Genomic DNA, 288,358 nt, shown 5'->3' with positions numbered 1-288,358 from the left:
TCTGGTGGTCAGGGGGGACATCTAGCCCGAAGGCCTTCTCTAGACCCTATCCCCTGGAGACCCTGAAGAGACCTGTCCCACCTTCCTGGTTAAACAGGCCAGGAGACTGCCTGGGTTTGAAAGGGACATTGAGGCAGCTGGGGATTTCTGGGCTTGCCTCAGGGGTTCTAAGTACTTTAGTGTGCTTGACAAAAATTCCTATACTTTAGGAATACGAATCCTTTCGACAGGATATCTGTTTAGATAAATATAAATCTTCTTTCTTTTTTCATAATCTTTTCTGTAAAACAGAATTAGTGGGTAACATCCACCTTACAGTAATAAAACAGGCTGGTGGACAGTGTTTCAGAGAAAGAACTATATAGTCTTTGAAAAGGAAGAGAAACATAGAACCTTGCAGTTTCCAAAGATATCAACTCACAGAACTCTAGTTCTCACAGAACTGGATATACAAATTTATCCCCCTTTTACAGAAGCTGAAGAGGTTCAGTGAATTGCTATAGATAAAATGGTTAATAGGAATCATGCTCTGACTAGTTTTCTGACCTCAAGAGGCATGTCTTTCTCATTAGAATACCACTCTCTAATTATGTTAAATAAAAAAACTCCTACCACCTATACAAGAAGGGGGCTGGTGATATAAAATCGTATCCTAAGATTTGGTCATCTAAGGTAAAATGGAGGAAAAAGAAATCATTTTACCCCAATGGAAGGAGAGGCAGGAAGGGAAGTGGTAATACACAGGAAAGGCTTTCTGTGACCTAAGTAGCAACTGAAATGAGTTTTGTGTGAAAGACATCAAGAGTTCAAATCAGAAATCAGGCAGAGGAACAAAAAAGGCAGGTTAGGGGAAATCAGATACCTGCCCAACTACAAAAGTTGTAATGGGAGCAAATAGTGGAAGATAGTGCTGGAAAGGTTGATTGGATGGCTAAGCCAGGTAAAAGCATTAGGCCTTTATTCTGCCAATGACGATTCTGAGCAAGGGATAAAATGATCTGACCTGTCCAAGTCTGGGATTATTATGAAGGGCTGGCTGAAACGAGGAGACATTAGTAAATATTTAGGAAAGCATCTGCCTCAATACAGGTTAAGACAAAAGGGAGCCATGGCAGAAGTGCACACTAGGAACGTCAGAGACAGGACATATGTAGAAAATCCGTAGAACCCTGTGACTGAGCCTGAGGGCTAGGTGGGGGGTTGAAATCAAAGCTATCAGGAGGGGTTGAAGGCCGCTGATGTAAAGGATAATGGTAAAACTAAGGAAGACAAAGAAAACAGGAAGAGAAACTAGCGTGGAAGGGAATATGGTAAGTGTTGCACGTGCTGAGTGTTGCGAGTTGGATGGATTATTCAGACAGATGTGAGGTAGATCTGGAACAGCGGAAGAAAGTCAAAGCCGGAGACACAGGACTCAAAGCATAGGGTAGAGAGAAGTGGATAGAACAGCCAATGGAGAGAGACAGACAAGAGTCAAATGCAGAAACCCAACAGACCCCTGAAGAAAACATGTTGAAAGAGATAATGGAATAATTCTAAGAGGAACAGGAGAAGAGTATGAAGAATTCAATGCCACAGGATAAAGGGAATGGGAAGTAATCAAGAGGCAGCTCATGGTGAATTGTATCAGTTCCCACAGACATAAAGGAGGCTGCGGGTTAGGACTGAACTTACTAGCTAAGTTTCTGGTAGTCCTGGAGAGCAATTTTCATAGAGCTGTGTGGGCTTACACCAGACTGAAAGAGGTTGCAGAGAGAGAGCAAGCAGACAGTGGAGGCAGGGAACGTGTAGGCTACAATTTTTGGGAAGCAGACAGCCTGAGGCTCATTGCCAACCATCTGGTTCGAAACTACCTTTCCAACTTTATCTACCATTTTGCTCCAAGAAATAATTTTCTCCATATAGCCTTGTCAGTTGTCCATCGCCTGACCACCCCGGATTCATGTTACACATCCTGCTTTCTCGTCCCCTTCACATCTCTGACCTGCCTGCCCATGTGAGTCTTCTGCACTTTTTAAGACTCATGCCTAATGCCTCCACGGATTGTCCTCCATCTATTTTACCTTTACTGATTTCTCAGGTCTCTAAAGGAACTAGAATAACCTGGAATATGAATATTGCATTTCATGGAAAAGAAGTTTATATTGCTATTTAAATAATTTGCATCCGAAGCAAGGGAAACTTACATGTCCTTACAGAACAGAAATTAAAATTGTCAACCTTTACAGTATAAAATTCAGGCTCTGACAATGGAGCTGAGCAAGGGATGAAGGAGGCTTGAAGGAGAGATAATGAAAGAAAGGGGATTCCATCAAAAGTTGACAGAACAGGGAAAAAAAGTCGACGGAACAGAAAAATACAGATTTGATTAATTATAAAAGTAATCAGTAGAAAAAATAAAAACAGTACAATTATAAATTTAGATAGGAGAAAGTAGGGAGGTGAGCTAAATCTTACTGCCAAAAGGAGCAATAAATAATATATAATGTTTATTAATAAAGATAAGTAGTGAACACATATTTTTTAGTGCTGAGATCATAACTACCAGAAGAGCTAAAAATAAAAGCAATTAAAAGAAGTTGACTCTGGGTAGTAAGACTGTAGAAGAAGGGCCCGGCAGGTCAGGGGACTACACTTTAAATTATAGTCTATTCTGTTATCATGTTTGTCTTGCTTTATACCATGCACATGTAATACTTTGATAATAAAACATAAAATAATTTTGTATATTTGTTATATTCTAATGTGTCCTGCATTTCCCCTAGATTATAAATTCTGCCAAAGAAGAGATTCATATTCTTTACAATGCTACTGTGACACCTGGTATAGAAAACGGAAGTCCACTCTGATGAGCCCCACGCCACAGGTATTTCCAGGTATCTGGTACTGCCTTCTGTGAGCCCGCCTGCCATGGTCAGGCAGAACCGCCTGGTCCAAATGGCCATCTAGCCCCAAAGTCAGAAGAGTATTTCCACTTGGGGATTTTTATTTGCCATTCATGGTAGTTAGCTTATACACAGCTAATATACAGCAAAATTCAATTTCCGTACAGTAAGATTCTGGTACCGCCTTCCAACTCCTTAGTAAGAAGAGGTTGAACCCTTAGGCTAATGTATCTAAAAATAGCATCTGCCTGGTCCAGTTCAGATGGCTGTTGGTTTTTTGCACTTCCGATCTGTTCTCACCCCACCACAGAGCCCACTAGGATGTTGTTTCATTGTATCAGAGCTCAGATTTCTAATTGCAAAACTATTTCTCTGTCTCCGTTTGTAAGGAACTAAAGTTCCCATTTTAAATCAACAACACAAGTCATTTATACCACTAAGGAGACTTTGCTTTCCATCAAACCCATTTGGAAAGTGCCATTCTGTCTCATCCACCTGTCTAGGCATTCTCTACTCAGCTACCCTGTGTTGTTTGTGCCACAGAGGTTGCTAGCAGGGAGATCTTCACTTGCTAGGTCGTTGGTAGGAACTAAAGCTTCCTGGATGTATCAGAACTTGAAGCTGGCCTCCCACTGGGCTAAAGTGTAGCATACTTGTTTCCTTTTTCATGCTCTAAACTCCGCACCCACCTGCACTCCTGGACCTTTCCTGTTTGGCTAATTTGTGCCTGGTGCCATGCAAGTTTCATGCATAGCAGACATTCAGATATGGGTTCCATGTATATTGACAGCAACAAAGTACCAAGATATAGGAAACTATCAGCCCACTCCCCCTACCCGTATTAGTAAATTGTTCTAGACCAACTTGGATTCTGTTTCCTGGAAACAAGACAGAATTTCCAAGGTTGAAATGGATGTTTTAAAGAAAACAGAAAGAAAAGCAACCCTACACTCGAGCAACAAAAAGGAATTTTAAGATACATTTAATCTAAAGTAACATATACACCATTTGTTATACAGTGCAAGGTCAATGGTTGCTTGTCTTGTGCATTATTATTTTTCTTTGTTCCATTTTGATAATCTGGGGTCTGCATGTCAAGTCCTAAAACCTGTGGCAAAGACAAGTAAGCTCCCAGCCAAGGTAAGGCTTTAAGATGTGAGTGGCAGCCAGCGAGGCAGGAGGAAGATGGCAAAACAAGGCAATGGAGTGCTGCTATTTGCACAGGCAGCCGCGGAAGGAGAACAGGAGCTACGGATGTGGACGTCTGGCCTTTCATCCAGAAAGAGTCTCACTAAGGATGGAAAATAGATCACCGCAGTCTAGCAGGAAGGTTTCCGACAGGTGTGCTGACGGAAGGAGGAGGTCTGGCATTCAATTGCATAGGTAGCTGCACACCAGAAAAACACAGCCTCTAAGAAAGGGGAGCCAAACAGTCGGGTCTACAAATAACTTTCTGGCCACAGAGCTGGGGAATGGGATTGCAGATGTCAGCAGAGGACTACACATTAAGAGCTGGCTTCAGTCACTGAGCTCCTACAGTGTGGTCAAGGGCACAGATCTAACACACATAGTTTATATGTCTCAATTTAGCACAGTTTACTTTTCTGTCCCCAGGTGAATGATATCATCGATAAAAACAATAGCTTTAATATTAAAAAAACTGACACTGCAAATTACTGCACACCAGGCTCGGTGCTAGAAACTTGCTTTCACTATCTCTGAATTCTCAGAGCAATACTGAAAGTTAAGTTCATCCCATTCCCATTTTACAGACAAAGAAACTAAGCTTTAAGTAAACTATGGAACTGTCCTGCACGTTCCCCACTCCCCAAAAGGAAAAACTCAAACCTTAATCCTTCAGATTGCAAAGCCAATGCTCTTTTAATCAAAAGAAAGCTAGACGATAGAGTAAAATAAATTTCAATCTGCCTCCTGACTCTACTGCTTACCAGCCATCTGATCTTGGGCTAATCCATTTCTGTAGTCACACTACCCTATTGTGCAAAATGGGACTATGAGCCCACTTCTTGAGAAAGGGGTGGGTGGGGGGCACTCACTGAGATTAAACGAAGATCATTTATCTTTTTTTTTTAATAAATATATTTTTAAAAGATTTTATTTATTTATTTGACAGAGAGAGAGAGAACACACAAGCAGGGTGAGGGGCAGGCAGAGGAAGAGGAAGAAGCAGGCTCCCCACTGAGCGGGGAGCCTGATGCAGGCTTCAATCCCAGGACCTTGAGCCAAAGGCAGACGATTAACTGACTGAGCCATCCAGGTGTCCTCTTTTTTTTTTTTTTTTTTTTAAGATTTTTTTTTTTTTTGTGAGGGGCAGAGGGGGCCAACAGACGGGAGGGGGGGGGGGGGGGGCAGAGTGAGAAGCAGGCTGCCGGCTGAGCAAGGAGCCTGATGTGGGACTTGATCCTAGGACCCTGGGATCATGACCCAGGCCAAAGGCAGACGCTTAACCGACTTAGCTACTCAGGTGTCCCTGAAGATCATTTATCTTAAACAATTCGCAAATTAACTGGTTCACAGTACTCAATGAAACACTAGATGAATGTTTTTTTCTTTCCTTTTCTTAAGCAATCACAAGAAGCATGAATTATGTTTTAGCATTTTAGTATGATTTTCAATGGTTTCAGTGGTAATATTTCAGTGGAAATAGACACTAGGTATATGAAACTAGGTGGTTAACGTATCAAAACAGAAGGGGAGTAGATTCTAGAGAACTTAGCTACCAATGAGATGCCTCAAACACAGAGAGCCAAGACTAATCAGTGGGATGTCTTGAAAGAGGAAAAATGCAAAGCCACAAGGAATCGGTCAAGGGGAAAATAAGGAACAAAGGAACAAGTGCTTGGCACATTTTTGAAGAAAATTAGGAATTCAAATCCATCTGCTCAATTTCTGACAAAGTTAAAAAAATTCAGCAGAAGGCTAGGTCCGCTTTAATAGCTGGATAAGAATTAAATACAAACTGGAAATACCATTTGGCATCCTAATGCAGGCTAGGGTGACACCAAGAGAGCCAACGTGTGCCCAGAAATGAGGGTAACCTGAGACAAACCCCAGGGAAATGCTGGAGTAGGAGGCACAAAGTTACACGGATGGGATCTGCCATTGCCTTTTGAATACTGGACCCTGCTTTTCTAACATGTTGAATGAGGACTGGACTCAACCACATTCTGCCCTTTGATTTCCATATGCCTGCTCACATGTCTGCTTCTTTTAACTGCCAAGAACATAAGCCATCAATTGCCAGGGAGAAAAGTCAAAAGAAGGATCTTTTTTCTTCTGCATCTTCCAGCTTGGAGTATGCAGAAAGGAACTGATTGCTACAATTCACTTTTATTTTTGTCTGATAGAGGAGAATAATGGTTCTTTGCCCAATTCCTCCCAATCCTTTCCAACTAGGAAAGAAAGAGAGGTATACCAGTTCTGACATCTTAGTAAAGTAAAAAATGCTCCCCCACTCATTTCTCTAGGTCTTGATGATTTACAGAGTTTTAAAAAACTACTAACCAACCATTTTTTAGAGCAGTGTTAGGTTTATGGAAAAATTGAGCAGAAAGTACAGAAAATTCTCCTATACCTCCTCTGCCCCTCCCAGCTTTCCCTATTATTAATATCTTGCATTAGTGCAATACATTGGTTACAACTGATGAGCCAAGAGACATATTAAATCAAGTCCACAGTGTACATCAGAGTTCACTCTGTGCTCTACAGTTCTATGGGTTTTGACAAATATGGATCATCACACAGCACCACTGCAGTGTTAATACAGATAATTTAACTGCCCTCAAAATCCTGTGCCCCAAATAGTCAGCCCTTCTTCCTTCCCCCCTACTAAACCCTGATTTTTTTTTTTTTTTTTACAGTCTTTATAGATGTGCCTTATCCATGGCATCATATAGTTGGAATTCCACAGCCGAAGTAGACTGGCGCTTTTCACTTAGCAACATGCATTCAGTTTCCTCCTTCCTGGCTAGTGGTGGGTTTTTAGCACTCTTCACATGCACGGTAGAGCGAAGTCAAATACACGTAAGTGTTGAAAGGTAGGCAAAGTTAGCTCTGACAATGAGGCTAGAAGAAGTCTAAGCCACAGAGACCTCTCAAGATGCTGCACATGATCCCGCAGTTTCTATTTCAAAGGGTAATGATATCCCACCAAAAAACAAAAACAAAACCCAAACACTTTCCTCATATCTACCCTAAATTGACAGAATCCACTTGGATTTCCACGAGAAAACAAAAGAGAACTGTTCTCTTTTTCTCATCCAACAAACATTTACTGAGCACTAACTGTGTTCCAGACTTTGTACCCAGAGGCACTAGGGGTTTAAAAATGAGTAAGACTCTTTGGCTCAGGTCATAATCCCAGGGTCCTGGGATCGAAACCCCGTGTCAGGTTCCCTGCTCAGCGGGGAGCCTGCTTCTCCCTCTCCCCTTGCCTGTGTTCTGTCAAATAAATAAATAAAATCTTAAAAAAAAAAAAAAAATGAGTAAGACCCAGACCTTACCCTCAAATATCTAAATATCTTTGTTCCACCCAATATGTTTTTGCATTCTTCCAACATAATAAGCGTTTTTGCTTGCCCATCCCCTTCCAGAAAAGCTACAATCATTCCTATTTGCCCCATGTATCATCAAAATCACATGCCAAGCATTCAAGGTTCTACCGTATTAGCTTACCTAATCATCTTCCATTATTTCCCAAATAATGCTACACACTCATGTGATGAAGACCTTTTTTTATTTTGATTCTTTTTAATTATTTTTTTAAGTAGGCTCCACACCCAGCATGGAGCCCAATGCAGGGCTTGAACTCATGACACTGAGATCAAGACCTGAGTTGAAATCAAGGGTCGGATACTTCACCGAGTGAGCCAGCCAGGTGCCCCAAGGACTTTTTTTTTTTAAAGGAGGTCTAATTACCCAAGATGACGCTACAGCCATCCATCTGCTAAGACATGCATGTTCCTACGTGGTGTCTCCCATCATCTTTCTTGTTCCAGCTGTGCAGCTTGTCCAGCTCCAAGCTCTTGGGTCACATGGGCACCGCTGCAGGCTACTCAGGCAACCGTTCTGCTGCTCTGCATTCCAGACCGTGAAGGGGTGGGACACTCCGAGGCCGCCTGTATCTGCCGAGTACCTCCTGCAGCTATTCTAACCTACTACCCCAAACCACGCTGGCCGTAGCTTCACTCTAAGATCTCCTACCTCCTGGCCTTGATTTCCTGGAAAGCAGGATACCCACAAAGCAAAATCTCCGAGACTGTTTGGTGGTCTATCTGTGTCTCAAGATTGAAAATTCAATTATGAAACCCTAAATTGGAACACTGCCTATTCTATCGTTCTGCATATAGGCTGTGGCAAACCTACCCTTAGGAGAGGGAACATGAAAACTTCACTACTACCTGAAAGGGAACAAGGTAAATTCAGCAGAAAGTATGAAGCACAGTTATAATATTTCAAAATATAATTGCACTAAACGAATAGAAAATTGTTTGTTTCTGCTTTGGTAAATGAAGGAGAAGCTATGCCACATCATGGTCAGTTTGGGTATCTCCAGTCACCCTTCAGTGATACTATTTAGTTTCTTCTGGAGCTACACATGTGCATTACTTGGTTGGGGAGGAGTGGGTGGATATATTTAGAAACATTCAAAATTAAAATCACTTTCTACTTACCTTCTGCAAACACATCTTAATGATAGAGTTCCCTTCAATTCCATTAAAGCACAGTTTTAATGAAATCTGTTATCTCAGCTTCTTTTAAGGAGATATGTTCCCAGTAATTCTATTTTAAGGAGGGCTATCTTTTCTTTCTCGTGCTACTGAGAACACACACACACACACACACACACACACACACAATTTGCCATGATCTCTCCAAAAAGAAATGAAGGAATAGTAAAAGAAAGGAAGTTGGATGGATAAGGAAGGCCACCCAAGGGAAGCTACTAGCTCTTTTCAAGTCCTCAGGAAAACAGCATAAACAAACACACCTTTCTTGTGGTATAATCTTTAAATAACTTTAAACATTCCCAAATCACTTCTAGGAACAACTCCTTGGACTTGCGGCCAGGGTCCCATCGTCTTATGGACTCCCCTACCCAAGGAGCACTGAGGTCACACCTCTAGACTCTTTCTTGCCATAGTCTCAGCTCAAGAGACTGACTGATACAAAGTGCTGCTTACCTTCTGAAAAACACATTGATAGGAAACCGCAATGGCCTATTAACAGACCAACAATGTGCATCATCTCCATTTCTTCATGTGCAAGTCCATGACCTTCTTGCTCACTAAGGGACACTGTCCTAAAGATCTGTCAGCCTGTGGTGGGACCTCCCTGAGGTGGCAAGAGAAGCCTAAAGGGACGTGGAGATCAGAGCTGCAGGACCCAACACACAGCTTACTGATGGCGATAGAAGCTTCTGGGTTCTATCACTGCATATAATCAGTTCATGCAATTTGTCCAGGCCCCAGCTTCCCTTTGGACTTTGAGATCTGCTAAAAGTTTGTGAGAAATAGATAGTGGTAGCACATTTTTCCTTACAGCTTGGCTTAGAAATTCCCAGGAGATGTTACTTGGTATTAGTGGTGGTATTGGCAGCAACAATGGTGGTAGTAACAGCAGGAAAAAGAACACCTTTTACTGTTTTATAAAATGAGCCCACGAGATTCTTATCAGATCTGAGATATATCTATTTACAATAATCTTCTACGAAGAAGCAAAAGCTCAAAAAGAGGGTAAGTGACTTGTCTGAAATCACTCACCATCAGTAAAGGGCAGAGTCAGAATTCAAGCCCAGACACTGGGACTCTAATACCCCAGGGGTTCCCTTGATTCTCCTACAATATGGAGAACCGGAAGATAAAAAAACCATTACCTCACAGTCTCTGATTGAATATACACTCTGTTAAAAAAAAAAAAAAAAAAAAAAAAAGAGTATGGCTGTTGCTTCATTAATATTCTGCTTGTAAAAATGCCACTCAGTAAATGACACGACACCATCTAGCATTCGCTTCTCGGTATCAGAAAACTCGGGCACAGAAGTTATCATTAGACCCAGAAAACCCTCACACGCATTATCATTTTTTCCATTCATACTCAGCTAGATTCAGATTTATTTAACAAACATCTATCCAGCACCACCAATGGGCAAAGCATAGTATTAAGTGCCAGCACATATACATTCTTCCTTAATCATACTGGCTGATAAGGTAGGCTGCATTATTGCCATCCGCCCAAAGAGGCAACAGAGGAAAAATAACACATTTATTCAGCCAATATTTACTATCTAGTCTGTACCTGGAACCACGCGAGGTACTGGAGATGCAGCAATGAAACAAGGGATCACGACTCTTCTCAACCGGGGTGCAAGTCAAGAGAGAGGCAAAATAAGGATGTCAGATCATGCTAAGTGCCCACCCAACATAGGGATAAACACTGAGGTGGTGGTGAGGATGACGCCATTTTATAGGAAAGGGCTCCCTCGTTATGATACCTAAGCAGAAACATGAAGGGAGTGAAGAAGTGGATCTCTAGAGGAAGCGCATTCCAGTCTGAGATGCATTTACTGGAAACCTCTAACTTTGTGCCAGTAGTGAACTGAGTACTGCAGAGGTAAGGATTACTATGGAAGGACTCGCCAGGAGCTTTCAGTCTATTTGTATTTGTATATAACTTGTATATAATAAGTTATTATAGTACAGTATATACATTACTATTATATATAGTAGGAGAGACACATGGTCAGGGCATTATGAGCAGGGTCAGAAATAGGGTGAGGCAAGTGAAGAACTTCATTTTAAATGAAGACAGTTTCAGTATAACTGACTTTTCCTTTTGCCTGGTTCCACTACTGCTCTGCATGGCACCGATTATGAGCATTTGTTTCTTACTCAGTTATTTGATGGTCCTGGAATTGATAATATCTGAGTCTTTTTTTTTTTTTAATTTAAAAAAAAAAGATTTTATTTATTTATTTGAGAGAGAGAGAGAAACAGCATGAGAGGGGACAGGGTCAGAGGGAGAAGTAGGCTCCCCGCTGAGCCGGAGCCCGATGTGGGGCTCGATCCCAGGACTCCGGGATCATGACCGGAGCCGAAGGCAGTCGTTTAACCAATTGAGCCACCCAGGTGCCCCGTTTATCTGAGTTGAGTCTTAAAGAATAGTTGGAGATAGCCAAGTTCAGTGCTTTGCCAGAGGCATAGAGCCAGGAAGTGCAGAACAAGGATTTAAATACACATTTCTACATTCAAGACTGTGGTTACCTACCTGATCAGAATTTCCTAAAGTGTGTTTGCAGAGTAGTAAATCCACAGGATATTAATAGGTTTAACTTGGAAAAAAAGGCTTTAGGAATCAGATAAGTTTTGTGAACGTTCAGCATATAAAAATTTTAATAGGTTTCTTTATTGCAGGACTTGTCAGAGCCTTCGTGACTCTCTAAAATAGAAATACGGTATTCAGAATTTCCAAAAAAGTTTTTTTTTTTTTTTTAAACCAGAAATTTAGCCTTCTCCCTTAAGCCAATATAATTAAAGCAAACAATAAGTAACACCGAGACTAGTATTTCTTCCTTCCCGAAGGCAACAGAGGGGCAAAATCTGCAACTGAAGACCAATACAGATGTCACTTACTGTACATGTCTTATACGCCAGCACTTTACACATACATATATATAGTATAAACTATGCAATATACATGCATATGGGTGGGCATATATATATATATATATATATGTGTGTGTGTGTGTGTGTGTATGTATGGGATTTCATCTTCATAACCACCCTGGAAAATAGTTGTTATTTTTATTTTGCAGTAGAGGGAAACTGAAGGGCTTAAAGAATCTTAATAATAAGCCCAAAGTCATGCAGCTTGTGAGTGGCAGACTCCAGACTTACACTCAGACTTTGACTCCAGAGCCTGTGCTCTTGGCCCCTAAACCACAGTGGCGTGCTGAAGTCTAGGCAGTGTGCAGAGGCCGCACCAAAGCTGACTGAGAGTGTCTCTGGTGGACTTGGGGATTTGAATAATAAATCAGAACAGTATTAATTCCAAGTGATTTGGGAAATAAGCCTGTAGAACAAAATGAACTATGAATATGCTTAACTCTGGGTTTGGTTTGGTTGTTTGTTTTCTGAGCCTAGTGTGTATCCAACTATCTTACAGATTTTAAGTAATTATGAAAAAATCTATCATTTCCTCGGGTTTATTTTCATAGGCCATACTATCTTAGTTTTTTTTTTTTCCTTCACTCAGTAGAGACTGAGTGTAAGAATCCTCTGTACATTGAGTCCAAGAGGATCAGGATTCAGGGCTAGACCAGCCTCACCAAACAAACATGCAGCCAGGTCACAGTCAGCCTCTCTCCAGCATGGCAGCAGGGCTGGTACCCAGCCTCAAACACTTGACCCAGTCAAATTTCTTCCATGCTCACAGGGGCTGACCTATTCGCTTGAACTCCATGAGCAACACGCATAAAAATACAAGATGAATATGGAAGGGAGACCCAGGTGGCAGATTCCGTGTGTTATTTTTAGTAGACCGCCAAAATCTCTTCACCCTCATAAATAGAACGTATCTGGACTCAGCCTTATTCCTTTGGAGAAGCTGATTAAATAAGAAAGGAGTTTTGCCACTAATAGGCAATGCCCAGCGAAAATGAGGCTCTTGTGGCTCATCTCAAAAGGAAAAGCTACAAGAAAGCACTGAATTTGCAAAGAACTGAACCTCATAAATTGTGCACAAAAAGGTTTTGAAGATTCAGATAAAAAGCTCAGTTGCAGCATGACCATCTGTTATTTCCCCCTAAAAGAAGATAGCTAGTAGTTTATAAAAGCAATAAACCAGTTCCAGAGCTCAAAGGCAATAGCAAGGACTTCCAGTTACAAACCAGGGAATGCGCAGACTGATGTCCAGCTGAGTATGCTTCCCTTACCCCTCACCTCCTCTCCAGACAGAAATATTCTTCTAGTAACTGGTATCTGATCCACTCTTTTTTTCCTCCCTCAAAAAGATGATGATTGGACATCAAACCTGCCTTCCCTCTTTTCTTCTGTCAATGTTCACAGCTTAATTCTTTTTATCTGACAATCTTTTCCATACACATTTATCATCTTTGACCCCTTCCTCATCACTGTGACCCAGCCCCTTCCAATGCGTATCTAGTTTTCTTAGAAGATTCTCTCCTCTTCTGTTTCAGTGGTGAGCCAAGAGTGGAGCCGAACCCTGACTGGTCAGTATGAAAAGGTAACGATATGCTTGGATCAAAAAGCAGCAAGTGTAACCGTGAACCAGAGGCGTCCCAACTCCCAAAGATGAAATGCAAGTCCTCCTTAGCGTCTCCCCCGAGCCTCCACTCAGCTCCTTCACGTAGCATTATGGTTAAGAATTTGGCCAAAGACTTGTGCTGCTTGGACCATCATCTTGGCTCTAAGCTTACCGGATGGCTGGGTGAGGCCTCTGACCTCCAGAGCCCTCAATTTCCTCAGTGGTAAATTGTACATAATAATGGGCCTTCCTCGCCCGGTTGCTGGGATTAAATGAAAGGATTCATTTAAAGTGCATAATGCAATGCTTGACATATTTTTGAGTCCCAATTAATGTTATTTGTCATTATTAGCAGAAGCAGCACCTACATTTTTCTCTAATTAAACTGTTCTTATTTGACCTTACCATCCTGTGGTAGTAATTACTGAGATCACAACTGTATTTTTCCTTTTGTATTATTACAAATATACACTGGGATTGCTTAAATAATGATAGGGGCCTACGCTTGGCCAATGATCACATGAAAGGAGGTGAAGCAAGTAGGAGAGCCACGCTCCCTGGTGAGTCCCTGGTTCAGGGACTGACCATTAGCTTCACGGGCTCTTTCAAAGATCTCATTTTTATCAGCTTGCCCAGAATGGATCCATAGCTAAGCGGTGTAACTGAATTAATCAAACAAACTCAGGAAACATTTCTAGAACTGCAACACCTACGTTTTAATTGACAAATATAAGTGGCTAGAACACTTATGCAGCACCACAGAGCCTCTCCCTACAGGCAGATCTATGTGAGAAGCCAAATTTTAAACAAAATTTTGAATATGCAAAAAGATCTTTAAACCCCCTCCCCACCCTGCCCCCCCAAAACCCCCAAGAGAATTAGCTGATGTTAACTGGATCACCTAAACTAACCTCATGCATCTCTCTTCCAAAGGGGCCGGCCTCTTCGGTGGCCATTAGCTAAGCTCCTCCACCAGGCACAGAGCCACCTTGGACTCCGCCCAATGGCTGTTGGAGGTGCTCCTTTCTTAGTTCTTCCAGGACTAAGATCCTTCAATCTAATGTCTTTCTTTTTGGTTAACATCTTATAGGCCTGGGCTCTCTATGGCTTTTTAAAGATAACTTTGTGTATCTCTGCTCTGATCAGTTTTATACTAACCTTGCAGTTGTACTCACTGAGGGACATTTTCTTTCTCTCATATATAAGCTTTTAGGATAAGCCTCAATGTACTGACAACATTCAGTAATTCCATTATATTAATATGAAAAATAGGCATGTGGGAAGAGGGGTGCTGTTGAAGATCCAATAATGTATTACATTATTTTAAAGGAAAATGAATTCCCAAGTTCCAAGTAAGTGACTTGACAAATTTATTTAGCACTTGCCCTCACCTCTTGCCTCCATTCATAATATAGCATCATGCTAATTTCACCTTTAAGGAAAAGGACTTCTATTCCAACATGCTTCTTTTTAATGATAAAATAGCTTGTTGCAACTGTTTTGGCATCAATGTGGCTCCAAAAGGGATACTTGTGCTCCCCATATTTGCACTGAGGAGTCATTAATAACAGGAGAAAATCTTTATCTTAAAGGGGCAAGTGGAAAAAATTAAGCTTAAAAATAGTAAATCCAGAATGTAGTCAGTATAGCACAGGACTGAGCCGTGCTGAGAAACTTCGTGACCGAGACAGACTCCTCGGCCATGGCCTGTAACAGATACACAAGCAATGTATCTTCTTGCCTCAGTTGCTTTATCTGTGCAATGGGAAGACTGCCTATCTTAATAGATTATAATGAGGATTAAATGAGTTCGTATTAATAAAGCGTACAGAACAGGGCCTGGCACATACTAATCATTCAATAACTCTAAGCTCATTATTATCTCCACCATTAAAATATGCCTGAAAAACCAGGAGGGAATATATCCAAATTGTATTAGTATCTGCTGCTGGAAAGCGAGACAAGGATACCTGCTTTCTTCCTTTTTATAATGTCCTGTGTTTTCTCCAGATTTTGTGTAATGACCATAGACTAGATGATCAGAACAAGAATAAGCTTTCAAAATGAAAAAAAACAAAAAAAAAACAAAAAAAACAAACAAGAAACATGATTGTCTTAGTTGGTGACTCAGCCTGAAATAATGTTTGTTCAAAAGTCCCTTTAATAATACCATTTGAACTTTATAACTATTACGCTTCCAGTGCTGCCATGACAAATTGCCAAATACTTAGTGGCTTAAAACGCTATAAATTTGTTATCTTCTGGCTCCACAGGGCTGAAGTCTGACAGACTTCACTGTGCTAAATTCAAGGTGTGGACAGGGCCGCATTCCTTTCAGGAGACTGGACACCACTGACCGAGACTTTCACTGTCCGATGTGGTAGCCATTAGCCATGTGCGGCTCTCTAAATTTAAACTAATCAAAATGGAGTAAGATGACAAATCCAATTCCTCCACCGCCCTAGCCACATTTCAAGTGTTCCACAGGCGCGTGTGGCTAGTGGCTTCTTTATCAGAAGGCAACGGCAGAAAACACTCCCATTGCCGCACAAAGCTCTATTGGACAGAACAGACCCGGAGGCGAGACTTGCCCTGGCCTCCTGCCTGGTATCCTCCTTGAGACCTGGTGGCCAGCATTGTCTTTCCAAACACAGACTGGCTCACATCCATTCCCTGCTTTACCTGCTTTAAAATTTTCTTTGGTCTCTATCGCCTGTAACAGATTTTTTTTCAACATTTGAAAGCTGTAAAACATTAATTCAAACTAAATCTTACCTATAAATCAGAAAATGTAGCTGTCCCAGTTGAGCATGGAGACCTCCACCCCCCACGTGCCCCATCCCAGGCCTGTGATACTCTGAGGATGCCAGACTACAAAGATAAAACACCTCAGCATGGTGTCAAAAAACCCTTCATCTAGTCCCAGCCTGATGGCTCCTCCCCAGAGGGCCTCCTGCAAGCCGCTCACTTTTACTCCTTTTTAAGTGCCTCCACGAATTCCCCTTTACTGCAGTGTCCTTCCCTCTGTTCTATCAACAAGACTCCTCTTCAACCTTCAACCTCCAATTCTGTCATCATCACTGAAGAAAGCTCCTGATGGAAAGGCATCCTCAGTGTCCCCTAGGCCTTTATAAAAGGACAGGTGCTCTTCACCCGAGACCAAACTCCCGGCTTTAGAGGATGTTTCTGTGAACCCCAAAACTGTATGCGTAATTTTGTGTGTATGAGCATTTGGAGGGCAGATGCTCCCTGGGTTTCCTACAATTATCAATTGGTCCATGACCCTAAAAGTTTAAGAACATTGCCAGAGAATATCAGGATTCAAACAGGACTCCTTTCAGCACTGTATGATCCCTCTTCTAATCTTGGTTTCCAAATACACTGTATTTTTAATTTCCTTGCACAGATATATGATATTTATTTTGTCAGTTCTACCGTCTTCTCTACAGGTTAGAAGTCCCTGTCCACTCTGTTTCACTCCTTCATCACCTAGAACGCCAGGCCCTCCTACACACACTCTCTGAAAGAAAAGAAGGTGAGGCAGGGCACATCCCGGAGCTCGGAAAATGGCTCTACCATTATCAGTTCACACTGGGCACATTCTGGAAGGAATTCTTACTAGCATCCACAGAGCTCCTACATGGGCCAGGCGCAGTACTAAGTAGTTTACATATAGTACCCTAATGGAGTCTCATACCCTTTGAGAAGCAAGTATTACCCCAATTTTTACAGATGAGAAAACAGGTTTCCGACACACAGCTAGGAAATGGTACACTGGGATCGAAGCCCAGGCCCATGGGTAAATGGGTATTGAGATCACTGCATTCTCAAGTGTTCCTAGTTCTACCTGAATGATTCCTGCAAAGGATCTCACCTAAAGTTAGGTTTGTGATTATCTAATCTGGAGGTCTGACAGAAAGCTATGAAGATTTCAGCAGTTATGAGAAGCATTCCCTTTAAAAATGGGAGGCCAAAGCCAGCATTAGCTAATGATTATATTTTTGATCAAAATACATCATGATTCCACAGATAACCGTGTCACTCACTGGCTGTATAATGTTGGGGATGTTCCTTAAATTCTCTGGCCAGTTTCCTGATCTGTAAAACGGGGATCGGAGAAATACTTGGGTTCTTGGAGAAAAAGTTAAATAACAGAGGCAACATATTTAGTGTGGTTCTAAGCATTTAGTAAGGACTAAATAAGTATTAGTAATTACGGTTATTACTGCTGCTGGAAAACAGGTGGGATTCAGTGTTCCGACTGATTAGTCTCCCTAAATGAGCCAGGAGAGCTGAGCTGAAGGTAGTGAGACCACCTAACTCCTGTGCTTCTATACAAGAAGGAGATGAGTCAGAAGAGAAAGACCCTTGCTTTATATGTACGAGTTTTGTGGAAGAGTGACCAATGACAAGCTTGTTTTTCCCTGACAACCAGGAGTGTGTGGGCAGGAGGCAGATGGGATCATAAAGCATGTGCGTCCCCAAACAGACCAGAGCTGCCACAGCTGGCTTTACACCCACTGGAATGGATCCCAGATCCCGCTCCGTTCGTCCAGCTCTCCGCAGCACTGGACACACAGGAACCCAAGCAACTGAACTCTGGTCCATGGGGAGACACCAACACTGTGTCTCATGTCACCACATCCACCCCAGGAAATCTTCCATCCTGGGGCTGGGGCTGGGACAGGACAACGGCTGAGTGACAAATGAAATCTCCACCCTTTCTCTTGGGAACATGAAACCAACAAACGGTCTCACATTCCAGTTTTAGGTGTGTGGCATTAAAGAAAGTTTAATGCAGAAGCGCCACACAGGCTAATAGGAACCAAAGCGTGTGGCTTTAACTTGTAAAACCAGGCCATAAAAGACATTTTACAACAACCCGAGTTAAAACGAGGCTGTCCTGAAACTTCCAGTGAAGAATTTTCCATACTTACATTCATGCTTGGCATCCGAAAACAGTACTCAGCCATGAAACACGTCTTCCATTTCACCACACTGCCTCCCCCAACTGTCTACTTACTGTTCTAAAAACATATTGAACTCCTTCCTGACTCCTAGATTTAGCCCACGGTTGCTCCCTTCCCCACCTGGAATACTCTTCCTCCTCTTCACATACTTACAACTTCCCCAACCTTCACATTTTATCCCAATTCCCATCTTATGTTTAAATGTTAAGACTTCCCCAATTCCTGTCATCTTCAGTCACCTTGCTCATACTTGTATATATTCCACAAATACTGAGCATACTCCGTCTGCCAGGCAGGGTGCTACGTACCGGAGGTACAACAGTGAACAAAACAGACAAGTGGTAAAAGAAGACAGCAAAAAAGCCTCGAAAACTAAAAAGGAGATTTCCATAGCCAAAGGTACTATTGCAAGATTTCTGTCTAGGAAGGACTATCAGAATGAAAAATGATCTCACCAGGTTCCCCGGGAGCTGGGGTGACGCAGGACTGGGTCAGACTTCACTGTAAAATGTCCCTGAAAAGAACCAAATTTTGAGACTGTAGTTACCAATGTCCAGTGAAGGAACGGTAGAAATAAACCAGGAGTTTTCATGAACACACACACTTTGTGTGGGTAAGTCTGGAGCTCACGCAAAGCCTATCTTGTCCTCTGAAGATTTAGCCTGTTACACCGTTAAAGATATACATGTCTTGCCTCGCCTTCTTTATAAACTGGACAGGTCCTTTAGAGTCCCTGTAGCTATGGTTCTCTCACTATGCCCTATCAATACTATCTTTCTGCAAGCAGCATGGAGTGAATTTTGAAGTGTTTTATTCTGATGATGTCCCTTCAAAGATATCCAGTTATTAAGTTTCTCTCAGGTCATTTTCAGACTCAAGTCCATCATCTGTAGACGGATGTGAGGACAGCACAGTCGGAAAGAGGTCTAAAGCTGTTATTTTAAACAAACGGCTAGTTACAAGTGCCAGTAAGGGAGAGCTTTTCCATTTGTCTTTTCCTGCATACACTGGTTTGTCACCACGGCACTCATGTCCCTAATCTGATTAGCTAGAGGGGTGTCCAGAAATCCCTGAGCTACAATAGCCACTTGCAAAATCCAAATACATCAAAACAATGATTAATAAAATATATCTATAAGCGTGTTTATAGTCACAGGGGGTTAAGAGGGAAATGAAACAGCAGCGATTGCAAGCTCCTTTCCCCCGGAATTCATAATTTATTTACCTTGTCTGTCCTGCTCCCGGTGTGGCTGCAATCAATTGCATTCGGTGTCAGCTCCTCGTACAACAGTCTACTGTGCCCGCCTTTCTAGCTCTACAAGCTAAAAGGTCTACAAACACTTTTCAAAAACGTCAGCATGTACATTTTAGTTATCCAGGTGAAATCTAATTGTTAGTAGAAAATGATCTGGGGGGCCTAACCCTACCCCCCGCCGAGAAAGTATTTTTAAATAGAAGTATATTTGTCCGTGTAGGCTAACTGGTGAAAGAACACCAAAACCTCAATGACTTAACATAATGAACATTTATTTCTCATTTATGCCAAGTCCAGGGGGGATATTCACGACCTGGCAGCCCTCCTGGGTGGCGCTCCTGTAAGTTACAAACTCAGGGATTCGGTTTCCTTCCATCTTTTGTTGCCTGCGTCCGCAACATGCAACATGACCCTCCATAATTTCCATGGACGAATAGTAAGAACGTACCGGGCATGACCTACCAGAAACTTATGAACTTCTTCCAAAATCACACACATGATTTAGGCTCACATTCCATTAACCGGTAGTAGCCACGTGGCCTCAAGCTAGACACAAAAGCCTTGGGAAATAAATACAGACCCAGCCAAATGGCACTTTCTAAGTCTGCATCATGGAAGGGGAGCACCAGCCCAGGCTAGCTATCTCTGGCCTGTGGACCAAAGCAGACACATATACAAAGTCCACATGATCTCCTACCAAATCTCAACTCCTACGGATACTAGAGCAGATACCGATGCACAGCTCCTAAGGGAGGGACCCAGTGAGACAGCGGGAGGTACCAGCTTAAACACAGGAGCTTAGGAAGCAGACAGACCTAGATTCAAATCCTGGCCCATCACTGGGCAGCGGTGTGACCTTGAGCAGGTAACTTTCTCTGTCTCTGCCTCATCAGGACAACAGAGACAACAGTAATAGTTTATTCAGAGGGTTGTTGTGAGGACAATGTACATAAAGACCATCTGAATAGGCACAATGAGAGATTTGCTAGAGCAAGGAGTTAGACATCATCACTTACATTTAGCAGAGATTCAAAGACAGGCAGAGAGTGAGAGAGGTTTAGAAGGAGAAAAAGTCAAGGCTTCAGGTAGATTTGATTGGAGGTTGTTGGCATGGGGAGGCTGGAGGTGAACTAACCAGAAGCAGCTCTTTACTGATTCGTTTGAGAAGCCCATTTGTCTTTCTCTGGGTGATCTTGAATTGAAAGTGGGGGTAAAAACAGGGGATCTGGCAGTCATGGACCAAGCCCTGACTTGAGAGAGCCAACTGCTGGGGAGGCTGTGGGTCACGATTCCATCGTCATATATGGTCTGGCCACCGTCCCTTTGCATGTTCAATCTCTTGTCAGCTATTATTGTTCCAAAGCAGGTGGTAGGCCTACTCTTCTTTCACACTAACAGAGATAATCTGCTTAGGTCTATACTCCTCCAGAAAATCAGAATTTTTATGTAAGAACCCTGGGCCCTAAGGGATAAAGGGTGGGGAAAATATGGGAAAACAGCTCTACTTTCCACACTCTCTGGCAAAGCCAGGTCTACGGCTCCGCTGTCTGCACAGAGCAAACCTCTCTGCAGCCTGGTGAAGCGACTATTACAGTGCAATCATTCTCTACCGTGCAGTGAATGGGTGGGCTTTCCGGGAGGCTGGAGAGCTGAGGGCAAGGGGACACAGCTCAGAAAGGCCGGCACAGTGACCGCCTTTCTCCCCCCACGAGGATGACAGGAGCTTACAACAACCAGCAGAGCCTAGAGTTTGCAGGTATCCCCTTAAAATAGAAGAAGCAAGCAGGAAGATTTTGTGGATGGTGTAAATTCTTTTGTGAGTGGAGAGGAAAGACGTGATCGGAAGTTAACTCTGACCCAGCACAAAATTAAGCTTCCTGGCTCCTGCAAGACCTTACTTGAAGTGGACAGTGTTACTGGGTGCGGCATACCCCTTCCTGGCCCATGGGAGACCCTGGGGAGGCAGTGGGGCTGCTGGAAGACAGCCTGCAGCCACGCTGACTCTAGGGGCTGGGTGATTTTTCTCATTAATCCAGGGACCTGCAACTCTGCAAGGGCTCTGGTCCCACCACAGGTGGTGCCCAGGCTCAGTCACAAACCTTAAAAAAAGGCATGAAGTACACTTAAAGAAAGCCAGCAGGACATGAGGCAGACTCAGATGGATGTCTCAGTGGTGTAAAGAGTTGAAGAATGAGTGAAGACAGGAGATGGAGAAGCCTACTTCAAGCTGACACCACAGTCCAAAAATTGAACGGGTCTTCCCTGGGTTGGGAGGAGGGAAAGGAGTTAGTTACTTCTCAGTCCCTGGAAACTTTAAAGCAAATGTAACAGATACTATTTTTGAAATGTTAATTGACTCCCTCCCCCATCCCCAAGAGTTTCCTTCTCCCTCTTAACCCCTCCTTTTATGTTTCCTTCTTAGTCAGGAGGCCTGTGCTCACTGCCTCAGGTCAGGGAAGGGAGGAACAGAGAGAGAAATGGAGCCCCTTCTTACATTTGAATTCCAAAAGCCCAGAATCTTCAGGGAATGAGAGGGGGTAGAAACAAACAAAAATCACCCACCACACTAGACAACAAAGCCCTCTTCTGAGGCAAAAGTTCGAGATAGACACAGACATCTGTGGACAGTTCGGGGATCCCTTACCTGCAGGCAAGAACCGAGTCCACCTTTGCAGATGGTCCAAGTGGCCCTGGAACAAAGTGCACGCGCTGCCTGGGCCTCAGGGTGCTGCGTGCTGCCCAATTCAGTGAGGCCGACAGCACCAGAGCCTCGGGCACAGTGCTGCCCGGAGAGGAGCTCGCTCACGCCCGACTTCGCTCAGCCCAGCCCGTGAAAACTCTCCCCCAGTACAAACCTATGAGTCCTAGATGTTGTAAGCTCCAGAGATTATAGGGTGGAGGATGGAACCCTAAACACCCGGCAAGACTGTTGATGCTGAAAGGAAAGGTTATACTTTGGTAGAGCTGAGCAGGCTCAGCCCCACCTCCCTCTGACCCAGGAGAATGGAAAACACTTTGTGATTACACACAGACTTGAACAATCACTTGGCACAGAGGTATGCAGAGGGCATCTCATTAGGGTCTATATTAGGGTTCTCTAGAGAAACACAATCAGTAGAGCATGAGAAAGAGAGCACGTATGTGTATGTGCGTGTGTCTGTAATATAAAGACTTATTACAAAAGAATTGGTTCACACTATTATGGAGACTGACACGTCCCCACATTTGCAGGGTGAGTATATAGTTCCAGTCCAAAGGCTGGCAGTCTACCTATTGAAACATTAATATCATTCAGGAATACCCTCCTAGACACACCCCGAGTAAGTAACGTCTGACAATTATCTTGGCATCCCCAGTCACCAAGTCAAGTTGACACGTAAAACTCACCAACACAAGATCTCCATGACGTGACAGGTAAGGCCATTTCTAAAACTTAAGATCCTAGAAGCGTTTCATCAGGGAGGGCAAACAGGTCATCAGGAGCTTGAAGAAGAAGAAAAGGCAGGGGTTGGATCTGTTAAGGCTTATGCCCAGTCTTGCTAGGGTTTGAGGTTTCTTGCAAGGAATATTTCAGTGTAGCCAGTCTGTGTCTGGGCCCAGTGAAGCATCCAGGCCTGGCACAGTTTTATAGTGAAATTCTTATCAACCGTCCAGCATAAAACAAGCTTTTTAGAGACATGAATGGCAAACTTTTCCAAGGCTATACAAATTGTGCTTCTTCCATATTTTCTGCTAAACCAATAAGGGTTTGGTCCTCATTAAGCCAGTACAATGTAGTGATTAAAATGTGTTCTAGACACAAAGGCCCAGATTCAAACCCAGGCTCTGCCGACACCTACGAAAATTATTTAATTCTTTGAACCTCCGTTCCCACATCTGTAAATGTGCGGATGACACGGCTTATCTTCATTAAATCAGAGGATGCCAGGAAGTAACTTAGCTCAAACACTTAATCTACGTAGTGATTCTTATAACTTAGAGTTCTTTAAAATGTGCTGCTAGCATCACCCTGAAGTCTTTTGAAAAAATCCTTACTTCACTCATCCTTTCTCTTTCTCTTCCATTCCACACCTTAGTCACAACAAAACTACCACTGATTTCTGAGGTTAAGGGAGATGGTGCTGGTAGAATACTGAGTGATAATTTCCTCAGAAACCCAGACTCCATTCAAGGGCAGGCCTTTGACTTGAGGCCAGAAAGCTGGAAACCAGAAAACAAAGATAAATAATCCGATTTCCTCCTTCAAATTAAAGCTTTGTGTGTGTGCATGTACACCAGAAAATACTGACTTAATCAGAAGCATTCAATTAAGATTAGAAGAAGTAAAATACAGCATCAGAACTAGAGGACACACAGTAATCAAGTAGTTATTTCCAAAAAACCCAACCTCATGACAATGCTCAATATTGCTGATGTGTGGATATAAGCAATTCCAGAAGGAAAGATAATTACACCATTTGACAGTAATGCAAATTTTCTCTCCCTATGTCACTTTATCTCCAGCTGTGAGGCCAGAATTTTCCAGAGAAAAGACACTCAGGAAGATTCTGCCTTGCCTACTTCCACGCTTGATCTTAGCCAAAAGGCCAGGAAGGGAAAACTATTTCTAAAGATATACTTCCTAATAAATTTTTATATGCAAATTTTGAGTTACATAAAAAAAGTAGGGCTAGCTACAGTTTGCTAAAATCACATTGTCCTAAACCTACACTGGTTTCTAGCAATGGTTTCAAGAGTCAAATTATTTTGAGAGGGTAAAACAGCAACTAGTTTCTTTAGAAAGAGTTTCATGGATGTAATAAATCGAGGAAGATTCTATATGACTAAATATAATGACAGATTCCACACGCCATGTCTATGTGGAATATGTCGTTATTCCACAGAGAAATAACACCTTTTGTGCACAAGGAGTTCAAAACCCTGTTTGAGAAGTTACACAAAAATGAGCATATACTATATGCTCCTATTTACATAAAATTCTAGAAAATGCAAATCAGTAATCTCTAATGACAAAAAGCAGATCAGAGAGGTCACCTGGCAAGGGAATAAAAGGAGGGCACTGGGCACATGACCAATGGGCACTAGGAACTTCTGAAGGTGATAGAAATGTTTTGTTTTCTAGATGTGGTGATGGTTTCACAGGCGTATACGAGTGTCCAATCTAAATCCTACACTTTAAACATATGCAACTTACTGTTCTCCAATTAAGTATAAAGACCAAAAAAAAAAAAATTATGATATGAACAGTCATAGTAGCAAGTAGATGCTCCAAAAATGTTGAATAAATGGACTCTCCTGGGAAGAGTGTGCCTACTTCTATTGGAGCTGTTGTTCTGTGAGTATTGTATGTGTCCCGTATACTCGTATATATAGCTGCATTCTTTATGTTGTAATTAAAGGATGTGGATGACCCATGTTCTTCATTAGTCTTTACCATTAAGTTTCTGATTTCTATGTTCACTGTGTCATCTTTTCCTCTATGACTGTTTCTTCCTCTGTCCCGTATTTCTCTTCTTTACATAACGTACTAGGAAGGTTGCTAACAGCATCTTCGTTTCCCTCTGAGGAATGGCTAAAACTTTTCTTCAAACTACGAAGAAAGAGTTGCCCTCGCTTTTCTACCTGAGTGGTGAGAACGTAAACACAAACCGTGGACAGACATCTGGCCCCACTGGGGGGTAACCTACCTAAAATGGAGCCAACAAAGAGGAGAAATGGAGCAGCAAGGATCGTGTGAATCCCCGAGTCCAGATGGGCCTGGGGTTAGGCCTGTCTCTGCACTTACAGTTTTGTGACCAGTCAATTTCACGTTTCAGGAAGCCAATGTCATCTGGGTGTTCTGTCTTCTGCCATGTATCCCGTGTCCCCCCAGATGACCAGTGACATCTAATGTGAAAGCATTATTTGGTGGTCTGTCCATCACGGAAAGATGCATGGGGAAGTTTATGTGTGAAGATTTGAAACCACTAAGTGGGCTTCCATAACTATGAACACTGGTGTCTCCAGGCAACTTGACAAGCCAGAGGAACCTCAAAAGCATGGTCCCCTCTACTAAACACGTCTGAAATCAATCTCAGGCAAGATGAACACAAGAAGCAAAATTAAGTCCTACCAGCTGTGTGACTTTAGCCATATTTCTTGAGCTAAGTCTCAATTCCCTCATTTTAAAAGGGGGCTAACATACACTCTACTTCTTAGTTTTTTTAAGACAGTTACATTAAGCTATACACTTGAGTCTTTAGTACAAGGTCTGGCACAGAGTAGGCCTCAAGAACTATTAATTGTTGTATTACTGTCACTAAGAGGTCATTAATCTTCATCTATGAGACTGGGTGGTTTGGGAAACGTCCCTGTGCATTCTTCAAGCCCTACTACCTCCTCCAGGAAAATCTTCCTGGATTACTTCAATATATAAGGCAGTGATTATTTTCTTATCTGAATTTCCAAACCATTTAGTTTTGCACATGTGTCTGGTGCCCCATCATACTGTCATAAACTGAATTTCCAGTAGTGGGCTGAAGCCAGCTCATATCAGCTTGAGAGAGCCAAGTGTTAAATTTTCAGGGATTTTTAGAGGGGGTTGTTAAACACAGCCATTAAAATTAAATTTCATAAAGTTATAATAAATTGCATTAAAAACGAAGGTATTGGGGCACCTGGGTGGCTCAGTCATTAAGCGTCTGCCTTCAGCTCAGGTCATGATCCCAGGGTCCTGGGATCGAGCCCCACATTGAGCCCCACATCGAGCTCCCTGCTCGCGGGAAGCCTGCTTCTCCCTCTCCCACTCCCCTGGCTTGTGTTCCCTCTCTCGTTGTGTCTCTCTCTGTCAAATAAATAAATAAAAAATATTTTTAAAAAAACAACAAAGGTATTAAACTCAAAACATAATGCTTCCCAGCTGTTTATATTACATTTTACCGTCGACTGTGCTCCTGAGGTTATTTATGTTTGTGATGTATGTGTGGAGGAAATACTATAAAATGGAGGCTTACTGCACATCTCCTTCCAACTCCACGTGCAGTGACATCGTGCTGGTAGCGTGCAAGCAGTCACGGTGGGAGAATTTACACCATAGGAATCAGCAAACGCCAATCAGGGCGCTCCCTCCACTCCCAGCCCACTGACACAGCTGTTCAACATTTACTGGCATACCACTGGTTTCAACTTTTTCACATTTGTCAAGTGCTCTGAGTTCATTAGCTCTTTGACAACAGGAATGTTTCACATTTCTCTTTGTTCTCTGTGTTGCTCAACATAGCATTTCATACACAGTAGGTGCTAAACATTTTGCCACTTATTAGGAGCCTAGAAAGAGGCAATCATTGCACAAAAGACTTTGCTATGGCTACATCTATGTGACCTAACGCATTTAAAAATATACACTACACAAAAACCTTGCAGTTCTACCACCGCTTGAGTTCACTTGAGTTGTAAACAATGGGGAAAATGCCAAACATGAAAGTAAAAGAATTATATTGTGACAGTCAATGTAACTGTCAGTCAATTTCCTGATGTAAGAGAGGAGAGCTATTACCAGGATACCCTCTGATGAGCAGTGCCCTAGACCCTCATGCATACTGACACATCCCTACCCCGTAACAAAAAGCTGAGATCACTCAAACTCATGTCATAGGGAATGGTCCAAAAAATCAGTAATGTTTCACTTAGAGAATGGAGAAATTGTAGGTGCACAGAGGGTAATAAAAATGTCTTCAAATAGCTGAAAGGCTATCACAAAAGATAAAGATTGGGTATTTTCTGTATTGCACTAGACAATAATACCAGAATCAATGTTTAGATGTTACAGAGACACATTTTGATACGATGAGGAAGAACTGTCCTACAGAGACAACTCAAGATGGATGCAATGAGAAGTGGTGAATTCCTGCTCTAGCATTACTTGAACATGTGGACCGATCACAGGACTTGGCACATAGTATTAACTCATTAATAAATACGTTAATGAGCCAGCGATGGTTCTCAACTGGAGGCCACTACTGTTCCCTAGGGGGTGTTTGGAAATTCACTGAGGCACTTAGTGAAGGGGCAGGGGGTGCAAGGCAAAAGATGTCTCCACACAACAAAGAATTCTATTGCCCAAAATGCAAACTGTGCTCCCATTGAGACATAGTGGGTTAGACAAATCCTGGAAGGAATGTTTTAAATAATCAATCACACAGCAAGTGTCTGTTGGGCAACTAAGTTTCAAGCACCTTGCTAATCTCTAGGCCTAGCTGCACAAGATGAAGTTTCTTCTTGCAAGAGGCTCAAGACTAATGGAGGGAGATAAGGAAGTAAATAAACAGTTGCAAGAGTGATACATGGCTAATCTAGAAATGTGACTGGGTGCTGAAGGAGCAGAGGGTTCTTCTCACTCTTGTGGGACAGGGTCCTTCAAAGGGTGGGGAAGGCCTCTCAGAAGTGCTGGTGTCTTCAAGTTGGGTTTTCTAGAATATGCACAGGAGTCCACAAGTTGGAAGAAGGAATTCCACGTGGAGAAAATAGTATGTATAAAGGAACAGCAATGTGAGACAACAAGGCACTAGAAGTCTGGTGCCATTAAAAAGACTGTTTTTTGCAACAGTTCCATTTGGGCACCTGCTATATTTTTTAAACATTTCCCTCAGATGGCACTGCCAAGAACCTAAGCATGGCTTGCATGAAAGTTGAGTACCAGAACTGCTGAGAAAAAAGACTGGGTGGTTTGGGAAATGTCCCTTCCAACCCTGAGGGTCTTTGAAACTTTCCTGATATAAGAGAGAAGAGCTATTACCAGGATACCCTCTGATGAGCAGAGCCCTAGACCCTCATCGTACTGTACTCTCTTCCTTCCCCCCATTCCCGCCGATCCAGCAACATGGGCTTTCTGTATGTTGCTTTATCACATGGCTAAGCTGCTCCCCACCTCAGGGTATTTCCACGGGCTCTTCCCTCTACCTGGCACACTCCCTTCCCAGATACTCACACTGTTGGTTCATTCTCATCCTTGAGATCTCAACTCAGCATCACCTCCTCCAAGAGGCTTTCCCTGTCCATCTCATCTAAAAGAGTGTTATCTGGAAAGATCTTATTCCTTTATTTGATTATAGTCTGTCTTCACCACCAGAATTTCAGTTCCATGAATGCAGTATCTCCTCTATCTTGCTACCCGTGTACTGTACTGCTCGTATCCAGCAGGCTATTTATGCCCACCTGGCCATCCCATCCTGTAAAAGGTAATATAACAGACAAGAGAAAATAGAGGAGAGCACCTGGGATGGCTGCGCGACATGAAGGAGGGCTGGCGTGTCTCCTTCCAGTAATCCGGGGATGGGACTAGAACTAGGAAACCGTGTCTCTTGAGAGAAAATTGTAGGACCTGGGATATTCAGCTTGGTGAAAAATCCTCTCAAAAGGTGCATACTCTTTTCAAATATCAGGAGAGCCTCATGCAGGAGGAGGACTGGAATAAATGAATCAATCCCCACAGGGGAAGACTACGGGGCAGAAACCACATAAGAGAGACACTCTGGCTTCATACGAAGGAGGGCAGTTCACAGGCAAAACAAAAGTCAAGGTTCAAAAGGGCCCTCCTGGAAGGTTCAGGGTTTCATCAGTGGAGTTTAAGCAGAAGCTGGTCAACCAACCCAACAGAGACGAAAAGTGCAAGCCTCAGGCAGGACAGCAAACCAAGCAACTAACATCTGCATGTCACCTACCGCCGGCCGGGTGCATTATTCCAGGTACACAACAAATATTACCTCATTTAATCCTTACGACAACCTCAGGAGGCAGGTGCTATTATCACCATTTTATAGGACTGAGCTGCAGAAGTCAGCTCACTTGACCATGGTCACCCTGCCAATAATTTGGCAGAGCCAGCTTTTTTTTTTTTTTAGATGACTTTAATGCCTCTTCTAAATTTCACAGTAATTCCTTTTATGCCTCAACTAGAAACGAGCTGACATCCTATTTTTATCGTCTCTAGGGAAAACCATTACAGAATGTCCAAGTGTGACTGCCTGACACCACAAAGGTTAAGACGGCAGCTGAACATAACACAGCCCGTGCTCAGAACGGACCTCCAGAAAGCCTTGTGCGCAGTGAGGGAGGAGCTCGGCCCCTGTCATAACCCCCACCTCCTCTTACTGTCTATCTCCCCCTACACTCCAGACCCACATGGGAAGGGATTTTGTTTTGCTGAGTGCTGTATCCTCAGGTGTTAAATAAATATTTGTTGAAAACAGAAAGTAAAGCTTAAAGCAGGGAAGCAGGAACAAAGTCCGCATCCTCATGGGTCCTCCACTCTGGGCTCTGTACATTTGGCTCTTTGTGGTCCTGTGCATTTGAACCTACCAAGAGAAAGGAACCACTAGGAGCCCAGATCTCAGACAAACTAAACATGTAGCGCTTGTGGTTTTCAAAAGAATCCCTCACAGTTTGGGTTCCATGGTTAAAAGAAAAACAAAACCAACCATCTTTCAAGCAAGGTAGCTGAAGCATGGATAAAAGTTTAGAGTACATCTCTGGGTCGCTTTCAAAATCCCATTCTGATTAAATGTAATAAAACAGTCAATACTAAAATGTTAATAAAATGCTGTTTTTTCCCTAGTTACTACCATCTAATAAAGGTGTTTTGATCCTATTTATGAAATAAATTATATTACTTAGTACCCACGGGAGCTATTTTGGCTGTGGGAGGTAATCATATTCTAATTTAATGACAGAGGGGAAAAAAATATGCACGACTGAAATAGCTGTAACACAGGCTATCCAGCTTTAAGACGACTACATCTTGTAAGGGGCTACAGACATGCCAGTGCTTGTGGAAGTATTAAAATTAACATGTTTCAATTTTTTCATTTACTATATATTCGGTTTTGCCTTCTTCCAGATCCCTTAAGCCCACACTATCTTTCTCATGAATATTTAATTTTTTTCCCTGGGAAGTCAACTCCGCAACCACCCCTCCAGAAAAAGAACTGTAAACAAGGCTGGAGGGAAAAGTGAGACAAGGGAGATGAGGCGAGAGCAAATGCAAAAGGACAGATGGCTAAGAAAAGCAGAGCGTCCCAGAGTCACCCTCCAAGGAAGAGAGAGACAATTAGAACCCAGAAGTGAGCAGATTCATTGTGGAGGCATTTAGTGCTCTAATACCTTATCCAAATGGAGAAATGGGTTCTATTTTGAGGCAAAGGGGAGGCTTATGAATACTTTATAGTGTTTGCATTAGACAGCCTATGTCAGCACGAATAGATTGCATCCTTTGGGTGAGTAAGCCACTCCCTGGTGAGTGGTTAGAAATTTTTAAATGTCGTTCCTGAAGCAAACTTCCTGGGGGTAGTTGAGTCACCAATAAGGTGATTTCAAGGCAGACAGAAAACCTTCAGCGGAGTAATAATGAACCACTTCGTAAACACCCATTAGGCCCCAGAGTCTACTCGGCCTCCAAACAGAAGTGAGCGGAAAACCATTAGTGTAGCCACATTTTGAAGCTGCATGAAGACATCTGTGGAGGGGCCTACAGAGCGAACCTTCTCTTCACCCACGCCATCCTATCTTCTACCTTAAGCTGGGATGGGCTCCTAGGAATTGATTTAAGTCAGAAGAAAAGAGGGGTCAGCCTGATTTATTAAAATTCCAACTGCTGGATCGAAATTTCCAGAGAGGAACATCCATTTCTAATACGCAGGCACCCTTAGTGAGGCCAGGCCAGTGCTCCCCAAATCCTGGATTCAGTAGCTGTGCGGGAAATGCGTGCTTTCCCTACAGGTGCTAAGGGCTAACTAAGTTCCATGGTTTTGAGGGAGACAAACCATAAGAGACTCTTAACCTCAGGAAACAAACTGAGGGTTGCTGGAGGGGAGGGGGGTGGGAGGGATGGGGTGGCTGGGTGATGGACACTGGGGAGGGTATGTGCTATGGTGAGCGCTGTGAAGTGTGTAAGGCTGATGAATCACAGGCCTGTACCCCTGAAACAAATAGTACATTATATGTTAATTAAAAAATTAAAATAAAATAAAAATGAAAATAAAAAAATAAATTCCATGGTTTTACTGGGTTTATTAGCATGGCATTTGGTTTGGGGATATTTTATAGTTTAAGGTTCCCCCAGAAGTAGATAGAGAGGTGGCCATTAGCACATAAGTGGGGATGATCCAGGGACATACCAGTAAAAACGCTGAGAGGAGGAAGGGCAGGCTGCAGGAGAGGGGTCATTATCAGGAGGTCACCAGGATGGGCAAGGGAGTGCAACCCCATGGAGGAATTCTGGGAAGCAGCACACGTATACCCCACCTGAGGAAGGAGGTGCCCATGTTTCCACACATCAGCTCCCATCGTGGACTGCCGTGGGGTGGCGGGGAGGAAAGAAGGCCTCAGCTGCCCGACCTCCAGGCCCGCGGCGTGCCCGCAGCGGGGCTGAGGAGCGGGCTCCAGCAGCCAGAGGGAGGCAGAGGGGACGAGCAGCAGGTGCTGACCCTGGAAGTCAGGCCGGGGTGCGCACTGAAATGGCAAAGGCCTAGCGAACATGGGAAGGGCATCAGCTGCCACTGCAGGAATAAAACGGCAAAAAGGAGGTGAGTGCCAGCACCTTGAGGCGGACGACAGGGAACCAGAAAACATGGGCTGTGAGTGTCCAACACTGAGATACTGGCATGCGTTGCTGGTTTCAGGCACAACAGGAGAAAAGTGACTTCTATCCATCCCAGCAGCGGCAGTACCACCACTGCTGAGGGCCCAGCATGCTTAAGAGCAAGACAAAACTGGATTGCTCTCCTTAATATGAGGGAGTGGAATTTGAAGAACCCTATGAGAATCAAGGATGGGAATAGAGGCCCAGGATCCTGGGTGGTGTGCGCAGGTTGAGGAGGAGAAAAAAATCACTATCGCTCCATTCTGCTCCCCACCCCAAGCAGAGTAGCTGCGTAGAAGACCGGAGAAACGGGGGGTTTTCAATATTGCTTTCCTTGTTTTTTTAATGAGGGGGGAGTATGTGTATAAACAATAAACTTCTCTCTCTGTTCTTCAAAATCTTCAGTAAAAACATTATTTACCAATGCTTTGGTAGGAGTTGACGCTAGAGATGTTAGAATGCCACTGGTCTACATCTTTCCGGGGTAGAGACTGACAAGGGGACAACTGCATCCAGATCACATCACTGTTCACTGCACGTTTTTATAGATCAAAGTTCTAAAACAAGTGACCTGCAGGCTAATTCAGTCTCAGATATAGATGTTGCCCCCACTACCCAAATTTAAAAAAAAAAAATTGGTACCAATATTTTTCATGTGAGATTTCACATTAAATTTCTGATTTCCTGGAAAAATAAATCAGAAGTTATTATTCATGGGAATAGTCACCTAGCAACGATTAGCCAAATAGTATGCATTAGATTGCCACAATCCCCACCGTTCTTTATTGTTCCCCATATACCACATTTGCACTGATTTCTCCAAGCAAAAATGTATCAATCATAAATGGGAAAAAGTCGAAAGGTAAAAAGAAAACATAACAGGGCACCTGGGTGGCTCAGTCAGTTAAGCGTCTGCCTTCAGCTCAGGTCATGATCCTGGAGTCCTGGGATCGAGCCCCGCATCGGGCTCCCTGCTCCGTGGGGGACCTGCTTCTCCCTCTGTTTCTGCCTCTGCCTCCCTCCTTCCCTCTCACGAATAAATAAATAAAATCTTTTTTAAAAAAATACAAATATGATGCATGATTTAGCAATACCAGAAAACAGATTATTGTCTGGTAATTTGTGACCATCTCCTGTATTATTAGGGAATTAAGGTGACTTTCATAAATTTGCATGTAACTTCCTTAATGGGGAGTAGAACTTCTAGAAAAAACCTGGAAGATAAAATTGCACTGGGAGGATCTGTTTCATAGCTGATTAAAATAGAGAATTATTTCTAAAAAAGAAAAAAGAGAAAGGAAATCTATCTAGAGTGCTGCATGATTCTAGGAAAAAAAAGGAATGTATACTTCTTTGTGGAAGTGAGGAACAATCCTATGTTTAAAACAAAAAGTGTGCATTAAACATGAGGTTTCTAGAGTCCTTGAGGGTGACCTTTGTGCTCAGAAAAGATTAGTCTGATGGTACTTTGGTTTTAAACATTAATATTTGATTTATTCAAGTTACAAATTTAAAAGCCTAGTTTTTCCTTAAGCTTCTCATTTCAGCTTACAAATTTAATTCTATTTATAATCTAGTAAATTTTAGCAATTGCTTTTAAAGGGACTTAGAGGAATATTTAGCTCCATTTATAAACAGTTATTTGAAGCTCTTCAAACATTTTAAAATCATTTATAAATTTAATATATTTGATTTCCTTTAAGTACTTCAATTGTCTGACTTAAAACCTTCCTGAGTAATTAAATAAATCTCTTAAATCAAATAAATTAAATTTATAAATACAGTGAATCAAGTTCTTTTAAATATTCCAACACTGTAGATCAATTTAGTAATATTTCAACCTAAAACCACAAGTCTAAATCAATTACTCAATTATGCATTTTAAATTAGAATTATAAGACTGATCTGTTATTCCACCACATGAAATTTTCTTAACACACTACAAAAACTTTAAATACCAAATAAACACAGGTTCCTTTTTAACAAGAAAACATTTTATGTTATGATTCTTTTAAATATTTTCTTAAAAAAGATTTATTTATTTATTTTAATTTTATTTATTTGACAGAGAGAGACACAGCGAGAGAGGAAACACAAGCAGGGGGAGTGGAGGAGGGAGAAGCAGGCTTCCCGGGGAGCAGGGAGCCCGATGCGGGGCTCGATCCCAGGACCCCAGGACATGACCCGGGAGAGAGAGAGAGAGAGAGAGAGAGAGCGAGAGAGCGAGTGAGCGAGGGGTGGGCCAGAGAGAGGGAGACAGACTCCCCACTGAGCAGGGAGCCAGACGTAGGGCTGAATCCCAGGACCCCGAGATCATGACCTGAGACAAAAGCAAGTGTCAGATGCTCAACTGACTGAGCCACCCAGGGGCCCCTTTTTAAACTATTTCTATATTTAAATTAAAACTGTGTCTGGTTAGAAGAGGTCATGACCGCTACTTTTCTAGTTCATAAACACTGTTGTTGATCTTGACCAGTACACTCCACTAGACTCTGGTTGTCAAAAGTGATGGGACATCCCAAGCCCTATTTACGAGGGACTTCAAACCAAAGTAGGTGGTCACATAACCAGGTTTCTAAGGATTTTAGTCACATCATTATTAAATTTCAAATCAGATTAGAGTCTTTAACTGTCACTCAGGTGGCTATACACTTTGATTGGATTACGTGTTTCTTTGGCACTTAAGATAAACCTCTCCCCCTTTTCAATCTAAAGACCTGTGACCCCATGGCAGAATACTCATCCTTTTCCTATACTTCCTATCTCTGTCCTGCCACTCTTATGGACATTAAAATTTATTAAAATGATACCCAAATGTATTCTGGACATTTCAACTTTTGTGGATTTGCTCAAGATGTCCAAGACAGTTCTACTGCAAGCACTATGTGGAAAGACTATACCACGCTCCCCTGCTCATCTGTCACAGGTAGGAATTTGCTTTGGCCACCCACACCACACTGTGAGATTAAAAACCCAAAAGCTGTTAACAGGGATCTCAGGCAAGCTGTAAAAGCCCTCAAGTTAAAATGGAGGTGGAAGGGATGTACTCTTTATTCTTAAATTCTCAGGAGTCACCAACCATTCATTCATTCATTCATTTATTTATTTTTAAAGATTTTATTTATTTGACGGAGAGAGACACAGCGAGAGAGGGAACACAAGCAGGGGGAGTGGGAGAGGGAGAAGCAGGCTTCCCGCGGAGTAGGGAGCCCGATGCGGGGCTCGATCCCAGGACCTTGGGGTCATGACCTGAGCTGAAGGCAGACACTTAACAACTGAGCCACCCAGGTGCCCCAGGAGTCACCAACCTTTTAGAGAATCTGATAAAAGTTACAGACCCTCTGCCTAGACAAACACACAAACCCTTTAGTTTGTGATTTCCAAGATTTCGTGTTTCCTCTGATAGTCACCAATAGATACCAGGTTAAAAAACAAACAACCCTTAGACTAGATGGATCTTTAAAGTCATTTCCCAACACGGTCTTGATAACGCATCTATCAAAGTGACATATTACAGAGGTGATATCAGAAATTTGGTTCAGAGGACTGGTTTTCGAAACAAGTAGTAATCTAGACAGCTTGTCAGAGTCAAGGTAGAATAGAGTTCAGTAGAGACTGGCTAGGGTAATTTTCTTTCTTACAAAAGAAAATTTTATAGTCTGTGAGAATTTTCATTAAACATGTATGTCTGAGGTAAAACGTAGTGAAAAAAATGAACCTGTAAAGCTAAAAAATTTTTTTTTACTCTGCCTTCAGAAGCAACAGTGAGGAAGATTTCTATGATGGGTTTTCCAAATAAATGAAGAAGGGCTTTTACACAATAGAAGGTAATAAGCGTGTGTCTCATCTTTCTATAGTGTCAGGACATAGGAAGCTTGTGTTCTGTATTTTTTTTTTTTTGGATGAGTTACTAAAAACAAAACAGAAACAACTTCTCTGGAAGTCATAACCTTCAGCATTCCTCATCTGGCTGGGATAATTAAGGATTACTGAGTAGTAAGAGGAAGAACCACATGTTTTATGAATGACAGATGAATGAATGAATGAAGTCTTACTATTCCTTCCAAACCCATAATCTGACGTATGTCATGGCAAATCATGTAGTTTTCCATGAGCTTTAGCAGCTGTTTCCTCTATACACCCTACACCATATTGTTTACTAAATAATTCTACCTCCTATTATTGTATTTTTAGAGTCTATATTTTTTCTAGTAACGTCAATCTGATTGAGTTGAAACTCCACATTGATAGCACAAGCTTAAAGGAAGATTTACAGCTACCGTAGACTCTCTTTGTGTCCTCTATGTGCTAGAAGCCAAAGGCAAACATCTAACATGGTTTTTTACCTTCTGGAGTATTTTTAGAGGTATGGTGGGTTTTTGAAACTATTTTGTCTGTACAGCCCCCAGAGCCAGGGCTCCTGCATTGAGCACATTCAAGGCTTACATTTAAGCTGCCTGGCTTTTAGAGTAACACAGAAAACAAAGCTCTGATGCATGAGGCCGTCAACTAAAGCAGCATGCTTTCTTTAAAGTTTCAGTTCAAGAAATGTTTGCCTTACAGAAAAGGTCTTTGCTTTCGGAGACCTTTTTCACTCAAAAGCTCTCATTTTAAATTATGTTTTATAAAGAATATATTTATTGTTGTTTGGTAGAGATGGGAATCACCAAAGTTCCTATAAAATGATGGGGTTATAGCGAAGGGAAAGGCAAGAGGCTTGAACTCTGCAACCATGGGCAATCCTTAAACGTCCAAGGCAGAGGTAGTGAGAATAAACCTAATATAGACAGTGAGTGGAAGGAGCAAGCGTCTTCAGGATTTGGACAGCTACCACAAATGTCTGGCTCCCGAGGATTCGGGCCTCCTCTAAAGGTATTCAAATTTGAATTTTTAAAAACGCAGTAGAAAAGATGTCCATGAAGTGAATGAGACCCAGGGATTCAAAGACTGAGTGAGGTGCCTTTGTTACCTCCTACACAAACACTGCTGATCAGTGAAGAAGCTGGCAAATCTCTATGCATCTTTCTCCTTGCAGGAGAAGTGGCCTAGAGGTAAAAATTTCTACCACGATTCCTCAGTACTGTTGTAGCCAAATCTGTCAATATTTTAGTAAACGTTTCCATTTTACACTCACTTCCTTTAGGGCAAAGTCCCTTCTTTCCACATTGCATATTTTTTCTGTTTTTTTCTTTCTCTTTTTTAGATTTTATTTATTTGAGAGAGAGAGAAAGAGAAAGAGAGTGTACAGCAGGGAGAACAGCAGAGGAAGAGGGAGAAGCAGACTCCCCGCTGAGCAGGGAGTCCGATACTTGATCCCAGGACCCGGGGATCATGACCTGAGCTGAAGACAGACATTGAACCGACTGAGCCACCCAGGCACCCCTCACACTGCATATTTTTCAAAGACCCCTCCAGTTAGCAATTTGAAACAAAATGTTTCATGTTTATGTTGACATAAAACACACCATATATTAGAACCTAAAATCAGGATATGCAAACCCCTAAAATGACAGCAAAATGGCAAGCGAAGATATATTTTAGTCCAATCATATATAAAATACAGAAATGATACTAACTCAGCAATCACTAAAAAATGCATTTATTCATCTATCTGTTCATCCAATTATCCATTCACTCATTTATTGGGTCTTCATATACTGAGCTCCTGTTATGTGCTAAGCACTGAGGGCAAACAAAACAGACACTCCTTCAAGGAGACGCTGCCTGGAATGTGGTAGAGACAAGACACTGATCACAAGATAGCGCATTAGAGGATTACAGATGATGTTCTGGGAGCAAAGAGAAGGCAACCCGGTTCAGATGAGGGAGGGGGTGGGAGCTCTAAAGCCTTCTTGAATAAAGTCTTAAAGAATAAGCAGGAGTTAGTTGGGTAAAATGGAGAATAGCATTTTAAAGTTAATGGTTTTTTCACACATAACAACAAAACACATTTCCAGTACGTGAAAGTTTTCCAAGTCTATTATATCCACATAAGGCTCAGATGTGATCTGAACATAACCCATCAAATGATATCTCCCTGAAGCTCATGGGAAGTTGATGTGAGTTTTTTTTAACACAGGCCCACGATTCCTCTGACAGTACAGTGGACATAAATGCAAACTCGATGGCATCTCAAAGAAATGCAGCTAGAAGACAGCAATTACAATCCAATCCCTCTCTCATGCACAGTGTGTGCACACAAAGCCACACAAAATCCTAAGAATCCTAAAGCCTCATCCTTCCAAAGGAACGTTCACGTCCCTTTCAGCCAGTGCACTACATTAAAAAACAAGGGAAAGTATCTTATAGATATAGTTGCAAATTAACAAAGGAGATGAATTCTTGGGATGCCTTGCATTTTCCACGTGAGCCAGAAGAGCTGCACTTCCTCTCTCCTACTTTCCTGAAGTCACTGTTGTTTTCAGCTCACTGAACTTTTATCAGTACTAATTGGAACATACTTCCTGCCAGGGTTTAGCATTTCCAGATTTTTTTTGTAGGCACTGATTTAATGGCACTGACATTAAGGTTTCTATCCATGGGGTCACATAAAAGCCAACTAAAATGGGCTGCAAAAGGAGAAGAGTGTTGAAAATCAAAAGGAGTGGGAGGGCAGAAAGAGGACTGTCAATGTGCTTAGGCCGCCGCAGAGACATGATGGCCGCGGCTGGCTCTAGTTATTAGCACAGCATGATGAAGCTCTACTGAGAGTTTCCACTGAGCCTCCTCCTGATGGGAAAAAGCTTAGAAAGGAGGAGAAGGCTACAGTCTATCTTCTTTGATCTCACAGACAGTGAACCAAATATTCCCATCTTAGTAGAAACAGACAAACAAGCCAGTACCTGAATCAGCTCTTTGAGCCTTTCCCAAGGGCTGTGGCCAGTTCGGTCACCCTAGTGAAACTCGGGCATTTGTACAGAAAGCACAGATCCATAGAGCTTTCCGGAAGGAGCAAAGGCATGAGGGAACCACCAAGACTTTAGTTTTTCTAAGCCCATCTTGAATCGCTGCCTAAACTCTGTAGGAACCAGAGGAGTAACTGAGGGGAGGAAGCAAGTGTGGGCATACCTAGAGAGTGGGGAGGACTGTGACAAACTGGGGAGTCCAGGCCCTATCTAAGGGGCACCCACTGTTCAACTTTAGCCCAATGTTCTGTCATAACAGCATGGAGGTCCAGTGGCCAAATCGTCTGATACATTAAGAGAAGTGGAAATAGAAGTTTAATGTGAAATTCCCCATTTTGAAATGTTAGCAACAAATGTAAAACACATCCAGGTCAAACAAAATACGCCTGGTGCCACATACAGCTGAGAGATCAATGGTTTGTATCATCTGCTCGAAGTTTTAAGGCAAGAGTTTGGAGATCATCTCAGCAGCAGAAAATAAGACAAAGTAGACCTCGCTCAAGCTTAGGTCCCTAAACTACACTACTCTAACCCAGAATGGCCCCAAGAAGCATACCAGCTAGCCTTGGATACGAATGCCTTTTATGTTTTCTCTTCTTCTCTCAAAGCAAACTTACTATTAGGTTCAAAATTTCCTAGGAAAAGAAATAAAAAGAGACCTGGTTTTCACGTTGTGGTTTTCTTTTAAAGGTTTTATGTGGAACGTGGCACTACCAGATAGTTCGCATTGGATCTCTATATTCATTCTTCTTAATTGAAAAAATTTGCCAGTTTGGTTTTCTCTGATTATCAAGATGACTTATTTTCACAGATATGAGAACTGAATGGAGTCTTCTGATGAGTTTTATAGACAAAATGTGGACTTTTTAACCTGGGTTTCCTCAGCATTTCAAGGACTGTAAGAACAATTTTCAATACACAAGGACATCCTAGCTGAATTTCATGGTGGTCAAAAGGGGTTCAGAGTTAAAAAATCTTCACAGCCACGGGTGTATTTCTGTGAAGTGGGTGGTCAATGGGCAAGAATTCAAGTGCTCTGCCCTGGGCAGGCAGGGGTGGCAGCCTTTCACTCTTAAAATCTCCAGGAACACAGAGCACAGGCTTAAGCAGTTTGAAGTAGAAAGAGTCAAGTGGATTCATATGTCCATTAAATAAATATTTAATGCCTCCTATAGGCCAGGTAGTGTTCTAGGGGCTGATGACCTGCAGCAAATTAAAACATATGTGCTGCCACCATTAAAAAAATTTCTTAACAAATAAATGTATATTGTACTATCAGACAATGCCAAGTGCCACATGAGAGAAAGGAGAGGAATAAATGAGTCATGACAGGGTAATAAGGCTACTTCACAAAGTTTTCTCTAAGGTCACAAAGTGCATTTCCTGGACATGGGAAGGATCATTTCCACACCTGCATTCACATCTCCCTTCACCCTGCCTATCTTTGGGCCGACTTAAGACTCATCCAATTATCCATTCACTCATTTATTGGGTCTTCATATACTGAGCTCCTGTTATGTGCTAAGCACTGAGGGCAACAAGGTAAACAAAACAGACACTCCTTCAAGGAGGGGCTGCCTGGAATGTGGTAGAGACAAGACACTGATCACAAGACAGCGCATTAGAGGATTACAGATGATGTTCTGGGAGCACATGAACGCGGATATGTCTGTTCCGAAGAGGAGTTCTTTTGTAGGAGTGTGGTAGATTGGACATGCTGGGGCTAGGGCAGCTTCAGTCCTTTCAGGACCAAAGTAAGGAGCAGAGTCCCGATTTCACTGCTCTTTTCTCTTCTTTCTTTCCACACAAATATTCAAAATTTACACACTAATGAAGAACTAGAAAGCAATTTTCAAAGGCATTTTTGGACTGTGTTACAGAGAGTTTTTTTGTGGTCAACACAAAAACTTCCTACTTCCATTAAAAAAAAAAAAACTTAAAAAATTAACAGCTGTGTGAAGCCAAATCCTTTAAAATGATAGTGCTAGAATGGAACTTTAATTTGATTTGTATGGGTTGATGACTGCCCAAAAGTTGCAAAAAATTTTCCAATGCAAAAATAAGAACTTTTGTGAAATGGATGAAATGCTCCAAACATATATTTGATGAATCAATTCTAACACTAGTTGAATGCTGACGGAGATTTTTTTCAAAGGTTGTTGAAAATGGGTCCCTTTAGCAATGCAGGTGAGGGAAAAGTAGAGAAATTGCTTTCAAATTAAATTTGCAAACTTAATCCCACAGCTGCTTACCTACATTTGCCCAGATATGAATTTAATAGATTTTTCCCACTCACCATTAAAAAGAAAGTACGTGTTAGTCTCTTGAAAAACTGCCCCTAGGAGATCTACTTGAGAAATAATAAAAATAAAGAAACAACCATTAATTTATGAAGAACAATTAATTTCTAGATGTGCTATATGCAGCATTACAGCCAGCATATTAGTAATTTTATTCCAAGTCTTTCAAATTAATTAAATGTATTAAATCAGAAGCTGCATAAATCACAATATATTATAAAAACTAATGTTTATTTCTAGAGCTAATATGTCTGTGGAGAAACCATGCCAGTTAATTTCCACAGATTGTCACAGACAGAAGAAAAACAAGACTGGCATAGCTTTGACTTGAAACAATGAATCTCCTTTGCTATCACCAGTTTTCACTATACAGAAATTATAGGTCAAATAAATGGGCCTAGCATTAAACCTAGCATGCAAACCTTTTGTTGAGTTGTATTCAAACTTTTAGCAATATCCATTATCATAAGTTCAAGTAAATCTGATCCTTTTGACCACTATATTTAATAACTCAACACCCCTCACCCTGATTCCCACTGTCCCTCATTGAATTCTCCTTTTTTATCCACAACACTTAATTCTTCTATATGTGTGTGTGTATATGTGCACAGATTTTACATAATATCTATGGCCTAATTTCCCTCAGAATGCTGTAAGATCCACAAGCGTAGGAATCTTTCATTTGTCCAGTGATAGGACCCAAGCACTTAGAACAGTGCCTGGCACATAGTAAGCTTTCAATTAATATGTGTTGTGTGGATAAATCTAAATGCTTTTATAGCAGCTTGTTATTTAAAGCACACAATGGTGGAATTTTTTTTTTTTTGGTAAGATGAATTCTTCTCCCATTTAAAAATGTACATTCATTTCCTAATTATGAGCCCATGTTTCTCTTTGCCAGGTGCTCTAAAAGAATTAACTGCAGTTTGTGTATCAAGAGGAAAGACAGAAAAGATCACTAAACCACAATGTGGGTATTCACATCCTCATAGCCAGTCATTCTCATATTTAACAGCTCCAGGCCAACAACGTACAAATGCCAACATACCAAAATGTTTGTAGCCATACAAACATGGTCTGGCCCAGAAATCAAAAGCATGCCATTGAGACATGAATGTAACAAAAGCAGGCTTCCTGCAGGAAACCACCCTTCATGTCAGAGGAGTCATTCAGCTACAGTCACAAGCTCATCTATATTTACGTGCACCTTATTTTACTCCTTAAAGGCAAAATGCAGAAACACTTACGCTGCGTACTCCAAAGTATCAATACAATTCCAGTGTATAAAGTTCTCCTTCAAATGGCTAGCCAAACACCTTTTCTCTCTCATTCTCAGTCAATCATCAAATCACCTATTTCTTTTTCAGTTTTTCCATAAAGAAAGATGTACTGAAGTCTCAGATATTAAAAACAACCCTTTATTGTGATCTCTACATTTACCAGTGGGACGTCCTTGGGTATAACACTTATATTCTTGGAACCTCAGTTTCATCATTTATTGAACAAGGTCAATGCCATGCAGAATTGTCAAGGTTTAAAGGTAGTGAATGCAAAAGTCTTTTGAGCATGGTTTCTGGCATGTAGTACTGTGGCATAATTTCTATTGAGGTAATAATTTGAATTCTACTCATAGCTGTAATAAGCAAAATCACGAGCAGTTATTTTCTCCCATTATAAGAATATAGCTATATCTCTGTGATCTGACTTCTGGGTTCTTACTTAGGGGTTGAAAGGGGCAGCAGGTGTCAAGGGAAGAGAGGAAGGTTAGTCTTCCGTAGAATGAGAAGGCGAACAGTACGCCCAAGGGCATCTTCCAAATGAGACTATGTGGAACCCAGAAAGAGTGAACCAAATCCTATAGCTCAGCACCTTGATGAATGATGGCTATGCCTAATTTGCCTTTAAAATGGATCACGTTGGGGCACCTGAATGGTACAGTCGGTTAAGGGTCCAACTCTTGGTTTTGGCTCAGGTCAAGATCTCAGGGTCGTGGGATCAAGCCCCAAGTTGGGCTCCACGCTCAGTGCAGAGTCCGCTTGAGTTTCTAGCTCCCTCTGCCCCTCCCCCCACACTCTCTCTCTAAAATAAATAAGTAAATCTTTTTAAAAAAATAAAATAGATCATGCTCTTGAGTCAGTGACCACGAACATAGGTAAGAACAAGGACATTTTCACAGAATGTCAGACTGTGTGTAAGGCATCCAGAACTTACATAACACCTTAGGAAGATCCCCACCCCAATAATAATTGGTGTTGGACATCTATCCACTTTGGCAAGTAGAAGTTTAGAACCAATTTGAGCTTTGAACAATGAGGAAACGTAACATTTATGCATCCAAATGTTATAGAACAAATTCATATCCATCATTCAAATGGGAGGCCCACATTAACTCCATGGAGGGATTTTCTCTTTGAGTGGGAGGTCGTGGGAGCATCCCCCCCCCCTTTTTTTTTTTAAGATTTTATTTTATTTTAGAGAGAGAGGGGGCACGAGCAGGGGGAGAGGCAGAGGGACAGACTTCCTGCTCAGCAGGGAGCCCAACCCCAGGCTTGATCCCAGGACACTGAGATCATGACCTGAGCTGAAGGCAGACGCTTAACTGACAACCACCCAGGCACCTTGGAAGGACCCTCTTTTTATGAGAATATCAGGACATCTTCAGCATTGCTGCCCTCATGTCTTCAAGGCCATAGTACATTCCAACATCCAATCTGTGGGACACAGCCCTGGGACACAGTCACCAGTTTCTTTACTACCCTGCAAAGCAACTACCCATTCTAAATTCAAGTCATCAAAGGAAGCTTTCTCCTTAAAATGAACTTCAAAAAGGTGAGTCATTCCTTTTCATAGTCAGTAAGTTACCTGCAGGTAGAAAGAGAAGGGATGGTCACTTATGCTTCAACGCTGAAAATATGGGTTATGAAATGCTTCTCTGGATGCCTTTCAAAACAAAAGAACTTGAGTAACTGCAGCCACAGACGTCAAAAGGCACTCCCCAGGGGGAGCACACAAGCAGCGGCAGCATCGAAATGGAAAACCCTTAATTGAGAGCTTATTCATGTGCCAGCCACGGCCCTAAGCACTTCCTAAGCATTGTCTCGTTTAGTCCTGACCACAGCCCACTGATACTATTATCTCATTTTTTTCAGACGAAGAAACTCAGATTTAAAGGGATTAAATCAGCTGTTGAAGAAACAACGAGTAAATAGCGGGACAGACGTTCCTGAGTCCGAGTTCTGCACCTCAGTGGCACTAGTCGGGCAACTGAGTCACAGGAGCACTGGGCTACGGCTTCTCGGTCAGGCCAGTCAAACCCCAGCTGTCAGCCAGCCGTCCTATCTCTTATTCTTATATGCCTTCTCTTCCTGACATTGCAATTAGCAAATCTTCATCCTGGATCAGTCAGGATCCTGGGAGGAAAGCAAAAACCACACCAAATATCTTACCAGAGAGAATCTGACATAAGGAATTAGTTAAACAGGTGCAGTGGAACTGAAAAGGTGAACAGGGAAGGCCGCGGTAATGCAGAAATGAAAGCCAAACGGAATCAACACCACCAGTTAGAGTCTAACTGGGAGCCAGCCTCAAGGACTCCCAACATAAACACTGTGAGTCCTGTAGAGAAGGGTGGGTTTGGGGTTTGGGAAAAAAAGCTCAAGGACTAACTAGCACACACCCTATCACGGTGCACATCTCATCACTGACAATCCTGTCCCTTGGCCGATGATGAAGTGTGACCCATAAGAATGCCAAGTGAAACACTCTTCCCACCTGATCTGGCCTCCAGTGAACGGCTTCATGAATGGGAGAAAAATCAGTCTGTGTTCATGCCCAGTGTAACTACTGTACCGAGAATTTGATCACGTGCATCTTTACATTCAGTGTTTACACAACAGTCAGTTCTGCTATAACTCAACATAGGCATTCCCCAAAATCAGCCTGCTATTCAAAGTCACACAATAAAAACCACATGACTTGTGGGGAACGTCAAGGTGAGGGGTGAAAAACTCACAAACTTTTATCAGTGACACAGAGGAACCTAATAAAAAGAGTACACAGTTTTATACATCTTAAATGATTAAGAAATATGTTAGTACTACAATAAATATGCATGGAATTTTATGGAACTTGACCTTGAAAACTCCTCAAGTTTGCTTGTGGAGATGAGCATCAGATGGGCTTCAGCTAATGAGTTATTGTGACATAGTAGGAGAAAGGTCACCTGAAATCAGAGGGACAGTTCTAACACCAGCTGTGGGGATGTGGATGGGTGTAGTTCATGGCCCAGAGAACTGAAGTAGGTGGTAGATTTCTGAGCCGTGAATGTGTGACCTGTGTCTTCCTAATGCAGCCCAGTTCAGCTGGGTATAATTTTCTGTGTTTACCTAATGTTTCTTGCAGACAAAAGCCCACATAACTCACTACAAAATCCATTTTGTAATCAAATTGTTCCCTAATATACCAATATTAGAACAAACTAATGGTTTCAAAATAAATATAGCAGAACTGATTATATTCTGTAGACCAGGGAGTATTAACTCCAAGTTTACAGATCAGAAAACTGACTCAGAAAGATCAAACTTCTCAAACAATAAAAATAATAAAGCATGCTATCTTTCTTGGGACAGCACTATATTTTCTCATCTAAGGTACAGCACTTGACAGTATGAGGCCAAAGCACTAGAACCTAAGGGCAGCTTTCAGCGCAGTTTTGCTGGTGACCTTCTCCAGGTGGGTCTAAGTGCCCTGGGATGCAATGGCCGGTGATCTCAATCTTCTTTAGGTCAAAGTGTAAAGCAGAACTGCTGAGCAAAGGAATTCATGTCTCTCCTTCACTTTCTCATCAATGAACTTCTAGACCTCTGTCACGTGCTACTCAAAAGATGTCTGATAATAGTTGAAACCCACAGAAATACATATCCCAACTTCCAAGGTCCAGAAATAAAACATAACATGAATTTCTAAGTTTATTGTTCATACTCTGCCAAGGTGATCTTTCTAAAATGCAGAAGTCAATGTCATCCCCAAGTTGAAAATTCTCTGATGGTTCCCTAATGCCTAAAGATAAGGCCCCAAGCTCCTCAGCATGGAGGACAGGGTACTTATAGATATGGCACCTGCTTACATATCCAGCTTCATCTCCACGTAAGCACTCACCTAAAACCTGGGCTCCAATCAGCTGAAAGGTTTGCTTTTCCACACACCCAGGTTCATTTCAGGGCTACATAAATCTGCCCACAGTAATCCCTCAGCTGAATGCCTGCATGCTCTATGCCCAACTTCTGAACACCAACCCAGTGCTCCTTACAGCTCTTTGGATAGGATCCCCTCCCCATATCACCAGGCAGAATGAACAACTTCTTTTGCTGGGCTCCTACTGTGTCCTACACTAACTCCTATCAGAGCACTCTGCCAGGCATATTTGTATGAAATTTGACTCTTTTCTTTTTTTAAAATTACAGCTATCTATAGGTATTGGCCATGTCTGAAAAATCTCCACATCCCTAGAACCTAGCTCAATGCCTGATAACTAAATGTGTCATAATTGTTTAAGGACTGAATGACAAAAGGCTATGTTATCGTAACAGAAAAGAGATAAATCAATACCTTTTTCTTTCCTCCATCTGAAATCTGGAAAGGACCCTCAGCTCCACTAAGTTTCTGTGTAGGGTAAAACCTACCGAGTTTTTTTTGGGGGGTGGGGAGGGGCAGAGGGGGAGAATCTTAAGCAGGCTCCACGCCCAGTGCAGAGCTGACGTGGGGCTCAATCTCACAACCCTGAGATGACCTGAGCTGAAAACAAGAGTCAGACACTTAACCGACTGAGCCACCCACATGCCCCTAAAACCTACTAAGCTGATAAAGGCAGATGTCATGGGCTGAATGTATGCATGCCCTTAAAAATCATATATTGAAGCCCCCAATGCCCAGTGTGATATTTGGAGATGGGGCTCTCTGGGGGAGGGCAGCCTGTCACATTTTGTTATAGCAATCCAACCAAAGTAAGATGGCCTATGATCAATAGATGTAGCAAATGATTTTGCCAAGATGAAGATGGCCTGCATCCACCCTCTTATATCAAAGTGTAAGATTCTTGAGGACACAAAATGCACAGATGCTTCACACAAAAGGCCTACTGAAAATATAGATAGTTCCAAGAAAGTGAAAATTAAGACAGCAGGAAATGCTCACCTGGGTTGAGTTATTAAGTGAGGTACCTACCCAAGAAGCTATGGAGGGAAAACATAATTTTGACTGCTGTGGATAATAAACACTTCTTGCTGACAAACTCTCTGTTTAAGTACCAGAGGCCAGTCACCTGGTTCCACATTGAGGCCAATTTAAATCAAATACCACAACAAGGTTGCAGACACCAGATCTAGGACGTTGTAACAAACACAGGTTGCTCAGTGGCTTGCCTTGAGTTTTTCTGGATCTGCGTTCTTCAAGAAATCTCCTGTACTGATGGGTGGATTGCTGTCCCCGGGCAGCAGTGGAAAAAATAATAAATCATGTGATGGTATATCCAGTCCCAAGGAATACTAGGCATGATATTCTTGAAAATGCATATTAAAAAAAAAAAGTATCCACAAAAAATCTAGTTTTTTCCCCTCCATTTGGGTCGTTTTTTTTTTTTTTTTTAAAGAATATTTTTATTTATTTATTGACAGAGAGAGACACAGTGAGAGAGGGAACACAAGCAGGGGGAATGGGAGAGGGAGAAGCAGGCTTCTTGCCGAGCAGAGAGCCCGATGCGGGGCTCGATCCCAGGACCCTGGGATCATGACCTGAGCCAAAGGCAGATGCTTAACAACTGAGCCACCCAGGCACCCCTGGGTCGTGCATTTTTTGTCATGAAGAAATGGTAAACCCTGAAAATCATATTCCTACACAGTTATCAGAAGGTAAATACAGGCATATTTAAAGGCAGATAACATGGGTCCTCACTTAGGAAAGTTGGCCACACCGAGGTTCTAGGTCTGTTTTTCCAAGCACCCAAGAAGATTTCCATGGTATATCTCACAGTTGCCTCAAATAATTCCTAAATCACCCTCCTTTGGTCCCTTTCCCACAAACATGCTGACTTGCCCCAAAGCCCTATTCCTACATGTTTGATCATCAGCCCAGTTGCATTCTCTAGTTCAAATCTTCAAATTGTCCTTCACTTCTCCTACTTGTCTCCTCTGTCAACAAAATCTCATCACTTTTTCTTGGAAATATTAGGGATAGGCAAAACATCTAAACCTTTTCCATGGGACCATGCTTTGGAACCAGAGCATACATTCTGGGATTGGCTACAGTGCTGTTGGGAGGTGGCTGCCCAACCAGTGGGTCCACTGCTTAGCCCTACCACTTGGCAGTAAGATGTGACCATGTGAGTTAGTTCCAGACCATGGAGTGTGAGCAATGACAGGTGCCACCTCCAGGCCAGGCTCATGGAAAACCCCCTCATGGTGCTCCTTTATGCCTCTCCCTTCTCTTCTGGCAGCAGTGAAATCTGAGGTCTTGAGAGATGGGGAAGCCACCGAATGGAAGAAGCCTGGATTCTCTGTCACCGTGTGAAGGAGAGCTGCCCTCTGTCCAACAACATCCCACTTAACAGATACATCAAGAAATACGTTTTACTATAATAAGCCACTGAAATACTGCAGTTTGCTATTTACAGCACAAAGAATAAGAATTCTAGAATCATATAAGGTTAAAGCCATCTCCATATATGTGATAATAAGGGTTATGGAACTGCCCTTGATTATACGATTCAAACCTTTTTTTTTTTCCCAGGTGTACAACAAACATACTCATTCAACAATTCTATACATTACTCAATGCTCACCACGATAAGTGTAGGCAAACACTTGATTCAAACCTCTTGGAGTGATTCAAACCTCTTAAAGTTTACTACTGCTTTGCGAAAATAATTGTAATTGTACTATGTATCACATTAAAAGAAAAGTCACCATTTATTGACCTCTTCCTGCGTGCAAGGCAGGGATCATACTATGTGTTTTATGTATTTTGATCTTATAAACAGCCTACAAAGTAGATATTGCTAACTCTGTCGCATTTCATAAATGAGAACACTTAGGCCCAGGGAAAGTAGCAAGGACAAGCCTGGGTCACACAGCTAGAGAGCTGCACAGCCAGAACTCAAGCCCTACACTGTCCTTCTCCAAAGCTCCTCCACTGCTTGCTATCCAGCCTTCTTCTTCTTTTTTTTTTTTTTTAAAGATTTTATTTATTTATCTGACAGAGAGAGACACAGCGAGAGAGAGAACACAAGCAGGGGGAGTGGGAGAGGGAGAAGCAGGCTTTCCACTGAGCAGGGAGCCCGATGTGGGGCTCGATCCCAGGATCCTGGGACCATGACCTGAGCCAAAGGCAGATGCTTAACGACTGAGCCACCCAAGCGCCCCGCTATCCAGCCTTCTTTAAGACAAAACCAAAACAAAACACAGTAAGAATGCTAATGGCTTTCACTCCAGTTACCACATGAGACTCTACATTTCACAATGTGCATGTGAATTTATTTTCTGCCATACAGAATAAACAATCTCGTATTTTAGTTAACACTACTGCAGAGTCCCTCAAGTCTCACTCAGGGGACCCCTAGCCTGATCTCGGCAGCCATATAATGAAAGGATGGTTTTCTGCTGCTCATCTCCACTTGCCTTGTACTCTGCCAACAGCATTGCACCCTTCACCCCATGAGCACCTCACACACCTCACATAGGGGCCTCTGAAGTTACGCCTGTACCATCTCTGACCATCTTTAAATTCAATCACCAGTCTGAGAATACAGATTTCAGGCTTGGTTTGCAAAATAGTAGACCCTCCCTAGCAAGTGGGCTAACGCGCTAAGTCAGCTCATCAGACTTTAACTTTCTTCCTTGCTCTCTAAGAAAATCCAGATGACAGGTAGCTTGCATCGTGCCTTTGAACAGTCTTGAGAACTGAATCAGATCCCTAAATGATCCACTCTGAGTTGGGTTTTTTAATTAATTAATGACCTTTCCATAAACTGTCTTGTTTATGACCGACTGCTTTCCAAATTACAGGCTGACGGGAGGGACAGTTATCAGTCATGGAGTCTCCCTACACAGAGCAACTTACGTGACCAACTGTGACTGACAAAACCTCTCCCAGCAGAAAACAGGGGAGCTAATTTGTGAAACAGGATAAGCAGGCATGGCTGAGGTCATCTCTCCAAGGGCACTGACCTCCTAACCCACGAAAGATTCCAGACAGGTATTTTATGTGCCAACCTTGGCACAAAATGTAACTTTCTGAGTTAAAATGAAGACAAAGACAAATTAGGCACTTCCATGAGAGTACTGATTTTTTTTTTTTTCTATTGCTATGGTAACACTACTCCATTTTAGGAGAGGGAAAAAGAAGAGTGGGCCTTAAAAACTAAGCTATACAATTTGTCAATGATGTATCAAAAAGGACTAAAAAGATACTCCTTTTAATTATTTCACTGCTAGGAATTTATCCAAGAGAAATCATCTGATAAATGTGTACATATGAGAGAATTAATGACAGCACTTCATTAAACAGTGAAATTGGAAAAATAAAAAATGTCCAACAATTAAATTATGGTATATTCGTACAGAGAAATACCAGAGAGCCATTACGAGTTAAGATGCAGATATGTATTTACTGACACGGTGCATGTTCATTGTGTACCTTTAAATGTGCATGTTAAGTGACAGAACAGCATATAGTATTTGACTCCATTATAAAAATTTCCCAGGGAAAAATATCTGAAGATATTTATATCAATATACTAACAGGAGCAGTTATGTCTAGTGAGAGAAATTTGGGATGATTAGAAAGGTCTGCTGTGTGCTTTTCAGCATTTTCTAGGATAACTTTTCATTATTTGTGTCATTAAAAATAGGGAAACATGTAACCATGGCTACATGTTATATTGTAATTATTTGTAATTGTACTATTTATTCCCAAAATATTTGCTGCTCCTTCCTAGGGGTCCTTGTCTGGTATCTTTCTTTGTGAGAAGAACAGAATTCTTGTACCCAAAGACATCAGGCTCAACTATGTGTTTTGCTTAGACTAATAAAAGATAAAATAAAACACAGAAGGGCATGTGAGACTCAAAGCAAAAACTTTAATAGCTATTATGTGTTTCCACCAATTTTTATTTTCCTTCTACCCTGACAAAAGAATGTTCCAGATAGGCTGCTTCCTCTGCCTGTACCAAAAAAAGGGAAAGAAGATGTAAAACAGATTTGACCAGACTTGCAACAGTCCTATTATGAGTGAGAACTAAATCTTGGGTTGTCCTAAGCCCGAGACTTTGGAGTTGTTACCTCAGCACCACAGCATAATAAATTCTAAGCTGACTGATACATGAGCTTTTACTACCACCTTCCCAACAAGACCAAACTAAAATTTAAGTATAACAGCCTCTTTACTACCTATCTCTGATTAGTTCCGGAGTTTCACGTTTAACGCAAACCTCCCTGTTAACAGTATTTTTAAACTGTGATCTGTGGCAGAGTTTACTACACCCAGCCTTCCCTTTATCCTGTCTGCCTCTCCACAGCCTCTCCAAGTCAAACTGATTACTCCTCTGCCTTTCATGACCACTTCTTTTAGGCCCCACTATTCTGCCTATAGAGTCCAGGCCTTGCTCATTTCATATCCACATATGGTGGCCACGGACACTGACACTATCCTTCAATGTTCTTTATACAGTGTGTGAGATTCACCTTCCTTCAACAGTGCTTTGCAATTTACCATCACCAGCAGCCTGAACCTTTAGATTGAATTCAGGCCACTGCATAATTCCTCAAACTCACTACCCTCCTAACACAAACCCTCAGCACTGGCCAAATAGCAGTTTTATTATTTTTTTAATTTTTATTTGTTTTAGCAAGAGAGTGTGCAAGTAGGGGGTGGGGCAGAGGGAGAAAGAGAATCTCAAGCCCAGCACAGAGCCCGACACGGGGCTCAATCGCACAACCCTGAGATCATGACCTGAGCCGAAATCCAGAGTTGGGACACTTAACTAACTGAGCCACCCAGGCACCCCATCAGTTTTATTTCCTGTGCACACCTCACATATTCCCAGAATCAGGGCCTACCTGCCCAAAGTTACAGTAACGATGTCAGTAACCTAAGCCCTATGGACAAAGGGTATACTGATGGTGGAATGAAGGAATCATTTCATGGGTGACTCTGATACATGAAGTACAGGTAGCGTGCCCTTAAGGTACAGCTGACAGAGTGGGCAGAGTGAAAGGCATGGTGATAGTCTCCCAATGTGGCCACCAATAACTCCTCATATCCTGAACACACATGACCTATTTCCTTTCTCTTAGAACTGGGCTGGCTTTGTGACTTTTCCACCAATAAAATGCAGTGGACATGATGTTCTGAGAACTGCAAGACCATAAGAGATCTGAAGCTTCTCCCACCTCAGAGGCCAGCCACTAAATTATATGGAAGTACAACATAGACTACAGAAGGATACGAGTCACGTGGCCAGGGACTTGGGGGACTGGTGGCCACCTTGGTCTTTCCAGCCCCAGCCAAGGTCCTGGTCATATGCAGCCACCTGAGTAACCCCAGGCAACAGAATGGAGCACAGTAACCACCCAGTTGAGCCCAATCAACCCAAACACTCATGGGGGGGGGGGGGGGAAAGGATAGTTTTATGAAACAGTTTGTTTCACAGCAATACATAACTAAGACAACAGGCATTCTCCTTACTTCTGCCCTGAATAGAACACCATCCCAGCCTCATGGTGGAGAGTGGTTTATGAAAGCTGTTTATGGACATTCCTGGCACAGCAACAAGAGGATACCCTCAGCTGGCTAACAGGAAGTGAATTTAAACAGTGGAATGAGGGCTGGGGGTGCACATGAAATGGGAGAGGAAGAGACGGCAGATAGCACAGAAGTCTTGCTAACAGACTGACCTCTAAGATACAGCTAGATAAAAACCCAGAGGTGGTGGAAGATCCCCACTGAAGCTCTGGGCAGGAGCCAGTCCAGTGTGAGTTATTCTTTCTGTGACTCTGTTTCCTCAGGCTAGTAAGGACTTGTAAAGAGTCAGGGGCATTAATAACAACTAAATCTATATACATCCCTAACACCCACCATACTCTGGTTATCAAAGTCCATCATGGGCAGAAGCACAAACCAGCCAACATTGGAGCATTTAAGTCTCAGGGGGCAGAGACTGGCAGCTGATCACTGAACTCATTTCCTCTGGTTCTGGGTACAGGGACCACATTCTCCAGCCTCCCTTGCCGCTAAGAGTGGCCGTGTGACTGAGTTCCAGCCAAGACAATGGAGATGGAAATGATGAACACCACTTCCCCGCCTGCCTATCAGAAACTTCCATGTCTCCCCCTTACACTGCCACCTTGGAAGGCACACATCAACAAGGGTAGAGCCTCAAGAGGCCAGACTCTGGGTCTCTGATCTATTGCTTGGAGGACAGTCGTCCCCCAAACCAGCACATCGATTCCGTGACTGAAAAGGTGATCCACTACTAAGATTTGGGTATTTATGTTTTACAGTAGTTTATCTTTTATACCCTGCTAATACATCCTAGTTGCTGCATGGCAAATACTGCAGCTGAAAGTGTCCCTCAGTGCAAAGATATACAAAACAAGAGGTCTCCAGACACCCTGGAAAACGGTCATTTAGCAATGAAAATCTCAAGTCTAAAATCTAATCAGCATGGCAGGACAGCAGGAGTCAATGTGAAATCTTGATCCTAAAGGCGGTCTGGAACAGAATCCCTTTCTCTTTTGGTGACCTTGATCTTTCTGCCTTAAGGCCTTCAACTGATTGGATGAGGCCCAGCCAGATTATAGAGGGTAATCTGTGTTACTCAAAGTTTACCATTTAAATGTTAATCACATTTTAAAAATACCTCAAGGGGCACCTGGGTGGCTCAGTCGTTAAGCATCTGCCTTCGGCTCAGGTCATGATCCCAGAGTCCTGGGATAGAGTCCCGCATCGGGCTCCTGCTCTGCAGGAAGCCTGCTTCTCCCTCTTCCACTCCCTCTGCTATGTTCCTTCTCTCGCTGTGTCTCTGTCAAATAAATAAATAAAATCTTAAAAAAAAAATGTTTAAAAATACCTCCAAGCAACATCTAGATGGTGTTTGGCCACATAACTGGCATTTGACTAACCCTAGCCAAGGCGACAGCTAAAATTAACCATCACACCAGGAGAAGCTAAAGTCCTGGTGAGGCTCTAAGGGCCACGGCCCTATGGGACTGTGAAGGTATGTCAGCTAAAAGAAGTAATGTCATCTGACTGCCAAGAGCTTTCAATTACAATGACCTCTCCTTTTTCTTATAAACCTTTTTATTTTTAATCAACTAGGGAAATTAGGTTTTCACTCCCCAAATATTTGAAAGTTCTGTGGTTGCTTCCTAAATTTAAATAAGCAATATCTGGATTACCTACTTTATGTTACCTGAGCCTCTTCTTGATCCTATAGGTATAAAAGACAAAAGTTTAGTTATGATGCTGAGATGACCATTCTCATTAGATAGACATGGGCACTAAAAGTTAGTGTGGTCTTCCATCCACCCCTGAGATTCCTCAAATCTCCATGGATCTCAGTTTAGAAACCTGGATTTTAAGATTAATGCTGGTATTCTGACCAAGCACTTAATAATTAGATGTTACATAAACATGATGAATAATTTTGTGTTGAAAAGTTGTAAAATGATGATATAAATGAAATGCTAATTATTCTCTTTTAAGAGAGTTGTTTCCTACTAGGATTAAATTCTTGCTTTTTTGACACATTTTTAAAATCTGCACTTCACAGCAGTTAGGAAATAGCAGAATTTGGTTCTGATTTAATCAGATGAGAACTAATTCAGCTTCAGGCCAAAATGACACTTGGTGGGAGAGGTTGGGAAGCTTTCACACTACATTTTTTTAAAACACAGATTTCTTTCACTCTTCCCTTGAACTTTCACTCTACTTGATAGTATTCCTAGATTTTAATTCCTAATTCCCTGAAGGGTAGAGAAAAGCCATCTAATACATTATAATCTAAGACATCTTTAGTTAAAAAAGAAAGGTTTTATAATACTAGAATCAAATAAGCCACTTCTTAAAAAATCGGATTTTGGCAAAGAGGACAATAATATTTATATACAGAAACACACATCGTTTTGACCAAAGTCCTTTAACACCAAAAACCTACATTCGTTATTTCTGTGTTTCACAAATTATGCTCCACACAGTTCTTTGTAATAGGCATTAGGAAAAAAGAATAAATCAGTCATCTGGAGGGAAACTCTTAAGTTAAAGAGGCTCCTTTATTCTAGAAAGTCTGTTTTTTTAAGATGTTAATATACGTGGTGACTTAAAACGCACACGTGTGCATGCAGGTGCACAAAGTATGCGTGGTTTCCCAAACTTACTTGTTCATGAACAACTTTTGTTCCCCACTCAGAGCATCTCTCGGGATTTAGGATCTACTAAAACATGCTAGAAAATGGCCTAAAGATGCATCCAGGAAGAACGGACACTAACAACTATAGCCTTTCATTTAAGGAAATGTTTATAAATTTCAGGCTCTCTGTACCTGACTCAAACCCAATGTCAATAAGGCCCACTCTTCAGCTGAAGGAAAAAAGTGGAGTCTAACCTGAACAACAGCAATGCTTCCATTCTACAGCATCCCAGAAGACTGACTGCCCTACAAAATAATGACAGTCTTTCACACCAGGGTGGATGAATGGTAGAACAACTGCCAGCCCCCTCCACCCCCCGTGGGGAGGGGGGGGCACTAATGCAATATGATAAAAGAAGTCAAAATTATCAATATTGCTCATTTCTAGGTTGTTAAAGTTATGGGAGGCTTTTTTCTCTTTGTGCTGTTCTAAGTTTTCTAAATTTCCTAAAAGGAGCTGTAACTTTTCTAATTAGAAAATAAATTTAGGGGCACCTGGGTGGCTCAGTTGGTTAGGCATCCAACTCTTGATTTCAGCTCAGGTCATCATCGCAGAGTCCTGAGACTGAGCCCCACATCAGGCTCTGTGCTGGGTGTGGAGCCTGCTTGGTATGCATTCATTCTCTCTCTCTCTCTCTCTCTCTCTCTCTCTCTCGTCTCCTCTGCCCCTCTCCCCTCTAAAAACAAAAACAAAACAAAACAAAACAAAAAAACAAAGAAAATAAATTTAAATATGATTTTAAAAATAAAGTTTAAGAGGTAGTCTAACATATTGCTTCTCAGGGGAGCTTTTATAATGTAAATATTTACAATGACAACATTTTCATCTTCATAACCATTAGGAAAATACAGAAAACCTAGACCAAAAATTAAAACTAAAACATGAAAGATGACCAAAAAGTGCTAAACCTGCCTTTGTTTTTTCTGTCAAGGTACATGAGCTGCCCTTCAGCAAGAAAGAAGTACCTTCACTTTCTTTAAGAGATGCAGAGCAGGGGCACCTGGGTGGCTAAGATGGTTAAGCACCTGCCTTTGGCTCAGGTCATGATCTCCAGGTCCTGGGATTGAGCCCCATGTTGGGTCCCAGCTCAGTGGGGAGTCTGCTTCTCCCTCTCCCTCTGCTTCTGCTCTCTCTCTCAAATAAATCTTAAAAAAAAAAAAAAAAAGAGAGAGAGAGAGAGAGAGATGCAGAGCAAACCACCGGAAAGATAGATTTCGCCTAACTAGAACTCAGATTTACAAAGAAAAATTCAGCACTATAGTCAGTCAATCACTTCCAGAAAAATCACTTTCAAAATAGTTCACATGCCTGTGGTAGGCTGAATAATGCACTCCCACCCCCAGAAGGTATCCATATCCTAATCTCTGAAGCCTGATCAGGTTTCAGACTTCCGGTCTCCAGAGCTGTGAGAGAATCAAGTTTAGTTGTTCTAAGCCACCAAATGGGTGGTAACTTGTTAACAGCACGCATAGGAATGAACGCACTGCCCTGAAGTAGGCAAGCAGTCTTGATTTATACCAGGCTGCAGGAGACTCATCCTCTGGCTGACCAGTTCCTGAAGGCAAGCCCCACCCTGGGTGGCTGTCCCTTGGTCCTGATCCAGGGATGATCAGGACAGTGGTCTGCAAGCTCTGGAAGCAGCCCCTTTGAGTCACACGCTATTAAAGTGAGTTAACGCTAGGACACAGAGCCCAGGCATGTGAATACTATCTGGGGTAATGTGGATTTATTATTAAATACATCATTTCCTGAAATCTTTAGTGTGTGTTTAAAATCATCTCTCTGGCTAGTATATTATTAAAACATGCACCTGACACAATTATATACACACCTATAATCCTGATGTCCAACAAAAAGCCCCACAAATCTAGAAACCAGCAAATGTTTTAAATAGGAAACAGGTGAGAAAGAGACATTTCACTTACCTTAGTTATTGATTAAACTTGGAAAGAATAAAACATATACTGAAGAAAGAATTGCTGTACTTGTAAATCAAATTCATTCCACTTAAGAGCTCCATTATCTCCTAGTAGTACCAAAATTGAAAAGACGTTATTGCTTTTAAAGGTTTAATTTAAATTTAGGCCCTTCAACAGCAAGTTCAATGATTTATCACACTGATTGAATTCTAATTCTCTTACTATGTTGAATTCCAGAAAGCCATTTCCTTCAAACCTTAGGACCACTGAGATACAAGTTCACTTACAGGAACTCCTTAACCCTTCAAAAAATAATGTAATTCACACATTTAATTGAACAAGAGAGTGTTACTGTAACACGGTGATTAAAGTAGTGGTACAAGGAATATGATGAGGCATGGTACTTTTTTTTATGTGGTCTTCTAGAAAATCTGGTTTTGCAAAATGATAAAATATTGATAACTTAGTGTGTCCTGAATATGAAACAAATGATATACAACTAGTAGGACACAGAGATCACTTCTCTTTAGGAGGAAATTCATCTCCCTCCCCTCTACTCACTCCATACCATACTCTACATAAAAGTGGCCACCTCAATGGAAAGCCATGGGAATTCATATCTGAATGTGACTCAACCCAGAAAACTCCCCAATCAAGGAAATAACACAAGTAGACAAAATTCCAATGGTGCATGGCCCTAAGTCCTATGAATCAAATACCCATAGAGTTCTGCTGGAGTTTTTGTGGAAATTGGAGAGCGGTGCTGGAGAATATGGGTCATGATTCCCAAGTTGATTCTTGAAACACAGACATGGCAGGAGCTTCTCCAATCATAGGAAAAAACATGTGCAGAAACTATATGGGGACAGAGATTGCAGCGCCTGTGGAGACTGGAATGGGGAAAGATGAGGCAGGGGAGTGATAACCATAGGCTTGGTACTCTCTGCAACACCCTCCAACGTTAGTACCACTGACTGAATAATGCTGGTAGCTTTGCTAAGGAGAGTGTACTTTATCCTTAGGCAATGGAAAGTCACTGGTGGTGTTTATGGTAGGCAGAGGCCGACTTAAAACTGTTATTGGGGGGGAAACACCCACATATGAAGTAGAGGAGAGATTTTTTTTTTTTCTTTCCTTTAGGAGATGGTGTGGTTAGGAAGTAAAGGAATCAGAAATAAAGGGATCAAGTTTACAAACTACTGGAATTCTTATATCGAAAATCAAAGGTTCTGCATGTGCAGAGAGTTCCCATATATCCCTTCTCCTGTGTCCCCCATACAGCTTCCCCTATGATTAACATCTTGCATTAATGTGTTAATGTTAAAACTGATAAACCACTGTTAAACTGTTAAGCCACTGTTAAACTGATAAACTGTTAAAACTGATAAACCACTATGGATACATGAACTAAGGTCCATAGGTTACATTAGGGTTTGCTCATTGTATTGTGCAGTTCTATGGGATTTGACAAATGCATAATACGAATCCCATCATTACAGTATCATAAAGTTCAAGGCCTTAAAAAGCCCCTGTGCTCGGACAATTCATCCACCCTTTCTTCTCTCCCCCTGAACCTCTGGCAACTACTCTTCCTTTTACTATCTCCACAGTTTTGCCTTTTCCAGAATGTCATATATAAAATCATAAAGTTTAGCTTTTTCAGGCTTCTTCTTCCAATTACTAATATGCAAGGTTCTTTCATGTCTTTTTATGGCTTGATAACTCATTTATTCTTACTACTCGATAAAAAATTGCTATTGTATGAACAGAGGAGAGTTTGTTTATCCATTCACCTGTTAAAGGGCATTTGGTGGCTTCCAAGTTTTGGCAATTATGAGTAAAGTGACTACAAACATTCCCATGCGGGTTTTTTTTCGTGTTTTTAACTCATTTGGGTAAATAACTAGAAGTGTGACTGTTGAATTGTATAGTATGACTACATTTAGCTTTATAAAAAAAGTGCCAAATTGTATTCCAAAGTGGCTGTACAATTTTGCATTCCCAACAGCAGTAAATGACAGTTTCTGTTGTTCCACATTCTTGCCAGCATGTATTATCAATGTTTGGAATTTCTGCCGTCCTAATAAGTGTGTGGTGGTATATCTTGTTGTTGTTTTAATTTGTAATTCACTAATGACATATGATGCGGAACATCCTTTCATATGCTTATTTTCCATCTGTAGATCTTCTTTGGTGTCTGTTCAGATCTCTTACCCATTTTTGAATTGGATTGTTTCCTTTTGTTGAGTTTTAAGATTTTTTTTTTTTTTTTGGTATATTTTGGATACAAGTATTTTATCAGATGCGTGGTTTTTCCAAAGATTTTCTCCTAGTCTGTGGCTTGTCTTTTCATTCTCTCACAGTGTCTTTTGCAGAGCAAAAGGTTTTAAATTTAATGGAGTCCAGTGTACCAAATTTTTCTTTCATGATTCATGCTTTTGGTGCTGTATCCAAAAAGTCATCACCAAACCCAAGGTCACTTAGATTTTTCTTCTAGGTTATCTGAGGATTTTTACATTTTACATTTAGGTCTATGATCCACTTTGAGTTAATTTTTGTGAAGGGGGCAAGGTCTGTGTCTAGATTCATTTTTTTTTTGCATATGAATGACCAGCTGTTTCCAGCACCATTAGTTGAAAAAACTATTCTTTCTCCACTGCACTGCCTTTGCTCCAATAGTCAAAAGATCACTTGACCATAGCTGTTGATCTACTTCTAAGCTTACTATTCTGATCCACTGATTTATGTGTCTATTCTTTCACCAATACCACCCTGTCTCAATTATTGTAGCTTCACAGTAAATCTTGAAGTCAGGTAGTGATTTTTTCACTAGCAAAGAGAAAACAAGACCTGCCATCGCAAAGTTCACAGGCGACTCGCTGCATATGTCTAACTGGGAGAGAACAGAGCACCTGGAAGAAGCCCAGGCTGCTCAGCCAGCCTGGACCCCAGAGTGAGGACCACGTGGGGCAGCTAACCCATCATGAATCTTAGGCATAAGTGTAAAGAAGTTTTTGCCATTTTCAAGCCAATGAACATTCTGGCTATTTTTTTTTTTTAAGATTTTATTCATTTATTTATTAGAGAGAGAGAGCACATGCGCATGAGAGGGGGGAGGGGGAGAGGGAGAAGCAGACTCCCCACAGAGCAGGAAGCCCCACATGGGACTGGATCCCAGGACCCTGGGATCATGACCTGAGCCGAAGGCAGATGCTCAACCAACTGAGCCACCAAGGAGCCCCAGTTCTGGTTATTCTTTTAATGCCACATATGCTAGCCTAATCTCAGGCACAGAAATTTGGACTGGGAAGACTTTTCACAACTTTAATGAAGAAAACCACTTTGATCTCTGAATCCTTCATCACGAACAGAACAAATGAGCACCAAAAATGCTCCTATAAGTGTAGTCACATAACATTAGTCATGGCCCTCTTAAGAAGAAAGAAAGAAAACCCTCAGCTTCGGAAGATAAAGATAAGGCTTTTAAGAGTAATGATTCAGATGTGTCTGCGCATCTGTCCCCAGTGTGAGCCTCAACCAAGCATGGAATCTTACCACCTAACAGAGTGGAATATGACTCCGCCCACTAGGGCAGGGAGGCCGAAAGCATGGGCAGGAAATCAGAGCAGAAAACAGGGAGAGCCACCACACTACCGAACACAGACAGCGCTTCCTTGACAATCAGGGACTCACTGCATGTATTATGTAGAAGAAATTAGACTCAGACCAACTGAAAAGATACTGTACCTGAAGGAAGTTGTGATCAATTTCATTAGCAGAAACTGAGAAACCCATGCAATGAAGAGCAAATGATTCCAGAACAGACTTGCGGGGAAGAACAAGGACAGGGCAGCAAAATGAGCAAGACACAAAACGGGAACCCAGAATGCGCCATCAAAGGAGACTATTTTAAGCCACGGGATATATGTCCCCACCAGAACCTTTGTGAGGAAGAGCCCTAAGTTCGTATTACGACCTCTGAACTGCCTAATGACTGGAAATATTCACATTTTAATATATATGACACATTTTAATTAGTAAGAAAGCAGATGATGGCAAACTATGGTATGCAGTCCACATCCAGCTATTATGGTAAATCGACTTGTACTGGAACCCAGCCATACCCCTTTGTTTCCGTCGTGCCTTTGGCTGTTTGAGAGCGACCAGAACAAAGCTGAGTAGCTGTAACAGAGACCATACGGCTTGTAAAGTCTGGAGTATTTACTACCTGGCCCTTTACAAAGAAAAAGTTTGTTGACCCCTGATCTAGAGTATAGATTTAGTCATCCAATAACTCTTTTTGCTGTCTTTGGGGAAATTTCAAGTATTAAAGAAAGGTTCTACTATCTTTACTTTAAAAGGTCCTACAGAACCACAAATGTTAGTATTTTCTTACCCCCAAGAAAATGATAATGGCACTTGCTTTAAGGAGATGACTGGAAGGGTATGGAATAGAAACAGCTACTCTTCACTGTGTTCTTTCTGTTCATTTTGACCATTTTAGCAAAAGCACATGTTAAATTCAATTTCTATGTATATCCATGCACACATTATTTTTACTTAATTAAAAAATGGCTCCAACAACCAAAGTTATATGGATTAAAGGTTTTATCAGGGTTCATTTTATTTACCTCTGCAATTGTAAACGGGAAGAAATAACTTTAAGAAAATAATTGAGTGTTGAAAGACTGTTTATAAAAGTAGAAAGTGGAAACCACTTAAATGTCCAATTTTCCAAAAAATGGCCTCAAGGAAAGAGGATGTTATGTAAACTGCGGTATATCCATTCAATGGAACTCCACACTGCCATTACAATAGTGAATTACATATGCATTTACTGATGTGGAAATATGTTCACAATGTGGTACTGAGGAAAGCTACACACAGTACAATATAAATCTCAAAATACACTTAAGTGTATATATAGGCATTGAAAAGACTGCAGGGACATATATCAAAAAGTTAAAATTTATGTATTTAAAGAGTATGTTTTTCTTCTTTTGCTTTTCTGTACTTTTAAAATTTTAAAAGTTAACACGGATTCCTTTTCATTGTTGAAAAGGAAGAAAGTTCTAAAATATTACTGAGTAGGAGGGAGTATAAGGGGATGCTGGTCATGTTTGGCTCCTGATCTGGAGGCCTGTAACACATGAATGTTCAGTATGTGAAAATTCATCACACTTAACATGCACTTTTTGGGTCGATGCATATAGATGTACACACATGTAACATTACAGAGCTCAAAAGGGAGGGGAAAAAGCATTAATACACCATCCCTTATAGAATTTCATTCACTCATTTGGCACCTATCAACTACCTCCCACAGATCGGACTCCGTGCTATGTATTAAAATAAAGACACACAGAATATACGTTTTCAGAGCTGGGTGGAGTACACAGGCACACAAAAAATTACACACTTACAAATATGTAAGTTGTAGGATTCAATTACAGGTTCATAAATATTTAAATAAACTAGCTTAAGCAAAAGGGAAATTCATTGGCTCAAAGAATCTGAAGAAGCACTGAAAAGCAAACTAAAGACAGAGAAGCATCTAGGCCAGTGGTTTGCAGAGCTGATTTTGCCCCACCCCCCACCCCCAGAACATTCAGCAATGTCTGAAGATATTTCTGGTTGTCACAATTGGAGAACACTAGTGGCGTCTAGTGGGTAGAAGCCAGGGATGGTGCTAAACATACTACAATGCACATGACAGTCCCTTGCAACACAGAATAATTTGGTCCCAAATGTCCAAGAGTGCCCAGGTTCTCTGAGAAACCCTGAGGCCTTCTTACTACACACATGGGTCTACTGAGCAGCAGTTCTAACCAGCACCTATAAAAGCAGGTCAGAAATTCAGAACTGTGGTCCCAGCCCAGATTATTTAAATCAGAACCTGCACACGATCCCAGGTGTCTCTTAAGCACCTCAGGATTTGAGAAATACTACCCTCAACTCCTGCAAAAAGAGTCAGGTACTGAGTTTGCCAGGCAAGTGGCTCCCTATGTGACTTCCCTTCTCTTGCTGCAAATGATATTCTACCTCAAACAGGAATCCTGGTTGCTGTGGATTCCCAAGGCTCATACCTCATAGTTCCTTCCACGCGAGAGGCACTGACCCTCTTCCTCAGGTGCTGGGCTTACCAAATCATAGGTGGCTCTCCTAGTCACAAAGGAAAATATAGAGTACCATAAGAGAACTACCTGAACTTAAGATCAAGAAAGCCCACACTGAAAATTTAAACTAATTTCTGAAAAACAAGGACAGTTAGCAAGACAAGACATTTGTTAAAGATTTATTAAGCACCTATGTTTCAGACACTGTTCTGACTCTGGGAATGTAACAGTCAAGATGACAAAGTCCTGAGCCTGCTTTTGAGTTAGAGCTTACATTCTACTGCACAGAAATGGACAAATATGGGAACAGAGTCAACTCAATTACAGAATGCGATGCATCCTGGGAAGCGGAAGGAGGCAAAGCATCTAAAAAGTAAGGGATGATGTGACAGAATGCCTAGGGTACAAGGACAAGCATTTTAAGGATTCTCCAAATGAGGTAACACTTGAACTGATCTGAAGGATAATTAGCCAGAAGCACCCAGGGGCAGGGCATTCCATAAGGAGAGCTCAGGGACAAAAAAGGCCCTGAGGAGGAGAGAACCTGGTGGGCTCAGAGATGAGGGCAGGGTTGATGGGGAGGAAAGCGGGCAGAGAAAGGACAGGGATAGATAGGGTAGCAAAGAAAGGGACAAAGCTGAGGGTGCAGAATGAGAGAAATATGGTACTGCTCTGTACATTACATTAAAATGACCCACCTTCAGAGACAGGAGAGGAGGTAGCACAGACTGCCGAGGGTTCCGGGCTCTGGCTGCCTTGGTGTGAATCTGGGCTCAACCATTTATTAGAAGTGTGACTACCTCACACACTTACATACTGGATCACATATTACAAATAATATGTGAAGATGATTCGGAACAAGCCCACTGCCTGTTTTCATATGGCCTATGACCTAAGAAAGTTTTCTTTTTACATCTTTAGATCTTTACATTAGAAATGGTTACATAAGTACTTGCATTATATCCTGGATTTTGCCCTTGGTCCACAAAGCCTAAAATATTTAGCATGTGGCCCTTCACAATAAAAGTCTGCCCCAGAACCAGGTGTGCAGGCAGCAGCTGCTCGGGGTGGGGGGGGGGGGGGGGATGAGAGTGATTACGGCCCTCTGTCATGTCACCGGACTAGGTGGATCCCCGGCCAGCACTAGCTGAGGCTTTTTCATGTAACACCTCTTAAAATAGCCATTTGCTTGATTTACAGTTAAAATACAGGCAAGTAACATTCCAAGAACACACAACTTAACTCTAATTCTTGAATTAAAATCCAGTTCTTCAAATTCTCAAAACCCATGGTGTTTCAGTTTACTGTGGAACTCCATCACAATTAAAGCCTTTATTTTTTTTTTAAAGATTTTATTTATTTATTTGAGAGAATGAGAGAGAGCACAAGCAGGGGGAGTGGCAGAGAGAGAGATAGAGGGAGGGAGAAGCAGGCTCCCCGCTGAGCAGGGAGCCTGACATGGGGCTCGATCCCAGGACCCTGGGATCATGACCTGAGCCACCCAAGTGCCCCCAATTAAGCCTTTATTAATCTGTTTTCCAAGCCAGATATTTTGTTCCCTGTGTGTCTGACACACAGACAGTTAAGATGGAACAATGAATTTATATCATGTTGCTCACTGTATGACCAAAAAGGGGGGCAGGGAGGGGAGGGAATCATTGTTTTTGAGGGTAAGACTTAAATCAATTTAATATCCCTCTTTTTACTTTTCTCCTTTTCCAATTTTCTGTGTGTTACTTTTGTAACAGGTAAATACACTTACATTTTTATAAAGAAAGAAAGAAAGCAGAAATAATCAGTCTTATGGGAAGTATCTACATTGTACTTTTTAAAGATAGCACTAATTTGACAGCCAAAAAAATACATTTAGGAATGCAGCATTACAAATTCAAGATCATGTCTTATGAACTTGGCTTGAAGAAAAGCCCTCTAAAAAAAATACAACCTACCATCTGTACAATGTATTAAAAAATGATTAGCATAGTATGAAAAAAATAATGCTGGAATAGCAGAAAATTTGTTGTTATTTTAAGAATGCCCCTGGTTCAGTGTTCTTTTCAGATTTCTCCATGAGGTATAAGCAAAGGCAAAATGGAACTTCAAGTCCAGAAGAGAGACACAGGAAGTAAACAGAGATGGGCAAGGAGCAGTAAATGCTCTTTACTGAAGATGTGGCCCTGCTCTAGAAATTTCACAGAGCCCAAGAGAGAGAATCTTTGTCTGCACGTACCCATGTGGAGAGCTGTACGGGGAAGCCTCCCATTTCTGGCTTCAAATGTGAAGCCTGAGCCCTCTTTACACTATGTCAGCCATCAAAAGCGACGCAGCCCTTTCTGTGACAGCAGGGCTCTCACTCTCTTGTCGGCAAAGTGAATCAGCAGAGCTTGCAGACACGGAGCTGGGAAAAGTCCCTCATAGCTGACCGTGCAGAGAGAGCAAAGGGAAGCTGTGGAGCAGGCTGTCAGGCTGGGAGAGTGGCCTTGCAGCCCCGTGCTCGGCTTCCTTGCTAATCAAGGCATGACCTTACCCAAGTCCCTCAACCTCCTTGGGCCTTAGCAGAAAAGAAAAAAAAAAGTAGTTAGGCCAAGACCCTACAGCCAAAAAGCCATTCTATGCTTTCATGATGTTAAAAAATGAGATCCTGTTCACATTTATAGAAACACATTTTAATACAGTGACTTTCAAACATTGTCAGTTTTAGGAAATTGTGTTCCATAGACGTTTAGATACTTTTCCCAAAATGAAAAAATTTTTAATATTTCAATTTCATACCTATTAGGGGATATTTAACATTCAGCTGTAGTGCCCCAAAGGTGTCAGAAACACCAACGTCTGCATCTGAAAAAGCAGGCTGGGGTGGGTTTTTCCCCTATCTTGTCAGTGGGCCCTGGAGAACCCCGACAGATGAGCTTGTTTGTAGGAAAACTCTCGACCACACCAAGAGATGATTAAGAGAACGACCTCTAGCCCTTTATGCGAGCAGCTGGGAAGTCGGTGCCTAATAGAACTTCACCTCTCAGGGGCCAGAACAGCTCATTCAAGCCAGGAGGCAAACTCTGGAGAATTCCAAATTTAAAAAAAGAAACAGGTTAGGTATGAGCTACTGTCTTTTCCTCCTTTACCTGATGGTTTGCCCCTCTACCTTTGGGGCAGCCAAAGCCCTCGAGTATATTTCGCCTGTGACACTGCCCGTCTGGTCCCTTCCAGGACAGAGGAGATGTGTTAAGGCCCAGCCCAGGAGGAGGCTGTGTTCATGCTCCTTGCTCATGATCTCTCCAGTCTCTTCAGTTTCAGAAGCTACTTTACTGGGTGGTTGGAATAGGTCAAGTCCCTAATGCTGGCAAACAAAAATGCCCCTTTAATGCGGACTTTGTTCAGTCTACAGACAGAAAAGACAGGGAAAAAAAACCAAAATCATACTTCTGACAATGCCCCTGCCAAGAAGCATCTAAGATTTGGATAAGAAGGATGTAGGAACACCAACATGTTTTTCCAGAGACTGCCAAATAAACCAGCACAGGGGTCAGCAAACTTGCTGTAAAAGCCCAGATAAGAAATAGTTTAGGTTCTGCAGGCCACAGTTTCTGTTGCAACTACTCAACTCTGCTGTTTCTGTGCAAAATCAGCAACAGAGACTATGTAAACTCTTTATGAGCACTGAAATTTGAATTTCTTATAATTTTATTTTATTTTATTTTTTTTTAAAGATTTTATTTATTTATTTGAGAGAGAGAGAATGAGAGAGAGCACATGAGAGGGGGGGAGGGTCAGAGGGAGAAGCAGACTCCCTGCCGAGCAGGGAGCCCGATGCGGGACTCGATCCAGGGACTCCAGGATCATGACCTGAGCCGAAGGCAGTCGCTTAACCAACTGAGCCACCCAGGCGCCCAATTTCTTATAATTTTAAAGGTCACAAAATCTTCGAGTTTTTTCAACCATATAAAAACGTAAAGACCATTCTTAACTTGCAGGCCGTACGAAAAACGGGTGGGCTGTAGTTTGCTGATACCTGGCCAAGAGAATGAGACAACTGTCCTATTCAGCATCCCACCACAGAGGATGCTTCATAGGCTTGGTGACACCTGATTTATCCGTTTCCTTCCCCACACACAATCCTTCAAAACATTCCTCCCGTGGATCCACTTGTCTCTCCCTTCTTGGTCTGCTCCCACCATCCTGGGAGGTTGGTGGGCTCGTCCTCATTCTTCTCAAATCTCTCACACCACCAAAGTAGCCTCCAGCAGCATGGAAGTGAGAATGGGCTTTGAAAGGAGGTGGGGTCAGGTCATTCCTTGTAAAGCACCCTCAGTAGCTCCCCAGTCCTTTCAAAATTAACTCCAAACTCCTCACCAGGACCTGCAAGGCCCTGCCTCTCTCTCCAACCTCATTTGTACCCCTCTCCATGACTTGGACCCCTGTGTGATGTGTCAACCTAACTGGGCCACACAGTGCCCAGACACTTGGCCAAACATTATTCTGCATACGTCTTGGATGCGATTAACATTGGAATCAGTAGGGACGCCTGGGTGGCTCAGTTGGTTAAGCATCTGCCTTCAGCTCAGGTCATGATCCCGGGGTTCTGGGATCGAGACGCACATCAGGCTCTGCTCAGCAGGGAGCCTGCTTCTCCCTCTGCTTGTGCCCCCCACCATGACAAATAAAATCTTTAAATAAATAAATAAATAAATAAATAAATAAATAAATAAATAAAAACACCGGAATCAGTAGACTGAGTAAAGCAGGCTGCCCTCTGTGTTAGTCAAAGTTCTCCAGTGAAGGGGTACCTAGGTGGCTCAGTCAGTTAAATGTCTGCCTTTGGCTCAGATCATGATCTCTGGGTCCTGGGATCGAGCCCTACATCGAGCTCCCTGCTCAGTAGGGAGTCTACTTCTGCCTCTCTCTCTCAAATAAATAAAATCTTAAAAAAAAAAAAAAAAAGACTCTCCAGGGAAAAAAAACCAACAGGAGATTGGCTAGTAAGATTATGAAGGCTGGGAAGCCCCAGGATCTAAGTCCCAGTTTAAAGACAGGGGAAGGGCGCCTGGGTGGCTCAGTTGGTTAAGCAACTGCCTTCGGCTCAGGTCATGATCCTAGAGTCCCAGGATCAAGTCCCGCATTGGGCTCCCTGCATCGGGCTCCCCTCCCTGCATCAGGCTCCCTGCTTGGCAGGGAGTCTGCTTCTCCCTCTGACCCTTCCCCCTCTCATGCTCTCTCTCTCTCAAATAAATAAATAAAATCTTTAAAAATAAAATAAAATAAAATAAAGACAGGGGAAGACTGATGTTCCAGTTCAGCAGTTAGGCCGGGGGGGGGGCGGGGCAGAGAGAGAGAACTTAACCTTCACCCAGCTTTTTGTTCTATTTGGGCCCTCAGAAGGTTGAATGATTCCCACCCACATTGTGGGGGCAATCCACTTTACTCAGTGCACCAATTCAAATCTATTTTGGAAACACCCTCACAGACACACCCAGAAATAATGTTTAACCAGATATCTGGACATCCCATGGCTAAACAAGTTGACAGACCAAATTAACCATCACTCTCTCCCTAATGTGGGTGGGCTCATCCAATCAGTTGAAGGCCTAAATAGAACAAAAATATTAACCTTCAGGTAAGGAGGAAGAAACTCCTCCTGCCTGACAGCCTTTGAACTGCGACATCAGTTTTCTACTGCCTTTGGACCTGAACTGAAACATCAGCTCTTCCTGGCTCTCAAGTCCGCCAGCCTTCAGACTGGAACTATACCACCAGCTCTCCAGCTTGCCAACCTATCCTGCGGATCTTCCATAATTGCTTGAGTCAATTCCTTATAACAACAGATACACACACACAAAACCACTGGTTCTGTTTCTCTGGAGAAACCTAATACAACCACGAACTGTTGTACTTTTTCTCTCACTTCCTCAAAGGATGTTCTTTTTGCATTTGGACCTTTTATATTTCCTTTTTCCTGGAATGTCTTCACATTTTTTTAGAACTATCTTCTCATTCAAGTCTCAAGCTTAAATATCTCCTACTCCCCCAATATTCATTAGAAAATAGCTTCCTCTCACCCTCTGCCAATGCTTTTCTATTTCAGTCTCTGTTTTTATTTCTCTCAAGACATTTACCACAATCAATACATCAATTATTATTTTGATTATTTGCATACATACCCTATTCGTTAGGGTAGGCATCATGTGTGTGCTCTTCACTGTATCCTTGGGCCCGAGGGCACAGCCTGACATAGCATATACTTTTAATAAATATTGTAGAATGAACAGCCCAGAGTTTACAAACTCCTTCCCTCTCGCTTGGGTCTTCTATCTTCTTTATTAGAAAATGATCCTTGTCTGAGCAAGGATCACCATAAGGGGATATGTATTCGCCTGTACCACTGTGAAGTCCTTTGCCACCTTAATGCTGTTCTTGCTCTGGGAACCCATCATTGAAATGCAGACTTGCTCTCACAAGGAAGGGGCTATGTCTTACTAGTTAATTGTGTATTCACATCGGTGATTCAGGTTAACAATTAAGTCACCAATACACATAATCTACAGTAGGGCCTGTCTCTCCCACTATCAAACTGTATACACAACCTGAGGTTCTGGGTATCTCCAGTTCCCAGCAAATGGTAGGTATTTAAAGGCCTGCTGAGTCAATCAACTTATCTAGGAGATTTCCTCATTCACTGGATGACTTCTCCTGAATCAGCAAGACCTACAGTAATAGCGGTGGATCAGTGGCGGGGAGGAAAATAATGGGTACAAGCTTTAATGAGAGTGCTCAGAAAAGTAGGATTTGAGAGCCCATTGGCTTAATGTCATCCTATACTAGTAAAAAGTGTTTTCCTCCTATTACTTATCGCCACCTTCGGCAGGTTCCACCCAGTGAGTGCTTGCTTTCTATTCCTCACACTCGTCCGTGAGGAGAGCTTATCCTTCCACACAGTGCAGAAAGCAAAGTGAAAGTAAGGCGATTATTCACAGATTTGTTTGTGGTTGGTTAGCAGTGAAGCTGATGAGCTTCTGGGGTGTCCTGCCTCATACCTCTGAGGTTCTCTCCTGCTTCCCAAACTGTAACAGAAAGAACATCTTTAATTTAGGTAGAACAATCTGATCTCAGGGCATGCTACAACTTAATTGAAGATAAAATAACCTGTCAGCCCTAGTTATTTGAGTCTCCCTATACCTGAGAGCTCCCCAAAGAGGCCAGCCACGGTTATCTGAAACCCGCCAGCAAGTCTGGGAACCTGGCCCTGGGAAATCTTCCTTTGCTAGAACTGCTCTATCACAGGGAACATCAGACCCTCAACGATCTTCAGGCCCGTGTGTGCCTGGGAACATGTGATTGGAGTGTGAAATGTGTTCATTTCCCGTACGGCAATTTTATTTCCAAGTAAGAAGACCCCTTGTACCTGCTCTACCGAGAGGGGCTTAATCCTGTCACTTTTCCAGTGTGGATTTCATGCTGCAAGGGGCTCAGTTTGGGAAAAACAAGGCAGCTATGTTTACAGCTGTCCGACTTCCTGTGCATACAAACGTGATTTATCAGTGGCAATGCCTCCCCAAGCTCCTGAAAAAGATCCTTGACTTAACAGTGACTTACATCTGAGCACTTCCCCCTTTGAATTTAATTCTCTTCACAAGGCAGCACCTTGAGGTGCGAACTTCAAAACAGCAACCAGAGCACAACTGCAGGTTACTGTTTCCTAGCTCCAGACCTCACTCTGCGGGCTGTTTACTCTTCAGCTCGGATACAATGTGGGGGTGATAGGTCTGTCATAGGACAGTAAAAGAAAAAAAAAAAAAAAAAAAAGATTATGTGGGTCACACTCTAAAGTGATTAAGGGCTAGCTGGCAAAGCCAGAGCTGCTTTTGATTCACTAGAAACACATTTCCCAGCCCTGCATTCTTATAAGGCAATGCAGCTCAGTTTGTAGTGCAGTTCTTGTTATACAATACTTCTTTATTTGATTCCAAGTACGTATTCGTGAGATATTGCTAAAAGTCACAAAGGGAAGGAGGGCATTAATCGATCGTGCTTCTTCTAAGCTTTACCTCCACAATATATGGACGGGTAAGTGCTAGAAATGAAGAAATGTCTCAATTTGCCTGAAAACCTCCAACATGGCTTTCTAATAATAGGTACAACTACTGGGTAAAAGCATTTCTCAGTATTTGACTAGTGAAGCCTCCCACGGCTGGTAAGATTAGGTTTCCAGCAAGACTTGCCCCCTGCCCCTCCCTAGCTGCATGAGTGAGAAATACAATGGTCTCTGCTTGATCCCAACTATACTTTATTCCGGAACACACTTTGGTTTTCTTTAGGAGAGCTGTTTAAAGTCAACTGCAACAGTAAAAGAAAAAAAAAAAAAATGATGATGATGATGATGTCATGACGTTCTTACTGAAGAACTTCTGCACCTTGTTTAGGCGCCTGAACATACTACTGGTCTGTCCAAGGATGCAGGGCCACAAAAGCCAACTAACAAGAAAGGTTTATCCTAACAATCAGAACAAGCCGGCATTTCCAAAAGTGTAAGTCATTAAGTAGGGGAACAAGAAGTTTTCTGAGAAAATGCATATAGGAAGTAGGGTTAAATAAAAGTTAAATGGAATGCTTTTCTACAGAATTTCTCTGAGCCTTTAATATCCCGACACATATTCTGAATCTTAAACTTTTTACCACTGACTTCTTTTTCATAAAGTGCAACATTTTGTAGGGCTAGCATTCCATGGAATAAACTTTTGGGATCTTGGAATAGGCCCATTAAAAAAGCTGGGGAAGTATTTTACTACCTTTTCCGTCACACACATCCTCTTCACTATTTCCTATCTTTCCATCACAAGGATATTTTGCATAGGGCAGTGTAAAATACAGGATTACACTACTAGGATATAGGGCAATGAAGATGTTTCCAAATGCTCCCTGGCATTATTACTCCTATTTCCTACTTGGCTGGTATTTTGGGCAATTCTGGGATGGGTCTTTCCTCCAAAGCACATGGCGATCTGAAGAAAGCATGAATGAACAAAATGAGGGGCTGCACACAAGTGTGACTGCCACATCTGTTAGCAGTGCATTTGGTAAGCCTTCCCCTGTCACTATATATATTCAGAAATAATGACAAAGAAATGTAGTTCCTCCGGGCAAATGAAATGGGAGGTGCAAATTAGAATCACACCTCCAGTCTCATTTTGGTATCACTTCTTGTCTGAATAAACAACACTTACTCTCACTTTCCTACTCATGGCAGGTAGCCACTGTTAACACTTGCATTAGGGATCAGTCACAACAAATTACAGTTAAGTTTCACACTGCACTGCAGGAGGGCAGCGTGGGCCCCAGGGGAGCACCGAGTTAAGCTAGGCCCGTTACCAATTTTGAGATAACTATCATTGGGGCTGAAAAGGCCCCTGTGCCTCAGCCGCATGAACTGGTTAAAATTCTAATAGTCTAAGTGGTATCTTGATATTTCTGTGTATGGTCGTTTTATTATTCTCCGTGGAGAGCACCAGTGGGCAGCTGCTTGCAAAAAGGGTGATTTTAATCACCAATCATTTTCAAGAACACAAGAGATCAGTAGTACTCAACTGTGAAAGCCTTATTATAATGGGAAACTGCCTGTGTGGATTAAACACACAAACAGATTTCACTTCAACATAATTGTGCTAGATGCTAAACTTGTGGCATGTGGAGAACAGCTACAGACCTTACGTCACACAAAAACATCCATGGGGAAGAAGAGGAAAATACAGACTGTAGACTCACTGCTTCCATGAATTTGCCCTACCTAACAGGTGGACAGAAGAAAAGGGGATTTTGTAACCCTGATTCTACAATGGCTAGTTTATTAGATAACTCAAATAGAGCAAAGTCCGCCTTTTTTTAGTGAAGCACATAGGTGAAACCTGACAAAAAGATACCTATAGAATCCACACAACCAACCTCTTTTAAAGAAGCAAAAATAAGTAAAATCTTAGGAAACCTTAAGAATCAGCATAGCTATGAATAAACAGGAGAAATAAAGCACTGTTAAACATTCTTCAAACGAAACAAAAGATGAACTCATTCTTTACCAGATTTGCTAAGCTTTTTGGCAGATTACTTATCCAGGGCACCTCTATGAAGTTCCTGAGTGGTCCTGATATTCCAAGATGGGAGGGAGGAATGGAGGCCCTCTGTGATATGGGACCACATGATTTTCCCAGATCTCAGAACAGGATTCATTTTATAATTTAGTATATTAAAAAGGTAGGGAAGATTTTTGACATGCTTTAAGCCCAAGTGAAACATGGATGGGTTTAAGATGCCTGTAGATCTCTTCTCCACAAGGCTCCTTCCTGTTGGTAAGTTTCAGGTATCTACCAGCTCTTCTAGAAGTACAGGAAAATTATTCGACTCCATCATATGCATGTCCCCTCATTCACACACCTTAGGACATCTGTTAAGTATCCTCTCTTATTTAGAAGAAATCATTACGTGGAGCGCCCCCTTATAGTGCGATACTCACATCGCTATCCGCAGTAGTGCTCCTTAATGGTGGAGGTCATGCCCCAAACACCACACTAAGTACCTGCATGCATGATATACCTTATCCCTCACAATAGATCTGTAAGCAGGTTTTATTATGCTTATTTTACAAGTGAGGAAGTTGAAGCTCAAAGAGATTTTGAAATAGATTGTTTCCGGTAACAGAGCCAGTAAGGGATATAGTCCAGGTTCAATCCCAGCCTGTTTGACTCCAATAAGCATGTGCAGATCTTTCCTGAGAAACTACAAGTACAGTGAAAGGAAAACAGACATGTGCAAATCAAGATATGTTGTCAATGAGCTTAAAGCTTAGTGGAAACCAGTGTGAAAACCAGTAACCAGGATAGCGTGCAACAGATTTCAGGCCAAGAGGGGAGGATGCAAAAAGTGGCTTTAGAAGTAAAGCTTGGGAAGAGGGAAATGTTCCCTTTTCCTATTGAAATCCTGTTTTTCCTTCCAGGCTCAACAGGATTTGATAAGTGGGACAAGGGCATTTCACATGAAGAGCTAATAATATAAGGGTAAAACATAAAAAACGAAGCTCACATGTTCATGAAATTGCAAACTCTGCAGGTTAGCTGAGACGTAAGTACAAGGAAGAAGTATAAGGTAAGACCGGAAAGACAGGATTGGGCCAGTAATGCCAACAAGATAGGCTTTGGAATTGTACTGAACTCTCCAGATCACTGCCAAACTCCATCAACATCTACCCTTGCATTTTCTCCCAAGCCTCTTCCTTCCATTTCAAGCATTTTCCCTTTCCTTTTGGTTGGCCACTTAGCCTCCTACTCATTTTCCATCTTTCTTGAGCTCTGCTTCAAGTACAGCTCATGTTCTGTCACCATTGCTCATCTGCAAATCTGGCCTCCTGTACAGCATTCGTGGTCCTCCCTGACTTGGTCCCACGCCTTGTCTCCTGCTCCATCTCTCAACGTACTTAACACTTACTCTGTTCAATTTAGGGCTCTTCCCAAAATAGCTCTAATGGCTTTGATAATACACCATTAACTCATCTCCTCCCCCAACCCTGTTTCGCCCTCACTGTTCCCCATCTCAACAAATGAACAGTGAAATTAGAAAGCACAACTAAGTTAGAAATCTCATCATCAACCAAAACTCCCACCTTTCCTTTGCTCTGATTATGAATGTAATTTTTAGAAGATTCTATGGCCACTAATTCCTAACTGGACAAGTTTGAGAATTAGATAACATCATCTCTCATTAGCATTACAGCAAAGGTGTAACCGATCTCCTTACTTCTAGTCTTATCCTCCTCCCAACTCCTCATCTAGATTTTTCATAATAATCAAATTTAATCGAATCACTTCCCTGCTTAAATTTTTTTTTTTTAAGGTATCCCACTGGTCCTAGGGAAAAAAACTAATCTTTTAAGCATGGTATAGAAAACCTACAAGAGCTGGCCCCTGTTTGTATCTGTAAGCCTTGCCTCTCACTGTTCTCTCCCTTGGACCTATTCTCTTGTTCACAGGAACTACTGGAAAGTTCTTAAACTCGCATGCATTTTTTTCTCATCTCTGGACAGGCCAGGCTGTGCACAGGACCCGTCTCTCACTGCTTTCCACATGAGCCCAGCTAACTAATTCCCCATCTTTCAGAGTCTCAGCTCATACATTCCTTCTGCCAGGAAGATAGATGTGTCTCTTCAAGTCTAAGTTAGGAGCTCCTCCAGAGCACCCTAATACACTTACCCCCTCCATTCTGTATTGTAATTGCCATTTTGTCTTTCTCACCCGTTATCTTAAGAACCTGTGGATGATCTCCTAATTCCTGCAGTCTCATGCATGAAAAAGTGAACGTTTCCGTAATAAGCCAATACTACTGAATTTCCTCATATTTATATATTATTTACTCACTTTTCACATCTCTTCCTCCGAATCTGAAGAAAACACTAAGGAAAAGAACTATATTCACATAATTTTCTCCACTCTCTTCCTCTTACTTCCTCTGCTTTTACACAGCAATCTTAGCTGGTAACTTAAATGGTCCCTTTGAGAACATCACAAACATCTGTCAGTAGGAGAATACAGTAAGTAAGTTAACAGAATACACAAATGAGAATCTTAACAAGTGATAACTCCATGTACTAGTTTTCATAATACTATATAAACTCCATTCACATCAATTAATTGTACCTGGATGCTTAGACCAGGAATAAAAAAGATGGGAAAAAATAGGCCAGTTTTCCCCTCTATCTTACTATAGTTCCTTACTTTCTTCATTCCTCATTAATTCTGTTAACAGTGAATTCGCCTAGTAAAAATGAGCTCTTGGGCGGGGGGGCCACACCAGGGTGGCTCAGTCAGTTAAGTGTCTGACTCGATCTCAGCTCAGGTCTCAATCTCACAGTCATGAGTCTGAGCCCTGCATTGGGCTCCACCCTGGGTGTGGAGCCTACTTTAAAAAAAAAAAAAAAGAAAGAAAGAGCTCTTGGGCACAAAATGCACTATGGGCACCTGAGGCTTCCATTTATCTCCAACAAGAAGACATTTAAGTGGGACACAAGTAGTTGCCCAACTGTTTGACTCATCCAGAGAAAATGAAGTCTTAAAATCAATACACAAATATGAATATTGCCTTTCAATAGCAAAGAGGTTAGTACCTGTCCCTTACTACACATTCCTGATGAAAAATAAAAAGGCAAATGTTGCACATGTCTAACAAGGCAGTGTCTCTTTAACCTGGTCAGTAAAAGCAGAACTTTCAGATGGGCACAATTACAACCCTTCCCCATGGAAAATGGAGAGAGGAAATGATGCAAAAACAGTGCAAAGATATTTGACTGGTATTCACATTCTAGCTTGTAAACAATTTCTAACTCACTTGCCTAGACAGTTAGCCATCAGTCTGGATGTAAAGAATTTGAGCCCAACCAAGAAACAGGAAGCATCAGTTCTGACACATGTGTTTATTTCGGTGGCTCACATCTGCAGTTTTCCCCCTCGATGTATCCTTTCAGAGCCAAAATGGGGGAGGGAACAAAGTTACTGGGCCTATATCCATCACTGCGATTGTGATAAACTGAACCACCCACAGCATCTTTAGAAGGAAGTTATTAGTTTTACGATGAAGAACTCCAACCCATATAGAGGCAAAGCCCAGGAGTAAAGGAAGTCTGTTCAATATGACTGACTTTATTCAGGATGCCAATGGCATCCCAGGACTGAACTAGTCACATTCAGTTTAGAAATGGATGTGTTCAGAAGGATGTTCAAAGGCATTTGGTGCTCTTTTGGTAGTCCAACATCAGCAAAGGATCTTCTTGACATCATCTTGTGCTGATGATGAAATTACTTCCAACTAATCAGAACCTTTGATAAATAGTGAATAACATAGCAGTGGAGGTCAAAACTGCCATTACCAAATCTACAAATCTAAGGATATAAACTTCACACCATTAGCCTTGACAACTATACTGCATGAACCCAAATCCTTTGACTGAAAAATCTTGCACATATATTGAATTCTTGTGGTCTTGAACAGGGGTTGATACAAACCCTGGCCCACTGGCTAAATCTTACTGACCACCTCTTACTGTAAATACAGTTTTATTGGGACACAGCCATGACCACTCATTAACGTACTGTTTTGTGTTAAGTAGTTAAGTAGTTGTGACAGAGATCACATGGCCTACAAAGCCTAAAATATTATCTTGCTCTTTACATAAAAAGTTTGCAGATCCTTGGTCTAGAATGGTGGATTATTTGCCGATCCTTGCTGTACAAAACCAAGTTCTGGATCAAAATTATTTTGTCTTGATTCTATACTTCTTTACTTAAAAGACCCTAGCACTTAAGGCTTTGGGTTGGCCCAAAGACAACCCAACCCTCCATTTGGAAACACTATAGGAAAGGGTCCAAATGGCAACCCTACAGATCTGAACAGATGCCTATTTTTCTTCTGCCCATGAGACAGATGGTCCTCAGAGAGGGGAGAATAATTCGTCCATGAGAGAGAATTCTCTGTGCAGCACTAATTTTGGAAATTTATCCCTGATCCATCTGGCCAAAAAGGATTCCTTAGGAGTACCTTTGCTATTTGAATTTGCTTAACATTCAGGAGGGGAATCCTAAGTACCAAGGCTAGAATATCAGGTATTTTCTCTCTAAATGTCAGTAAAGCTTTCCAAGTCTGCCCTTGAGATAAGAAAACTCAAATACTTATAAGAACAGAAGATGATTATAAGGGTGAAGAACAGCTAACCATTCATTTAGGGGCCCCATTTCAAAGAATTTGTTCACTCCTCTGACAGTAAGTAACCCTTCTGGGTAAGGAAGATAACACCCAGATATTTTTGCCATGTGCAGAAAGTAGGAGGAGCAATATTTGCCTTCTGACCCTAGATACAACAGTGCTTCCCTTCTCATTAACCACTCTAACTTGTCTTTGATATTCTGACTTGGTTGTCCTAAAGAGCTTTTCTCCCTGGGTAAAACCCATACATTTTCAACATCAGTTAATTCAGATACAATGTTTTCCCCCATTTCATTCCTAATTCTGCTCCACAGCATAGAGTGTTTATTGGGTCTTTTTCATCCATAAATAAGGAAGAAACAAAATTAAGAACTGACAAAGAAAAGTTAGGCAACTGCAAACAAGGGCCCTACAGAAAGTAACTGTGTAGGGCTTCTTTCCATTCAGTTTCATTTGACAGGCTTTTGAAGTCTCATGGTCTTGGGTTCGAGTCCCACTTCTACCACTTACTACCTAGGTAATCTTAAGGTCCTTACCTACGAAACAAAAAAATAACCTACTTACCTGTGGAGTTATCATAACAACTGAATAAAAATGCATATAAATCATTTAACAGTGCCTGGTTAGCAGTAAGTCCTTCCTATTTACTAAAGTCCTTAATATTACTTAACAATCTTTACTGAGCAAAGTTCCTGCTAAGAGCATAGTTGCTGTCAGAAACCGAAACAAAGGCAGACTACAGAAAAGAATCACAAGGGAAAGGTATCTTTCTTGGCTTTCTTCTAAGTCATATATCCTTGGAGACAAAGGAAAATTCTTAGTAGAAAACAGGTCATTAAATTCGATATCCGCTATTCCTATCATTAGGAACACAATAACAACAACTCTTTAGAGTGCTTTCGCCCCAAAACTATCTGTGGAGTTGCTGGTGAGCATGCTGTACCATCCAACACTGCCTCACCCAGTCACAACATCAAGGGGAGAGAAGATGCTGCCTCAAATAACTGGAGGGCTCTGTAGATGATGCTATGCCCACATCAACTAATCAAGAAACAGTTACGTGCCCAGCATTATTTAGGCAGAGTGGGTTGTAGAAGAAAAGAGTTCCTTCTACAAACACAGTAGTTATAACATTAGGAAAATAATATCACTGATTCTAATGTGGTAAAAGCACTTAGCTTAAATTTAGTCTTACAAGATTTTCTTAAGAACCTACTATTTGTTTGTTTACAAAATAATGTGAGATCCCCAGACACGTGTACAAAATGTAGGAACAGAGACAATGAACTAATAATACACCAAGGAGCAAGAGTAGATTTTCAAGAAAACCAGGCTGGGGACAAAAATTACAAAGGACTTTATAAATGAAAATCAATACCTGAATTGTATCTGGAAGCAAATGGGCAGCCAGAACAGACTACAGAACACAGCTGCAGTGACTTCTAACTGCTGTTAATCTTATAGAGCTCACCTCTGGGGCAACTCCCTGAAAGCAAAGCCAACATTATTCAGCTCCTCTCACCAGATGCTTCTCTTTCTCCAAGCTCCATGGGTTTAGGTTACATCTGAGCTCGCTTTCACCCATGTTGCGAGCTAATTACAAAGAATCCAGAAATGTGGGAATGAACTGGGAATACCGTAGGCTGCTGTAACAAACCTTAGCACCATCTGCTGAAATATTAAGATGCTTGTTTAAAAAGTTGGCTGCCAGAGAAGGAGGTCACAGCTACTGACAGTGGGGAAGGTCTCTTTAGTAATTACTTTTTACTTCTCTTTTCGGCACATAAGCAATGGGGCACTGAGCCCAAGGTGAACAGTCCAGAGATAAAAGACCATCTTTGCTTACCTTCTTCTCCTGGTCCAGGTGCCAGCAGGAGAGAACCTAGAGAGCCTTGGTCATCAAAGGACAAGAGATATGGTCAAAAGATTGTGGCACGTTTGTGTGTTTCAGTGAACAACGGTTATTTGGGAAAATACACAGGGATGTCATTAAAATTCCTGTCTTTTTTATAATGATTTGGCAGAGAGACAATCAAAGTGTACGTGTATTTATGGAAGACATCATGTAAATATGGTTTTATCCAGGTATGATCATCCCTTGGACACTCATGGGATTTAGGGTTCCCTTTGCATGCTAGATGTTTCTCTCTCACAGAACAGTCAAAAACAGCCTTAGGTTTATGGACAAAGATGAGGTCAAGAGAGTTCCAAAGGGCTTGGGGAAGGGAAGGGAAGGGAAAGTAAAGTCTTATATGCTTTAATGTCACTGTTAACACAATCATACACAATCATACCAGTGGACACGAAGTGGACAACAACAGCTCTGGTCCTTCATACTCTTTTAGCAAAGGGAAGAATATTCACCAGTCTCCAGGTGATGAGGACAGCAACAACAGTAAGTAACAACAGCGGCCAACATCTGTTGAGCACACACCACGTACTAGGCACGAATGCTACGGGCTCCATTTGTTAGGTATTAATTCTTCCAACGCTCTGAGGCAGGTACTGTTTTCTCATTTTAAAGGGGAGGAAACTGATGCTTACAGAGGCTAACCACCTTACCCAAGAGTTCATCAGCCTGGAATGGGTAGAACGGGCACAGAAGCCAAGCCGTCTGACTGCACGCACAACCACTGTGCTCTAGTGTGCGCAGACAAGGTGTCACGTAGGCCAGCTTACACGAGGGAGTGTCATCATAATGTATGAGCAGCAGTGAGGAAGACAGACTCTACAAGAGTTCAACCACATGCTTCACAGAGACAGCAAGTGGAGCCAAAGTGACCAGAGGGGCACCAGGCCACCCATGTTCGAGAATCTTCATTCTTGTGACCACCATTACCGGGACTCAGCTGCTCTGCCTACCTGCTTCCCAGCCTCTACCAACTGGCTTCCACTCTGTAACTGGCCCAAGTCACTCACTGACCAGACGACACATAGGCCGTTCTTGAGACAGGTACCAATGGTCTAATTAGCAGAGGCCAGGTACAAAAGCCTGGGCCACGAGGACCGCAGAGGGCCAGGACTTCACACGAGCTACTGGAAAGGCAGACAAGCGTGAAAGGAGCTAGGAGCACAGCAGGCCCCAGGCTGCTCACACAGCACGGAAAGCAACTCCCCAACCCTACCCGGAGCCTGACTCAACATTTTTGGCATTTACAGAGATTATTTATACCCAAAATGGCACAAAGGATTATTTCTCAGTCTCAGAGGTTTCCGTGTCATAAATACCTAGATGAAAAAGTAGGTAGGTGAAGTTCTCCTACTAGTAAGTGCGAAGAGTACCAACAACAGAGTGGTAACCTGTGAGAGGTTTTCCTCTCCCGTCTTCACTCTGTGTTTGTTTCAATGTCCTGTTTATCAGAATTAAAGGTGCACGGGTTCTGATTTCCACTTACCAGGACGCTGGTCATTTTTCTTCATTATGTAGAGGGGTGGCTCCGAGTTTAGCTCCACCATCTGTCGTCCCTCACAAGCCTGAGGGATTCCCAGCAGGACCAGGAGAGGCTGCCAACCCTCTTGAGCAGGCTCTCAGGGCAGGGTCGACAAGTCACTTCCCAAGCCTGTGTTGACCAGACAAGAAGAACACATGACTAGATAAAGCCAGACATGTGAGCCTGATAGGTCCTAACAAAAGTGAAGTAACCCTGCAGGAGGAAAAAACCCATCCTCCCAATATTCACTATCAAAGCCACAAAGTGCTCACACTGGACACTACCTTCCAACTCCAAATGTCTCTCAAGCAAAGAGGCTAAACATGGTCTCAAGGTTAAGTAAGACTTTTATGCAGACAAAAATTAATGAGGTAAACATTCAGCTGCAACATAAGCCAAAAGATGAACAAATCTCTACAATAAGTGTAATCAATCTCACTGGAAAGAATACTTCACTTTTAAAGAAGCAGGGCATTTAAAAACTTTTTCCTAAGAAAACCAAGCTCTGAAGAGATGAGTATTAAATATTATTAGATTAGATCCCCAACTATTAACGCATTTCAATTTTACAAGCCTTTTTATGAGATGTTTACAATTCTAAACTATTCCGCTAACAGCTCTTCCAGCCTCTTTTAAATACACTTGCCACAAACTGTTAGGATAAGCATGAGAAAGCTTATCAAGGTTTGGAGTCAACATGAGTGTTTGATCAGAGGCTCTGCCATTTACCAACCTTGTTCAATTCAGCCAATCCTTCCACCTGGCTGAGTTTTAGATTGGTTTTGTTGTTTTTTGTTTTTTAAGATTTTATTTATTCATTCTGAGAGAGAGAGCACGCGCATGCACAGGAGGAGGAACGGGGGGAGAGGGAGAGGGAGAATCCCAAGCAGACTCCGCACTGAGTGTGGAGCCTGACGTGGGGCTCAATCTCATGACCTCGAGATCTCCACCCGAGCGGAAATCAAGAGTTGGACACTTAACCGACTGAGCCACCCAGGCGCCCCCTGGCTGAGTTTTAGATTCTTACCTATCCAGCCCAATCCCACCTGTAAATGAGCACATTAGCACCTGCCCTATCTATTTCACAAGATTATGAATACTTTTAAAACTTTAAAACCTTGAAGTAGGCATGAGGCATTTTCATTCTTAATGGCCGCATGGACTCAAATCTATTTTACCTAGCTTTCAACAATATAAGGCACATGTTGAGAGTAGGTTCCAGACTTCATGTTCAAATCCAAATTTAAATCTCAGCTCTGCAAATAAATCTTAGGGATTTATTTAAGGCCATGTTTCCTCAGCTGTAAGAGTGGAACACACAAAAGTCAGTTTATGGAATTGTGAGGTGCCTCACACAGCGCTCAGCTAACAGTAGATACTCGATGAAGCACTGGTTTTCTTCTTCTAATCCCATGGTCCCTTCCAACTAAAACTTCTCGAATTACCTGATGGCTCTGTGAAACACAATTTCTTGCAATAGAGTAAGTGCATAGACACGCCATGCCCAAAATGAACACTAAATCCCACTATTTCCTAGGGCACATTTTCCAGAAAATAACCTTCCAACTTTCAACTCTTTGTTCTAAAAGCACAAAAAGTCAAACCAAAAGAAACTGACAGGGAGCACGAATATTAAAATCCTGGTAACTGTCATATAAGAAACTTCCGCTCTTAGCAGTCACTTTATTGATCTATGAGTTGAGTTGCCTTTTATTATTATAGGAGGACGTTGAAAACGAAGGGCAAATGAACAAGACCTCATATACCCAAGCTTCACCTCCAAATTTAAAAAAGCAAAGTTTGCTGAGTATCACACCCATATGTAGTGAAGCAACTTTTTTCTTTCATTAGGACATATCGAATACTTAATGCCAACCAAAGAAGATAATCAATGGCTTAAATGTTGCAGGAAAAAAATCCTGTAGAAAAATTTACTTTGGGGGCGTGTGTGAATTTGCCGGTGCCAATGCTTTTTTAAAAATTTCATGATACAAACAAGAATACATTTAAACTCCAAGAGCTTTCATTTTGAGGTGAACACAAACATACCTTTGAAAAACCATCCAACATCTACCTCCCTGCAAATTTAGCAGTTGTCCAAGGGTGGGGCTCACTACTTCCTGACCACACTGATCAACAGAATCATTTTTAAGCCTTAAAGGTACCTATGCTCTCAATGGATAAACTCAGAAAAACACCTTGAGGCAAAGTGGTAAGCAGCCAACCCTCCAGACACAAGAACTGCCTTAAATCGATTTAAAAAGGAAAGACTGGCTGGCCAAGTAGGCTGCTGAGTTCTGATCAGTGTTTGTGGTAGTTGGCAAGGGTAGTGATGAGAAATTATGAAGAGTTCTTAGAAGGAAGTGGAATCTTAGAAAAGCTGAGATATACAATTTTTCCTTTTTGATGAGTAAAGAGGACAGTACTTCTGGCCAACCCATTCCACGGCTTCCTGGAAACAGTTCAACTATTATTTCCCTGTTCTATTTATCCTTATATATGTATTTATCTATCTAAATGTATCTTCCCTTCTCATAGTGACCACAGAACACTTTCCCATCAACCTTAGTCCTTCACAGGGTAACTTTTCAATAAGTAAGTGTAAAACTGTTGTGGACTCCACCTTCAGCCCTTGGTAAAAAGTACCCAGAGAACTGGCTGCACAGGTTCTTGACTTCACTGAGTTCAGCCATCCAAATGATAGTGGGTATAACCTAGCACCAGAGGCCATCCACCCACTCTGCAAGGTATGCAGAGACAGGACAACTCCCAACGCATGCATCCCAGACCTACTGAATCAATCTCTGAGCCCAGGAGTCTGTTTTAACAAGCTCTCCAGGTCCATCTTAAGCATGTTCAAATTTGAGAAACACTGCCTGAGAGCACTTCTTCTCAAATTTTAATGTGCATATGCATCAACCTGGTAATTCCACAAAAATGCAGATTGTGGTTCAGTAGGTTGGAGGGCAGAGACGCAGTGCGTCTGCATTTCTAATAAGTTCCCAGGTGATATCAGTGCTGCTGATCCATGGACCATACTTAGAATAGCAAGACCTTAGAGAACAGAGTCCAACACTCTTATTCTGTGTACTGTAATAATTTATTAGCAATCTAATCTGGGAACCAAAATTACATGATGTTGAAGGTTGGAAGGGTGGTAATGGTAAGTAATCAGACCCAGCCTGAGATACTGCGCATTTTAGAAAAACCCATGCCTTCCATTTTTATGCACTTCAATTTAGAGAGTGAGTGCTACTGCAAAATGTATTTCCAAGTATCGTTTCACCTGATCCTGCTCAGTTTGCAAATTACAGCCTGGTACCTGGAGGTCTGCAATTCTAATCACACCGCAAGTGCTCAACATTCGTCAAACCAATCGCTTCTCTTCTACACAAATTCCTCACCTGCCAAATGAAGGCATTTATTCCAACTAACCCACAGGCTTATGTACTCCTTACAGGTACAATAGCAGGCATGACCATTAGGAAACATTAAAAACAGAAAGAGCCACAACTGCTACTCACATAATTTTCTACACACAGAAAGCAGTAGGATAACTGTGTATGTTACCACCAAAAGGAAAAATGTTCTCTTGTCTCTGAAGGCAGAAAACTAAAGACTTCAATCTGAACTAGGTTCCATTAAAGCTTGCGAGCTTTCGGATTTCTTGGAGGTACAGGCACCACAAGACACAAAGGGAATAATATGAGTTCCCGTACCAAAATGTATTCCCCTGAGCATACTTTAGTTACCAAATACATAATTTACCATTTACCTACCTGGATATGGAGAGCTCTCCTTTCCATGTTATTTTGCAATGATAAAAGAAGCTAAAACATTTTTTTTCCCCCCATCAGGGGTTCCTTTGTCTCCTCAAGCCTTGGGTTTTCCTATCTGTAAAAGGAGGATAACATTATGCACCTTTCAGAATTATCATGAAAATTAGCCAACAACTCATATGAAATGCCCAGATTCCTGACAGGGTCATGGTTGACATTCAACAGAAGAAAACCACTATGACAACACAGTCTTATTTAATTTTTTTGAAGATTTTTATTAATTTATTTATTTGAGAGAGAGAGAGAGAAGCACAAGCAGGGGGAGCAGGAGAGGGAGAAGCAGGCTCCGTGCTGAGCAGGGAGCCCAGTGCATGACTCGATCCCAGGACCCTGGGATCATGACCTGAGCCAAAGGCAGACGCTTAACCAACTGAGCCACCTAGGTGCCCCGACAACACAGTTTTAGATGACGAGAGTCTGATATGAGAGAGATATCTGTTCAAATATACCCCAGAACTCCACATGGAGTGTTATGGATGGGGTGTTTGTACCCCGCCATGCACATGTAGAAATCAAATCCCCAGCTTGATGGAATTTGGAGGTGGAACCTTCGGGAGGTAACGAGGTCATGAGAGTAGACTCTCATGAATGGGATTAGTGTCCTCCTACAAAGAAGCCAGAGAACCGGCTTGCTCTCTTTTCACTACGTGAGATCACAACAAAAAGATGGCAATCTGTAACCTGAAGGAAGACCCTCACCAGAACCTGAACATGCAGGAACCCTGATCTCATATGTCCAGCCTCCACAACTATGAGAAATATCGTTCTGTTGTTTATAAGCCTACCAGTCTCTGGTATTGTGTTATAGCAGCCTGAACTAGACACTATACTTAACATCCTGACACTCTGGCATGACTCTCTTAGGACATGGATTTAGTCAAGAAATGACATTAAGTCAAGCTATGAACTCTAAGCATTAAGTCAAGCTATGAACTCTAAGCAGGGAATATTCTATTACTTAGAGTAAATTCAAAGAGGGCAGGTTACTCTTCTGGCTATTAACACCATAATATTTCCATAAAAAAGGGAAGAGCTGTGAAATCTTGTGTTTATAAATGTATATCAATACCAGGTCACCTGGGACCCCTGACTGTTTCGAAACAGGGCCAAAGACATTTCAACTTCTCTTTACATTTCTGTCTCACTCTTACTGATACACACACTATACAGACATAGGACCAGCTTATACGTTGTCCAAGAAAAAAGACATTAACTGTTCATATCCCTAACATTCACATGTAGAAGACCTTTCTACCCAAGGAGAACAGAAACGGAATGTGTAGCAGAAGTCCCTGGGAGGGCAGACTTGCACGTCCTCCTGCGGCACCGTAATCCCTTTCCCATACTTTCTCTGGGGTCATCATTTTACAATTTAGGTATTATTTCCAACCCTGACTCACCCTCAAAATAAGCAAGCAAACCTGAAATGTTTAAGAAACACAGAAATTATAAGCATTAATTTCCTGATAGAGAAAATGCATTTAAGAATATACTAGGTCTAGGGATGCCTGGGTGGCTCAGTCGGTTAAGCGCTGTCTGTTTTCGGCTCAGGTCATGATCTCCAGGTCCTGGGATCAAGCCCCGCGTCAGGCTCTCCACTCAGCAAGGAGTCTGCTTCTCCCTCACTCTCCTTCTGTGCATGTGTGTGCTCTCTCTCTCTCAAATAAATAAATTTTTTAAAAATCTTAAACAAAAAAAAAGAATAAACTACGTCTCATACCAACTCAAATTCTGGATAGGCAGCAATTCTTCAAACTTCATTCTTCCCTTTTATGTATTCTACAAGTATGCTCAATGCTCACAATGTACAAGGTACTATGGTGGACACAGAGGAAAAGAAACACCAAGCTGAATCACAGAAACATCCTACTCCAGGGAATTCCCCAGTCTAGAAAGTGAGCTAAAACATGAACAAAGAGTATCTCTCTCGTGACTTTAAGATTGATATATATACTGTATATGAAGTGTTTAACATGGTGCTTGACCCAAATACACAGTCAAATGTAAATTTTCTAGGTGAAGAATGCAGTAGGAGCAGACAACCACAGGCTTCCTGGAACCTGAAAAGACTAAAACAGAAAAGGAAGGGGAAATAGAGTAGGAACACCTTGTATTCCTATATCCTCTACAGCCCATTAACCATGACACCAAGATGTCTCTACCTTAGCTGAAAAACCTCCCTGCACTATGAAGCCCATCTGGGATTTACCCTAGGGCCAGAGAAGCAGAATCTAGGAGTGAGCCTCAATATTAATGCTCCTAAATTAACAAGCTTCAAAAATGAGTGTCAAGCTCAAAAGTGATCGTGAGAACCGCTGCAGAAGATAAAACATTTGATAAGTGCTGCAATATTTGAGACAGGTTTCAGCTAAGACCTGGTGCTTTACTTTGAGGCTAACATAGCTAGTTGCCTATTCTTCAAAATCTCAGGATCCCTGTACTAAATTCCATTAAGAGATCTTCCTAATGAGGTTTTCACTGATTCTCATCAGTACAACTCACCTCCCTGGGGCATTCACTGCAACAAAAAGGAGAGCATCACACTGAGGTACCCTCATTCCTCCGTTCAGATATTCTGGCCAACCCATCTATCCACGTTTCCACATGCTTCTTATCTCACTTATCGGCATCTCTATTGAGTCTTTAATTTATCCAAGATAATGGTGCTACACTGCCTTCAAATAAATTCATAATCAAATCTGAGTATAAAAAAAACTTTGTCCAATAAACATACTTCAATCTTTTTTTTTTTTTTAAGGTTTTTTTTTTTTTTTTTTTAAGATTTTATTTATTTATTTGACAGAGACAGACACAGCAAGATCAGGAACACAAGCAGGGGGAGTGGGAGAGGGAGAAGCAGGCTTCCCGCAGAGCAGGGAGCCCGATGCGGGGCTCGATCCCAGGACCCTGGGATCATGACCTGAGCCGAAGGCAGACGCTTAACGACTGAGCCACCCAGGCGCCCCAAACATACTTCAATCTTAATGGTTATAGTGCCCTCTTATATACCAGTTAGGTTTCCAAAAGGTTTAACAACATAAGAAATGGTCTCAAGAAGTTTGTAGAAACAAGAAAGCCATCAAATAATTCATAATACAATTATTTAATCTTATTCAGAAAGGAAAAAGGGATAATGTCTTGCATTTTGCTGGAATTTTTGTGCATTCATTTCAAATCATGATACTTTGGGACTATAGTATCATTGAAAAATAAAGTCACCCAAAGAGAGAAAATTTTTACAGGAAAATTTATTAAAGTTACTAGGTTAGGGGCACCTGGCTGGCCTTGGTGGAGCATGCGACTTGATCTCACGATCAGGAGTTCATGCCCCACAGTGGGAGTAGAGCTTACTTTAAAAAACAAAACAAAACAAAAAAAAAACACTAGATTTTTGGTTTACAAGTGTTTGTACCTCCCCAACTATATGAAAAAATTTATTGGAGGGAGGGTGTGATTAAAGAAGAAATACTGCACTTGACTTAGTAATAATAGATCGAAGCCGGCGGATCAAACAGATTGCCATCTGGTCAATCAATTGCCATTTGAAAGGCTGCTCTAAAAATTTCATCATATAAGTGTCTAAATCTCAACAAAATGTATTGAGTCCTAATTAATTTAGGCTAGCTAGCAGGAAACAAACTTTCACTGTACATTTTAGATTCCCACTTACAATACAATTACCAAAACCCTCCAATATTCCCAAATTATTTCCCCAAATAAAGATGAAAAAAACATATTCTAATTCTACTCTAACTTTCTGGGAAGCCACTATATACTAATCTTGGGCATTAAAGCAATCTCTAGCAGCCTTTAAAATAAAGCAGAGTTCATCAACCTGCTTCAGCTTAGTACTCTGGCAGTAAAATACAAGAAATACGTATTTTCTTTTTTGTACAAAAGTAAATGGCTACAGTAAAGAAAGTAAGCAGGTGGCTGGCTACCCACTAACTCTGAGACTATCTACTCTTCTGTAAAATGGAGACAATACAGAATTCCCTGCCTCACAAATTACTGTGACATTCAAATGTCAAAATGTATATAAAGTATATTGCGAATCCTAAAGCAACAGGACTATTAAATATGTACACACATATACCTTCTATCAAAACTATATTCAAAGGCAAAAGACATGATAAAAACCGTGAAACCCACAATCCCTTCATTTGAGCTGCTGTTTCTGGAAGTGTCAGGCATTAAATTAGAGCCAAAATTATCTAAGAAGTCATTCTTCGCTAAAGATATAAATCTGAGGCACCAGACTGTTCTGTGAATCTCTTTCTCACACTTGCACATGTAGATTATCCCACAAAAGCCCCAACAAATCAAGAGCAACAAACAAGGAGTAAAAGCAAAGGACAAATTACTGAGAAAACAGCATGACGCTTTCGGATGGACTGTATTTGGGTTTTACAGGGAGGACTCAGAGAGGAAAGAATGGGGCAGGTTCTTTCTGCAGCAGCAGACACAGCCATCCCAGCTTCCCCAGAGCAAGGTGTTTAAGAGACTCTGATCAGCACGGCATGCTGACGATCCCACCGTACATCTGATTTGGCTCAGGATCACCCAATCGAATTTGCTAACACAGTAGCCTCCAGAAGAATCACCCATTAAAAACAATCCAAATACAGACTCTAAATGGGCATAAGGCCTTTTGTGATCTCCGCTGGAGCTTACAGTATCTAACAGCTGCAACTGTGACTGTTCTAGCTAATTGCTCTCAGCAACAAAAATAAACAATCGCTCCAGGAAGAAGACTGTACCCGCCAAATATTAATGAATTTTTTAACAGAAATCTCAAATCTTGGTTTAAAAGCCCTGCCACTGGTTAAGAAAAAAAAAAAGTCTCCAAGAACAAACAGGGTTGAGGCGGGCCAGACAGAAAGTCCTTGTTTTGTATTTAATCCTCCCCCGCACTTCTGCGCCCCCCCCCCCAAAAAAAAAGGAAAAAGGAAAAGTGCCTTGTGTCTGGAAGAATTTAAGCAATCTGAGATATTTTAACTCATGTATAACTTTTTAACATATGGGGGAAAAGAGTCGTACTGATTGGAGCTATTTTTAAAGTGCAGCTCTACCGTAAAAATAGACATTTACTCATAAGGATGCTTGAATAGAGAACAAGCCCAATCTACGTCTCATTGTTAAGAAAGGGGTGAAAAAAAGCTGCTGTGCTTTCTGGAGAGCCGTTTATGGTCCGCTCGTGATGTCATGGCAGGATCCAGGTGCACTCTAACAAGCGTCTTTCAGCCTCCTCAATCCTTTTAAAAGTGCTCTTCTACCATCAGCTACTTCTCTGAGCACAAGCAATAAGGAGCTAGTATTTACTCAGACCGTTGCAAGAGGGAAGATCACTGCAATCAGAGACACATGGAGGGAGAAAGAAAAATTACTCACCCACAATTAGGTGCCTCATCATCCACTCCTCGCCCAGCATTTCTTTTTGCTAAGGAAAGAAAGGATAGAAGCAGTTGACTTATCAGTACTCTGGGACATCTACATGTCTTCTGTCCAGAAGGAGAAGAAGGCACTTCATAGTTCTCTCCCCATGCAGGACCCAGCAGCTTAGGTGAAGCTCACAACCACATACCTGCCGTAGACAATGGCAAGCAGGCATTTTAGGCATCTCCACAACTTAACGCTTGGAAACATCACCCCAGTTTCTGGACCTCAATAGGTCTTTAGCCTGGAGCCATGGAGTTGTAATGGGAAACCATGTAGAAACCCTGGATTTTAGCCCTCCCTGAGAAAATGTCAGCGGCAATCTGATACAATAAAAACCAGGCAACAGCTTTCACGTGCCAGGTCTCAAAACCAAAATCAGAATGCACTAGTTTATGTCTGAAAAAAACCAAACCAAAACAAAACTTTCTCCATACAAACCTGGAAAAAAAACAAAAAAAGGGTAAAGAATCCTTTTCAAAAGAAAACCAAAACCAAATTGGAATGTTTAAAATTTCTTAAAAGATTAGATATATAATCATGACTTTAAAAGTGTCAGAGGAAAAAAAAGTGCTCAAATATCTTTTTCAGAAGACTGAGTTAATTCTAATTTGTGCTTTCTGTACTTTATAAATTTTCCACAGGGACTGGATTATTATTGATTGAAATTATCCACAGGGATTAAAATAATATCGAGTGCCTCATAATAAAATACATGTATTTGCCTATGTTCAACTTCTGGATGCCATATATATATATCCTGCAGGATTTAAGAAATCTGATCCTACAAAAGGACACAGTTTATACAAGTTAATTCAGCGTGTGTTTTAGTAACTCAGTGATTGTGAAGGGCAAAGATCCAGGAGTTAGGAGGGCTGGGTTCAAGGGCCGGGTCTCATATTAGCAAAAGAACCTTTGAGAACCTTAACGTCTTTGGGACGGACTCACACATCTGCTGAACAAGACCCCTGAAGTGTCTTCCGGCTCAAAACCGGAGAAAAACTAGACATAAATTAAATGTTAAGCCCAGAAGCATAGCATAGCTACTGGTACAGAACAGGTGCTCAATGTATATTTAATGAAAGAATTACCAGAAGAGAAGTTTTTAAAAAAAATATTTAAAACAGAGCATCCCAACCATGTCACAAAGGGCTAACAGGGGTGTCAAGCTACTGATCTCCTCAGGACTATAGCCCATCATACAAAACCGTTTGTGAAGTACAACTTTTTAAGTATACTACCATTACACACACAAAAACATCTTTATTTGAAGAAGTTCATGATCAGCTTATTAAAGTTCTCACTGCCCTTCATTAAGAAAGACAGCATGTGGGTCTTTATCATCTGATACTCAATCCATTGAATCTGAAAACAGAGAGCATGAGGAGCCATTTACTTAAGAAGCTTTGAAAGGGACTTTCCTCACACAATTATGGGTGTAAAACAGGCACTTCTCTAAGAGTAACTTCTGAAAACCAGAATCCTCTCAACATATACTTGGGTACATATGGAGAACACGCAACAGCAACCATTCTCAAAAGATGAAATTCTGCTAAGGAATATTTAAGTAATACAGTAGCAACTGCAATGTGTGGCTTGAACATTTATAGCAACAGCTACTTATCCTTTTTGATAGTAACTAGGGAATATTTTGGTGTGAAAACCTGCATTATTTCTTGCGATTATTAAAACTGGCAACTTCACAAAACCTTTTTTTTTTTTTTTGAGAAAGGAAAAGATTGGGAACATATGGGGGGTTTACTTTCAACGAGGTGCTTAAGGGTACTTCCCAACTAGCTGCTTTTCCTTCCACATCCAACAAATAAAAGCTCTGCATCTTTTGGAAGCCCGATCGCCTGTATTATGGGTCACCACCTTCCCTTCCCCGGTCTCACCACAGTCACTTCACCTTTGTCGCATCTGCAGTGCAATCCACAGAATAAAGCTACCTTGCCAACTGCACTTCATTCCAAAGGGTGGGTCCCTCAGAAGGGGGTTGCCAGTTTCTTCAAATCTGCAAGGAAGTCCACGGTGGGGCTGGTGGCTTCTGAAACTGTCCAGGGAAGATTCTCGGAAGGAGTGCACAGTGAAAATCAGAGTTAGAGACGCCACGTGGCTGGCCACGATCTGTAGGTCCGAGGGGCCTGCAGAATGAGCAAACAAGCCCTTCCCCCCTTGAAGGGCCACTTCAATGGTCTGCCTTTCTTTCCTGTGGTTCTTCATGGAAAGGGAAGGTGTGGCTATTAACTGAGCTTCCAAAAAACCCCAGAAAGGTAAAAAGCTGTCAAACTAAAACCTCATCTTGGAAATACCTGAGGAACATCTGGGTTTTACAATGTTCCCCTCGTCTTCTAGGAATGTAATCCTTGAGCAATGTGGGTTAAGAAAAATATAAACTGCAGTCCAACGTTAAGGGTCAAATGGGTACTATGGCCCTAGAAATAGTATAAACACTATAGAAGGATCACTTTACCAACTAAAATCATGGAGTCTGAAAAGGTATACACACTGAGAAATAGATTGGTCCAGGGTTCTGGGGTGATTACTGGGAGATTTTGTGGGGGTTTTTGCTTTTGTTTTGCGTACACTGAACAAATGCTCCAAATAAACATCTCCCTTAAAAGAAGGCACTGTCCTGCCTAGCAACTCCAAAAATCACATATTACCTATCATAGCAGGTATTTTTCGTGTTACAGTAGAAATATGGGCAAAGGAGCAAGAACAAAGTTTTGATGTTTAGATACTTTGTATTTCATTATGGACTCAGATTTCTGACTCATCTAAGATTTAACTAGTCACAAACATAAAAATGTTTAACGAACTCAAAGATCTATACCGAATGACTTAATTGCCCAGAAAATACTACCAGTAGACAGAAGCTTACCCACATGCCTTTGATCATTGTTCTCTCATTGACTTCCCTCCCCCAATCTCTTTCAAATCCCACTTAATGCCCCGGCTCAATTGCTACCACCGTGTGGCTTCCCATTCCCACCCAAATTACCCTTCCAACACACACACACACATCCACACACCACTCCCTTCCTCCTTTTCTTTTTAATGTACTTTGTGCACAGCACTCCACTCTTGATCTTCTTTCTACTGTATAGTTACTTGTAGATGTGGACAAATCTTCTTGAGCACAAGACAGACTGTGTGAGAACAGAGTAGCTTATTTCATCCAAACCCTACTGTCTGCCCTTCGAGACACGCTGTGGGGGGTTCATGCTTGGTTGCTATAAGGTATTTGAAAACATAACATCCGTTAAGTATTTCTGGGGGTTAGTATTAACTACTACATCTTAACCTGCATCTTTAGTTACTTAAACTAAAAGTAATGTTAATATTGAATTTGAGACCCTAAGATTGTGGCATGTCTTAATTCAAAGTAGAATAATGCCAGTCGGCATACTTTTGATATTCAGGGTACTTTACCATATTAGTGTTTTGTAAATTGTCACCCCTTTATTATATGTTTACAGAAGGCAAGAACATCTGGCCAAATTCTTCCATCAACCCAACTATTGTATTATTATTGTATATAATAATTTATTTTGCTTCGGAAAGGATATGGGCAACTTAATGCATATGACAGCACTTCAAGATTCACTAAATGACACTAATGTCAGATTAAAAACTACACAAATGAGTTAATAATCAAATCCAAGAAAGGAAAAGCCAGATCCACAAGAAGGGGAAAGCAGGTTCACTTCTGCAAGTTGTAACTGGGCTTGTAAAAACTACACCAAGTTAGCTTGAAACTGCTCTGGGCTCTCACAGCACTTAACGACACTGTGGTCCTGGCCTCATGGCTTATCTGCCCTCCCTTCTGGGTGACAGTTTCCAAGAAGGTAAGAGCCGCATTGTGCTCATTTTTATAGGCTTGGGGCACAATGCACAATACGCAGATCACCAATAAACCTGTGTTGAACAGCCCGAATAGCTTCTGTTTATTTCTATAAACCAGAATTCTGGAGAGGTTAATTTCAGTGACCCTATATTCAACAAACTGCCTGAATTAATGGTATAGATGTTTTAATCCTTCCAACTTAAAGGGAATTGAGCCCACTTCTGGGAATTTTCAGAGAAAGACTACAAAGAATAGTAGAGAAAAATGAACCATTCACTGCAATGACTGAAGCTATAAATGCTCTTCCAACAATAATCGTTACAATTTTAGCAATACTTCTGTTTTCTTCTGTTTGAGGTTCCGATATGGTAACAGATACAAAGGATCAAAACCAATGCCTCTTAAATGTATCTTCTCCTCACAAAAAGTATATGCATACTGTTTTGGAAGTATATTAAAATTTCAACATACTTACTGTTAAAATATATGCATTTTCTTATTTCTAGGTAACCCTCTGAGTAGAATGTTAAAAGCTTCCACTACATTTTTGAACCTCTTATAAAGTAAGGGTAGGACGCTTAGTCTTTTTTTTTTTTTTTTTAAACAGAAAGGATAAATTGCTAACACTTCTACTCAAATCAGATTAAAATAACATAAAATGATGTTAAGATTAAAAAATTTACGTTGGCAACCCTAACACAGAATTGCAATACTCTAGGATGATTTGCAAGTGTGAGGGGAGAAAGAATTCTAAGGAAAAAAAAAAAAACTCTCAAGTATACCAGTAGTCTCACCAACCTCCTTTCCTGAGAATTTTTCCACTATCTGCTCAAATATAAAAGAACTGCTGACATGCAAACCAGTCAAAATACGGGTAAGTGTGCAAGAGGAGAGAGGTGAGGGGAGGATGTTCTGATAACACAAAATTAGAGTATTAAATTCATATAATAAAGAAGGGGGTATGGAGATTTGAGATTAATTGCATGTTAGAAGAAAAAGAATTGTCTTGTCACTCAGCTACTCTCTTGACTACTAAGTTGTGAATTCAGGACAATTACTTTTAGAATGGCTTTTTACAAAAAAAAAAAACTGACAGATACAAATTTAAAAAAAACATTTAGTATACCCTGAAAAAAAAAAAAAAAAGAAAAAAAGTACTTCACTATATCAAATTTTCTTAAGTTCTATAGAAGTAGAATCTTTGCATAAAGGATCAGCAAGAAGTATTTTCCTTCCTCCACAGATCTGGTAAGGATGTGTAATGAGAACTGAACATGTATATGCAACACAGGATTGGCACAGTTCCTGACATGGACACGTGCTACCCACATCAGCCTTAACCGAATGAAAACGGAGTTCCTGATTTCAGAGAAGAGTCTCTTGACAATCTGGCACTTGGGCAACAAAAATAAATCTCACACACCAGCAGTTAATCCCACGAGTGAATTAAACCTTGCTGGCAGAAGCAGAATAAGTTATCTTCCTTCTCTTTGGTTTTTCTTTCGCTCAAGTAAATGTGTGAAGACAATTCCCGTTTAAATAAAAAAAAAAGGTTGATTATTAAATCAGAGCAATAGAATGATGTCAGCATCCAATTACCCAAACTTTACAACTAGCAGATGAAAGCACGTATTCCTATAAAAATTACTCATTAAGTAATATTTGAAAGCTAACTATCAGAAATGTCATTCAAAAAAATTTTTTTGCACATTCTACTTCAAATTAACATGCTTCTGGAATTCTTACTTTAGATAACACAGCTTTCAACTAAAGCTCTGAGAGAACCTCTTAACTCAAGAGGGTAAGTTTATTAGCCTGAGCACAGGAGCCCCCAAAATGTGTATAAAGACCTACTCACCACACTGTTCTTTCCCTTCAACTTTGTTTATTGATGTACTGAACATGAAAAAGTACAAAGAATCCAAACACAAAAGAAAACATGTACAGCCTCTTAAATACTCAACAGAATATATTTTCTATTCCAACAGATGTGAATTAAGTCATACTGTACAACTTCAAATAAATACCAGCCTTACATTTTATTAAGTGCTCTGATAAACACTGTAAAGTGAAGCACAATTTGCATGCCCTCTCATCAATGCCTTGGTTTGCTACAGTAGTATAGGAAAGAAGCATGTAGCTGCTGTTTTCCCATGAGGGAAACCTTATTTTTTTTAAGTATATACATGTATTTTGTTTTTTTAGTTTTTTTTTTTAAACGCAGAAGGTTAACTCTGACAATCTAAATGCACCTAAGGATATGAGAAAGTGCTAAGCCAATTGATTTCTGAATAGCATTGAGTGGGTCAGCATGAAAACTCGCTTATTCACTTTAGCACGCGCCTCACAGTATATGTACTGTACTATACTGAAAAATTTTATAACTACAATTTTAAATAATAAAAAAAACTCAACGCAACCGCAAAGATAATGTACAACTATGTTATGCATAGCACACTGCCTGTTCTAAGGGGAAGCATGTGAGCATCTCAGTTTATACAAAAAGCAGGACGTAACTATATAGTTCTCAGTGCATCCTGATGAAGGCATTTTTGCCTTCAGCTTTTTTGAAAATTTATTATAAGCTAGATGCTAATCAGAAAATATTTTGTATTTTTTAAAATTTCTTTCATACATGGTAAAGACTTATTTTATTATTTCCCCAAATAGTGGTTTAAGCATCATACAAAGTTAAATTTCAGTAGCATACAGATATTTATGATTTTTGTATGAAAAATGTAAGGAAATTTGTTCAAAACCTATGGTTATACTCATTTTTTTTACCACAAACATATTTATAAACGAAAATGTAGCATCACCATAAACAGCTGAAGCTAGACTATCTACAGACAAAATTAGCAACAAATCTGATGCACTGTAAATTCAAGTCCTCAGGACAACAAAAGTGATTAAGCAAGACCTCAAGTAACAATGTTAATGCCATTTACAAAGGAAAAAACTGATACAAAAACATTCAAAACCTGAACATCACTTGGCATGTAAGGGAAAAAAAAAAATCAAATTAGCTGAAAGGTTCATAAACACAAGGTCTTATTTACATTACACAAAGCTCAGGTGTTAGCCTTGAACGTAACTTTCAAAATACCTTCAAATATATCCAACTCAGATCACTTTTGCCGATTTGCTGCAGTACAAATCATGTGCAACATCTTTTTTTCCTTAAGACAAAACAATTCTTCAAACAATACTGCAAGTACATCACTAAACACCATGAGCTCTATCTGAAGGGATTTCTTTAGGAAGAACAGATTTTTTTTCCCCCATCTCTTGGTAATTTAAATTTCTTGCCTGCTCTTATATATTCTTTTGTAAATTTTTTTTATTTGTTTCAAAATCACAAATCAATGTGAGCCACCTATCACATAATAACCAGGATGATCAGACACTCCACTGGTGATTACAAAAACGAAACCAGCAGTGTTTCCCCCATTGATTCTACTCCTTTCATACAAAGATCTCAAAAGTAGTATTTTCTACATCATAAATCTTTCTAAATTTTCCAACCGCTGCAAATTTCCTGGTAAATTTTAAAAGCTCACTAGGTGTCATATGAAGAGATTTCTCAAAGTATTCAAGTCAAAATATTTGTTCCAGGACCAGTAAAAAGTTTCTCCAAATTTTCTTTTTTATAAAAATAGATGCTTTTTTTAAACCCACATCAAAGAGGCTCTTATCTCTTTGGCAAGGTACTGCTTTACGAAAAGTTCTCCAGTATTCTTACAATAAGCGTTTATAATGTAGCCCCCCCCTTCCCCAACCCAAATCATAATTACAAAATAAATACTGTTTTTAACTTCATAAATAAAAATGTAAACTTCAAAATACTTTTCTTAGACATAACAGCAATGCTTTAAATGTAAACCAAACACAAAGCTAATCAGAAAAAGAAATAAAAGGGGGAAAAAAAGACACAACCAACTGAAGAATTACAACACAAAGCCTCAATATTTACTCACAGGTTCAAGGCAGTTATGTAAAAAGAAAAGAAATGTCTTCCCTTAGCTGAAACACTTTAAAAGGTCCACCTTCTTCAAAGAAGGCAATAGAATGCAATGTGACAGGTAAAAACCCTGTACCTCTTGTCCATATTCAAACATAAAAGATATTTAAGAAGTTTTAATTCAAATACTAGCAATAAAAAATCTCACATATTTCTTAGGATGCTAAGTAGTCGTTTTATCCCCATCTCAACACTGACTTACAAAGACATTTACTAATGTATAAAGTTTCTCTTAACTTGCCTTTGTTGTATAGTTTTCATATATAAATGGACTGAGGACAAGAGCTCATTAGGCTTTGTGCGTTTTGTTTGTCTTAAAGGAGACCTGCAGTACTCTGTCTCCCAGACGGTATCCATTGAGGCTAGCTATCGCCATGGCAGCCTCATCATAGTTTGTCATAGTCACAAATCCAAAACCTTTGCATTTATTGGTGTTAAAGTCACGGATGACCTTCACGTTGGTGACAGCTCCAAAAGGCCCAAACATTTGCCACAGGATACTCTCATCTGCGTCAGGAGCCAGGTTGTACACAAAAATACACCACCCTGTTCCTGGGTGCCCAGGGATATTAATTCCAGCCAAACTGGTCATTCCATCAATGGTCATTGGAGAAAACCTACTAAACAAAATAGGAAACACACATACACACACACACACACACACACAAACACAACACACACACACACAAATAGAAACAGAGGTTGGTTACAGCAATGGACGTATTTCTTTTCCCCTCCCATCCCAAGAGTTTCAGTAACCCCCTCCCCTCCAACAGATACATACAACTATCTGATGTTTCAACCAAGGTCTGCATGTGGCTTGCAGTGACATGCTATACTGACAAGGTATTAATAAATTATGAAATGGTCATTATATGCTGTATTGAATAATATGATCCACAATAGCAAAGAAATATATTTAGAATATATTTAGAAGTGGTTTCATGAATTAAGCAGGACTGGGGGGAAGGGGTACCAACACATACGTACACATGCTATAGCGTCGCAATGCAATATAAAACAAATAATGGGGTTTTTAAAGACCAGGTGGCATCCAGTGGTATAAAAATACTCGAATCAACCGTGCTTCAAAAAAACAACTTTTCATTAGGTTGTACATGCAAAAGAAAACAACACAAACTCATGAAGGGTGTCACTCCCAAAATCAAAGAAACTAATCAATTATGGGAAGGGATTATGAGTATCATGAACCTCTATCATTACCTCTTTACTCCATAAGCCATATTGAGCAGATTGTCCAACCTGCAAAACATATATTTAGCAAACTTCAGTTTTTAATTTTCCCCTTGATGTTCAAGAAAGCTGGGTTTGTTACTGCCATCTTCCAAGGGGAGTATTTGTATGTTAATTCTATGTGAACTCTCAAAACTTTGGGTCTTTTCACATTCCTGAAAGAATGGGTACCCACTTCCCTAAGACACTAGTTCTTCCAATGGATACAGTTTATCCCTACAGTGATCAGAACCATACAGGCAAAATGTAAGTGGTCATTTGAGGACACCTTTCAGAGAGGAAATGTGGAGGCTCTGCAACAGTTCACCTTTGGATTCTCATCTATTACCAGGTAAATTCTAAGTGCTCCACATGCACCTACATGTACTTTATACTACTGTTACAAAAAAGAAGAAAGAAAGAAAGAAAACAGGCCTCAAATGGAGTCACCTGTGCTGAGCCCCATGTCAGCAAACCAAGACTTCATATCTAAGCTAAAAGTAAGTTCAAGAATACAAACTTTAACAATTAAGCTGGAATTACCTGGTCAGCTCTAGTGACCCCCACACCTTTCCCCCAAAGGAAGGTGACCCTCGTGACCTTGCCTGAAACAATCCACTCTTTGTTAGAAATGTCCCTTTTCCTGCTCCCTTCTGCCTGTAAAAGCCTTCCATTTTGTACAGCTCCTTGGAGCTCCTTTCTATTTGCTAGGTGAAATGCTGCCTGATTCATGAATTGTAGAATAAAGCCAATCTGATGCTCAATTTACTCAGCTGAATTTTGTTTTTTAACATTAAATTTTATAACTCCATTGACTCCTGTGTATACCAAGGCACACCGATTGACTTGCCAAAGACCATAGGGCTAGTAAACAGTGACACCAATATTCCATAAATTTCCCTTCAACCTCTCAACTCTGAAAGTCTTTCTTTTCTTACAAAATGGTGTATTACAGGTAGAAAGAACCTTACAGACCGTATTAGCTCAATCTGCCATTTCTCCGTGTGCTCAATTAAGGTGCAGAGAAAGACAACAGACTCACTGCTTCAGTGAGCAACAGGGCAAAAAGGTCAGACCCAGCGACTGATGCTTATTTTGACTACGCTACAGGAAGTGTAGCTCTACTCAAGGTCTAAGAAGCCAGGTAGAAACAAACCAACTTGAGCTTCTCTTAAAATTTTTAAAACAAAGTAGTTGCGGGTGCGTAGGTACTCTTTAAAACTCTCCATCCTTTTCCTATTTCAAAAATTAAGTTGATTTTATAATACTCGATTCTTCTTGCTTGGTCAGTTTCAAAGAGACCATTCTGATGTTCCAAATTTCCATAATGTGTACCAATTAATTACACGTGTTTAGAGGAGGTGGGCATAGCTTATGGTAGACGGAACCAACCTCAACTGCCACAATGTTCAGCACTCTCCAAGTGAGACCCTAAGGCAGGGGGAACAATTTTTTTCTTTAACACCTATGAAAGGTACGTCTGAAAAACACCTCAATGTTACTGTCTAACCTATGGCCTCAAATGAGGTTAGGGCACACATGAGAGAACAATTGCTTCAATCGCTTCTAGTTTTATAAAAGCCAAAAAACATCTCTTTCTGGTCTTTTAGAATTGGAAAAAGAATCTTCACACATTCCTATCCACAATAATCACCTCTGGGCATTTTGTGTGTTTTGCAAAAATGGAAAGAAATAACTGAGCTGATAAAATGCAAAGTGCAAGGAAACAGAACAAATCACAGTGACAAAGGATCCTCATCTGTGTGTGTCTGTCCTGTCCCAACACCCTCTCAGAAGCAGGGACATGTTCATTCCCCATTGTGCCACTAAGCATAAAGCACAGGCCTGGATCACTGCAAGTTTATAATAACTATCTGTTGACAAATAAAGCAATATGGTTACAAATACTATCCTTAACTACTTAATCCAGAATGAAAACTATCAGGAGGGCTGGTTGGGGAGCCTGTTTGTACATGCAAGGAGAAAGCATGTATGTGGAAAAAGTACACAGGTGGGAGGGCTTGGTTTTCTGCAGAGGCATTAAGTCAAAGATGTCATGCTTCTATATGCCAAAAGAAAGGCCACAAACACCAGAAATAAAGATGCATACAACTTAGTATATCACCAACCATAACATAATCTGATACAGATAATTTTATACAATGACTGGAATGATCAATAAAGAATGCATTTGGCATATGATACCTGTAGAAAAGAATGGGAACTGAAGTCTCCTTCCTAAGTGCTGAAGGGCCCAGACACAGAGACACGTTATTGATTCACTCAAAATAGAATTACACCATCTCTGCCCAGGTAGGGGGTGTCCCACTTTGCCACCATCATCTTACTCTACCCACCGAAAGTCCAGAGATTGGATCTCCTAATCAAGTTTTCAGTATTTTCAAGACAGGAAACTAAAACTGCCCCAGAAGTGAATTACGTGTGTTAGGGGGAGAGACATCTCATTCACCATTCTTCATCCAAGGACCCTCTAGGCAGGAGGTCTAGGACATTTATACTAGGATCTCTGAGGACTCTCTCAGTGGGCCTCCTATGTGCCCCACCTATGAAATCCTATGATACACTGTGATCCTGCCCATGGATTTCTTTCCTCAGTACCCATTTTCAGAAAAAATTCAGTCTTCTGGAACTTAAGCCAAGTTATCTGTCTAAACACCATCCCCCACACACACACCAGCATCTCCTTCCACCCTCCTTCCTCTCTCCCACATCCCCCATTAACAAGGAGAGCCAGGAGGAGCATGGGACCTAAGAAACAGGACGTAGGCAAGGCCGAAAACTCCAGCCTGCATGCAGGTGGACCTGGCAGTTTTCCTGCTCTCTTGGCGCCACACACTCATGCTTCTCATGGGAGCTGTAAGAGAGCAGTTGGTGCTCCACATGGACACTATGCACCCCCAATCTTGTAGCAGCTGGAAAACTGTAAACTAAGCATCTTCTCTTGTAACTGCTTAGTTTACAGTTCGCTCAGACATAGGACCACTATTATTCTCCAGAATTATACATCTTTGCTGGGTGTGTCCAGAGCTCTAGGACAGTCATCTTTTATATGTGGTCATTTAAAAATAGAAGCCAATATTTAATGGAGATCAAGTTAGTAGTGTCCAAAATGATCCAGGGGGGTGTGAATGATGACGTACTACAGTGTGGCAAGAAAAGAGCCCATTAAAAAGATACTTTTAACTTTAAAAATATTCTTTACTCAAATTTAATGGATGCACTGCACCCAGTACCCTCACTCAGTCCCCATGCATTGCCTACTTTCTGAGGTAAGACTGAGCAGTCCATCAAGGGACAGTGACACTCTTCCCCTATTCTGTAGCTTGGATATAATCCACTTTACAAATAACACATGAAGTGGATATGGAGGATTAGATAGGGAAACCTAGCTTTAATTAAAATAATCCTCCAGGAAGAGGTAGCTTCACAAAGATTTCTATAAAAATCATCATCATCAGAGTCAGGACGACACGAGTAAAAGCAGCCCAAGTAAACAAAAACAGGGAGAGAGCTGACTATTTCTGATTATTTCTCCTCTTCCTAGTACAAAGTCCGTTAGACACAAGATAATCCAACATGAAGTTCAAAATTACCAAAGATAATTTTATGAATCTCGCTTTAAAGATAAAGGATTTATTAAGATACTGGATAAATGAAGAGTCAGTCAGCATGATAGTAAGACATTAAAATATTGTTTCTTTCATCTTTATATGTATTTTCTATGTTTGATTAGGGTTTATGAGTTCACAAATGTACTAGTACAAGCCCATGTTCATATAATTTATGAAAAAATATATACTGGGGATACTGTGTATAAACATTTTCTTCTCAACAGGAATACAACTCAGACTAGGCAATATTTTGAATAGAACCATATATTAGGTAGAGTATTCCCATTTCAAAGTTAGAGGTCTACAAAAAGAAAACACCAAGTAGTTTCCAAGAAATTTAGCTGACAGGTTATGGGGAGGCCCACACACAAGTAGAAGGGGAAATGTGAAGTCAATTCAAGTCAAAAATAAAAATATAAAGAGAGATTTACTAATGGGTAACAAGGTGCAACTCGAACTCTACAAATAATGGTTCTCAAAACCTCTCCAAAGCACTGGCCAAAATGTGCTTTGAAGTTAAACCACAAGATCATCAACTTACCCCTTTTCCCATTAGATGGTGTCATCTAACCTCTAAGAGAAAAAAATTATTCAGGAAGACTGATACCAGTTTCTTCCAAAAGGAAATTATGATACTAGCAACCAGCACATGCCTTCAACGCAACATAAGCACGGATTTAAAAGGCTCCTTTAAAAATGCATAAAGGCTTACAGAAGTAGGCACACAGGCCATCAGACTAGATCACAATCAATAAAATTAAAGCTGCTCCACAAGAAGAGACATGAAAAATTTGGCTGAAAGCTTAATTCTGACACCGTGTCCCAGAAATATACTTAAGGCTTGAATTATACTATCCATCCAAATAAATAAGATTGGTTTTATTTTGAAAACTGTAGTCAATTAAGTAAGCATATAAGATCAGCTGTGCTCATGTTAAAATAATTCTCTATTCATATGGGTTGACTGAATCATAAACTTCACAAGCCCACTTTTGAACTTAAACGTTACTGCATGGGTTTTACATTTTTTTTGACCTTAAAAGATATGGTGCATTTCATGAATATTAAAAATATCCTTTACTATTATTATAATACCTATAACTTGTATTCTCCAATCTCTTTCAACTCCCAAGGTACTATGACAACATAAAAAACACAATGAGAAATGTTCTAAGTGTCTGCTGGAAGGTGACAAACTGAAGGCTAGAGCATTAGGACACAGATGTTAGGGACAAAATATTTCTGTAATATTTCTGTAATGATCTAGACTTGAATGAGAGAAGAGCAATATACCAAAAAAAACAAGCAAGTCCTTAATTCAACGGTCTTTATGAAGAGAAAGAAGATTCAACCTTAACTCAACAGAAGAGGAGGGAAGAAGGTAATGACACCAAGTTTTTAAAGTATTAAAAGCAACCAAACATTTACCAGGTTAAACCTGAACTCTAGGAATAAAGGCTCCCAATTTCTTCTAAAACTGAGTCTAGACCAAGCACTTTCACTGAGCTCAAAGACTAGTTCATTACTTATTATCTATACAGAGAGTATGGAAGGAAGGAACAGAGGGCGGCAGAGATGAGAGTCAGGAATTTGAAAGGACAATAAAAATCTTCTCCGTTTTCTGAAACCGAGTCTCCCTTACAACAGACAATTCTTATTCCCTTGTTTTCAGAATTTCTTTTTCTAGGAGTCAAGGAAAGGAAGAATTTCAAGTTAATAACATATGGGACAGAAAGATAAAAGCAAAGGATGGGCAGAAAGATACTTAGAAAGATATTAAATTTGACCATCAGAACATCCTGGAAAGCTTTCCCAGCCCACAAGTAAGCAGCACGGAGCATGCAGGGAGTGGGCTGGGTGGGGCTGTGTGCAGACACCGCGGTTACCAGCCTGTCTGGGAGTCCCCTGCGTGCCTCACCATTTCAATGATCAGGCATTCTCCTGCAGATCCTGCCACCTCAGACCTTTGGTCTGATCCTCCTCATCATTCAGTCTTGACTCTCAGAACACAGTTTTACTTAATAACCACCATAAAATGAAACCAGAGCTTACAATGGAAAACACCAGAAATAACCAATAATTCAAAACGAACATAGCTCTCTATTAACATCAAACATTTTATATTTTCACGGGGTTGAAATCAGCCAGTAAGTCTCAAAGAACCTCCATGTAAGCTCAAAACTCTTTTCTAGACCCCAAGGAGTTCTGAAGTTAACTGAAGAGGCTGTCCAGGAAACACCTCTAAAATTCGTTCAAGTCTGCAAAATTTGCAGAAAATATTATTCACTTTAAGATGCCACGCAGGAAACCTATAGGCAGAGCTAAAAAACCAAACAAAAACAAACGGTTTTTTTTAAGATTTTTCTCCACAAGGGCAAGTATCAAGTTGTTCCAATGCATCTCTCCCCCTACAGCCATGGCCTCGACCACCCACCATAGTCAAAGGGAGCAGTGTTTCCTGACAATGTGTTGTTTTTGTTTTGTTTTTTTTCAACATCGCAAAGTTTAAAGCAGAGAGTGAACACAGGCTCAACCAACTGGGTAACCCAGTCATCCAGTTTCAAATGGATCCTTCTGACAGTACCACCTTTTCTGCCAGGGCAAAAGCTAGCCTAAGTAGGAACTGAACACAGTGTTTATGGCGAATTTCTTTCTCACACCTCAGGTGACACAGTTGAGTATATTTTTAAAAGCAGGTATCTGACCGATTTTATCTCCACTCTTTAACACTCTATTAATACCCCCATGAAAAAATGCATGTGATTTAAGCTCAAAAACATAACTCCTCATTAAGTTACATTTGTGATCCTATTTTTGGTTATTAACTATTCTGCCCCTGCAAGGAATGAAAGAAAACTGATAATGCACTTGGGATTTAAACAAACAAACAAAAAAATATTAGTATGGGGTTAGATGGAATTATGGCTGCAGTATATCATATGGCCAAAAAGGATATTAAAAAATGTTCTTGAAAAAAAACTGGGTGGCTTTGCTTATGAAACCAGAAGTTCTTTGTGCTGTGTTTAATGTTTTAAAGTCACTGTTCTCACATGCAGATTAAAATGACTCTTGATTTGATTGTTACCCCAGGTTTAAATTAAAACTTGAAAAACTGAAATATTTATGCTTGTCTACAAGACAGAATGTCTTCTTTGGGCTGAAGATGCATAGTCATTCTACGGACTACACAGGGGTCTGAAAACTACCACCCACAGGCCAAATCCACACTGCCATCTGTTTCTGTATAGCCCAGGAGTGAAGATTGGCTTTTATATTTTTAAAGAGCTGTTTAAAAAAAGGATCTATATGCTACAGAGACCATGACCCCCAAAGCCTAAAATATTTACTATCCAGCCCTTTATAGAGGAGGTTTGCCAACCCCTAAAATACAAGAAATAAAAATTTTAAAAGGGGAGAGGGATCCATTTGTAGAAACTTAATGTTTTCACATAGGTTGTATCTCCTTAGTGATGTACATATTATAAAACAAAGTAACTGAAAGAGCTTGACCTAAAAGCTAAAATACGAGAATAAAATCTTACCAAGAAAAAAAACTAGAAAGGGGAAATCAGAAGCACTGGAAACAGAACCCAGCATTCCATAGGTCAGGGTTTCTCAGCCTCGCACTATTGATGTTTGGGGTTAGATGATTTGCTGCTGTTGGGGGTTATACTACACTGTAGGATGTTCAGCAGCATCCCTGACCTCTACCCAGTAGATTCCAGGAGCACCCGCACCCAAGTTGTGCCCACATAAATGTCTCCAGATGCTGCCAAATGTCCTGAGGGGCAAAATTACTCCCCATTTGAGAACGACCGCTATAGCTTATTGTCCTTTTTCGTTACCACCTTCAACATTAGCAAAAGACACTACACCCCAAAGAGGTTTCCTCTGTGCCCGTAAGAAAAAGAAAGAGACCACCACCAACAGTAAGAGCAAACCAGAATCCTGTCAACAAAAGTATTGCGCAGTGAACCTGAGAGTTCTGAGTGTAGTAGCTGGGCATAAGAACCAGACCATACTTACCTAAAACGCTGTGCCTGCTGAGCTAGTGGTCCTGGATACCTTCTGTTTGGAGACTGGTACAGCTGGGAAAGGATGGCCTGATTGGTTTTTTGGCTTGGATTATTAGCAAACTTTACAGTGATTGGCTCTGTGGCACCAGGAGGTTTCTGGCCATTTAGGCCTTTGATAGCTTCTTCTGCTTCAATACGCTTGTCAAATCGAATAAACCCTACACCCCTTGATATGCCTATTGGTAGATTTGGGTAAGGATTTGGGAAAGAGGAAGCGGAAGGAGAAGGGAGGGAGAGAAGAAAGAATAAATTAATTTTTCCTTCTCAAAACATGTTTTCACCCACATGTAACATCTGCCACAAAATCACAGGAGGAGGAAAGTTTTACCTTACCTTAGTAGCAAGTCAGTCTAGAATCACAATTTTGTATTTTTTTTAATGCATGAAGTCATCTATACAATCTGAATACCCATTATTACATACCTACCAATAAGCCCAGACAAACAGAAAGCAGGCAAATATGTCCATGTTCTCCCTACCTGCCGCCTTCTCTCTCCGCATATACTCTCTTGTCTTTAATAATGTCAACAACAGCATGCTTGATTTCTATTTCTCAAATTACAGTATTGGATAAGTAGCTCAGAAATGAAGGGCACAGGAGCTTCCTCTCTTGTAACGAGGAGAACAGAACCAGGCACTTGCTAAAAATGCTAAAAAGCTATGCTAAAAACACATCACAGTGGTTGAAAGATATTTCAGCTAAATTTTTGAATAAAGTTCTACTTAGTAATATTACATAGGATACTGGCCCGCTAAGAAAAATGTCTGAAGAGGCTTTTCCAGTTCCCTGAAACTCCCCCCACTGATTTTAACTAGCTATACTTTATGAGAGAAACAATATTATATGGAGAAAAAGGGATAAAAGAGGACCTACATTTTTAAAATAAAGAAAATAGAAATAAAGCCTCAAAGCTTTCTGGCTTTAGCAGTATTGGTCCTATGGAAATGCCATTCTCTGTCTCATGCTCTCCCCACTCTGAGAGACAAGAATAGGAAAGCAGAGGGATGGCCAAATACTGGTCCAGCTTTTGAAAAATGGCAGAGAAAAACCCAACCCATTCCATTTAATTAGCTCTACTGGGCCAGTTGAGGTGGCCACAGCTGGCCATCCAGAGATAAACAGGTGTAGGGAAATGCTTTCTTGGCAAGCAAATTGGTACTAGCTGTACTAGCTTGGGACTAGTAGCTAGAAAAGTCTAGATGATTCAGAGTATGTCAATTAAGAATAGAACGAAAGGTTATTGAGAAAGACAGGCTGAGAAAATGTACTAGACCATCATGATTTATAGGAACTTTAAAAAGGAATGAAATTCTACTTGCTTTATAATTAACACTGTGTAAGTTCAATGGCTTAGAATTTTATTCTAAGGTGGAGGCATTTCTTCCATATACACTCATCTCAGCCCATACCACTTTTCCTTTCCTATTTAAGTTTTATCAGCTGTACACTATCACCACCTGATGGCTGAATAACAAAATTGCAGGGTTTTCTTTTCCATTTCAGGTAAAGTGAATAATTTCACCTTGAAAGTCATTAAGTATAAAGAGTAAAGATAAAATGGTGAAATGACAGTAAATGTATTCTTTTAGCTATCCACTAACATGAAGAATTAATAACCCCTAGAGCTTAACTATTCCATGAGGAAAGCATTAGATTAGCAATGCAATAGCCTCCACACAGACTGAGTCACCTAAACCTGAGGTCCTCTAACTTGAGCATGCATCAGAATAACCCAAAATGGGGGGCACCTGGCTGGCTCAGTCGGTTAAGCATCTGACTCTAAGTTTCGGCTCAGGTCATGATCTCATGGGTTGTGAGATGGAGCCCAAAGTCTGGCTTGGTGCTCCGTGGGGAGTCTGCTTGAGATTCTCTCCCTCTGCCCCTCCACCCACTTGTGAGTGCACACTCTCACTCTCTCTCTCTCTCTGAAATAAATCTTAAAAAAAAAAAAAAAAAAAAAAGAATAACCCAAAGGCTTGGTACAATGCCCACCTTCAGAGTTAAAGAGATGGGACTTCGGTAACAGAAGTGAAATCTACTCTCCACTCACCAGGTTTTCATTAAGAATTATGAATTAAAAAGCATGAATGATATGAACCAAAAAAAAGGGCATTTCTGTTGCTTAAAGCAAATTTACCTGGATTGCTAGATCTGGATTTCTTCTATTTAACCAACTAGCAGTCTGTGTGATACAGAATGTACAAGGAAGATTATAAAATGCAGCTATGATGAAAAGACCATATTTTTTATATTCCTTCCCTAGACAAAATTTTCTTCATACAGCAAAACCTATAGGCCATTCTCCCAAGCATGTATATAATATCTCTCTACCCAGAACTCTAAGGAGGATGCTTCTTATGTATGAAGCCAATTAACAGCACAGGGGAGCAGAACACGGGCTGCTTCTGTTCAAACTCAGATCTTCACTTGAATTAAAAACTTGGCCTGATTTTATTCTGTAGTTAATCTACTGCATCTTTTTTTTTTTTTTTTTTTAAGATTAGAGCAGAAAAAATGATGTAGAATCTAAAAAGACAACAGATCAGTGAGACCAGGAGCTGCTTCTTTGAAAAGATCAACAAAACTGATAAACCTCTAGCCAGATACATCAACACAAAAAAGAGAGAGGACTCAAAATCAGAAATGAAAGAAGAGAAATAACAGGCCCACAGAAATACAAAGGATTGTAAGAGATTATCCACTGCTTCCCTTAGAAAGAAAACAGACATTGTAATACACGATGATGCAATCTCCTCGGGTGGTATTAGAAGAGACAGAGAAAAAGGAGAAAGAAAACAGGGAAAGTGAGAGGAAAGAAAAGGAAGAAACACAAAGAAAATTAAAGAGGAAACTCTATCATAATGTTTTCCCCAAAACTCACAAAATCTTAATGTGACTGCTTGAGTATATGGCACTACTTAATTTTCCCCTCCTTACCATGTTTCTCTGTTTTCAATATGTTTTTAAAAAGAATACACATTGTTTTTATAGTAGAAAATTATAATTTATTCTTTAAAATCCATAATCAAATCTTTACTGCTAGCTTTTCTTTAAAAGCTCTGGCAGAAGAGCTCCCTTACAAAAGTTTTAATAAAAACCTATCAGTCTCCTCATTTCGGTTTGGTCAAAAGTTATACCAGGCATAAAATACATTTTTAACATTCAAAATGTCAAACTCTTACACATGCCCATCTGATACAGCATGGACCTGGAAACCAGCCTGAACGCTAGTGTGGACACAGTGTCATCCTCCCTTAGAGAACAAGGTACATACTGCTGCATTAAACTATGCTTTTTACAAAAAAACAAGACTGTTTTTAGGAGGAGTACTTTATGAGGAGGATAGGGGCTTTCTTCACGCAGCAGCTTGTAAATGAGGATTATATCACCTACAAATTTATTACATGCCATAAAACAGACTTCGAACCTGCCTCTTCGGGGTGGAAATGACTCAAGCTCACTCACTCCACTCCACAATCTATTTTTATCCATGCATATTTATGAACAATTCCAGCAGAAAATTGCATTTTCTGGTCCACATATACCTTTGATGTGTACCAGAGGCAAGACTGCTGTATGGAAAGGCAGACTATTCCACAATGTGCCACTCAGAAGGTGTAAAAGATTGTGTAGGGCAGCTGCCTACTTACCAGTGACCTGGTCAACAAGAATACGAGAAGTAATGATGCGGCCATACTGTGAAAAGAGCTGCTCCAACTCCTTCTGGGTCATTGTTTTCGGAAGTCCGCTGACGTACAAATTCGCATCTCTGATAGAAGCTGAACTTGGGCGAGCATAGGAAACCTAGGAAAGGAAAATGAAGTTAAGCATTCACGCACACTCAGTTCCCTCCCTTCAGAAACTCAAGGACTGTCTAAAGTTAGTCAGCAGCTTTTCCATACAGAGAACGTAACAGTGAAGTTAAAGCAGGTCCGGTGTTAACAGTTTTACTCATTTCTGGAGAAAATGCTCAACAAATGGGAAATGCCACTCCCTCCAGGGGCGGGGGGGGGGGGGGGGGAAGAAAAGATAGAGTATTTATCCCTAGGTTTGCAGGTTTTCAAAACAAATCACAGAGCACAGTACTACTCATGGTAATAGGCTGTCCTCAGTGGGGCCAACCCCCTAAACCAGGAATGTAGGCTCAATCGAATAATTACGCTTAAGGACTCTCAATTCATCCAACACATTCTTGTGACCTGTTTTTGAGCCTCTCCCATCTCTGCAGGTGGTGGTACAAAGTTTCTAAAAAGTCACCCTATTATCCATAAGTATGCCTTTTAGATTCATTGCCAAAATAACTTTCTATCATCCCTAAACTCCCAGAAATTTAAGTATGTGAAAGAGCTAGATCCCTTGTTATTCTTTGCTTTTTGTCTTCTTGTCTACAAGTCTCTGTAACATTGATTTTTCCAAAAGGTCTTGAGTCCCTTTATTGGCTCTACCTACCATTTTATGTATCCTTTCAAAATGCTTCCTCTCTTTAAGAAATAGTGTCCAAAATTCTAGAAGGATGGAAGACAAAATAAGTCTGCCTGTATTTATTTGTAATCAACATTCTTCACGTAAGCTCTAAGGAACTACATCTCTCTTTCCTATCATGGTTATCCTCAATATCTTGGCATGTGATAGATCCTTGAATATTTGCTGAGTAAAACCCATCTAATACCCCACTGATCCTGTGGGTCCATACCAGCTTGCTAGACCAGAGGATTTAAGGGACAGTTCATGCAGTCATCAAGAGCTTGCCCAAATTATAATCAACGGCTCTTTGCTTATATCTATCTCTGCCAATTTTCAGATAGTTCTAAGTCTCACGTGCTATTCCTGACCACATTCTCTCTGGTTTTTCCTGGACTATCTAACTGCAAGAACTGCACAATACAGCCCCCATCTTTCAGATCATTCATAAAAATGGCCAGTGGGTCTAACTCAGATTGATTTTTCAGGTACCATAACATGATAACTTCTGCTTGCTACTTTTATCTATTAGTATCCACCTTTAATCTAGTCCATTGTTCATTACAAAAACAACAACAACAAAAAAACACCATCTTTTCAATTTAAACAAGCTTTTGGTATTTTCAAATATTTTCCTCATGGTTTAAATTATGTCCACAGTGTTATCACCTTTTTATTTTTGGCTTTTCAGGGGGAAAGAAAAAAAGCCAGGTTTTATACTCCTTTATAAAAGTCTTGCTATCTTTCATCCCTGCCCCGCTAGTGTTAATATTTAATATTCTTATCTTTTATTCAACAAATTTGCTCATTAACTAGTGAAAATACACCTATTGGTCCAAAGACTGTATCTGAAGTCAAGTGAGCACTGTCTTATCCTACAAACACAAGGAATTTAGAATAGTGGTAGAGAGCATAGATAACTATTCACATGTGCTTTTTCTCTACACCTAAACACTTAAGAAGAATGAAGACTGGGGAACTTAAATGTTAAAAATAAGAAATGAAGGAAAATTCCAAGTGATCACCAAAATAATTCAAGTGGAATCTAGTCTTGGGACTGCTATTAACTGAAAAAACAAAGCAAATGAATTACACATGCACTCAGCGGTATGAAAAAATGAATACCCAGTTTCTTTTCTAAAGCACAATTCTCAATTATCAGGGTAAGCTAAAAATCCCACCACTTAAACTCTTGCTGTCAGTGCAGGGAGCTCTCAGCAAGTCAGCTGTTGGTCTGCTCCGGATCAGTGACTGAAGAGTTCCCTTTAGCAAGAGCCACTTCCCACAGGCAACAGAGTCAGCATCTGCATATTCTCAAAGTTAAGCTGGGAGGCTCCCTTCCAAGGGCTGATGAAGCATGGGCTCAAGCAAGGCATGAAGTAGTATAATGTAGTTATAGGGCACAGCTCTCTAACCAGTATGCCTGGGCCCAAAACTATGTGCAAGTCATTAAAGGCTCGGTGAACTTGCATAAATTATGTAAGTCTATTATCACATAACTGGACCTTCTTTGTATAGTTATTAGGATTAATAAAATAATTTTTTTTAATAAAATAATTTCTAATCTACATAAAATTCTTAGCACAGAACCTAAAAACCTAGGTGACTATAAATATTATTTACTTCTCCATGCATCTGAGAATATAGGTAAAGACACAGACCATTAAAGTTGAGAGTAACCTGAGTCCATTACTGTGTTCCAGAATAATTTACTCATGCAGTGACATTTACTGCTCTGTGCATTTCAGAAGAGTGTGGGTGGAGTGTTTTAAAAGTTATCCTAAAATATATTTAGGAAAACGGGTTTATATTTAGTGCTTATATAAAAGCTTTGAAAACATACTTGGGTCAGTTATGTTATCTGCTTTTTTTTTTCTTCAACATCTGGTCTTGAGTTCACATTGCTTCTTTAATTCTCAGCCTGTACTGACAATATTTTATTTTCTGTATTCTTGATGCTCTAGCATCTGGGGCCTTGATCCTGGAGAGACTGCCCCTCCCAGGGATAGCTACTTCCTGGGAGATAGTAAATGACTCCCCTGTGAGCATGCCTTTGATTTATAAACAACCAATCCAGAGCCCACAGCCATAACTCCTTTATCAAATTCTCACACACCAAGCCTATCCCCCCTGCCCTAACCCCAGAGCCAGATGCCTGACAACTAGGAACCCCTACCCCCCACCAGGCTAGAGTCCTCCAAAATTACTCAAACTACCCAATGCTAAACTCACTCAGCACACCTACTCTGCCTCGCCCTTTACTTCCCACTAGGAACTCCAATAAAAGCTCTGGCCATGCTCTGCCCTCCTCTCTGCCTCTTGACCATCCCTGATGCTTCCCCATGTGGCCCTACATGTCATGTTGCACCCCCTGTTTCTAAAGATCTGTAACTATAAACTTCTTTCTTCATAACAATCATTTCCATGTCTGCACGTCCTACCATACCTGATTAAAACAAATCCTGGGTACGTTTTTAGAATGCAACCACGTTAAAAGGGCTCCAAGAACCAATAATAAGCCTCCTCAAGAGTATTTTTCAGTAACTTCGTCAGGAACTGGTTCCCATCACCACAGGCAGGACAGAGGTGACCACATTGCATATAAACTCACGGTAGTAACAAATAATATTTCCATTTAATTTACACTTAGGGACTTACGAGACTTCATCATGTGCAAAAGCATTTTCAAATAGGGTGTTTTGTTTGTGAGAGGTAAGGCGCACATTAGTATTTTATAGCTGAGCAAATAGGTATAGACAAGGTAAATAACATGCCTAATGTTACATACCACTGGATTCAAACTGATCTTCTGACCCCATGTCCTTGTATCCTTGTCCAGTTTTCTTTCTACAATTTACCACACTATAGTAACTTTTGTTTTGAAAGTTTGGAAAAATTAAATGAATCTTGGTTGTTTCTTATAAACATACAGACACACACACACACACAGTGAAATTGAGCTAAGACAGAAGAGGATGACACTAGAAATTATAGTTAGGTCAAAGTTATTTTATTTCATTTTCCATTAATATTTCTAAAAAGTAACTTCTCCCAAGAATGAGTGGTCACTAATTGAGATTTACTGCAGAAACTGCATGGTAATTAGAATTTTTAAATTAGTTTTTATTACTTTCTAATTCTTAGAATGAATTAAATGAGCAATGTATCTCCCCTCTATCCCTCATCCATTTCCAAGAAATAAAAATGTAAGGAAGGGCAACCATCCCTCTCCCAGACCAAGGGGTTATGTCTGGCCCCTACACCTTTGTTTCTCAGGATTAACAGGCCCCTCCCCTGCTCTATCAAAGACATCACTGTCAATAACATCATCCCTTCCAAGACAAGTATTTCTTTTTCTTCCATTTCAAAGGATTATCAATGGAATGTACTTAGATCAAAGTAGGAAGACGACTCCCCCAGTGGGATAAGGACTTGTACTTGGAGATTCAAATCAGTTTCCAGACAGAATTTTATATCTAGAAATTATCAGCAACCTTCTCCATTCTGATTTTTCTGTGGATGTGAAGCTTGTACTGGTGCCTTGAATCACTAGGAGAACCACTCTTGAGCTATCTTAAACCTCAGAGTGTTAAGTCTATTTTTATCGTTCTTCAAGGTTAAAACCTCTTGGAGAAGACCCAAGAGATGGTTTTGTTTTATGGCAAATTATGTATTAGAAATACTTCAATACAATGAACCTCCAGCATACGTCCCAGTGGGGTCAAAATAGCTTCTTCCTTCACCAACTGCAAGCTGTTCTCCAATCTACATTCACTGGATTAACAGAATGGGTTTGGATTTTAAATTTTCACTGCCATTTAAACAGGTGAGTATTTAATGCCTGAGGAGCAAGGTTATGAAATGTCAAAACTACTAAGTGAAGGATCTAATTTAAGAGGCAGCCAGAGAGCCTGCAATTTAAATATTTAAAGATGGTACAGGGAGTACAACACTGAACACCAATCTACTCCAAAGACAGCAATTTAAAACTCAGGTTTATTCTGGAATTTCTCACAACCCTACAAGTGATATAATAAACAAAGACAAGCAATACTGAGATTACTTGAGGGGCAGGAAAGGAAGCAGTCAGAAGTACCAAGCAAATAAACGCTCTAGCCAATGGCTTCTCAAATTGTTCTTCACAAATGAGATCACACTGGACAAAATAGAGATAAAAATAGATTTATCAAAGTAATTAGGTCTTGAAAATGGAATAGTTTGAAACAATATATTCCTTGTAATTAAAAACTCATTCCTTCATCAGCAACTAAAACTAATTATACATTAAACATTCAAGGACAAGTAACACATATACTAAGAATGGGCTATCAAAACACAAGTTAATCAAAATACACAGAATTAAAAGGAAGGAAAATATCTTTTGGATAAGAATTAGTTCTTTATTACACATACATAGTAAAGTTTAAAATCCCAGTACATTACTTTCATTAGAAGTCCATCGAAATGCCTCTGTCCAAAAACACAACTGCTCTCATTTCTCTCTGATTCATCAAGGAAAGATCAGTGATAGTGGACATTAATACCAACAGATTAAAGAGATAAGGTCTATAAATGAACAAAGCAATTCCTTCTTTATTAAACTAAGGACATTTGAAAAATCTCCCACTGGCAAGATCACCACCGAACAACTTTTCTATCACTTGTCAATTACTGACCCAGGACTATAAACATTAAACCTAAAAATTAGATCCTTGCCACTTCCCACTTTTTTTGAAAAGCTCCATTCAATCTCATCAGCTGAAAGGAGTGGACAAGGTCACGCTTGTGCCTATTTAAACTGAGAATTAATTGCTGTTCATATCAAAAAATGGAGTCTTGATGGGGCTGTCTGAAAAAATGACAATCTCACTAAGTAAAAGTTAGCTCTGGTAGAGTGTAGCAAAGGTCTTGTGGCAGCATTAAGCCTCTACAGACAGGTGGCTACACCGGACCCTCCAAAAGAGCTCAGAAGTAAAGTACATAGAAGGATGTGATCTCCAACCACAATTCAGGCCACAGACCAAAATTCACCCAAAAGGAAGATTGTACTTTTATCTGCTTCTAAATGCAAAACCCTGCCAGGAACAAGTCTCAAACACACATCAAGGCATATACATATCACAGCCTAAGATTAAGTTTTTTAAGGGCATGCATGTTTCACAAAGGGTTGCAAATGAGTAACCCTGAGAGAACAAAGCATACGGAAATAAGTCCATAAGAAATTAAAGATTAGCTCTAGCAAAGGTGTTAGAGCTAAAAGCAATAATCACCCCTAGCAGGAAGGCTTAAAAAGGGTATTATAGATTAGGGGAGTTACCTTTAATAGGTATTCCAAGATGCAGAATTCAGAAAACTACATCAGTGGAAAATACATGTGAGACCTCAAATTTTACTGAGACTTGATCTGTTAAATGCTTTAAGTCTCATAAAGATTGTTTTAATTCAAGCAACACCATGGACCACATTTGATTGTGTTCTTCTCTGCTTCGAATCCCTCCGGGGCTCCCTAATGCTTTAAGATTAATTTCAAATTTCTTAGTTCTTTATGCTCGGGGCACTGACTCCCTTTTCTATATAAACACACACAACCTTCAGTAGTTTTCCAAACCTTCCTCTCTTACTTCCCTGTTCTAGTACAACCTGCTCCTCCCACTCAACAAAATGTGAGTCACTTTGGACTCAACAAGGGCATCACCAAGTGCCTCACGTCCACTCTCATCCAGTCCAAGTTAGTACCCTTGCCGTACGGTACCCAACCTGCATCACACACATCTTGTTCTTGTCCACACGGAGCAAGCCAAGACAAACTTGTCTTTTATCCTGTCTTGCGTCCTTAAAGTAAGAAACCTTGTCTTTACCCTACTTTGCACACCCTGGTACCTGCCACACATTTACTGTAATGAAGAGGATTTATAATCACACACTAAGTGGGGAAACTTCATGTTTGAAATCTTGTCTAAAAAGTTAGGAGGGGCCATAATCTGCTTTGTGATATAGCAAACGTCGTATGTGATGGTACTCTGTGCATAGACTCTGTGCAGATGCCATTAAACATGTCAAGAATGAAGTTTCATTTCACAAATTGGGGACTCAAATCCCCAGAGGCAATAAAATCTTTGACAGAATAATGTTGCTAGGGGGAGAGGGGGTCTTAATTTTGGAGCAAAAAGAAAAGAGATCATTTAGCCCAATTTCTTGATATTTAGGAAAGAGGGAGGCTGAGGCACACAAAGGTGATATGACTTGTCCAAAGACACAGAGCAAGGGATTTTCCACTACACCACTGGCTGCAACAGTCTGAAATCATACAAGTTTCTAGCAAAATGACAATTACTGGGAGGATGATCAGACATTTACAAGGAGATACCAGAAGAGATATGCAAGAAGGTAAGAACTTTAGCTCTGCTAAATTTTTTCTTCTATTCACGTAAGAAAATCTGAAATACATCAAAATGGGTCCTTTCCTTAGGACAGATCCTGTATTTCTTCTACTAGTATTGCCTGAGAACCATTTACGAAATGTCTGAAAAAGAACTAAGAGAGACAGGGGGAAGGGAGGGCAGCTGAAGAGAGAAAAATCAAACCAAGAATTTGGGGACTATTGCTTTACACCAAGTAAATTAAAATGTACCCCGAATAGTCAGAGTATTTTAGGTATTAAACATGCTTTAAAAAAAAAAAATCTCATATCATTTAACAGAAAGGGAAAACAGCAACTGGGTATATTACACTAGAGAGACTACCTAGCTTCACATCATTTCCAAGTTTCAGTGCAACAACATTAAATAAAATTCAAAGCAGTTGATTCTTATATCCAACTTAAAAATAAACCAAAGAATAAGTAATGTTGTAGGAATAAAGTGATCATATATGGCATTATTAAAAACAACACTAAAACTACAGAACAGCAACAGAAAAACAAAAAAGTGTGCTGGTTATAAGATTTGTATTAAGCAACTCATCATAAACTGGATACTTGACAAATTAGATTTCCTTTTTCACACATCTTAAACTCAGACTCTGAAAAACTACACTGAGCAGAGTCTATTAAATGCTACCCAAATCAGGGACACCTGGGTGGCTCAGTAGGTTAAGCGTCTGCCTTTCTCTCTGTCATGATCCCAGGGGCCTGGGATTGAGTCTGTCATGATCCCAGGGGCCTGGGATTGAGTCTGTCATGATCCCAGGGACCTGGGATCGAGTCCCGCTCAGTGGGAAGCCTACTGCTCCCCCTGCTCGTGCTCGCTCTCTCCTGCTCTCTAATAAATACAATCTTAAAAAAAAAAGTTACCCAAAATCCATTTCATGCACGTGTATCAATTAAATTAGGGTCCAAATACACTGTCCTGACAGACATCTTTGTATCTTATTAAGTATAGCTTTTTTTAAATTTTATTAAAGTATCAAAGTATTTCGTAAAGTATCAAAGTTAGTAGATCACATCTGCCCTTTCATTGTCGCTTCTGCCTAGCTATAGTATACAGTTGGTTCAGCAAGGACTCTCGTGTTGGTAAAGGCAGACAGGGAGCCCGCGGTAAAGCATTCTTGAAATGCAATTTAGGCCAAAAATGTCTTCCAAATTTCTAAAGATCTCTGCATGTAAAGAATTTAACAAAAAATAAAAAACAAGCAGATCAAGTAGTGATGCGGCATCTGAAGGGGGGGTGGATTAAATCAGATCGACAACTGCAGCAGCGGAGGATTAGTCATCCTAAGGTCTAAGCAGGTATCTATCAAATGGCATTGATATTCCATATTGAATTTCCAATCCCATACCTTCACTTCACTTAGCCCATTAAAATTTTAGAAAGTGATTAAAGTGGCTTGGAGGAAAAAAAAAACTGGGAGTTTCAGCTGTAACTACTAGAGTTCATTCCTACTAGAGTTCATTCCTTCCTAGAGTTCATTAACTGCATTAAGCAGTTTTCTGTACTGGTCAGGAAAAGCAAACTCCCTCACTTTTAACATTAAAAATGAGAAATGAGACTATTTGGCCACATATCTTTAGAAGTATTAAGTAAGGGACGCCTGGCTGGCTCAGTTGGTAGAGCATGGAACCCTTGATCTCATCAGGGTCATGAGTTCAGGCCCCACCTTGGGTGTGGAGCCTACTTAAAAAAAAAAAAAAAAAGGTAATATAAATAGGCTAGAATTGAGGCAAACATGAATTAGTTTAATACTAAGTCAAAAAACTTACAGAGGCAAAAGAAAATGCATTATTACTGGTGAAGTTCTGGCTGCAACAGAGCATACTCTGAACTAGTGGCCAGAAACTGATGCTTGCACCAGAGCCCTCTAGAGATGCAGCAGTTCGAACACAGGGCATGGAGTCCCACAGAGCTAAGTTCAGGTCCTGGCTCTGCTACCTTACCAGGTATATAACTACCGTATATAATTTCCGTACATTCTCTGAAGCCTCTATTGCTTCATTTGCAATCTGATGTTAATGACAGTCCTTACCTCACAAGGATTAAAAAGAAAAATAAAACCATTAACAAAGAGCTGGAGAACCATAATAATGTTTCATCATACCATAAGAATTTCATGTATATAGGGCGCCTGGGTGGCTCAGTTGGTTAAGCGACTGCCTTCGGCTCAGGTCATGATCCTGCCTGGAGTCCCGGGATCGAGTCCCGCATCGGGCTACCTGCTCAGCAGGGAGTCTGCTTCTCCCTCTCCCCCCTCTTGTGCTCACTCTCTCTCACTCTCTCTCTCAAATAAATAAATAAAATTTAAAAAAAAAAAAAAAAAAGAATTTCATGTATATATAAAATCGTAACAACATAATGATAGCCCCAAACATTTATTAAATGCTTACTATGTGCCAGGCACTGTTCTTGTTATGTTTTATATAATATATATATATGTATATTTTAAAGATTTATTTATTTGAGAGAGAGAGAAAGCACGTGCGCGCACGCACACGGTATGGGGCGGTGGGGAGGTGTGGCAGAAGGAGAGAGGGATCCTAAGCAGACTCCCCACTGAGTGTGGAGTCCTGACGCAGGGCTCGATCTCAGGACCCCAAAATCATGACCTGAGACGAAATAAAGATAAGACACTTAACCAACTGAGCCACTCAGGCGCCCCTTGGTATGTTACATATATTAGGTGAATTGATCCTAGTAGCAGGGTATGAAGGGGTATTATCATTAGCATTCGTAATTTATGTAAGAAGAAACTCAAATGTAACTATTATCTCTGAGAGGACACAGATAGGACACATGGGGGGCCATTTGGCACAAGAAAGATGTATGCACTTTAACAGGAAAAAAAAAAGCTCAAAGAGTAAATAAATAAGACTTCTCCCAAATCCATGGCAGTTATTATCAAAATTAACCCTTACTAATTATTACAATAGTACAATACAATATTCCAAGTATTTTTTAAGACAATGGCAGGGGAGTGTGTTGGAAAGCCCAAAGCCTGGCTGAACCATGAAGAAAAGGGTGTCTTACTGTCATATATAGGGCGAACATCCCGCATCTTTAAATGGGCTGATAGAAAAGACCGATTTAATTTTATTTCTCTAATCAAACTACTGCATATTAAATAATCCTCCCACCTCCTTATTCTCTCTCATAAAGATCTGTTAGAGCCTAAAGTTGGATGCAAAATGAGAAACAGAGGGGAAACAGAGAATCCTCTCCGTTTCGGAGAGACAGTGGCAGAAATAATTAAGTGGACTTCGGGGAACAGTGCCTAATTTCAGATTAGGGTTGCAGGTATGCTTCTGAATATGGGATTCCAGTGCCTAATGACTCAACGTGATTTCACAGTAGAAAAAAATAGTACGGTGGCTACGCTAGCAGGGTGTACTGTGAATTTTTCATTTTGGACACTATCACTAAATATACTAGGAGGACGTTAGAGAAACTTAAAGAAAAAGGGAAATCTCAGTACTTAGTCCTCAATACTCAGATGTGTCTGGGGCTTCCTCCACACTGCCAGAGCAGCAGACTGCCTCAGCGCCACCTCCCAGGTAAGAGTACTGCAATTCACTTACAAAGCTTTTATAGTACTAGGCTGTAAATTCCTAGAGCGTTGAAACTAATTCTTATCCATGTGCCTATCCTACAGCCCCACCCACCAAGGAGGCCGTCCGATTCCTGCTGACTGAATATTCCATGGACTCCTGCAGGGGCTCTTTCTGAAGTACCTCTCCGGCAAGATGATTAGAAGGTGTGATGCTTGTCCAAACAATCTGGCTTTCTGTGCTTCACTGGAAACAACACAAGTTAAACTGGCTTGCAGAAAAATGGATGTACTCATTCAATTCTTAGAAAACCATTCTCCAGTAGTAGCTTAAGGGTTCTTTCAAGATTCTGAAGTTTCATCAGATGCAATCTCTAACAAAAGCCAGACTACCAAAGGTATAGATTACAATTTTACCTCCAAAAATAAACTTAAAATATAATTTATGTAGCTCTGGACTATCTAGTAGATCTAAAGCACCGCCAACAGATTAAAATGCTGAGTTAGAAAGTGAAACCGAAAGAAGGTCTCCACGGTACTTGGTAGAAGTAAACTGGAGAGGTTTAACGATAGAAGTAAACAAGCACTGGTTGGTAATGTGTGGAAAAAGAAGAAGGTTCTCAACAAGCCAATTTTGGTGGGTTACATATCCTAGGGCTTGAACATAACCTATCGAAGGTTTGAGAGAGGAAAAAAACACATGAAAGTGACAAAGGACAAAAAGACACAGGCTGATAGACACTATGTAGAAAATCACACATAAAAGGAAAACAACAGTTCAATCTTCATTAACTGTACAAAAGAAAAAGCAGGTAAGTCCTTTATATATCCTTCATTCGACTGTGTCTTCAATAAATAGTAACACCTATCAGGAAGTGTCAGTTTCACTTTTGGTTTCGCTTCAATTGTGAATTTCCCTATCTTTGAGCATACAGAGCACATCTCCACCATTCCTTGTAAGCAATATACAGAAATTCCCTCCTTCAGAAATTTTAAATAAAAGCTTAAGTATTTTGTGAATTGCTCTGAAGACAAAGATTCCTGCCCTCTGAGAGCAGACCACCAAAGGGAAAAAAAAAGGTAACATACAGTTAAAAAAAAAAAAAAAAAAAAAAAAAAAGAATGCTTTTACAGCCAAATAAAGTCAGTAAGTAATGACTGGTACAGGGCAGTATAGGCAGAGAATGACCCAAGGCAGCAGATAAGACTTTGACTTGCATCCTCAAGGATGAGGAGCCCAAGTGAGCAGGGTAAGAATCTCTGCAGAACAAAGACAACACTGTAATCACAAGTTGGGGCAGATTCTGGAGCCCTTAAATGTCACAGTGAAGCTTCTATGAGCAGGGGAGTGACAATGTACAGAAATGTATACACATATACAATATGTGGGTCAGATACATATACAATATGGTGGTAATTTTCCCATCATAAGCTAGGTGAGCAGAATAGCGAAAATCAGTGTGGCCATTTAAAAAGCTAATTTAAATACCATCTACAATAAGTTCTCTTTTGTTCTATAACTAGAAGAAAAACTGCTTCACCGCAATGTTGGTTCAGATATCTAAGTCTTCTTTGACCTACTTATACATACAGTAATGAAAATATAATGATCCTATTTCTGTGTGTACACTAAATACTCCACAGAGAAATTTCATCTTGGTACCATTTTTAAATATCTTAAATGAGTCTCACAGGTTACCATGGATCTTTGCAGAACAAGGCAGAGAGGTATCTATGAACAAATGAATTAATCTGCCCAAAATTCATCTCTATAGTTCCTTCTATGAATTAGGTCTTCACTTAAAAAAAGGATAAATGTAAAACTATGGGGCTAGGTATAATCAAATTTTCCTCCCAATGGTTAATACTCGACAGAATCAGCACACTTTATAGTTTCCAGATGTAAGTTTCTTCCAAAAAGTACATGTCACATAAAGGCCTCTGTGCCTTTGGATGTGACATTCCTTTATGTATAATACCTGTCTTCTCGCTCTGCGTGATAAAACCTATTTTGTAAAACCCTATCACCTCTGAAACCACTGCAGAGGCCTCTCTTGACAGCCAGTGACATATCCATTCCCATTGTGCTCTGCATTCCCTTATCATACATCAGAAAAAAAAAAACAGTCATATAAACTAAGTGCTGTCTCTCCCTACTACACAATGACATCAAGGACAAGACGATATCTTGTCATATTTTAGCACGGCTCCAACATTTAGCAAAGCTGACTGGTACATACTAGACACTCAAAACGCTTGCAGAATTAAGTACTTCATTACCCACAGATGTTCCCTATCTAAGATTTCCTATCCAAGATTGTATAGTCTTTAAAAAACAATTTGCAATTATTTTTTTAGTATTGTATTTGATATCTTTGCCCTTGGTGGGGGGAGAAGAAAAAAAAGCACATGTACGATGGCCATTAATAACTTTTAAGGCATATGCCCTTCCATACAAACTTGGAAACAAACCACTGACCTTGCAATGATTCCATATAATGTAAAAGCCCCTAAAGGGATGAAACTCTTGAAGATGAAGTACTCATTTTTACTAAACCTTTAATGTTCTTAAAAAATTATTCCTCAAACATCTAAAGGAAAATTTCTAACAGTATTCCTTCAAACACCTGTTGTAAACGTAAAAACAGTTTGCAACCCATACCTATATTACAACTAAACCACAACAGCCAAGAAGTGTTTTCGAGCCTGTTTTAACCCAACTGTCAGGAATCTAGTGTGTATATGCATGTATGTACACACGCATATGCACAAAACGTTAGGACACCACCTCACTTTCTTTCAAGGAGAGCCTGTCTTTGGTAAACCTTAATGAGTATAAACTATACACCATTAAAAAAAAAAAAAAAAGAGTAACAAACATTTTGGATTGCTTATGGCATTTATCTCTCACATAGACCTAGATGAAAATTTGTGTGTGAAACACATACATATGAGAAAAGGAAAAAAAGGATAATAAGAATGTTATTATAAATCCTCCCCTGAGCCAAAATAAGTTTTACCAAATATATTTTATGGACCTGATGTAAGTTATTCAATAATTTAAAAGGAATAACCCCTGAAATATTACTGAATGTTTTATAACTTCAACCTACCAAGGTATTTTTCTCTCAACATGATTAGACATTAGAGAATAATCACAGGGAAAGCTTTTTTAAATGAACTGATCTGCAGGACTAATAGTCTTGTTCAAAGACAATCCCTCATTCTCCAAACATCTATTAGACACCTGAGCTGTAGATCCCCCCAAACAGCTTTAACAAAAGTAATTACTGTATTCCTAAAGCCTTTTGTATGACAGTGTGAAGATCTTACAAAAGAGGGTTTTTAAGGAAAACACCGATAACCTTAAATGTACACAAGGAACAGACCATATCACTGCCGTTCATAGACTCCTCCGAAAATTTAAAGAGAAGCAATAGGAGAGGAAAACCACCTTCACCTGGGTTGCAAGATAAAATGCTCTCCTGCTTCAGATGTGTGGAAGCCCCTCACTTTACCTTGAGAATCCAGTCCTTCGGTATTTAATTACACTGTCGGGAGCACTGAATGGTCTGGCACTGTGCCCTTTCCCTGGGTCTCGCTGATTGATAGCATCAATAACATTCACTGGCTGTAATTAAACCGCCAAATTGTACCCCCTTTGCCACTTGGTAGATCAATGTTCTTTAATACTCAAAGGACAAAGTACAAAGGTGAGAGGGGTGTTTTTAGCCCTCACCTTCACAGTTCATTTGACTTTGTACACCAGAGCAGTATGCAGACAATGAATATTTCACAATTCCCCCAAGACACTGGTTAATGAAGAACACTATGGAAAATCCTGTAAGTTGGTGACAATTACTTATTAACCCATTTTTGCAAATCTGAGAACAGAGACATTCTAAGCCTTCTGGTGACAGTATGCACTGCTTTCACATAGCTTTGGGAAAAAATTCAATTTATAGGTCAAAAGGTTTCTACATGAAGGTGACAGAGTAAATAGTTTTTTTTTCTTTAAATATTTATAACATGCTATGTGGGGGAGTTTTTATGATAATAGAGCAAATTCCCATTTATTCAAACCATGACTAGAAAAGTTCAAACATCCAGATACTGGGGAGGGGGAGAAGAGGGGTGTGGTTGGGAGCCTATAAATAGGAAATAAATTTTTATTGCATTTTAAAAGCAACTTCCATATTCTAAGGATTCACAACCATCTTGAATCATATAATTCAACTCCCAATCTCTATACTAATATGAAATCTACATTTTAAATGAATGGGCCCCAGAAGAACCATGCTGCAAATTCCCTACTCTCAGAATCAAATATTAAATGACGTTTATGTACTTGTAATGCTAAAAGTATTTAATGACACCGAAATGCTCTGAAAATGAGTATTCTGTGTGTGTGTGTGTGTGTGTGTCTGTGTCTGTGTGTGTGTGTGAGAGAGAGAGAGAGAGAGAGAGAGAGAATGTATTATTTAGGTAAGTCCAGCATTATATTCAATAAAAGTATGCCTGTTAACCACAAGTATTCCAGATAGTTTATGATAGAACCCACAAATGAAAATCTTATCTACATATAGATTTGTTTTGAAACAAGCACTACAGACCCATCCAAGTTCAAATCATTAAGGTCCACCAAACAATGTTCCTTGTGTCAGACCACCACCTATTAATAATCACCTGTAGTGGCTGGTTAAAATACAACCTTTGTTCTCACTCAGATGCAATAAGTTTTGACTGGGATCTAGAAATATGCATTTTATCAACCACCCCACCCCAGGGATTCTGATGAACATTGTTTTGGCAGTCCCTTATGTAGAGGGACTTTAAACAGGTAATCCTCAAACTCTGGGGGCATATTCGGGATTCCTAAAAATTAGCTCTCCTCCTTGTCACCCACCAATGTTGGTTTCCAAATGAGTAAGAAATTCACAGGTAGCTTGAAAGTAAAGTATATATGAATATAAATCACCAACAAATACAAAAATATAAAAGTAAAACAAAGCCCATAAAACTCATCCCAAGGTATTTCCAAAAATCAGCCTGGCTAGCTGGGGCTCAGCTGGATCAGGGAGCTCTTCAGCCTGGCTGGTCTGTGCAAAAGGCTGCTGTGCTTAATTCTAGGAGGTCAGAGCCACTCTCAGTGATTCCAGAAATCTTTCTAGGAATATGAACAGGGTCGTTTGGGTGGAACAAGTGGGAATAGTCAAATTTCTAAATAGGCATTTAACAAAGTTTGTGGAAATGAAAGCATATTCTGAATGATCGGTTTCCAGGACCACGCAGGCGCTCTGCTTTCCCTTGCTTTTCCCACTGCTCACCTGAGGGTCAGTGAGGGTCACTTCAAGACTCATTAGCAACCCCAGAACCTATGCAGGAAGGATTACACTTCTCATTCCTGTGGGAGGAGGTAACCTTATACTAATGACCAAAAAATAGAGCACATTAGCATGATTTATTGATTTTTTTCACAACCTACTTCTCTATAGCACAAGGTAACTACAATAGTTATTTTTTTGTTTTTTTAAGATTTTTATTTATTTATTTGACAGAGAGAGACACAGCGAGAGAGGGAACACAAGCAGGGGGAGTGGAGAGGGAGAAGCAGACTTCCCGCAGAGCAGGGAGCCCAATGCGGGGCTCGATCCCAGGACCCTGGGATCATGACCTGAGCCGAAGGCAGACGCTTAACGACTGAGCCACCCAGGCGCCCCTATAATAGTTTAAATATCCAACAAAATTAAACCAACGAAGTAGACAGAGTGACTACTTTCTTCAGAGTAAAAGTAGCTTTTCAATTCCTCCCCAACTAGATTTCTAAAATACCACTTTAATATAGAAAAGACTGAAAAACAATATTCTTCATCTTCTCTTGCTGAAAGTCACAGGCCAACACCAAATACTTTCTACCTCCAGATGTTAAATAACACGTTTCACAATTGTGCAGTCAGTACCCCCCCCCCCCATTTTACAAACGAGAAAGCTAGACCAGGAGAGTGAGAGCAGGACATAAATCCAGGACTTACGGCTCGAGGTCGATGCAGCATTCAAAGGAGCGCTTCTCACTTGGGGTGGGGGGCACACACGTAGCAGACTACCTATACCGTTTTCAAAACACAGCCCTCTTTCCCTGCTTAACTATAAATAGTAGGTCAAGAAACTTCCCAAAGAAAAACCCCCACCAGTCAGATGTCATGCTTGTAGCTCAGAAATGATGCTAAGGACAAGGACAGGAAAATGTGGCAGAGGTGGGAGTAAAAGGAAATGGACCACACGGGCTTTTGTAAAGAGTCTGCACAAACTTAGTAACAAATGCACTTTAACTTTTAAACTTGCATCTAAGACTCGCAAGAACCTACCAGAAAAACATTCCTGAATGGGTCGTGTCCTATAGAACAGAGATCCGGAGAGTTACTATAATAATTCTTTTACTCTCCAGTTACCATCAAAATACTTAAATCTATGTGAACTTGCCCATCTGCTGAAAAGGACCCCCAGACACCGGTGTTCCTCGCAAGCTGGAGGTGTGGCTTTCTCCAGCACTCAGCCCAAAAGAGCAGTGTTTCCACTGCCAAGAACAGCTCCACTTTCTCACACCTAACAGAGATCTGATCCAGAAAGTCTCAAGACAGTAAAAGACCCAAATTAAGGTGCCCAATATTCCATTTGTTTGTAGTGGTATCTGTAACCTATTTCTAAGGAAAACACCTGAATATCAATAATATGAGATGGAAAGAAAATAATATAAGCCACCAGCATTAGCCAGCGTGACCTTACATTTCTGTTCCTAGTGGTGCTGTTAGCTGCACTGTGTTTTTTTTTTTTTTAATTTTTTTTATTGTTATGTTAATCCCCATACATTACATCATTAGTTTTAGATATAGTGTTCCATGATTCATTGTTTGTGCATAACACCCAGTGCTCCATGCAGAACGTGCCCTCCTCAATACCCATCACCAGGCTAACCCATCCTCCCAACCCCCTCCCCTCTAGAACCCTCAGACTGTGTTTTGAGCAAGTCCCTTAACCTGAGCTGCATTTCATTGGTCAAAGGGAGTATTTGCCTGGGGCGCCTGGGTGGCTCTGTCGGTTAAGCATTGGCCTTTGGCTCAGGTCATGATCTGGGGGTCCTGGGATTGAGCCCCACGTGGGCTCCCCACTCAGTGGGAAGTCTGTTTCTCCCTCTGCATCTCCCCCCTACCCCACCCCACCACTCATGCTCTCACTCTCTAAATAAAAAAATCTTTAAAAACGGGGGGGGGGGGGGGGGGGGGAGGGTATTTGCCTACAAGAGACTATTGTTTTTGCATAAATCCAGACAAGTAAAAGGATAAAAGTCCTATACAACTACTACAAAAAGTAGATAAAGAAATTAAGGGACCCTTCTTCAGAAGTTAGCATACCTATCTTAACCTCTCAAGCTAACTTTGTAGAACAGACAGAAGCCACCCAACTACCTGGTAATACTTCTCCCAAGTCACAAATGAAAGGCCACAAGCCCTAACCTACCCTTAAAGAGCAGTAGAAAAGATAAGCAGACAAGTGTTAACAGGGCCTAGTAGAAATGGCTTTGCTGATACACATCTATGAAACAGGCAGGAAAAGTAGAGGCTTGGATAATAAAATGATCTATAAACTCCTTCCTAAGGAAGATGGGTTCAGTCAACTGCTGAGACTCTCCCACCATCCCCCTGTCCTGTGGTTCACAAGCAGAGATGGGCAGGAAGCAAGTGGAGACACTGCTATTGGAACCCTCCTCCTCACCTATCCGTCTGTGCAGGCTCAGCCTCTGCTCTAGCAACCATGAAAAAATATCTACAGAAAAGCCATTCAGATAATGCCAAGTTATTGCCCTCTGGGAATTTTCAAATGCCTCATTTCCACTATGAAGGGAGCTTGGAAGGAGCAGGAGTAACACTAGCAGGCCTGAGCTGGGACAGTGAAGTTCTGGACTAGGCTAGACCACCTACCCACACTCTCTAGGCCACCCAAGGTAAGTAACAACCTATGGTGCTTTTTATGGTTTAAAAAAAAAAAAAAAGCTCACAATGGAGTATTCTGCAAACACATGACGGGCATTATACAAATAATGCCTTATTTAAAAAATCTTATTCCTCATTTCAAATGAGGACTATGTAAACTGGACTCAGTATAGATATAAGAATTTTATTTAAATGTATTGAAGAGGTTCTGATAATCTGATGTAGCAATATACTGGTAAAACTTGGCACATGGCTCTAGAAAGTTCCAGACCACGGGTTAAAAATGAAGTTACTATACATTCAGTCTTTATTTTTAAAAAGGCAAAGAAATTATTCACTCAGCTTCCATTCTCACTTCACTTCTGGTATGTACTTTTTCCACTTTTTTTGTCCCTCCACAAACGAAAGTCTGGCCAGCCAAATAGCAATTTGGTTAACATCTCAGAAGTTGTCAGTTAATTTGAGGCCTGTCCTTCAGACTATTACTTTCAAATTTTCCACATCTGGTCAAGGTAGAAGGTAAATGATGATCCATATGCAGCAGTGCTGAAATGTGGGGTACTTCATAGGAGATGCTTTGTAAGTTTGTGAAGCCCACACTTCTACAAACATCTACACTTTGTACCTGCACAGAAAACAAAATCAACTACATAACCCAAAAGAACACTGGGGTAGCCTGAGATTCTCAGAGAGACATGGGGTTTGTACCAAACAGACCTTCCCTTCCTCACAAATAAGTCCAATTCCTCACTGCCCTGCTCAAAACTCTGGTGGTTCTCCCTCACCTACGATATAAAACCTGGGCATGGCACACCTGCCTTTTTAAATCCCCCTATGCTCTCTGGCTCCTTTCTGCATTACTCCCCCTGCTTACTGCTCTAGCTAATTCTATGTGGTTCCCATACCATCTGCTTTCAAACTTCCCTACAAAAGCATAAGCTCTCAGCATTATTGCTATTACGAAACCCACTTGTCTCAAACACCCCAAAATGGTGCCGCAGATATTCTAACAGAGCACCTACCAGGTGGCAAGCCTAACTGCACTTACATTTCTGCTTCCATGCCCTTTCCTTCTCTACACTGAAGAGCCAATGATTTATGCAGCATTTCCTAACGGTCAGAATTGAATTTTATAAAAGAACAGTTTACAATGGTAGGGAGATCCAATGCCCTCCGCAGTAATTCTGTACCGAAAACAGGGTTGAGCGGTTTCCCAGCACAAATTTTACTAGAGCTGATAAACTTTCAACAATGGCAAAGAGAAACCGTTAAAACTGTTGTCTCTTCAGGATGGGGTGCTGCATTTCACCACTAACTAAATCATTCAATGATAACCATGAGTTCATTAAATATTTATTAAATAGTTACAGGCCTTTCTTAAAATGCAATTTGGCGACCATGGAAAGTTAAAAAAAAAAAAAAAGACGCAGGTAATAAGCATTCTCAGTGATGAATAAATTAATTTTACAGATAAAATGGAAACTTAAATGATTAAAAGACTTGTCCAAGATCACACAATGTCAGGGAGACTAAAATTTCAGAAATGTAGTTCTGTATTCCTCCTATATTATTAAGGATATAGTTCCATAGGAAGAAATTTTTGTGACCTTGGGTTAGGGAAGGGTGTCATCATTCAACACCAAAAGCATGATAAAAGAACAAATTCATAAATTAGACCTGGTCAAAATTTAAAACTTTTGTTCTTTAAAAATCCCTGTTAATAAAATGAAAAGACAAATAAAAAAAAAATGAGTATAGTTCATGCTAAACACACAAAAGAAGTCTGTGAATATGACAGTTACTGGGAAAAGGATAGGCTAGTGAGGAAAAGATATAAACGTAACAAATAATTTAAAGCAACACAACGGCTCAGAATAACAGTTTATTAGCTTTACTTAATTGTCTCTAACAAACTGAACACTTTAAGAAATAGACACTATTTTTAATTAGTATTCCAATTTTTGTAACAGTTTTTCCAGATGATCTTAAATAGTGGTTTGGTTACTTTAATAGGAGAAATTTCACATCAACATGTATCAATTAATAACTTTTAAGCAAAGGTGAAATTTAGGCTGGTTTATGTCTGAATGATTTAAAAAAAAAAAAAAAAATCTGTTTAATCGAAACCAAATTTAGGCAGTTTTTCCATGCTGGTAGTATTTCCAAATAGGGATTTTTTTTCTTCAGTGGGGCAGAGAAGCCATGAATTTCTCGGGGTACCTATCAGTAATAACAAAAAAACTTCTATTCCTTGAGATAAAACCTCCCACTTTCAGATAAAGCAAGCCCACTTTTGGGAATAACAAAGATTCCTACACTCCTTATAGAAGAGGGGGAGAAGCTGGGAGTGATGCTGGGAGTAAAGACTTCCATCACCTATTCACGGTACTTGATGGGAGGGAGGGGGAAGGGAGCATGTAAGATTTTTTGGAAATATTCAGTATTTTACTCCACTAATTATGAATTTAAGTTTGATACCATTAACCTAGGCAAAAAATATATCTTCCGTTGGGGGGCGGGGAGGAGTATTAGCTTGAAGCCATACCAATTTAGATTTTATCAGTACTTGAGACCCCTAAAAACAAAATAAGCAAAGAACATGAAGACCACAAAACGAAGGGTTCCCATGGGGACCAGCGGGCTCTTGATGAGATTCCCCTGCCAGTATACAATTTTTGACACTGTCTTGAGGAGACTCCCCCCTCCCACACCTGAATTGTACATATACTACCTTTTCACTACCCTCCCTGATATGAGAAGTTAAGAACATCTCGTATTCTTCACACTGTATTTACCATCTCAGTATCGGGGACAATGTGGGCAGGCTTTAGCATGACTGCCTCCCGTGTAGCTCAGAGATGGTGTGACATCACCAGCAAGGTAAGCTGCCAAAACATCGACCTAATCAGGAAAAAATGTGATCCTTAGGAGAAGACAATAACCAGTTTGCAAATTTAACCTATGAATGCTATTTATAATAAATATCTTTCTAACATAAGGTGAACATACTAAGTTTTTCTAATTTCTAAGCCATACTTTTTAAAAAGTGGAGATGATATGAACTAGTTTTTACTCTGAATGCTGAACTATCATTCAGCATGCTAAGAATTATCCACAAGATTATCAAGGTAAAAGATGAAAACAGGGCGCCTGGGTGGCTCAGTGGGTTAAGCGACTGCCTTCGGCTCAGGTCATGATCCCAGAGTCCTGGGATCGAGTCCCACATCAGGCTCCCAGCTCAGCGGGGAGCCTGCTTCTCCCTCTGACCCTCTCCCCTCTCATGCTTGTTTCTCTCTCTCTCTCTCAAATAAATAAATAAATAAAATCTTAAAAAAAACAGTCAGAACCTTTAAAAAAAAAAAAAAAAAAGATGAAAACAAACTGAACTTTGCATGCAAAAATGCCAAATAGTTAGAGAACCCACCTATTCAGAAAAGGTACACTTTGGTGTTCCTATGTGCTAGGTCTTAGACTTGCTATCATGAACTAACTGGAAAGCATATTAAAAAGCAGATTCCTACATCTCACCTCTGGACACTGATTCAGTAGTTCTGAAGTGGGCCCAAGAACCTGCATTTCTAACTCACTTCTCCTGGTGATTCTGATGCAACCAACTTTAGGAATAACTGCTTTAGGATTTCGCAGCACCTGAGGGACTTTGCTTCACTCACTGCAGAAATACTGAACATCTGTCATTTATTCAACACACCATCCATCTATTGCACAAAACCCTACTGGGCTAATGCTATTAGGAAGCTCCAGGATAAACTGCTAAATAAACCACCTTTCACAGCACTTCATTCACTGTTTCAATATTCCAATTCCTAGGAATTCTACCAAATGCATACTAAATGCTAGGTGGCTTGGAAGACAACTTGAGGAGCACACAAACATTTGAATACTCACATATGATGTATGTACTAATTAGTCTACTGCAGCTTTCTAAAGGGAAAGAGTTTTGCCACATTAAATATAAGAGTTTTAAAAGAGCCTGGTCTTAGCCAAACTCTTTGAGCACTAAGGTCTCAACTCTCTTATTGGGGGCAGTGGCTGAAGGAAGAACTTCAGATGGGCTCCCATAAATTCTATTCAACTAAAGCAGTGTGAAAAGGTATGCCAGGAAGCGAGACCTACAGGGGCATTATGTGCAGAGCCTGAGAAGATCAGCTTGCCAGGGAAGAGCCAGGCTGACCACCACAGAAAGTAGTAATAATACTGGGTCAACTCCAAAGTTGACTCAAATGATATGATAAAAGAGTAAGGAAATACAAGAGAAGTCTGAGTGAGAAGCAACATGAGGAGAGTAGTGTTTGTGTAAGTTTAGCCCAACAGCCACCACCAGGATGGACTGCAAGAAGGATAAAAAGGCTAATTTATGGAATGGTATCCCAGAGAATGGAGTGGTTTAAATGGAGCTTCCAAAAGGTACTTGAAGCAGCAAACATGAGGAAAAAACTGGCTCAAGATGTTGCCTAAGAACACAAAACATGTCTCAGTGAAAATAAGAGGAAAAAAAACATACAAAGAACAGACAGACAAAAATGGTGCTCTGTAGTTTTGGAAAATGGTCTGCTTTGCCTCTCAGAGAAATCTGGGCCAAATTGAGGATACCAGCTGTTATCTGATATTTTTACAGGAACTGAATGGGGGCGGGGAAAGAAGTAGCCTGCTGCTTCCCCACCACTCCCACCCCCATTTCAGAAAATCAGAAGAGAAGTAGCAGATGTCACAGTTTAAAAGCCACAAGGCATTACTGTCCTTTCTTCCACATACTCTGCACAAGCAGCTGGGCCCTGAAGAGAAAGCCGGGCAATGGGCAGGGAGGAAGCAGCTGTCATCAATGGACTCCTTGCAGGCCATGGAAATTTACTCTCTGGCGACCCGTTTCCCCTGCATTTCTGCCTTCTTGTGGACATTATTGCAAAAGAACTTACAGCAAAAGAACTGACTCACTAGAATGAAATAAGGGTGGCTATTTCTGGAATGGAGAAAAGGGTATGTTCTGGTGTGAGCCATCCCAACCATCTATTCCAATTTCTTCTTAACCACAACTCAGGACCTCAACACTAAGATAAATTAGCAGCAATTCTGGAAATCAATTTAACATGGGGAGGCCTGCAAAAGTCCTCAGGAGGACAGAGAGCACAGAAAACAATTTGAAGATAACTGGATATTAGAGGTCTTTTTTGACAGCATTTGTTATTACTTAATAGTAACAGTGCTTAATAGTACTAGTAAAATAGGGTGCCTGGGTGGCTCAGTCATTAAGCATCTGCCTTCGGCTCAGGTCATGATCCCAGGGTCCTGGGATCAAACCCCGCATCGGGCTCTCTGCTCAGCGGAAAGCCAGCTTCTCCCTCTCCTACTCCCCCTGCTTGTGTTCCTGCTCTCGCTCTGTCAAATAAATAAATAAAATCTTTAAATAAAAAAAAAATAATACTAGTAAAAGGTTAACCTTTGTGACACAAAAAATGTGCAGAGAAGTATAGAAATTAGAAAAAGTAATTCATATTAAAAAACCAAGTCCTTGTGATCATAGACTGTATTAGAAATCTAATTTTTTCCCCTCAAATTTTGGTAGCACAATAACCAGCTCATTTTCTGGCTAAAGAGTGAATTTTTTCAAAGGACATTTTCTTAATCAACAAACATGTAGAATCCTTGGACACCTTACATCCAAATATATTTGGGAGCCCCCCCATACAGTTCCCTTTAGATGAGACAGAGCTAGGAGGCATTTTTCCTATGTACCAATAAATATAAAGAATGAGATGTCAAAACTATCCAGAGCTAATGAATTACCTTAGCTGACAATTCTGAGAGAAGCAACTTTTAAGCACAAAGATGACACTGCATTTCCAGATTTCTGAAAAAATGAGCAGAAATCTTCTAGACAAGTCTCTAAGCAAGATGGATGCCACAATCAGCCTTGACTAACTTCCCCTCATCACTTTAGGCTGTAGTCTGACCTGACTTCTTAAATCAAGGGTGGAAAATAGGTTCCAACTTGAGTCAATTGATAGAGGTTGTCTGGAACACTATTTTGAAAAATATTTGGGAGCCACATCTAGACTCAGTGAGAAAGACTGCCATGATTGATCGGCAATGTCTGCACTGGGCAGGAGAGGCAAAATTGATGGCATGTGCACTAAGGATTTGCCAGAAGCAACATCCCTTTTATTTTCTAAAAGAAATCTATACTGCAAATTGCATTTACTTCTTATCCAGACACAATCTATGTCCGCATTCCAAAAATTCAAAAAAGCTGGAAAATACCCACAAATTACCGACCAATTGTCTTGAAAAACGTAACAGGAAAAATAACCTGTGTGGCATGTAAGCAGGTCCAGTCAGTCTCCTCAAAGTTAGAGCAGAGTCAGAACAGAGACCACATCCAGCTTCCCAGCTGTTTTTTATGATCCAGGAGCTAAGAATGATTTTTACATTTTTAAATGACTGGGACGAAAGAAAAAGACTGTTTTGTGACACATGAATAGGACATGAAATTCAAGTTTCAGCTTCCATAAATAAAGTCTTCTAAGATCACAGTCGCATCCATTCATTCCCGTAGTTATTGGCTATGGCTGCTTCAAGCTACAAGGGCAGAGCTAAGAAGTCATGACAGAGACCGCACGGCCCACAAAGCCTAACACATTTACTACTCGGCCCTTTACAGAACAAGTCTGCCAAGCCCTAGGCTCAAAGAACTGGTCAAAGGTTTCCTCAAGCTATACTTCTCCAAAGGAAGGAGATGTAATTCAGCAGTCTTCACAGAGTACTTAGCAAAGAAAGTTGCTGCTGTTTACCCCTCCCCTTAATATAGGAGTGATTACATAAAATACTCGTGAACAGTTTCCCCCATCATGCAACAAACAAAAAATTGTGCTATGCCTCCCAGAGAAGTGTCTATGTGGGCATGAAACAAAGGAAGAGAACTACAAGACGACTTGAATCGTTTTTAATCTCTGTTCTGCAAGTAGATATAAAAAAATTTTAAACATACTTTGATTGTTTTGGTTTGAAGTCTCAATCCATTCAGGGTATTGATAGCTTTCTCTGCATCCTTAGGGTCAATGTAGTTCACAAAGCCATATCCCAAGCTCTGCCCTAATGAAAGGGAAGGAGAAAAAAGGCATATATTAGTTCTACACCACTGATGACAGAGATCCACTCTCATTTTGGCATATGGTCAGGTCATTAACACCAGCACGTTTTCTCAATAGTAAAAAGAAGTCTACATTAATTCTCCTAGAAATATACATGTGGTCTTTTTTTCCAGCTTCTGTCTACTACATTTGCAAGTTTAAACATCAGTTAGAACTCAGCAAGCTGTGCATTTAAAAACAAAACAACAACAACAACCCCACTCTCACCCCCACATCTCCACAGCATTCCATCAAACATGTCCTGCCTGAGCCAAAGCACCCAGCAGCAAATGCAAGGTTCAGCTTCAGAAACTGTGGGTGCAAGTCTCCGCCAAGCTGCTGAGTGGGCTTCACGGGCACGACTTTTTCAGTTTCATTTTCTTTACCCATAAAAGGGGAAGGCGTCAAGCATCAACCAAGAATCTGTCAGCATTCTGTACATTGTAACCTGACAAACTTATAGCCTTTACCAAGTACAATTATTTCCATTTAAAAGGTGAAGAACTGTGTGTTCACATGTGCACGTATATGTATACATGTACATTTATTTTATAGGAGAGTCTCTTCAAATAAATTGAATCCAATTTTCTAAAAAAGGTTTGATGACCTACATAAGGATACAGGGAAATCTGAACACAAAGATTTACACCGAGAACATCCAAGCCAATGAGAACATGCAGGAAAGGAAGAAAGAGTATAAACAAAAATAATAAAACAGAATTTCTGAAGAGTTGCTTAACAAGGAGTATTGTGTTGTTTTTCCCTATCATCTGAGCGCTCTAACCCCTGGCTCAATGATATCCCAGCTCTCAAACAAAATGGAAGGTATTCAAGTGATTGTAATCAATGGAATGCACACATAAGTAAAGCCAATCCGAAAGGTCAATTTTTCAACTAAGAGGAAGTTTCTCAGTTTCAGAAGGTAAGAAACACTAAAGGAGAATAAGTAACAAAAATGGACATAAGACAGGTTTAGTCTACTAAAAGTCAAACCAAACTAATTAAGGGTTTCCCAGGAGATGCTCAGTAAAGGTCCAAATACTTTTTATTAAATATATTTTTTCATCAATTTCATAGCAAACTGAGGGATTTTTTTCCTTGATGAGAGAAGGTGCATGTAGTTATGAATACAGGTATTTAGGATAGGCCACACTGGTTACCCTAATGTGGTTCCCTATTAACTACACAAGGAGAGAGAGAGAGAGAGAGAGAGAGAGAGAGAACACTAAATGCAGTACCAAATAACCATGAAAACTTGTGGTTGTATTTTGGGACCATTATCAGAATTTGGGTGTTTGTACAACACCCAAAACTAGTATGTCAATTTACCTCAATTTAAAAAAAAAAAAAAAATGGGTAATCATTGCCAACTTATGCCCTCTTATCAAATTGTATTTTTTTTCCTGTTTTTAAAAAAAGAGGGTGACAGAAGAGCTAAAACTAATTCGGTTCATTGTTTTTTCTCACACTAATCAGAAATTTTGTTTTACTCATGGTTCTATTTTTAAAAAGTTCCATGGGAAGCCACTGTATTTTAAGCATTCAGCTTTTTACTAATTCGACATTTACCATGGGTCTATCGCACGCATAGTGCCCTCTTACAAAATGTGCTGCAGTTCTATTGTCTTTGAGCAGGATTCATATGGGCTAAATGTAAAAGCTGCTCAAGGCAGCAGTTTACGATGGACACACAAGAGTTCTAATCCTGCCTCTGCTGTTTACCAACTCTCTGACTTTGAAGAAGCTGCTCAACTTCTCTGAGCCCTATCTTCCTTATTTCTAAAATGAGAGTAATTTCTACCCAACAAGGTTGCTGAGGCAGTGATGAGAACATTCACTACTGATAAAGTAAACCATTTTAGTCAAAAGATAAAATAAAAAAATTAACATATCCACTATATGTTAATGAGGTTCCATGTATTCATTTAAAATTAAATCATGAGGCCCTTGGATGGCTCAGTCCATTAATCGGTTAAGCATCCGACTCTTGATTTCGGCTGCGGTAGTGATCTCAGGGTTGTGGGATCAAGCGCCTCGTTGGGCTCTGCTCCAAATTCTCTTTCTCCCTCAGCCCTTCCAACACCCACCCCCATGCTTGCTCGCTCTCTCAATAAAATCTTTTAATAAATAAATAAAATCAGGAAGATGCTACAAATATAATGGGGAAAGGAAAGGCAAGCCAAACATTGTGTAGTTTTGTCACACTGCTATTCTATAATAAAATATATCAAATCATCAATTATAACCACATTAAGAGTCTATTTCTCCTATATGGCACTATCCTCACACCTGCATTTTAGCAGCTTCTAATTAATCAAGGTGCTTTTTCAACCTCAGTCATACACTGGAATCATCTACAAAACTTTAAAAAAAAAAACAAAAACACTATTGCCTGAGTCCTAGTCCCAAAGATTTTTATTTTATTGGTCTATTATGAAGCACTTGTACCAGGTTTTTCAAATTATGCTGATTCTAACATGCAGCCAAGGTTGAAAATCACAGTTTCAATGGTGAGAGATAATCTGGGGCTGCAAATCTGGCATCTGGGACCCTTGAGAGGGGCCACGTGTTAAGGGTCTAGGCATGTGAAGACATCCTGCAGGAAGACTGTCTTTTTTACAGATGCATTTTCAGATACAAGTGATGTCTTCCCTCCAAAACCTTCAAGTTACCCAGCACTTCAGAGAAACTGTTTACTGGCCTGAGGAGGTCACTCTCAGGCACAGCAGTGCCTGCTGGAGTTGGGTCACCAGGTAAAGGAGAAAGCCTGCCCTGTCAGTCCCTGCTTAACTGTCTGCCAGGCTGGCCTCTGAGGGCTTAAGCACACAGTAGGCACTCAAAAGCTTGCTAAATGAATGAATGAGAAACATAGTGGTGTTATGTATTTAACCAAAGGCATTATCATCAACATCACATCAGATGGTCCATCCACTAAATGGGTCTTTGACTTGACCCTCCCCCATAGCAAGCATGGCTAGCTGTAATGAGTCAGCCACGTTTCTACTACCTGTAAATTGACTACACTCAGACAACATTTTATCCCTAAATGATCTCTCCTCCACAAAGTTTCTAATTTGCTTAGTGGCATTATTAGGAAAATCACCACCCATCAATTAGAATGTGTTTGAGGTAAGCAAAATTTTACTATTAATCTAAGGAAGATAATACAAAAGGAGATATTTGCTGCAAAAGGGTTGCATTTCTAAATCCACTATAGATGAATTAGCATGTTGGCACTGGAAGTACAAGGGAGTTAGGAACTTGAGCGATTTTCACTTTAAGGTGTTATTGAATACTTACAATATATAAAGGTTTCCCAGAGGATACCAAGATAGGCAAGGCTCTCCCCCCCATTCTCACCTTCCAGCTGTGTGGTGTTTCACTGTTTAATTTTAGCCTCACATGTATCATGTGAGATACTCATTTTCCTCTCCTGAAAGGGAGATAATGATTTTTGAAGCTGGGCAAGGTCAATCAGCATCCTCAAATCAAAAAAGCAGGTAGGAAGTAGTAGACAAGATTTGAATCCAGGACTCTCAAATGCTAAGCTCTTCTGCACTCAATTCACAGCTAGTTAATATATGAACCCAGACCATCTTCAATATGCTTGAAGTATAATGTAACCAGGTATTTTCAAAGAGGGTTCTACCACAAACTGTTTTGAGACAGTTGTCCACTGTCTCAAATTCCTGTACTTCATGTGCAAATATCAGTTTCAGTATATATGGATTTCAATGTTATTATTCATTCCTATGACAAAGTAAATTGTATCTTATATAGTGACCACTTCACTTCAGGTTATCCTGAGTGCAGATTATTTAGCAGGATAGTGGGAAACAGTGGATCCGCTGTTTCCCACTCTTGTATTCATCAGCTAGTAACAGTCATAAACCACCAGGGAAGGCTTGGAAACCAAGCATCATCCATCCATACCATCCAAATCTAGTTTTCAAATCATTCTGAATTTAGAATGTGCATATTGATAATCTCAAAACCAAGAATCCTTTCTTTAAAAAAAATTTATAAAGCTCTACATTTAAATTCCAAGTATAAAAAAGCCCAGTGTGATTAAAAGAAAACTGAACAAAACGACAAAGCTAAGCCCCTTCCAAAAAAAACCTTCAAGACAAATAAATCCTATCTTTAAAAGCCAAAAGATTCCTTCTGGTAACTGGACATCAAGAATAACGTCAACATCACCTGACCCAGCTATCCTTACAAGCAACCTGTGGTCTCAAGGCTCGTAGGGATTTTTGGAACCATTAATCCAAGCCTTGGTCCAAACGGCCATGGCAAGGATTCTAGAATCCCACCAGGAGAAAACCACATGAACAGTCATATGGCCTAAGACCTCCACACAGGCACTGAAGACTCCAGGTCAATGCCAAACTTCAGCACATGTATTCTATACTCTGCGTGTGGTAATGCCTTCTGTTTTGCATCATCCTGTTTAATCTAATATACATGCCACAGAAGATTCCTTCTTCACAAGAGGTAGAAAAATCACGTACAGACTGCTCCTGGCATGAGAAGAACAGTGAGGAGCAGGCTACTTAGAACCACAGTCAAGTGATCTAAAGCACAGAGCTGAAGCACTCCACAGGCGGGGGTCAGGGAAGAGGAAAGCAGGAAGAGTCCTTACAGTAACAAAGTGCTGGTGGGACACACAGTAAACTCCAGTTTATCCCAAACTGTGCGTAATTCAAAGCAGCAGCCATTCCCCTGCCATCTACATTGCTTTTATTAGCATACTTTAATTAAAAATTTAATTGCATATTTTAATTAAAAATACACAATCTTCTGGACCCATTTAATTCAAAGGTCACTTTATTTAGTCTTTTCTATTTCAAATTACTACCAATGTGCAGAATATCAAATTACCCCCTCAGGTTTAAAGGTAAAGGTAATAGACCTCCATAATTCTTGATCATAAAGCTGGTACGTTAATTTTATCCAACTAATATTAAGTGAGACCCTTCTCAACATGGAACTGTGGAAAGTAAAATTCTGTATTACAAAAAGCCATCCCACATATTTCTCACCAACATTTAGCATTCATTTGTTCAGCAATTGTAGAAAGTCTACTTTCTGCTAGTCCCCAAGGACAAAACGTTCCTCTTCATAAAAACCTAAATTCTAGGGCTCTGGGGTGGCTGTCGGTTAAGCGTTGAACTCTTGGGTTTCTGCTCAGGTCATGATCTCGGGGTGATCTCAGAGTCCTGAGAGCAAGCCCCTCGGCAGGCTCTACGCTCAGCAGGGAGACAGCTTGAGGTTCTTTCTCCCTCTCCCTCTGCCCCTCCCCCCCCCACTTGCTGGCGTGCTCGCCCATGCTCTCTCTTTAAAATAAATAAAATCTTTGAAAACAAAAACAAAAACCCCTACATCAGCTAGAAGGAGACAAAAGAACAAGCTCCACAGTGTATTAGAAGAATATAAGGACTAAGGAGATAAAAGAAGCAGAGAGGAGAGCGTGGGGGAGAGGGGTCAGGGCTGCTATTTATATAGGGTGGACCTCATCCAGAAGGTAACACGTGATCCAAGACTTGAAGGAGTAACTCACAGTCTAACAGGAAAGCTTTGTAAGACGGACTTCAGTGCAAGGGGTATCCCATAGGGGTATCCTATCCTGCCAGTTCTAACAGCTAAATCTGCCCCTCCTCCCAACCCCCCTTTGCATTAGCACAGATCCTCATGTATTATTCTAAACTGGATTATTGCTACAATACCCTAAACCATCAATCACCCTTTCCCTAGACTCCTGTGAACTCCTAAACCAGCTGTCCTCCATCATGATGTTGCCCAGATGATCTTCCAGTTATGCTCTGGTTTCCAAGGTTATGTTCTGGTTTCCAAGGTGGTCATCGGCTTCCTGCTTACTTCCACTATTCCTCCACACATACCCTAAAATGCACATTCAGTTCCCTGGGCCTGGAATACACATCTCCAACCGGCCAATTCCCACATACCCTTTGAGACTTTCTCTAAGACCCTTTCCCTGACACAACTTGTCCCACTCCCAGTATACACTGTTCAATGCGCCTCAGTCCTTCCACGGCCCTTATATTATATACCTTTATCTTACTACACATGGGTAGTGAGTCAACTTGGATTACCATCTCCCCACCCCACTTTAAAACTGTTGAGCAAGGGCAAGCTGAGCATAGTTCCTGGCATAGAAAACCCTAGCAGATTATTAACTACACGTTCATTGAATGAACAAACGAGCTAATGAACAAAGGAACAGCCATCTGCCTTTCAAGAAAGTACGGTTTAGAGGAGAGATACCCTGCTCCCCACGTCCCTACATTGTTCCAGAAGGATTACAGAACAAAGGTGTTCAAATGTTACAGTGTTCTGTCCTTATAAGGGAGTGATGTAAGATGTATTTTTTAAAATAGTTCATGTAAAATTTTTCATGAAAAATTTCGACAAATACCATTTAAATGAAATCTCAATTTTAAAAAATAATGTCACCTAGAGTAATTTGATAGATTTACATAAATCTGTTTCACAAATCTGTAAGTATGAATTATAGGATGTCAGCATATAATTTTGTTGAAAGTGCTTTTTCACTAATATAATTAAGTCTGCCGAGACTATTCATGTACAAGTCAAATAAAATGCAGAGTGAATTCTGTAAAAACCTGGTAGTTGAATCAACAATAAAAGGTGACTATGCTGATTGATGTGTATCTATTATTTCATTTAGAGCAGTAGCAATGTTTTATGAAATAAAAAAGGACAAAAGCAGCATGAATCTTTTCTAAATCCCACAGCAGAAACAGGTCACTATGGTCCTCTCTGACAAGCAAGACTATTTGCAATCTCAGGTCTAATACTGTAATACTTAAAAAAAAAAAAAAAAAAAATTTAAAAGATTCACTGTCTCCAAACGTGGCCCGATATAAAACTTCATCCCCTAACAAAAAAAGCAAATAATGTGAATTAAGAAAACAAGTTTACTCCGGGGGTAGGGGCGGGGGTGCAACTTTTGTTTTTAAAGACAGACCTATCCCTTTCTCTCATTGTTAACACCCTTCTTTCCTCCTCCCCCAAACACGATAGAGTTCCAAATGTGTTGTGCTTCTTCAGATGGACTTTCTGTTCTTGGGCATTGGTTATGTGTGTCTGTTCAGACAGGCTGTGCACTGCAACTCTGGCACCAAAGCGGGGAGCACCAGACTTTGCAAAGGAGCTCTCTTAATATCTCGGATCTGATGTGTAACAAAACCGTGTGGATACCACACACATCAGGGGAAAGGTTTGAGAGAATCTCAGAATAGAGGGATGCAATCCTCTCTAGTCACGTTTTCTCTCCAAATTTTAATTCCTGACTTAGCCTGAGTCTCCTCAGATGCAGCACGCCAGTTGCAGCAAGACCTTTCATTTAAACACTCAACTAACTCAGGTCAAATTAAACAGGTCCTCCTAGCTGCCCTCTAATGAGGAAGATCAAATTGTGAGGCAGAGGACTAGTGAGATCCTATTACCACAAAACAAGCCAGCCTCCCTGAAAGCTCAGAGCATTTTTACCAGCTTCCCAAAGGACATTACCAGGGATTAGCACAAGGAAGGAGAATTCAACCTAGACGCTCACATAATACAGAAAACAGATGGCTCACTCGAAGACTTATCTTCCACCCAAATGTTAATAAAGCTGGCCTAAGACTAAAATGCCCCAATATTTTAAAAAGGTTTTAGGACTTCACAGATATACTGAGATAATAGAGAAGAGTTTAAATTGTAACTTTTCTGCTGAAATCAAAGTTGTAAATAGTGATCATTTGGTAAATATTACCTAAGCAGCCTAATTCTAAAGGGAGCTGTTAACATCCTCAGCACCAAGGCACTTTCCTTTCAAGTTAATTTTAATGGCCATATCTGTCCTCTGATTATGGAACTGGTAGAGCTCTATTTTCCTATGGTTCCAATCCCAGTAATTATGAATCTGCTGGCAATGCAGTGTGACCTTGCTTAAGTTGGTGAAACTGTGGATTCTTAATACATCACAATTTCAGACAACATTAAGAACTCCCACACAATTCGGTCTTAGGCTATGGAGAACAGCAACAGCATATTAAATTCGTGAGTATTGCACATGGGTACTAAGATGTCTTGCATCCAAGACCAGGAAAATTAGGAAATATGATCTTTATCCAAAGTGAGGAAAATAAACCAATTGTTCCAGCAAATACATCTTTGAATAAGACTTCACGTTGGAGGTTCTCTAGCCAGAGACAGTGAGCTACTGTAGCATCTCAACACCACAGTTAAAATAAAAGCCAGCTCTCATTACTTACTAATTTAGGTAGTTGCCCTCAAAGAAAAATCAGCAGTGCTACCTTAAATACTGGACCTGCCCCCATAATGAGAGCAAAAGCTAAAAAACTGGCAGGTGGCTAGAAAGGCAGACACTACAGTTCAAAAAACAAAAACAAAAACCAAAACAAAAAAACACCTAGCAACTTTCTTTGTTAAAAAAAAAAAATCAACAACTCTGAGCTAAGGCAAAAGTACTTTCAGCAGATCTAGGTCCGCCTCCACATTCTCATTTCTTTATTAACTCTATACAAATTTCTTTTTTTCATGTTTTTTTGTTTGCTTGTTTTTTTAAGTAGGCCCACATCAAGCATGGAGCCCAACACAGGGCTTGAACTCATGACCCTGAGATCAAGACCGGAGCTGAGATCAAGAGTCAGATGCTTAACCGACTGAGCCACCCAGGTGCCTCTATACAAATTTCTTATAATTCTACACACACACACACACACACACACACACACACACACACACGAGTTATTTGCTTTATCTTGTGCTTTCCTAAAAGGCAACGGAGTTGTTCATGTAAATATCATTTGAGATGAGGGCAAAAGAACTGTGTATCTCAAAATATTGTTGTGGTAAAGAGAGAAATCAGTTAACAACTGCAGTAGTAAAAAGGGCATCTGCTGTTGCTTGCACTACCAACTGGTGTCAATCTATGCACACAGGTGCACACACACTCATATACACACACACTGGTGAGCAGTCCATCAAAAACCAATACAGCTTCTTAATGTGTTTTTCTCTCTTTGTAAGACATTATTTTTTATTTAGATATTGCAAGAAAAAAAATTTAAATATCCTTAAACACTAGAATTAGCTCAGTGCCCTTTGAAACTGTGTCAAAGAATCTCACAAACCACTATGATGAGCTCCCTGTTTTGTCCAGAACAATGGGAAATATTAGTCTACAAATCCCACCACTTCCACCTGATTAAAAAAGAAATCTTGTAAGAGATAAATTTTCTTCTTGAACACATAACAGTTTGTGTTAAAAAAAAAAAAAAAGAAAACAACTCATCCAAAAGTTAAAAGCTCACCAGCCAAAGCCTTCCAATACAAAAAGCTCAGTAAGTCTATGGGAGAAGTCTGTTCCTACTGGTCCATGACTGCTTTTATCTAAGCTTTCTAGAAACAAACAGTACCACTGCCTAATTATAAACTGGCATCAAGCAACTTATAAGTCTTCCAATACACATACTCATATTTAATTCTCACGATAAAGCTCTGTGTAGATAGATCTGTACCAATTTCACATTTATAAATTTGGAGGCCCAGACATGCTAATTAACTTGCTCAAAGGCACAGTTAGCTGGTTAATGGTAGTTAGGTTTCTCCAAAGCCAGGGTTGACCTTTCCAAAGTTGGTCTTCCCGGCATATACTTCACTGCCTTTGGCCAAGTTTGGGAATTACACTGAAGCAGAGTCCCGTATATCCAAAGGTCACATGTTTTCAACCAGGATATTCATAATCTCCAAATACACCTGCAATTATTTCCTTGTTGTCATGTAATCGATTGACTGGAACTTCACTACTCTTTCCTAATCCATCAAGACACTATGTACAAAAGAAAAAAAAAACTAGAAAAAAAAAAGGAATGGCATGCTGCAGGTGCACAAACCATTTAAATCCTCAAAACAAATCCATCATTACAAAACAGATTAGAGATATCCACATTATAAAAAGATTCATTTAAAACAGGACTTGATTTGCATACTCTTTTTCCAGAAACTCAGAAAGCAATTCTTATGGCTAAAGCCAAACATGTTTGCTACTGCCAAAATTGTCTCCCACACAAGACACTTCTCTCGTCAGCAGATTGCATTGAAATGCTTTTATACGCACAGTGTGGTTTCCTAGCTGAAGAAAAGCAGGTGGGATCAATACCACATGCTCTCTGCCCTCTTTAGATCTTTGCTCAAAAATTTAAAGCATGACAGTAAATAGGGAGATGCAGGCACCTAATGAATGTGGAACATCTATAGTTAATCACTGGAGTTTCATGCTCAACCAGCACAAACTTGCAAAAGATATATTTAGTTGGCTGAAACACAGAAGAAACTTAGGAGTTTCTTGACAGAGAAATAAGGAAATAGGCATACGGAGAAGAGCTAATGTGTAGAGAAAGACAGAGGAGATGGTTGGACCAAAGGCATGCTGAATGCTGAATGAACAGCACGTGGTCTGTGTAGAAGGAAGCCGACCGTAAGAACAGGGGTGCCCCACATGAAGGTCAGTAGTGGTCATACTGCAGCATGCACCAAGCAGGGAGGGACAATGAAGAAAAGATGAGAGAGAACTCTAGGGAGGTTAACTTTGGAAGCCTAGAACAATCAGGACATACAGATCTAAGACCAAGAAGACCATTGAGGAAGAAATTTTGATAAGCCAGAAAGGGGATCTGACCCAAATGCCTTTCATTCAAGTCCCCAGAGATCTCTAAAAAACAAAAATTACAGGATAAAAACCCATGACCTCTTTCACAAGTCCCTACAAATCTGAAATGGCTAACCTTCCTATCTATTCCTTATTCTCCTAGTCCACAAAACCTTTTGCTCATGCTACCCTTCTCTGAGCCTCTACTCTGACCTTAGAATAAGCATGATTAACTGGACCCAAAATTGAACTTTTGGACCAACTACTACACCCAAAATTGAACTTTTGGACCACTATTCTTTTCCTTTGGTGGGCCTTCCATAATAAGGGCCAGGAATGGAATCAAAGGCAAACCCTCCTACCCCAGTAGCTCTGTACTTCCATGTACCTTCTCACCTTCCTAACACTAACAAAAGACAAGGAACCTTCTGAACCTTAATACTCAGCAATTAACATAGAGCACCAACCCAACAGCCTCTCTAACATTCATTCATTATGCAGCTAACAGATATGGATAACTCCAGCCATCAAACAGCAAAACCCAACTTGACTACCCAGGGAAGACTTATGATTTTCCAAAACCTCCTTTACAAAGCTGTAAAAATTAATATACCTGAATCCTCCCCACCACCCACCCCCAGTTAAGTTGCTCTTATGGGTGGAAAGTGTTAATAGTACCATAAACAAACACAAAGTGTTAAATCTTATTTTGACATTTTGTGCAGCTAACACAAGGTTATACATGATTTCTGAATGCACCCACATGCCTTAGTCCTACACATACAAATGGTGATACCAAGTCAAAAAAGAAAAAGAGTAAGAGGGGAAGGCTGGGTCATTTAAGAAGGGGACCCTGGGGGGCATGTGGCTGGCTTAGTCAGTTAAGCGTCGGACTCTTGATCTTAGCTCAGGTCTTGATCTCAGGGTCATGAGTTCAAACCCCGTGTTGGGCTCCACACTGGGTGTGGGGCCTACTTAAAAAAAGCGGGGGGGGGGGGGGGGGGGGGAAACCATGGAAGCAATACATCATCAATCTGAAAAAAAAAAAAAAAGTTTCAAATAAAGCAAACCATGTATCATTTCACCTTCTTATCTGTATCATTGATAAAGTATACTCAATATATGTAACAAGGCTTTCACTTGGGGACAACTTTTCACTTTAGTTCATTTTATTTCAAAAAAAAAAAAAAAAAAAAAGACCATAATTAAATTAGAGATATTTTTAGCAAAGACAAAGGAAGTAAAATTCCAAAGGACATCCACTGTCCCCAACTGACACAAAGATTTACGTATAAATAACATGTGATTTTCCTTTTGTACAGCACATTTTGTTTAGTTTACATTTAATAAAGAAAGGCATTACCTTTTCAAGAGGATATGAGGAACATGGTTGTTCCCCACCCCCCACCCCCACCCCCGGCAATAGTCACATAAAAGGACTGATTTTTATACTTAGGAGAAATCCCCAAACAGACCAATTGTGTTTGGTCAGGTTAGGGTATAAATGCTGACTATAAAGGAAACTTATTTAAATACTACAGACACAGCTTCAAGGACCTCAAGAAAGCCCTCTCTGAACCAGTGAGGAGAAAACATCCTATAGAGGAAGCCAGTAGTACAAGGTGAAAGTTTAAAAGCTGCAGGTCACATGGGAACCATGGCTACAAATTAAGTCCAAGAGGTACCCAGACAGAAATAAATATCCATTTTGTTTTTGCTGAGGGACAGCTATGTTACAGCAAACCACTCTGAGACCACAGGGCAATTTGCCTGCCAATTAACAGATGGCTTCTAAAAAGAAATACAAAATGGTCTGGCTCCCATGATTGGCACATTCATATCACACATAAACATCTCTGACAAAATAATCTAGTTTGAAAGTTGAAAAGATTAACTATTGTGATCCTCCAAATTTAAAATTCACACAAACACTTTAATTAAGAAGCAAATGCTTAAAAGATTTTGCTCAATGACTCATTAGCACACAAAAGTGATGTGTCCCTGTCCTCATCAGCATCACAGTAAATGCACCATCACAATGACCTCGAGAAGCACAGAGGCTGCTCTCTTACCACTGACTAAAAAGTATATTAAAAAGGTAATATGCAAATCATATACTCCACAACTTAGTCCATCTGACCACTGCTGCTAACTCTGGACACAATTTCCCCCATGAAACAGGAAAAACCTAAACACAAAAATAATCTTTTTAACTTACTACCATTTTATCTCAAGTACCCATGAACCTAAAGCAAGATGGTGGGAAAAAGAATTTTATTCAACAAGTGCACCTAGGGTGCCTGGCTGGCTCAGCTGGCAGAGCATGCAACTCGATCTCGGGGTTGTGAGTTTGAGCCCTACATTGGGTACAGAGATTCCAAAATAAATAAATAAAAGAAGTACTAGGTACCTACACTTTTAATTTATCTTAAGGACTTTTTTTAAAGTTTTTTTTTTAATTTGAGACAGAGCTAGAGTGAGTGAGCACAAGCAAGAGCAAGCGAGGCTCAGAGAGAGAGGGAGAAGCAGGCTCCCCGCTGAGCAGGGAGTCCAACATCAGGCTCAGTCCCAGGACCCTGGGATCATGACCTGAGCTGAAGACAGATGCTTAACTGACTGAGCCACCCAGGTGCCCCTATCTTAAGGACTTTTAAAATGATGCTTGCTTTCATCTGCTATTACTGAAGTTACCTGATTACATATCTGAGGCTCACTCTTGTGGAAGATGCTGTGTTTTTAATAAGGACGTCTGATGTGAGAAGCAACTTCTACAGACAGAACTCCTAAGCTATTTGGGTCACATCACATGGCAACTCCGCAAACAAATTTCAAGATTAGGGCAAAGAAAGGTGACATAAGGCATCTCATTCAGAATATCCATCTTTTTGCCAAAAGTGTCCCTTATAGAAAAGGGGGCTGGGAGTGTAAGACCTCCTGCTAACTCAGCCCTAAGATGCACATATGTGAAAGGATACCTCATCTGTGGAAAAAAGCTGGGCTATATGCACTCTCTCATAGTCATCCCTGTGACTCCACCATCTACCTTGCCCTTGTCAAGTAAGTTACACAAATCAATTCTTACCAGAACATTGCAGTCAGTCATGTTAAAGAGCCTCCTAGGCTGTAGAGTGCTATACAAAATGGTAGGTATTCAAGTACAAGTACACCACTCAGATGACGATTTCACTAAACACAAGTCTTTCAGCTCATTCCAATATTCAATAACCTTTAGTGTCAAGGAGTTTTCTTATGTTGTTGCTGACAATTTTTTCCTTGCTATTTATTTGTAAAGGAGCTGGGGCCTAAATAGTATATATTACAAACTAATCTCCTTTATTTTGGGAAAACTTGAAAAATCTTATGTATGGTGCCAGATCACTTACCAGTCAAACCTTATCCCCAAACATAATGCAATGTTTAAAATAAGGGCTTATTCTAGCTGTCCTCATAAACACCAACATTATTAAGGTAGTCCATTTATACCTAGATTATCAATCTCATTTTCCTCAAATAAGAATATTTTCCCTAGCAAGAAAACATATATATTCACTGAAATGCATCTCTTTAACCCAAAGCCTTCCATACTGTACTTGGGTTCTTGAACTCCACTCCTCTCTCAAAAAATTACATCTGAGACTAAAGGAAGTAGAACTTATACTGTGTTTAAAAAGCTTTTTCTCCTATAGACAGTTGTAAATTGTAAAGGTGTAAAAACTTCAGATACCTCTAAGATTAGGTGAGATTGAGATAAAGATTGACTGGCTCTAAGCAGCATTCTTCTGAAGAAAGGGAGAGGGACAAATTCTTTTTCTTAAGCCTCCAGACTATGAAAGATTACATTAAACATCAATTAAACAATTCAATTATGCTCTTCTGTGCTACTGGAACATCTTCATTTTAGTCCTTGCACTCTTGAAACATGGAAATTAACCCAGTATTTCTTCTTATTCCCAGCAATTCTCAAGACTTTTGATTGAATATCCAGAAACAAAAAAAAACTGAAGGTTAATCATAGTGATAACTACATGAGCTATCATATCTTATCAAATGATAGTCCTCAGTCAAATTTAAAATCTTGCCATCAGACATAATGACTTCCCAATCTTGCCTGTTACCCCAAGACCCTGGATTCCATTATTGCTCACAGAGCTAACTTACCCCTTCACTTTCACTCTCTGTAATTCTCATATAAGTTAAAAGAAGGGAAGCAACACTCCCCCTGCTTGTGTTCCCTCTCTCGCTGTCTCTCTCTCTGTCAAATAAATAAAAAATAAATAAAATAAATAAAATTAAAAAAAGAAGGGAAGCAAAATTTCTACGGAAACACAAAATGACCAGGAGCCATACTAGACTATTACAATCCCCGAAGGAATTTTGTTTCTTCTGAATGCAGAATCTACAGGCTAATGAAGGTGTTATTCAAAGACTTTCTGCATCATTTCCTAAAACAGACCCCCATGCCATATTTCCACTAAAAGCTACTTGAACAGATATCCCATTCTAATCCTTTAAGCTTACATAAATATCTTAACAGGTTGCAAGGTGAGAACATAAAACCAACTGGATATTCTTTCAAACAATTACAGTTACAATTCTGCATCGGGGACTAGTTAAAGATAAAAGTACTCTAAAAAGGAGAAAGCTAAAACTAGAATTTGATTTAAAAAAAAACCAAAAAACAATAAACCTGAAGACTGTCCAAAATCACTGATACTGACAATGTAAACCACTGACTCAGTGGGACAACTGATTTGACACACCATAACCAACCTACTCAGATCCATTTAAAGTGGACTAAGAACAAACTAAATAATTCATTTCAGTGGTATGAAAAAAGCTCTCAGGGACTAGTACCAGGGTTAGGAAAGAGGACTCGGAGAACAGTGCCTTGGAGGCCACTGTGTTATTGACCCAGTGGCACCTTAAGACTGGATTTAAAGCATCAAAATGTGAGGAAATAAAATTGTTCCCTCAGGCTCCAGTGACCTTGAATACAATGAAAGGACTCTGGTTTGCCTGTTTACATGCTGCTCTGCCTCCTTTAAACCTTACTTCAAAAGGAGAATTTAACTTTCTCAGGATAAAGCCGGAAGGTCAAACAGGTTGTGAAGAGTCAAGGACAAGACCACATCTACCCTACAAAGTAAAAAAATAACCAGATCTGTCACCTCAAATGCAGAAATGCAAATTTCTGTGGAGCTGGACAGGAGGTTGGGGGTGGATTTGTGAGCCATATACACTCCCCCTTCAAAATCAAAGCATTATGTAGAAAACAGAGTTCCAACAAAAAGTACAATGATGAGAAAAGAACTCATTAAGAGCTAAAAATAATCTCTAATTCACAATATGCATACGGATTTAACAAAAAAAGGAAAACAAGATGTAAAATTGCATCTGCTAAGTTAACCATGCCCTCGTGGAAATCGCCACCCCCCCCTTACACAAATCTGTAAAGTCTGTGATGACTGAATAAAAGCAAGGCTTTAAATGTTTTCAATGAATATTCCAACAGAAAGAAAACAAAGGGATAGCAATTTTTTTGGAAGTCTCTGATCTGCTAACACTATAGGAATACTGAGCCTCTTAACATCCAAACACACAGGCCTCTGCATTTCCCTACCTGAATGTCTGATTTTATGAAATCAGACTATTTGGTAATAGTATTTACAATTTATATTAAAGGGGTACTACCTTTTTTTTTTTTTTTTTAGTTTGGACTTTTTAATATCACAGCATCAGACTTTCAACATCTGCAAGTACCAAAAAAGTTAGAGGATTTTCTCATTATCCGTAGGCAAGTAAGGACAGAAATCTTACAAAATGTGTTTGAAGACAATTACAAGAAGAAACGACTTTGGTTTCCCACACCCATGTAAATTCAGCCTACTTTTAAGGAAGAAGAGGTCCATAAAAGTGAAAACAAGCCTCCGTTTTTATCTAACCAATACCTCATGACTCAATTTAACAACCTGCTGACCTTCCAGGCCAGTAAGAGTCCACTGGGGAAGCTCAGCTGAGAGTACCTTCATATTTTAAGTCAAGCTCATTCATTCTGAATAACACGCACACAATACCACACAGAGCAGTAACTCCACACTCCAGCACTCTAGTTCATAGAGACTGATGTATTATCAGTAATCATCTTTCTGGGCTCCCAAGTCCTGCCTTGAACTTCCTATCCCACTTTGTCCCACTTCTAGAAAATCAATTATCTTGGTCAAATCACCTAGAAAGCAGAAAACAGAACATTAGCTTCGGGTTGTTCCCATATCGTGCCTGAGAAACTAAGAATTCTAAAGCAACAGATCTATTTGAAGATCTTTTCAAAATTGGTTCACCTAAGGAAGAAAGTCTGCAATTGTCATAACTGAATGTGTATTAACTGGTAAGAAGGGGATAGGTAAGAAGGGGATAGGATAGAGAGAGATGCCTGTGTGCTACCCACTTGATAAAAGAAACTCCCTTTGGAGTCAAATAGCTCATATAAGGCTACATTACAAGGAAGTGGCTAGACCGGGATATGAACCCAAATGTCACACATTCTTTCTAGGCTAAAACCTCTAAAATAGCCTCATTAGGCCACCTCCCTAGCTGGGGAGTAGCAGGTAGCAGGCGGTTTTGTTTCAATGTTAATCCTAAGAACTTGATCCCAAGCTAAGCAAATAACAACCCTAGTGTACATAGGGGTTTGGTAAATCCTATTACCACTGCATTCAAGCCCATCTCACATGGAAAGATACAAAGGAGTGCTATGAACACAGTTTAAATCGAATAGCTCCATCTTGCATTTGTTTCCGTGAAGGAGGTATACAGAGTAAGAATCTTTCTTCTTATTTAGAACAATGTAGAATGATCCTCCATTAGTTAAATACGATATATGATGTAAGGCTGAGTACGTTAGATCACAAAAAGATAGTTTTAACTGAGGATCTGTTTCTTCACAATACTTGGAAGAGCTGCCAATGCAGCTTTACAGCTTTAAAGCTTCTCAGAATATAGTTGATGACAGATACCATCACCAATAAAAGGACATTCAATGGTGTCAAAATATTGACATTGTAAAACTTTAAAAAGCGAAACCATGTTTTAAGGAGTAAAACATGCTAACTAAAGCCACTGCATAGGCCTCACAAATCAAACGACACTCACAAGTAAAATGCCAGGAAATATTTTTTAAAGCTGACCTTTTCAGTTGAAAAGGCAACCTCTGAGGGTTTCCACAGCTCTCAAAATTCAGTAGTAGCAATGCACTCCACTGAAAGTCAATTAACTTAGAACAAGCTTGGAAGAAGCTGGTGAATTGTGAAGCACGGTTTTAGCTTCAATGATCAACTCTTCTGTTCAGGAAATATTTAAAAGGAAATGTTCCAACAGGTACAAAATCAAAATGCATTGCTCTATTCATAATTTTGAAAGTTAAAAAACAAAGGCTGATGCTAAGGTAGCGTAATAGATAAGATAGTGAAAAAAAACCATCAAAAGAAAAGCAGGTTGATTTTGTATTACATAATGGAAAAGGGAGGGGGGAGAGTCAATTTCATAGGTGAGGAGAAATAGTATTTGAACATTCTATGGATTACAGAAGGAAGAACAAATCCTGTATCAGAATTTAATTGCTCTTTATCTTCTCCCATTTAGTTCACCATCTTCTTTCTCTTCTACGTTTTTCCATCATTACTAGGACAGCCACGAAATAATAAATTGAAAGTGGTTTTTACTCTATGCTACCAATCTCCTGGTGCAGAAGTAAACAAAAACTAGAAAAAAAACAGTGTGAAAAGATCTGGAATAGCAAACAGCACACATGCACTCACACTTGGCTAAATTTTAAGAGGAGGACTCCTTACAGAAGAACTTCAACTGTGTTTTCTATGAACTGGAATACATTAACAAAGTTTATGTTTTGTACCAAATTAATAAAGGAATCAAGTCAAAGGCACTCAATGCATGCTCTTAATCTACTGACAAGACAACCATGATCATTCTAGAAGCCCCAGTGACGATATGGGTCAACAAAGCACAGAATCAAAACTCATAAACCTCATTTACACAATAGGTTCAACCTCATTTTCCCAGTAGATATTCTTAAAAAGCTGCTGGAAAAATGTGTAACCAGCTCTAGGGAGCTGCAATACTTTTCTTCATTTCCTTCTAATGGAATAAAGCATAAAGTAACACAAATATCAACATCAAGAAATCAGAGAAACTAAAATCCAGATGATTGACAAATTAATCAGCAGTGGTTTTGCTCCAAACTTTTCTATATCCTCAAGATAGCTGTCTTTTCTTCCCAGCAACTAGCCATTTCAGGATGCATTACCATTGGATATCCAAAGAAGAACCTTTTCTGTTTAGGTTTGCTAACTGAAAGTTAATTTATTTCATGGTAAAGGGGTCCTAAAGAAGATACCACCCAAATAATGCCATTTTGGCCTACAATTACTTTGAGCTGAAGGCAATTAATAATCAATAGACACAGAGAGTTCTCTTCCCTACCCTTTTCTGCCTACAAAAAAAGTCACAAATTTCCCTTGTGAAGAGGTACCCTGCCCTTGTGCCAGAAAGAGGAGAGCAACTCTCACCACCAGTGATGGAGAGCTGGCACCAAAATGTACAAACAAATCTTGCTAAAAAAGCTCAATACCTTCCATTAGTTTCCCCCATGTAAGTCCTGGTCACTTCCCCACAATTTATCAAGCCTCAGAATCCAAACCCCTTTTCCTTTGGTAAAATGGTTTAAGCCACCAAGTCTAACCACTTCTTTGAGTTTCAATTCTCTTTTTTGAGCTCCAGTGCACATAAAATACTAATAAAAATTGTGTGCCTCTCCTGTTAATCCCCCCCGCCCCCACCCAGTTTTATTTGAGATAGAGTTGACATAAAACACTGTCTAATCTATCTTTTGTTAGGTTCAGTCCCTGGGGGCCTGTGAATTAAACTAAAGAGAATTAAGGAAAAGATTTCCCTCCCTGATAAGATAAAGAACTGTATTTAGTTTCTGATAAATTTTAATTTCATCATCCTGAAGTTCATCTAAATTACTCAATGCTGACATTAAAATTTGTTCTTTAAAACACCCAGAGTTCAAGGTTTGAGTGGGAAAATGAACATAGAATTTTAAAGTTTTTCCCCCAAAACTTTATAAAAAGCTTCTATACTGGTAACAAATTTTTTAAATGACTGACTAGTCATGACCTTTGAAAATGGACAAAGGTGCAATTAAAAAAGTTTCTTCAGTACCACCACAAAAAAAAAAAAAAAAAATTCATTTTATACAAATATCACTTTATGCAAATTTAGTCACTAAAATCTAAAGATAGGGGCGCCTGGGCTCAGTCGTTAAGCATCTGCCTTCGGCTCAGGTCATGATCCCAGGGTCCTGGGATCGAGCCCCGCATCGGGCTCCCTGCTCGGCGGGAAGCCTGCTTCTCCCTCTCCCACTCCCCCTGCTTGTGTTCCTGCTCTCGCTATCTCTGTCAAATAAATAAATAAAATCTTTAAAAAATAAAATAAAATAAAATAAAATCTAAAGATAGCCATATTCAAATGTATTGTATTTCACAGTTAATACATTAGGGACCACTAAAGCATTTACTAGTAGAACCAAGGTGCCCTCGTTTTGTGAAGACCTGAGCACACACCAGCCTTTCTGCTAAATCTCTAATTAAGCAGCACTCAGAGTCTGCAATGTGAGGTGTTTATTAAGCTACCACCAAACACCCACCCACTCTGCCATCTTCAACTACATGTCTGAAAGAATCAGAATTCTTAATCTCTTGATAGTATGGACACCCAACAGCTTGACTTCAGGATTTTAACGGACACACACAACCACCTTCTCAAATTAATGTTCATCAAAACAGCCTGAGGCTCACTGGATTGACTTCATCACAGTAAATAAATGCTATTAAATTTGAAGGTATGGATTAGAAAAATAAAATACCACTTACTGCTTAAATCCTGAAAAGCTAAGAACCCTATTTAAAAAAAAGGCGGGGGGGAGAAAGTCTCTGTTACCATAGGTGGCATTGTGTGTTCAGAGGTAATCATCCAAGGAGGGACACTGGCAAAGTCCCTCCTTGGGTTCACTACAGTTTGTATTTGTTTGGGTCTTTGTTTTTCCCTTTTGTCTGAAAGATTCCAGTTGGCAGCTGATGGGGTCAGCAAAGGACCCACCTCCAACAATTCCTAGAATAATAGTGAAGACATCACACCAAGATAAAAAAGAGCATCACTCATTACCTGAGGTCTTCAACTAACTATACTTACCTAGCTCTTCTATTAAAAGAAAGGAAAAGTAACAATGACAGAACAAGCTATCTTGGAGTTTTGAAAAACAGTTACACATGTGCACACACACACACCGTTTCAGGGACAGGTCAGGTGTTCAGTAAAGACAGAGCCTAATGACTAAAGATCTCTAGTCCTGCACCCCAGGAGTTAACGCATCAGAAAACACCGCTACGGAGGGGACAGCCCCCGAAACGCAGTTTGCCATAGATCAGGCACTGAAGTTATAACAACTCTCCCACCTAATTCCAGCCAGAGTTCAGGTAAACCTGGAATATCCTGGTTCTATCTCCCTGCAAAATGTTCAGGAAAAGTAGGGGATAACTCCCAGGTAAATGGAACATTCTGGGCCCTACTTCAAAGATTCTGATTCAGTAGGTCTGGGCAAGGCCCAGAGAGCTGCATTTCTGGTAGTCATCCCAAGTGATTCCAATGCAAGTAACTCCACTGACTATATACCTCAAAAGGCTGATTCCCAAAACTGCTTGCTTGCCCATCAAAATCACCTGGGGAGCTGACAACAGATTCCCAAAGCCTTCAGAATCTATATTTTTAAAAACTCCTTCACATGAGGATGGGAAGCCAGATTTAGCAATCACTGAGCTAGAATATCCAAATTCACAACTATAGACTACAAAGTTTGTAGAGAGGCATCGATGTTCTCCTTCATTTTATGTATACATCGGTCCTTGACTCTCAAAATTCTCATTCCCCTTCTGAAGACACACCCACCAAAAACTGCCCCTCGGTGGATCTGTACAAGTTATGTGTCTCACTATAAATTCATCAATTGGTCCTGGGTTAATTTTTTTTTTTTTTTTTTTTAGAAAGAGGGAGAGAGAGACAGTGAGAGAGGGAACACAAGCAGGGGGAGTGGGAGAGGGAAAAGCAGGCTCCCCGCTGAGCAGGGAGCCCGATGCGGGGCTCGATCCCAGGACCCCGGGATCATGACCCGAGCCAAAGGCAGACGCTTCATGACTGAGCCACCCAGGCGCCCGGTCCTGGGTTAATTTTTAAAGAGCTCTGGCCTCTAACAAAAGGCAAGGAGGAAATATCCCAGGAAAGAAGCAGAAAACCAGAATTCTGGTCCCTGCTCTACCACTTAACAGCTATGTGGTCTTGGACTATTCAGTCATTTAAACAAACCTGGGCTTCAGATCACCTGTTAAGTGAGAGAGTTGGCTAAGGTCACCTCAAGGACGTTTCTGATTCTAACATTCTATTACTCATTCCTTGCATCATAAAATCTGTTTCACTCCTCTAGAATGCAGCATCAGCAGGTGTCAAGGACTCTAAAATGCATAACCTCAAAGAGATGGACCGACATCAGCTGAACTGTACAAGCAGCAGTAGCTTCTCATGATGAATGTCTATAGACAGGAAATGGGATGAAGCATAAAGCTGGGCATGAGCCCAAAGAAAGGGCCTGAAAAACAACATAATAAATAGAATTTAGGCCAAAGAGAAGGTTACTATATTTACTACTGAAGAGGTGTCTTAATGCATTTCTCTAATCTTCATTCTATCAAAATAAGTGACATTAATTTGCCAACAACAACACAATCTAAAAATTATATACTCTCTTTTAGGACTTAGTAAAGAGGCACATACTTTCCTAACTAGATTTTTTTTTTTTTTAACCTGAGATACAGTTTCCTAATTCAGCATTATTTAAGCAGGGAAAGATTAAGAAAAATGAAAAAGAGCAATTTAAATGTTCTTCCCAAAGAGTAATCTCATAGTTTTCTTACAACCGAGAAAATTAATGCTCACTTCCTACAAAATCAGAATACAAAGAGCTGGCCTGGTAACTCCCCAGGAGGTAGGATAAATTGGATAATTAGACCAAGGAACTCAGACTTGACCCTACAAATGTGAACTGAGAAACCACATAAACTGGCTAATGCTAACCACCACAGGGCAGGGTCCAAATCCTCACAAATTCAATCTTTCTAGATATGTTAATAGTAGCTTTTAGGAAGATATGCCCACTTGGCAAAGTACAACCATTCAAAATCCAGTTTTAGAAATCTACCATTTACTATACTATTTTGTTCAATACAAATATTCACTAAGAAACTCAGAATTTAAAAAAATATGTATTTAAATTTATGCTCTGAAACTAAGTCAGACCCTGTGAACACCATTTTAACCCATACTAAGAATAAGATGTCAGCGGACTATGTCAAAACAAGGTTACTAGCCTCTGTATTCTTATTTACCTACTCACTTTTTTATAATACATAGTTTATTATCATGGATGTTCATTTATGAAACATGCTCATACTTTGATATAAACAGGTTACAGAAGAGTTTCAGAGTGTCTGATAATCTGTTAAATGATTTCAAAAGCTTTCATAGCAAAAGCTTTTATATGCTCGATGGCAATCTAGTATTGGAGGGGCACCTGGGTGGCTCAGTCGTTAGGTGTCTGCCTTCGGCTCAGGTCATGATCCCAGGGTCCTGGGATCAAGCCCCACATCAGGCTCCCTGCTCAGTGGGGAGCCTGCTTCTCCCTCTCCCACTCCCCCTGCTTGTGTTTCCTCTCTCGCTGTCTCTCTCTGTCAAATAAATAAAAAAAAATCTTAAAAAAAAAAAAAAAAAAAGATATCTAGTATTGGGGAGATATCCCCCAAAATGAGTTCTGTGGTCAAATAAGGCCAGAAAACTGATTTCTTTACTGCAGGATTTTAATGTATGGTTTCTAATATGCTAATGATCTGCAGTTTGGCTCTTAAATAGGAAACTATGAAGGGCAGCATTTCTCAAACTTGCCTGTCAATGGAACATTTACTCTGAAGAACAAGTATGACTGTGTCTCTTAGAATGAAGCTTAGAAAACATCTTTTGACCCTCCTGCCCACTGTGGATTTTCTTGGTACTCCACTTGCTTACCAGAGGTTTTAAACAGAAATTTTACCATGGTGGGAAACTTCATGGGCTCCCTCTCACTGAAAAGACAATGGTGGGGGATAAAGGAAATGGACAGCAAATATTAATGCACTTTGCCAGTATCTAACCATATACTTCAGATTACCATGCACTGTGGTTCCATTACCACTGTTTATCACACTAAAGACAGGGAGACAAGGGGTATGAAGACACAGAATTCAAATTTATTGCACCATAAAACAGCTCTAGTAAAAGACTTATGAAAGAATAAGATAATTCAAGATCAACCAGAGATGAAAGATAAAAATCTTTGAAATGTTTTCTGCGGAAGATGCTTAATACAAAGGATGTAAGATTTGCTTTGTATTTTTACGTACTCACAGTATCATAACAAAAAAATTCAGCATTTATATACCTAGTTCAAGTTTGTTTTTTTTTTTTTTTTTTTTTTTTTTAATGGTAGAGACAGTTACTAAGCAATCAAACCAGAAATCACATCACTGATGTCATGGCCTTTATACCATTTATCACACAGTTATTTATGTCAAAGAGGTTGCAAAATTCACAAATGAAGAGGCAGTTTTGCTAAAAAGATAGTAATAAAATTTTAGTGTCAGGACAAATGTATTAAGAGCCATCTGTTCTCTACATTTTTCAACTTCTCAAAAACTGTCTATAAATTTCACGTATGCTGCTGACACTGATTTTGGAAAAAGAAATGGAAAAATATTCTCCATGTGATTATCAGTATCAAAAAAAATCTTCCTGATGATACTGTGGCGAATATCTAAGTAACATAACTAGTTAAAATGTAATTATTCAGTATGGATTGATGACAACTATATTTTACTTAGTTTTTACTTGATTTAAGTATGTTCTCTCTGTGAGCTTCAATTTGTAGCTCAAGGAAACAGGATTGTGAGGCCAAGCTGAGGTGATAGCTCTAAGAATGCACTCACTCACCTTGGAGGCAGTAAACCCTGCTGTCTTGATAAAAGAACAGCTAAAGGTACTATCTCAAACAAAGTAAAAATGATTGCAGAAATCACCTAGTGTGACCCTTTTCTTTGCCCTCTACCATTTTACCAAGGGAGACCTGAAGCCAAGAGCTGACTCGTCCAAGGTCATAGGACTAAAGTTCAGATTCTTGGTCAAACTCTTCTCACTGCCTTTAGGTATTATTTGCCCATTTCAAATATTTAGTTTTTATAGTTTGAGTTATAAGCCATGTAAAGCAATTTAATATTATATATCACTCAAATTTAACAGTAACATGAGAAAGTTAGTCTTCCTACACTTAACTTCATACATTTTCAGTGTTTGAGAACAACTCCTACGGGAAATATTAACCCTTGTATCCCAAGAACATGCTCAATTAGGTTTTGGCTTATTCTAAATATTTAGTTGAATCTTACAAAATACTAAGGATATTTTCCACTACCCAATATTCAAAATGTAGTATCAAAGGTCAAATTACCCATCCTTTTTTATCTTTATGATAAGAGGAACACTCATACACCACTTTTTCCTTTCCTTGTCAAGGAACAGAACGTAAGATCTTGCTACATTCAAATGATACCAGTGCAAGTATTTATACATTGACAATGTGAATATTACTATTTACTCTGTCAGATATATTATAAGCAGAACTATACAGACTTCAAGGAAAAGACATTTTAAGAGGTTTCTTCTTCTCCCAAACAGAATATGCTTCTTATATCTCATTGTTAAAATGCTAAGTCACATAAGCACAGGGAACTAAAAACTAAAGGTCAACATGACACTTTCTGTCCCAGACATACACAGACTTCTAAAACCATTTTCAGAGATGTTATTGTACAGTACAGGGTATATAAAAGTCTAGTTATAATATATACTGCCCATAAAAATATTTTATGCTTTAAAAGGAAAACAAAACTCTTAAAACTAAGTTTCGTGATGCTGATGTATTCAGTAACAGAGAGAATACCCAGGTGGGTAAAACTGCAGCACTGAATGATCTACAAGCAGTAAACTTACTATTTTCTCACACCGTGAAACACAATCCTTTAAAGGTGAGTAACCTGTATAAAACTGCATACCTGTTATTTTGTCCCTTACAAGCTTACAGGACTCTATCTCACCGATGCTCCCAAAGAGACTCTTTAGTTCCTCCTGTGTCATGTTCTGAGGAAGGTAGTTGACTATTAAGTTGGTCTTGCTGTCCTCTGTGTTCCCAGAGTCAACTGGCGAAGAGCAGTTGTTGTTTATGGTGGTTGGACCATTGGCTGTGTTATTGCAAGTTGGCCCATTAGACAGTTGTGTTTCCATGGCAGCAATTACCTGCTAAAAACAGAGAAAACAAGAAATGTCAGAATTCATATTTTACAAACTATTAGAGATTCCAACCAAGAATGTAAATACTTGTCACTAAATACGAGTCGTTCTGCTGAAATTACAATAAAGCTTCAACAAAAAGTATAACACCTACGTTAATTTGTACTTCATACATTAAGCTAGTCAATTTAAGTTCACAATTATACTTTCACATACATATTCCATACATGCACATAAAAAAGCACACTGTAAATGTTAAACATTCTCTAGAACCGCATTTTGGGGTCTATTCACATACCCTTACTCACCTGCAGTGTCCAAAGACTTGAGGAAATCTCGTACCAAAGGGCACGGAATTAAACCCTGACTAAAATCATACTACAAAACAGAAGTGCTTAACATGCTACCAAAAGGACAAACCAAAAAATGGTCTTCCTAACTCTGAAGAGATTTTCAGTTAGCCTAAGAGTTTCAATATTCTAAAACTGACAGACATCCATTAACTTAAAATCAAGGAGCAAGAGTACTTTAAAAAATATAAATTTGTCAACATGTACTGTTTTGGTTACATATTGGAAGTGTTTTTGATTGACAATATCTTATACCTCTTCTGTTAGTAAGAAATAAGAAAAATATCAGATGTCAAATGTTAGGGCATGAAAAGGATTTGTAGGATAACTTGGAAAAGAAGCTATGAGTACTTAGTGTACCTTGTAGAATCTACAAGCCATTCTTGTCAACCTTGGCAGTAAAGATCACCAACAAGGCGACTGATCTACAGCATCAAAATAGAATCCCCAAACAATTCAAAATGGCATTTTGCCTTGATTCTAACTTTAAATGGGAAAAAAAAACAAAAACAAACCCAAAACAAAAACTTATCCAGTTCACCAAAACAACTACATAAATATTTCAACTTTTGCAAACAGACCAGCCCAAGGAATTTTCATTTGAGCACATAAGCCTGTTGAAATGCAAGTAATAAGGTACCTATAAACTCCAAATACAGGATAAATAGCAGTTTTGGGGAAAATGGCCTCAAACTGTTCAGGCTACTCTAAAAATCTACTTATTAAGCAAATTTGGATCTAGTTTCCTAAAAATCAGTGCTATGCCCTTTGAGCAAAAGAGTCACAAACCACAGCCCCAAATTTTCGAAAAACCATCTTCCGATAGCTATATACTTTGGACAGCCAAGATTGTGGGGGAATCCAAAAATCAAAGCATCACTGAACGAATTATCCTTCCTATTTCATTCAATACAGCTCTCATCTCCATAAAGAACTACTTCTCAAAACTGACAATTCTGAATTGATGGAATGCTAGTTTTAGGGAAGTTCTCCAACATATAAAAGGCAAAGAATTTGAGGCAAAATTTTTAAAAAGCAAAGTAGAGGGAAAGAGTGTTACAAGAGAAAAAAGTCTTTTAAAAAGCATATTGCCTAAGAAAAATAAAAGGGCACAACAGTGGATAAGCATACAGGAAGAAATCTCTACTGCCAAGAGATGTTTATAAAAGGCGGCAGCATAGGATAGATTGAGACTGGTCAACTGACCAGATTAAGACTGGTCAGACTGGCAAGAATGCTATCATGCTATCGTGATTAAAAAAATAGACAAAATCCAGACTACTCATCAAATATCAAACAACCTATAACCCTCCATGACTGCATTTCAAAGAAATGGGTCTTTTTTTTCCTACAAGCTGCATGCTACCTCTCTTGGGTAAGTGTTCTTAGAGAACACTTAAAGAAGCAAGGTAAAATAAAGAAATCTTTAGAAATCTGCAAGGAAAAAAATTGAAACAATTCAAGATATGCATTTTATTATAATTAACAAATTTATCTGAAACTGAGAAAGGAGTTTTCAAATTTCCTAATAAAGCATAACTGTTCCAGTCTGTAGAATATTAGCTGTGGGTCATTTTCCACAGCAAAACTCTTATGGGATTAACCTTTGCCCGGCATTTATGAAAACAATGAGTGGCAAGATGAGAGTGGCCAAGGCCAATTAAAACAAATCACTATTCAAAAGTTAGGGTATGTGTAGAAACTATATGAACCCCAAATCGGAGATATGGATTTAACTCATTGGGATGGCATGTGAAATATAAAGTGTTCATTGACTGAAATTAGCAGGATTTAGCAAGGACAACAAACACTCCTCACTTAATTGCACATTTATTTCCATGTTCAGGTGGCAAGAATGAGCTCCTAAGCCAACATTCAAGTGAACAGCTGCAGTAAGCTGTGTGCGCTGAAAATTACAGCATCTCTCAGCTATAGGACCATCTGCTCAGAATAAAATGATACTAATGTGCTATATTTTACAAATAATGCATATTCCATTGATAGGCTCAACACAACTGTTCACAGAATGCAAACTCTTTCAACAGTTACTGGGCAAATAATTTTCAGCCAGTTTCACAATTTCAACAATTTTTTTTTTTTGAGCATCAGGAATTGTAAATAACTTCAAAATTTAGTAACCAAAAAAATACATAGTAAACAGAATGTAAAGAATTACGGTAACTTAGTATTCAGACCATACCAAAACTTTTTTGTTTTTTTTTAAAAAAAGCTTGTCACTCTTTTGAGTCTGCACTAAATCCTAATTTAGATTATAAAAAGTTACATACAAAACCATGGTTCTGATGCTACATAGACCACTATGGTTAAAATTGCAATGTGCTTTAAGTCCTAATGATGGCCATACCACAATAGGTTAAATGTAAGAATAATTAGTATGCCCAATGAAAAGTTCAAGTGTTTGGTATGGCCTCAGCACTCCTGCAACATGCTAAAAAAAGTAGCCTACAGAATTTAAGAAAAATCCCACAGACCCCAGTCCAAGGCTCTGCTGCCCACGAACCACTTCTAAGCAGAGAAGCCACATCACACAGTCTGACTGCCATGTTAGTTTGGAGTTGCCGTCTGCAATATGGACACAAAAAGTACCGTATGTTAGATGAGCAAGATAATGCAACAAATCAGTTTGTACAAAATTTACAGTGATTGTATTGATATTCCCAGCACGTCCATGCAGTGTGGCTTAATTGAATTTGAGGCAATTCCAATCTAATCTTTCCAAATTCATTTTAACATGTAGTTTTCTTGCACAAATTAAGCATTTTTAATTAAGAGCCTGATTTTCAAACAGTATTAACTAGTTACCTTGACATCTATCCTGAAGAACTACCTTAAACCACATCTCAAAAAAATTTTTAAATAATAAAACGAAGCAAAAACACTGCATGCTGTCCTGTCTCTTAAGGATGTGGGAGAAGGAAGGAAATGTGAATGAAATTTATAGTGAGAAAAGGCAGTCATGCAATTCATAAGTGAATGCTTTACATAAAAGCATTCTTTCCCCAAAATATCAGAAAGGCATTAAGGGAAACTATATTTGCCCACACTGTTACATTCTACTATAAATGATCCTTAATCCTGGGACTTAAAATTACAAGTGAATCGAAACCCTGTGAGGTTATTCTGCCACTACCGTCCAACTGATCTCTAACAGTTTCACTGAGAATTGTTCACATAGACTAAGAGGCAGTAAACCAGCATCTTTCAATTGAAATAATTGGACCAATAAATAGGATTGTGTGGAGTAATGCTTATATAGGATGTCAGCTTTGTCCCTGAACGAAATCAAGTGAATGTTTTTTAATATGTAAATTGTAAACGCAGCACGATTTGAAATTAGTGCTGCGATGAGGCCTCCAATGTAGTTAATGAGCCATTTACCACTTATTACAACTTGCCCAAATACTAAACAGAGCCACAATATTGGCACAAAAGCCAAAGTTTACATTTTAGCCATATATGCAGATCCTTTAAATGGTCAAAAGAATATTCAGAAAAACTCAAGTCTCTGAAAATAGACAATGAGTAACAAAAGAGGGCCAAAAACATCTTTTACTTGGGTATTTATGATTATAAAAATTTCATCCTTAGAGTTAAACCTGGCTCTAAGTGATATACTCTTGATGTGAGTGATGACATTAATTAACACGTAACAATGGATTCCATTTTCTGGCATCTACCAAAAGGGTTTAACATACTCTTTACAGGATGCCATGAAAATGTTTTATACTTCTTCCCTTCTCCCACTGTTATCAGATAATTCAGCCTGAGTCTATGTTTTTTATTTTTTTTAAAAAAAGAACTACTTATAGTTGAACTAAACCTGTGAAAAAATAAAGTGCTTTTATATCCATGAAATATTTTGACAAGAACCTAATTGTGGTTAGACCACATGGGTAGAACAGGTAGAACCACACCCAAGAGGTTAAACCAAGCTTAACTCTATGTCCTGAATACCCTCGGGAATTGGATCTGAACATTTTTCACTACATAAAACCACAGATTCACATTTAATGGCCTCAGTCCCTTCTATTCCATAGGAGGCGACGCTAATAAGCTAATCTATCGACACCCCTCTTTCTGAAAGCCCCAGGGATGTGAACAATCACTTTATTGCACCAACTAGCTAGAAAGGCTTTGTATGGAAAATGATTCTACTGCACTTTTACATTTCAAGCACCCCAGACAGTTTCTCTGCTTGAGGCAGACACATACCTTTATGGAAAGTTATAAATAAGTTGCTCACATGGCCCTTACCTTTATGCTGGCCAACAATTCAGTTACTAAAAATGTAAAAAGCTACTTCCCCTTCACTTAAGGACAGGCGATTCTGCTCTCCTCAATCTACCACGGACAACCGGCCTGCACTATTTATACATTCCATTGGCTCTGAAACTCTTTGGCGGGGCGGGGGAGGGGGGGGGGAAGGCCACATTCCAGCAACACAGAACCATTCATTTTAAAGCTTAAAAAATAATGTTTCAATATATGTTCACATCTTAATTTAGACATCAATTGTGCCAATTAAGACTGCTTTTTCTCCTGTTATTCTCCATGTAGTAATTTATGAAAGGCACTTCGGCATAGATCAATCTAGAATATGCTAAACTTTCCCTGGGCTCCAAGAGATACAAGGGGTAATGATGAAGTGTTAGTTTGGTGGAACCATGATTTTACCGGGGAGAAACACACACACACACACACACACACACACACACACACAGGACACACGCCCTCTGTGTCTTCACACTCACACAGTTTACTTCCAAAACTCCATAAAGGCTTTTTAAGTTGACTTTTTTTTTTCCTTTTTTACTTAAATGGCCCACTGTGTACTTTAACTTCTAAAGTTTCTTACAGTAGTGGATTTTAGGAAACCAACGCTATTGTTTGATTTCTCCTATCTAGGACTGACAATTTTCTGGTCACATGAGAGAAAAACAAAGTCCCTATTTTTCAAACCTCCTAATACAGGTTCTGAAAACTAAGGTTCATCAGTTTCCTTCCTATTTTCAACCTCTTACAGACAGCCACCAAACAAGACAGACTGCTCATCAAAAACATCCTAAATATATTCTGAGAATTCTCATTAAGTACAATGTCTGCAAGGGGTGGCGGGGGGGGGGGGGGAGGTCTCCAAGACCTAGATCCAACCTGATCTGGGGAACAGACCTTTGCAGGTTAAAGTCATAGTAGGACCACTGAGAGACCACTGCATAACCCCTGGTGAGGCCTGTCCATCTGCATGGACTTCTCCATTGTCATGGTCACCATCCCAATCTGGACCCTCATGTTTCATCATCGGAACCACTGAACTATAGCCTTCCCAAAGGCCCCCTTTCATCCTAATCCACACTAATACTACTACTCCCTAATGGATTTTCCTAAACACACAATAGCTCCCTGCTGTCTACCAAATTAAGTACAAACTACTTGGTATAAACAGTATAAGCATCTGGGACCCTCTACAACTTCTTTTACCAGCCCACATATTCAAGCACCTAAAAAATCTGAACCACTCCTTGTCCCTCAAACAGTTGCAGTACTTGCAAGGCCATACATTCTCTGGCTTTGCTCATGCAATTCCATCTGCCTGGAAGGCCCCCAGCCATACCCACCACGTATCTACATCCCTGGTTGTATAAACTAAGCATTTGAAAACACACCTAAGGACAAAAACAGTTTCTTTTTTAAAAAGCTGGGCATGAAAGGGCAGTGACCTCCCTAAATGCATGCAAACTTAGTAGATTTTTTCTATCCCACCTCAAGTATTTCAAACCAGAGATAATTATGAAAGCATATTTTCAATTTTTGGCGCACTCCGTAAGCCACCCTTACCCACTAAAATCCAAATTCTTGTTAAACAGCATAACAAAGAGAAACTATCTTGACTGATCCCTTGTGTACTTTCAAGTATTTCAAGAGGCTATCATGCTAAATTGCCAACTACAAAAAAGCTGGATGCCGAGACAAAAACATGGTATAAATGTGCTCCAACCTCTGGCCAGCAAGGTTACAGGGTTGTTGCTTCTGGAATTTGGGTCTAATTTGAGGAAGATGGCAGAAGCACAGGTAGATGTAGAAAAAAAAATTAAACAGATTTTATAACACAAAGATGTTTAAAAATGCATCATAACTAAGTTATGGATCTCAAGCAGTTTTAATTTTGATACAGAGTTTAAGCAAATATAAAAGGAATACAGACTAGAAAGTTTAAGCAAATATAAAAGGCAACATCTCTAAAAAGAACCTTGGCCAGGTCAAGGGCAAGCATTTCTCTCACACTTTGAAAGTGACTTTGGTCTGGACACTTCCTGCCAGCTAGTGGGCTCTCAATACCTTGAGTAGCGGAGCACCAGGACAGAATCAGGACAGTGCAAAGTCTTTCCTCTGACCACAAACCTCTCTAAAAACCAAGTTACAAGGTGAACAGAAGGCATTTGTCTCTAAAGTTTAAGAGGAGAAACTACCAAAATAAAGACAAACTTTGGCCCAAAAGCATTTTCCTTTGGGGAATGCAAGGCAGGGAACTAAAGCACTGAAAATAATCAGCAGAGTAATGAGAACTTACAGATGAGAGTTGGGTAAGCAGCTGATGGGGCTATCTACCTAGCAGACACCATTCCCACATAATAATTTATCTTTTCACTAAAATGGCATTTTCAGGATGTATTTCAGCTTTACTGAATTAAGCAACAGAGGAACTCAACCAAGCACTAAAATCACGGGGCTGATGTGTCAACTACAGCCATCAGTTTGTTTTCTTTAAACCTCTTCTCTTCACTTTCCTTTGTCCTTCCTAAAATAATAAAGGTTTATGGTTTTAAACTTCATGTGATTTCCTCAATCCTAGAATCCCTGTCAATTCCCCACCCCACCCCCATAACCATTTTAGCTGCCTCACAGGCTCTATGGATTCCTCAGCCTTGTCAAGCTCAGAATTTTGGCCTTGGGGCTAACAAAGGGTCCAAGAGCTGCCAGAGACAATACAATGGACAGCTGTAGGAGTCACAGGGAGAATGTTCTTTGGCAGTGAACACCAACATTTCTCTGTCTCTTGGCCCTTTATGACTCCTACAGACAAACTACAGAGTCTTTCCGACGCCACTTTCTGAGGTTTTGTAGTTCTAAGAGCTGGCAGGATTAAAACCTTTGAGGTTAGAGAGTAAAGCTAATGAATTTAGGAGTCCCAAGTCCTTCCCTTCAATCTACGTCCGTTTCAGGCATCCATGCTGGGCAAGAGAAAAGCAAAGCTCTGGTGAGAAAGATTTGCTTAAGCTTCACACATTGTTCATTCATTCGGTCATTCATTCATCCATCAAACACTCATACGCAACTCCCATAACCTAAGGACTGTCCTAAGTACTTGAGATACAGTAATAAAGATGAATCCTGGAATGTACATTTGCAATGGGGGCTGTGTGCAGCAGACCACACATGAACATACATAAGAAAATAGTGTAACAGTTATAAAGAAGTGAGCTTTGGAAAAAAAGAAAATGTAGAGCCGAGGTAGGGTTGAGAATGTAGAGAGGGGCAGTTTCCAATATTAAAAAGTAGGCATTCTTAAGAAGGTCAACTCTGAGCAAGGTTTGGAGGAGATATAAACTAGCCACTGTGGGGGGGTAATAGTTCACCTGGATGTCCAAATCCTAATCTCTGCAATCTGTGAGTATGTTGTTACATGACAAGGGGGATTTAAATTGCAGAGAGAATTAAGGCTGCTAATCAAATGACTCCAAGATGGGGAGATTATTCTAATTACCGAGGTAGGGCCAGTGTAAGCAGAAGAGTTGTTTTAATTTTAAGAGGAAGGCTGGAGACTGTCAGAGTAACGCAGCATGAAAAAGACTCAACTGGCTTTGAAGATGGGGGACAGTCACCAACCAAAGTGTGTGCAGCCTCAAAAAGCTGGAAAAGGCAAGGAAAACATTCTCTCCTACAGACTCCAAAAGGAATGCAGTCCTGCCAACACCTTGATCAAAGTCCAGTGAGACCCACACTTCAGGGGGCTCTGACCTTCAAAATTGGAAAATAATAAATTCACATTGTTTTAAGCACCAAGATTATGGTTATTTGTTACAGATGTAGTAGCAAACAAATACGTCCCCAGGGGGATATCCAGAAGAGGCACATTCCAGGCAGAGACCATCCAGGATGAAGCTAGAAGTAAGAGGGAGAGGAGTCAAAGAGTTGTAATAAGGCCAGACCATATTGGGCCTTGGAGGTGTAGGGAAAAAGAAACATTTCTTTGACCCTCTTAGGGTCCCTGGCTGGGTCTGAAAATTAGACTAGCACAGACAGATTAACAGGAGAAAAACATACAAATCTTATTAAACTTTTATATATACCCGGGAGCCTTCACAAGAAAATGAAGGACGAAAGCAGTGACCAGAGCAGGAAGCTTTTAAGAATAAATTTGTGAAGAACTGACAAGACAAAGGGGTTGGGGCTAGGGGTATTAAGTGATGAAGAAGTGACTGGGAAGAGAAGGTTTAGTTTAACAAGGTTTGTTTGTACTTTTTTCTCAGCCCCAAATTCCCTGTCTCTGGTGGTAAGAATGTCTTCCTTCTTCCCAGTACTGTGTGGGTATCTTTCACATATAGAGTTTTAGAACCTGTTTCAGGGGAAAAGGGGGTGGTGGGCAGGGTGACCTTTCTGCTTCTGTTTTCTCAAACTCCTTCAACTTAAGATATTCAATATGCCAATGTGCCATATTTTGAGGTAGTGTGTCCTGGACCCCATCAGGGGCCACCACAAGATTTTCCGCAAAACAACAGCATGTGGCTGTTGTAAAAATAAATCACATATGATTGTATGGGAGGACTCTGCAACTTTGGAAACAGGAAAGACCTATCAACAAACAACTGCAATAACCCTGATATAGAAAGCTAGGGACTCCAACCAGGTTGACACCAGAAAAGAGGATATACCCAGAAGAAAACACGATGTTACCAATGTGCTACTTTAATTACATCATTAAACTGTTTAAATCCATGATCAAGAAATCAGTTTTGATTCTAACTTCTCACAGGCTCACCAACCATCAATGCCATTTATTAAAACCTGGGCACTGGGGCACCTGGGTGGCTCAGTCGTTAGGCGTCTGCCTTCAGCTCGGGTCATGATCTCAGGGTCCTGGGATTGAGCCCCACCTTGGGCTCCCTGCTCGGCGGGAAGCCTGCTTCTCCCTCTCGCACTCCCCCTGCTTGTGTTCCCTCTCTCGCTGTGCCTCTCTCTGTCAAATAAATAAATAAAATCTTAAAAAAAAAAAAAAAAAGAGACCTGGGCACTAAGAATATAAGATAATTAAGCAAAGGAATGGCCTTCTATAGAAAGTTGTCTTAAGGGGTTAGCAGGGGGGAGTTCTCCACAAGGAAATCCAACACATGAAAACTGAGTTTATGAATATTAAATCAAGAGTTATTCATTTTATGTATGGATTCATTATAGAAGAATTCAGTGATTTAATATGTTTTAAAAAAAAGTTAAAAAATGGGAGTCACTTGTACTATGCCCCACATCAGCAAACCAAGACTTAATTCTTAACCTAATGGCAGTTTCAAATCCCAGGAATACAACCTTAAAACTAGTAAATGTGGAATTGTCTGGCCAGCACTAGTAAGGTAATCCATCTAACAGACCCCTTCTGTCCCCCACAAAAAGATGAGGTAATCCACTTTTTTCCTTGTCCCTGCCCCCTTCCACCTATATGACTCCCACTTTGTTCACTCTTTGGAGCTCCTTTCTGTTTGCTAGACAGGATACTGCCCAATTCTGGAATTGCTGAATAAAGCCAGTAAGATCTTTGAAGTTTAATCAGTTGAATTTTGTTTTTGTTTTGATTTGGTGGCAGTGACAAGATCTGAAGTGAACTTCTGATGACATCCAGGGCAACAAAAACACAGGAGTAGTACTTGGGGAACCCTTGAGTTCTAGGTCTTTCCCACCATTCCCAATGGCCATGGTTAAGTTCCTTTTACCTTCGACCACCACCCTCTGCCTGCAGCAAGCCCCCGACCTAACTAGGTTTCTAGATGAAGGCAGGTCAGCTTGTGCCAGCAGGAATACAAGCCACTTGCCCTTGGGTCAGTCCACAATTTCCCTTTTTGGAAACCCAGTGCAGTATACACTTCTCATTCTTAAAGTCTGCTGGTTCAGTCTGTCCCCCAGTTCCAGGTTGGGAACTGCTGGCTGTGCACACACGGCCTTCTCGTGGCCAGTCTGCAGTAACTCCTCTTGGTTACTGCCGGTGTGTGAAGGTGCACATTTGTCTTGTTTGTGTAGATAAAGGCTATTGTTAATGGAAATCTCGGGGGGCGGGGGGCCACAAAAATTGGTGGGTACAGATAAAGCATTTAAAAGCTGTTAGAGCATTCACCACCTAACTCAAAGACTCTTATGTTAGGATAAGCTAAGTAACAAGTTAAGTAACAGGTTGGATTAATACTAAAGTCACCTGCCAACCTCAAGAAACTTTCCATGCAATGAGGTACACTGTAAAACATCACAAAATTCCCAACTCAGATGCACATCCCTTCCAGCTATCAGTCTGGCTCCAAGAGATCCAAAGGTTTAGCTAAAAAATAAATTAAATAAACAAATAAAATTAGAAAATTTAAAAATTTAAAACTAAATAATAAAGAGAATCCTTAAATTCTAAAAAGGTAAGCCAGCCACAATCCAGCATACCTGCTTATTTTAAGGTCTAAGAACTAAGATCCCAGAAGCTGTAAATATCTACATAAATAACAAAATCTTACTAAAAATAACCTAGAATTAGAGAAGCTCATTGTGTTATGTCCTGAGAACTTAGCTTGGTAACCATCAGGTTAGGGGTCCCAAAATACTACAGGGCAGAAAAATGGGGTGCACCCCATTTGAGGCAGATATGGCTGACAGAAATGTGAGTTGCACTCCACTTGTGGTTAAGGGTCCTACCAAACTGCTGCCAGTCCCATCAGGGAAATTACAGTGGCCATTATGAGAAATGTTCCAATTAGTAACATCACTTAAGACGTGCACTGAAAACGTAAGGGCTCCCAGATTACACAAACATAATGGGATACCTATTTTAACTGATATGCAGAAGCCTCCAAAAGGTTTCAAGATTCCAACATAGCTTCATTCCCTGTAAAAGGCTAATGACAAAGACATAAAAGATGCCTAAAACAAAAGACTATAAGATGAATTCCAACTCCTACTGCTCCCCTGTATCCTTCATTATTCAAGTACTCATTCTAGTAATCCTGCCTAAATGGTCTTTCTACTCTAAAAAGGTTATGAGACCATTAAAAAAAAAAATCTGCCAAGTTAATGGACAAACTTCAGGAAGATAATTCTTATCAAAACAACAGAAGAGGAAAAGTCTATTAAAACTTAGACAAAATGTAAAATTCTTTTAAATGTCTTCTCCACAAATATTAGTAAAAAGCTTTCACCATCTAAGTAAGTAATCTCAATTTATCTCACCTACCAGAACAACTTAGATCCAACTTCTTTCATAATTAGGGAGTTTTTTATTATTATATCTGACTTACAGCAGTAATTTTAAAATAGAAGCTATATGATTTCTGTTTGCATCTGTTTATGTGTGTCTACATGTTCATATGTGTCTACACATGTTATACATGTGTGGTATTTTCTACCTCCAGATGGTATTGCCAAAAATTAATTTGTAAAAGAACTCTATGTAACTGACTTTAAGAAAACAAAGTGCTGATAAGAATTAAAGTGTTCCTAAAATTCTCAGAAACCTAACAGAAACTAACCCAAATACTTTTCTAGTTCATGTGGATGTAGGAAAATATTCAGTATTCTAAATTTGTAGGTCTAATTAAAATAAACATACCTTTAGAGTTATCAACACTGAATATAATGCAGATATACAACTTTTATTCTACCTGGATTTATCAGTCAAATAAGTTCGTGTTTTCTGTTATAAAACTTGTCAGCAAGAAAAATAACTTGGTATGATGAAATTTTCATAAAGTAATCTAAACATAATTACTGAGAACAAGTAAATTAAATAGATGGGTAAGCAAGATAAAAGTTTTTGGTAAATTTTTTAAGTCTCCCCAAATTTTCTTGGTAACCTGAAATCTTACAGTTTTGCTAAGTTAAATTAAATGATGAATAGTCATTAAATATCAAAATCATTTCCAAATATGATAAAACATAAGAACATTAATTACTAAAAATGGGCTTATCCACTTTTGGCTTCCTTTACAGAGGAACTAGAGATATTTTGGGTCTATTAGTAAACACGTTTTGTGCCATGCTGAGAAATTTACTATGAGAAACATATGTTTCCAAAAATTATAAAAAGTATTTATAAATTTGCCAAGCCACAGAATGCTAATGCTAAAAGACAATTCACAGTTGTGTACTTCTTTATTTTTACTAGAAATTAAGGTTTTTAAGCATTAAGAATTCTAACATACATAATTAAAATGACTAGAAATAGTAAGAGAAACAACTATGTATTCAAGGAAAGGAGAATATGGGTTTTGTTTGTTCTGGCTAGAAAAGACATGAGGTTTGAAGATGGATTTCTGTTAAGGAAAAATGAAATATATTTTCCCAAAGTAAAATTGGTTATTTCATAAATGGAAAAGGGGAAAATAAAGGACAAATTAAATAGAAAGTTGGGAAGAGAGAAAGAGAATCTTACCTTGTTTAGATCGGTTGGTTAAAAGTAAATTAATTTATTATAAGGATTATAAAAGTAATCTTTAAAATCAGTAGTGTACTTATGTAAAATTAGTACTCAAATTTCCTTCATCTGCTAAAAAGACAAAGTTTTCTTGGGACTACTAGTCTGCTCCTGATAAGAAATTGTGATGTTTTTCTTTACCTTTTAAGCACTCTCCCTGGAAAACAAAGATTTTGTGTCTTATCAGAATAATTCTCTGTGTTTCATGTCATTTTTATCAGGTCTTTGATTATTTTTGAAATCTGTCTTCCATATTAAAAGAGCTAAGGTTTTTTTTTTTTTTTTTACAACTATTTAACTTTCTGCATTTGCATTAAAATCTTTAATCATGGGCACCTTGGGTGGCTCAGTCATTAAGCATCTGCCTTCGGCTCAGGTCATGATCCCACAGTCCTGGATCGAGTTTCCCATCAGGCTCCTTGCTCCGCGGGAAGCCTGCTTCTCCCTCTCCCACTCCCCCTGCTTGTGTTCCCTCTCTGGCTATGTCTCTCTCTGTCAAATAAATAAAATCTTTAAAAAAAAAAAAAAAATCTTTAATCGTTACTATGGTTAAATGGATAAGTAAGTATTGTTTCAAAGTGACCTATGATCTACTTGACCAAGTGTTTTCAATTAACCTTCTTGATAGTTTTGATAAACTTCACAAAATCAAATTCTAAATGATGTCTTTTTGACCTCAAACTAACTTGGAATTTTTCAGAGGGTCCCTGAAACATCTCAAAAGATATGACTTCTTCTCCTTACAAAAAGGGAGATGTTAGACTTACGTGATAAAATTACATGGGAAGCACTGTCAAGAATACTAAGCCTTTTTTTTTTTAAGATTTTGTTTATTTGTCAGAGAGAGAGAGAGAGAAAGAGCACAAGCAGGGGGAGGGGCAGGCAGAGGGAGAAGCAGGCTCCCCACTGAGCAAGGAGCCTGATGGGGAGCTCTATCCCAGGGTCCTGGGATAATGACCTGAGCCAAAGGCAGACACTCAACCGACTGAGCCACCCAGGAGTCCCAAATACTAAGCTTTTTTACATTGTATTTGTATAGATAGATATATGTTAGAAGGACTCCAGAAATTGTATGAAACCACAAGAAATCTGATATATGCTGGTATATTGTTATCAGTCATAATTCCAGTTGTTATCTTAACATGTTGTATATTACAAAAATAACCAAACTTCCTTGACAATTCCATTATGATGAACACTCAGCAGATCTTTTAAACATGAAATCATTTTTAAGCCTTTTGTCCTTTGCAGAGTTACTGTTTTATGACTTATAGCAATTTGGTAAAGCATACCTTTGCAAACACAGAGCAAACATTTAGTTTTTCTCCCTACCAAATCCCTCCAAAATCCAGAAACTCCTAAGTATTTGTTTCATGGCAATATAGATATTTACATAAATTCAATAAGAATCTGTTCTTCTTGCACCAGGACACAACGGGAAACACTAACCAAATTACCAAAGCTTTGAGTGGAATGGTATTAGTAGGGTTAAGATGTGATGAGAAGTCCTTAGCTTGGCTTCCTGGTCTCCAGGTTTTTCAGAGTTCAATGTAAGATTCCTTATGAAAAGTTCCAGCAAAGGCATCTTAAAGAGTTTATATGGTCAACCACTCTTCTTGCTGCACTTATGTCCAACCAAATTTTAACACAAACAAATGAGTTTTACTGTGATTACCTTTGGGGGAAAAAATGGGGGTAACTACAGAGAAATTTTGTTTACACCTTTGTTGATATTAAATTCTAATCCCATTGTCTTTGAGGTTACATACCTGTAGAAGGGACTGGGTCCTAAGTTATTCTAGTTTCCTACAATATTTGGCTATGACTCCCCAAACCAATGTTTCAAATTTTCTCCCACCTTTCTGATTTGGAATTACTAAGACAAAGTCTGCCCCTAAAATCTCCTTGAAGGAACTGTACCAGATCCTCCTCACTACCCAGATAGCTGCCAAACTTCAGAGACTAAAACCTCAGGTGCACATTTCACAGCTAAAGGCTTCGCCTGACATCTGTGGTCCTGTACAAGCGCTGGAGACCAGACCTTCAAATCAAATTGCTGAGGAAGAGAAGTAGCTGACATCAATGCAGACTGCTTCCTCCCAAGACACTGAATCAAGACTTCATACTTTAAATAAACATGAAACCCTTTTGTCTTCTCTTTCTTTGCTTCACCATAGCATTGGGCTGGAAAGATAACACCATCATCTGTATGTCCCAGGCCACTGCTAAGAGGGGTAACCTCTCAGACTGCTGGATTTATCATCAAAAACGGCAATCTGCCCATGGTTCTGGAGACCCCCCAGGTCCATTTCCCAGTCTCTGGTTAGCTACCCCAAACGCAGAGAACCTTGCGTCCAGGCTCTATATGAAGAAAGGGACATAAGGCAAGGCTAATCAGAATAAAACCACCTATGTGGTCTGCAGACTCTAAAAATTTATAGGCCTCCATGACTGTCACTTTTCCTATCCAAGGCCAGACTCAAATGGAAATTATCAGGAGGCATTCATGATTCAAAACTAGCTTCCACTGGCAGATCAATGCTCCCCTGGCTAGAAGTAAATGAAAATGAGGATATATGGTCAGGACCCTTCCCTTAACTCTTGAAAGTACTGCAGAATCTGCTGCTAAAACAATTAAGTACCCAACAATTAGACTCTCTGGACAAAGACATTCTTGATACTAAGACAGCCTTTAATTCTCTTTCAGCTCAACAAGGAGATGTCTGTGCTGTGACCAAAACCACCTACTAACCTTGGATTAACACCTCTTGGGAAGTTCAAACTCAGTGACATAAGATCATCGTATGAGTGAGTCCCTTGACTTAGAAAGGTGAATCCTTCAATGTGGTCTGACTTACTTGAGTTTGATTGCTTTGCATCTTGGAGACCATGGCTCCAAAGTACATTCCAAACATGGGAATTATCCTGCTTATAATAATCATAGTTGTCTCCCCAGCAGGCTATATTCTCCAAAAAGCTATAAATGCATGTCCACAGCTGCTAAGCATCAAGTAAATGATCTCCCTAAGACTGAACGGTCAAAAAAGTAACCAAGAGAATGAACTTAAAAATTGTGAATCTGAAGTAATGATCTCTAACATCACAGAGATTAAGAAAATATCATTACGGCCTATGAATACCACACAGAGGATCAACAAAAACTTAGAGAACTTCAGAGTAGTAGCTAGGAGTGGTGATAATGCCTTGAATTTTTATCACATCTTTCATTTAAACTGAGAGTCTGATCAAAAGGGGCGCATTGTTAAAAGAGAAAAAACAGGTCCAAAATGGAGTTACTTGTGCTAAGTAAGCTCCACGTCAGCAAACCAAGACTTATTATCTAACCTAAATTATAGTTTCAACCCCTCCCGGGAATGTAAGCTTGAACTAGTAAATCTGGAATTTCCTGGTCAGCATGAGTGAGGTAATCTGCCTAATCGACCTAGTCTGTCCCCCAAAGAAAGATGGAGTAATTCACTCTTTCCTTATCCTTATACCTTCCGCCTATAAAAGTCTCCCATTTTGTTCAGTTCTTCGGAGTTCCTTTCTACCTACTAGACAGGATGCTGCCCAATTCATAAATCACTGAATAAAGCCAAGAAGGTCTTTAAAGTTTACTTGGTTGATTTTTTTTTTTTTTTTTGGCAAACAGTAAATGTAAAATTTTTAAAAATCAGAGTAACTTAAAAGATGCTTTTACTAAACAGAGTCAGTAGATCAGAAATTGATTTGTAACCTTTGAGAACCTACTTAAAGCTATCAGAATTCAAAATAATATCTCAATGTTCCTCCCAAAAGTTAAAAAACAAAAATACATGAAGGTAATGAGAATAAATTACGTTTTGTGCAATGGAAGTAAGTTTTTCAGTCTATATTCTTCAAAAGAGCCATTTATACACCTCCAAAACAGTGAAAGTTAAGCCAGGGATTAACTCAGTCCTGGTTATAGGCTGGAATACACTACCTTCTAGTGATGAATCATTCCAACCTCATTCTTTCATTCTAACCTCAGTGGGACTAATTAATTTCCATGCCATTATTTGGCTATAGAACCTAAAAAGAGTTATGATCATAATAAGAATAAAATCAACTACTCCCACAGTTTTGTAGCAGAGTTCTTGTTTAGTATAGGCAGATAAATTTGAATTGCTAAATTAGGACAGTTAACATAGTAATCAACATAGAAATTGGATTAACTTCACATTCTTCCACTAAAGTCACAGCTAAAGGGAACCCCCTCAGGGTAGTAACAAATTGTGAAAGGCTGATTGGAAATCCTCAAATTAATCCCAGTAGTTGAGGGTTTTCATTAGGCAGGTTAAAAACATAGCTCCACTGTAGGATACAGACACTAAAATACAGTCATATTCAAGCTCCAAAAGAGAAACTATGCCTAGTCTTAAAGGGACTATAAGACAAGGAAGGTTTATGGTCACAAACATTTTTATCTCATAAGTGTTATTAAGGGCCACAATACTCCATCTGGCCACTAAGGTTAGCATTTTACTCTTCACTGTCATTTAGCCAGACTTAGGACAGAAAGCCAAAAACTGTAGTGTTTAATCCCTAGTGGCTAATACCAAAATGTCAACAAAACAAGGTATATTTCCTTAATAATGTTGCGAGGCTACAAATATTTTTCCAACTTCAGAGAAACTGAAAACAAAGAGCAGCTACCTTTGGACACAGAAAATCTTATAATTCGTTACTGTGCTGTGAAGACTAGCAATGGACTCTCACCCTGCCCCCTGCAGGACTGTAGGAGTCTAAACCTTGATCAATACACACAGCCAAGCTTCCTTCCTCTCTGAAATGTAGATCATCTCACTGGCATTCGCCTATGAAATGTATTTTTCTTTTCAGCTGATGTTTAAAGTACTGACATTCCCAAGAGATGTACACTTTTGATTTAGAAACAGGACTATGAATTATTTAGTATGGAAAGTTGGAGCATCTTAAAAAACAAGACTCACACTAAGAAAGATACTTTATTTCCTTTGGTCCACCTCTTCCCCTTCCTCCCTAAAAGACAGTTTTCTTTAAAAGCTACATCCCAGCTGGAAAAAAAAACAAAAAAAACAATAACACAAAAAAACCCACCTAGGGACATCTGTGGCTTCTTATGGTAATTAAACTCCTAGTTATTTGCAACACTTCTAGAGGGGATATAAAGGGGAGGCGGAAGGGGAGAGCAAGAACTGACGTTCAGTTAATCGCCAAGGAAATTTCTGGTTAATCTCCTGCTTAAGATGTAAGAGCTAATGCTTTAAGAAAGAAAAAGAGAAAAGAAAGAAAAAATTAATACTACACACTACAGATCAGGTAAGGCCTCTTTCTTAACCTTAGACGTTGTCTGCTTATTATATCCATAGTGGGCACATACACCCAATCCTAGATCTCAGATACCTCTCTAACAAAGAAAGGAGTCAAAGTGCTTAAGTTCCCTGTCAGTGACTGTCACTTCAACTTTAGATTTCCCTTTCACAAGTTATCTTACTATCACCAAAATAAAGCACATCTTAAATAAATGCTTAAGGATTTCTAAAAGTACATTGAGGCAAGTCCCCCCACTGCATAAATGAACAATGAGGCAGGTGTGCAAGCATATATGTGCATACAGAACCTACTTATGTATGTATGTATATACTGCCAAAAGTTAATGAGAAGTTGGGACGCCTGGGTGGCTGAGTCGGTTAAGCATCTGCCTTCGGCTCAGGTCATGATCCCAGGGTCCTGGGATCGAGTCCCACATCCGGCTTCTTGCTCAGCAAGGAGCCTTGCTTCTCCCTCTGCCTGCCTGTCTCTTTCTCTCTCTCTCTCTGATAAATAAAATCTTAAAAAAATATATTTGAAAAAAAAAGTTAATGAGAAGCAATATTGATCTCCTATAGGTTGAAAGGAGGTGCAGAGGATACCACAGGCTACATTTTAACATAGAAAAATTCTGAAGACTCAAACTACAAAGACAGTTAGCCTTTAAATTATTTCCACTCTAGTAAGGGGGGGAGGGGTTATAAGGGTCTGTTTTCTTTTAAATCTTTAATTATATACATATTATTTAGTCACAGAGTATGGCAAAGCACTTTACAAATTCTGAGATGCCAAATGAATACTAAGGGCTAGTATCATTATTGTTAGACAAAGAAGATGCCTCTTTTAAAATGTTACCATAGAGAATGTGCTTACCCGTCTCTTAAGGTTACCGTTTAGGCTCCCCTCCCCCCATGTCTATGGGCAACATAGTTTTGTTGGGAGCTTCTTAACATGAAAAGAGAACAGTGGACAAAAAGTGCAATATGCAGACTTTGCCCAACCATGACTGTCAGCTCCTGTGCAGGGACTCTGAAGCAGATGCTGTGTTAAACTACATTTAGCACACAGCCACAAATGGTGACTAAGGAGGATAAGAATTTTTACTTGACTTGCTGCAATTTTTAACCCCAGACCTCTAAACGCTACATTTAAATATACAGAGTGCCAATAGCCTAAATGTTTCGCATCAGAGTTACAGCCTTGTCTATTTTAATTTACCTTAAAAAGTGTACACACACACAAACATGCGTGCGTGCGAGTGCACATGCCTTCCATCCTCCCCAACTCCATCTTCTCATGCTCAGCTGCTCAGCCTCTTGGAATTTTAATATTTAAAATTAGAAACTGCTACCTCATTGTTCCTTTGACTAAGAACTCTAAGGATGACACAAGCATCTTCCACTTCAACACAAGAGAGAATGGGCATGCAGGAGTCTCAGCCATGAATGTACTCTAGAATTTAAATTGAATATGTGCACACTGAGATGGGTCACATGGTGCCACAGTTTCTACAATCCACAGATCAAGGAAATGATCCACATACAACTGTACTGTCTCCTACCATCTGCCTCCTATCATGATTTTCAAAATGACCTGAATTTGAACATTCTTTTTCTAGGCCTGCCCTAACTTCGATTTTAAGAAGATATTTAATTTAAAATATAATAATAAAATTAACCAAGGCATCCTCCTAAACTCTCCCAGGATCTGGTTATCTTTTACTATAGGAAAGAAGTTCAGATTATGAGTGCCTCTTATAGTAGAATTTAATAAATCCTACTACCAACAGAAGGTAGGGAAAAGTAGGAAAGGAAAAGAAAGTAGCCATTTATTGATTCCTTATTCCAGGCAAGGCCTCAAGCTAGATATTTTACAAACAAAATCTCAATCTTCTTGTATACTATGAGCTATATACATTATCTTTAATTTACAAATGAAGATTTCAAAACTTCAGGAGTCCATACAGCTATTAAGTAGAGAAACTGGGATTTGAAAGCAGTGCTGAGACTCCATCTGAAGAATCCTCACTGAGGTCTCTGCTTCCAGGCTTACCCCTTCTCCAATCCATCCTCCATTCCACAGCTACAATGGTCTACCTAAAAGGGTCACAGAATCCCATAACCATTTCTATTTTCCAGGTCTTCAGCGACTCCCCACTGCCCCAAAGCAACATCTCAGCTCAGCAGTGAGACCCCCAACCTGACCAGGTTCCCACCTAGCTCTCCATGGCATGCCCACCGCTCCACCTCACACACAGGAGGCTCCAGCAAACTCCCGGCAGTTGCTCCCATGCCCAGGCTGCTGCCCACAGCCTCATTACCTTTCTTCTCTTGGTAATGGAAACATCCTCAGCACACGAAAAGGAGGCATAAGGTCTCCAGGAAGCCTTCTGTAAACCACCGAGTTGGGCCAGATACTGTGTGCTTCTTTTAGCCCATATACTCACCTTTACCTCCTCAGCAATAAACGTGAACAGAGATCCATAAAGAGACAGAACACCAATGTCATCAAGTGCAATTCAAGATGGTAAGAAAAATTCCCGCGAATTTGTATGTGACTTTTCATGTGGTTTTACATTCCCTGCCAACCAGAACTTTCCAATGCAACTCTATATACCTTGAGGAGCCAGTCAAGGTCACTACAGACTGTTAATAAAGAGGACGATAGACATAGAAGGCTGTCATGGCCCACACCACCAACACACATATACATATCCCTTTCCAGATACACCTACTAGCTCTTATAAGCTAAAGCTTCAAGTGGAATCTGCATTTTTTTTTTTTTTTTAATTCGAAGTACGAACCTTTGTTAGAAGAACCTAAGCCTCAAGGAGTAAGTGAGAGGGGTAAAGACAGGGACTGTCAACACATCACAGTTTAAAATAAGCAAACCTTACCACCATTGTGGAAAACCAAGAGCATAACACAAGATAATACCTCTCTCCCCCAGCCCAGCCAAGGTCTGGTATATAGAATAGTATCGGGGGAGAGTAGAGAAGACACCCAGCGGCAGAAAAGCAACATCCCTGATTTACAGGGCATGACAGGCACACTATGCTAGCCTGGAAAAACAAGGTGCACAAAATCTACTCATATCCCACCCCTCATGGAGCTTCTCCAAAACACACCTGCACCCAGAGGAGTCAAAGACTTGCAAGGCAGTCTTTAAGAATCCACAGCCAGGAATAATAGTCTCTCTGAATGACCTATGCTAAATACTGTGCTATCTAAGAAAAAGATACAAGGGGAAAGTCATTGCCATAGAAACTACCACCTCTAACTTAAACATCTGAACTTAGACACATATTTGAGCAAAAATGAAGCATTTTCCTTACTAATGTTTAACATGCCAGAGAGTAATAGGAGATTGTGCACAGCTACCTCATTTAAACAAACTGGATTTCTGCCTCATTATGAAAATTTGAAATTACAAAGAAACACAAGCTGAAGTTTTTCTGCTTTAGGATTGCTAAGAGCTTCTTCCTACCCATTTCTTGCTATAACTTTTTCCCATACAAAGAGCAAGTTTCTTTAAGAGAACTTTCTCAGCACAGACTTTTACATGTAAATCACTGTTAACAAGACTTTCAGAAAGTACCTACTATGTAACAGGCAATATGCTAGTTCAAGCAGTTTAGACTACAACCTCTTTTTAGATCAGCCTACAAGCAAAGAAAGTTTTACTATCATTTACTATTTTAATCTCAGATGAACTTGAAAAAAAAAAAAAGGTGAGGGGAATCCTCAAGCCATTCTTGAGGCCATGACCCCAAGTTTTTTACTTTTTCTGGAAGAAAAAAAAAAGCAGAGATCTACACAAGTACACTCTTTCTTAGACATTTAGAGTTCCTTAACTTGATTTTGATTGCCAATTTCTGGTTGAGAATCATCACTATACAGGAAGTAGAATGGTTTAGAAATAGGATTTTACTATACCCTTAGCCCCACCCAAGCATGCTTTTTAAAACCATCTTATGTTGGGCTAAAGCCCAGGATTCACAACAAATGCTTGGGGACTGCAGTCCTTGGAACTGAGCTGAGGAATCAGGATACTATTTTTCATTTTCTATTTCAAGAACACGGAAATCAAGAAGCAGGAAGGCAATCATCGAGGTAGAAGCAGAAGTAGTAAATGAAGACTGGAGAAAACTTACATCGCACTAGAACACTCATTAGAACAAATTTCACTGCCATCAGGTCAAGAAAGAACAATTACTATGCATCAACGGCCAACACACAGTGGTATTTGGCTAAAGTAACTTCTTGTCCTAAACTGAGAAAAACCCGTATCTTGACTTGCTGAGACTAAAGACAGTTGGCTTCCTATATTAAGAACTGACCAAAATGCACACAAATAAATCCTCTTACTTGTCCATCAAGGTTGCCTGCACATTAATCAAGACCTACTCAACACAGCTAACAGAAACTGCAGCGGCCAGGTGACCACTTTTGACGTCCTTCGTGGTATAAAGCTCATCATATACCTAATGGCATGGTGAACAAGACCCAACAGTGCCTCTGACCAGAAGGAAGAAAAGCTAGACCAAGGAGGAGCCACAGAGCGTAAGGATAGAGGGAGTCAAAGTCTTCCTGATTCAAGTATTATACACTCGAATACATGCCCACAATTAATAAAACAAAAAATAAAGCTCAAAGACAACAATGGACTTTGCTTAAATAATCCATGCACAAAGTGGGAAAGGGGTTACAGGATCACACCTGAAAGGAAGAATAAGGAAAGGTGTCAAAAAATAGTCATGAGTAACCACATATGATCATGCACATGCCTCTTGGGAGGAAAACCAAGAGAAAGGGGAAAAGCCGTTAGGCAATGATGATCCTCAAGATCTGCAGCCCAGAGTCACAACTGGAAACCAGAGGGCAGATTTAGTCTGCAAACATGTGTTATACATTAGATAATGTCTAACACTTAAAACTTTACCAATTTAGCTATTTCACAGTTTTTGTTTTTAAATTCCTAGCTTCTCCTAAAAAGACAGAGATTGGCAACAGAGGCCACATTCCCACAGAGCTATTAGCCAACAGGCTGCCCTTTTAAAAGGAGCATGTTCTCTGCACTTCTCCCAACACCGGCTTTACTCTTTTGCCTGGTTTCTGCAAAGGCTGGACCTCAAGTAAAACAACATCATAGCCTGAAGGTCAAATATGCTGAAGGGTGCACAGCTTTTCTACAGCGATAGTAGAGAGGTTCAGGAAGACCAGAGTATTGGCACATGGGTGGGAGAACAGAAATGACCAGATCCCTAGTGCAAGATGCTTGCCAACTTCACTGTAGATACGGCACAGAGGTACAGAGTGGGGTGAATTAATATTAACTGCTTTTGGCATGTCATGTTTATCTAAACTCAGGATCTTCCATTTCAAACCTAATCGTCTATGAAATAAGCATAACATAGAATGAAGCATAGCAAAGGAAAAAGCGTAACAAAGGAGGCAAAAAAACCCATCATGACTGTGTTACTATACATCCCACTATGTCCACCACATACATTCAAGACACTCTAAAATGAGATCCAATTTAGCATGTTACACTACTCTAGATTGGGACTAACTAGAAAGCCATCTTGTCCATAAAAATAATAATAATAATAATTAGTAAGTACATCCTATCCCTTCTGGAAGCTGAGGAGAAAGTTAATTCAGACCTAAATAAATATTTTAATACCAGAAAGAAGAAAAGAGAGGCACACTGAGTGCTTTACACTGGGAGTCGGAGGGGGCAAACACACGAAAATATAAAAATTCACCTTAAGGTCGAACTCTCTATAAACTATCAATGACATACCACAAATTACATTTTCAAGGTAGAACAGAGGGTAGGTAGGGACAGAACAGAAGTATAAAGAAAAGGTCTTCCTTGAAACTTTTCCGGCGGCCCTCAGCTTACCCAAACACACTGCTGTAAAAACCTGCTTCAAACCAAGAGAGCAGTCAGGCCACGGGACAAAGGAGATCCCTGAGCCTGCAGGAAGTCGTTGAGAGCAAGGAAGAGTAGAGAGCCTGAAGACTGGCCACTTTACTGCAGGGTGAACATGCAAAATCAGGAGGTGGCTGATGGAATCAACCACTAGAGGGTGGGCTGAAAGCATTCTTCCATGCTCCTGAAGCAGCTATTTTGTTTCTGGTATAAGTTTTCAAAGCACTGCAAAACTGTCCCTAGGTCCATTTGGCAATATCAGAGCAATTACAATTTGGTTAAAATCCTGAGGTAATTAACTCACCATTCTTTTCAATTCTCTAGAAATGGAGGTCTAAACAAAGAGCAAGGGACACCACCACCCAATGATAGAATAATGGTCTCCCAAATATCTCCTGAACTGAGAAATCTTTGAGCGTTGTAAGTTTCAGTAATTTCAGGCAAAGACCACGAGAAAGCTATACTTTTCACCTCTTCTTGTTAACTAAAAGCCACAGCTAAAAATAAAAAGCCAGAAGAACTCCAAAATTGAGGGTTTTATAGGGCACATTACATTATTCTCTATCAACTGCAAATCTTTAAGGTTGCAGAGTATTACTTTAATGCTATTGATTTTCTCCCCCCGCCAGAATCCATGGTAATTTTCCTTTAAAAAAAAAAAAAATCCTCATGCACTTCCAGTCTAAACTCTATTGTGAGGAAAGGAGGTAGGAGTCCCTAACTGTGCAGAGCATACTGCCTGTTTTGCAGATGAAATTTAGGTCGATTTTCTTCTTCAAGGGCTGTATTACCAAATATGAACTGCGAACAGACCAATATTTGGCATTAAACAGTAGTGCGTTAAAATAATTATTTTATATTTGTTTACTGATCTAGTGTATGAGTTTCCAAAACAAAGTGGTCCAAAAACAGAGACCTAACTAAACATGGAACCTGAAATTCTCATTTAAGTATAAACAGTGACAAGTATTTAGTTCTCCCCTTGATACCTAATTGTTATTAACCCTCGTGATAGGTTTTTCAGCCTAATAAACTTGGGAAAATGGCTTTCCACATACTAAATCACTCCAATTTTACAACAGTTTATAAGTACTGAGTATTATGGGTCTTTGTATAATCACTATCCCATTGTATTTTTGGTCAATTTACTATGACCTTGGAAGAGTTACACTCTAGAATACATGAGTATCAGATAAGAGGTATGGTATACCTCTTAGCTCAGATCATTAGTTATGCTGGCCCACACCAAGATTCTAATTATATTTTTTTAAGATTTATATATTTATTTGAGGGAGGAGGGGAGGAAGGGGCAGAGGAAGAGAATATCCAAGCAGACTCCCACTTATTGGGGAGCCTGATGTGGGGCTTGATCCCACATGACCCATGAGATCAGAATCTGAGCCAAAACCAAGAGTCTGATGCTCAACCAACTGAGCCACCCAGGCGCCCCTTATTATATTCTTAATTAAGAACCAAGGTTACAGAAATAAATGCACTGGATCAGTCTAAATTCAAATCAAAATTATCATGTATAATATACAGCAGCTTCCAAGTATAGCTACAATTTCCCATATCCAAAATATCAGAACGAAATGCATCCATCTGTATTAAAATGAAGGCGTCGGTTCAATTCTTCAGAAGAGTTAAGAGATGGCCAGGTAAAAATCAAGGTCAAGAAAAGACAACCTCAGTACTACATCGCATGTGGGGTAGATGTGGAGTTTACACTTTCACATCAACCAGAGTAAGGGCTGGGAAGTGACCTCGGGGACAACTATGTCCTTCTCGGGTGCTCATCTTATAGACAGGATAAGAGGATATGGAAGCAGGAGAATAAAAGTAAAAGCCTACATGAAGTAAAGAAGTTGGTTGCCAGTCTTCATTGTTTTTTTCTTAGTAGTCTTATTGATCTTTGACATATTTTAACCTCAGTAACTTCCCTTATCTATGAAATATACATTTTTCCCACTCTGCCTATTAAACAGGGCTTTTATAAGAAGTTAAATAACAAGTAAAAGAATGGCTTAAGAAAATACTAAGATACTAACCTTCTTGAAAATAGTTTTCTGCTCCCACTTTCTTCTACCAGCATATTTCTAATTTATGCCAAGGTCAAGCTGTCACAATCATTGTAACTTGGAAAATTCAAATCAACTAAGAGAAACATACACTCCTGCAAATGGACCAGGCTGGCTATGCTTTCCTCACTCACTCACTCACTCACTCAAAAAAACAAAAAAGGTCATTTTTTATCTTAAACTTTACCTGTAAGCAGACCAAGAACTCTTATATACCACGTTCCAAGTACCAAATATTTTAACCACCACAGCAGACAGAATAGACTATTTGAGTAGTTAGTATAACATAAAAAAGTTTAAGCAGATACTGATTCAGGTGACAATTTAAGAACCACACACTATAGATACCCTGTGATAAATCATAAAGTACACAGTAGGCATCTGCTTGCACCCTAACATAGGGTTTAACACAAGGTCCTAACATGGTCAACAAATTGACAGTAGCCTGAAATTAATATTAAATGCTTAGCATTCTTGAAAACATAAAAGAGATTAGGCCATTTTAAAGAGCTAGAAGTATGAACTAAAATTAAGCCTGATGATGAATAGTATGTACCACACCACACCAAGAAAACCACTTTATACAGCCCATACTTCCTGGTGTAGTCCGCTGATGAAGCAATCCCACACGAATTTACTGATAAAGAAACTACTTACAATCCTACCAAACAGCTTGGACACAAGGGAAAAGCATAACTGAAGACAGAAACCCAAAACTCCAAAGGTGAAGGTGGCATGCAGGGGCCAGGGTGGGGGACTAGGAGGAAGAGCAGGAAGGAGACCAAATTTCCTTGATAGTCTTGTATATATCATATCAGCCCTTTACTTCCCTCCTAGTTTTTTGTTTTTTTTTTTTAAGATTTTATTTATTTGAAGGAGAAAGAGGGAGGGAGAGAGAGAGAGCATGAGCAGGGGGAGGGGGAGAAGCAGACTCCCCTGCTGAGCAGGGAGCCCAATGCAGGCTCCATCCCAGGACTCCGGGATCCTGACCTGAGCTGAAGGCAGCCCCTTAACCAACTGAGCCCCCCAAGGTACCCTCCTAGCTTCTCATCAGGCCCTCATCCCTTCTCCCAATATCCTAAGATACTAAATATTTGCCTAGTGAGAGAGAGAGAGAGCCTATCACATTTTCTAATGCACCCAACAAACTCATACCTCAAAAGGGCAGGAAATATCTGGAATTTTGTTCCACTATTTGTGAAAGGTATTCTCTGGGGCATGGAATCATCCCCCTCGTAGATGATCCATTTGGGCAGAATTATCCCTACCTCATTTGTTAACCTTTACTGCTCAAATAAAAATAACCAAAGTGAACATAAATGCTCAAAGCACCAAGGACGGAAGACAGTGAGATCTCATCTTACAATTCAGAGGTACTTCCATGGAGTGACTGCAAGCAAAACTAAGTAAGATACACAGAAGAAATACACATAACTTCAAACAGCATGACAACCTGTACAATTCAGGACAACTACAAAGGGGCCATGCACCAACCAGAAAACAAGGAGATTACTGGGGAAAAAAAAAAAAAAGGCATCAGAGATCCTTTGAGATGGAGCTTTCCAAAGAGGCTTAAATCACAACTGAAAGGACACAGAAAAAAATAGATGTGTCTCAAACATCAACACATTTGAAGGACAAAGACATTCACATTCATTCTAATATGCAAATCCTATAACATTCAGGGCACTGTGCTGGATACTCAAGATGACTCAGATAAGGAGTTCCCATTTAGTGTCTAGCAAAGAACAGAACGCATGCAGAACCACAGCACAGGACACAATCTGGTAAATGTGAGAAGGAGGGATTATATCTGGATGACAGAGAAAAAAAATCAGAAAGGTTCAAAGAACAGAGAAAGGACATATACACCAGAGGCTATCCATTGTCCTAATACGGGATAAGAAGCATGGATTTACCACTTTATAAATGCTGCCATGAGAGTCCACAAAACAGGCACTCAGAGAAAGGAACTCAGTAGGAGAGAGAGAAGATATTAAGGACAAAACTATTATTGAAAATGGCAAGGCATGCCATGAAAAGAAAGTAAGAATCTATGGGTGTAAAATAGGAAAGGTGATCAGAAAAGTCCTCTTTAGAGAAGTGACATTTAAACTGAGACCTAGAGATAAGGAACACATTAGATATAGGCTAACACTTGGTCTTTCAAAGGAGAAGATGGTGCCATCCAACATGCAAGGTGCTCAGGGGAGAGGGGAGTTGGGATGGTGAATAAGACATAACCTGTGCCCTGAGGAATCTCATTGTAGGGTAGCAGTCACATGCAGAATGTGGAAGCCCCGTCAGCGGAACTGTACCATTATGGAACCTTAAGAACCTGGAGAAACCTTGAAACCCATCCAGCTCAACCATTCCTTTTTTGAAATGAAGGCTATAAAGGTCAAAGATTGGCTCAGGGTCACTGAACTTAAGAAAGGGCTGCAGTGGGGCGCCAGCCTATTGCTTCTCATTATTCCACACTGCCCATTCGCTTTTTAATCAGAAAATTCAATTGGGAAACCACAGCTCAATAGTCAGAAATGTGTAAGGAACACTTAAGATCTGTAAGGAAAATAAGCAGACTCGGGCCTAAGTGTCAAACACTGCACCAGACATTGTAGAATAATCTTCCCTGGTTCCGGACAAAATTATTAAAAAAAAAAAAAAAAAGTGAGTTTTTTCATAAAGTGAAACATATTCAATTTCTCTTCTGAAATTACATGCATCCAACTTTTGGGTGTCTAAGCATCCAGGAAATGATATTTGATAATGGAGATTCTGTCAGTTTTTTTTAAATGACTTCCCCTGGCAAAACAGAGCTGGCAAACCTATCAACCCCCCTCCCCCCACCTACACTTTTGTATTTTATTGTACTTACCTGAGAAATACAAGCATTAAGAAACTGTTACAGAGAGGGTAAAGGGGAATGTGGGGAGCCACTTAAGGAGTTCACAGCAGTAAGGTTCATCAAAGCAAAAAATGTGAAACAACGCCAGTGCTTATCAAGGAAGAGAAATAGGAAGCTGAAGACATGAAGATAAATGGTCACTCACACAATTGAGTATAATTCAACAGCAGAACAGGACCCATGCTTAGACCAACATATATTAGAAACTGAGAATTTTGATGAACTTAATTTTGTGTCATGGACAAAAAAGGGACTCACAATCTTGTAAGTTAGTATAGCTGTCCTAAGATGTCAAATGTAGTCAAAGGGAAAACATTAATTTTTAATCACATATTTTCCAAATCATACATTATCATTTTTTATAGACAGTGTGGGAAAAAATGTAACAGGGAGAATGTCCTTTAAATTGGAGCCACTATAACTCAACCCTCACTGCCTCATACCTGGTTAACCCAAAACTCCCACTACAAGCACTAATGGTCTATAGCACAAAAACCCAAACCTATTCTGCCAGTTAGCAGCTGCTCAAGGTCAATCTGTTAAGAGGTATTTCTAAAGCATATGACCAGGTTTACCCTGAGCAGAATAATAGGTTAAACCTGGAGAGGACACACAATGGGAAAAACAGTGAAATCAGTTTACGAACTCTGCATAGAGTTGATGAGACACTGGGTTGACTTGAAGACGACCTAGCTCAACCTCTCACTTAATTTATAGGCTCAAAGAAGAAATAGTACCTAACTAAGAATTCCAGACCTTTGTGTTCTGAAGGTCACTAGATGAAATCACTGTGAAGGGGAATTCTCCCAGAATGCTGATTGATCTGGAAAAAGCAGCCTGGCTGGTCTTCACTGATGCTATGCTCAAGTTTGGACAATAACTGTCTCAAGCTAGCTGAAGTTGGGAGATTTTTAAGTCTTTCCAAGGACATGAGAAACATGTGTGTCCGTACCAGAGCATTTATCTCTGTTACTGAAGAAAAGTCACCTTCCAGAAGAATTGCCGTGAAAGCCCACATCATGTGCGCTAATAAAAAAAAAAGTAACATAGAAAAGGAAAAGTAGTTTAAAAACACAGTTCTATTATATACCAGGAAAGTCAAGGTGAACTTTAAGAAAATTAAAACCCTGATACCTAGTTTTACCAAAATGATGTAAGCAATAAAGATCTAATTTATACCCAGACACACTATATAGTTCAGACTATTCCAGACAAGGAATTCAGAAGGATGCTTGTTTCATACCAAGATTTATAAGACATGAATGATTTAGAAATGTACATGGGCCTGAGCTACTGAAATGATGACAAACCCAAGGTGATTACTGACATCAGAACAATAGGAGTTTTGAGGTCTCTTTTATTCTCAAAAAAAAAAAAGTGGTTCAATAAAAACCCATCTTTTAAAAATAGAAAGACAGTTATCCCTTTCAACTGATGTGATCTGCCCTTTATCACTGGAGATAGAGTATTTCACTCAAAAAGTCACCTTGAAGCTATAAAGAAGCTTGGGGGGAAAAAACTAAACTTCAGGTAAGGAGAGGGCTAGCAACCTATTAAGACAAAAAACTAAGACATGTGTTCAAAAAATATATATATATATTAGCAGGAAACCTGCAGTGGCTTCAATAACACAGTCTTTAGTGGCAAGAGAAAAACAAAAGAAAACAAAGCCTTTAAAAAAAAAACTAAGCCATTGAAATTTTAGAACACCCACAAGTCCCAGTTTACTTTACAAAAAATTTTTTGAATCCGTATGTTGTACACCTGAAACTAATATTACATTGTATGTCAACTATACTTCAATAATAAACTTTGTTTTAAAAGATGGGAAGTGAGGGATAGGAAGAAATAGAAATTAATAAATTTCATATTTTCTCACAGCTGGGACTCAACAGATTTGCTCCAAAGTTTCGAGGAATAAATACATCACAAAAAGTTATAGTCATCTTAATCATAATAGGAATATAAGCTTTTCATAGTAAAGAAACACAAAAACACACATCTCACTCACACATGCACACACACAAAATACCAAATAATAAAAGATTTAAAAGTAGCAACCAAAAACAACATAAAATATAGGACAAAACTAAAACTTAAATCTGTTATGTAAAGAACTCAAAATGGATTAAACTCATTTATAAGGAGTAAGAAATCTGCTTAACTTACAAATAACACCCAGCAATATGTGGGCACCTGGGTGGCTCAGTCCGTTAAGCATCAGACTCCTGATTTTGGCTCAGGTCATGATCTCAGGGTCCTGAGACTGAGCCCCAGCTGGGCTCCATGCTGGACGTGGAGCCTGCTTAAGATTCTCTCTCTCCCTCGGCCCCCCCCCCACACCCCCCAAAAAAACCAAAGCCAAGCAATATGCTACGATTTAGAGACACGTATAAATATGTCAAATTGATAAAAATGTTGAACATCTAAAAATCATTATAAAAATATTTTATAAAATATTTGCCAAAATATCTCAAAAAGGTTGTAAATTAAAAAAAGGGGGGGGGGAAGCATACCAGGAAAACAACAGTAACAAATGAGAAGTTGGTACCTTAATTCAGACAATCTTGAATTGCAGTCTTTGAAATAAGCTTTAAAGCGTTTAAAACACCACAAAATGAGGAAGTTTATAATCCATAATGAAATAAAATCATAAAATCTTTGTGGTCAGAAGAATTTTACTATGTGCCCCAATATTCTTGTCTCTTAGCATCCATCCATGCCTTGTGTAAATCTCTCCCCTTGAAGCCGAAAAAAACCAAAAGTGATGCTATGTATCTATTTTTCTTTGAAGTTTTTCATGTCTAATAAAGACATAAAAGGTATGGAATAAAACATCATTGACCTGCAAACAAATGTGAACAGTAAAGAAAAATTCAAACACACAGGAAAGGCAATAAATAAATGGCAAATGTGAGAAAGAATATGGGCATTTGGAAAAGGAAGAAAAAACATTGTTGGATGGGGTGAAAAAGACAATAGCTATTATTAGTTTAACTGAGGGTGTGCCAGGCAGTGTGCTAAACCCTTTAAGGGGCAGTATCCCCATGTGATTCTACCAACAAAGAAATGGGTCATTTTAGCCCTATTTTGCAGATGAAGAAATGAGCTTTAAAAAGATTAACTTGCCCAGAACTACAAAACTTGCAAATCCAGGTCTATCAGACTGTAAAGCACATGCTCTTTGTACCACATCAGTAAAGCAGTTAAAATAACCAATGCCTGGCTTCACCCTAGACCAATTAAATAAGAATCTCTTGTAAGAGACCAGACACTGGTATTTTTTAAAGCACCCATTTGATGCTAATGCGCAGCCAAGGTTGAGAGCCACTGCAAAGACCTTCATAAAACAAATGGAGTATCAGCTGGGTCGTGCAGAACAAGTAGGAGTCAAATCATCAGAGATGGAGGAAGGCATCCAGCTTTTAGGGGGAACTGACTGGGGGTATCAGTGAAGTTGAAGAGGCAGAGCCAGGCAAGAACATGTCCAGGGAAAAGTCTCACCAGAGCAGTGACTAAAAAGGCAAAAAGAAAGTCGACTGGAATCTTTTTGCTGAGAGCACAAAGTACACACAGGCCAGGAGATTTGTACCGTAAAAACAGCAGGTAAAAAGGGGGGCACAAAACAATTTTTATAACTTATGAAACAAATGGGATATGAATTTTAGGAAGCCAAGGAAGAAATAACAGTTGACTAATCTAAAGTCAATGGGCAGGGGCGCCTGGGTGGCTCAGTTGGTTAAGTGCCTGCCTTCGGCTCAGGTCATGATCCCAGGGTCCTGGGATGGAGCCCCACATCAGGATCCCTGCTTAGTGGGGAGTCTGCTTGTCCCTCTTCCCTCTGCCCCTTTCCCCCAGCCCTGCTCATGCTTGATCTCTCTCAAATAAATAAAATCTTTAAAAAATAAAGTCAACGGGCAGAGATATGAAATAAAGGAAATGACAGATAAAGAGCAGGGCTTGCTGAGCCACAGATGTAGTGTAGTGGTCACAACCATGAGCTCTGTGGTGACCCTTTCCAGCATCCCCCATTCTACGCTTTGATTTCCTCATTTAGAGAATGGAGAAAATATCACAACATCTTGCTCAATTCGTCGGAAGGAATAAATGAAATAATTCAAATAAAAGAATATAGACACAGAGTTTCTATATTTTAATAGAATGCAATACAAGAAAAACAGTACCCCAATTCTTCTCTTCTTACCACTACACCTGTAGATGGTCTTGATAGTTTTAAAGTTTCAGTAAATGTAGAATAGAACCCTGACCTGCCTATTTAGTTTCTATTTTCAATTACTTTCCAAATCTGTCCAGTCCAGTATCCAGAGGTAGATGCAGCCATGAAAAAAAAATGGAAATTCTTCCTAAATGGTAAGATGGAATATACCTCCCCATCCCAGAAGAGATTTTCAGTTCACAAATAGTTGGTAAAAATTTATATATTAAGTCATAGAATTATGTAATTTATATATAAACTTATATACAAAATTATATTAAACAACACTCTGTCCTCAACTGAATTCTTGGGGCCACGTAGTATGTAGGAAACAAATTTAGTAAGAGGATTGGTTAAACCTTCAATTATTAGTCAAAATTACCACACAACTTAAAATCTGAAGTCTGCCAAATGATAAAGCTTTGGTAGTATGTAAGATTTTGCCTTACCTTATTTTGCCTTAAGATGATTTCCCACACACTTAAGTAGGTAATCCTTTAGCTAAGTAATCTTTAAACTCACACTCTGAATGGCAAGAAATTGCTTCCTGAATAATTTGTTGTATTATACAAGCTATTGCATCAGTCATTATGATGGAAACCTGAGTTGATGATTAGGGTCTCTCTCCCTCCCCAAGAAAATAAACATTCTTAGAGGAGAGGGGATCAACATAGGAAAAAAGTAGAGTACAGTCGTAAAAAGAGTCAACTTCTTATATCTTTCAAGCCTTTATTAAGTATACCTTACAAATGAGAAAAAGATATTTGAATGTTTTTTTTTTCCAAGATTATTTATTTGAGAGAGAGACAGAGCAGTAAGGAGGGGCAGAAGTGGGGGAGGGGGGAGAAGCTCAGGCCCACTCCACACTGAGCATGGAGTCCTAAACTTGGAGCTCAATCCCATGACCTTGAGATCATAACCTGAGCAGAAATGAAGAGTTGGATGCCCGTGAAGTTGTTTTTAAAAGAGCTCTGTGTTCTTTTAACCCTCTCTTGACTGTATAGAGAATAGGGCTCTCAGAGCTTGGGAGGGGAAGGGATGGGGAGAAGGGGAATGTACCTAGAGTGAAGTAATTACATTAATTTCTAATTCCTAAAACCAGTTTTCAAAGGGAAAACAACTATAATGCTTAGAGCCCATTAAGACACACATAAAATGGCAGTTGCTGGTAAGGAGGGATAAAAAAGCCTTTCAGCAAATGAGAAATTCTCTCCTAAATCATTCTTTGGCTAGAGAACCACTCTAAAAGAAGTGAAGGGTCCTACAGCTGTTCTCTTGCTTTGTACTAGAAACAAAATAGATCTAACTAATATAATGAATAACAGGGAGAGATCAAAGAGGGACTCCTGAAATTGACAAACTTTTGTGGCAAAAAGGACAGGAGAAGACACTAAATACACTGAAGTACTCTTGCTTGGATGGAAGAACAGTGGGTATTTTCAGCAAACCACTGGAATCCACATTCTCAGAGACCCACACCTCCCCAATCCCCATTCTGTACCTGCACAAGTAAAGCATAAATATAGTTCTGGCTTTGGAATGGCCTTTCTATTTAGGATAAATTAGAGGCATATGGCTGTTCTGGGAGTTCACTTTCAAACAAAATGAGGCCAACACTAAAAAACCTGACTGAAGGAAATGGGATAATACCCATTTTAGGCTCCATCCCATTCTCACAACTCCATCTCAAATACCTATAAACCTAAGCCTAAAGAAAGCTAAAAAAAAAAATCTCACTGTGTTCCCCCAAAAGAGGAAAGTCAAAAGGTCTGAATCTCTGACGACTACCCTGGTGAGACAGGAAAGCAAGAGTTTAGTTGGAGCCAATAACTATAAACTGACTAACTAATGTAGCTAGGTGCTAGCTGTTTATCCCAAAGTTGTGACTTTACATTTTCTATATTAGGGTTTCACAACTAATCTTCTGAGTTTGAAAATCAGAGCCTCATTAAGAAGTTGAGACGTGCAGACATGTGCTCTGGGTAAGTACACAAAGCAAAAGAAACAAAAAAGCTTACATCTCTTAGCATTTCCAACACAACACAGGTTCCATGATGAACACTTGACTTCTTGTTGTTCTCCAAGTAAAGGGGGCCAACAGGGTCTCAGAGTTGCACAGACACTTCAGCAGACATTCAGGGAAAACACTGCCAAGACCCTCTTGACACCCATGGCAAAAAGCATCGTGTCTTTTAAATATATGTTCTGTTTAAGTGGCTTTCAAAGCATAAGCACAGTGCCTTTAAAAGCAGTTTGTAACAAAAGGTCAGACTATAAAATTGAAGAGCTGAGAGAAGAAATCAATTGTATATCAATTGTCAAAATCCAACTTGCAAAGGCAGAGTTGGTCAGAAGCTGTTGTACGGGGTAAAAGGGGAAGAAAAAAAAAAAAAATCACCACACTGGAAATGCCTAATCCCTGGGGTAGGAGCAAGGAGCCTTCTGACCAGTTGTAAAAATCACACAGCTTTTCTGTTCTGCACTGAAAAAAGGAAAAACTATACACCAGAATGCAGGGAAAAGACTAATTTCTCTTCATCCCTGGAGGAATTAAATACCTTTACCCCTGTTGTGGGATGGATGTGTTTCCCAAAATCCATAGATTAAAGTTCTAACCCCCAATGTGACTGTATATGGGGACAGGGCCTTTAAGGAGGTAATTTTGTTTAATGAGGTTATAAGGATAAGTCCCTAATTGAATAGGACTGGTGCCCAAATATGAGGAGGAAGGTTCACCAGGAGCATGCACACATAAAGGCCAACTGAGGACACAGTGGGAATGGAGATACAGGCTGGAGAGAGGCCTTACCAGAAACCAACCCTGCCAGCACCCTGACTCTGGACTTCCAGCCCCCACAACTGTGAGAAAACACATTTCTTTAGTTCAAGCAACCCAGTCTGCAATATTGTTATGGTAACCCAAGCCAATTCTCTTAGTTACTGTTTCCTTCCTGATGCTACCATCCACCCTTCAGAGACTTCTGGGATCCAAACCTTGGGTAGAGATCCATTGAACCATACATCCTTATTTTTGAATCCACAACCATTCAGAATCCACAACCATTCATTTTTCCTTGACTACTACCAACATCCACCCTTCCATCTTCCAAATCCCGTGACACTAGGGCAAGCCTTTAGCACCATACACGTTGCTTCCTGTCTTCTCCCAATCACTTATGCTTCATTTCAATCTGGCTAGCTTTAACTTCCAAAAAGAATCTCATTCTATCACCTGCTCAAATACCACCAATCACATCCATACATAGCTACATTCAAGTGTCTTTTCCATTTTCTAACTACTTACCATAATGTGCCCTCCCACCTTCTCAGGCAAAATCCTGTACAAGGTCAAGATGACCCATAGCCATCCCGTGACTCTCTCTTGCATTTTTCCATTTCCTTCTTTTTATTCTCACTGTTGCAACAACTTAGAATGTCCTCTATGCTCTATTTCCTCTTCCTAAATGATGGCTGGAAGACAAAAGTTACTGAAACACATTGTACAATCACAAGGGGCCATGGCAAAACCTTGTACCTCGCGATGCTGCTCTGCTGTACATTTTGTTCAAATAAGCTTTTAGCCCCACACCAAGGCATCATGCCAAGTTCTTACGTGAGAACTGAAAGATGGTACCATCTACAAAAAGAAAAATAGGAAACAGAAAGTCACAAATTCCATAACACGTCCAGACTATTTCTGGCTTGAGAGAAGGGAGGAGAAAAATCCATGAGGGCTTCAACTGGCCCCAGAAAACAGGTACAGACAGGTATGCTCTACTAAGAGTCAATGATGTTTAACTTACACAGCACAGGAAAATTTCAGCTCCACATAAATAGGAAATGGGAGAGATCATACATAAATGAAATTCAGACAGAAAGTTTTCAGACTCTCACCTCCCCCTAAATCTTATCCTAAGCATTGCATAAGGTCTAGAGACCATGACACCAAAAGACCTGATCTCAGAGTTCAACCAGTTCTCTCCTCAAACCCACTTTATCTCTAAAGCCACCACCTATATCCCAACAACAAAACTTGTAACTAATGGAGACTTTCAGATTTTCCAAATTCCCAGGGATCCCATAGCAGTACCCCAAAGAATTTCACACACCTTTTCAACCCTTTTTTTGAGGACATGACTGACTTTATAACCTACATTAGATCCTTACTGATTTTCATCATGTAGGTGACCAAAAAATAGTAATATACAAAGGTTTCCACAAATTGAATGCCTGGCTCTTAATTATGTCCCCAGAACAAATTCTGTCCCACTCAAGGGACTTTCACCTCCATACTTCATATCTGGTATTTTCTCCACTTGACATCCTCTCTCCCCTAGTTCCAATTCACACACTCGCTCATCACCTATAAAAACTTCACTCACCTTCAAAGCCCTCCTTTCCTTTAAAAACAGTACCCCAAGAGTTCTTTCCCAGCAACTTAGCATGCACTATATCATACAGACACCTTTAAGACCCCACCAATAACGACTTCACCTGTATGTGGTCATTTTTATGTGAAGACCTAACCCAAGTAGAGACTTAAATACAGCCTTAGCACTATTGCTCCAACCTAAATCAAAATGCACTGTAGTCAGTAGCACTCCAAGATACTCCAGCGTCACTGAATAGCACACCTAAGAGCACACAGACCCCTTGATGAGCTTATCTTTCCCATTCTAACTTAAGGGCGAAAAGACAGGGAAATAATACCAAGCATATCTACAATCAAGTCCAGGAATCAGAAGGAAACTGATAGTATAACATTCAAGGACTTCAGTGACTGTTTCACGTTTTCTTGTTTCTTGGAACACCAAGTGCCCAAGAGGGCTGGGCCATCAGCTTCCCATCAAAAGGGGAAAAGAACCACCCACTTTCTAAAACAGACTGACTGTTAAACACATGTACAGCAGGCCCCTTGCAGGAGAAAAGGCAAGCTGTCCTACCAGAGTTCTTAAAAGCTTCTGAGGACAACATTTTTTTTTAAGAGATGAAAAGATATATTCTAACCCATACTGGATAGATAGCCATCTTTCCCAAATTCAACACTTAATGAGAAACTTTTTCAGTTTTAAAAATACCTATAATTTGATTAATTCCAAAATACCAACCCTCTTCAGATCAAATAATTACATTAGTCAAACCAGACTAATGGTTAAAATTACATAAGGTTTGTACAATCAATCCCTAGTGTTAGGAAAATCTTTTAAATTCATGTAGTTAAAAATGCAACCTAATCTTTTCAGTCAGTACACCAAACACTTGGTGTTCTCTAAAACCTGGGAAGATTTCCTGACCAATGGAATAAAAATAAAATAGGGCAAAGTAAGTATTAATGTTTCCACCCTCTGCATTACACTGATAAGCAGGGAGCCAGGACTATATATGGTAGGTATATGTAGCTCCTAGAAAACTAAAACTAAAAAGATTAATACTTCTCTTAACCAAAATTCACACACACACACAGAAAACATCTGCATACACACCCTACAAATCAACAACTATCAAAATAAACTAAAGGAATAAAATGGCATTATTGCTTTTGTCTAAAAACACATTTCTAGGCAATATTTTCAAAGCCTTAACTTAAAAAACAAATTAATCCTCTACCTTCACGGATAGAGGAGTAAGAAGCTCATAATTAAGGAGGGTAATTTGTTTATATTTTATATAAAGATTCTGAAAGAGTCCAAGATCCCACCAGTGACTATGTAAGACATTGAGAAGACCGAATTTTAAGTACTGGACAATATGTCCATAGTCATTAACAGCCTATGAAATAACCCCAAAAAGAATGGGACACTTACAAAATACAGAACATTTTACACAGAAATTTTAAATTGCCTATATTAAAATGGACTTTAAAATCTCAAGACTGCACATTGCACAGCCATAAAAAAAAAAAGAGATCTCGCCACTTGTGAAAACATGGATGGACTTAGAGTATTTATGCTAAGTGAAATAAATCAGACTGAGAAAGACAAGTATCATATGATTTCACTCATATGTGGAATCTGAAAAACAAAATAAATGCATAAGCGAAAAGCAGAATCGGGCAGAGAACAAACAGATGGCTGCCAGGGGTAGAGGGGGATGGACAAAATGGTGAAGGGGAGCGGGAGATACAGGCTTCCAGTTATGGAATGAAGAAGTCTTGGGAATAAAAGGCACAGCATAGGGAACAGCGTCAATGATACTGTAATGGCATTGTATGGTGGCAGATGGTCGCTACACTTCTAGTGAGCATAGCATAAGGGATAGGGATGTTGAATCACTATGTGGTACACCTATAACTAATGTAACATTGTGCGTCAACTATACTCAAATAAAAAAATTTTTAAATCTCAAGTTTCCATGTATTTAGGAAAGAACATTCCTTTGTTCATTACACAGCTGACAGAAAAGCAAGAGCTGTTTAATGGGAACGTGTCTCCTCCCTGCAAGCTGATTTATTATTATTGAGCATTCCCAGGAAAGTATTTCCAAGAGCCAAGCAATAGTTCTTAATACTGACTCCTCTTCACAACCTGCTCTGTGGCACTAGCAGCTCTTTACAAATTGAGGAAAAGGCCTACATGGATGCTGAAATGACTTACTTCATCTCGATATATTTTCCCACCAGATTGTGGAATATCATACAAAGGAAGTATACTCATTTTGGTCCTTGGATTTTCTACTGAGTCTTAATTTTACAACAATGAAGAGTAAAATACTTCAGCAACCTAAGGAAGAAAGATGAACTTTCTAGGTCCCACCACAGAAGGAGTGCTCAAAACAAGACTGTGGTGTTAGAAGGGTGATAAAAGTGAAAGCCTAACTCTGGTTCCAGCCTTGGTCTCAGGATTTCACTGGGTTACTACAGTTCCGGTGATTTACAAATGTGGAAGCTTATTACATATAAAAGCTCTTAGTTCCAATAAGCTCTGGGTAACTTGCTATCTCCATTTTAAAAGCCTCTTCCTCACAATTACCATCCATTTGAAGAGTGATTTGACCCATACTCTGTCCTTTGAGACATTACATGAAAGGACTCTCACCTACTCAAAAATCAATCTTTTCAATTAGATGAAAACTTAATGAAAGCTGGGATCATCTTGATGAAAGCAAAATACTGCCAAAAGGCAAAAACAGTTTCACACTCTAACAGTAAACCCACAAAGTTGCCAGATTATAATTCCGCTATATAGTTATTATGGTCCAAAGATCTGTAATTTACCCCAGTAAGGCAATGGTTTTCCTATAAAAAGTTATTCAGAGTTTACCATCTTTACAGGGAGCCATGACACTATCACTGTCAAATCTATGTACAGATTTGGTTCCCTGGACAAGAAGGTATTTAATCAAAGTTCTATAATTCAGTCTCTTTAAAACAAAAAATAATATCCCAAATATTAGAAACATATTATGAGGGGCACCTGGGTGGTGCAGTCGTTAAACATCTGCCTTCGGCTCAGGTCATGATCCCAGGGTCCTGGGGTCGAGCCCCGCATCGGGCTCCCTGCTCAGCGGGAAGCCTGCTTCTCCCTGTCCCACTCCCCCTGCTTGTGTTCCCTCTCTCGCTGTGTCTCTCTCTATCAAATAAATAATTACAATCTTAAAAAAAAAAAAAAAAAAAAACATTATGAGAACTGCACTTCCCTATGTCCTTTGTATAGGTCGCTCTACTGATTCAATATCATTATGGAATACAATATGGAATGAATTCATCAAACCTCATTTTCCTTATGGCCCATAATAAGGTTGCAATTTGACAGACAGCAAACCCTGAAAGATGAGAAATGGGATGGAAAGCAAAACTGGTTGACATGGAGTCCAACTCACAAGAAGGACATGGCAGCTAATTTAGCTAAGTGGACAAAGGTTGAATTAACCTAACCTTTATGCTTCCATGTCCTGATTTGTACAATGAATACTATCTGCCCAGCTGAGGCCTGAGCTGTTAACAATAGGATTTGAACAGTTTAAGATTTGAGGGGGGAAAAAAAATGAAACAAAATTCAGAATGAATCCTACTTTTTTTAAACCTAAGAGTGAACCTTCATTCTGTTAAAAGTTTTTTTCAAAAATATAGCCAACAAAAGCACTTCAAAAGAACTATTTTCTAAAAATCATTAAATTCAATCTTAAAACATAAGCAGCCCAAAGTAAACACATGATCTGTGAGTAAGTCCCTAAGGCACTGCAGGAGCAGTATAAATACAAACAAAAACTAACAAATGTGTAAGTCATCTTCATGTTATAAGGTAAGTCTCATGTAGTACACACTTAAATGAGCCCTGAATGCCAGGCGTTGGGAACTGAAAACTGAAAAATCAGGATGCTGCCGGGAGGAGGGGATAATGACAGAACTCATCAAAGATAAGATGAGAGAAGATGGAAAAGGACAGCATGTGTAAGATTCAAGGTTGCCATGATATGCGTGAATGAACAAAAAGTATGGGCTAAGAATTCACTGACCACGCTCAAGGGAAAAAAAAAAAATCTCTGACTAGTTCATAAAGTGGACATTACATTTGGGAAAGAATAGAGAATCCTGAGTACCCAAAAGTGCTTGAAATCTGTTCTGTAGGCCACAGGGAGATGCTGAAGGTCTCAGACAGGAGTGGCAGAGCCAAGGCGGTCCTCTACCTGTTGTCTCTTCTGTACAAGGTTCTAACTCAAATGTGTCTAAATCTTACGGGTCTATTTTTATCCATGGAGACCTTTCCTAAAAATCAATGCTATAAAGGTTACAAAAGCCAACTGATCCACAATTGAGGTCTAATGCATGGGCACAGAGAATTCTAGTATAGTTAATATCGTGTACTCTGGAGCCACACTGCATGCCTTCTGACTCTAGCTCTGCCATTTACTGGATCTTTGGGCCAGTAATTAAACTCCCCTGGGCTGCAGTTTCTTGTCTGTAAAATGGGGGAAATTTGACTCACCTACAACCTCAGAGTTCTGAGAACTTGAGAGAAAGAATGCAGATTGCTTAGAACAGTGCCCTGCACCACCAGGTGAGGCTGATACAACCACTTCTATGCCCTGTTCTTTTGACATCTGATTAATGTTATTGTTACATTTCATATAAAAGAAGGAATGTTGATTCAGGAGCCTTTGTAGAGATAGATGTGTGGGGAGAGGGAGGTGGGGGGCGGGGCGGGGGGGGGGGGGGGGAGGAGTCTGATTTTTTTCTGTTCTGATGGATCCTTCCAAAGAACAAGCTAAAAGCTACAAACCTAGGTGAACACTTTTTTTTTTTTCCAATATGCCTTGTCCATTTTTCCCCTCACAATGGCTTAAAATGGTTCCCAGGCACATGTATGTAATTAAAATTCATTATCTTAAAAGACTGCTTTAGGAAACCCCGTAATGAAATCTGCTATCATCCCTTTTTTATGGATAGATATAATTACAACCTAATAGGCATCATTTAATCAAGACTTAACAATTAGGTTCTTAAATCCAAAACTTGATTATTTTCTTCCTTGAAAGGTGCACAAAATTTTCTCCTAGGTGGTGGTCATGTAAAGTGAAAGGCAGAAGAACTATTAAAACCTTTATCATAATGGCCTTCTGAAGTGCTAATTATTATCCAATTATGACAGGCATAATCTGAAAGTAAAGACCCTAACACAACCTAACACAATCTCATAGCATTTTTAAATTTGTTCACCTACGTCTCCAAACAACTGCCCACAAAAAGCCCAAAACTTAACAGCTGTATTTAACTCTCACCGACTGCTTCTAGAAAGAAAAAAAAGTCATTAGTAACAGCATCCAGCCCTTTCCCTGGTTCTAACATTAGCAAATCAGATGCTAAAGGAGAAAAGCAACCCTACGCTTTATCCCATCCCACATTTTGTATATAAAAAAACCACGGGCTTTGAGAAGTGACAAGCTTTCCTAAGACACTCAGGGTCAAACCGCCACTAGGACCCAGGTCTTCCGCAGTACAAAACAAGATTTTGTACTCTACCTTCACCCTACAATATGGGGGTGGGGAAAACAAGTATTTTTTGAGGGCCTACATTTTCAAGTCTGATCCCTGTGCCTCGCACATCTAATTACAGTATCTATCCCCATTTCCAGTTAAATAAGATTAATTCTTAGTCACTGATGCTTAGTAGTAACCCCTGCTACTCCCAGCAGCCAACACCCTAGTTTGAAAGGGATGTAGATCACTAATTAATGCATTATCTGTTGAGAGCCTGTAATTGCCTTACCACACCCAAGTCCCTTCTGGCTAGACTAAGCTTCTTTACAGACCTAATACACAAAACAGGAGACACACAGTTGGGCAAGAAATCTATTAAAGAATTAGAAAATCCTGAAAGGGCTCTATTTATCACTGAAAAGAGAAATCTAAGCTCTTTGGTGTTTCATTCTATTTCCATTCCCAAAAGCTGTGAGACATCTCCCCACAAATCTATCAAGCCCTTGCCTTTGACTTAGTTGTCCAAAGGCTCTATGGTTCAGAGGACAGATGTGATCTTTATGCAAGATTCAAAGGATTCTAAATATTGTAGAAACAGAGACTTAAAGTCAAATAATTTCTCCCAAAATAATCTCAATAACATTAGGGAGTATTTTCAGTCTTCCAAAAATTCCAATTCAGGACAGAGAAAAGAAAATAGCTACTGTTTCTGAGAGTTTACTACAGCACCCCAATCAACCTTTTGTCCTGGGTATCACTCATTTTGTAGATCAGAAACTGTAAGGCTTAGAGAGGCTGAGGGACTTGAATAAGGACCCTGAATTCCTAATCTCCAGTGTAACAATCAAGTTCTAAACCAGAAGAGGTTCCTGTTTCTTCCTCTCAACTTACCTAACACTGGCAGGTGTCACCAGGTTGTCAGCTCCTAGGGGCCACTTCACAACCAGAGATGGTGCAGCCAGAGAGCAGCTCTGCTAAACCAGAAAGAGCAAAGGTCTGCATGCTTCAGCAACATCAATCTGTAACCTCTAGTACAAGTTCTCCCCCTGCCTCTCCTTTCATCCAAGGAAAAGTGAAGTAGACTGCAGCCTCATAGGCTTTCTTAAAAAACTAAAATGAAATTTTAAGAGCTGTTCAAAGGATGTAATCTTTACTAATGTTAACTGGTAGTCTAAGTAGTGTGAGAGTGGAAAGCCACTTGAGATTCCGTACTGCTTTCTCTGAGTGCAGAATCAGTACAGAATCCCTCCCAGCAAATGATCCTACAAAATTAGAAAAACTCAAACTTATTTAAAATAAGTTACCGTAAAAATTTAAAACTAAATTTTAAAATTTAGTTTGCGAAGCATATGATGTTTGACATTCTTATTCAAATACTAATTTAGATCTATCTTCTCTCAATATGGGTGCCTTCAAGGACAAGGAATATGCTTTTTAAATCTCCTCAGAGGATCTCATCCTCATTTATTAAACAGAAGCCACAGGAAAACTGGCATTAACATCCTCTTCCTCCTGCTCTTCTAAAACAAGAACACCTCATTTGGGCTTTTCAGATCAATAACGCATTACATACCAACAAACCTTACAGCTGGACCCAGTTTCAAGCCTAAATATTGTGAACTGTATAGCAACCTTTTCTTCCTTCCATTTTTACTTTCCACTTCGGTTTGGAGCTGTATAACACTGATGCAGTTGCCCTCCAGACTTTATATCTCAAAACAGCCCTTTGCCTTTAGAGACACCTTTACCCAGAGACACTTCAAAGTATAAAGTATAAAAGCCCAAAAGAGATATAAAAGAAGCACTAGTGGAAAGAGGCTCAAATTTTATTTGTTTATTTTTTAACTGACTGCTGCCTTATTTCTTTTAAACTAGGCAGAAATTTTCTCAGATCGAAGATTTCATTTTTTACAGCCACAAGTGATTTCCAAAATGAAAAAAGTGATTAATGTTCTTAATCTTGAATTTTGTGTTCAAAGGAAATAAAAGTTTTACTGTCATTCAATATTAAATTCTGTGTACAAGGAACTATCAGAATATAAACGTGTCTTAGAGGCACCTGGGTGGCTCAGTCGTTAAGCGTCTGCCTTCGGCTCAGGTCATGATCCCAGGGTCCTGGGATCGAGCCCCGCATCGGGCTCCCTGCTCGGCGGGGAGCCTGCTTCTCCCTCTCCCACTCCCCCTGCTTGTGTTCCCTCTCTCCCTGTGTCTCTGTCAAATAAATAAATAAAATCTTTTAAACAAAAGAATATAAAAGTGTCTTCTTTGTCATCAAAGACTTCAGAGTTTCCACAGAAGTAAATTTCTTACAACCTGAAACTCCAAAATACCAAGAATTCTCACCACCACCCAGCAGAGGTATCCTAACGAAGGAACATTTGTTTTAAATAGAAATCAACATCATTAAGAATGCTAGATGCCACTGCTTTGAGTATTTCTTGATTAGGTACGGCGCTATAAAGGTCTCAATAGGTGACAACATAATGTTCGGGAATTTGTTATCCAAATTAAAATGCAGAAAAGGACTAAACAGGCCAATTTGAAACTTAGGAGTTAGTGCTATCGGAATATTAAACAAATGTGGAATCATACACAGAAAAATGAACGGGCACCTCCTCACCAACAACCCCATTTTGCAATTTAAGAGGGAAAGGATTCCTGGGGCATTCCAGCAACCTGGAACGGACCCCTACCTCCTCCTTACCCATCTAATCCTATGACTACTTGGGGGCTTAATTTTTTTTGGGGGGGGGGTGGGATAAATGCAGTGGAAGGTTTAAAAAAAAAAATAGTGCAGGTGTATTCAACAGCTGACAAAAGAGGTTAAGATTCTATATACACCCACGGTACCATTTAGTCAATTTCTATTTAACAAACAAACTGGGACAATGATTCCAATGTACGAAAAAGAAGATGCCTTAGGTGAACTACTCCAAGGTGCATTTTCAGCTCATGTGACCTTCCAAAGTGCTCCAAATTGTGAGTTACACAGATGTGTTGGCATGTGCATATTTATAAAAAGTGTTGAGAGCACTATAAAAACAACAAAGGCAACACATGACTAAATCATAAAATGTTAGTCCTGCAAGGGGACTTCTGACAACTAGTCCACGGCCTCAATTTTTAGGTAAGGAAAATAAGAACCAAGACTTGGACCAAGTTTTTAAAACTTCACAACACTGAGGTCTTCAATCTCAGCAAAATCTCAAATTTAATTATTCTCTAATTCCATGCCTTTATTCTTAAATTTACACTTCCCCTGGAAAGATGACTGTCTACTTCCTCCCTATAATACAGATTCTAAATTGTCCTTTAGGGCTCAAATGAGCCTTGCCCTATTTCTTCCAGGCAGGCCATTAATACAACCCAGTGGTTCTCAAATTGTGGCGTGGGAACCCTAAGGGTCCCTAAGACCTTTTCACAGATCCAGGAGGAGAAAACAATACCTTTTTCTCATTCTCTCATAAATGTACAATAGAGCTTTCCAAAGGTTATATATGATGTGTGGCATCTGCTTCTGATTCAGTCTGGTGCAATATGACAAGACAGCTAACTTCTACTAAGCCACACATTAAAAGAGACGAAAGAATGTAAAACCATGCCACTCTTACCACTTTTTTTTTTAGAAAAATATACATATCCTTCATCTTTAAAACATTATTTTTTTAAAGATTTATTTATTTGAGAGAGAGAGAGAAAGAGTGAGAGGGGTGGAGGGAGAGAGAGAGAATCCCAAGCCATGCTGAGCACGGAGCCTAATGCAGGGCTTAATCCCACAACACAGAGATCAGACTGGAGCTGAAACCAAAAGTCAGATGCCAAAAGTCAGATACTCACAGAGTACACCACCCAGGAGTTCCTTTAAAAGGTTATTTTTGTTAATATGTTATAGGTTTATTATTTTTTGAACTAAAAGATGGTTTTAAACCTTCTCAGTTTCTAACAAATATTGACAGACATAACCTAAACAAACAAAACGTCTTTTGAGTTCCCAATAATTTAGTCTATAAAGGAGTCCTAAGACAAGAAAGTTTGAGAAACACTGGTCTAACTCACTGCTAAATAAGCTTTCTTTTTTTAAAGGAATTTATAGTGAATTCCTTTAGCATGTATGGATGAACTTCAGAAAAGCTTCCTATTCCTCTTCCCACCTTCAAAGGGATGTTCCTCGGCCCTGGGGCGACATAAACTACTTCTTATGCCCAGTACTTTTTTAAATCACATCAACTTCCTTTGATAGGGAATTTTTATAAACCCACAATACAGAAGCCATGAATATACCTTTATATTCCGGTTCTCAGGAAAGACTCTTTATAAAGCAACATAGATGATGTTAAGTGTTGCCTACTTAGGTTGGTTTAGAAAATGCTTGTGAATGTTAATGATAATCTCCTAAAAAAGAGTACCTAGGATGCTAAGAAGTGGTTTTTCATTTGGTCAATTCCATCACAAGGCAGAAAACCATGTTCTCTTTTCCTCCTGCTTCCATCCTGTCGGCCCCTGTCCTTTACTTCAGCTTTCCTCACACCAAGCCAATCCTACAAAATTGTCCCCAGTCTGATTTCTCTCAAGGCTTCTCTCTACCACCCCCTTACTACGAAGGTTTCATAATGCCCTTCACCATACAAATGGAAACGTTTTGGCCTGGGTTTCAAGACCCTCTAGAAAACCCAACCATCCTCCAACAGTCAAAAAACGATCTCCTCAGTATGCTAGGAGTACATCATGGGTAACCCCCTCTTTTCATCCTAGAAAAAGTCTTCTTTCTCCTGTATAAAATCTCCCTTCAAGTGCCACTGACATTTACCTACTTTCCCAACTACCTCCGGCAGCAGCCCTCACCAAACCCACATTTCCATACTCAACGCCTCAACGTTTCCTGCCTGGGGGCTGTCAGCCAGACTTAAACAACTGGAGGACAGCATTCATATCCTACTACTTCTGAACTCCCAGAGTCCTGGCACAACACAGGCACTTGAACACTGCTCAACAGTTTAGATGTAGATATTAAAAATTTATTAAAATGCTCTGAAAAATACAAGGGGGTTATCTTTTGAATTAGTAATTATGTGTCAATAATATTTTTACGAATTAAAAAATATATGGGTGATGCAAAAAGATCATAATGGCTAAACCATATAAAATGAAAGAAGTCTTTAATTCTTGCAACCCATACCCCAGAGATTAACAGTTTATTAGCAATTCGAACACTGTCAAAATGAAAACAAATGTATACCAGCACAGACAAGGAAAGCAGATACTCTAATACATAGAGATAGAGCATTCTTTGCACCTTGCTTTTTACACTTAAATACCAGCACATAGAGAATTCTTTCTTCATAGATGACTATTAACAGAAACCTGTTATTTAATTAACCAATTAATGGTTTTAATTTAACCAATTCCCTACTGATAAACATTCCAGGGTTGTGTGATTTCAAACAATGCTTGCAACAAATAACTTATACGAGAGAGCAAAAATATAAATTTAAAGATAGCAATTGCTGGTTCACAGTCTATTTGCATTTTTAATTATACTAATTGCTGCCAAAAAGCCCTCTAAAAACTTAATCAATTTGTAATCCCTCCAAGGCATCGCCTGCATTTTAAAAATGAAACCGAAATAATGCAACAATGTAGAAGAAAGGGGTTGGGAGAAGGAAAGAAAAGCCAAGAACCAGCCATGGGTCTAGAGCCTCCAACCACTGTCACTGTTCATAAGACATTAAGGAACGCATTTTTAGCATTAGCTCCGCTTGTATAAAATCAGGGTATCAGTCGCTATTGTGCGTAAGGGCCCCTCCAGCTCTAACATTCTCTGGCGTCCTTGAATTTGCTATATACAAGAAACATTAAATACGAAGACAAAATCCTTCTTCTCTGGTGCAGCCCAGAACTAAACAAACAAGTGCTGGGAAGTCAAACTGCCGCACTGGGAAAGTAAATGCTCTGATAAAACCCCTGCTAGGAATTTAAAAATGGAACTGAAATGGAGACTGGAGGAAATGGCTACCTGAGAGGAAAGATAACCATTTCAAAAACAACAAACAAAAAGAGGATTCTAATCATTTCAGGGTTTTCCTAGTTTAGGACAAGCTGTGTCTCAGTAGAAGAAATATAGCTAAATGGCTATCACAAGCAAGGACCAAAGCAACCTGATGGCTACTAATTAATAAAAAGTCACAAACATCCCTTTCAAGTTTACCATCTGAAAAAAATGGATGATAACGGGAGACAGGATTTGCTAAGCTGAATAAAAGCCTTCATTAGCAAAAAGTGACAGGATCACAACCCTGCTGCTGATAAGCTGCCAACACACTGGAGGCCTTCAACGAAGGGCTGCCCATTTAACATACTGCAGCTTTAAAAGGAGTTGCTTTAAAACAGAACAGTACAAGCTGCTGTACCCTGGACCGTGTGTGCATGTGTGCAGGGGCCAGGGTAAACCACAGAAATATCCAGTGCAATAACCCTTCTTAAGGTTAGCCTTCCACAATGAAAGCATCCACCTTACTCTCAACTTCTCCGTCTGCTTCCAGAAAGACTCGGTGTTGAGCAGAAAGCAGCCATTCTTCCTGAGAGCCAGAGGTTTCACACTGCTATTAAATGATGGGCCCAGCGGTCATCCCTAGAGCCTGCCTCCTTGATCCTGGCAAACATACCCTCTCGGTCCAGTCCTGAAGCAGTGCTAGCTTTTTTTTTTTTTTTTTTTTTAAGATTTTATTTATTTATTTGACAAAGACAGCAAGAGAGGGAACACAAGCAGGGGAAGTGGGAGAGGGAGAAGCAGGCTTCCCGCCGAGCAGGGAGCCCAATGTGGGGCTCGATCCCAGGACCCTGGGATCATGACCTGAGCCGAAGGCAGACGCTTAACGACTGAGCCACCCAGGCGCCCCACTGCTAGCTTTTTAATATAGCATGCTTTGAAGCCGTATAAAACAGGTCATAAATACATGTAGAAGGCACAGTCTCAGCCTAGCCAGCGTGGTTAAAGAAGCATCACACTAGACCTTTTCCTGTGTGGTCCAAGTAAACTGTTAAAGTCACCGGCTCAGAGACTGAAAATAGATACAGTGAAATCTTAATCATGGGGATGGATGAAGAGGAACAGCGCTGTTAATACCAAAATCATCTTAAAATATTAAATTATCTATTATCTAGCACTTAATTACTATTGTATAGTAATAAATAATATTCACGTAAAAACATCAAAACGCTCAGTTTAAACATTAAAAATTTTTATTAACTCCAGTTGGTAAAGTATGTATGTAATAGATGGCACCTTCACAGTAGTCAGGGTACCAAGCAGAATATACCATTAAAACACACACACACACACAAAATCTTGTATACAGTGTTTACCTTCAACATGTGTAATTCTATCATTTTAATCTTGATATTAATAGAATAGGACCTACTACAGCCAAGGAATACAGTTATAAGACAGGATCACTGACATCAAGGAGCTGCCAATGTAGTTGAAAACAACATTTAAGAAGTGTCCCAAAAGTACAAACTCTTTTTGTGTGTGTGTAAACTAATTTAAGGAGCCATTAAGAACAGACCAGACACCCAAGGCAGTAGGGGAGTTTGTCACCCCAACCACCCCCCCCTCCCTTAACTCTCAACCCGGCTATCCGAGTAATACCACAAGTAGCATTAGAATTCTCCTCTCCTGAACTAAAACTGTTTTACTTCTCTCCAAGTTCCCTCCATCAAGGATGGAGGCTTTTGTGCCTATTTTCAATGGCTTCATTCTGCACCTCAGGAAAAAGAGACTAAAATCTAAAAGCTTTGATAAAATAAGATTCAATAGGAAAAAAATGCTATAGGAGCCAAATTACACAATTCTAGAAGATACCAACTACCAGGGACTTAAAGTTTTGATTGCCTTCCAATCATGTAATATTAAAAACAAGGGGAAACAGTTGTTTTAGCCATCAGAGTCCACCTTTCTGAGGAACTAAGGAGTTATAAATATATATTTTATAAGGGTAATAAACTAATAAGATACTATTTTAAAATACCATGTCATAAATCACTGTACTGCTTCGTTCTGATCTGTGTGCGGATGAGAAACTGAGCCACATGGAGAATTTACTTCCTCTTCATTTTCTCTTTTTTCCTTGTCCTTTTTTGAATGCTTAGGGCAATCTCCCAGACTCTACCAATCTCTTACATACAGAGTCCTTTAAGATTAAGGGACTGCCCAAAAGCCACTCAAGGTCATTTCCAAAAAAGTGTTTTTCAATAAATTTCTTTGGAGAAACATTGAAGGCAACTGCCTAAGCCTCTACCATCCCAACAAATGTTTTAAAGACAACTCCAAATTATTATGGCATTTGTTTTTAGTTTAAATATAAATGAATACAGGGAGGAACACACTTTTGTGAAGAAAGTGGGGGGGGGGGGGAGTTCAAGATCTGGCAGAGAAGGAGTCTATAAAGTTTATTCATAAACTAACCAAACAAATCAATGACAAGCTACAATTTTGAGTTAGTACAGTACATTAAGGCAAGCAAAAAGCTTAACAGACATTCCTCTTTAGTTTTTACCACCTCAATGAATATACTGGGAAAACACTACCAAAAAAATACTGATAAATTATACTTCAAAAATCAGAGAGCATTTTTTTCAAAGCCATGAGTGAAGAAAATAAAGGATACAGACAACGCAGATCTCACTGCTGGAACTGGCATTCATGGTATAGTTTTTAGTGTGAAAGCTGCCTAATTATTACTGTCCTAAAGAGAACATTAAAATGTGTTTCTCAGCTGTTAAAAAAAAAAAAAAAAAATTGCCAGATCTATAGTGGAATACAAGCGAGGCAGAAGGGCCCAGATCCGGGATCCAAAGTTGACCATGAATTGACCAGGAAAAAGAGGATTCAACTTTAAAACCCTTTTCTAATATACTAATGTCTATAAAATTAATGTCTACAAAATTAAATGTCTATACTAATATACTATACTATACTAATATACTAGACTATACTAGTGTCTATAAAATTAAAAACTAAAAAGCCTACCTTTGTGAGAGTAACGCAAGGAGATGGTAGACAGGAGGAAAGATAAAATGACAAATGAACTTCCCTGACTACTCCACACTAAGGAGCCCCAGAGACTTTTCCTTCATAGAACAAATCACAATTACAAACAGTAACTTCTAGAACTTTAACATGTGTCCCCTTGAATAAACGCTAAGTTTCATGTCAACAAGGACTATATCATGTTTACCACTGTATCTCACTATGTAAGCGTGTGATGAGCAGTATAAATACAAACACTAAAATGAATTTTTGCATAGAAACCAATAAATGTTCACATACATAAGCTAGAAAAATAATTGTTTTTAAACTACTGCAGGGCAGAAAAGGTTGATCAACATTCAAAAAAGTGAATGGGTGAGCAATCAAAAACAGCAAAATACCATTAAGATCAGGAGGCTACGCAAAATACAATTATAAAAATGTAAATCCTGTGAAAGTGTAGGTCTAGAGAAAAGTTAAGTTTTAAAGAAGCCACTAATAAAAACTAGATTTTGCAAAAATATAGTGAACATTTTCAAATATTCCTGAGCTATTTAAGAAACCATCACCAAATTTGCTTCTTTTGTTAGACAGTAACACAGGAAGTAATTATGGAGAATGGAAAAGAGAAAGAAAGGATAATGAAAAATTCCTATGGAGAAATCTCCACAAAAGTCCTTAGGGAAACTGAAATAAAATAGGACACCCAAGACTTGACAACAAGTCCCTGGATCTCTGTAGGTTTCTGAATTTCTTAGAGAACTGGGGAACTACAGAAATATTTTACTCAAAATCTTTGATAGTCTAGGCCAAGAGAAAAAAAAAAAAATAACCCACAGAAATTAAAGAGAAGTGGTACATATTCATCAAAGTCATAGTTTAAGACTGTAGTGTCCTATAAGTTAAAATGATGTAAAAAGCTATTCAGCTTTGAATTCTCAAGACTTATCTTAATTCGTTTCATATTGTGATGCCCTAAATCTGGCTCAACAGTAAGAAGCATCCTTGGCAGGACTGCACTTTCTACTCTTTGCTCTGTCTATTGCCTATTAAGCCAATTTTACACCAGAGACACCTGCTTGTAATGCAGAGACAATTTGATTATTTTATTGTTTTAGGCTTACACCAGCTTCACAGGGCACAAATACTTATAATCTACAAGGACTAAAATACGCACAGGGACAAGAAACCAAAGAACATGTTAACGCGCAGCTACATCAGCTTCTCAATTCTAAGACATCATAGAAAGATGCATCACTAACTTCACAGCTTTGAGAGAAATAAAACCCACTACGTTAAGCAGATATTTGACACTCAAAAACAGTGTAAAAAAACTTTACATCTAAGATGTGAAGAAATACGGCATTTGTTAAAGCGATAGTTTTTACTAATATTTTCTTGTAGTAATTAAAACTTTAGAGGTGCCTGGGTGGCTCGGATGGTTAAGCGTCTGCCTTCAGCTCAGGGCATGATCTCAGGGTCCTGGGATCGAGCCCCATATCAGGCTCCTGGTTCAGTGAGGAGTTTGCTTCTCCCTCTCCCTCTGCCTCTCTCCCCTGCTCATATTTTCTCTCTCTCTCTCTCTGTCACATGAATAAAAAAAAAAAAAAAAATTAAAAAAAAAAACTTTAATAAGATCACCTGTCATTTGAGGCTTAGCTAGAGATTCAAATAAGATTTTCTCAATTGACAGTAAGTTTCAAGTACTGTATTATCTCACTTTTATTGTAAATTATCTTCTCTATTCCAAACTTTGAATTCAAGTGAATTAAACAAATGTTTGCTAATTTTCTACTACAAACAAGTAGCACACGTGATGCAAGAAATAAAGTAAAAATAAAATAAAATAATCCCTTTTCCAGGGAAGACCAAAAGGATTATCTTGAACCTATATTCTTCCCCATCCTCCCTCCAACCAATTTTTCCGACAGTTAAGTTGGAGAAACAAGGTGAATCAAGAGCAATCTTTACTGGGTGGATATTTTCTTGATTCAAGTCTGGACATTAAACATCCTATTGAACACCTGACCTTCAACTATTTCTCTCAGAACAAAAATAGTGGTGTTTCTAAAAGCCACCAGACTTGGAAAGTATTAGTTTCAGAAACTTAACAAGTTTAAGGAACAGTCCTTACAGATTCTCTACTACAATGAGCCGGGGTTATATGAATGTCACTTTCACTGGGAATAAAACATACAGTATTTCAATCTTTTTTCTTGATTTTAGCAGCATCCAAAAATAAGTTGGAGACAGTGTCTTCATTCCCTTGCTTATAGAAAATAACCAATCCATACCTCATATGCTTCCAAAAAGTAATCCTCCAAGTCAAGACTGCCAGCTGGCATCAGGAAGACACCAGCCTGTGATGGAATCCTTCCAAAAGTCACCTAGCCACAGACCTAAAATAATGCAAGGTCAGAAACCTGGCTCTGGGGAAATAAGGGTGGGCATTTTGCTGGGAGTGCTACAGGGACCAGAGTGAAGCTGTTAAAACAAAAAGAGGTAACAGCTCCGCTATTAAGGAACTAAACACAATAAAGCCTGGAGATGAGATACAGTCACTGAGCTGCCTCTTGGATCTGACTCCCTGGCCGCAGCCATCTTAAGCTACAACCAGCAGAACTCTGAAAGGTAGAAAAAACATTTTGGAGTTTATGGAAAAGGTACCAAACTAAGAGTCACAGACCTAGGTTCTACTTCCCCCCCCCCCGGGTAGGTTGAGTCCTTAGGCAAACCACCTAACCTCTGAGCCTCATTTTCTTCATCTACAAACTGAATATCCCCAGGGAGCTATGGTAAGGTTCTGGAAGAACAGACAGGTTGGGCACCGTCACTGTTACTAGAGGAAATGCTCTCATCTCCTGGTTCCATCATTTTGGATGGTGCACCACATTCAATTACTGTTTTTCTGTCCTAATAGGTCTGTCAGCAACTAAAAGCAGGCAGCTCCTTGCTGCCCCCTCCCAATACACTGCCAAATTGACTGTCTAATACAAGGCTGCTTACTCTAATTGCATTCTTAAGAAGCAATAATTTAGAAGTTACTTTAGAAGTTGTACAAAAGCGGGTGGGGATGCCTGGGTGGCCCAGTGAGTTAAGTGTCCCATTCTTGATCTCAGCTCAGGTCTTGATCTCGGCGTCAGAGTTCAAGCCCCATACTGGGCTCCATACTGGGCTTGGAGCCTACTTAAAAAAAAAAAGAAAAAAAAGAAGAAGTTGTACAAAAGGGGGAAAACACCTTGCCATTTTTCTGGAGATCATAAACTATGTTGTTCACCCTCAAATCAAACTTTGCCCCCTACTGTCCACAAAATACCCGTAAGTTAGCCACTCTATTTTTTTTAAAGTCCAAGAAGGAATAATACGTATTATACCCAAACAGCTAGTTCCAACTGAGGGACTGAACCTCTCCAGAAAACCAAGGAGATGAAGCACCATGTAAAAGGCTGTTCAGTCACCTTTCAGAAGAAAAAAAGTAACATAAATGCCACTAATGCAGAAAAGCAACAGAGAGACCTGGGAATACCAAGAACTGGCAAGAGAAAGCTACAATCAGTAGTCCTGAGAACCCATGATCCCAGCAGATATGGTCTTAGGCATGAGGAAGACTCAAGGAAAAGGTGCAGATCAGTGTGGCTAAAAGCATTTCAGCTTCTGACCTATTACTTGCTTTCTACTACTGGAACTATACTAAGAGGAAAGAGTCAAAGAAACATCTTAACCTTATGAATTTTTCCTAGGTGTTTTCAAAAAAAAAAAAAAAAACGTGTTTTTTTTGATGTTGGCACATCATGCTGTGGAGAGAAGACTATGGGGGGACAGGTTGGGGGCTTCATGTAGCGCCCCCCCCCCCACACACATGTGCCTGGGATTGTTCTTCTGGGACAATAGCAGAATTAAGATAGTCACCGCAGCATCTCTGTCCAGCCACAACCTAAAACTTGGCAGGTTCTGCAGTGCATAAATATTCTTCACCAGTGACTGGGCTCCTGGCAAGCCAGGAAATACTCATACCACAAAAAAGAATCAAAAGAAACAAAAATGACATGGGAGGAAGTGGGAAGAAGAGGGAGATCCAAAACTAAGTAAATAAATATACACACAAAACAGACCAAGAAAAGCTACACATTTCCTGTCCCCAAAGCAATATGCAGCAACCTGGCCATATCCCGAATGCCCAGACTACAGAGATCTGTCCCTTTTCTCAATCTCTCAAACACTATTAAACTGCTGGGGGGGGGGGGGGGGATCTTTTAAATTACCATTTTCTATCATTTTCTGCCTCAACTCCTTAAGCAGACAGACCAAATATGAGAACAAGGATGCTTTATAAACCTTCTCTAAAGCCCTCTCAGTATCTAGCACTTAGTAATAACATGTGACAAAATAATAAATACTATACAACTTCCTGGCTTCTGAACACAGTCCCAACACAAAAAACTTGAAAACTTTTTAAAATCCTTTAAGTAAAAAAAACTTTAGATGAATTTGGATAAAATCTAGATGCCAAGTCAACCACAGCCCACCTATACCAAAGCCTTTCTTACCAAATAGGAGTAAGCTCCATCGCAATGATTTTCAACCTTTAGGGAGATAAAACACACTTTTTCCCCCCCAATTCTTAATTCCTCACCCAAACCAACAACCAAGACACCCTAAGAGCCCCTCAACTAGATGATCCAGGGCACATTAAAATAAGCAACATATTCATCTAAAAGGAATCATATAATCAAGGAAGAGGACTGGTAATCTTGGTACCAAGATTTCTCTTTAAGTGCTTCTCAAAGATAAGTTCAGAGGGGCGCTTGGGTGGCTCAGTCGGTTAAGCGTCTGCCTTTGGCTCAGGTCATGATCCCAGGGTCCCAGGATTGAACATCCCCCCCCACCCCCACATTGTGCTCCCTGCTCAGCGGGGAGTCTGCTTCTCCCTCTCCCTTTGCCCCTCCCCCTGCCCGAGCTCCCTCTCCCGCACTCTCTCTCCCTCCCTCAAATAAATAAATAAAATCTTTAAAAGAAAAAAAAAAGACATTTAAAAACAAAAGTTCAGAATACACCTATAATTTTTTCAAAACGATATACACAGTTATTTCAAAATTAGGTTTTTAAAATAAGCATATACTTTTACTCACATCCCAAGTATAGAAAAAAAAAAAAGTGGCTGGGCTGGAGACTGCACCAATTTTTAAAACTGCCAGCATTACACTCCTATTTTTCAGAAGGGTTTTGCTAAGATGTTCAATACAGGGACATATTCTAATTCCTCGTTATGACTGGCCTACCTCAAGTGGCTGCCAGGAAAGCAGGGCTTTATAGGCATTGTTCTTTCCTCACATGCCACATCAGTGCTAGGTTGATCAAACAGATCTTTGTATCTGTTTGCCAGGCTGAACAAAAAGTTAACTAGAAATTTAAGTGCATCAAGTCACCAAAAGGAAGGCTCTACACTGACATTTTCTACCTACTTATCATTCATCTGCATTCATCTCACTAGACATTAACACACGCTAAAGCTGCTCTCTGCTATTCAAGTTGTGCTATTATGCTCAGGAGTAGATTAATAATATCCACCTTCCTCATTGTTTAAAAAAAAAAAAAAAAAAAAAAAATTACAGCATTGGTCCAAACATGATACGTGGAGCCTCTTTCCACTTCTGCTGGTGCATTAGCTTGCTGTACTGCACACATGGGAGAAAGCTTTGCTGAAGCTGTCCTGCTGTTTCTAGAGAAGGGCAGAAAAGGCTGAAGGCTGAAAAAAATAACAGGGGAAAGAGGAGAGACAAACACACATAAACCTCACACCTGGTAACCTCTACTATCAGCTCTTTTTTCCAGCAATCTGAAGGGAGAATGTCTTTTCTAAGCTGACACCATCAGCAATGCAGTTAGCAGGTGGGCCGCAGGCCTCTTTTAAACAGCTCATAACATCCTATTAGTTTTCACAGTACCAAGGCAACTTCTGCTGACCCCGAAGCATGTGAATGAATACAAGCAGGTGACCAGCAGGAAGAAATTCCCACTCCCAGTAGGGGCAGGTCTAAAATCCCAGGAAGAGAGGGAAAAGGTAAGATAAACTGCTAGAAGTACATCTTGTAAAGGAAGGATAAAGTCTCTTTAGACCAGAGATTAAAGGAGACTTCTCTAAATGAGGTAAAGGAGACCACAGAAATCTAAAATTATATGGAGTGATCTAACATAATTCAAATATTTACAAACACAATCATAAAAGAATATGAAATCTTAAGCCCTCCTGCCTTTGTCTTTATATTTGAGTAAACTTTTTAATTCCCATAGCCTTAGGAACCGTCACAAAGTCATAACTCTAATACCCAACAAAGGCCAGGCAGTAATTTATTCAGAAGTGAAACAAATCACGCTCCATATGAAGGATGCAGTTGACAAATATGGGCCCCGTGTTGCTCCACCCTTCCAACTTTTCAAGAGCCATGAAATATGGTTCTAGATCTTTATATGATATTTCCCAGCACCTAAATCAACACTTCACTACTTTTTAAAAAAAATATGTTTTAGGCCAGTGGTACCTGGTGGCTCAGTCGGTTGGGCGTCTGCCTATTGCTTTCTGCTGGGGTCATGATCTCAGGGTTGTGGGACTGGGCCCATGTCAGGCTCTATGCTCAGCGCAGAGTCAGCTGGAGATTCTCTCCCTTTGCCCCCCCCCCCCCCCCCCCCCCCCCCCTCCCAAATAAATTCTTTAAAAAAAAAAAAAAGTGGTTCAGGCCAAATGAAACAACTACAGACCATATGCAACCTCTGGCCATCATTTGGGACCAACGGCAGAAACTATTTGTCCATGGATACCCATTTCTCCTTTTTGCCCTCTAATAGCAGCATGAGAAGATATTCTTCAGTGAGTAAAATGTAACAAAATGCTTAAGAGCCAATGAAAAGGTGCAAGCCAAATGAAAAAAATGAAGGGACAAGTGCCTAGGCTGCACCTGACCCAGAACCGCCAGGCTAGGGGTAGAACTACTGCAGGGCTCAGAAGCATAGACAGCTGACTAAAGGACAGAGGGCTAGCGCAGAGGTGTCGAAGAGAAAAGATGAAGGCTGTGGGTAGATCAAGTTCCTTGCAGAGACAATGGTGGGGAATGATGAAAGTCAAAAGCACTGATGACCTAGTATTTGGGAAAGGTCCATGAGTCATCCACAGCCATAGGCCACAAAGGGCCCCAGGGGTTTAAACAAAATAAGCCAGCAACCAGTAAGTAGCACCTCAGGGAAAGAAAGCGGTGTTCAGTAAACTCCTACGGAAACAGACCTTACCCGGGGATGGGTTATAAAAACTTGCTCACTCTATAATAAACTTTGTATATGTAAAACAGCTTAGCTAGCTCTGCAATAATGGTGGGCCATCCTCCTATCACCAGAGGTGCCTCCAGTAGGGAAGCAACATCCGTGAGATTTTTAAAAACTGACTTTCAAAAGTAGCTCAGAGTGAACTCAAGACCAAGTATAGTCAGTTCCAGGAATATTTTCCTAACCTTACCCAATTCACTGAATTTATTTTCAAATACACGGTGATTTATTTGCTTTGAGAAATACCTCGTGTACTTCTGATACACACGTAACGCCCAAAGAATAAAAAAGTGTTAAACATCCTTTAAATATTGAACAAGTGAACAATTTCCAATAACTTACTTGACAGGGCATCCATCAATAACTTTTCACTTAGGGTGGTGAGAGGGTATTGAAACAAGCAGGAAAAAAAAATGTATTTCTATATAAACTCCATCTTGTGATGTACAGGAATAGATTCTTGATAAGAAATTAAACAAAATTCAAATCAGGAAAATACGGACTGATTATTTTAATTTAAATGCTTAAATTTAAAAATCTGATTTCTCATTGAAAAAAAGATGGAATATTTAAATTAAGACATTTATATTCCTGGAATGTTAGCTGACTAAAGTCTCGTAATTTCACATGTAATTTTTTAACATTATTTATATTTTCCAGAAAAAAATGCATTTTAAACTTCCCTTCCAAATCCCACCATCATAGATATATTTATACCTATTTCCATACTGAAATGTTCAAAGGCACAATTCTCTCAAAACCTCCCTGCAGTTTGGGAATTTTCGCTTTCTCCATGGCAGAAATATGCATATGATGGTATGTTATAAAGAATCACTAAAAATTATGGTTCATAATAACGCAATGAAGGCCAAATATATAAAACTAATCAATGGGAACCACCGATTACCACTTTTCCAATTCAGTACACATTGTCAATCCACTGCCAAAAAAATCTCATACTTCAGTATGCTCATCGTCTCCTCATCCTTGAGATATGGAGGGTAGTTTTATACTCAAAAAGGTTAAGAAACCAAGGACAGGGGCGCCTGGGTGGCTCAGTCCGTTAAGCGTCTGCCTTCGGCTCAGGTCACAATCCCAGGATCCTGGGATCGAGCCCCACATCGGGCTCCCTGCTCGGCGGGAAGCCTGCTTCTCCCTCTCCCACTCCCTCTGCTGTGTTCCCTCTCTCGCTGTGTCTCTCCCTGTCAAATAAATAAAATCTTAAAAAAAAAAAAAAAAAGAAACCAAGGACATAAGTAATTGAGTCCAAGACCAGACAATGGAAACTTCAGGCTTCCAGCCTATAGCATATTCCACCTGGCTCTGCTAAATTAAGAATTTCAACTAAAGTGACAAAACTTACCGAAGCAAGACAACTCAGTAGCTAAACTGGCAGCACTGTGCTCACCACAAGACCTTACATGTGTAATATTTGTTTACAAAATCAGAATGGATTTTAAAACAAACTGAGACAAGGAAGCTTAGAGTCTGCCTTCGATGAAAAGCCCACATTGCTAAGGCTACTGCAGACAAGAACTGATCTGAATGACTTCCCCCTGCCCTCACCAGTACAGAGGACAACTCCAATACTCAAAGTCCTATTTCCCAAACAGAACCTTATTTTAACCCTCTTGAAACCTGAGGGCTAGATGGTAAACTATGGAAATTTCGGTGTACGTACATTTCTCTAGGGAGAGAGGGCCCACAGCTTTCTTCAGATGCTCAAAGAGACTCAGAACTTGATATTAACAAGAATATTCAATTTTACAGGAATTCCGTAACAAAGATACAGGAAAGCTGAGAATCCCTATTCTCACAAAGAAATAAAACTAGTCAAGAAAATGTCTAATAAAGCTTGAAGTGAGTTCGACTACTGCTAACTAAAAGCAAAATAAAATAAAAACCCATACTGAAATGTTAACCTGCTTGATATTTATGAAAATACAGATTTTTGTGATATTCTATTAATGCAACCTTTAAAGTTGCTGAAATCATCTCCGGTAATGAAGAGCCTACAACAAAAATTCTGTAGGAAAAGAAAAGTTAGTCATGTAGAATATACGTTTCTTTTTTAGGAGACTGACTCCTTTAAATCAAAGGAAAAGGTGTTATGAATCTATCACTATTAGATAGACAAGGTAAAAAATATACAGATACTCAACCCAGGAGTTCAAAACTTATCTGATCTAAAGCAAAACCCTCAACATGTTAAAACAAAACAAAAACTATCATTTTACTGTCTCACAATAAATAAGCCTATTGAGAAAAACTGTCAATTTTTTTTTTTTTTTCCAAATAAATGATCTCTGAAAGTAGGAAAGGGGGTCTTGCCTGTCAAACCTTATTTGCCATACATTTTCAGTCAAACCGACATAGTGGAAATCAGATATGGAAATAACACACAAATTCTATTAAAAGTCCAAGTTCATAAAAGAAAAAAAGTTACTTGCAATTAATAATGCAACTTCCAAATTGGTTCAGTTTTAATCTCCTGCCACCTATTCCTATGACCTTGGTTATTTTACCTATCCCACTCCTTCCCGAAGTACCCATCCTTTTCTGTATGAAGATTTATTACAAGGAAAACCCGTATGTCATCACTCAAAACTACTCAGCAACACTCAAAGGGGAAATATACAGTTAAGAGTATCAATGAAATTGATGCATTCAAAACCTAACCTATAACTGTGAGAAAATAATACCTTTACCAGAAATAGGTATTTTAATGTAGTCCAATCTCTGGACAGGTAGCACTGGTATTAAAGGGGAAGATGTCTATAGGAATGCACCTTCTACAGTGTTACGGAAGAGTCGCCTTTCATTTTTGTCTTATACAAAATAGAAGGCTAGAGATATAGAAAGTCATATTCTCTTAAAAAATATTCTCCTGTTATCTTACTAAAATTAAAACTATGATAGGCATCATGCATGCTGAAAGCCAAACCTGTTTATTTCTTGTTAGTGAAAAGTTCCCTACATATTCCATAAAACTGCCATAGGATTTTACTATACTAATTCCTATTTTTAGTTCAGATTCCAAAAGTTACCAATGCTATTTAAACCATAATAAAATGTGTGTGTATCTTTTAATTACACAAAAGCCTTAAAGTATTGCCTTTCAAGCTTAAGCACCTTCTGTTTCTGCTTAGCAGATTTATATTACTTAAAATCAAGAAGAAAAATCAACTAAGATTGCAAACCAATTAGTATCTAAAAATCAAATAGAACTTAAATGTTCTTACCAAATTAGAAACATATAAAACAATGAGTTTGGCATTAAAGTACACAACACGTGCGTTCGGTGAGTAACCAGAACCAGTGAAGACTTCCACATCTGTAAAATAAAACTGGCCAAAGCAAGTGAACATTCTGTGTGGCTAATGTTCTCTATAGAGTTAATTCAAGAGTTGGGTGTGGCATCACCAGTGCATGAGGCCTTCAAACAGTTCTACAATATATTAGCATAAAACAGCAGTACTGGCAGTTAAAAATATTAACAAACGATTAAGACTCTAACCAGGATAAATTACATAATCTGTGGATCCCGGTGCAAAATGAAAGTAGAGGGTCTCCTTGTTCAAAAATTTAAGAATTTCAAGGGGGAGCGGTTAAGACTGCATAGGTTATATGCCCATAAAGCAGTTCTGCTTCCAACCAAGTATTCATGCTTAAAAACAAAACCGAACTTTAAATGTGGTAGCTTACTGTGATTATTGGCCTTCCAGCTGAATATCCAAACAATAAGAAAGAGCTGCAGTAGACAGCTATGGGCTGGTTTTCCACAGGGTGGCATACCACCCAGGCCCCATACCACCTCATCTACACAGCCTTCCCAACGCCATCAAAAAAATAACAACAACCTGACCAGGCTAAGTACCATGGGTCTCTAGTCTCCCTTATTTCCAAACATTATTGGCGACAAAGGTGATTAAAAGAATGTGTTATGGTAGCTTTAGTAAGACTTCAAATGAGAGCAAAAGAACTGACCCAACCATGCAGACCAATCTATCAAAAAGGTTAACAGTAAAGTCAGTCTTAAGATGCTATTTTGGAATATCCAGTCCTTTGGGAAAAAAAAACACGAAGAGTAATGTGCCACTGTGGTGTTCTTGCGCCATGCTACCGTCTGAAAAGTATCCCAGGTTTATTTTTTTTTTTTTTTATTTTTTATTTTTTTTAAAGATTTTATTTATTTATTTGACAGACAGCGAGAGAGGGAACACAAGCAGGGGGAGTGGGAGAGGGAGAAGCAGGCTTCCCGCAGAGCAGGGAGCCCGATGCGGGGCTCGATCCCAGGACCTGGAATCATGACCTGAGCCGAAGGCAGACGCTTAACGACTGAGCCACCCAGGCGCCCCAGTATCCCAGGTTTAAAAAACATTTCCCCCCATCAAAGAAAGGTTGATCCCAGTTTAGAAGTCGGGGTATTCTGGGTGGCTTTGTTGTATCCTTAAAGAAAACTTGGGACTTGCTTCTAGAATAAAAGGGGGGGGGGAGGATGGAAAGCAGTATTTTTAAAAATTATAGTCAACCAGAAAAGCATAGAAGGCTAGAAGGGCTGGAAGTGGTAACAAGGATTCAGCCAGGAATATCTGTCTGTATACAAAGATCCAAAAGGGTGGATTAAGAAATGGGGTAGTAGAAACGTCACTTAGAGCCTTGTTGTTCCATATCTCACCAGGAGATAGGTCGTAACTAAAAGTGCAAAACCCAGGCAAAGAAGGACCTTGCTTCTCCGGTGAAGACGCATTAACCAGAACCAACCAACCCCCAAAAAAACAAAAACCAAAAAAGGAACTCTTAACAACTCATGCATTCTTAGCCTAGAAAATAAGGTTCAGTAGTAAATAACAGGCCTGGCCTACACTTACCAGTTTGGGGTTACCTGTGCTATTCCAGGCGCATACCCTATAACTAAAATTCTCTTCATCCATAGGAACAGTGTCTACAGCTTAAAAGAGCTGACCTGATTCCTAAGAGCAAATGCTAAACAGTGAAGGAAACACCTAAAGACAGAGAAAATGGGGGGCCTTAAATGCCTCAGGCTGTCTTTGAAGGGTAAATAAAAAACCTAATTCCCCGAAAGGTGGCAGCACCAAGTTACCCAAATAGGCAATAAGGGGCCAGTTTGATCACACAAACACAAAAACATTCTCTAAAGGGGGGGGGGGGGGAGCAGAAGAATCACATCAAATTGGATGTAATGTTTCTTCATAATTTTTCCTACCTCACCCCAGCCATTACTTTCCAGACACAAGTTTTCTTCTTGCCCCTTCTTTCCCTTTCCTCCCCCATTTCCAAAGGAACTTTCTCTAAGTATGCACACACACCCCACCTGAGCAATATTAAATCAATATTCCTACAAACCTCTCATAAAGAATAACCCAAAAACAAATGCAGTGATGTTCCAGTCCATCCAGCCAAGCAGTCACCATTTCTAGACCCAAAGATCTAGATGAGAAAGTAGATCCAGGAAAGCTTTTCTACCCGCTCACCAAAATGGAGACTCCAGGTCAGCTTCCAAAGAGCGAGCGAGCTTAGCACAAATGAAAAATTCAAAGGACTCCGGGGAAACCGTTTTTGAGAAGATTCTCTTCAAGGGCAACTAACCAGTAATTCAAACTGATTTTTTAAGGAGATGGAAAAATTACACCCCAACTGGTATTCGAGTGGTTTTAAATGGACTTACTTGTCCTAAGTTTGGGGCTGAGGGACATTTTAATGAAGACAGAATTATTATGGGTGGATCCACCAAAAAATTAAGTTTCAAAAAACTCTGTCCTTGACGGGGGTATATTCATGTAGCATTGCTAAACACCATTCTTTGGGGAGGGAATGAAAGAGAAGAGATATCCGGGAACAAGTCCTCCTTTCTCACATTCTCAGAAAATATAAAGACAGGAGATGAAATTTTTATCATAAAGATGATCTTTTTAAATGCACACTATTTTAAATGACCATCTGGACAGCTACAACTCCTTGCTCATAGCTCACATCTAGAGACAAGGTTTTGCACCCTGGCCCTCCAGGATAACAAGTAGGCTTTTAAGGCAACGCTGTGGAAAGACTGCCTGCTGGTCATTGTCAAGACCACTGGAGGAGCACCTGCTGGTGAACCGATGTTGGTCCCCGCGAGACCACCAATCGCACCAGTGCACGCACACTCGTCCGTGCACGGGGGCCGCAACTGGCCGGCCCTCCCGGCCGAGCTGGAGGCGCAGCTGCCGCAACCTACCGGAGCAAGCCAAAGCCCCGAGTCCGCCTCGCCCGGCGGCCCGGCCCGCCCGGCGATTCCCGCCCAGCGCACTGCTCGCGCGCAAACCCAGGATGCCACCGCGAGCTACGACCTCGCGCGGCTGCGCCCGGCCTCACCTAATACCGCGCAAGAGAGCGAGCGGCCCCGGGGATCCTCTTTGCTCTGCCCTGGCCGCTCCCAGTCCCATGCCACCTCCGCACGCTGCGTGGCCGCTCCAAGTCTCCAGACGCCCCAGGAGCTCCAAGGACCACGCGCGAGGCGGCGCCTTACCAAGTGGGCACGCCACCAGACACCATCCGACTGGAGAACCCAGTGCACACAGCCTCCCACAGGCGGGGTTGCCAGTCCGCCACAAGAATCCTGCCCTTTTTCTAGAAAACCCCCCTCCCCCCACTTTCCCTCCAAAGCACTCACCTGCGTCTCGGCGCAGTTCTCGCGCTTCACGCGGCCGTACCCGGGCACGTCCAGGCCTGAGCACGCTGCCTGGCGCGACTGGCCCCGCTCGGCTCCCGCCGCCCCCAACCAGCTTGTGCCCACAGGAGGGGCGGTGCCACCTCCCGAGGCGCCCAATTCCCTCTACTCCCGCCGCAAGGGGCCGAGCTCTAGGAACTTCGCGTGCACAACCTCCGCCGCCCCCACCGGCGTTCCCGCCCGAGGCCGGACTAGGGCTCCCACCGAGCGGAGGCCGGACTCCACTCGGCGCCGCGGCGCCGCGCACAACCCTCACCTCGGCGTCCAAAACAGACCCGAGGCCAGGCGCCGCGTGCCCGCCCTCCCCGCCCCCACTCCCACACCCCCCGCACTTGCCTGCTACGACTCGGAGCTGCAGCTACTACGGCTCGCGCCGCCAGCCGTCAGCACGGCCGCGGAGGAGTCGCTCCGGGCGGGCTCCGCGTAGAGGCGGTGGCGGCGGCGGCGTCCCCAGTCCTGCCGGAGGCGGGAAGGCGGACTGGAACCCGGCGAAACCCCCGCCTTACCCGCGTCGCGCCGGCGACCGGCCTCCTCACCCGGCCGGCAGCTGCCTCAGTGACGCCCAGGCGCCGCGGTCCCGCCGTTTGTAGCGGGGCGGGGAGGAGGGGCTTGCTTGGAAGAGCGCCAGGAGGCGGGGCCGGCGGCGAGTTAGCGGCGCCGCGACTGCTGCCGCCGGCGCGTGCCCTGCCCGGCCGCCCGCGGGTCGGTGCCTGCGAGAGGACGTCTGGCTGCGGCCGCTCGGCTCGGTCCCTCCCGTCTTCCGATTCCGAGCAAGCTCTGGGACCAGGATCCCCTGGCAGTGCGGAGAGCGTCGCGCGCCCAGAGGCGGTAGATTCCAGGTGCAAGTTTGCAAAGCCCGAGGTTCCGGGCGCTAACTGGGAGCCAGAGCGACTCGCGCCGGGGTTACTTTGATGTATATGTGTATCAAATATATACACATACGTACATACATATATATTGCAAGCAGTTAAAAGGCTCTTTTCCCCCCTACTTCACAGCCGAAGGGTCCTGTCCCTTGGCGGAAAACTAAAGGCTTAGCCCTGGCTGCCCCTCTCTGCCTCTCTCGATGGAATCTGACGTTCAAATAAGCCCGAGTACCTGTGCGGGGTGCTATACTCTGCTTCAAACGCAAAGTAGGAAATCCTGCACTCGACTATACAAGAGCCTGCCGCTCGCCGCATCCCTCCAACGCCCCCCACGTTAGCCCCGAAATGGCCAACTCTTCACCGAGGGGGGCGTCACATCGCTGCTTAGCCTTGGCCCGCCCCCACGCCCAGCTCAATCGCCTTTCCCCAGAAAAACCTGTGCCTGTCCTCAGACTCAGCCCCGCGACTGGGAGTCAAAATCGACCCCGAGCCACGCGGTGGGAGCACGTTTTTACACCTGCTCAGCCGCTTAATTACGAGAGCACCTGTCGTGTTGTTGTGGTTGTTTTCATTGCAAAGGCTTCTGTTTTAACCCTTCCCCCTTAAAAACTGCACTTAAAATATCACCTGTCATACCTACCTGAAATCGCAGGAGGTAAGAGAAAGGAACTGAGCAGTGGGCGACTGAGTCGCCGCAAAAACGTGACCGAGGTTACAGCTTCAAGGGCATGATGCGGGTTTGATGCAGCAAGGTCCGCTAAGGGCGCCCAGCGCTCCCCGCCCCCACGCGACGGGCGGGGCGGGGTTGGGGTGAGGAGAGAATGGAGGAAGGACTCCTTTACCCCAGGGCGGGGGTGGAGGAGGCAAAATTGCCCTCTTGGGCGAAGTCAAATCAGGCGTGGTAAAGTAAGCGGTTTAACTATAATCGAAATGGAGACAATCCGCCCCTCAATTTGGGGGACCCAGACTGGGGACACCAGAAATAGCTAATTGATTCTATATCAGCATTTCTGTTGTCACCCCAAATCCGATTAGCAATTAAATGACCTTAATTGACTTTGTACGGGGTTACTGGGAAAACTGCTCAAAGCGCCTGCGCCTCTCTGAACTCCCTCTAAACAGTTAATTATAATATTCCCATCCCAGGCAGGCGGGATTGCTAAAAATGCCTGTTTCCAAACGTTAGGCAAAAATGGGCCTACCACATTTGCCAATCCAAGCCTAAAACTCCTAGAATGCCCTACGCCCTACTTCCTGAAGCTGACTTCTTCAAGTTACGGGAGACCTCTCTACAGAGTTCCCCAAGTCTTCCAATCCACTTCGACCTGCAAACGTAGTTTTTCTTGGAGAACTCCAGAACAGGTTAAAATGGGGTGCCTAAGTACTTGGTTAAAAGAGGGAAGAAGAACCCAGGAGTGATTGGTGTAAGACAGACAGACTCAGGGAATGACAATAATAACTGAGAGATAGTTACTTTTTTAAATCCTCCAAAAAGCGACTTTTAAACAGTCAACATTTTCTGGGTTTGCAGACTTATTTGTTCAGATTCTGACCAACCTTTCAGATGTCCCATTTAAGAAGCCATTTTACGAAGGAAGTCTTACAGGCCCAAACAGCTTTTCTACTCTACCACCCCTAAAACATGCACTTTTTTCTTGACCTTTAGGAACTTATTTCCAATTAGGAAAATAATTTATTCGGTTACTATTGTCTGCTCTGTACTCTACTCCCCCCCCCCAACTTTAAGCTTGCATTTTATAGGTTGCAGTGTAGGCCTAAGAAATAAACCATCTCCATCTCCCTCCTATTCCCAACATCCAGAGGATGGGTATTTATATATATACATATACATATACATATATACATGTATATGTATATATACATGTATAAAGAAAATACCCAGTCTCGACATGTATATGTATATATATAAATAGAGATGTGGGGAAGGGCTAAAGGTTTAAAATCTTAACCAATAAACACTCTTAACCAACAAGAGTGTTTATGAGTGGGGGCGGGGAAAGAACCCGTGCATTTCGGGGAGGAAGTAAGAGACATTCATCCCATCCCAAGAGTGTTAAAAGTAAATACTAAATGGTTGACTATTGCTCTCACTCTGGCCACAATAAAGCCAGATCTGCAGCTGGCAATTACAAGAGAAAATACTCAGTCTCGACATCAGTTTCGCTAACCCGTACTTGAAAATGGCAAACGGGGAACGTATCCAACCTCCAATTTGCCACAGTTGTATAGCTCTCATATTAATTCTTTAGAGACGTGAAATAGGTGGGTACGTAGCAACGTGCTGGGCATAAATTAAGCAACAATGGCCACGCGAGGTCCTATTCGCCGCGGAGCTCCCGTACAGGGCACTGCCACCTTGCTATCCCCAGACCCCACGGCCCCAGAGATGGCAGAGTCGAGTCTGGAGGCTGGCCGCAAGTTGGCTTTTAGACCGGGGAGGGTGGGTGGGGTGGAGAGCAGGGTGAAATTAACAACCCCCGGCCGGTTTTGTACCTTTTCCCCATTCTCTCCGTGTCAAGCACCACACCGGCGCTCTCACGCACACTCACCCACACCCCCTCGTGCCAATAATTTAAACTTCTCTTAGGCAAAGGCAGCACCTCGTTCACCGCCACCACCACCCTCTCAGTCCTCCCCGCCCAGCGAACATCCTCTCCCCTTTCCCATATCTACCCTGATTTCTCTTTTTCCGCAGCAGAAAGCCAGCTGGTTTCTCCCAAACCCTGAGAAATCACAAAAGTTAAAATGAAGCATGTGTCTGCCCAGCGTCTCACCCCCAACCATCTTTCTCCCGGCGTCAGTTTAACAATAGCTATTCGGGGGGGGGGGGATAAGAAAAGGGGTGAGGGCAACGTAGCGGAGTTGGCTCCTTGGGGTGGCTGTGAATCCTCACGGCTGCGAAGGGGTTCCCCCTCGCCCCGAAGGCGAAGTCAGCCGCGTAGGACCAAGGACAGGGCTTGCAATCCACTTCCCAGCGCCCAGCACAGCAAGGCTCCCAGGCAGCCGCCACTCCACAGACACAGCTCCAAGGATCTTATTTACGCTTTTCTGAACAAAGGGAATCTCATATCCGGTACAGGCTTAAGAATTCGGCCCTAAATTGGCTACCTTCTTTTAAAAAAGAATCACGGTAATTGGCGCCCATGAATTAGAGCCCGCACACCTAGCAATGATGAGTTTTGACAGCTTCTACCCACCCTAGCCCCAGCCCAGCCCTAGCCCTCAGGCGGCATGTACTTTTTCAGTCAACTACAACTAGCAGCCTGGTGCAGCATCTAAATTCCATCTGGCAATCCCATCTCCCCAGCACATGTTATCTGGTTAATGCAATTAAGTGTGGGGTTTTCGCTGGTCTAATCTCCAAGTCCAGGCTTCTGATTCTCCTCAGTGGTATTAAAGCCTCTCCAATCCTTTGGTTACTGTGCGAAAGTAGAGGCATGCATCCCCCAAAACCCAAGTTATCCCTCTCTTCCCACGAAATGAACTTCCAACCTCAATCCCGTAGCTCACTCAACACCTAGACTCCCATTGTACCCCTGCTCTACTCTAGCCACATTTACCACTTAAGTTTCTGCCATTGACATTTGCGAAAATTCAGTAGGACAAGCATGCGTCCACTGTCTTTTAGTCTAGCTCTCTATAATTAAAAAGCAGAGCAGTAGCTTTGAAATGAGACAAACATGTGCAATTAACTTCATATTCTGTATTCCGCTCACTTACAGGTTTTCTGGGTTTGCCAGCGCATCGCTGCAACTAATGATTAAAGAAACCAAACCGAAACTTACCTTTCTCCCTTAAGGTTTTTGTGTATGTGTGTTTTTAAAGTAACGGTGCAGTTCTCCCAATAAGGATGAGCAAGAAGCTGCTGGATAGTTCTCTTAAGACAACACGAAACCTAAACTGTGCTCGGCTTAAAAGAAGCAAATAAAAAGAAATGTTTTCGACCCCAAAGTCCAACGCTAAAAGAAATGGCGAAAAAAAAAATATGAAAGGGGAGGGGGAACTTAAAAAAGAGAGTTTAAAAAGACGGAGAGACTACCCTCCTATTGCCGTTCAACTAAACAAAAAGGGGCAAGAAAAACAAACGAAGGAACAAAGAAAAGAGACGAAAGAACGTTTTTTCAAAAAGACGATGTCTTTCTCCTTGTTGCTTTTTAGTAGGTCGCTACAGGAGTAAGCTGCTGCATCTCTAACTGAGAACAGAAATAAGGGGGGGAGGACGTCTTAAAAGGGAGGTGGACTGGACCACAGATTTATAGCACCGTATCACCAACCCCTTCTCTGCCTCCGCACTGCCGTGTGTGCAGCTGCTCTGCCAGGCTCCTATCCCGGGCAGCACGCGCGGAAGTATACGCCGAGTGGCGCCACAACGTAACATGCTCATCTCCCCGGGACCCGGATTGGTCTAGATGCTTCCATTGAGGCCGCCCGGGCGAGCACGCTTGATACGATTGGCTAGATGCTTGTGTCACTCTCAAGAGCTCAATGGAGTCCCGTTTCAAGGTAAGTTGTGCGGGGAGGTACACACTTAACACAGGCGGCGAAGGGAAATGCAAGAAGCAAAAAGAGATGGAAAGAGCAACGTGGGAGGGTTGGAACTGTAGTATCAGAGTTTGCGATATGGCATGATCTTCTTTCCTTTTAAATCTTTCTGCTTCCGAAAGATTCATTTTCCTTGCCATCACTGCCGCATCTAAGGCACGTTTCTTTATAACATTAAACTCTGTCCGGTATGTATGAGTCATTGAGAGCTCCCTCTCTTTGATCTGAGTGAAAGGGATGAATGTACATCCATTACTTGCCCGCATGCCTTTTTCGATTTGTGTTCCAGTATTCTGTATTAGATATTAAGCAATTTTATGTCTTTCTCTATTTTAATATATGCATATTGCAGCCCTCTTGTTTATTTTTTAAAGCATCCTTTTAGGATAAGAATGAATTCAGAAATGCTTTCAAATAAAGCTGCACGGTTTGAATTAGCTTTCATTTCATATTAGAAAAGTGTAGGATAAACATCCTGTCAGGAAAGGAGGTACTGCACAGAGCTAAGGTCCTTCACTTTGAGGTATATGGTGACTCAAAAAGAGCATCTGTATATAAAATTAGAACAAGCCACTCCTCTGTATTTGCTGGCGGTACAGTTCTTGGACCACACATGTATTGCTGACAGTAAAGATCAGTCGAACCTTTATCTGGGTTCTTTCTCTGAGGATTTAGAAAGTTTAACCAGAAGACCAAGTGCTGTCAATGCTTCTGCTTTATAGATGAAGACTACTTTATTAAATACCATATTTTAATAACATTCAAGAGACTGAAGTATAGTTTTGTGCATGGTATTTATTTCTTCCTCCAAGTGAGAGCGGGGTCCTCAGGATCGACTTGATGTATAAATAGAGACAATCAGCTTGACCTAGGTTCTTTTTCAGCCTGAATTTCTTCTTTTAATCTTGACAGTGCCAACTTCCTAGATAGTACTTATGTTTCTTACACAGTGTAACATATCTTCTCTAGATGCTCATGCCTTTCTAAAAGGAATTCCTTTACCTGTTTACTACTAGTGGCTATCTTTGAAAATTCAGAAAAAGGAGGCACAGGTTAAGAGTTAGAGATTGGAGGAGGTCAGAATGGGATGGAAGGAAAGGGACAGATAGTCACAAAGCAAAGTGACTACAAAGTGAGGGGTGAAGTAATTCAGAGTTCCTTGAGAATGTCCTTGAGTGTGGATAAATGATTAATGACAAAGAACAGAAGACCTGTTTATCTCCCCGTATAGCCCATATAATATGTTTAAGTTCTATTACTTTGCATGACAATAACAGGGGGTTGGAAAAGGAGGCCTGAATCTATATGTTAGCTTATAATTAGCATTGTTATCTTATCATTTATAATTACCATGTCCTAATCCCGAGCCACACTTTTTATATAACAAGACTGGGGTCCTAATTTCAACTTAAAGCTATTCTCTAGACCTGGGTGGAACTCATGGGAAGAAAGAAAAGCAGTTTGAGGAAATGGAGTGAAGGGGCTGAGGGAAGGACAAGTCAAGGGAAAAGACAGAAAGACTCCACTTCACCTAAAATAGATTAAACACTGTATGAATAAACAGTTGGAAGACTGTGTTTGTTATCATCTTCCTTCAACCCCTCCCCTCACCCCCAGGTCAGTACAAAGAAGTAACTCTTAAAGTAATAAATACAACTTAAATAAAAATATAATACTGTTTATGCAGACTTATTTATGAAGTGAATTGTCTTTTCTCCTTGTTAACATGCTCATAATATTGAATTAGTTGCATGTATTCATATAATATTCTCAGCACTCTGTAGAAAATCTTTACCATTAACTTACAATTATATAAGTATCTTCTAACTGGATGGAAAATAATACTTCATTTTATTTTTTGATGTGTGTTTGTTTCCACAAGAATTTGCAGATTAAGGTGGTATATTTTCCAAAAGGGGGAGGGTGGATAAAGAAAGCTGGGTGTGGTATGGAGTGATGAAAATCTAGCTTGTGTGTTATGTAGTTAAAGAAATTACTTGGAAAATAGTAAACTTGTCCATTCAAATGCAAAACGCTAAATTCTGTGGATTGGGTATATATGCTTTCTTTAGTTTGGGCAGAGAAGCAAATGTTTTTCAAAATGTTGTCATCTTCAACATGTTGTTTTTTCTATATAGGTAAAATGGAGTTAAATTATTTAAGATATTGAAAATATCTTAAAATACTAGTTCCCTTCCTCAATAAAACAGATGTTTCTAAATTTAAAAACATTTAAATGGATACGTATACCTTAAGTAACATGTATTTTCCCAACTTTTAAAAATAAATCTGAATACAGCCTATTTAAAATAAGTGATATCTGGATATAGATTTCACTTTGAAATTCATGTTGTCATAGCCTGAAATACTAACATATTCTATCTTGCAATTAATAAAGACTATATGTAAACATCACACTCCACATTAAGGAACTGTAATCAACCCCTCTTCATCCATAGTTAGGTTAAGAATTATCCACAGCATTTGAACTTGCATTAGAAAAGCATTTAAAAGACATCTGAGTTATGACTGTCATCTTAGCTCTGATATATTTTCAAAGTCCTTATCATTATTTTAAACTGCAGCAGAGAATGGATAGATTTGGGGGGTCACTCACTGAAAGTTTGGAGAAAAAGTTTGATGTGGAGAAAGTTGCAAAAAGAATAGTTCTCAAAGCTGAAAAATAATGAATTCAATAGATTATTTTGCTAAAGTTTATAAAGGAACAACACTCATTCACAGGAATACTCATAAGCAATTGTGGGCAATATCTTTTAGGATAAATAACTCCCTTACACTAGTTGAGGGGGGTATGATTTTAGCATTTTATGATAAAGGATGCTATAAACTACTATTGTGACTTTTTTTAAAAAAAGTAAAGTAGTCAAGCTATTTAGGTGAGTTTACAGTGTGTGGCTTAGGGCAATAGTTCCAAACATTATACCCTCTCAGAAGAATAAAAATATTCTGTGTTAGTTTGTTGGGCAGTTTGGGGTGGGGGTGGAGTCTGTCGTTCAAAATGTTGGAAATGTGACAGTTTAATGCCTACATGAGAAATATAGATATTATATAGCTTGATGATTACTCTTTTATTTGTTCTACCTAAAGGAGCATGTCAACTTTCCTTCTACAGTTTAGAAAACAGAAAAAAAGTTGTCGAGAAAATTGACACCAAGGTTAAGTTTAGAGCGAGGCAACCGGGCAAGAGAATGAGGCAGGAATTAGCACCATGGACAGAGACGAGCCGATAAAGGTTTGCAAAGCCTCACAGTTGTTTTCTGTCCCTCCCAAGTAAGACACGGAAACTGCAATTCTTGGGAACGTTTCATTCCACAGACTTTAAGGAAAAGGCTGTCCTACTTCACAGAAACACGTTTATTTTGAATTAGGCTGGCTTTTGCTAGGACTCGGCCTTGGTGACAAACCGTCAGGAGGGTTAGAGCCCCGAACTCTGGGTGCACCCTCCACTGAACTTCTCTTTTCACACACTCCCTTGCCCTGGTGAGCCTGCCTTTCATCAAAGTGTTCATGCAAAATAAATGCAAATCCAGGTAGTATCGGAAAGTCTGCTAAACCTACTCCAGAGTTCTTAATCCTCAAAATTCCCAGCGGGAATCGCAACAACAAAAAAAAACGCTTACCCAGTCCCCCTCGCTTCCCCCAACCCCAGTTCCTCCCCAGCTCCATCCACCTCTGGCAAAGGGGCAAAGTCTTTTATCCGAAGATAAGTTACCTCCTAGACTATTTTGCAAAGGACCCTTTATATTGCAAACACTTTCCATCAGGGACAGTGCCAGAAGCAGCAGTGAGCAGGATCACAAACATCCTTCACTTTCTCTTTATATTTTGTCTTTAAACTCCTGTTCGAGAGAAAAAAAAACTGTAAAGAGAGTAGACTCAGGGAGAATTCCCCTAAAACCTTAGGTTACTGCTCACACTTAAAGCCATGTGAATTGTTTATTTAAGTGTTTAACATTTTTTAAATGTAATCTAGTGTCGTGGTAAATCTTTTGAGACCAGCTTAGAGTGTTCTTCCCCTACCCCCACCTTCCCCCCCTCCCCGAGCAAAATTTATATGAAGTTCATTCTCCTTTAAGTGATTTGACTGCAGATATTCAGATTCAGACTAAGATCTGTTGCACGTGCCCCAGAGTGTCTCGGAAAATATATTTGCAGCTTCGGATCGACGATCATTTATGTAAAGCTTCCCACAAATGTCCTCAGATTTCTTTTCCTCCCCTCTTTTACACAGTAGCAACTTTTAGCAGGATAAACTCATGTCTTTGCTGAGCATGCAAAGGGAGGTCTAGGCGACCAGGCAAGGGTGAGGTAAGAAAAACTGGAGGTGAGAAAAGGCAAATCAGAGCTTTGTGTCCGTTTCTTTCAGGGATGCTAACAGCTTTCTTAAGCTTCCTCCTGGAGCCGATACATCTCATGCAAAATTAATACAAGTAATTAAAAATAGCAGTTTCCAAAGTTAAAGGAAACCATCTGTCTCAGCTGGTGGCAATCAGTCTTTTGGCCGGCCCCTTTACCAGGACCTGGGAAGAAACGGTTTTTCTGCTTCCGATGCTCGGAGGCTCTTCCTTATATTGAAGATTTATGTTTCCACTTGTGTGCGATGCACGTCTAATTTGAAATAATAAAGCCGGGCTGAGCGACCAGTCAATCAGAGCTATCAACTGCTCACGGTAGGCAGCCCTGCCCCCACCACCCACCGGTCTCTAACCCTCTTTCCCTCCCTTACTTCCTCCCCTCCTACCCTCCCCCTCCTTTTTCCTCCCTCCTCTGCTCTCTCACACAGTCGCACTTTCCCCCCACGTGTGTTCAGATCAAACCCTTGCCCCATAGAGCAAGTGACCGCACCGGGGCACAGTGACAAAGGCGGAGTTTGTATCAGAAGAAGACTGAGGCCCGGGGAGATACGGCGGCTAGAGAAACAGCTGTCTTATCAGCCCGCTGCAGAGATGGAGATGGCTCGAGAGGTCCTCAACAGATAATCACTTGAATAGGTTTGCAATGCGCCAAACTTCACGCTTGATAAGGCCAACCCAATGTAGAGAGCAGCCCGGATCCTGCTCCATTCTGTTTTATCTGAGCTGTAAATTAAGAAATTGAAATTCAGGTGGCAGAGGCAGCAGTCTGCTGATAGACCGCTAAAGTAAACTGTCATTAAAATGCTTGCGGCAGGCAGAGAGGGGGCGCCTGGAATGGGATAGTTTTGTTTTATTTTTTAAGGGGGGGGATGGGAGCCATGAGAGAATAAGCCCACTAGTTTTAAAAATTATCTGGGGAGGATAAACTGAGGAGGACTAGCAAAGGGACACAGCATCTTGATCATGATTCCTAGTTGTAGCTACCCTGCATAAACAATCTGAAAAGTATAAAGTTGTGGGAAGTTTGGTGAAATAAAGAGTAAGGAACAATTTAAAGCAATCTGATGAAAAATAAAATTCTGTCTTTATCAGAACACGGGGCAAAGGAAGTTTTCTGGCTACAGCATTAGAAACTGATTTTAAATGCAATCTAAAGTTTTCCTTTTATTGTGAGAAAAGCAGATCAACTGGATACAGAGGAGTTACCATAAACTGAGGTTAACTTGACCTTTTTGTTGATGTGATAGAGCCACCAGAGATTCTAGGGTAATTTTTAGAATAGCCTAAGAAATTATGGACCACAGAAGAGAATCAGCTTACCTACTTCCAGGAATAAGAGTTATATTTCACCCCCCTTCCTCTTTACCCCGATAATTACTAGGGGGTAATTCAGGGAACTAAAAAAATTCCATGTGTGTATTTTGACACCACATGGTTCTTACAGCACACTTTATATCTATACTCTTAGGTCTGCTTTTATGGATAGGAAGCGTGAAATTCTATGCATTATTTGACTAAGTGTTTCACAAAAGTTTAAAATGTATAATGACCAGAATATAACCAGTGACCTTGGTGCCTTGATTCACTAATGACTTTGCACTGTACCTTGTTCTTTTTGTCATTGAGTGGATTGTAAATTCACTGGTGTGCATTTATGAGAGTGCATGACAGGATGCATTTCATTTTCCACAACAGCATATTATATCTTAAGTTTTAGCAACATTTCCAAAAAGATACCTTCTGGTGATAACACATAGTTAATGCAGCTTTAGAAAATCAGTTTTTACGTTAACCCCAAAACTTTGATCAACACCAGGGTACACTTAATTGATACTATTAAGGCTGCTTAAATCACAGTGGGGAGTGGAAGAATTAAAAATGAATTTGTCAGGAAAAGTAGTGAGAAAAAATTTAAGGTGCAGGTATACATTTTAGTATTTACTAAACTATTCAGATACATTTAAAAACTATTATTTTAAACTTTGCACTTATCTGATTACTCATAGGGAGATGAGTCAATAAATACAAGTCAAGGAATCTCAAACACATTTCTTTTCAAATCTTTATGCAAAAATCCTTCATATCTTCTAACCCAGAAAACAGGTGAGTCTTTTTTTTTTTATTTCAAGTGTATGGATGAATGAGTGCTGTATGTATTCTTAAACGAGAGAGAAATTTATGTTTGTGCAAGCTTTTCCCTTCCATATCACCATTTTCCATAATGTTATATCGGTTTAAATAATGGCTGCTATATAAGCATTTTAAGAAGTATTCTTTTAAATTCCAGCCTTTCTTCAAATTATCAGACAATAAGATATTTTTCTGCTAGTTACAAATACTCTTAAGTTTGAACTGCCAGCTTTAGGCCATGTTTATTTTTGTTTTTCTTAATTAAATTGAAAATATGCATACAATGGACAGCTTAAACTATTCTTTGCCAAGACAGGTAGGACTTTTTAAAGATGAGAATTTACATAAGGGTTAAAAGATGTACTCTCACCAAGTCTGAAATGTGAGAAAAAGATATTGTATAAATGTACATTATAATGTTTCAAAACTAAAAGATAAGTTTTAAAAGAGAAAATTACACTATTGAACAGAAAAATGTTTTAGCATGAATTATAAAAACCACTCCTAATTTCTGTCACAAATAAATGATATGTATGGCATTATGAATGATGAAAAATAAAAATCCAAAAAGTCCAATTTTATTTTTAGGGGGATTCCCCATTATTAACTCCTTTCTGTGGGAAATGGGTAATAGATTTTTAAGGAAAACATTCTATGATGTATAAAGGCAAAAATATCAGGAGCTTTAGAAATACCTAATTTTGTAATATTTTTGTTTAAAACTGATTATAAATCTATTACCAAGGAAAAAAATCAGACAACTGATAGTGTCCTTATAATACGTATCTTCAGGTGAAGGTCAAATGACCGATAATCAGTTCCTATTTCTAAGTATTTATTCCTGATCTATGACAAAAGACTCATTTCAGTTTGATTCAAGCATCTTTTGAGTGCCTATATTTGTACAATATCTCCTCATAAGTTTTTAATAGTATAGCTTGTCAAAAACTAGTCCTTTAAATAGATATTATAATGTTACTCTACCATGAGCTATAATTTTGCAAATTGTTAAGAGTTTGGGTTTATACTTCAGGCATATCCTGATCTGAACCTGACTCCATCACTGTGGGGCCTTGGACAAGTTACTTAATCTCTTCTAAGCCTTGATTTCCTGATCTATACAATGGTGATAATAATGCTTAATGTAGGATTCCTGTGAGGTTAAATGTAACCATCAGTGTAAAATATTCAAACTTCCTGGAACAGAGGAAACAGTTGATACACAGTAACTACGATGATGGAAACAAAAAACGGTGACTTAGCACATTTATTTGATGAAGCAAGAATTAGAGTTCCTGCTTTTACATAGTGTCTCTTAAATATAGTCATTTGCTCTCAATTAATATCCCAACTGATATATCCTATGATAAATATCTTCTCCCATTTCTAATTGTAACCAAGTTTAAAAGGCCTCAAAAGGCATAAAATCTTCTGCCTGCCCTCTTATGTGGCTTCAATATATTTCCCAATACAATTTCATGATTTGCCCATAAAAAGTTGTGGGTCTTCAAAAAGGAACTTAGTCTGAGATCCCATTTGATTGATATAATAATAAAAACACCTTAGATTTTCATAGTACCTTTTATCACAAAAAGCTCAATGCATTTTTACATATTTATCATTGTAACCCAGAAGGTAGGGAAGGACATAAATTATTTCTCATTTTCAGGAGCATAACAGAGGCATTAGGAATACGGGTTACATTTTTAAGATTAATAGGAATAAGGAGCAGCTTTCCTGGATGTCAGTCTTTCTACATTGTGTTACTCTCTTTGGCATTAACTATGACCATTGTTACTTAAATTAGGTTCAAAATGTTGGTGTTTGGTATTAACTATAAGTTATAATTCAGTTAATTACTCACTGAAATTAAGTTGAATGAAATACATATCACAGTCTAATCAAATTAAAATATTTTTATTTTATGCCGAGATACTTTTATTATTCAATTATATATATGCATATATTATCCATTCTTATTTACCATTCTGTGTTAACTCTAAGGCAAGAATTTAAAAGTTACTAGTCATTTATGACCTTGGAAGAAATCAGTTTCAATCTCCTTATCACTGGCCTTTCCCTAGGCTCATTCCCTCTCTCCACATTTTTATGGGCTATTATATTTATTCCATTTACATAGGCTAACAGTATGTTCTGCTCTAGTTTTCTATTTCTTAGGTTGTCTGTGCTTGATAAATTTATCAAAATAAATATCCAAAGGAATATGGAGGTAAAGTGTATAAAGGGCACAAGAGAATATGCTTTTCATACTAGATTTTGTTTGCTTTGAATGAAACAAAATGGGGAAATAATGTCCACTTGACATTCGAAAACATATAATATCAAAAGAATACTAAAATTTGCTTATGGTTTATACTTTCACAGTTCCCTTCTGGGCTAGCATTGCCGTGGATTGATGGAGATGCAGCTGCAGATGTGGACTTTCAGTGAATAAGTAGAATGGAAGGAAACAAAACTTTGCAGCCTGATCAAAGAATGAATCTTAAACTTTCTAAGTTCATAGATTACAATGAAAAAAAAAAAGCAGGTGGTATTTTCATTTTAAACTTCAATGAGCATCTCTTTGTGTCCTAAATGCACTTTATAATTTGATAAGATTGAATCACACAAAGTCCAGTCCAGTCATAAGACTGCCAGGCTTCGATGAGGAAGTGTAATTAGCACAGAGAAGAAACACACAGAACAGCCAGAACTGCTCTTTACGGCCATCACACCAACCCCTTTTAATCCTTCATGTTGATGTGGCTAAATGGGAAATCTATTTCTCCGACTGAGCATATGTATGTGCATTTTAAGGGAATACTGAGAATACTATTGTAATAAAAATGATGTTCTCTTCCTTTGGTCACTGTCATTCTGGTATAAGAAATTAGAGAATATGGTTGTTTGAAATGTCAGTTTTTGTCAACATGTGTTGGAGGATGTAATGTAGATGAACGGTGTTACAGACTGTTTAAGCTGTTTGAGTAACAAATAGACATTTCCTTGAATTATTTTGACACAGTTTACTGTGAAATTTCTTTTTCTTTCTTTTGCTGATGTTTCTAGATTCCTTGTGCAAGACAATAAAAAGAAAGGCCTTTCTTTTATGTCGGTGCTCATTATTTAACTCATACGGCACTGATGTTTTCTAGAATACTAATATTTTCCTAGATATGAAATGAATGCTAAACGAGAGGTATGTTTCCATATTAGCCACATCAAAAGGAGACATGAAGATTTGAGCCTCTTTACAAGGTGTTATAAAAGAGGAAAATATAAATATATGTTGTGGTGTTTTAGTCCTGAGTTTTAAGAGATATTTATATAAATCTACTTTACTGGGGTGTGTGTGTGTGTGTGTGTGCGTGTGTATGTGTATGTTTGGAGCAAATGATATGAGGTTCAGAGGAAAAAACTGCAAGACTTGGGTAGAGGAGACCAGGCTGACTCTAGGGGAGGAAGTGGGCTGGAGAGCAAAGATATCAGGTTGGTTAGGTCTTCCAGGGTCACATCATGGAAGGATTTGAAAGCCAGCAGAGGAAAATACTGACAAAGAACTACCACACTTGATCTTAGCCAAAAGACCGAGAAGTGATACTGACATAAAACTACTGGATACAGGATATATCTATTGATAAGTGTAAATTTTGGACCTGCCAAGCGGGAAGAGATTCAAACGTATAGGAATCAGAATCAAGACAGAAGGAGGGTTAAGAAGCTAAAAAGTTAAAACAAAACAAAACAAAAACAAAAAAACCTAAAACCCCTTGGAATGAGGTGGCAAGGTCAGGGGATAAAGAGATGGGGGAAGACTGATAGGTATAGAAGAGGGGCTCACTGATAATAATGAAAATGTTTTGATGGCCAAAATATTTATAGAAGGCCCTGGGAAAGTGATAGGGTTCTTAACAAATAATACTTTTGTGCCAAAAAGCCCAAGACAGCTATGAAGGTGAGAAACCAGGCAGCAGAGCCCTGCATCCTGATTAGCTATGCATGCCTCTAAGACACCTCTGTGCCCCAGAGGGGGCTTTAAAAACACTACTAGGAAGGATGCATTGAGCTCAGATTCCTAGGCTTGGAGAAAGGAGACATGAGTCTGAGTATTATTTCCCCCACTGACTAGCTGATTCCCTATCAGCAAGGCACTCTGACTGAATGCCACGATTCCCAGAAGATTGGATTAGTGAAAATAATGATCACGGGTAACAAGTGTTGAGTATGTGCTACAGGCCAGACAGCATTCTAATGTTCTACACGCATTAAATCATTTAATCCTCACAATAACCCTATCATTTTAAAGACTAGGAGACTGAAGAAGTTGAGTAATCTGCCCAAGATCACACAACTAGAAACTGACAGAGGTGTGATTTGACCCCAAGTAGTTCATTTGTATGGCCTAAGTCCTTACCAACCACTTATCAGATGAACTCTGTGGTACTGTCCAGGTGTAAAATCTAGTAGTTCCAAAGAAGTATAGCAGAAATTTTAAAAAATATATAGCAGAAATTAAAAATGACGTAACACTTGCAAGAAAACAAGAGTACAGGGAAAACAGAGATTACAATTACCACAAACAGACAAAACTCTATTTTTTAAAATGGAAATAATCATACTCAAGTCTTGACATGCCATCTATTGCTGACAAATGGAAGAGAAATAAAAGATACTTAGATGATTTACTTCTTTAAAATGATTCGGGGGGCGCCTGGGTGGCTCAGTCGTTAAGCGTCTGCCTTCAGCTCAGGTCATGATCCCAGGGTCCTAGGATCGAGCCCCGCAGCGGGCTCCCTGCTCAGCGGGAGGCCTGCTTCTCCCTCTCCTCCTCCCCCTGCTTGTGTTCCTGCTCTCACTATCTCTCTCTGTCAAATAAATAAAATCTTTAAATAAATAAATAAATGAAGTAAATAAATAAAATGATTCAGGTCTGGGGCGCCTGGATGGCTCAGTCGTTAAGCATCTGCCTTCGGCTCAGGTCGTGATCCCGGGGTCCTGGGATCAAGCCTCCTCATCGGGCTCCCTGCTCGGCGGGAGGTCTGCTTCTCCCTCTCCCACTCCCCCTGCTTGTGTTCCCTCTCTTGCTGTGTCTCTCTCTGTCAAATAAATAAACAAAATTAAAAAAAATAAAATAAAATAAAATGATTCAGGTCAAATCAACAGGATTTTGAGAAACATAATATATGATGTCCTAGGAGGTCCAAGCCACCAGTCATATTAGGTTTTGAGGAAATTTTCATTATTTAGTTTTTGTAGATTTTAATTTTTAGAAGTTTACTCTATAACCATAGTAAACAGTTATAAGCCACTGAAAAGGAGAGTATATGTTTGTAATTTAGTGATTTCCATGAAATATTGTTGAGAGTATTCAACATTGCATAAAGAATAGTCATTAGAACATTAAACAGTGGCTATTTTGAGTAATAGGAATTGGACCTTTAAGTCCTTTTTTCTTTGTTTTCTGCATTAGTGGGTTTGTAAAAATTCTGAGCATGCATTCTTTTTTATAAATCCGAAAAACAGGTAGTTTTGTGTTTCGGGTCAAAAAAACACACAAAAACTATGGCTGAAGAGCTCAAGCTTCAGCCCTGTAGTCAGCAGGTGGAAGCTGGTGATAGATACTGCATGGTGAGGACCAGGGACTGCTTAAAAGACAACTTAGATTCATAGAGAGGACAGATGAACAGCCCTGGAGTTCATAAACAAAATAATATTGACTTACAAAAACAAATCTTGAGATTTAACACATATGAAAAATACATTTATAATAGAGCAAATTGACAAAATTTTCAGAAATTGCTCCACCAGTTTCTTAGAAGAATACAATATAAGATAATAACTATCCTGCCCATTTAGAATTGCCTAATATTCACTATACTCAACAACATCAACTATTTCCTTCACTTAATGCCTATCTATATTATGGCCAAGCGATGTTCTTTTCATTTAATTAATCGTTTCTTTTACCCTATTATACCCTTTCCTGCAGTTGCTAGAGAATCTCATAAAATGCACCTTTATTCCCAACTAGCAAAGCCCTTAAAGTGATTTGCTTATATTTCTATGGCATATAAATAAATGAAAACCATAACACAGTAAATAATTATAATGAGATTGAACAAAAACTGGCTTCCTGACAGGTACCATTTAGTGAATTGCTATTTCAATGCCCTAAACAGTCACCTGAGTTAATTCAATTTTCATATTGTTTAATATTTGTCTTTAAAATCACTCTGCAGAGAATGGGAAACTGGCTCCCAGTCTCAACTCTATAGGATGGTACAGTCTGAATATTCTCATTTATTTAATTTTGCATTGAAAAATATTCTAATATCATGACCAAGAATCTATCAAGAACTACATGCAGAATTATTTAATTTTAAAGGAATATAATGACCAAACCTGTAGTCTTGGGAGAACTAGAAAAAGAATATATTAAGAAATAATATGAAAATAAGAGAAATTTCTTTTTTAACGTGGCTCTGCTACTGTCTTTTAAGCTTTATAAGTTGTAAACATATATTAACTTTTAGATATGAATTATGACCATTTTGAAAAAGCATTATTTGTCATAAACAGAGGACATAAAGCACTGCTGCCCTCGATCATGCACTCATTTGACTCATGGCGCAGTCTTGAATAATTTTAAACCAAACATGACTGCGGCAATCAATTTTCATCCAATTTATTGGGCATGAGTTAAAGCCAATTAAAAAACCATTTTTGGTGCAATTCAAGGGGAAAATGTATAAACCCATGAAAAACAGATTTCAGTCCTAGACATGAGTCATCACTATTCTAAATAATGGTGTCAGTCCCAAATCAGAAAGAACAAATCCTAAAATTGCATATTCCACACTGGAAACCGCATTTCTCAGCAATGGTTTTATATAATTTTTAATATTTTTTAATAAGAAATTAACCTGGAAGGAAAAAGTATGCTCTTCTAACATTGTGTCATTTCTGAATATTTTTTAGCCATGAAATTAAAAGGTAGTTTACAGCAGCTCCTGAGTTTCTGAATTAAGACCTAAAGTAGGGGCGCCTGGGTGGCTCAGTCATTAAGCGTCTGCCTTCGGCTCGGGTCATGGTCCCAGGGTCCTGGGATCGAGCCCCGCATCAGGCTCCCTGCTTGGCAGGAAGCTTGCATCTCCCTCTCCCACTCCCCCTGCTTGTGTTCCCTCTCTCTGTCAAATAAATAAATAAATAAAACCTTAAAAAAAAAAGACCTAAAGTAGACAATCGTCTGTGACTTTTATACAAAGAAAGCAAAACAGTTCACCTATAATTTTAAAGAATCTTTTACCTATTAGACCATGTCTCCTCTCGCATGAATATAGTAGCTCTCTTTTAAGGCCATAAAATGAAACAATCCCTGTACACTCTGGATAATCTTAGGATAATCAAAGCAGCAAAATGGGAGCTTCTAGGTTGGAAATTACAGCTATAAAATACATCCATGCATTTTCAATCTGTATAGTTAAAAGGCCTTCTCAGGGTTGTAGCGGATCATAGTATTCAAGCAGATGTGGATTTTGGTTCTGTCTCTCCCATATCCTTGGTATATGACTTTAGGCACATTCCCCCGACCTCTCCAAGCCTCAGATTTCTCATTGGTAAAATGAGTACTATATGAATAAGAGCCACCTTTTAGGGTTATTGTAAGCACTAAGTGAAAAAGTATTTGTCAAGGGCTTAGGAGAATGCCTGACACAGAGTGAATCTTCAGCGATCCTTAGAACGGGTGAGAGGAAAGCCTCACATAGCTGTAGATCAAAGCCTCAACCTACCGGGGAGGCCTTTTTCTTTTAAAGTACAGAGGCCTAGTCTGCATCCCAGGACGTCTGCTCAGTAATTCTGAGGTGAAGTCTAAGCCTAGATATTTATAAAAACCACCACGGATGATTCTGATGAACCAGTGATTTAAAACAAAACAAAACAAAAAAATAGTACAAATGTTTTAGTTGCTCAGTTAACTTGGAGTTAAAGTGTGGCTTAAACTATTTTAGTGTGGCTCTCTGTTGAGCAGATTAATTAGAATAATTGCCAAATTTATACTTTGTGTTATGCTGGAAGAGATTTAACTGGGAGACTTTTAAAAGATTTGATTTACATTCATATGTCTGTGAGGTCACAGAGTAAGCATGATTTTCCGCAATTTCCTGTCATATTGAAGAACAGACGTGTAAGATGGCCCTGGGAAATTAGAGGCATTCCATTGGTAGGGGTATGTTTTTAGTGTTTACTATAGCTTGTAGCTTTTACTTCTATTTAATAAACAGAGAGAGATAAGGCAGGGTTTTTTGTTTTTTTTTTTCCAGTTATATTTTCCCATTGAGTGAGTTCATTTCTAACTGTCCTATTTCAAGATAAGTAAGCAGTTTCCTCAGTGATAGAGATCAAGGAGCGCCACACGGTTAAGAAAAGCAGCTACCAGAAAAATATTCATATTGGCCTGACATGACCACCCTACAAGTTATTCACCATGATTGTTTAACAAAAATGAGGACATTTTCCCTGGGAGTGACTTTTAAATATTAACTGGGGGGAAAAAAAGGGACTCTCCTTAATATTTTCCCATTAGTGAAGAATAATTTATTAGATTAACAACTGGTCACCTTGGAAGGGAAAGAGATATTGTCCTAGAAGACCCTGGGTTTTAACAATATGAGTAAAGGGACAGCACAACCCTAGGGAAACAAAGGATGGCCAGGTCCTAGAGGTATCACGAGAAGGTGATGGAGAGGTGAGAAACCAATCACAGAGTTTTCACCATTTTTGCCTAGAGCAGCTCTAGGTGCAGCTGGTATATTCTCAGACTTATGGCTTTTATAGGCCTTGTTGGTAGGAAATCAGAGTTATGTAAACCCTGGCATATTTCTACACAGGAATCCAAGAAAATTCTAATACTGTCCCACTACCAGATAGAGTTTTTAATTTAGAGAGTTTTTTGAGAGGATGCCATTGATATACCCTCTCCCTGGATCTAAGAATGCAAATTGCATAGTTGACCTAAGATTGAGAAAATACTCATTCTCTGGGAACATTTTTAGCCCAACCCCAGGGTTTAGAAGGGACTCTTACAGTCTAGATGTAATTCCAACATCATGTATTGGCAAGCTATTGGTAGATCCAGGTGTTAAAGTATTGATCAAGGAGTTGGTATACCCCAGATTCCAGTTTTAAAACTATGAATCTCTGTTTCTCTATATAAAATGAAATGATACTTTTTAGTATTCTTCCTTTATGAGGTTATTGTGAAGCCAAAATAAAATTACATATATGAAAACTGGAACATTTTTTATTGTTAAGGCATAAGAATTGAGAGGAAAATATTAATGTATAGAACTTTCTAGCAAATTATTGGAAATCCTTTAAGGAACATATTTCCTTTTTCTTATTAAGGAAACTGTTTTCCCCCCTTTTTCTTTTTCTTTTTTTAAAGATTTTATTTATTTATTTGACAGAGAGAGAGAGACAGCGAGAGAGGAAACACAAGCAGGGGGAGTGGGAGAGGGAGAAGCAGACTCCCCGCTGAGCAGGGAGCCCGATGTGGGGCTTGATCCCAGGACCCCGGGATCATGACCTGAGCCGAAGGCAGCCGCCTAGTGACTGAGCCACCCAGGTGCCCCTTTCCCCCTTTTTTCAATATGATTCCACAAAGTTTCAAAATCAGGTTGTAAAATAACAACTCTATGTTAAAACTTCAAGAAGTGAAATTGCCTGAAACTTGCAGAACTATTATGGAACATGAAAATGAAAATCTATAAAAAATAAAAATAAAAATAAAACCTTCCATTTTATTTATGAAAATAATGTTTTATCTAAGTCTACCCTTAGACAATTGGTTTCTAAAACTCTAGAGGAAAGAGCTCTTTCAGAATTTTTCATTTAACCAGCAGAGAACTGCTTTCTCACAGCTGGAAGCTTAAACAGCTGGTGACTCTGGATACTTTTCTATTCCCCTGGGTAACAGTTCAAGGACCCTCACTGTGCCATCAGGACAGCCAGCATGTATGTGGTCAGGAACATGTTCCAACACAAGTCAATTTCAAAACCACCCCTCCACATACCCGCTAAGACTAGGGAACAGATAACTCAGAGCCCCATGTCACCTGAATGGGAAGATACTCTATCTGTTGAGGAAAATCAGCCTTCATAAGAATCTGCTTTCTGACCCGTGATCAGATCACAAGGCTTATATGACCATAAGGATTCTTTGAAGGACTTCTGATGTCAGTCTCAGGATTTGGTATTTAGAACTTATCAATATCCCCCCTCCCTTTTTTTTTTACATTATATAGGAAATTTCGCTTTCATTTTGGATGCATTTCTGAGTCTTTCTTAGTAGAAAGCTACACAGCTAACTTCATTTTTAACTTACAGGAAGAACAAGCAAAAAGATAATTCAGCATAGCTGTCACTGCGGTACTATTTATTGTATCCACTAGAGGACTCCTCTCAGAATGGCTCAAAATATCTCCCCTCTCATTCCCTGTGGCCTCTGGCATTTGATGCTCAACTAACTCTTGAGTTGGGCCACTGGCTACATATCAGTGTTAGAATGAAAACATTCCCCCTACTTTACACCTCCTGCTAGTTCAATAAAGTGATGTTTAAATAACTGAACTGGCTTCAGTGAACTGTACTTGCCATTTTTTCCTGCTTCTTAGCTAGATAAAATGGAGATAATTATGAAGTGGATGAGCAGGTTTAATGAAAGCCAGTTTCTTTTGGTATACTCCTGAAGCAGCAATCATCATCTGTTTGGCTTTTGAAGAGCAACAATTATAATCACTTAAACCCCCAAGGGGAACAAAAATAGAATTTACATTAGCATATAAAATATACAGCTGGATTGGGCAAGCCTATAAAATTCTGGGGAAATCGTTCTAATCTGAATGCTATTCAAACTCACAAGTAAAATGAGTTCAAGAGTATTTTACATGCTTCCTTCCTATAAAATAATACATATAACAATGTTGAGAGGATTTTCCTAAAAATGAACACAAGGAAATAAATTGTTGCCAGGAGAGAATCCCAGCGAGAGTGGGATAAACTGCATTGTCAAGATATCAGAAAGCAAAATGCATAATGATATTCACATGAAGTACTAATCACTCTGAAGTGAAGATTTTTCATGCAATTGGGAGTTTAAGAAAGAAAAATAGGGTGGTTTCAGTCTGATCAATGATGAAACTTAATCCTAAGAAAATTTCAGATTAATAGTACTTCCCTCCTCTGTTGTAAATGTGAAAGCAAAGAAAAGTGAAATCGCTTAAGTTGATGCCCTATTGTTACAAAGCAGAACTCTTTTTTCTATTTTAAAACATTTTCATATCATTTCCTCTCAAATAACCTCTTTCTTACACCTCCTTTTCTAATTCTAGCCCAGATCACAGGCAATCTCCCTCACCATTTATGTTATTTAATTACTTTTGCTTTTGTGTGCCTTTCACGGTTTGCAATATACTTCTTTTTTCCCCCCGCTTTGGTAGAGCATAGAAGAATAAAAATGGAGCCTGTGCTTTATCCATTATGCTACTAGCAACAAAACACTAACATAATCAATATATTAAAGGCTTGCCTGGCTGTGCACATTTGTCAAAGGCAGTGTATCTGAGAAATTACACTAATGAATCTTAAAAAATTCAGCATCCTACACAGAAAACTTGCTCTCCCTTAAGTACATATCAAAATGTAAAATCTAGAAAAATATATACTGCATCTTTCTTTATACTATTTGGAGGTCCAGTATTTCATTTTTTTAATGAAAAAAAAAAAAGTCAGTGTGCAAACTTCACCTCCATTGAGAAGCACTTCCTGAATACCCTCCCTAAAGCCAACTGCAGGCAAATTGGTGCTAGTTTCCTCTGCACTGCTAAAAGCACTTTGTACATAGCTCGGATAGCAATGATCTCACTCCATTATAATCATTTGTTGACATGTCTGTCTCCGACACTGGCTGTGCATTGCTTGAGAGCAAAGCCATCTCTCCCAGTGGGGTATTCCCCGGCTCCAGCACTCTGCCTAAAACCTAGTAAGCATGCGATAATGTTTGTTGAGTAATATATACCACTAATTTGTATTCTAAGACACACCAAAATGTTATGGTGTCTATGATAAGAACTAAACATATTAAATACCATCTCTGCCATAACACCAAATTTAACAGTGATAAATTAAGCACTGAGAAATTAGAAAATCAGAAGTCTAGATTTCTATAGCAATCTTCGCTCTCATTATCCTTAACAAAGGAGAGTGGTGATTTTTTAGATTTTATTAAATATTTATAATGTGTCCCGTGGTTAATTATTTTTATTGGAAACACTCAAAAAGCTGAGTTCTCAGTTCTTAACAGTAATGACCTCAGATTTCATTAACTGTATATTTCTATTTAAAAAAAAAATCCATTAAAACACTGTCTTCTCAACCTCTGTCAGTGTCTGTCAGGTGTGGTTGTATCTAGCTTGTATTATTTTGCCCTTTCCTGTAAACCCTTCATGCTCTGAGAGGCTTTGAAAACCCATAACATACAACTTTACTTTAAACACAAAATGTAATAATTTCATGTTTAAAAGAATTTAAAGGGATTATTGAGGTACAAAGCTTGAAGGATTCCAGAATCTATGTAGGAACAATCTTAAGGTACTTCCATTCTTTTCCTAATTTAAACATAGTCCACACCTCCTAATTTTTCAAGTGAAATTAACATTTTGTATGAAGTTATGGGAAAGTAATAGTGGAGATATAGAAGAGAACAGACTCCACAGGTCTATCCTAAAATACTCTTAGATTTTTAGTTAATAATAAATATAGTTAATGTACCCTTCATTAGATAAAAGTCAGTTTTGTGGCATTTATTATCCCATAAGTTTAAAACTGAAAAACTGCTTTAATAAGTTTTCTCTTTTGCTTCATACTAACAAAAGCACATGTGTATATTTACACTTATTTACTATTTATATATAGACCTATGTACTTTGATGAATTTGAAGGGAAAGAAAATTGTCTTGATCAGTTCTATGATTTTAGTACATAGTAATGTAATGTAAATTTTCAAATCAAGGATAAAACAAAGTTATACAAATATTTTATTAACTATGATAAAAACTGAGATTGAATTTTATTTTAAAATGAGGCAAGTAACCAGAATTAGTTTTTAGAGGGTGAAAATCCAAGAGTCTGTCAAGGCGTGGTCTCCAAGGTCAAAGTGAAGTTGAGCTGAGTTATATGTGACCAACAGCTAGAATATTGCCAGGTTGAAACACTCAAGCCCCACAGTTCTCTGATTGTAACATGGTTCTTAAAAATCGAAAGTTATCAGACTTTTAAAAAAGCTACTGGCACTCTCATAGTAATTGGGGTTTAAACATGATAGATCTATGGGGTGCCCGGCAAGCTCAGTCAATAGGGTATGTTACTCTTGATCTCGGAGTTGTGAGTTTGAGTCCCATATTGGGTGCGGAGATTACTTAAAACTAAAATCTTTAATGAAAATAAAAATAAACAGATCTGGATGATTTCATTTTATAAAAAGCTGACACAAAACAGATCAATTTCTAAAAAGTTCTTCACTTGACAAGAACATAAATTCAAATGCTCTTTTAACATGTGAGCTCTGTGCATTTTAAAAAAGTAACCCAATTAAAAAAAATGTTTACATTGGGCGCCTGGGTGGCTCAGTTGGTTAAGCGACTGCCTTCGGCTCAGGTCATGATCCTGGAGTCCCGGGATCAAGTCCCGCATCGGGCTCCCTGCTCAGCAGGGAGTCTGCTTCTCCCTCTGACCCTCCTCCCTCTCATGCTCTCTGTCTCTCATTCTCTCTCTCGCAAATAAATAAAATCTTAAAAAAAAAAAAAAAAAATGTTTACACAAAACAACTCAGGAGACCATTTATTGCATAACATGCAGACAGAATTATTCTGAGTGCCTTCATTTCTTCTCAGGTGAAAGTGAAAAATCGAGCAATTTTCTGTTGAATGGAAATGATGTCCTTAAACATTTTTTCATTGGTACTTAAGGGAACCTGAATGGATTATCTCCATAAAATCTTAACATCTCCATTTTTGCAGATTCAAGTTAATAAATAAGCAAACCAGAGCAGATGCAATATCCATGTTGTCCCAATCTCTCAGGTTCAAGGATTTCATAAATAAAAAAAGAGCACAATTGGAGCTTTTTAAAGGGATGGAATCTTTTTCTAATATTTGAGAGTCTAAAATCTTTCATATTTAAAAAGGAATCAAATAATGGGATCTCATTTGAAAATTCTATTTTCTACATCACTTTCTCTATGTCTCTTTAGTTAACTAAATGAGGGCAGTTTAAAAATTCACAAAATAATTACAGTGGAAGTTAATTGATTATAGGTATATCAAGGTAAACTAACTTAAAAAATACATAGTATGGCAAAAAATCATTAAATGATTTGTCACCTATCAAATCATATAACATTTCACTACTTAGGCAAATATCATTATAATCAAAATTTTAAAGTCTTTAAAATGAAAAATTAAATAGCATTTTAAGTTGATAAAATTAAAAAAAAATCACTCTGCTTATTTGATTTTAAGTCCCCTTTTAAGGAAAACTAGGTTTGCAGTTAGGTTTTCCTTTTAGTAAGTAGGCATTGTTGGTACTTATTTGAAAATATTTTTGTCATTATAATTGATTTAATCTTCCTCTCCTTTTGTTTGTTTTTGGGATGGGATGGAGAATGCAGTAAATTCTCCATAATTACTGTCCCAAGAGAGAAACAACCAGCAAGATTAGCCTAATGTATCTAAGCCCAATTTGGGAGTTATAATTAGGAATATTTCACTAAGCTTTATTTCTTCAAAAATGTTTTATCAAAGAAAGTGCCAAGATTCAGGGTAATCATTCCTATCTTGGGAATTTGTGAGGTCATGTGGGTTTTACGTGGAGGGTCTCTTTAAATTTGGAAAACTATCTCACATTTTCTATTATTTGATTTTCATTTTGTTTGATTTTAGATCAAGTTTCGATAGATCTGATTCAAATGCTCATTAAGCTGTCTAACCTTACTCTACTTAGTTGCTAGCATAATAAAACCTACCTCCTAGAGTGTTTTGAAGATTAACTGAGATAATATATGGAAAGCACTCACATACGAGTGGATTCATGCCTGGATCATGGCAGGTAGACAACATATGTTAACTATTAAAGTTAACTTCTTAGCTGTTTTAGATTGTGTACTTGATAAAAAATATATATATTACGTTTAATACTAATCAGAAGTAAGAAATGAAGGTTATTTTTGAATTGTTAAAATCATAATATCACTTCAGCAATTCGTCTTTTGCCTGTTTGCTTGCAAGCACATTTCATGTCCTAAATATGGTACAAGGGGTAAAATGTTCAATATAACATTAGATGACCTTGGCTGCCACCCACCTGCACTCCCTACATCTATCTCATCTATTTTGCTCCTTTATGTATGACACCTATTTACATAAAGTGAGTCAATGTTACGGGAAGTGATGGATATTTCTATGAGAATATCGCTTAGTTGAAAACACTTAGAATTTTGTTCTTATGAACATTACAAGCTTTCTGTTTTTGTAAAATTTATTCTAATGAACTGAGGTTTAGGGAAAATATCAGAACATGGCCACTGTATTTCCAATGTGCTAATGACATATAATTAGAACATGGAGGAAAGAAATGATTATAGTATTACATTCTGATATAAAGAAATTTCCATATTGAGAAAATTTAGTAAATCTAAAATGGCCACAGAATTGTGGTATTAGTGAGGGAAAGTGCCAGGAATATACGGCATTAAATAATCTAAGTTTATAAGATATTAAACATTAAGTAATCTAAGTTTATAAGATATAAAATCTAAGTTTATAAGATATGCACCATTATTATCACTTAGACAACTTTAAATTACCCAACTTATTTTAAATAATAATTTTTATGAATGTCTTCAAATGAAACAGTATTTTCAATATGTAGATAGAAAGTTATAGTAAAGTTGAGGGCTTGAGATTATGAGTATTATAAAATAATTCCGATTAAAGGTGTTTTTCCCCAAGTATCCAAGTAATCTAACTTTGCATATATACAGGCCATAAACTTACTTGCAATTATCTGTACAGCAGTAGTAGTGAATTCTTACTTTGTTTATATTCCTTACATAAATACAGTTTTAGATGTTCATTAAAAAAAAAAAAAACAAAAACAAAAACCCAGGCAGTACCAGTATAGATCAAGATTAATTACAAAATTAAATAGGTATGACAGTTGAGTAGAATGATCCAAAATAAATTATAGAGTTAGAAATATTGTTGGTTGACTATCTATAGTCCAAGAATATCAGTACAAAAGAAAACTTCCCAATTGAAACTCTTGCTACTACAAATATATAAAATACTATAATCTAATTTAAACTCTTCTAACATTTTTTTCAAAGTTTCACTGAATTGATTCTGCTTGTACCAACAGAAGAGTAGTTTAGTTAGCCATTTGGTGTTTAAACTCTCAAACAGAAAACTGTTTTAAAGAAGGTGATCACAAATAGCAAGACTAAAAGCAACAGTGGTGATTTGGGAAGCCAACTGCATAAGGTGTCACTTTCCTTTGATAGTTACTGGTAAATTACATCAACTTCATGAAGAAGAGACCAAAAATAAGTCAGTTGTTAAAATAAGTTATTAAACTATATGCCCAGTAAAATTCATGAATTTTATTGCAATGTAATCAGTTTAAAAAGTTATTTCCTGTGTTTTTTTATGATCAGAGGAAGTTTCTAATAACTTAAAGATATTTTAGAATAGGTCTTGAAAACTGTAAGCATATGCAATTATATCTGCACACATAATTATCAAAAATAATGATAATTAAGAACGGTTTCAACAAAACATGAATACAGTTCCTCTCAAGGGCATTTTTGTTTCCATTCCATCCTTCAAATGAGAAAACTTAGATGGCCTTGCCTCACCAGAGAATGTTCAGGTCCATTCCAATATAGGGCATCCCAGTCATCTCCATGACAACAGCCCTTGACAAATTAGAAGGGAACCAGATTCACAAACAGAAAAAGTCAAGAGTACCGAGCACTGTTAATGTTTTTTTATTTGTTGGTTTAAGTCAGAGCTGGCCAAACAATTTATAGAGTTTTCCAGAGGAAAGGTTGAATCTTTTACCAAACTTGAAATGGTTAAGTATACCACAAATATTAAGTTGGATAGCTATTCTCAGAAAGTGAATGAGATAAAGGGGCAAAACTCAGAAATCCTTCTCTGGAACACACTTCCCATTTTAAAACAAGAAAAAGGGATTAGGAGAGGAGGTTGGGGAAGGACCCTTAAATAAATCTGTAGTCTTTAAAAGGAGAGAGAGCAAGGAGAAGAGAAGGTAGAAGTGGGAAGTAGGGTGGTAAGCAATTCTTTTCTCCAGCCTCAAACCTCTTTTTAAGACTACAACTTTCCGAATGTATTGTCATCTGTAAGTATTTAGAATTTGTCTAAGAATAATGGCTTCTAATGTTGCTACCTGACAAGTGTGAGGATCAAAGGAGGAGGTCTATCAGTACAGGTGAGGGCACAGAGATAGTTGTAGTGACTGAGGATAACCCCATTGTTCTTTTTCTCCTTAAGGATTTGGATCAGTAATGACCCGGCTACTGTGCTGAGTTCAGGAAATCAGAGCTGCAGGTTCTTTTAGAAACCAGACAATAACCTTGTTCCCTTGCCTCCCTCTCCTGCACCTCGACCCTGCAGACTGCCAACTCTCACCCACTTTAAATGCATCAAGCCCATTACCATCCCAAGAGTATCAACCAGATAAATGCGGAACATGTCTACTGACCACAGTTAAAAGAAAAACAAAATTAGAACTACTGTTTTTTGTTTGTTTCACCGCCCCTTCTTCCCAGCCCCCAGCCCTTTGTGTGTGATGATTCCCTTTCAAACCACCCACAGACCGAGCATACGAGAAGAAATGGTAATTTTTGGTTTAAAAGTTCACTTACCACGGCAACCTCATATTGCTTTGTCATGCTTTTTGCACTTAATTTTTCAAAACTGCTTGTGCAGGGCGCAGAACTGGGAAGGCAGGACTAAAGTATCTCTAGTAATCACAACAAAAAGGAGAGAACATTCACCAATCAGAATGACATTTAAATGCACAAACCTCAGAGCAAGACGCACGGTTCACACCACAGGAGGGAGAAGGTGGGGGTGGGCAAAGCCAAGCTAACAAAACAAAAGGTAAGGGGGAGAGTTGAGTGGTTGGAGGGCAAATTGATCCAAGCCGTCTTTGGAGTAAGGACTGGCTTAAAACCACCACCACCATCACCCCCCGCTCCCAGCACCCCAGCGATTACCCGAGTGACTTGGACTTGCCTCCAGCCAGCTCAAGTGCAGGAGAGGAATGCCCCATCTAAGTTCACTAGCCCTGTCACAGTCTTCCACTGCCTGATGGGTTCGTTCAGGAGAACACTTCCAGAGGCATCCATCCACTTGAGGTCTGGGTTTGGCTGCTGCTGCGGGGTTGCTGAGAGCAGCTGCTAGGATCGTTGCCGTCGCGTTCCTGCCTCATTCGCGCTGCACAATAGTCCCGGCTGGGTGCACCTCATTAAGCCAGCCCGAGAGCCCCAGGAGCAGGGCAAGCCGTGTGACAGCGCTGCCCCTTTGTAATGACTGTGTGATGGATGCAACCGAAGGGTGGGGTCTGGGTGGGTCAAAACTGTTAATGACAGTATGTATCATTCTGTCTGTCCTCCAGGAGAGGGAAGCCCCCTGCCCTCCCCCTAGGTCTCTCTCTCACACACACACACTCTCTCTCTCTCTCTCTCTCTCTCTCTCTCCCCTTCCTCTTTCCCCACCTCCCTATAGCATTTTCTGCAGTCAGCGTTCAAAAAAAGTATGAAAACCATCGGGTCATTTCTATCTTGGTGACAGCGATTTTATCCAAACACTTAAAGGAAACAGAAGATCCTAAAGTCGAGAATACGGGTGCGAGAAGGACGAGAAGAGCGGGCGGCGTGGGTGCGGGAGCGAGCGGGATATTAACTGGCGGATAGTTTGTAACTGAGTCAACTCGCACCAACTCCGCCCGGCTCCGGGAGGCGCGGGACAGCGCTTCCGCGCGCACCGCGTTGCTCTCGAGGCCAGGGACTGTCTAGGGGGCGGGCAGCAGGGCGAGGAGAGGGAAATAAAACCAACCCGAGAGGCCCCCGGGCTGGGGAGGAGACTGCAGGAAGGGTCTTGCACTCTGACCGCGCGCAGCCTGTGGGGGAAGAATCCGGCACCCAGACCGAAAGCCCAGCCGGACGGGGAGGGGCTGCCAGGGTGCTGGAATGAATTGCGGGGTCCGACACGGCTGGGTCGGGCGAGGGGTTCTGTCCCGGGCTGGTGGGTATTCCTAGAGCCAACGACCCCCCTTCCCCTTCACAGGTCCGGGCTCCTCCTGTGCCGGGGAGCACCGCCCTGCAGGTGCGCAGCGAAGTCACTGTCTCCGGGACTCGACCCCCGACTTCTTCCTCACGCCCGCCTACAGACCTGACACCCCTTCCCGCCTCACTCCTTTCTCCGTCTCGCCCCGGCTCCCCCCCCCCCCCCCCGGGAAGGCAGAAAGCACTAAAAATGACTCTCCTTTTGCCCACTTTGTGGAGTCTTGGATCTTTGCTTCCCTGACTCCCTCTTGTCCTTTTGAAAACATCCACGGATACCTTTCTTTTTTTTCCTTTCAATTTTGTTAATGGTCAGAAGAATCCAGTTCACGGGCACTGATTTTTCAAGTACAGGAAAGTCTCACAGGGCTTTAATTTCCCTACGTGGACAAATAGGCTATTATTTTACAAGTCAACTTTCTATTTCCAAACTTACTGTGAGGCTGTATACTCTTGATGTGCCTACAAAGCACCTGTTCCAAACAACGTGAGCGATGTCTCCAGAACCGCGTGGATATTTATTTACGTTGATTAGAGTTTAGGGAGCACCATGTCTCTGACACTATGTAATCAACTACTCTCTTTTCATCACTGATGCCTTTTAGCAGCTAGAAGAAGCAATAAGCAGAGAAAAAACAGGACATTTATGTCTAATGAAACATCTCTTTCTATGTCAGCTATTTATTAAATAAATTATTTATTAATCACTTAAAATTTGTGTATATAGGTTGTGCAGCCTGTTCTAGGCTATGGGAGTTCCTTCAGAAAGACTTTTATGACCCTCCTCAAAAAGCTTCTGCTATCTGGGGAAGGTAAAAGAATCCGAGGCTCTTAATTGCTTCTAATAAGAAACCACTCGGAGTAGATGGGAAGGAAAGATCTTGTCAGAAGACTTTGAGCATAGGAAAAGAAGGGTGTGGTGTTGATTTTGCAGGGTTCCCTCAGGTTTTATAAACCTTCAATGTCACAGAAAACGTCCTCATTTTTTAACCAGTAACTTTCCACAACTTTTTACAATTCTATGATTTGAAGGTAGTACCAGATTTATGTTCACGTTTTTTCCATAATTAAGTAAAGGGGGAAGATTGGGGAGGAAGGAAGAACAGTTAGAATTAGTGAAAAATCTAAATAAATTGACTTATTAAGTAATATATTGACTGACAGCAATACTGATTTAATAAAGCATGCTTAGAAGAAATCCCTAGAGATATACCTTGATGAGGAAGAATAAGAATTATATATAATAAACAAAATAATTGTTTCTACATAAATACCTTGTTTGAGCATGAAAACTTAAAACAGTTGCACTTACATTGTTTTACTAATAATTTGCATAATGTAATAGCTAAAAATAGTGAAGATAGCAAATGGTTTTGTAGTAAGTTATCAATTGTAAGTATAATAATAAACAATAAAAGTTTATGTTGCTATTAAAGCTCTCCATTCCTCAAGACCTAGATGGGCAAGATACTAAATACTTTCCTCTGAACATATTATCCTGATTGAAAACTATGACCTTTTTTTAAATAATAGCTCATTAGCTGGCTGGGTAATTTCCCTCTCTATCCTCATGAACTTTTCAAGAGTTTTGAAGGCATTCTGGAAAATACACACTTTACTAAATTCACTTTTCTTCTCCAACCTAGAACTACATCATTAGGAGAGGAATAACGGAAGGGATGGGAATGCTAACTCATGGAATAAAGGTGTTTTCCTTGACACTTTGAAAAGTAGACAAAAGAAATGAACGATAAATTTGGAAAGTGGGTCTTTTACTAAATGAAACTTTTAAGATGGGATAAAAACAGCTCCAGTAAGTGTGTACATTAAACGTATTAACCCTGTGAAACATAAGATTGCACCTGGGAGAAGTTAGCACAGTTGGAGATTATTAAGACACATCAACGCACTCAGCATTAATGAGAACTTGAGCCTCGTGTGGAACACAGTTGTACCAAATTGGCAAGAGTCATATACCTAAATGTAAACTGAAATTTTTCTAGGAGGGAAGGATATATCAAGCCCAAAGAAAAAGTGTAGATATATATTTTTTTAAATCTACCATCCTGCAAAATATTTATCCTACCAAAATTTCCTAGCACATTCCACAATAACCTATATGATAGTATTAGTACATTCTGAAAAGAGATTAATACCTGACAAAGGTAATATGTTCTATTTTCTATTTTTATTAATACGATTATAGGCTTGATTTATTTCAGGCCCTGCTCTATGTGGCAGGAGAAAATAGAGGACAAAACAGTTTCTTTGGCATACATCAAGGAATACATTATAATCAATAAAAGCAAACTAAGTCTGGAAAATATATAAGCGAGGTATTAAATAAGCAATTCACCACCTGTAAATCTCCCACCAGTGGGTGAATGTTGAGTCATGCTAAAGGCTTCAGTGACTAATGGAATACAGTGCTTAATCCTAAATGACCTTGACTTTCTCCTTTTAGGAACTTCTCAACAAGTTTTGTGACAAGTAAAAACAAGATCACTGTGTAAGAATCCAGTATGGATTCTAAAGATTCTCCTTCATGCTACCTTTTAAGAGGAGGTTCAGTCTTTGGGAAAGCATTGTTGTTGTGCTCTTATGATGTCTTTGCCCATGTCAGCAGGATTTCTGGAGTCATATCGATATTGGTTCCAGGGGCGCCTGGGTGGCTCAGTTGGTTAAGCGTCTGCCTTCAGCTCAGGTCATGATCCCAGAGTCCTGGGATGGAGCCCCACATCAGGCTCCCTGCTCGGCAGGGGGCCTTCTTCTCCCTCTCCCTCTGCCCCTTCCACTGCTAGTGCTCTCCTGCTCTCTCGTTCTGTCAAATAAATAAATAAAATCTTAAAAAAAAAAAAAGAAATTGGTTCCAGTGCTTATAAGCTGGATAACTTGGGCAATTCTCTTAACCACTGTAGGCCACACTTCCCTCTTTAGTAAAATTATAAGAACAAGGACCAGCTCCTACTGTTGTGCTGATTTAATGATACAAAGTGTGAAAACACACTGCCTAGTAAAATGTAAGCCCTATTGAAACAGATAATGTAATGGGGCTCACTCAACACAAATTCCCAACCTCCTCCCTCCTTGTCTTTAATTTAGAGCCTGAAAATATGAATATTTGATTTCCCAATTTCCCTCACAACTATTAGTGGCTGTTACACAGTTCTGGCAAATTTAATATAAATACATATTTACTGAAGGATTGCCTGGAAAAACTTTTGCTTTCTTGATGACAGAGGACTAGACACAGCTGCTACCACCTTTTGCCCATTGCCCCACTGCCTTCTTCTTACCTGGATATTGTATGTTGTCTGGAGGTAAAGCAACCATCTTGCAATTATGAAGCAGTAAGTTGAAGGCCAATCCCTGAAACCTGGTGAAGAAAGTTGGGAAAACCTGGGTTCCTGATGACATGCTTGAGCTGTTCAATTAGTCCTGGACTGGCTACTTTTAGACTTCTCATTTTATATGGAAAAAAGCTCTATGTAAGCTGTCTGTCACTGAATATTCTGTATCTTGAAGCTTTCCCAGCTGATATATTGGCTCCTGTTGTGGTTTCCTGCTTCTAAACTCAATCTGCCTTGATTCTTATGACCCTGCATGACAGTCATTTTGAGTTCCAGGTAAAAGGTTTCTGAGACTCCACCTGTAACCAGGTCACTGGTATTGGATGGGATAATCTGCTCAAATTATTGAACAAGGAGTGGGTTTGTAAGAATCACTGATTTGAGGAAGTCTCACACTAAAATTCTGTTTGAAGAAGCTGCATAATTGAGCTATAATAGGTTGAACTTAAAGTTTATCTAGTCCAAACATCTTTCCTCTTTTCTTTTATGATTTTTTTTTTTTTTTTGCTGTTGTTTTCAAACAAACATATAGGCATAGTCACCTTGGAATGTATCAATATTGAACTATTTAGAATATTCACCTTGGAATACTATAAACACTTATTTGTAATTGATGATCCTAGTTTGCTGCCATAGCCAAAAAAATTTAGATGCCTTTATTTAGGAATTATGTTCAGAATCTGAATCACAGTTTTAGGGAATGTCAGCAATGTTGACAATTTTTTTCCTCTAAAGATTGGATTTGATATGTGGAACATAAGGAATAGCATGGAGGACATTAGGAGAAGGAAGGGAAAAATGATGAAGGGGGGGGAAATCAGAGGGGGAGATGAACCATGAGAGACTTGACTCCGGGAAACAAACTGAGGGTTTTAGAGGGGAGGGGGGTGGGGGGATGGGTGAGCCCTGTGATGGGTATTAAGGAGGGCATGTATTGCATGGAGCACTGGGTGTTATACAAAAACAACGAATCGTGGAACACTACATCAAAAACTAATGAAGTACTATAACATAATAAAATTTTTAAAAAATTGAAAAAAAAAAAAAAAAAACTAATGAAGTACTGTATGGTGACTAACCCCAAGATGACAGCATACTAAAGTGAGCCTGCCTTTCTCTGGAATGGTGTGGATGAATAAAGCTTTCTGTGTTGTCAAAAAAAAAGGAAAATATCCAAAAAGTTGTTCACAATCAAATCTGATAAATTAAGTATGCAATCACTTACAAACTGGATAATACATATTTTTGTTGTTATTGTTAAAAAACAGGTGTGTATACAAAATAATCAGACCTAAAATGGGCCTAAAAATGGGTTGTAGCAATGATGACATTGTTTAAATAAACATGTTTTCCCAAGGTGACTCTTTTGGAGATCCACACACTTGGTCACATGTGTTAGCTAAACTTGTCAATCTCATAGCTATGTTCAGTTGCAATTTCTTTGAATAAACCAGATGTTTCCTTTTCACCTTTCCCCTTCCATTCTGTCATAAATTTCTTATTCTGAAACACTCACTGTTCAATTGATTCAAAGCATTTTTTTTTTGTAGTACTATCACTTAACTATAGTTGATTTTTTTTTTAAAGTACAAGTTGCAAGACAAAATAGTGTCACCAATAAGGAGTAAGATTGCAAATCCAACAGAATTTCATTTGAGCTCCAACCTTACTACTTACTAGTTGCGTGATTTGAGTGATTATTTAATCATTTAGGCCCATTTTTTTAATCTGTAAAATGAAGATAAAAATAGTACCTGTCTTAGGTGTTGTGAAGATTAAATAGGATAATAAATATGGGTTTTGCATGTAATGTTTGCCATATAGAGAGTGATTAACAAGTATCATTTAGGATAATACCATGTTAGGCAAATAGTGAAGCCTTTGAAATACTTAAAATGTAAAGAATATCAGGGTGTCTGTGGGAGTTGCTACCAAGAACCGCAACTCTACTTTTCAACAATTTTGAAGGAATTCTGGAAAATATACATTTTATTAAGTTCACTTTTCTCTGATCTCCCTTTCTCCTCCCCAACCTAGAATCATATCTATTAGGAGAGGAAAAATGTAAGGAATGGGAATGCAGCTAATGGAATAAAGGTGTTTTCCATAACACTTTGAAAAACAAAAGAAATGAACAATGAATTTATTTTGAGTGAATTATGAGTTAATCATGGATAGTTAACATGGAATAATCTGGATACTTATTTTGTTTGAGGCAGTGGAAAGACATCTGATGCAGTAGAAACAAACCAGTCCTGGCTCCCGTATATGATTCTAGATAAATCTTTTAACCTACCTAAGTCTCATTTTTCTCAGTATAATATAGCTAATGCCTGTCTTCCCAGGGAAATGTTCTCAAAAATAGGTAAGAATCTGGTAAATACTTCTTTCCCCCTTAATAAAGAATAAAAAACTGGATGCATTTTCTAAGAACCAGGAAAGCACAATTAACTTGAGTTTATAAGATCTCCAGAGGCATTTCATTACTCAGAGAAATAAGATGACAGTAGAAGGCAGATGACTATTGATTTAGATCATGTGTGTTTATGACATATCAAGCCAGGTGACTAAACAAAAATTGGTGTCTGGGTGCAAGTCAGTCAACTCCTCTATGTCTGTCCTTCAACTATTAAATGAGAAAGTGGAATTTGAATGTACTTTTCAGTTATTCAATTATTTGCTTGTAGCTAATTTTAACAAAATATAAAATACAATTGTCTGACTAAACAAGACTTTCCCCCCACTGACCTAATTGCATTTGGCATGGAGGAGGACAGAATGTAGAAGGGGTAAATAGATACAAGGGGAGAGATGAAATAAAATCTTTCAATAGTGTTTTTTTAAGATTTATTTATTTTGGAGATAGAGAGCATGCACATGTGCAGGCCAGAGGGAGAGGGAGAGAGAGAATCCTCAAGCCACTCCCTGCCCAGCAGGGAACCCTACCCAGGGCCTGATGGGGGGGGTGCGGGACTGGATACCAGGACCCTGGATATCATGACCCGAGCTGAAACCAAGAGTCGGACGCCCAACCAATTGAGCCACCCAGGAGCCCTGGAAATCTTTCAGTAGGTTTTGACTGACTACAGCTTATTATGTTAGGATACAATCTCAAAAAGGAAATTATATTTTTCAGAGAAAAGGGAAAAATCAAAGTCGTCTAAAAAAGTACTTAGGTTTAAAAAATTTCATATTTTATGGGAAGAGAAATAAATCATGAATAATATGTTATGCTATGCAGAAAATTGTTTATTTAAAAATAAAATTAGACATGTAAAATTTTAGGTTTTCTCTAACAGAAAAGACTCCACTGTAAACCAATGGTTCTCACGGCGTGATCTTCCGACAGCATCATCATCATCATCACCTGGGAAATTGTTAGAAATGCAAATTAGGGGCACCTGGGTGGCTCAGTCGTTAAGCCTCTGCCTTCGGTTCAGGTTATGATCCCAGGGTCCTGGGATCGAGCCCCGCAACAGCCCCACATTGGGGCTCCCTGCTTAGCAGGAAGCCTGCTTCTCCCTCTCCCACTCCCCCTGCTTGTGTTCCCTCTCTCGCTGTCTCTCTCTATCAAATAAATAAATAAAATCTTTTAAAAAAAATGCAAATTATTGGGCCTCATCCAGACCTACTGAATCAGAAACTCAGGGGGACCTAGGAGTTTGTTTTCACAAGGCTTCCACGAGATTCTGATGCATGCTAAAATTTGGCAACCACAGCTATAGGCTCAAGCAAAGGAATATGTCCTTTGTGACATGACTTTGCAGTTCCCCCTATCAAGAGGAGTCTCTGTCCACATCCTTGGAATCTGGGTTAGTTTTGAGAAGTGCTTTGACCAACAGAATGTGGCGGCTGTGAAACTGTACTGATTCTGTACCTTGGCCTCAAGAATCCTCGCACTTTTCCTGATACCCGGGCACTGCCATGTAAACAGTAGCAAAGTAGCCTATTAAAACATGAGAGAGCACATGGAGGAGAGCCCAGGTGTCCCAGCTGAGGCCATCCAGACCAGCCTACAGTCATCAGCAATTAGACACGTCAGAGAGCCTGGCCAAAATCAGGAGAACTGCCTCCAGGACCCACAGCTGATGCGTGAGTAATGCCAGTCAAGAGTGGAAGAACTGCCCAGCTGAACCAGAGACCCATGAGCAATAATAAATGCTTATTGTCTTAAGCTGCTGAGTTTTTAGGTGCTTTGTTATGCAGCAGTCTGTGAATTGATACATCCTACCAATTGTGTAAAATACATACTTTTCCAGTCCTTCCTTGAGAACCTTTACAATGATAACATTTTAATGAGGTTAAGGCATCCTGTTATTTGTGAGGTGATATTTATAAAGATCATTTTAAAGATTGCCAAGTAATTTATGTATACCATTGCTAAAGTCGGTATTATTATTAATCCCATTTTGCCGATGAAGAAATTGAGAATACGGATTGAATAATTCACTGTCACACAGTAAGTGGTGGAGTTGATATTGGGGCTCATGTCTTTTTAGCACCAAAGACCCTATCTCTCCACTCTGGCACACTGTAGGAACTGGAAGGACTATAAATACCTTCCAGGCCAAACCTCTTATTTTGCAGGTAAAAAAAACTAAAGAAGTGCAATCCCTTGGCTAAAGTGATTCACAATATAAACCTTTCAATCTTTATGATGCCAAATATTCACCCCTGATTGCAAAAATGGTGACACTAAGCAACAACCTCAGAGTTGTTTTGACCTGGGCAGAGGCATCATTTTTAAATGAGCTGAATAGGCGAATCTGTAAGTGGGCCGTGCATTGTTTGAGAAAGGCTGAGTCAAATTAGTCATGGAGCCAGGACTCAAATCCTGGTGTGATTCCCAGTAAGGTCAGTTTTAAACCACACCAGTGATTTTCAAGAGAGTAGGGAGAAGGATTCCGCCTGGTGTTGCAGGGTGGGCAGGAGGTGGTATATAACAGAATCACCCTACGGGGCTTTTTCAGACCACCCCTTCAAGGTCAGACGAGTCCTCTCTCCCTCTCCCCAAATGGGAAAGCTTGCTATAGTAAATTATTGTTATTGGTGGATTTATGTTATCTTCTCCTGCCCCCAGGTGTATGGGGGTTAACAATAATAGTGTATGGGGGTTAACAATAACAATAAAGGTTGAGAAGTTCCACTGTACTGGGTTATGCTGCCTCAATTATTATATGGGGTTAAATTTACTCCCACACAATGAAATTTAATGAATAGGGGCACCTGGGTGGCTCAGTCGTTGGGCGTCTGCCTTCGGCTCAGGTCATGGTCCCAGGATCCTGGGATCGAGCCCCGCATCAGGCTCCCTGCTCCGCAGAAAGCCTGCTTCTCTCTCTCCCACTCCCCCTGCTTGTGTTCCCTCTCTCGCTGTGTCTCTCTCTGTCAAATAAATAAATAAAATCTTTAAAAAAAAAATCTAATGAATAAAGGCTTCAGTGAGAATGGGAACCAGAAGTATTATCTATCTATCTATATTTTGCGTATAACACCAGAAGTATTATATTTTGAACACAGTAAGTATATAATGGCAAGCTTGGGTCCTGCTCCTATAGTTTTATACCATTCCCTGATGGGGGCATTAACTTCAACCCCACATTCAGGTGACACTAACCTCAGGGTAAGAGCAATATATGGATCTCTATGTTTGAAGTGTTTAGACTCAGTCTAAAGGTTTTACTACTTTGACTATAATTTTCTAGTTAACAAATCTGCTTCTCCATTTTCTTTGTCAAGGGTATTATTAGATCCTTATACGATTAACTGGCTGGCATGCCCTTTTCACAGGTCTTGTTCATCACCTGTCCTAGCGCTCGCTACCTGCCTTTCAACTTCCCTGAAACCACCATCTACCTGCCTGGGTATCTGTTCGTTTATTTGCTACAGGATTTTCTGCAAACTGTGCTTGTGTCCTCTCTGCTCTGTCCCTTTACCCCCTTACATTCTCTCCAAGACATGGATGAAATGCCTATGCTAGGAAAAGGAACCTCTTGCCTTGTTTCTACATTCGGACACCCAGTCTATTTTTTTAGAGATGTACTATAGGTCCTGTCAACTGCAGCAGTGTCCCAGGTCTTAGAAATGGACTGCAGGAGGAAAAAGGTGAAACAGGAGTTACTTGCCTGGTCCTGGAAAGGCAGTGTAGGATAGGCCTCCAGAGGACAGTGAGTTTTTCATTTTTACAGATTTATTTATTATTTTAGAGAGAAATTAAGAGCATGCAGGAGAGAGGGAGCGAGAGAGAACCTCAAGCAGACTCCCAAGTAAGGAGGAGCCTGAATGGGGTTCAATCTCTTGACCCTGAGATCATAACCTGAGCGCAAATCAAGAGACGGACGCCTAAACGACTGAGCTATCAGGTGCCCCCAAGTTTTTCCATTTTTAAAATTCTATGGTTTCTATGAGGCACAGTTACCCAAAAGGAGCAGTAAGATGCTGACATGGACTCTGAAAAACAAACTGAGGGTTCCAGAGGGGAGGGGGGTGGGAGGATGGGTCAGCCTGCTGATGGGTATTAAAGAGGGCACGTTCTGGGCGCCTGGGTGGCTCAGTTGGTTAAGCGACTGCCTTCGGCTCAGGTCATGATCCTGGAGTCCCTGGATCGAGTCCCGCATCGGGCTCCCTGCTCGGCAGGGAGTCTGCTTCTCCCTCTGACCCTCCCCCCTCTCATGTGCTCTCTCTCATTCTCTCTCTCTCAAATAAATAAATAAAATCTTTAAAAAAAAAAAAAATAAAGAGGGCACGTTCTGCATGGAGCACTGGGTGTTATGCACAAACAAACAATGAATCATGGAATACTACATCAAAAACTGATGATGTAATGTATGGTGATTAACATAACAATAAAAAAAAAGATGCTGACATGGAGCACATTGCCTAAAACAACTGCTTTATTTGTCTAAGGACAGCCCAGTATCCATGGACATTCAGAAACATGGTGCAGGAAGAAAAGTTATGCCATGTTTTTACCTTTTATTTACTGTGTTAATCATGTATTGCTTTTGTAACAAATTATCACTAACTTAGTGCCTTACAACAACACAAAACTTTACGGGTCACAAGTCTGAAGTGGGTCTCACTGGACTAAAATCACGGTGTTGGGAGGGCTGTGTTCCTTCTGGAGGCTCTAGGGAAAAACTTATTTCCTTGGCTGATGACCCCTTTCCATCTTCAAAGCCCGCCATGATGAGTGAAGTCCTTCTCATATTATATCACTATGACACTGACTCTCCTGGCTCCTTCTTTCACTTATAAGGATTGTTATGATTACATTGGGCCCACCTGGATAGTTCAGGACCCTCTCCCTATCTCGAGATCATCTGATTAGCAACCTCAATTCCATCTGTAACCTTAATTCCCCTTTGGCATATATTTACAAATCCTGGGAGTTAGGTCATCGATATCTTGGGTGGGGGAGCATTATTCTGACTACCATGTCTACATAGTGAAGAAAAAAGTTTCTCATGGCAAACAAGTATCTAATGACATCTATTCTCTAGGATTCATAAAGACAAAATGCAAAAAAAAATTGTGCCGGGGTCTTTGACCTTAGGGAATTTATGTAATGTACTGAAACTTCTAAGGAGATTGAGAAGAAAATTGTTATACAGTAACCTGTATGAATGTATCTTTTTATTTTTTAATTTTTTAAAAAAGATTTATTTATTTGAGGGGGGGCAGAAGGAGATGGAGAGGGAGAGAGAGAATCTCAAGCAGACTCCCGACAGGGGGCTCGATCTCATGACCCTGAGATCATGAAGGGAGCTGAAACCAAGAGTTGAATGCTTAACTGACTGAACCACCCAGGCATCCCTGAATGTATCTTTTTAAAAGCATATCTGGTTCTATAGTTCATCTTCTGTTAAGTATTGTTTATTTATTTATTTATTTATTTATTTATGAGAGAGAGAGGGGGAGAGAGAGTGAGCAGGGGGAGGGGCAGAGGGAGAAGCAGGCTCCCTGCTGAACAGGGAGCCAGACATGGGGCTCCATCCCAGGACCCTGGGATCATGACCTGAACCCAAGGCAGACGCTTAACCCACTGTGCCACCCAAGAGCCCCCGTAAGTATTGTTTTTAACCTGAAAGCATCACACCTATGTACATAAGGAAAACATTTGTAAAACCCAAACCCCCACCAAAGTAATGGAGATCAATTCAACTGAAATAGGTACAGGTATAAGCAGAAGGAATAGAACAAATGATGGCTTTGTAAAAGTAGAAGCAATTTTTTGCATTCTTATTATAATGTAATAATTGCAGCCTCAAACCTTCATCATTTCCTTTGGCTCCAACCCTGGATGCCATCTATGCTGTTGATTTAGCAGCCAAGTCAGTGATTTAAGTGCTAGGACTTATTCTGCATGCTAAATTCTGTTTACAGAATCAAAAGATTTTCAAATGGAAGTGCTTATCTGGAATTTGGAGAAGACGTCTATCCAAGTGCACAGAAAATCTTAAATCTGAGAAATAACTAAATTACAACACTGTTTTTATTGAGTTCAACATCAGTTTGTTAAAAAAAATTAAATGTTTCTCTGTTTTTATCTTTCCTGTTCATTTTTAAAAGAAAAATTATTGATTTTGTAAATGTAACACTTGCTCATTATAATGAGTTCAAGTTAAGCAGAAAAGTAGAGAGGTTTTTAAAAAATCACCCCAAATCCCTTTTTACCATTATTAAAATATAATACTTGCTATTTTTGTAAGTAGAATTGGAATGAAGTTGAAATGAATTAGAATGGATTGCTAAACTTCAAATAAATGTTGTATCCAGTACAGCCCATGTTAATTCTTAAGAGATCCCTCTAAAGTTACGAAGAAATTATCAAAAACACTAAAATGTTGAAATGATAGCTTTAAAGCCTGCACATTTCAACTGTAAATGGCATCAATTGTTTCCCTGCTCTGAAGGATGAAGACATTAGCTTCTTTTCCCTTCTCCCACTCCTTGATCTTGTTATTTATATTATTATGTATACATTGCCAAGGTTTATATATTTGCACTGTATTCTTAAATGATTTAGATATATTTTAAATTGTTTCTACGCTCACCCAGGACCTTTTATCCTTTCCTCTTTATTTTTTAGTCCACGTGTAAGTAGCTGGATTTTATTATCAAGTAACATGTTTGTGTTTTTTGTTTTTGTTTTTTTTTTTTAAAGATTTTATTTATTTATTTGACAGAGAGAGACACAGCGGGAGAGGGAACACAAGCAGGGGGAGTGGGAGAGGGAGAAGCAGGCCTCCCGCAGAGCTGGGAGCCCGATGCGGGGCTGGATCCCAGGACTCTGGGATCATGACCTGAGCCGAAGGCAGATGCTTAACAACTGAGCCACCCAGGTGCCCCGTGTTTTTTGGGTTTTGTTTTCATTTTGGTGAAGGGTGCATGGGTGTTCTATTCCTCAGACTTCTTTCATGTTTGAAAACATCTGTCTGTTCTACCTACTGCTGTTGTATACCAAGTGGAAGTATACTTCGTATATCTTGGATGTTTATATTATTGTTTGATTCTATTTCTTTCCTTCCAAATTTCTTATATATCTTCCAGTGACTTCTTCCAGTGAATGTTACTGTGAAATCATGAGACCAGCGTGCATATTTTCCTTTGATAGTGATTTGCTTTGCTTTTTGGAGTGCTAAGAGCATCTCATGCTTTAGTGACGAGTGTTCCCAAATTACCTTGGAATATGTTACTTTTCAACCTGTAGATCAAACTGTTGCTTCATTTCAGAGAAGTTCCTTCTTCATTTAAAAAATGGTATCTCTGGGTACATTATTGCTGTGTTCCTCTGGGTTTTCTACCTAAGAGACATAGGAGCGTTGCACAGAATTTGTCTGTCCTCCACTTCGATGAGCTTCGTTCTAATTCCTTAATTTCTTCTTCTTTTATCTGTATTTACTATGATCATCTCAGGTCTTTCCTTCTTGCTTTTGACATTTATTATTATTGGGGCGCCTGGGTGGCGCAGTTGGTTGAGTGTCAGACTCTTGGTTTTGCCTCAAGTTGTGATATCAGGGTCATGAGGTTGAGCCAGGTATCGGGCTCCGTACTCAGCATGGAGTCTGCTTGGGATTCTCTCTCCTGCTCCCCTGCCCCTCCTGCTCGTGCCCCTCTCTTTCAAACAAATATTAAAAAAAAAAAAAAAGAAATTTGTTGTTATTTAATGATTCTGTTTCAGTCTTCTGTATTTCCTTAGGTTTGCAATCCCTCTTTTCTTCATTCTGCTGTTTTTAAACTCATTTTTGAATTTTTGTTTTATTCTTCTGAAGTTATTATAAATAGCAAAGCACTTGCAGAGAATTAATTCATTTTCTTGCATCATGTTTTTTCTAGGCTTGGTTCAATATTGGTCTTTCATACATTCTTCCTGCCTTCCTAATTTGTTTGCACTGTTGCCTTGCTATTTCTTTTCATGGTGCATGTTCATGCGGGTCTATCCAGACCCGCATTTCTTTTCTTATAATTAAAGGAATGTTTTGACAACAATGTCACCTTAACTAAGACCAGTTTGTTTTCTCCTCTTATAGTTTGATGGCTGAGCATTTATTGTTCTAGATTCTCCCCCCCGGCTCCCCGGACCATGAAGGCAAAGGGGGACAACTCAAGATTGTATGAACATCTGGGCTCCGTTACTACTTTGCACACATTGTGAAAGGTCTTCTACCAGGGTTCACTGTTTCTACTTGGGAGTGGTGAGATATCTTATTTTCATTGAAGAATATACTTGGATTTTGGTTGGGTCCCTTAATTCTGAGTGTAGACCTCACTTCTTTCAAAGAGAGAGCCCACACCATTGTTCACTTCCTTGTTTCATCTCCTCCTTGGCGATCATTTCTAACTACTCCCAAGTCAGAAGAAGAAAAAAATAAAGTTGCCTACTCCTGATGGTATTTTTCCTGTTGGACAAGATCCATTAGCACTGTATTCTGGTCTTTCCTTAATCAAAGGAGTGCCAAAGGAGATGGAATGACTTCTCTGATAGGTAATGATGTCTCTGATTTGGTGGATAAATCTATCTAATTCTGGGTGTTGGCTGGTTGTGCATTTTGCTCTTACCCTAAGCTATGTGATCAACTTAGCCTCTTTGTATTATAAATATAATATATATGTCTCCCTTCTGCCAATACCTTGTGTTCTGATTTTTTCCCCTTCAGAACACAGATAGGCCAGAAAGGCCCCCTCAGAGACCTCAACAGTTCAGCCTGGGTGGGGGTGGGGCAGGTTAGAAATTGATGTTGGCAGACTCATCATGCATGTTGTTTTCCAGAATCCTATACTTACTTCATTTGCTACCCCACTATTTTTAATGATCTTGGGTTATATCCCTTCCTTTGTATATGTGATTTTTTTTGGGGGGGGGCTCAATTTTACTACTATTATTCTGTAATTCACTTTCATTTTGTCATCTTTATGTGTAAGTTTGAAGTCATTTTTTCCTTTTAATTAATTTAATTACTTTTTCGAATAGGCAACATACAGTACAAAATGCAAAAGACACAGATGTGCGTACAGTGTAAAGTAAGTATCCTACCTATTCCTACTCCTATCTGTGTAGATCCTTTCCCCAGGGGAAATCACTGTCATCAATTTCTAGTGTAACTCTCCAAAAGTGATATTTGTGTATACTTTTTAGTTTTTTAATAAAAGTAATATCATACAGCATATGCAACTTTATACTTTTAAAAAACATTATATCTTGAAGGTAGTTCCATATAAAAATATACAACTGCTGCATTATTTTTAATTGTGCATAATATTTAATTTTGTATCCATACATAATTATGTAACTCAGACTCATGAGATGTAATAACAGAAAGCTTTTGTTTCACCGTCAGTTCCTTTAAAATTTATTTAGTAAGTGTAACCAACCACCCTCCACCCCGGTGGAAATGTGGGCAGATTCCCAGGAGTTTTGCTCCCTCTTAGAAAACGATAGTTTCCTTTGCTACAAACATGGAAGGCATTGTCTCAGAGATTATTCAAATCTTCTGGGAGGATGGGGAAGGGCAAGAAGTTTAGTTTCATCCCTTTTAAGCTGCATTTATTCATGTCCTCTAGACTGGGCATACATGTAAAGTCGACCACCCCTGGTAGGCTTTTCAGAGGTTCTCTGCTGGGTCCCACCAAATATGAGATCCTTTTGACATGGGGTAGGTACCTTTTCCCTTCAGAAGGCCCCTTCCTATCCTGCCTCAACTTACATTTTTCTGGTAGTTCACCCTCCATAGTCATTCAATGACAGGTCCTCTCACTTCTGCCAGTTTCCAGAAGTCCTCTTAGGCCAAACTAAAGATGGCCCCAGCCTGGCTCCTTCTCTTCTGTCCATAGCCTGTCAATAGGGAATCACATCTTTTCCCCCTGACAATCGTAGGACCGTGGGTTACTCTTAACACAGCAGAACTTTCTTGGCTTTACCATCAGTGGTTAGTTAACCTTTTATTTACCCTTTGAACTGCTAACTCCTGTGGGGTGCCCTGCAGGGAACACACCTCAAGCTTTCTCATTGGGCCCATGAAAGCTCCTTTCTAGTACTCTGCTGAGCTACAATGACATCAGAGGCAAAAAGAAAATGTGCATCCCTATATCCTTGATCAAAATACCTTCCCATATTTTGAGCCAAGTGGAAGGAAGTTAAAAACTCTTTCCCCTTGCCACCCACCCAGTGACTACTATACATAGAAAGCCTCACTGCTGTCCAGTGTGTCTGCACATGTTTTGTCAACCCACATGAACATGCCCAGTTGGGAGGACACGATATCTGTGCTGCCCAAATGACTCTTCTGTTGTACAATAATGCAAAGTCATAAAACAAACCACAGCCTATCTTAATTTAGAATTTTGTTACTTTGTTCAATGTGGATTGGTTTTGCATTAATTTTTATTTTAAACAATCTTGTATTAAACAATTATTTATCTTGATGACTGTGTTTTTGGCATTCCCTTAACTTTTTTTAATAACAGTTTTATTGAGATATAATTCACATATTATAGAATTTGTATATTTAAAGTATACAATTAGTTTTTAGTATATTCTCAGAGTTTTCAACCATGACTATTTTAGAACATTTTAATTAGTTCCCTGGAAAACAACAACAACAACAACAAAACATTAGCAGTCATCCTCCATTTCTCCCCAGCCGTAGGCAGCCAGTAATCTATTTTGTCTCTATTGATATATCCAAGAGAAATGAAAACATATGTCCACCAAAAAATGTTCACTGCAGCATTATTCATACTATCTAAAAGATAGCTCCCTCAAGTTTTGTATTTGGCCTTGTTCCCTCTTTGAGCTAAAAGAGGGAAAATCCCTCCTTCTTCTTTCCTTTTCACATCAGTACAATACTTCTTTCCAAGAAAATTGCTTCACAAAATCCTATTTCCATACTTTGAGTTATTTTTATAGCTTGATCCAGCTGAGACATCCACTGGTCTTGAAATAGTCTCTGAGTAGGTAATGAAGAAGTAGTATGGTTAGCACTTTGAGAAATAGATTCCATAAATGAGACAGTTGGGTTCACATCTTGCCCTTGCCAATGACAAGGGAATTACTTAAACTCTCTGAACTTCAATTTCCTCATCTATAAAATTGAGATAATAGCATTATGTTCTTCATGGAGTTCCTGTAAGGTTTAAGTGAATCAATTCCTATAAAGTACTTATAGGAATGCCAAACATTAAAAAAATTAAATGTCAGTGGTTATTTAAAAAAATTTTATTGTGACAAAAACCATAAAATTTAGCATCTCAACTATTTTTAAGTGTACAGTTCAGTGTTTATTTACATTGTTGTGGAACAGATCTCCAGAACTTTTTCACCTTGCAGAACTGAAACTCTGTACCTACTAAACAACTATCCTTTGCCTCCTGCCACTAATCCTTAATAACCATCAGTCTACTATTTGACTACTTTAGATATCTCATAGAACTGGAATCATACAGTATTTATTATTTGGGGATTGGTTTATTTCACTTAGCATAGTATCCTCAGGGTTCATCCATGTTGTAGCATGTGACAGGAATCCCTTCCTTTTTAAGGGTGCATAGTTTCCACTGTATATGTAAAGCACATTTTGTTTATCCATTCACCCATTGTGGGACCTTTGGGTTGCTTCCACCACTTGGCTATTATTGTGAGTAGTGCTGCTATAAACATGAGGGTGCAGATATCTGTCTGAGACCCTGCTTTCAATTCTTTTGGCTATATACTCAGACGTGAAAATGCTGGATCATAAGGTAGTTCTATTTTTAATTTTTTGAGGAACCCCCACAGTTTTTCATACTCGTTGTACTGTTTCACAATCCCAACAACAGAGCATAAGGGCTCCAACATCTCCAAATCTCCACCATACTTGCTATTGTCTGTTTTTCCTAATGAGTGTGAGATATCTTATTGTGGTTTTGATTTGCCTTTCTCTGATGATTATTGATGTTGAACATCTTTGCATATGGCTGTTGTCCATTTGTATATCATCTTTAGGGAAATGTCTATTCAAGTCCTTTGCCAATTTTTTAATTGGGTTATTTGATTTTTTTTTGTTGTTGGGTTTTAGGAGTTACTCATATATTCTGGATATTTACCCCTTTTCTGATCATTTGCAAATATTACCTCTTGTTCTGTAAGTAGCTTTTTTGCCATGTTGATTGTGTTTTTTGATTAACAGAACTTTTTAAAAAATTTTTTATTGTTATGTTAATCACCATACATTACATCATTAGTTTTTGATGTAGTGTTCCATGATTCATTGTTTGTGCATAACACCCAGTGCTCCATGCAGAACGTGCCCTCTTTAATACCCATCACCAGGCTAACCCATCCTCCCACCCCCCTCCCCTCTAGAACCCTCAGTTTGTTTTTCAGAGTCCATTGTCTCTCATGGTTCGTCTCCCCCTCCGATTTACCCCCCTTCATTCTTCCCCTCCTGCTATTTTCTTTTCTTTTTTTTTTTTCTTAACATATATTGCATTATTTGTTTCAGAGGTACAGATCTGTGATTCAACAGTCTTGCACAATTCCCAGTGCTCACCATAGCACATACCCTCCCCAGTGTCTATCACCCAGCCACCCCATCCTTCCCACCCCACCACCCACTCCAACCCTCAGTTTGTTTCTTGAGATTAAGAATTCCTCATCAGTGAGATCATATGATACATGTCTTTCTCTGATTGACTTATTTCGCTCAGCATAACACCCTCGAGTTCCATCCACGTCATTGCAAATGGCAAGATCTCATTCCTTTTGATGGCTGCATAATATTCCATTGTATATATATACCACCTCTTCTTTATCCATTCATCTGTCGATGGACATCTTGGCTCTTTCCACAGTTTGGCTATTGTGGACATTGCTGCTATAAACATCAGGGTGCACGTACCCCTTTGGATCCCTACATTTGTATCTTTGGGGTAAATACCCAGTAGTGCAATTGCTGGATTGTATGGTAGCTCTATTTTCAACTTTTTGAGGAACCTCCATACTGTTTTCCAGAGTGATTGCACCAGCTTGCATTCCCACCAACAGTGTAGGAGGGTTCCCCTTTCTCTGCATCCCCGCCAACATCTGTTGTTTCCTGACTCGTTAATTTTAGCCATTCTGACTGGCGTGAGGTGGTATCTCATTGAGGGTTTTGATTTGGATTTCCCTGATGCCGAGCGATGTTGAGCACTTTTTCATGTGTCTGTTGGCCATTTGGATGTCTTCTTTGCAAAAATGTCTGTTATGTCTCCTGCCCATTTCTTGATTGGATTCTTTGTTCTTTGGGTGTTGAGTTTGATCAGTTCTTTATAGATTTTGGATACTAGCCATTTATCTGATATGTCATTTGCAAATATCTTCTCCCATTCTGTCGGTTGTCTTTTGGTTTTGTTGACTGTTTCTTTTGCTGTGCAAAAGCTTTTTATCTTGATGAAGTCCCAATAGTTCATTTTTGCCCTTGCTTCCCTTGCCTTTGGCGATGTTTCTAGGAAGAAGTTGCTGCGGCTGAGGTCGAAGAGGTTGCTGCCTGTGTTCTCCTTTAGGATTTTGATGGACTCCTGTCTCACATTGAGGTCTTTCAACCATTTGGAGTCTATTTTTGTGTGTGGTGTAAGGAAATGGTCCAGTTTCATTCTTCTGCATGTGGCTGTCCAATTTTCCCAACACCATTTGTTGAAGAGACTGTCTTTTTTCCATTGGACATTCTTTCCTGCTTTGTCAAAGATTAGTTGACCATAGAGTTGAGGGTCCATTTCTGGGCTCTCTATTCTTGATTAACAGAACTTTTTCAGTTTGACACAGTGATTTTTTTTTTTTTTAAATGCGCTTCATTGGGGCGCCTGGGTGGCTCAGTCAGTTAGGCGGCTGCCTTCGGCTCAGGTCATGATCCCAGGGTCCTGGGATCGAGCACTGCATCGGGCTCCCTGCTCGGTGGGGAGTCTGCTTCTCCCTCTCCCTCTGCCTGCTTCTCTGCCTACTTGTGCTCTCTCTCTATCTCTCTGTCAAATAAATAAATCTTAAAAATCTTAAAAAAAAAAATGCGCTTCATAAATCCTACATGTAACACTCTGTGTTTGCAACTTCATATATGTCTTGGGGGAAACTTCAATTTTCACATCCTATAATATTTATTTGGCTGGCTCATTATCAATGAACATTTAAGATTTTTTCCAATATTTTACTGCCAACAATTCTGTACTTCTTTTTACATGTGCCATCTTTCATTTGTTTAAGAATATCTGTAGTGAAAATGTCTAGAAGTAGAATTGTGGAAAAAATGATTTAAACTTTTTGATAACATATCAATTTATACTCCTACCAGCAACTTATGAAAGTATTTATTTTCTGACACACAGGACAATACAACACAGTGTGTAATCAAATTTCCTGGTTTGTCAATCTAATAAAGAAAAAAAGTATATTATTGTCATTTTAATTTGCATGTATTTTACTATAAGGAAAAGTAAAATAATTTTATAATTTAAAGGCCATTTGTTTTTCCTTTTCTGTGAAATATCTAGGTCTTTTGCACAATTTGGGAGACTGGCTTTTTTTTTTAATTAAATGATAGGAATTAAAGATTCTTAGCATTTTAAATCAATGTATTAAAGAAATCAAATGATTGTATGTAATATGAGTGGCAAATATTTTTCCTGAATTTGCATCTCTTAGACTTGGTTTATGATATCTTTTAGTATGCAAAAATAGAATATATATATATATATATATATATATATATATATATAGTTAATTTACATTTTTATGTACCTTTTTAAAAAACTCATTCTTTAAAAGGTTTTTTTCACTCAGAACTTTTATGGCTTCCTTTTTCACAGTACTTTTTGATGCACCTCAAATTTACCTTTGTAGTACGGATCCAATGTTGTGTTTCCCAGGTATTTATTTCCACACTATTTCCTGTATAATCCAATCTTTATTCTCACCTATGTTGCCTCCTTTATCATTTATTATATTTCCATATGTATTTGGGTCTATTATTGTTTCATGACACACACCCCCCCCACACACACACATATTCATTCTATAATCTTTTTTTTAAAGATTTTACTTATTTGAGAGAGAGAGAGAGAAAGAGGGAGAGAGAGAGAGAGAGAGAGAGGACATGAGTAGGGTAGAGGCAGACAGGAGGGAGGGAGAAGCAGGCTCCCTGCCGAAAAGGAGCCAGATGTGGGGCAATCCCAGGACCCCAGGATCATATGACCTGAGCCAAAGGCAGCCGCTTAACCTACTGAGACACCCAGGTGCCCCTATAATCTTTTAATTAATGTAGTTTTTCAATACCTGTCTTAATACCTAGGGCTCTTAATACCTAGGCTCTTTACCTCATACACCTTAGTACTTGAAGTGAGTAGAAGTCTTCAGTACCTTTATTTTTCAGAATTTTCTAGCAGTTCTTGCTTGATTATTTTCCATATGAGCTTTAGAAGCAGCGTGTCAAGTTCCAAAAATATTGTCTAACTATTTTTATTGGGATAAAATTAAAGCTTAAAAATTAAATTAAAGGGTATTAAAGTATTTATGAACTTCAGTTTTACTCAGAACATGGTATGCCTTTCTATATATTTACCTCCTCTTTTGCATCCATTAGTGGCATTTTAATATTTTTCTCATATAGAGCTAATACATTACTTGTTAATTTTATTCCTGGTGTTTTATCTTTTTTGTTGCTATTTTTATTTGGATCTTTTTCTTCATTATATCTTCTAAGTTGTTGTTTGAATGTATGAAGGCTATTGATTAAATGTTAATATTTTACCTGCTCATCTTACTGATGTTTGGGAGAGGCTTTTAGCTCATTCTCTTGGGTTTTCTAGGTACATGATTTTACTACTCTAGTAATAATGATAATTCACTTCTTCCATTTCAATTTTTATACCTCTTACTCTTTCTGATATCTACTTGCATTGACTAATGCCTCCACAACAATGATTCCCCTCTGCATGTTGTCATGATTTGCTCTCACTTCCTTCCTCTGCTCAAATGTCATCTTAACAGAGAAGATGTCCCTGACCACTCTATGTAAAATAGCAATTCCGGAGCACCTGAGTGTCTCAGTTGGTTAGGCATCTGCCTTTGGCTCCGGTTAGCATTGGGCTCCCTGCTCAGTGGGGAGTCTGCTTCTTCCTCTCCCTCTGCTGCTCCCCCTGCTTGTGTGTGCACTCTCACTCCCTCCTTCTCTCTCTCTGTCAAATAAATAAATAAAACCTTAAAAAAAAAATAGCAATGCCTCACCCATCATTACAATTTACCTCACTGTCTCTCTTACCCTGCTTTGGTCTTTGTCCATGGCAGTTATCCCTCTATGATATTTGTTTGCTTATTTATTGTTTTTTCCCTAATACTGTAATCTCTATGAAGGCAGGGTATTCAGCTCTTCTGTACAAAGATTTACCCTGGCTGCCTAGACTATCTAAGAATATCTTTTATTTATCTCTGAGTTAATGGGAATGCTTTGATGGTTTCCCCATTAAGCCCAATGCTGTGTAATTGGTATTTGAAGTTTATATAAAATCTGCCTTATTTATTTTTATTTATTTTAAAATGATTTGATTTTGAGTAATCTCTACTCCCAACATGGGGCTTGAATTTACAACCCCAAGATCAAGAGTCTCATGCTTTACTGACTGAGTCAGGCAGGGACCCCAAAATCTGTCTTGTTTAACTTAATAAAAGGATTTTTAAAAATTGAACTTTAAAAAAAATGTTTAGTTCACTGGTTTAATTTATTTTAATTATTTTTTGGAGAGGCAGTTAGGCCTCAGTGGATGGAATAGTATTAGCATTTGAGCCTCAAAAATTGTATGACTGAAGTTTAGTGTTTGGCTTTGTGTCTTGTCACCATCTCATTGCTTTTTTCTTTTTCTCAATACTTTTTTGTTTTGTTCCACTTTGAATGTAACACCTTCACAGAGAAGTGCACAAAATACAAATGGATAGCTCAATGACTTCACACAAAGTTAAACCCCTGAAAGCACTATCTAGGTCAAAAAATGGAACATTGCCCAAACTCCAGAAGTATGGATTATACCCCTCTCTCAATCACTATTGGCCCTGCTCTGACTTGTAGTACTATAATTTAGTTGTGTATGCTTTTTATTTATATGAATGAAATCATACAATAAGTATTCTTCTGCCTGTATTCTTTTGTTCAGCATTATAAAATGTATCCATGTTGTTACTTATAGATGCAGTCTGTCCATTTTTATTGTTGTATTACGATAGTTCATTGTGGGAATACACTACTACTTCCAGAATTCCTTTTTCTTGAAAAAATTTTATTTATTTATTTGATAGTGGGTTGGGGGAGCAGAGGAAGAGGGACAAGCATACTCCCCACTGAATGTAAAGCCTGACATGGAGCTCCATCTTACAACCCTAAGATCATGACCTGAGCTGAAATCAAAAGTCCCTTCCTTAACCAACTGAGCCACCCCAGTGCCCCACTACTTCTAGAGTGCCTAATCCCCTCTCCCTGCACCCCAAACAGGGACAATTGTAATATGCTGTTTGCTCCTTTTTTCCTTCCCCATAGAGAGTTTTCTGGCTCCTTTTCCATCACTAAACACAATTACTGCCTCTTATTTTCCTTTTCTTCTTGATTTTCCAAGGCCTCTATTTTTCCTTAGCCTTTCTGCTCTTAATCACAATGTCCTTGTTCCATTTTTTTTCCCCTCCAGGAGCCCACTCTCGCCTCCCCCTTTCCCTGACCATCTAATGCAGAATATTGTGATAAAGAAAAAAATACAGCAATAACAAGCTAAAAGCACTATACAAATGAACTGGGAATTTTAATTTTGTAATTTGTTGAAAATATACTCTTCACAAAAATACCTTGGATTTGGAATTATTTTTTTTTAAAAGATTTTATTTATTTATTTATTTGACAGAGAGAGACACAGTGAGAGAGGGAACACAAGCAGGGGGAGAGGGAGAAGCAGGCTTCCTGCAGAGCAGGGAGCCCGATGTGGGGCTCGATCCCAGGACCCTGGGATCATGACCTGAGCTGAAGGCAGATGCCTAATGACTGAGCCACCCAGGCGCGCCCCTGATGTTTCTTTTTCTATGAGTTTATGTTTAAGAGACATGGATTAGTTCTTTTTAGCTTAATTCTTCAAAGTTCTGATATTTTAAAAAATTATTTCTGATAATGTAACAGAATTAAAGCAACTTAGAAAATAAATGTATTTCATGTACATAAATATAATTAGATATTTAAATACATGATTCACATAAATTAAATTATTCCCTTAGGGGGGTATCTCACATTATCTTTTCATTGAAACTCAAACTAAAAATAAGTAATTTAAAATACTTTGATTTCCACATGACTGGCATTTACTTCAAGTATTCTCTTAAATTTTTTGACAAATTTTGATATTGCTATCTTTTAACAGCAAGAATAATTCAAAGTGTTAATCTAAATTTAAATATTAAGGTTATATTATCCATAACAAGCATCTTTATTGACCTCCTGATTCAACTAAGTATTGCTCACTTTTGCTTTAAAAATGAGAGTTCTGGGGCTGCCTCGGTGGCTCAGTCGGTTAAGCCTCCGACTCTCGATTTCAGGGCTCAGGTCATCATCCCAGGGTCATGAGATCAAGCCCCATATTGGGCTCTGTGCGGAGCATGGAGCCTGCTTAAGATTTTCTCTCTCCCTCTCTCTCTGCCCCCTATCCTCACAGGCTCTCATGCGCAAGCATGCACACTCTCTCTTAAAAAAAAAAAAAAAATTCTGAGAGTGGATAAATCACAAGAAACCTTTCTTGAGACCACTATAGAGGTGAAAAATTTTAAAGAGCTTCCACTTAAATATACTCATTGAAAAGATGTATTTGTCTGTATTCTCCCCTAAAATGACATTAAAACCACAGTCAAGGAGCTAGAGATATAATTCACAAGGACAAATAGAATGAAAAGAGTGGCAACTTTTGTTAATGTTGCAATTGTTATTCTGACGAATTATTTTGAATTCAGTTACCTAACTTTGTGAGACTGGGGGGCAAGCACTATTTTCGGAAGAACTTCAGCAACTGGAACTACTTGAAAAATGGAATCAGTTTCCTCATAAAATAGAGAGTTTCTCATCATTGTTGGGAGTTAAGCAGAGGTGCGATCTCCAATTATAGTAATGCTATTTGAGGGTACTAAAGCATTTGATGGGTATGTGTGTTTGTGTGTATATGTTATGGACAGTGTACTGGAACTGGGGATGATGTGGCAGAAGGAGACCAAGTGATTCCTGCAGATTTTTACCCCATAGAATATCTGTGATTCAAATATTATACAATTCCTTCCTTATTTATAAGCCTATGATATCTCTATGTCATTATTTTTAAAATCTGAACTGTTATCCTTATGTTAACAGCAATGAAAAACTTGAATTTTACAAAATGTTTGAGTATTACAAATTTTTACTTATTACTTTACCTCTTGGAGAAACCTCCCAATTTGATGATTGTTTCAAATAGAGAAAATAATTTATTTGCAAATAACTTGTATAAATGCTTGAATTGTGTTAGTGCCAAAATTACAGTTTATCTGCAAATCCTGGGGCTTTAGTTTTAGAGAAAAATAGGAGGCATAAAGTAAGAAAAAAATAGAAGTCACTATTTTAAAAAGCTATAAAGTTGGCTGAGGTGATTTTCTGTCTAGAGTCACATGGACTTAATTTGAATCCTGAATTTGACATTTTCTAGCTGTATTAATGGTTAGCACATTGTTTATCCCTTCGGAGCCTTAGTTTCTTTACCTATAAAATGGGGAAATAAAAAGGTGGAAATAGCATCTAGCATAGGGCTTTTGTGAGTATTTAATGAGATTAAGCATGTGAAGGATTTAGCACATGGCCTTGTAAATGCTTAATAATCATTAGCTATTAATGATAGAATGATGTTAACATTATAGACTGCTGCCCCCATGCATAATAGATATAACCTAAGGTAACTCCTATGACATACCATAGTAAGCCCTAGATCTCAGAACAATCTGGAAAATCTCAGTTGGTAGATGTTCCGTGGGATTCTATGAAAGAATATGAATAACAATCAACTTCTCATTCATCTCAGAAAAATACCACATAGAGAGTCAACATATAGAGATAATGATCACTATTTTGACATTGTCCTAGAGAGGGTAGATAAGAAGCAGCACCTGTGCTAGAAAATCTGGCCTTCTATATTCATTTGGTTATGTAAGTAGCTATTGTTAGGTTATATCACTGTGTAGGGGTTCAGCTGGCATAACAAGATGCTGAAGTGTTTTAAATGTATGAGCCTGGTATTCCTGTGTGACTAAATGCATTGTTTACTAATGACATTAAGTGTAGGGTAGCTCATTTAAAAAAATTGTTCTATTGTATAAAATGAGCCTGCTTTAAAATAAGACCATGTATTTTATTTAATCCGAAAATTAATGTTCCTGAAGAAAATGCAAACCCATTTTAATGGTTACCATGCAATTCTAATAAAAGTATCTGGCAAAAATGATCAGCAATTACTTACTGTTAAGCCTATTTTACTTGTACTGAATGGAGAGAGATTTTTTAAAATTTTAATTCAAGGAATATATAATAGTAGGAATCCAGAATCATAATGTTCACAGAGAGTAATGGTTTATTAAGTACAATTCATATACCCTGTGACTAGGTGTGAATTCTTTTGAGCTTTAACATAAAAAAGCAACAAGCAGTGCTAGTTTGCTTGAAAAGAAACTGACTTCTGTTGTAACTGGCTGCTGTAAAACACTTTTCCAAGTTAGGTTAAAAAAAAAAAAGTAGAAATTATTTAGCAAATGGTTACAAAATGAAAAACAAATCAATCAATACTTAGAATTGTTAATTTCCAGCCTCACCTCAGACATCAAGTTTTCTGATTATATAATATAAAAAGCATATTCATAGAAGGAAAACAAAGAAG

General features: G+C 39.7%; 1 protein-coding gene across 16 annotated transcripts; it reads right to left on the bottom strand.

The window, feature by feature from the left end:
- Positions 1-76,619: 76,619 nt before the first annotated feature.
- On the bottom strand, positions 76,620-260,197 carry ELAVL2 (ELAV like RNA binding protein 2). 16 transcript variants are annotated; one of them, XM_032393683.1, is made up of 10 exons: positions 260,175-260,197; positions 166,561-166,651; positions 163,484-163,727; positions 137,380-137,483; positions 111,603-111,756; positions 107,902-108,127; positions 100,235-100,273; positions 91,095-99,630; positions 85,644-85,758; positions 76,621-81,993 (listed from the first exon to the last, which is right to left on the bottom strand). In XM_032393683.1, the coding sequence occupies exons 2-8, from the start codon at positions 166,630-166,632 to the stop codon at positions 99,300-99,302; spliced, it is 1,170 nt and encodes a 389-aa protein (XP_032249574.1). In that variant the 5' UTR covers positions 166,633-166,651; positions 260,175-260,197; the 3' UTR covers positions 76,621-81,993; positions 85,644-85,758; positions 91,095-99,299. The 16 variants fall into 16 exon arrangements, with proteins under 16 accessions (XP_032249575.1, XP_032249578.1, XP_032249577.1 ...); XM_032393680.1 differs by lacking the exon at positions 260,175-260,197 and adding an exon at positions 234,911-235,470; XM_032393682.1 differs by lacking the exon at positions 260,175-260,197 and adding an exon at positions 230,575-230,833.
- Between the last annotated feature and the right edge of the window lie 28,161 nt (positions 260,198-288,358).

This window comes from Phoca vitulina, unplaced genomic scaffold (assembly GCF_004348235.1).
Source record: "Phoca vitulina isolate PV1807 unplaced genomic scaffold, GSC_HSeal_1.0 scaffold75, whole genome shotgun sequence".
Classification (NCBI taxonomy): Eukaryota; Metazoa; Chordata; class Mammalia; order Carnivora; family Phocidae; genus Phoca; species Phoca vitulina.
The sequence above is the reverse complement of the archived record's forward strand: the minus strand, read 5'-3'. Positions and strand labels throughout refer to the sequence as shown.

Coding starts and splice junctions, on each gene's coding strand:
- ELAVL2 (XM_032393673.1), bottom strand. CDS start 229,954: ATGGGACTGGGAGCGGCCAGGGCAGAGCAAAGAGGATCCCCGGGGCCG. Junction 108,128..111,602: donor TCTTGTTGACCAGGTCACTG/GTAAGTAGGCAG, acceptor ATCTACCAATAG/GCATATCAAGGGGTGTAGGG. Junction 100,274..107,901: donor CAGCAGGCACAGCGTTTTAG/GTAAGTATGGTC, acceptor TATGTTTTGCAG/GTTGGACAATCTGCTCAATA.